The 263,359-nt window shown below is 39.9% G+C and overlaps 3 protein-coding genes across 11 annotated transcripts; 1 reads left to right on the forward strand and 2 right to left on the reverse strand.

The window, feature by feature from the left end:
• Window positions 1-44,650: 44,650 nt before the first annotated feature.
• PALS2 (protein associated with LIN7 2, MAGUK p55 family member) lies at window positions 44,651-102,573 on the forward strand. 2 transcript variants are annotated; one of them, XM_059845078.1, is made up of 12 exons: window positions 44,651-44,805; window positions 71,058-71,176; window positions 75,898-76,050; window positions 84,226-84,378; window positions 84,883-85,110; window positions 86,276-86,407; window positions 88,362-88,461; window positions 88,969-89,037; window positions 89,956-90,117; window positions 92,644-92,846; window positions 93,287-93,415; window positions 95,731-102,573. In XM_059845078.1, the coding sequence occupies exons 2-12, from the start codon at window positions 71,060-71,062 to the stop codon at window positions 95,905-95,907; spliced, it is 1,623 nt and encodes a 540-aa protein (XP_059701061.1). In that variant the 5' UTR covers window positions 44,651-44,805; window positions 71,058-71,059; the 3' UTR covers window positions 95,908-102,573. The 2 variants fall into 2 exon arrangements, with proteins under 2 accessions (XP_059701061.1, XP_059701068.1); XM_059845085.1 differs by having other exon boundaries at window positions 44,660-44,805; window positions 71,055-71,176.
• Window positions 102,574-103,270: 697 nt separating this feature from the next.
• On the reverse strand, window positions 103,271-138,933 carry GSDME (gasdermin E). 5 transcript variants are annotated; one of them, XM_059845120.1, is made up of 12 exons: window positions 134,313-138,933; window positions 130,959-131,194; window positions 127,263-127,365; window positions 124,783-125,013; window positions 123,459-123,651; window positions 115,710-115,881; window positions 114,600-114,720; window positions 109,599-109,787; window positions 107,853-107,980; window positions 107,551-107,737; window positions 106,112-106,185; window positions 103,271-104,898 (listed from the first exon to the last, which is right to left on the reverse strand). In XM_059845120.1, exons 4-12 carry the CDS (start codon window positions 124,994-124,996, stop codon window positions 104,668-104,670), a joined length of 1,509 nt encoding a protein of 502 aa, XP_059701103.1. In that variant the 5' UTR covers window positions 124,997-125,013; window positions 127,263-127,365; window positions 130,959-131,194; window positions 134,313-138,933; the 3' UTR covers window positions 103,271-104,667. The 5 variants fall into 5 exon arrangements, with proteins under 5 accessions (XP_059701103.1, XP_059701093.1, XP_059701084.1 ...); XM_059845110.1 differs by lacking the exon at window positions 130,959-131,194; XM_059845101.1 differs by lacking the exons at window positions 130,959-131,194; window positions 134,313-138,933 and adding an exon at window positions 128,868-129,028.
• Window positions 138,934-141,589: 2,656 nt separating this feature from the next.
• OSBPL3 (oxysterol binding protein like 3) lies at window positions 141,590-224,530 on the reverse strand. Of its 4 annotated transcripts, none has more exons than XM_059845048.1 (24): window positions 224,320-224,530; window positions 205,379-205,497; window positions 184,232-184,474; window positions 177,736-177,852; window positions 177,481-177,534; window positions 177,178-177,291; window positions 176,283-176,453; window positions 172,470-172,596; window positions 171,531-171,634; window positions 171,294-171,386; window positions 170,537-170,693; window positions 167,995-168,125; window positions 165,195-165,302; window positions 162,304-162,438; window positions 161,507-161,600; window positions 158,257-158,507; window positions 156,322-156,459; window positions 153,529-153,592; window positions 150,471-150,549; window positions 148,261-148,405; window positions 146,789-146,933; window positions 145,992-146,118; window positions 145,329-145,451; window positions 141,590-144,528 (listed from the first exon to the last, which is right to left on the reverse strand). In XM_059845048.1, the coding sequence occupies exons 3-24, from the start codon at window positions 184,322-184,324 to the stop codon at window positions 144,432-144,434; spliced, it is 2,667 nt and encodes an 888-aa protein (XP_059701031.1). In that variant the 5' UTR covers window positions 184,325-184,474; window positions 205,379-205,497; window positions 224,320-224,530; the 3' UTR covers window positions 141,590-144,431. The 4 variants fall into 4 exon arrangements, with proteins under 4 accessions (XP_059701031.1, XP_059701023.1, XP_059701040.1 ...); XM_059845040.1 differs by having other exon boundaries at window positions 177,736-177,855; XM_059845057.1 differs by lacking the exon at window positions 165,195-165,302 and having other exon boundaries at window positions 177,736-177,855.
• Between the last annotated feature and the right edge of the window lie 38,829 nt (window positions 224,531-263,359).

Raw genomic sequence — 263,359 nt, forward strand, 5'->3', positions numbered from 1 at the left:
GCTGATCCCCACCTGGTCACACCCTCCTTACAGGTCATTGTAGGTCTCCCTTGAGCCTCCTCCAGCTGCTCCCCATAAGATCTGTGTTCCAGACCCTTCCTCAGCTCTGTTGCCCTTCTCTGGACAAGCTCCAGCACCTCAGTGTCTTTCTTGCAGTGAAAGGCCCAGAGCTGGACACAGCACTCAAGGTGTGCCCTCACCAGTGCCACGTACAGGGGACAATCACTGCCCTGCTCCTGCTGGCCACACCATTGCTGATCCAGGCCAGGATGCCACTGGCCTTCTTGGCCACCTGGGCACACCCTGGCTCTTGTTCAGGTGCTGTCAACCAGCACTCCCAGATCCATTTCCTCCATGCATCTTTCCAGCCTCCCTGCCCCCAGCCTGTGGCACTGCTTGGGGCTGTTGTGACTCAAGTGCAGGACTTGGCACTTTGAGATACTGCTGTGTTTTTGCTATTCAGGGGAAGAGAAGAATGCACACACTTTTCTCTCTGAAAGAACGATTTTCTTTCCAGTAATTTAGAGCTATGAATGCACTCCTAAGGAGGGGGAATGAAAGGAACATTAAATCTAAAGAGTGATTTAAGAAAAACATAACTTTGAGAAGGAAAATTTTGGCATTACTAAGTTTATAACTTGCTTTTAAATGTAAGAATGGTTAGTGAGAAGTTCTCCCATCTCACTTTATGAAAAGACATAAAGGAGGTGTACTGTGAAAAGAAAAACCTCAGGAGGTTAGAGTCAGATCAACATTCAACCTGTTAGATTTGCATGAGCTAAAAGTTTCTCTATCACTTGAAGGAAAGGAGCAATTTTTTACTGAAATTCTGAACAGGGATTCTCTCTGGTATGTTTTTAAGATTTATTTTATATGAGAAATCCTAACATTTCAACCAAGTAAAAAATAAAAAGAAATTACTATTTTGTGGGTTTATACTCTCAGAGTTTAATGAAATATTTCACATTTCCACTGTGAGCCTATATACCTTCACAAAAGAAATGTAACTTTTTATTAAAAAAAAAAACAACAACCTTTTAAAATACAGACTCTTTAATGCCACCATCACTCCCAGCAGCATCCATTGCTCTCTCCATGGCTAAGGAAATCCCTGTCTGGGAGACTGTTCAACCAGAAGAGCAAGAACTCTTCTGCCCCCTCTGCCAGGCTTCTGGGAAGAAGGAAGGTAAACAGCCACCTTTGAACCATTGGTCACAAAGCCTTTTACCCAGCCCACTGATTACTAGCATGAAAAAAGAAAGCTGCAACAGAAGAGAGTTCAAGGATACTTAGCTCAGGAGCTGGCTGCCACAGTGGTTATCATTTTGCCTTTTGCAGGATGATTGCAGTTGATCACCTGCCCACAAATGTGAGAGAACGTAAATCTGGAATTTGTGAATTCATCTGTTGTGTTTTGACAGGAGGGAGGCTTTTGGCAGACAGTTAGTGGAAATAAACTCTCTCTCCAGGGCTCAGAGCCATGTTGCAACTGCTGGACAGTATTTATGCCCTCTCATCCACTCTTCAGAGAGGCTGCAGTTCAGCCAGCTGCAGGGCACTGGAACAGAAGTATTGCTTAGCAAGAGGGGAAAAGTCCATCCACCTGTCAGACAGAACTGCCAAATGTTTTCTTGCTCTGAGAAGTTTTGGGCATAGGCTCTTTTCAGGTATTTTAGGAGGATGTAGACCTAAAATGTCAAGAACTGATGTTAGATAAATTCTAATCCTTGATGCCATCAGTTTTGTTTCTTTCATGGGAAGATTCTGTTCTTTTGGAGGAAAAACTCCGACATAAAAACTAAAGTACTTTTCAGTTTAATTAAATCTGTGAGCTACATCTTTAGTACCACAAAGCAATGTCACTGATGAGGGAGCATCAAAAGCTTGCCAAGCTTAGGTCAATTCTATGAGCACCCCAAGCACAGCTGCTAATCTGAATCACTTAACTAGTTTTAACCACTTGAGACTGAAAATGAAGCTCAGTTTTTCATACAAACGGGAGTTCCCATGTGATTTACCATAGTTTTTACTTCCATGAAGAATGGAAATTCCCATTTCAGTATCTGTTTCCATTAAAATATGAATAATACCCTAAAAAAAAAGAAGAGGAAGAAAGGTTTGGTTCAATTTAAGTTTAAGTTCTAAATAAACTCTCTCTAGGGTGTGGAGTTCTGATGTCCTCAGGGGTTGTTACAGTGAGATATAAGATAGTGCCAATAAAGAACTTCAAGTATTCAAACTGCACTCTCTATAAGCCCAAAGAGAAACAAAGTGGGAAGGTGTGGGTTCAAAAGGCTAAGGCTGGGATTGGCCTAGCTGGCCTTAAAACAAGATCTCTAAAGAAAATTTCCAACAGTGGAGTTTGAATAGCTGTTCTGGGCCCCTTAAAGGGGCATAAAGCTGTATGCAGACATTATCTGTTGCTGTTTCAAATCTTCTGATGGGATGAGCACCCTGTGGATTGGGCTGTGACCAGTGGGCTGGTTTTCAAGGCTTAATGCCTGCCAGCAATCTCTGGGCGAGGCCAGTTCAGCTTGCTGTAAGGAAAGGTTTCTTTACACTTGACAACAGTATGTTATTCCTGGGTTCTATTCCACGTTTACCCTCCAGGCTCAGCAGCCCCTGGGTGCACTCATCGTGTCCCTGGGTGAGAAGGACCACCCTGCACTCCTAGGAATGTTAGCTGCTGGCAGGAGAGAGGGATCCCCAAGCCATCACCCACCTGGAGGAAGTTGCTTGCAGATCACAGCATCAGGCATGGGGCTGGGAAGGGAAAGTCTGGGGAAGTGCATAGGCAGTGTTCTCCAGGTAAGCTTTGACTTTTCAGCAACTCTACAGAGCAGCTGCCCCCTTCTTTTTGTTGTGCTTGCCCAACAGAGCCCTATGTCTCTCTCCTCTGGCTTTGTATCCTTTCTGCATGGCAGTGGGAGAGATGGACAGGGATGGAGGTGCAGCTGTGTGAGCATGTGTGCGTGGTGTTATGGTCCTGCTGGTGTGGCAGCTCACACAGGAACACCCAGCTTAGGATGGCAATAAACACCCCAATTGTGTGTGTAGCTGACTGCACAAAACCACACAAATGATCACACCCACTCAAGCCAAAAACTGAGCTAGCTCAGGATCATCTTTCTGTAGGATGCCTAGTGAAAAATAAGAGCAGAATGGACATACATGGCATTTCCTCCAGATACCCAAAATTGTACTTTCACAGTTCTAAGCTATTTTCTGTCAGGATCTTCCTGGGATAGATGTGTTTTTTGTATTCACTAGCTTCCAAAGGCTTTCCCATCTGTGTGTCTCCAATGTCTAGTCCAACTCATAGTGGTTCCTTGTAGCTCTGTATCAAGACCACTCTCCCCCCCCAAGCCCTCACATCCCTTTTATTGCAGAAGACAGCCAGTGACTGTTTCTGGGCATCCTCACCATACTCTTCACTCTGTATACTTCTTTCGCTGAATTGTCTCTCTTCCAGACTGAAACATTCTGTCCTGGTAAAGTCATTGCCTATACTGAAGCTTTCTGTATCTAATCTGTTATTGAAGCTGCTTGTACTTTTTATTTTATACCCAACCTTCTTTGGTTTTGCTGTACCATTTTTGAGATGAAAAGATTCAAACCTCACAGACTAATCATAACACAGGTGAGCCATGAGTTTGCACACTAGCACAATGTTCTTCCTTCTTTTATTCCTTATTATTATCCTACTGTGCACTAATGCTTTATTTAAGGTTGTTTTGTTGTTTTTTTTTTTTTTTGTCCCCTACTGAGTGTTGAGCTGGCATATTCATAGATCTGCAAAATAGGTCCCAAGGTCTTGCTCCTGCCTGCTGATGGCCATCCCACAGCATGCCATTTTGGCTGTGGAACTAGGATTGCTTTTTCTCCCCTACGTATCCCTTTATATTTATCTATTCTGCATCACATTTACCATGCTATTGTCTTGTCACTAAGTCTCATTAAAGTACTACTAAAGCCTTACTCTTAAAGTCAGCCCTTTCCTTAACAATATGAATATTTTTCTGCTGTCAACAGGCTTTCCCCTCTGCCTTTTCCAGATTGCTTATGAACACCCTGACAGAAATTGTTGTACTACACAGCACTGCAGAATTACTCTGGTCCCCTTCTCCGCTTACTATCTTTTAAATATCTTTTTATTTTGCAATTATTTATTTCTCTTGATAGGGAAGTCGTTGGACTCCCTCAAAAGCCTGTAGTGGGGAATCAAGAAACAAGTTTGCTGAAAGAATTTAGATATCCAAGTAGACTGTATCAACTGAATTGCTCTTATCTGTATGTACATTGATTTTGTCAAACAAGCCCAATCTGTAAAAATGAAAAAGGTCATGCTGACTCTTTCCAAGCAAATCAGATTTATTGAAGTGTCAATGAATTTTGTTCTTCATTACATTTTCTATTAATTGGCCTACTGCAAAGTTTTCAGACTTCCAGGTCTGTTCTTTCTCACATCTCCCCCATCTTCCCTGGAACCTTTGCTATAAAACGTTGGCCAGGCATTTGATATTTGATAACAACTCCTTGGATATCAAGGGAGTTTTAAGCATAGAGTTATAGTCTGTACTCAGTCATTTAGGTATTTCATCCTTGAGGTCTGTTGCAACTCTTGCATGATGCCACCTGGGTCTTGGCAACCTGTTGCTCTACATTTTGTTTCAGTGTTCCCAGACCTGTTTCCTAGGCACAGCTATTTCAGACAAACTTACTGACAGAGTCACCCCTTTCCAAAATGGTTTCTGATGTGATAATCTAAAGCATTCATTTAGTTTCTCTAACAACTGTATTTTCTCTGAGTGCTTCCTTCAAACTCTGGTGATCAATGGGCTGCACTGATTTTCTGGCAAGCTTCCTGATCCTGATGTTCAGGAAAAAGAGATTTATTGCTAGTTGTGATTTCTTTTGCTAGAAACTCATCAGACCCCTTTTTGGCTGTCAAATTGTCATTGTACATGTAATCTTACAGAGTGTCTGTTACTTTCTAATTTATTCATTTGGATCCAACTTCAGCTGTTTGAAGGATTTGCAGTTATTCTTCTAATAACCTCCCTTATCTCACCATTTCCAAAGCTACCATGTACTGCCCATTTTCAAGCCTACTTGATGAATAATGTGCACTGGCCTTGTGCTTTCAGCACAGCATCCTTTAGCAGACTTCATGTCTTCAGGAAATAATTAATTTTCTTTGTCGTCGCATTGTTTCTTTTAAACAAAATTCCTCATTTACATAAGTTTCTTCTCCGAGCCAACTCAATAATTGCCTGTTTTCTGATCAATATCCTTAAGCAGTTTCTCCATGCAATAGTTATTGACTGTTTCATATTACATTCTTGCACAATATCTGGACGATCTGCATGTAAATTATTGAAATCTGGTGTTTGTTACTGCCCTTCCTGCTTCTCTGGCATCTTGGAATTCCCCCCTTGGAATTCTATAGCTGGTGTCAACAACCTGGTAACAGAGGAAGGATCATACACAATGTTTTTCCCCTGCTATAATGGTAATACCATATTAGCTCTGTAATTTCAATCCCCACAGATTATATGTTTCCTACTGAGAAGGTAATGTGTTAATTTTATTGATTCTAGCATGGCTTATTCTATATGCTGAATATTTGGTATTACAGAATCCCACTTACCATTCTCTTTCCACTGTATTTCTGATGCCTGTTATGTTGATGCCTTCACTTAGGCTAGACCTGCCAGTTCTTTTACCTTTTTTCTTAATTAGGCATTAAATGTTCTGTCTTTCTGCCTCTCTTTCCCTGGCAGATGTGGGTTCCAGGAGCATTTCAGAGACAGCTTCCATAGAAATCCCCATCGTCAGCACCTCAGAGCTTCAGCTTCACCTCTAGCACCTTGCATCACCTCTCTCCCACTCTTCCTTCTCCTTGCCTTTCCTTTCCTACAGTACTGATAACCACATGGTCCACAACTATCTGGTGCTCTGCCACGCTTCTGAGGAGCTGATCAAGGCTCCTCATTAAGTACTCTCTCTTAACACTGTATGTTATGTCCACACAGAATCTGTGGTTCCCTGAATAGATTTTCTTGTCTGGATCATTCTACTGACCTTTCCTGGTTTTATCCAAGCACACCTGAGACCACAGGCTGCAGGTGCTGATTGCACAGCATTCCAACAGCTGCAGAAATAAATGGAGCCAAGTGCATCCCAGGTCAGAAATTTAGCTGCACCTTTCAGGAGCCTGCAGGTACTGCAGTGTGGATCTGTCAGTGGAGCACCTCTCTAATACCATAACTGGGTAGCTCTGACCTCTGAAGGGCTATTCAGGTGTAGGAAATTAAGCAGTTGAACAGGAATTTGCAGGATTTGGGTCTGGATGTGTGAATTTAAGGCAAGGTTTTGCCTTCCTCTCTTCTGTTAATTAAGTGGAACAACTCCAGCAGCTCAAATAAACATGTGGGATTTTAATAAAATGTACAATTACGGAGCTGATTATTGGGATGCTAGCAAATACCATGTAAATCTTTTCACACATTTCTCTGACTCAGTATTTTTCCCTCATTCAGTTTTCTCTGGCAGAGGGACGGGATGTCTAGGCAGGCTGATCATAACAGAAACATTACTAAGAGCGACTGAATGCTCTGCGTAAATTTTCACACGCAAACTCCGTGCAGAAGAGGGGGAGAGACATAAGGAAGTAGTAGTCAGTTTTGTTAGCACCTTTGCTTTATCTTACATGGAGCTGCCTGTGCTGGTAGCACATGAAAGCAGTTTTAAAACTGAGCTACCAGGCGAGTTGTTGATCCCAAAAGCTGTCTGTAATTTGTGTTCATTTAATTAGCTCAGTTCTGCTGCTGTCCTGTGTACGCTGCTGACCAAGCCACGTAAGCTCCTCCGTAGGGCTGCCGTAGCACTCTCCTAAGTCCTGTGATGAGATTGAGCAGAAAGCATTAACCTTCTTTGTCTGACCCTTTTATTTGCACTACTCCCCAGGCTTTCATTCATCTCCACTGCTAGATCACATAAAAAAAAAAGGAGGGAAAAAAAAAAGCATTTCCACTGGCCAGTCTGCCGGCACATGTGTCTGACACGAGAATAAATGCTTATAAATGCACAAGAGCTCAAATACTGTGAGTTATGTTTTAAAGACAGTGTTCAAGGTTTAACAGCCTGATTCCCACTGACATTAATGGAAGGCATGAGGCTAAATCATAGTGCATTGCTTTCAGATCTGACCCCAGAAGACATTTCCTGATGGGAAGGAGCACAGCCTGAGAAATAAAAGTTTACAAAACCAGAGAGCTGAAATAATTGGATAAGAACTAGGAGACATAGGTGCAAAACTGAATGAATTACGATTCTGATAAGCTTGCGTGTAAGCAATAAATCCCTCAGAGGAGCAGAGAAAAGAGAGAGTTTAATCACAGTGGCAACATTTATGTATTTTTACTCAGTGGAAAATGTCATAGGCTTGACCTCGTTTTTATTTACTAGATCTGAAGATGCTGATGTCCTCTTGACAGGGAACACTGAGTGACAGCCTGACAGCCCGCAAAGCCCACAAGCTGCAGACCACAAAACCTCCCAGCAGGTGGCTTGGGCAGAGCAAACCAGGCTGGGACGTCGGGGAAAAAGAACTTAAAATAGCTGCAAAAGAGTATCAGACAGTTCATTCATGGCTTATTGATGCCACAGATCTTAGTTACATTTCATGGTCTGAGGCATAAGGCAAAGATCTTTCCCAGCCCTGAGTCCTGCATCAATATTTCATGATGATTCAGTTTAAAGTATTAGGAATTTTTTTGTCTTTTATGATTTTGAGTCAGCGGTGTGATGCCAGTTTACATAGCTGGGCATCTAGTCTGCAAGGTTTGGAAGATGAATTTGGCCTCCACTTGGGGATCTGTAAATGGAAATGGATCCCAGGGAGAGAACAGGCAGCAGAGGATGGATTTTTGTGGCATGCAGCTCAGTGAAATGAAAGGCATTAGTACACACCCGCTGCAGGAGACCTCATGAGCTGACACGAGGACAGTCCTGTGAGGCTGACAGAAACATTTTCAAATTGCTGTTGGAAATTATTAGCTCAAGTTTCTCAAGTTCCTTAAGTCCTGCTCCTGTGTCACTTGGAAGGTTTTTAAAATAGAACGCCTTAGGTTTAGGGAGGCAGCCTGATGGAAGAGTGAGACAGTAAAAGCAGGCAGGAGACTGGTTTTTCTAAACAAACAAACACAAAATCCTTTCTTCCCTCTGTTCTTCCCACAAAATTTTCTGAAATACTATATTGTTTTGATAATTTGTAATTTGCAGCAAACCACAAGAAGCATTGCCAGCATAAAGTAAGCAAAATCGTAGGATTCAAAATATGAGCAAGTCATCATGAAAGTGATGGAGCCAAGAAGAAAAATTGTTTTTTGGAAATGCAACAAAAGAATAATGAAGACCAGACCTAGACTGCTAACATTTGTGACACTGGCGTACAGAGAAAAAGTATCATCAGCTGTGTAAGTCAGGAAGCCGACAAGAAGTATCCAGAGAAGGATGTACAGAAGATTAGTCAAAATGGTAGAGTTTCTCTCTTCCAGCTGCCAGAATAACAAATGTGTTAATTTTCAGCAATCCTGAACACCCCAGCAGGCCTGGGAAAGAGCAGTGCCTTGTATGAGCTCCGTGTCAGAGGGAAGGCTGAGTGCCACAAAGTGGGCAAAATGCCTGCTAGACCATAAAACAAAGAGTTGTTGCAGAGTTGAATGGTATGAGCAGGAAAATGAAGCTGTTTGATGCTGTCCTCTTCAGCAAGGGCCCTTCTCTAGTCAGGTGCTTAGGTGGGAACACACACAGGTTATCCATGGTTTCACCTGACGCCGTAACTGGGCTTCAAGGACAATGTGGCTCACACATAAAGAAGAATGTATCCCATCAGCTGTGGCAATGTTTAGTAGAATATAAAAAATATCCTTTTAAGCTGCAGCCTATGATCACACAGGCTTGATCATAATAATTGTGGGTAATGGAATGGCTGTGGATCCTGCTCTATGTTTAGTATTCTGAATCAGGGCATTAATGTTTTTAGACAAAGATAGGATCTGATTTCTCTTCCCAGAGTGGCTCCTCATTCCTCTCTACTGAGCAACCCTAACATTCATATTCATAAACTACATTTCTTCTCCAAAATATTGCCTTTTGTCTTGCTTATTTCTGTGTGAAAACTGTTTGCAGTCTCCTAACAGCGCTCCAAAATTTCCTACACTAATTGCAAGTGTGCTCTGGAAAGAAGTACTGCACAGCAAATGTGAAAAGGGTGAAGGCACAGCTGAAAAGCAAAAGCGACATACCTAATCAAAAGGGAGACCTCTCTGGTCATAAGCTGTTTGTGGAGCCTCTGCCAAATCCAAGAGCAGTGTCAGATTTGACCTCTCATGTTAATAGCCTTAGCATTTCCAGCCTTTTTCTGACACTTGTCTCTGTTACATCTGCTGTAAGTGGTTATCTATTTAAATGAGCATTTTTTTACTTGGAGTGGATTTGGTTTCGTTCTTATATTTAAAAAGTAGCTCTTTCAAAACAACCAGGAAAAAACTCAGGAAAAAAACCTCTGTGTGGCAGGAGTCCCAAAATTCATCTCTGAAAACACACAGAGCTGCACTCTTTTGAAAGGGCCAGTTCTGTGAAATCCTTGGCAGCCCCTGCAGGACACCAAGTGCCCTCAGTTCTCAGGATAGTACTTGCAATTTAAAGCTGCTCAGGAGGCTGCAGGATGAAGCTACTAGTGCTAAAAAATATGCCCCACTTCTTGCCCATGCACACACCCAACATGTCAGTGCTGCAGTCATTAAAGAACTACAGGCTCTCGCAGAAGGCATGATCTTATATCCTTGGGATTAAATCTGGTGCTTAGCCTTGCTTTTCCACCAGAAGGATAAAACACAACCATAATAAAACAGATTAGCAGAGCAAATATGGGGTTTCTAAAATAAGTGACAATGTAAAAAAGCAACGATAAAGCAATGCAGAGCTCACTGGTGGTTTTTCTGCTTCTACAGTGACTCCAACCAAGAAATTGCGTCTGGTGATGACATGTGTGTATGTTCAGTGGTTATTTATTCCAGTGAAGAAAAATTAGCAATGTAGTCATCCTGAAAATACTTTCTTATTGAGCATGAAAATGTTGCCTTGCTTTCTAGGGATGAAGAACTCAATTTTGCAGGGGCTGAGTGACCTCCTTTCTCCATGAGTTTACCTGATGGCAGCTGAGGATGCTTAGCACATCACAGAAATGCACTTCACTTCCAAGAAAAGAAATCCTGACTCTTCTGAAGTTGATGGGAGTTTTGCCATCAATCTGGCTAAGATTTCTTCCATGGTCTGTAAAACAGATCTCTCTGCTGTCTGCATGTGTATTCTTTGACACTCTGCTGGCCTTGGCCACTGTTATGGTCTGTATGAAACCACAGGTCATCTCTTGGACATTACCATATTTAACAATGATAACAAAGAACTTTTATTTTCTAGGACCTCCTATAAAATACAAACATCCAACAAGCCTAAGCTCATCTTCCATTCACAACCCCCTTTGAAGTGTGAAAAAAGGAGGAGGAGAATGCTTGTGATGATTTAAACATCCACCGGCCAGCTCTGAAGTACCTTGCAGAAGGACTGGCCCAGTTGTAGAAAGGATCACATTCATCTGAATATGTATAAACCTAAACAGTGCTCAGAAGCTACTGCCCAGCTTCATATCCTGCCATCCCCCTTCCACATATTGAATTAGTGCATTTATAATGGCATCTCTGTTCATTTAATAAATTTAAATTTCAATTACAGACCACAAACAATTAGTCATACAGACTAGATATGACAGATGGGCCTCATCCATGGTTGATTACACTAAAAAATGTTATGTGAGTCTATTTTTAAAATACTATCATTCTACTATCCTTGCTGCATGCAAATAGCTGAGAAGTTCGTAATATATTAACGAGAAATTTGGCTTCCTGACAATATTACAATTTGCACAGAATGTGAAGTTTATATTATAAAGGGGTTCATTATTGTTTCCTATTATCTGGGGTTCTTTAGTAAAAATTGTGGAAATGTTTGTGTAAAGGCATGTAGCACAGTGTGATAATTTGGTTAGTCTTATTTCTCTACACAGGCTTGATTTAAATCAAACCAGAAAATGTGTCCAAGATAGACAAATACTTGCATGGAATATGGCAAGGGTGTGCCTGAGTTGTGTGAGAGATTTTATGTTTGCTTTTGACTCCCTTGGACATCTGATATTTTGAAATTCAGCCTTGAATGGACAGCTATTAAAAATATATCTGGTGATGAAAACAAAGGCTCCTCCCTCCCTTCCTCCCTCCCAGCATGAAATGAGTAAGTTGTATGTTGTTGCCTTTGAAATGCTCATGTAAACTAAACAAATGGAGGATTTTATATTCCTTCAAAAGGACTTTAAGATTTAAATAGTCAATAATATTTGTATTGCTCTATCTATATTTTTTATCCTCTGAGACTCCCATCTAGTCAAACACAGTGGGGGAAAGTGATCACAAAAATGTTACAGAGAGGAGCACGTTTGAGTGGCATTAGTCTTCTGATTTCTATTCTCATGTCCTTTCAACCCTATTCACAAATGCTTCTTTTTGTAGATGACTAGCAAACTGAATTACAATGCCATGCTAGGAGGAATGATTCTCACAGGAAGAAATCTTTCTCTAAAAGGAGAACCTTTTTAAAAAAGAGATTTATTTGCTTTTCTTGAAACAACATTAGAAAAAAAATTCCTGTATTAAAGACAAAAAGGTAGGAGAAAGTCCTATTGAGGAACACCAATGAGAAAATCAGGAAAGAGCATAGCAGATAACACAAAACTGACCTTAAAAGATTCAAGTTACAATGAGAAAAATTAAGGAGAAAGGATAATTTTAATCTGAGATATAAAAATAAACTAATTCAATTGTACCCTGTATTTCATATTTATGGCCCAAAGCTTTGTCCTTTTCATTTATTTGTACCAGTCACACTAAACCTTTAGTATCTGGAAAGCCAGTTTGTCAGTGATAGTCTCTGATGGCTATGAAAGATGAAATATAGATAGTATACAAACATCAGACCAGAACTTCAGTCTTACAAAACATAAAGCACTTCTACAACTCCAGAGTAATAGAAATGACCATAAAACAACTTAAATGATCTCCCGAGGAGCCTTTCCATCCCAGCAGAACCCTGGGTGACAGCTTCCTCCACAGAGCAGCTGGGTGAGGAAGAGGCAGCAGGGTGTAAATGTTACTCCAGGCCAGTGACCCCTTGCTGCTCAGCAGCCCCCTTAGCTGTGACCACAGCTGAGGCTGTTCCAGGGGCCAGTATCTTGATGGTATCCCCTGGGAACACCAAAAGAAAGGAATCAAGAGACAGTGGAAAGTCCCTCTCTCTATTCTCTCGTCCATCTGGTACTGTGCCGAGTGCAGCTTAGCTACAGGGGTGGTGACAGGCCCGTGTGTGTAACCCTATTCAGAAAAAATCATGGTTGGTAATTCTGTTAAATCACTTTATCCCCGAGTAAAGCAAACATCAGAGCAGAGTTTTGTATTCTTATTTTTACAGTTTTCTTGCTTGGCTGACAAAATAAATAGAATTTATATGCCTGTCTGTCCATCTGAGTCTATGTGGGTTTTCATGTTTAAGCTGGCTGCATTCCCTGGAGTAAATGCCATGTTGCCATTAATCACTATGTGATGATGTGCCCTAAAAACAGTGTCTGTGTATGTGGCAAGAGAGGAGCTGCATACCACTCTGGAATTATATGCTGAATTCACTCATTTGCATGGCTTGCAAAAACCTCTTTTTCAGGAGGGGAAAAAAAGCAATGTATGAAGGGAGCTCCTGGAGTGTTCCAAGGCCAATATTTAACCCATGATTTGCTCAAAATCCCTCAGAAGTTGTTCATCCTGCGTCAGCAGAAGAATCTGTGCTGTTGCATTACCGACTGCACACTTTAACAAGTTGGAGCCAGGGCTCCATGGGCGAAGGTTAAGCCCTTGTAAGTGCTGAGGCAGCTCCGGGCTGATCCGGGGCTGACACGCTCCAGTTAGCTGGAGGTGCAGGGCTGTGCTGAGCTCTTGGTAACTAGCTCTCAGCCAGTTCACAGGGCAGAAATCATCATTCTCACTGCAAAGGGCACAAAACACCCAGCCAAGGGCTCAGCTGCCCCTGGTTCCTCGACACCTCTTGGCTAACCCAGGTTCTGAGAAGGGCTCCTTCTTGCAGACTGAAATGCTATATTCCATATCCAACCTTGAGAAATGCCTGCCTGCTTGCACTCCATTTGATGACAGATGCATGGACCAGCTGTCCTTGCTTGAGGAGGCACTCATGCCCAGGAAGCCAGTGAGGCTGGGATGCCCTGTGTGTTGTCATCCTGTCACCCCTGTAGGCACCTGGGCTTCTGTGACACTGTGATCTGAGGAAATCCCAGGGGCTCCACACCACAACTGTTCCTTTCATGTCTTGGTGCAGAGTTTGGAGTGATTTCACATTATTCAAGATGTAAAAAATCCTGTTACCATTCTCCACTGGACAGATTTGTACATGTTAAATTAGCCAATCTACAAAATACTGGTTCACACCTAAAAAGTAAGATGATAAAATGACTGAGGAGAAAAATCATTGTAATGTTCTTAAGCAGTGCTAAACTGGTTATAACAGATAAAATACTTGCTTCGGCTTGCAATTGTAAGAGAGACAGAAAGCAGTGCTACATACATGTTTGAAGTTTGAAAAAGTGATGAAACACTAAGTTTATTTTCTAGTTTCAATCCAAATACACCAGCATGAAAGACGATACAGAACTCATGCTGCTTTTGCTGCAGACCATTGTTATTCCTGTGGGCAAGATTTGGGAGATATATGACATTTATATAATTTTAAACTATGGACTCTGCCTCAGCCTGTATCCTGTGGGGCTGCAGGATGGATCTTTTAAGGGATTCTCCTTTCACATTTCTCCTCTGTCTTTCTAGTCTTCCATGCAGTGCAACCCTGTGGGGAGCACACAATCCAACTCAGGCTTTTTTTCTGTGGCAGCTCTGCAGAAGCAAAGAGGAGGTCCTGGGAGAGTTAATTCTGTGTCAAGCAGCATTAGCTGGAGCTCTGATTTGCAGTCGGAAATCCCTGGGGTTGGCTGAGGACAGTGCTACAGACAAGAGTTGGTCTCCTGATCTCCCTCCCGCCTCACTGATTACCCCAGGCCCACTGAAATACCTTGGGGCATCTTCTTTTTTATCCAGATGGTGGAGGGACAGTGAAATGGAGGAATGATGGTCCCTGTCATTGCCCCAGATTATGTCAGGCTTCCAACCCTCCCACTCCAAGTCAGGGGGAACAGTTTAATACTGAGGCTTGTAGTACAGTACTTCTGGAAAAGAAATCACTTTTTTTTCTTCCACATACTTTTTCTAGCTGTCTTGGTTTAACCCAAGCTGGCAACTAAACATCACATAACCACTCACTCACTCACTCACTCACTCACTCACTCACTCACTCACTCCCCCTTCCCAGTGGGACGGGGCAAACCCTTGTGTTGAGATGCAGACAGTTTAATGAGACAGAGTGAAAGAGAATAATAATAATGATAATGATAATGATAATGATGATGATGATCATGATAGTAATTATAATAATAATGATGGTGATGATGATGACAGCAACAATAACAACCTCTGAATAATTAGGCTATACAAAACAAGTGATGCACAGGGCTATTGCTCACCACCCACAGACTGATGCCCAGCTAGTTCCTGAGCAGAGGTCCCTGACCAGCTTTCTCCCACAGTTTGTATGCTGAACATGTTGTCATATGGTATGGGAATATTCCTTTGCCCAGTTTGGGTTGGGTGTCCCAGCTGTGTCCCCTTCCAACCTCTTGTCACCTCTGAGTGACAGAGTAGGAGAAGCTGAAAAGTCCTTGACTTAGTATAAATACCACTTAGCAGCAACTGAAACAGTCAGTATGTCACCAACACATTATTTTCATACTAAATTCCAGACACCATACCAGCTAATAGGGAGAAAATTAACTCTATCCCAGCCAAAACCAGAACACTAATATTTCTTTGGGTTTTTTCAACATTATTAAATATATTGATATGTGAGACAATTGGAACAGAACCATTCCCCTGCATGAAGCTTTGTATCTGGTGCTGCAGGAGTTGCAGACTCCCTCCTTCCTCATGAAGCTGCTTGGCTGCATTAAGGTTTTTTCTCCAGTAGCTCTCTTCTGTTAAAACAGGTACTCCTAAAGAACGATTCCAGCTGACAAAAACTGAACAATGTTTGCCACAGAAGCAGTCAGGAATACAGACATTTCTCTTCAGTCCACACTGGGGAAGCTGCAGGGCTTTCCAAGCCCTTTCTCTGACCCAGCCTCCATGAGTTTTACCACTTTGAGAGCCCTGTAGCTCTTGAAGCTCTCATTCACTGATGACAAAAGACATTTCATGGTCACCTGATAACCTTGTTTTTATATGTGCATTGCTTTTAAAAGTGACTGACAGTTCAAGCTCAATCCAATGTTTTTAACAGCAGCCTCTTATGATTACTCTAACCACTCTGTTAAATCCCAGGCTTTTCTTAAATCCTGGGAATTGACAGCAATCTAAATACATGAATATTAACCTCGGGTCACTAGGGCTTAAGTTTTTGTAGTACACAAGTCTTCCATTAATACATTGTTAATTTTACTGATAAATGGCAGCAAAACATAATCTGATTCTATTTCATTGTATTTATTATTGTTCTGGTTGGATATGGAACTTACACAGTACCAAAAATACCATTTATAACATTAGTTTTATTAATCAAAAATGAGGCCACCCTATGTCCTAAAAATATGGTGTCTTGTGAATTTCTCTACACAAATAAATAATTTTTTCTCAGAAAAAGTGGACACATTCTCTGTTGGAATAACTCTGTTAGAGTCAGATAGTGAGGAAACTAGTAATATTTTTTTCTTTTAGGTCGTTATCCCTCCAGACAACAGAAATGCAATTTCAGACACTCATTCCTTCTATTGTGCCAAGAATGGACAATGATTTTGAACCACAGTGATCATGAGGTAAAATTTATGAGATACTCAGAGCAGTCTTTAAAGCTCTGAAGTTCTCATTCTATCTGTTTAACAATAAATATTTCTATCTCTTAGGAAAGGAATACAAAAAGATTCAAGTAAACATTGCAGTTTTGATTTTAATATCAAATTGATTGGGAAATAGCTATTTTTCATTTCCTCATACTTATCTTGTTGTGTAGACATGGAAATTTTCAATGTGATATTGAAGTTTATTTCCTCCTATAGCAGAATCTGTTTCTGAGCTATCTCAGCAATGACCAATTCAATGGGAAAGGTTTGTGATCTACATTGGTGACACAAACAGAGCTCTGTAGTGTTCATTTCTTGCTATCAGCTAGAAACGAACAATTAAGTTGCCCTGACATTACCCAGGTGCTTCTTTTCAGGAGCAGAAGATTGTATTCTTCCCAGGAACTTCTCAGTTTACCTTTCATCAAATGAGAAGGATTTTCACTTTCATTCTGTATTTTAAAATTCACACAGGATTCATCCTGCAAATGTCAGCTGCTTGATAACAAAAGCACATATTTACTCTGAAGCCAGAAGCAGCTCATATTTTACATAAGACTTGGAATTTCAAGGAAACTGTGATTCCTCTTTGACTGAGCTGTAAGGCAGCTGGTTAACAGTGCATTTGTAAATGGTTTGGTATTTCCAGTAATTTATTTTGATCCTGGCAGCGTGTACATGGGAAGCATCAATGCCAGAAGTCAGAGATAATGTATTGTGGTTTTCAGATTTCTGTCTTCTGGGTGATGAGAGGAGCATGGCTGGATGTGCCCTTTGGAGTAGCACTTTCAGTTGTGTAGCTTACTCCACTGGCATCACGCCCTACTAGCTGATCATCAGCTCACTTGCTAATGTGCTTATTTGATTTGGCAAATGTAAAAAAAAAATCCTGAACAAACAGTTAAAGCAAATATTGTCAAAAGCAGCCTCTGACCTTGGGGTACAGCCCAGGTGAATGCAGGTTTGGGAACATGAGTATCTGTTGAAACTGCTCTTTAGGTGCTGGAGCACACGCAGTTGGAATCTCCTCACCAACTTCTGGCTAACTCCCTAGGTGCAGCTTGAATTAAACAATCCCTCTGTGTACTAAGACTGCTGATGAAAATATATTGGTGAGAGTCCAACCAGGACCCCACCATCATCCAGACTCATTCAGCTGCAGATACAGATTCCAGAGTCTCAGCCTCAAGCTGACGTTACTCATATGCCTGCACTCACACGCTTTCTTATTAATGGAAGTTAGGAAGAAATATTCTATATGATTATATATTCAATTGCATTTAAGCTGCCATTCATCAGCTGGCTGACTCATTGTCTTTGTTTCAAAATCCTTGCTTGCACTCTGCTACTGCTATTGTCAACAAACTCAATTAAAACTTCAGAGTTGGCATACTTACACTTTCATTTCCTCATTAGAATACTTGCCTTGATAGGAATGTAAACTTAAAGGAAATTTCAAAGAGATTTATAGAGCTCTAAGGTTTTATTTAACAGCTTAAACTAATAAGTTGTTCGTGAATCTCCATTTCTCTTTAGATAATTACTGGTGTTTGAATAAAAATAATAAATAGCACATTAATCTACTACCATCATAATCAATTTCATTTGTATGTTTAGTATTTACTGGAAATTTTGGGTTCATTAACAATGAATGATAAAAATATACTTGCTTGTTAGAGTTAGGTCCATGTTCTTTGAGGTGCTGATCACCTTTTTGGAAGTGCTGCGGGCTCTGACGTTCAGAAATTATTCAGCAGTAGAAGCACACCGCCCACAATGCAGTTAGACTTTTAGTTAAAAAAAATGCTTTTAAATTAAATGCAGAGCCACCCTCAACTTTCTATTTAGAATTTGACTTGGGGCTCTTAATGGGTTTGCACATTGCTGTAAATGTAGCCAAATGACGCTATTAATGAGTTTAATTATATTTATGATTCTTGTACATCTAAACTCTAAATTAAATTATTTACATCTTCGTACACTTTTCAGTACAGAATTGCTTTTTAAGGTCCCTGAACTATCACTCCAAGAAATTAGACTAGCTCTACCAGCTATGCAGCGTGCAACACCAGTCTGATTCAACTGAGAGGCAGATCAGAGAAAGACATTTAGCAGCAAGCTGCCTTGCTCCTTTCTCTCGTGAATCGTGCAGTGCATTGGCATGTTTCTAGGCATGCATTGAAAGAGGCATTTTTTAAACCTTGTGATCTGGAGTTGAGAGTGCTAAGGAGTGTGATACTACTTAAATCTATCTGTGTTAGAAAAAAAGTGAAATTTTGAAAGTGGTCTCCTGGGTACCTTTCGTTCTGCAAACTTAAATTGTTGCATAAGAGTCCAGATCTGTGAGCTCTTCTGTTTCACTCAAATCCTGCACAGCGATTTTAGCAGCCTTTATTCAGATCATCAAACCACTTCACAAAGATTAATCTGCTCAAAAAAATGAGACAAGATATTTGCATGTTATACCCTCACTAGTAGAATAATTTTAAGTGTACTGTTTGAAATGATTAAATGGTTAAACTTAGTGTTTGCATTGGGTTATCTTGTGAAAGTCAGTGATGTTCACAGATGGCAAATACATGAAAATATCCATGTTTGGTATAAGAAATGGGGGAATGCTGCTGCAGTCAAATCAAAAGCAGATAACCTCCAGCTATATCTCTGGTGAATCCTGATTCCACTGAAGTCAGTAGCAAAACTCCCATTGCTCTCACCAGAGACAGCACTTTAGTGACCCTGCTGTAATAGCAAATTCATGTAGCACAGGGATCAAGCATTTGAAAATAACAAGGAATTTCAGAGCAATCTTCTGCAACAGGCTGATTAAAATCAGGGAGATGGGTATATTCCCTGCCTCTTAAATCAGTCTGATTTTAATCAGCTGCTTTTGGGAGTTGTTCTGAGGATTTTTTTGTACATGTGTAACTGCTTTGCAGACTTCAGCCCCTATACCAAAGATGATTAAACACAATGAGTTTTATGAAGACACAGAAGAATAACACTATTCATCTGTTGACTTTGGGAGAAGGAGAAATGTCAATTTATAGAAAAAAATGTAAGCATCCTTAATAGCCACATAGCATATCAGCTGAAAAATGTGACTCTGACTGCACTTCATGTTTTTCAGCTTTATTTTACTGCTTATTTCGGTGTAAGAATTAAAACTAATGTGAGTCCATAAACTCCAGCAGCATAAAAATGTAATTTGAATAGAACAGTCTATACTAATAGGACTTGTTTATTTGAACTAAGAGAAGAGGTACAGGTGGTAGCACATTTTCAGAAGCTTCCCCATTCCCCTTACTACAGTGTGGGCATGAATCTCTCAAAGATCAGTGGTAGAGCAAGCACAAACAAGCAAACAAACACTTGGAAAGAAAACAGACTGAGCATCCAAAGTAAAAGGAATGCTATTGTTCTCTACAGGAGTGTTTTTACTCTTATCTGTGCTACATAACCAACCTAAAACTCTTCAGCTAGCAAATAGTCAGAGCTTTAGAGGGACTTGGATAGCTTAGGGGATTGCTTTTGGGATACAGAAGCTTTCCTCTCTACGTCATTGCTTCTGGCTTTCATCCAAAGGGGGTAGTGATCAAAAGCTGCTGTATGACAAGCCCTTCAATACTCGGCATGAAACAGGCGGAGGGTGTCGTGCCTGCTGACCTGCACCCACAGTCCCCAGCTGAGATCCCCGACAGCCCTTGCTTGTCACACAGGCTTGGGGTCCCCAGGGACCTGGGGTTCCTGTCCCCACCACCTCTCTACTAAGGATTCGTGCACCCCTGCTAAAGAAACCCCAGGGTTCTTGGCACAGGTGTACTGGAGCAGGGTGTGCACCACCACACTGCATCGCCCAGTCTGGAAAGGGCAAGGGGAAAGACATCCAGAAACACACGTCCAGATGGATGGGGCTTCAGGCAGCAGCCTGGAGCTGCTGTGCAAGGCTGTCCTTCCTCTCACAAGAGCAAGCATTAGCATCAGTTTGGCTTCTCATCAGGCAGAAATTGCAAAGAGGGAAGGGAAGGAGACGGAACACAAACTGTTCTGGTTAATGCTAGCACTAACTGCAATTATGGCTGAACTCCTGGCAGCTCTCAGTAACAGGGTTCTTGGATGAAATTGTAGGTTTCAGAAAAGTGATTTGAAAGAGCAGGCCTACCTGCTAGGTTCTTCAGGCTGTGGTGAAACAAAAGGCAGCTTGGGAAGGCAAAGCAAAAATTTGAAGGACCAGGCTGGGCTGGACAAGCAAACGGAGTAACTCTGATCAAAGAAAAGGTGAAACTCTTGGTGTGATCACCCATAAAACTTATTGGTGGCAACTGTGAAATTGCTGCTATATCAACAGACATCAAAGGCAAAAATACATTCTTTTAAAAGAGGTTACTATTTTAAGTACTATAAAGTCTTGGGCAAAAAAAATTAATCTGATTGACTCTGATTTATATTATAGATTATTATTGGTTAGATTTTGAGGAAACTTAATTTTACAATGAACAGAGCCCTCTGCAAAAAGAAGAGGTGAAGGTTTTAGTCATTAATCTTCCAAGCTGTAAATAATCATTGTTTACATGGGTTAAAAAATGGTTCTCAGAATTATGATCTTCTGAAATGACAGAAATGTTTGGTATCAATTACCTCATGAAGGAGATGTAATTTATGCTAATGAAATCTACTGGGTGCAAATGCATTTGTTACAGACTGTCACCCACTAATGCAGATGAACAAGAAGTGGAAGAGAAAAATCACCTGAATTACTGCCACTAGATAGGTACAAGAATTCCATGCAGGCCAATGGTTTTTTAGTCTCACATGGAATTTATATGACTGATGAAACTGATGTATGGGAAGAAGACAGTTCCTTCTCGACTCGAAAAGTATGTGAGGACACACTGCCTCTGAGGATTATGAGACACAAAAAAACAGAGCAGGAGTTAACCATAAGAGCTGGAAAGGAGTCATGCAAAATAGCAGGCAGTCATGCAAAATAGCAACTTTCAGGTGGCAGATGCTTCCCTCTCCCAGCTGGAAAACACGGTGTTGAGGGATGTGCTTGCATCAGACACGGAACTAAAATTGTAGCATCCCCAGGGGGTCAGGCAGCTGCATAAACCCAGCCCCTTCATTTGTGTCCTTGTTCCTGGTGGATGTGCCTCAGAGCCCCAGAAATGTACTTGCAGTGTGCACCTGGCTTGCAAGACCACATCATCCACTACATTTTACCTTTCAAATAGGCCGTATTGCTGCTCTCTTCCCATGACATTTTAGCTCTGCTGGAAAGGGCAGAGTGGTGGCAAGAACTTGGCTCTTCACCTTTACAAGCTGGTGTGTGCACATAATCATTTGACTCAAGGAGCTGAGACTTTGGGAAAAGCACCAAATGTTTACGTGCCCTGAGATAAAACAGTGAGATTCAGCAGCAATGCTGCTTGGAGTGCCAGGAGCTGGGTTGGGCACAAGAAGGTTTCTACTGACGCAGATTAGGGTAATTAAGATGACAAGTCTGATACAACCCCGAATTTAAAACTTCTAACCCGGAACTCCCTCAAGCCCCTTGTGAAGTTCTGCTGAGGAAAGGGGAGTATGGAGCTGCTGGGCTGGCTCCAAGAGGAGTTCTCCTGGGAGACAGATTTGTGGCAGAGCCAATGTACACAGAGCAACGTACAGGAGTGAAATCAGCCTCATGGATTTTTTTATTTGCTTGATTATCCTCCTGACAGGATGAAAGTGCATTGCTTTTCAGACACCAGTGGCTTTTGGTGCTCCAGTTAAAAATTCCCATATGAAAACAGAAGATGGAAGTGTCTGATTGTCGTCAAATGGTACAGTCATGGGTGGGAACTAGTCACAGCCTGCAGAGTGGCTTTGGGAAATGGCTCTGCTCAAGACAAGGCTCTCAGCTGCAGGGCCTGTACAGGTGGCTCAGGACATGGAACAGCTTAGCATCAAAGAGGTCTGCTTGAAGTGGCGCTGGATAGTTCTTGAATTATAAATGTATTAAAAATACCAAGCATTTTTGAGAATCGTATTTCAGAATTTTTCAATCTATCAGCAGAGTAGAAGAGGTGAAGAAAGATTTTGCAAGGTGTAGGGTAAAATAGAGCAGAGAGTAATAAAATACTACTTGTAAACGAGCCCAGTTGGAAAGAGAGGCTCTTTATGACAGCTTGCTGAGGCTGTAGTGTTTTGCAAAACTGTGTGATAAACTCCAAATAGCTTCTCTGCAAATCTCTGGAGGCAGAACTGAGCTAAGGCTGGCTGCTGTTGCTGCCACAGCTTTCAATGAATGAGCTCAAAATGGACCCTCTAGTGACAGCTCTGTCAAAGAATAACAATCAGATGCTCTCAACAACAACTTCAACATATATATTTTTGTAAGTATAAATGAACCTTAATGTGCTGGCTTCAAACAAAATGAAATGCTCAAAGTTTTTAAGATGTGTGGTTGGACTGTGAACAAAATAAAAACGTACTGCATCTCCCTCCCTATTCAGATTGCAAAGCACGATTCTCACCAGAATTATGATGAGAACAGAATACAAAAGTAGTTGGTGTTGGTGGGGAAAAAGACTGGAAAGGTAGCTCTGCTATCACCTTCAGGAGGAAAATGTCAGGGGAATCACCATCACCCAACAGTTCAGGTGAACTGACTCCAGAAGGGAGGGCCTGAACGATTTTGCAAGCTCACAGCTTTGGCAAGCAGAATGAAAATCATATTAAGGGGAACACACTTCAGACCTCAAAAATGAATCACCTAGAAATGGGCTTCATCAGTCATATTAAGTCCAATTATTACCTCATGATATTATAGATGTCTCTGAAAATACCTGATTTCATAGCACAAAAAAAATCCATATTTGGACATTGCATTGTGTTTCCCTTCCCAGCAAAACAAACCAGGAGTGTCTGCCTCTGAAAAGCACGAGAAGCTCTTCAGGAATGGTTTGTGGTGCAGGTGAGGTGAATCTCCTCACTGAGTTATGTTGAGTAAAATAAGGGTTGTACTGCAAGTGACAGTCAGCTTTGTCTGTGTGTCTGTCCAAAGCACTGGCAGCTCTCTCACAGCCACGATGCAAGAGTTAACATTGCTGTGGTGGGAACAAAGTGTCCTTTTTGGATTCTGCTCAGGTGTAGCTGCTTGTGCTGCCTCAAGGAGCTACTGCTATTGCCAAAGGAAAATTAAAACAAATCTGGCTTGGCTAATAAAGGCTAGGAGTATTAATGGCTTTTTCTCAAATTGCCAGGAAGTTTCAATCTCTGATGTGATAAAGACAGATGATGTACAGACCAGTCTTATCATGCTATTTTTAAATTTTGGTATGCTAGAAATTGCAGTCATTTGCTCTGGTCTTCTGGCAGGGAGTGTAAGAGTCACAGTAAGAACGTGATTGTTATTTTCAAGAGAGGAAAGAACAATTTTTAGGCATTAAGGTTATTAGTTTGGACAGTAATAAAAACAACACCACTTTACAGACCCAGGTCTCAGAAGTGCTGAACATTCACAGATCAGTAAAATCAATAGCCTCTACTCAGGATTACTTAAATCTAGAACATACCAACATTCAGTGCAATTTAATACTAGTTACCTATTAGCTTCTAATGATTGTTTGTATTTTGACAGAACTGCCAAGATATGTTGTTACAAATAGGAAATTCCTAACAGTGCCACACAGTGAAAAATAATCCACCCATACAAGGAAAATTATATTAACAAATGCTGCTAAGAGCAAACATATTTACAAACTAAAGCTGAGCAACAAACACATATACCAGATGTTACTGAGATATAGATAGTCTGAATTACTCAGCTGAAGTAGCTGAAATTCTGCAGAAGACTTTTTTTAGAACATGTATTTCATGATGGATATCCTAGCTCTTGAGCAAGTTGTCATGGAAGTCGGAACACGGCGGTTTTGAAGTCGTCTTTAAGATTCAGTGGTAAATAAAAGTTCAACAACTCCAGATAAATTTTCTCCTTCTCCTTCTACATTTGTAGGTAAGAAAGACTCTTCAGTCACACAGATAATAAAATGGAAATGTTGGAAGGCACTTCACACTGTCAAATAACCACTTTCATCAAGAGGCAGGATTTTCTGTGAAGTGACAGAGGAAGGCACTTCTTCCCCTTTTTTCAGGCCAAGACTAACTAGCTATTTCCCTTGCCTAAACCCCCTTATCTTTCCCACAAATCCCATGTTTCACAGCAGTTGAGCTAGTTGGAAGGTGCACCCACACAGTCATTTTCATTTATCATTGCTGCTCTTTTGCTCCCTGACATTCCCTGCTTACCTACAGCTGTCTGCAATTTTGTCTCATGCTCTGCCTACAGCTTGGAGGAAGCATCCTGGTTTCCTGGCAGTGAAACCCAAGCACAGAAGCAAGCCCAAGCTTTGCTCTCACAGTCCATCCACTTCCATCAAGCTCGAGGCATCTGGCTCTGGAGGCCCAGTTCTGAAGTGGCACAGCCATTTGCATTGTCTGTATCAGGCAACTTCTACAAATCCTCCTTGCTCAGCTTTTCTACTTAGGGGCTGTTTCTGGGACTGTCTCAATATTTCTTGTTGGTGTTTCTTTCAATTCTTTGATAGCAAAAATGAAAAATACCGTTTTTTATTAGAAACAATCAAATCAGAGAAACTGAGTCCCCAGACAATTCCTGTGGCATGTAAGGGGGTTTTTCTGAGACAGGAAGTGTTACTTCAGAGCAGCATAAATTCTCACATGTGCTCAGCAGCTGGGAGCCTGCTGATCTGTCCCTTGACATGGTACACCTCAGTGAACATGAGCAGCTCTTCCAGGCTTTTCACTTAACCAGAAAACAACTGAAATTGTAACTTTTTATGATTGTGTTCCACATGAGCTGGCCATGAGTCAGCGTCAGTTTGTCTAGATCAGCAATAAATCCAGAACCATTGGTTTTTTGTTCTCTGATAGTTTTTACCACACATCAAATATTATATTGTTGTATTTAAAGGTCCCATCAAAGCAAGTAGTGATATTTCTCAGAGAAAAAACCCAGTTTTTACTTATGAGGGAAAAGTTTTTTATTAGAATGAGTTCACAACTATTTCTACTGTTCTCCTTTGGCAAATCAATGAAATTCAGTGCATTTGCAGAATGCTCCTGGCATGAAGCAAGCACCACTCCAGCAAGACAGGCATCCCTGGGGATGGCCCTTCCTTGCTGAGCAGAGATTGCCAGCACAAAGTCCCTGTCCCCTGATTGCTGGGAGGCACAGCACAGAGTTGGGGAAGGTGGAAGGCGCAGCAGGTGCTGTGGAGCTGATACAAGTTAACCACTGGAGTTAGAACAACCCTTGAGAGTGGCTATGGAAAACTGGATTTAAAAGAGGATCACTTGTGAAAACTGGGACCAGTCTGACATGAGGGGACTCAGGGACATGTTAACTAAGAACAGAGATGTCAAGGAAGTCATCTGGCAGCTTTCTTCTCTGACTCTCCTGCACAAATACAGAGGTGGTTTTGGATGACTTGCCAGCTAGGTAATAAAAACTGTCACTATTAAAAATATACTAATATTTCTGCTGCAGCTTATCATAAGATGTTTCTTCAAGGATTCAGCAGATGTCAGAACAGAAATGCACCCAAAGAGCAGAGGATCTCAGTGCTGGTAATTTGCCACCCTTGAGCTACAGAGGTGTTAGGGTGGAGAACCGAGGCAGTACCAACATCATTACCAAATTCTGAAGAAGCTGGGTTGTTTCTTACCCAGTTCCCAGCTCTGCTGCCTGCCAGCCTCAGCAGGGAGAGCAGCTCAGTGGGGAGTGACTCAGCCATGGTGCTTGGAGCAGCGAGCACAGGCGCTCAAGCTCACCCTGCCAATTGGCTTCACACTGTTGTGTCCACACTGCAGTGCCTCGTGGGCTCAGCTTTCTTCAGGCCCACATCAGATGTGCAGCTCCCCATGCCCCTTTGCAGCACCTCAGAGGTATTTGAGGTCATTTGTCTTCTGATTTATCTGCACCATACACTTCTTGTCAGCCTCCAATATCCTCAAGAGAGTTCTCTGCATTGCACTCACTCTGCAAACACGTTGCCTGTTACTGGGTGCCACTAGTGCTGACATGACATGTGATACTACAGCCAGGACTCAGGATAGTTTTCTCTCTGCCTGACAGTGCCACCAGCAGCTGTTAGAGTCCTGCAAGGAAAGGGGACACTGTGGTGTGGAGTATGTCTCTACAGGTCAAGGTTAAAGGGCACTGCATACATACATTGTAGTCTCTGTTCTCAAGCTGTGCTTTTTTCCAGATACCTCAGCCACCTCTTGCCCTGCCTGCTCCTAATTACTCTTTCAGAGTCAACAATTCCCCTGAGACTCTGTATCACATGAAATCTGTCTCCTTATGCTGCTGTCCTGCCTTCCATGCTCCCTTGCCCAGGGCAATAAAAATCCTTTAAAATCCCCTATGTGTCCTGTCCTAAACCTACAGTAACATTTCCATGTCTTGGAGAGCTACTGCAGTCTGGCAGTTTCCTTCTCCCTGTGCCCTGCATCTGGCCAGGCTTTTCTTTCCACTCTGAGGTACCACTGTAATGTAAGTGCAAGCTCCCTGGTATGGTCCCTGCATGTAGCCATCAAAAATCCAATTGAAGCAGATTGCAAGACACCCCAGCTGGTGGCTGGGATAAATGATAAGAAAACCTTTAAGAATCCAGAGAGCATTCAGCTTCAACAGGCCAAATATATTCATTCCCTTAGGAGCATTATAAAATATGGCCAGTCTTGGCTTGCAGTAAGAACACAAGTAATTAGTAAATCTAGTGCCTGTAGGTACATTACATGCCAGCAGAGAAAGTGGCAGCAGCAGCAAGATGTAACCAAGGCAGGCTAACTAGGCTCTCTCAAGAGTCCAGAGAATGTAATGAATCACTGTGTGTTTGGAGCTGATATAGATCAGCCCCTGGAACTGATACAGATCAGCCCTTTCCACCCAGGCATCCAGGAAACACATTTAATTTTTTTGGCCTAATTTAGCACAAAAATATATTCTGGTTTATAGCAGAACGACTTGATTAATAGAATGTAAGTAAGATCTCTTCCTCCTCCCCCCCAACACACCCATGCAGACAGCACTCCAAAATACATTCCTTGAGGTTTCTTATCTGCAAGCAGATGTCATTCTGAAGTGAACATGTCAGGCATCCTCATCCTTCTGAGCAAAGCAAGAGATGGCTGGCTGTCACATTCATATCTCCAGGAGTTCAGTTTACAATTCAAACACTCAAACAAACACCCTCACTGAATTACAGCAGTGCTGTTAGTAAGACTGGGAGGACCTATAGCCCTGTCAAGCTGTACCCACCCCAGAATTGCTTCCCATATCACCATGTGTGCTCTTCCATGCACTGCCTCACTGAAGAAAAGCTGGGCAAAGGCAGATGGGGGGATGCTTTTGTGTTTCTGCACTTGCTGCTTTTACTCCTCAGGGAGGCAGCTGAGGCAGGAGAGCAACCAGCAGGTAAGTGCAGGAGAGAGACGAGGGAATACGGTTGTCAGACTGTGGCTACGGGTGCTCCTGGGAGGCTTCTCACCCAAATGCTCAACTGCCATCTCCATTCCCTGAGGTCTGATGAGCTCAAAACTCACAGCTGTATTCTCATTGCTGTTTTGTGCCTCAGGAAAGCAAGTTGTAATTCTGTGGAAGTATCAGGGATAAATCTGCCCCGTTATTCCCATTTCCTCTGGTCCTCCTGACGCTTCCCAGCTGGTAGGGCTCAGAAACTCACCAGAGCTCTGCCAGCAGAAACAGAGAAAGGGACTGTGAGCACGAGCACTGAGTCTGGCAGAGAGCACGCTCTGTAACAGATGACTATGGGTTCTTTTACTCTGGTAATCATAATAATACATTTTATTTTTATAGCACCTCTTTGCATGGCAATAGGCGCAATATGTGTGTTTCAGTGAAATGAGACATGACAGCAAACAGATGAAAAACTACGATTCATCTTGAAATGAGGGAAAGCAATCAAATGAATCACAGAGCCAAGCAATGGTAAATCATTCTTAAAACAGCATAATAGCAAAACAAATGAAAAATATAGTGTACAATGCTTTTTCCTTGTCTGATGGCAAATACTGAGTGACATTGCCAAGCTTATTCAGAAACAGAGCTTGGTTTACCATTAAATTTCATGGAAACCCTTAAAGAGGGAATTATATAAGTGCAACTTCAGTTTTGCATCAGCTGTGTGCTAACCCCAGTATACACATGGGTTTGGACCCCTGCAAAAACCATTATCTTTTAATCCTGGCATTGTTCATCATGTCACAAGAATAAATGAAACGTGTTTTCCCAAACTTTAGGCCCCTTCCATTTTAATGTATTTAAAATTGGAAAATAATAGAGAAGAGCCTATTAATATTCAAACTCCATTTCCTCATATGGAATTCTTCAGCTTCCTTAGCCCTAATTAGTTTTTCTGAGGCTGTCAGTTGCAGGCAATATCAACACTCTAGTCATCTCTTCTGCCTTCTCCTCCCATGTCCTCACCCATATTTGTTATTCCTATCCTCCTCTTGCCAGAGTGTCAAGCATTCTCCATGTTAATTTCTCCTAATGACTCATCTTCCTGTAAGGAACCAAAAAAATGACACAACAGTCTATGTACAAATGAAAGAATCTTAACCTCAGGACATGGAAGAATATGAATTTTTTCCAGTGGGAGGGTCATGCATCTAATGTCCCATAAGATGCTGGCTGGGTTGCAGGACCAGAGCAAGAGAAACTCTTCATTCATTCAAATTTCTAACAATTTTTCTTCAGCTGCTTTGTACTGATCCCTTCAGAAGAAATCTAGGCTTTTCCTTGAAATTTGCATCTTTAGACTTGTGTGTTCCTACTTCTTATGTTTCTCTACTGACTGTAGATAATAAGCTGTTCCCAACTTATTATGAGACATAAATATTTCAAAGAAGCAGTGGAATATAGGGCTAAAAATCCTTCTGACAGGTGACTGGATCTACCACTCTCTATATTAAAGAGCAGCAGACAGAGAAACATTTCTGTCAATTTAGAAAAGACATATTACAACTCAAATTTGCAAGGCTGCCCTTTCCTGGGCTTGTAAATGTACACATCCGGATGTCATGAAAATGTATTAACACATGGACAGCTTTTTACCCTGTTAGCAGCTGTCCAGCTATGGGTCAATCATGCTATGTAAAGCTGATGGAAAACTCTCCTTGACTTCATGTGTCAAAATGTTTAATTATGATTTTAGTGTATATTCTCCAAATCCTTAGAGAGAAGAGAAAACATCAGCATGATTCAGGATATTTTAGGGAAAAAATGCAAGTGCTTTAAGCCCCTAGGTGCCCTCTGTTCCTTGCCACTCCACTACTGTTAAATTAGATTCTGACATAACAATTAATGGAAATATGTGGGAGCCAATAAATAATGTGTGTAATTAAGCTGAGGCATTGAAATGTCTGTCTTTCCTGAACTTGGCCCAGAGAGTGGGAGGCTGTGCTCTGTGATAAGCACTGTGCTCTGTGATAAACACCTGAGCTCCTAAAGTCAGTGTGGGGGCAGAGATGCCTTGCTAGGAGAGGATTTGCAGCAGTAAACAGAGAGCAGGAAGGCATCTGATGGGAAATGCTCAGGCCATGCACCAGTTTTTCTCACCACATGCTCACATCCCTTGCCCAGGTCTCTGGCTGTTTTATAGGGACATGAGCAGCACCTGGTATTTTCCATTACAACAAGACAGAGGCACCAGGAAGAAAACAATTCGTGGAGAGGAAAGTCTCAGTTGAAAGAACCCAACTAAAAAAAGCTCACTGTGAGTTGTCAGACAGGATGTAGGAAGACTTCAATGGTCACTTTCAGCTGAATCTAAGCCCAAGCTGGCTGAGCTCAGGGGTGCAGTTGTAGAGCTGTCAGCTGGTACCTACCCCCTCAGGGGCACAGAACGATGCACATGTCATCTGCAGATGTTTGTATGGATCAAGGACCTGCAAACTGCCAAATGCAAATAGAAGTTGTTTGCAGTGCTGCTGCACAAACATGATGGCAGTGCTCCTCCCTCTCCAGCCCTGCAAGCACTGTGCTGCTGCCATCTTATCTGAGAAGAATACTCTGCTCTGGTGCAATCACATTTCTTTTCCAGCGTTTTGCAAACCAAACAGACTCATTTCCTGACAATGTTCAGCAGACCCCCAATTTGGAAAATATTTTTGAAGAATCCTGCAAGAAATACGGTGTGACTAAGGTGGAATCTTAGTTTAAGCAGTCTGTTGTGTGATTGTTTTCAAGCATTTTTCAGCACAAAAGCACTCACCATCTGCCTGTAAGCTCCTGCTGAGTCTCAAAGGGCTGTGCTTTGAGGTGCCCTTCAGTAAGGAGCTGCTGTGGTAAAGCAAGGGTTAACTGTTCAAAAGATCAACTGAAGGAAGACACAATTCAAGCTAACCTAGCGATCATGCCTGGGTCAAAACCATCATACATAGTAAGGCTGAAGAAGCAAAAGGAAGAGCAGAGTGTATGGAGATATTTATAACTCTTCTTTTTGACTGACATTAATTAACTTGCCAACTGGACTAACTCACAATGAATCAACATCCTGCAGAATTGCAATGTTCCACCCAAAGTGGGAATATACTTTGCTACTGAGCTGTCAAACACATATTTATAAAACACCATGATGCTGGAAAGTGGTTCTGCAGTGTGAAGCAGTGCAGATATGAGCTATACATCTCAGCTGCAGTATTATATTTTTTTTACTCATTTGGTTATTTTTACGTAGACCACTTTTTGCCTTTATATTTGTCTTTCAAAAAGTAGTAAGACACAACAAAAACACATATTAGAAAAAATTGTGAGGGACATCTTGGTATATGTTTTTGTCACAGTAATGCTATTTGGTGCTACTGAAATCTATAGAGAATAAGTAATATTGCTACTCAAATATGCTGGCTTAGGATATTATACTAGGGAATTAAAAGCTAATGTTTTGACCACAACACTCATTCTACATTTTCCTATTAAAACTACAGAAACATTTTGAAAAAGTTTAACAGGTTAATTTGAAAATTAAACATAGGCATTGCTCATTCTGTACTTTGCCCATTTTTTATTACCTACCAGAATCTAAATACATAGTTGTTTAATTGGAATGTCTATCTTAATCACCAGTATTTTGATTCCTGAAAGATAACAGTCAATTGTGTGTTATTAAGATTCAGATTATTTTGGAAGGAGCAAGATAACTACAGGTCAGTCCTGCCTTCAGTTTCCTATCATAATTTAAAACTGATTGAATTCTGATTTCCATTGATGCATTTAAAAAAAAATTGGAGAAAATACTTTTTAAATAGTAAAGATTTTTTTAGAGCAGGTATATTTTACATAAAATATTTCTGGCGGAAATTAATTTCCTGATCCGGAAAAACGGATGGAGTTTGAATCTCCTACTGAGTTTAATGAAAGCTGATGGAAATTTTGTGCCTCTGTGAGTCTGTGACTCCGTGGATTAGGCCTCTAGAAGAATTAGAAAGGGAACAGAGGGTGTAGAAGCTTTTGGATGCTGTTCATCTTATCTAGCTTGAATATTGCCAGTTTTCAAGATTTCATAAGAGGTATGATAAAAACAGAAGGATTAGAACCATGTTTTGGCTGATGAAGTTATTAGTGAAACTTGATAAAAGACATTTGAAACACAGTAAAAACTATTGCAGGTTATCAATAAAAAAGACAAGAAACAGATAATGTCCATGTGCCATGTTCTTCATGTCTCAAAAGCTTCTAAGTGCTCTTCTCTCCTTCTTAGGGTAGCTTTCAGCTCTCTAGAGTATAAATGAAGCATTCTCTTGCTGAAAACAGTGTACTATTTTGTCAATTAATAACATCTGTAAACACCCACATTTAATGACAACTGTAATTCATTTTCAGCTTCAAAACAGAATTTGTGATTTTCACTGTGAGAACAATGACAAGAATGTGAAGACGATGAAAAATGCAATCTATTTTGCCCATACATTTTTAATAAATGAAGCACATATTACAGTGAGCTATTTTTAAAGCTTTTTCATCTGTGATGTTATAGTGTGTAGGTACAAAATCCATCAAGATAATACATTAATGTTTAACAGTTAGCACATCAAACTCTGCTCTGAATAAACAGAGATGTTCTTTTACTAACTTGATTCTATTCTCTCCAACATTTCTTTATACTGTCAGAACTTATTTACTTCACTCTATTTTTGAAGCTCTAATGTAATCTTTTTTTAATGCACTAGAAAACTCAAAAGCCTTGCCATACTTTTAAGTTATCGCAGCATACAATGGGATAATTTACTGTTATATACTCATTAAGATCTGATTAAGTACTAGACACAAATATAAACATCTAAAAGTTCATACACTAAACAAACAAAAAAAAAGTATTGAGACCACTAGAGTAGTGGGCACATTTAGAACATTTCTAAATTAATCTGTTCTGGCTTAACAGTTAGTTTTTCCCTTCTTTCCAGTAGCTGTAGAAGTTGTGGCGATGTCATTCTGAGCCCTGCTAAGACTGACTGAATCGTGACTGGATGAGGAAACCTCAATGCATTGAGTTGAAACTGCTGTCATTGCTAGATAGCCACAGAGAGGACTCTTGAGATACTTGAGAAGCTTTGCGAGGTGTTAGTAGGCAATTCTTAGTTCTGTCCCTTCTGAAGAAAAGCCAAAGAGCTCAGGGAGAAGGCCTTGCAGGAACTAATCTTTGAGGCTGCAGAAGCTCTTGGTGAGAAATGCATCAGCTGGCTCAGCTGACTCAACTGCTCTTCCCATCATCTGGGAAGAACGAGAATACCTCAACAGCAAAGCTCCATGGAAAGTCTGGAGAGAGCTTACCTATCCAGCTGTCTATCCATATGTCTCTCTATCCCTAGCTCATGGCTGAAGTACTTATGTGCTAGTCTAGCTGGTTTATTGTGGGAGGTAGAGGTTGCAATGGCAGTCATTCAGATGCCAACAAGCAGGCATGTGAAGTCCACCAGATGACATCAAGTATGTAAGACATCTGTGTAGAAATGACAGTGAAGATGAAGGAAGATCTAGAAGAGGCTGGCACCTTCTGGAGAGACAGCTGGACACCATGCAGGCTGCCTGCAGTGTCAAAAATGTCTTAGTTTAGGCAAGATTCCTACCTCCTATGACTCACAGCTTTCCATGAAGTTCTGTGTCATCAGGGAGAAATGCCACAATTTGCCAGTTCTCCCAACATGTATGGAACACAGTGTTCTCATCCATTTTTTAGGCCAAAAGCAGTCAATATGTTCTCAGTGAAATGCAGCTTTTTTCACTCCATAATATACTGCAGAAAGACACAAGATGCCATGTTTCAATGGCCTGTTAAAATGCACCAACTGTGCTTCAAAAAGCCCCAGATTGGGAAACTTCAGCTACTCAAAGCTGTACTAATGGTCAAGTAATACATGCCTTATTGTGTGCTATCCCTAGAGTAATTTGGTTCTGTAATATTTATCAATAAACATGCATTTTAATGAAATCTATTTAAATGAGTTTATACTCCTATTTATGGAAAAAATAGATTTCTATAAAAGGAGAGGGTTTTTAGCACTCTATAATGATATTTTAAAGCTGTCATTTTAAAATAGTACCCTGGAAATGTGAGTGATAATCAGAAATCATATTTGCTGGGCTAAGATTTCTGTTAAATAGAAATCAAACTCAAGTGTTTAGTTTAGATGATTGCAAATTTGCATTTGGTGATTAATACAGCACTAAAAAGGTAGGATTTTCTCAACATTCCTTTTCCCTTATGCAGAGGTAAAAAGGTCATGCCACAGAAGATAAATGTACAAAACCATATGCTCCCTTCTGCTTCTCTGAGTGGAAGACACAAGACAGCTGCATATTGTGGCAACAGGGTGGATCCCCACTAGGGACTGACAGCTCTGTGCTGGCTTTTGGTTCCAGATAGAAACACTTCTCTTACCCTGAAAGGGCTAGTTTATGTCATACTCCCCATGGTGATTTGATACTCCTTTCTTCCTAAAGTTGCTCCTACTCCTGAGGCTGTCAAAGGGCACAGAAAAGGGCTGTGTGTGCTCTAGGTGGCAGAGGTCAGCCTTCACCATTGGGGGAAGATTGTGAACCTTAGATGGACTCAAACTTCTAAGAATATATTTCAATTTTTTTTAAGAGCTGATGTCTGCATTTGGAGTTTGGCATTGTAAGCCTGATCTTGACATTGACTGCTTTGCATTTAATTAAATGCAATTAATTTCCAGCTTGAGGAAGGAGGATTTTAGCTGTCTCACAACCTCAACCACTGGCTTTACCAGTAGTAGTGTGTGTAAACATGAACTCTTGTAAGCAATGGTACTGGTGATTTGAGAGTGGATGCATCTGTAGAATGGTTGTACCTGGCCTTGCTAAAAGTTACTTTTGTCTTGTCTTTGAGCCTTGTCTTGCATTCTTCAGACACAGATAGGAATCAAGATGAGATAAAAATTCAGAAACCTGAAACAACAATCAGCTTGTGATTAGAAGAAATCACATGGCCTTGTGACCTGGCCAAATTCTGTGTACACCACCTTCAAAATTCAGCGTAGAGCTGAATACTTTTCTTCTTCTCTTAATTTTTTTTTTTCCTGAAACAGCTGGGCACTGAATATCAATGGCATATCCTCTTTCCTTCTCCCTTCCCCCCTCCAGATTCCAGTGTTTGACTAATAGACAAATAGTATCACTGCAAAACATGTATGAGAGCTCATAAAGTAATTAGGACCATAGAAGGTGGAAGTCCAATACACTACAAGGTTGCAGGCAGCTACCACTATTATTTACCTTTGTTTTGAGTAATTTTATGCCTGGGAAAGTACTGCTGCCAACTTCTAATTTTGATCGAAGACTTATTTAATTCTTGTTTGTTTTGGGTTTTTTTCTTTAATGAGTAACCAGATAGGAAAAAGTGCTATTAAAAATCTAAACCAGATTGGAAAAAGTGCTATTAAAAATCCATGGCAGTCTGTTAATAGAAAAAAATAAGGGATTTTTACCCTTATCTGACAGGACTGTGCTATGTATTCCAGTATTAACTCAGCTGTGTATTCCAGACATTGCTGTTTCTAAAATTTTGCTTAAAAAAAGAGTCCTGAACTTAACACCATTAGATTCTTAGCAAAATATTAAAGTAGAGAAGGAGCCCTGTGATATGTACACTGCTTTTGAAAGGCATAAAAATGCTCTAGAACACCTAGGAGGGGGTCTGCTAAAATCGAAAATCAAAATGAAAATGAGAACCCTATAGACAATGAACAGAAAATCAATCCTGCCAACAGCCTTTGTCCTGTGAGAAGCAAAAGTAACCAGCCCATACTTCCCCTGTGGCAGGTGCAGGACCATTTTAGTCAGCTTGTTTTCATTTGCCTCCTCTGCCAGAAATTTGTCCGATGCAAAGGAAATGAGTTTTTTCTGTAGCTCCCACAGACAGATTTGTATTTTACAACTCCATACATCTGTATTCTAACCATCCCCATTCACCAAAGTAAATTGCACAAAGAGGTTCAGGAGGCCATATTTTCCCTTGGCTTTCCAAAATCCACTCCACAGCAAAATGGTGTTTTGACTGGACATAAATCTCAGAACCAAAGGATGCCATTAGTCCTACAAGCCAACTTTTCTCAAATGATAAGCAACTTTGTGAAAGAAATTAACTGCAGGAACAAAAAATACAAATCTGGGGTCTGTTTAGACCATGCAGTACCAGTAATTAATCTTTAAATGGAGATATTGTGTTACATGCGCCTACAGTAATTTTTTTTTTTTTTAAGCCTGGTTTGCTGTAGTGCCCATAATTAGATTTCTTTCAAATACTTTTAGGACTTTTAGGATTGGCTCAATTTCTTGAAATTACATATTATAGTCTTACAAGCATTTGAAAATTAAAGAGGAAATGGAAGTTATGTAAGATCAATACTGGCAGAACAATTCCTGAATTGCTCTTCCCATGGTATCATATTTGTCATAAGAATTTGATCTACAAATATGGTTCTAAGTAAAATGAGTCCCTTCTAAAAAGAAAAATACCCAATCAGCAGTTATTTTCTTCTTTCCAATCCATGTATCTTTTAAAAGCACCTCATATTTTGTTCTTCAGTACTTGATCTTTATTCTCTCATTCAGACAGCAAAGTGTCTTCTGATGCTGCTGTCATCTTTGCCAGACTGACCTGCGGGTTCTGTGAAATGAATTTGCTATGGCAGATAGCAGGGAACAGGCAGCAGTGCTTCCTACTGACACTGTTTATCTTCTACTAGATTTTCACTGGAGACACAATTTTTTGCTGGCATCCCACTGAGCTGGAGACATGAATAGCAGTGTATTTTGTCTTGAGAAGATTTGCAGCCAAAGAGTTTGGGGAAAGAGCTGTCTTTTGTAGCCAGAGCTACAGGTGCTTTTCTAGCTACAGAGCAACAACAATTTAGGGAAGAGGACCTTTCAGTAGAAGCTGCTAATTTAAAATTAATTTCTCTGTTGTAAGGAATGGTTCCTTCTGCACTCAGCTGACTATTAATTTGGCCTTGAAGCATGAGGATACAGAGCCTCCCTGGCAACACTTTGTGTAAGGAGAGCACTGTTAGGAAGTGAGCTGAGTCTACTCATGTAGGCTGCTGAGCTGTGGCTTTTCTGATATGGTTAGGTTCACAAATGATTTGATTCCCTGGAGTTTATTTGAAGTTTTTAATTAAAATCCTCTTCATTGGTACTCTGATTTTATTGAATGTGACAAAAATTTCTTGGGACTTGATTTTTCTTTAAACTACAGTCCCTTTACAGCTATCACATAGTGTAAAATAACTTTTAGGAGTGTGTAAAATTACATCATTTTACCATTGTAAAGGAAACCTTTGGGAAAATGAGAATGTCTGTGTTCTGTTTTTCTGGAATTTCATCTTCGTGCGCCTGGACTGAAGACAAGATGGTGAAATAGGAGAATTTCTACATTCTCTTTCAAGAAATTATTTTCAGATATGAGTGTCTTGTCAAGACATCTCATTAGCATTATTTTCATAATCTTATCATTTTTCTCTTTCACTTTGGGGGCCTCCTTTCCTAGGAATGAGGCTATGGAAAGGCAAAAAAGGAAAACATTTCCTCATGGCCAAAAAAGACTCCAAGTATGCAAACTTCCTTCCTAAAGCAGAGCAACCAGAAGTGCACAGTTGGTGAGGCCAGGAGGAGAGCAAACAGTGGGGAGTATGGAACTACAGCCAGCTTGTTACTGCACAGCAGTAACAAGGATTCTGGTCCAGGCTCCCAGTATAATTTAAGATTTATCATTGTATTGAATAACCCATACATACCAGAACTTTATTCACTGTAGAAATAGTTTCTGTGAACTCATTGAGTCATTGTATCATTGAGTAATTCAGATAGGAAGGGAACCCAGGGTGTCTCTAGCTCAACCTGATGGTCCAAGAAAGCACAACTGTGAGAGCACACCATGTTACTCCAGGCTTTTATCCAGCTGAGTCTTCAAAACCTCCAAGGATGGAGAATGTATGACTTATTTTGGCAAACACTTCTACTGCTTCCTGTTGTGAAACAGGTTTTGTCTACAGACTGAATTTCTCTTGGTTTCATTTTATCTATTTTTTCTTATCCTTCAGTCACGCACCACTGAGGAGCCTGGCTCCATCTCCCCAATAACCTCCTTGCAGGCACTGCCAGACTAGTGTCATGTTCCCCTCAAAGCCATCCCTTCTCCAGACTGAACAAGCCCAGTTCTCTCAGCTTCTCCTCACTGGCCAAGTGCTCCAGCCTCCAACCATCTTGGTAGCCCACTGCTGAACTTGATTCACTTCATTCAATGTCTTTCCTCTAGTGGGGGTCCCAAAGGCCCCCACGTGGGCACAGTATTTAAATGTGGTCCAGCAAAGATAATGGGGCAATAATATACTGACTTTCCTCCTACATTAATAAAGCCTTGGTTTCTGTTGATCTTTTCTGCTGCCAGAGGACACTGCTGGCTCATGTTCAGCTTGCTGTCTACCAACATCCCCTGGGCCTTTTCAGAACAGCTGCTATCCAGCCATGCAGACACATTTTCCCCCAGCCCGAATCAGTGCAAAGAGCTGGTCTACCTCTGATGCAGGACTCAGCTTTTGTCCTTGCTGAACTTAATGAGGTTTGTGTTGGCCCATTCCTTCAGCATGCAAAGGTCTTCCTGGAGGGCAGCCCTCCCACTCAGCATTTTAATTGTACCCCAACCTGCTCTCATTTGTAAATCCACTGAGCAACCATCACTGACATTTCCTCCAGGTCACTGAGAAACAGGAAATGTTCCAGAACAGACCCTTGTGGTGCTCCACTTGTTGTTCTTGCTACTGTCCTCATGGTCCAGTAACCACTGCCCTCTTGGCCTGACCACCCAATCCATCCAGTTTCCACTCATCCGGACTGAAACCTGTGAACTTGGGTAAAAGGACATTGTCAGAGTCAGTGCCAAAAATCTTGCTGTAGTCTATCAAGGTTTTTTCTGCCTTGCTTAGGTCTTGATATCTACAAATCTGGGCATTTTACCATAGAAATGTTTCAGGCTGGTTAGACATAATTTACTCTTTGTAAATCCATGCTGACTGTTTCTGGTCACCTTCTCCATGTGTTTAGCAATGCGTTCCGAGAGGACTTGCTCCAGGACTTTACCAGTTACCTAAACGAGTCCAGCCCTCCAGTAGTTTCCCATATCTTCCTGTTGGACTTTTCTGAAGATGGGTGCAAATTTGTCTTTTTTTTTTTTTTTGGTTGTCAAGGACCTTCTTTGATCTCTATTACTTTTCAAACATTGCAGAGAGCAGCCTCGTAAAGACACCAGCCAGCCCACTCAGCTCTTTCAGGTTCAAACCATCTGGATTGCATGAGCTGAGTTCTTGCAAGTAATCCCTATCATGATTTTCATCTACTTCTGGTACTTCTCTTTTTCCTTGCACAGAAGCCTGGGAGACCTTGCTAGTGAAGAATGAAGGAGAAAAGGCATTGAGCACCTAAAACAGCTGTGTCTGACATGATTCAGTAACAGAACATCATCATGGTTCAGTTCTATGGATTATTTGTGCCTAACTATATTCAGGAGGATACTGTAGACAGTAGATCCTTAGTGAACTTCTTACTGAGACTCAAGGAGGAAATGAATTTATTCTTGATTCAATTCCTTTAGCTGAGCCTTCTACAGCTCATGGCCAGAAATTCTAGTGAAAGAAAGGGGTTGGATATTCTTATACAAGAAAGGTAAACACTTTTGCACCGGTTCAGAAGTCTTGAAAAGGTCTTTATATAAGGTCTTCTTACGTTTTTAGATTTTTTTCATCATTTAGCCCAAATTTCAAGATGGGGATGAGGTAGTGTTTTGGTGGATTTTTTCCCTGCTCTGAACAGTGTGTGGGCTGAGAGTTGAGAATGCATATAGGTAGTGCACAGGGAAAAAGTATAGGTCACCTGAAAATAATTAGCACTTCCAAAATAACTGTCTTTGTGTTTGAGGTATAGCTCATAAAAAGAGACTTGTTTTCATAACATGGGTTTTTAAAGAATATTATTCTGCTGTCATGTTTCCTCCAACTTGTGAGGAAAAAACCCCACCAACTCATAAAGAGTTTCACATAAAGAAATAAATTTTGCAGAAAAAATAGCTAAATATTTTCAATTGCATCTAATATAATTTCTCAGATGCACACACTGATGGGAAATAAAAATACAAGTATACACACAGAACACCTACAACAATATGTTCAGGCAATTAAAGAAAATGAAGGGTACTTCCCAAACTAAATATTCAAATAATATGTCATTTCAGCTCCTAGCTAAAATCCCATCATTATTTGGGACTACGTCTTTCTGCCTACACTTCGGCAAAGATGCAAATTCTGTAGCATTACTGACCTAATGAGAGAGAAATGTGCACTTACAACCTGCAGCAGCGTAATCAATGTGATTCCCGCGTCCAGTCAGTGACAACTATTTTTGAATTGGGCAAGCAGTCACAGGTGGAGGAGCTTCTGACAGATTTCAGACAGTAATGCACTTAGGTAATCATGTTCCAAGGATTAAAAAAAAAAAACAAACCCAAGAATTATAATTATAAAACTCTGTCAGTGTAGAGAAGCAGAAGTGGCACCAAAAAATAATGCTTTTTTTCTGTTGGGTCAAGTACAGCCTCTGTTCTCTGATAATGGCAAAAGCTTGTTGCTTTAGAAGGCTGTACCTCTGCTCCCCAATAATAACCTTGCTAATTGTATAGTGTTGTATACAGTGGAAAGATTTTTCCTGACCCCGCAGGGAGCAAGTGCTGTGAAGCATGAGATTTGATTAGCCTTATTATCTTAGCCTGCCCAGTCACCAATGTTGTAAGCTGCCATGAAATTATCCATCCCTTTTAAAAATAAAGCCATACTATTTGTCTTCATTATCTCCTTCTGTGGAGTTGAATTCCACATGCATACAGACCTCAGTGATCAAAATAGCACAGGAATTACACATGTAGCCTTTTAACTCTGTAGGTACTGTTTTCTTTCATTCTTTCCTACCTTTCCATGTAAATCAACATTCTCCTAAATATTGTGAGTTTGATCACCTGCTCCTGAAAGAAAACTGGTTTTATTTTGCCATCAATATTTGTAATTACCTATGTGATCTTTTTATGAGTTACTCTGGAGCAACTCATAGCTTGGAAAATGGTGTCATTTCTTAGAAATTTTGCTGTATTTGCTGGATATTTTTTAAAATGTTTTATGATGTCTTGCATACAAAAATGAAAACAAACTACACACAAAAAATAAATGAAAATAATAATGATAATTAAAATTTCCCTAAAATATTTTGGATGGTATGTAAATGTTATCATCATAAGATCTCCAAATAGTGATAAATACAGCATAGAGACTGACACTTCATTATCTTAATTTTTTCAGATTATGAAGACAGCATATTTTGGTGGTTATCAAATAAAGTAGTCTAAAGTTAGGTCTGTCTAAAGACTGATCATAATAAATGATTATTCAAATTAGACACTGCTTAACGAAAGTGTGCAGAACACTGGACTTGCTGAGTTTGCCAACAATCAGCTTAAGACCTTCTTTAAAAAAATACACCACCCCAAAGTCCTTCACTCAACACCAGTTTGCCACAATAAGTATGGACAGGGGAATGAACTCTAGGAAGTACCTCCTCTGTGGGTACAACTGTTCATTTTGTCATTAAAATAGTCATCAGAACAGTGATAGAGAATTTGGAATTCAAACCCAGAGTTCTGCAGAGAATAAGACAAAGAAAATTTCGGCACAGTTGACACCAGCCAGCAGCTAACTTCTCCACTATTGTGGCAGAGCTGTGGTAATTACAGGTTTTTGGTTTTGTGTACATCCAGAACTATAATGGGACTGAAAACCACATCCTCCTTTCCGCATTCTGTGTACCGGAATGTCTGCTCCTCTAACTCCTCTAACATCACGGTAAGAGCTCTAGCAAAACCGAAAGACCCTGGAGAAAGACCTCTACCTCGGTGCTTGTAGCATCAGCAGAGAACAGTCAGAACGTTAGCCACCCTAGTCCCTGCAGTTTTACAAAAGGGAGCAGAAGATTTCACAGCAAAAGCGCTCAAGTGAGATCTGTATCATCAAAGGCTGAGTTCAAAGCTCTGAGGAGTCATAAACTTCAGTTCTAGTGAACGCAAATCAATCAGCCCAAAAGTGTCAGGGCTGGGGCTGCCCTACCATACAGTCCTTACGCTGCCTGAATCCTGTGGTTAGACAGAGACTGAGATAATCCCTGGCATAAAGAAACTCGGTTTTGGCACTCTTCTAACCTGTGCCTGGCTGACCCTGATCACTAGCCAGAAACTGCTGGGACATAAGTCAGCCATGGCCAGGTCCTGTCTTCTCTGCCACAAACTGGGAACAGGGTGAGGCTTGGCTGAAGTGCAGTAATTGCCCATTAAATGGACAAAAGAGATTTATGGTCGTTTTTGCACTGCGGGAATGGTTCAAAGCTCTCAGACTGAGCAGCACAGCAGGGTCCTAAGGACCATCCTTGTACGGGGGATTTCTGCGATGAGCAGCATGCAAATGCAAGTAGCAAAAAGCCCAAAGGATATGATAATTCCTGACAGAGGGTAAACATCAATTTCTAAGTTCTTCTGCAAAACAATACATCTCTATTTCTTCCTTGACCCTAATGGATCAAATGGATTAAATAGTGGGCAAAAAATGGTGTGTGAGCATTTGGGACACATTCCCTAGAGGGCTTTAATAGCCAAATAGCAGCTGCAGAGGCCAGAATGGAGGACGCTCAAAAGACTGTGGAGCAGTCAAAGTACTTCGTGCTTAGATATTTCTGTTGCAGCCAAAAATGGGCTCTTGTATTTCATAGGTTTGGATTCAAGCTCTGAGCTGAACTGTAATAAGGAACCTCTAAGTTTTGCAGTGAAGCAATTTTCTTTCATTGGCCACGAAGGTAAAGTCAGGATATCATGAAAGATGTCAGCATAAATTGCTACAACCCTTTCTCCTTAATAGAATAATGCTCAGTTTTCACAGATGCGGAGACTGTGAGAGAAGAAGTCAACAAGATGTTGAGTTGTGAAATACAGGATGAGATGGCATTTATGCGTTTTGTGGCTCTGGTTCAATTAGAACAACACCAAAAAAGTAAATTACAGGCAAAGGAGAGAAAACGACCTAAAGTTATTTTTTGGGGAATGAGGATTTTTTTATGCCTGTCACTTTTTCCATCGTAGCTTTCAAACGCCGAAAGGGTGGTACAGGTCATTATGTTGCCTAGAATCCCTCATGCCATTTTAAGTTTCCTTTCAGTTTAACAAGGAAAAGATAACTGTTTGTGAAGCAATTTACCAAAAATATGTTCAAATTGGACTTTTTACTGAGAAATTGCAGGAGGGCTGTAAGCTCTTTCGACCTGGGGATGTATAATTCCACATGCCTATGAAGCTCTCAGCACAGGGTAGCTACTGTAATTTGAAGAGTAAGTAAAAATAATTCCTAAAGGAATTTTACACACTGTTTTCCTAAAATGAGGTGCACAGGATCTCATTTACTTGATGCAACTTTATTGGACAATCTGAGAGAGGTTTTTCACCTGCTGGCTGCTGTTCCACAGTTTCTGCAATTATGCCTATCATAAATATCAGCTGCTTTTTTTGATGTTGTTGGCAGCATAGAAATCAGTTTAGTCGTTATCTAGTAGGAAAGCAGAATCTGAACCCATTAAGATGAAAATGGGAAACTAGTGGATTTTCTGTTAGAACTCTGCCCCCTCATAGCTCTGGCTTTCCCTCTTCTCCAATGGGTCCCAAAATAAAAGCCAGCATGAATTGCAGACAGCTCGTTATGAAGGTTTACCTTATGTCACACCGGGCTACCGGGTATTCTTAAAACGGCATAATTATACAGATTGCAATTGAAGTGTATGCTGGGATTCAAAAATTTCCAGGAAAGTCGGTATGAGGAGGAATAAGTGAATGAAGACAAGTTGAGGAATGACAGATTGTTTTGGATATGAGCCTTTCTTTTCTGGAGCAAATTTTACCCTTAGGTGAAAACCAAAAAAGTCCAGCTTTAGTTAGCAAGAATTCTGCATGCAGGACTGACTGTGTCCAACCCAAATTTTCCTAAGTCCATGAATATCCAAAGGTGAGAGCCTCCCCTGGAAAAAAAAAAAAAAAAAAAAAAAGAGAGAGAGAGAGAGAGAGCTGCTCTGTAATCATTGCTCAAAACAAACGAAATGTTTAAACAGTGACCAGAAGTGCGGGGAAATCGCTTTCCCAGTGTTATTTCCATTTAAGTGGTCTTGCAGGTTATTAGCATCAGGGGAAACTCCCCACTTTCCCTTTCCCCTCTGAAATGTGAAATTTCTCTGCTCGCATTTCTCGCACTCAGCGACTGAGCAGGCAGTGCCACGTGTCCCCTCCCGGGACTCGGGACCGGGGCGAGCCCGACTCGGGACCGGGTCCCGGACACGAACCGGGGGCAGCCCGAATCCCGTCCGGGGGTACCGGCAGGGACGCGGGGAGAGGACAGGGGCACGCAGGCTCGCACACGGGCACCCTCGCTCGCTCAGCACCCACGGCGGCCCTCACCCGCGCGTGCTGTGACACGAACGCGCGCGTGTCCCCACGCGGCCCCGCGCCGGCCCCCACCGTCGCCTCGCACACACGCGCACACACACGCGCGCGCGCTTGCACGTGCGGGGACACGCACAGTCACGCGCACTCCCACACACTCGCCCTCGCTCTGTCACACTCGCCGACCCCTCTCGCCCACCCACATACACTCACACTCACCCACTCACACTCACTCACCCACACGCACTCTCACACACGGAGGGAAGGGGAGGGGAGGGCGAGGCAAAGGCGCGCGCGCTCCCTCCGGGAGGGTGCGGGGGAGGCGCTCGCGCGCCACTGCCGCGGAGGCCGCGCGCGCGCGCGCTCGCCGGGGGTGGGCGGGGCAGAGGAGCGGCGGCGGGAGCGCGTGCTACAGCCACGCCGGCGGCGCGCGCCGAGGCGGGCGCAGAGCGGCGGCGGCGGTACCTCCGGCTCGCGCCGTCCCTCCGGCAGCCCCGCGCGGCCGGGATCGTCCATGGGGCCGAGCGGCGCCCGCTGAGGGAGGAGGGGACGGGGTGCAGCGGGAGTCGGTGCCGGCCGGTGAGTTCCCGTACCGGAGGGGAGGTCGCGTGCGCGGGGGGGAGGGAGGGTTCGCCCGCCCGGCTACTCGCTTCTCCCGTCCCTCCCAGCCGGCGGGGAAATGGTGGTGGGAGGCGGGGTCCCGCAGCCATCCCGGCCGAGCCCCTCGACCCGGCGGTGGCAGCGGGGGTGCCGCGTGTGCGTGTGGCGTGAGGCGGGAAGAGCCGTCCGCAGGTAGCGGGGCCGGGCGGGCCTGCAGGGGAGCGAACATGGCAGCGCCGGAGTCCGGGAAGACGGATTTTTGCCCCTAGAGCGGGGATTAACCCTCCTCCTCCCGCCTCCGGATGCGTCCCCGGGAGACTCGCGCTTCATCTGCCTCTCCGGATTATCCACCCGCCCACCCCCCTTCCCCCCACCCCCTTTCCCGGTATTTTCTCTCCTCCTGGAGATTATCAGGTTTCCCGCCCCTCCCTCTCTGGGATCCTCCACCTCCCTTCTCCGAGGGGATTATCTCCCCCCTTCTCTGCCGGATTATCCCCCCAGTTCGCTGTCCCTCCCTCCGCGTTTATGCTTCTCCGCAGCCTCGCCTCTCGGGGATTATCTCCTCTCCCTTTGGGGTGATTCTTCCTCTCCTGATCTCTGCCCCGGTCTTTCCCTGCCTATTTTCTACCTGAGGAAGTCAACCCTCCCCTTCCGTCTGCCTCTGACTGGGGAAAGGGGCGAAAATGTGGTTGTGATCAGGTGGGCAGGAGTTTCCAGCAGTGCTGTCATCTCCTGGGTCGCTGTACGAGTACTACAGGCAAGTGGATGTAGGTGTAGGAGAGGAGGCAGCAGGGATGGATGTGCGGAGCTTGGTCCAGAGTTCAGCCTGTGGCGTTGTGCTCTGTATGCTGGAAAATATCCACCCTTCCTGCGATGTTACATCTGGTGGAGATGAAGGAGAGCCGACCTGGATCAGTGCTTTAAAAAAACGTGCACGGGTGCTGGGTGGTAGAGGCTGCACGGAAAAAAGCCAGTAGCCTCTGAGTTTCTTTGAGGAAGGTGCAATGTACAGTAGTAGCATTGTAGGTGGGAAGGTGCTTGGATGACATTGCTGCTGTCAGGGGTCAAAGCTGGCTTGGATAGCTTCTGTCTTGGCTTGAAAGGCAGCTGTTGCTTGGTGTTGAGGAGGAAGCAGGCTGATATCTTTTGCTGCGGCTCTGATGCTGATGTGGTTCTTTACTGTCAACTTGCTGGCTGAGGAGAAATGCATGTGTTCCTAAAACAGAGGGGGAAGGTTTATCCCATGTATTTGACTCCTGCGTAGGTTCAACCAGTCTGTCTCCCAACAGCTGGTCTCCGTGCACATGGGTTTGCTGGAGGAGACTTGCAGATCTTTTGGCCATCTTGTGGCACAAGGCCCAGGATTATATCCATTAAACTTCTCCCACTTGGCTTTGAGAGGAGAAGAGGCTGCAAGAAATTGTATGGAGACTGGGCACCTATAAATAGATGTCGGACTAGAGGAGGCTTTGAAATCTTAGCATGCTGCTTCTGAATAGATAGTGTCTGTTAAACTGGCTGGGTTGACACTAGCATCATAATGTTTTCTTTTATTTCTGCTGAGGTGGTTGGCATTTAACACTTTGACTGGACCATACAGCATCTGCCAAAAAATTCTTCCTGAAAAGGACACAGAGAAAATTCTCATTTAAATGAAGTGCTGACAATTGGAGTCTAGTTTGAGCTCATTTAAACGGGATTCTTAAATGACCCTTCAGAGAAATCTTTAGTTTCCTCTTCCCTTCCTTGAAATGCTTGGAATTGATGATCTTATGTCCTTAATTTGTTCTCAAAGTATTGCAATAGATAGATTACCTGAGATCTGTGTTGCTGTGAAAAATCTGCAGTACTGAGGTATGGCATCATAATGCTGGTAGCACTGCTAGGCTTTTATTTTGTTGTTTAGGTTTTGGAGTTTTTTGTTTATTCACTTTTTTTTAATGGAATCTTTGACATCTAACCAAAAGAGTGTATATTTGGCTTCCTTGAATTCAGGGTGCTTGCATTTATTTTAGATCTTATGGATCACTGCTCTTTCGGCTTGTCTTGTTGAGAACTAATTAATATGGAAATTATTGACAAATATACTGTACTAGCTCTGTGGAATGGTATCTGTTCTGCTGCGCTATTAGTGGGCCAACTGCATCCTCTAAGTCTCTAAAATGATTGAAAAGCTGTTGCAACATATGTGCAATTGGACCTTTTTTGAACTACCTCTTTCTTGTGCCCTTTTTTCCTTTAAAAAATAGTGGAAGCTAAGTAAATCATGATGGTTTCTTTTTTCTTCTTTTTCTTTTTTTAATAAAAGAAAAATAAGAGAGGAAGTAATGAAAATGTGCCTGAATAATATGAAAAAGTCTTAACAAACACTAATAGGATGAATATCTGCAAGAACCCTGACTATAAGGACATTTCTTATTTAGAGCATAACATTTTAATCTGATCTTTATTTTCCTTTTTTTTTTTTTTTTTTTGTAAAAAAAGGAAAAGGAAAGGAAGGGTTTTGTAAACCTCAGGGAGGCAGAAAGGAGCAGAAATCTTGGCACTATGACTTACTAGTTTTGGCATTTTTAGTTGATATTTAACCATAGTAAAAACAGGAAAACCAAGTAATTGATCAAATAATTTGGCTTTATTTTAAGTTGTTAAGGATGTGATCAGAGCATTATCCTCAAACACTGGGTATCTTTGGTCAGCTTCAAGATCCAGCTTGCTGTTAAGTCCATGTGTTTGGTATTTCTGTGTGAAGAAACAGAGGTCAGTGATCTGCAGAAAACTTTATAGCACCAACATGACAAGCAAAAGACCTTAGTATGAGTCTCTTTGTACAGTGACTCAGTCTCTGAATTCTTGTGTTATTCTAAAGGTATTTGTTTGTAGAAATTGTAGTTTGAACGCCATTTTCTAGAAGTTCAGTGTCCTGCTTTAAACCCATAATTGCTGCTGAGTGATTTAAAGTTCTGACTGGGTGTGACTGTCCCAGGTTTGTGAATGCCCTTTGATCCTCTGTGCAGGACACTGCTCAGTGAATCTTTTCTCATGCTGAAGAAGTGGGAGGAATTTCTTTTTGCTCAAGAGACAGGTATGCACTTGGGATTGTGACAGTCTCCATGCAGATTGGAAGGAATAATACTCCCAAGATCTGAAAGGATGAAAAGCTCACATATGTTAAAATAAAGTGCTCCATCATGTTGTGTGCTTAAACTAAAAATGGAAAAAACCTGGAAGGGTTGGCCTTGCTCATGAAGAGAAAACCTGAATTTTTAGGAGTATCCTGCAACTGGAGGGGTACAGACACTATTGGACTTATTTGTGTGGAAATATGACACAGAATGTGCTGTCAGGGTTAAGAGCCAGTGTGTGAGAGGGAAAAGTGGTTTTACTGTCCCCCACAAGAGAAGGAGCTTGTAGAGGGTGCTGGAGAAGAGCGAGTTTCGTTGGGTGTGACACGCGAAAATCCAATGTGCTGCTCGCACATCCTGTTACAGGGCTTGTATGATTGATTCCATGGTCATTATAAGCATCTGCAGTTGGATCTCAGGTTATACTACAGCAGTACTGTAGTGCAACAAAGCATGGTGATGGTAATGTGCTATCCTGGGGCTTAAAATTGCTTTTTTTCAGAATAAAGCACGCCTGAATTATGTAGTTATGGCTGATGTCACTCTTACAAGAATAATAGAGACCAAAGAAAAGATAGAAAGAGAGGTTAGGACATGGATTCTTCCATATGTAAACATTTGCATTCTTATTTTGGGTTAATTAGAGTCTTTGAAGTTACAGTAATTTCACAGCCTTTGTTAAATAATAACAATAAGAATTGGAAAATGGGATATTGTCTACTCTTATCATCATGTTTTAATCATTTTCAGTGTCTGTGGCTTAAAATAAAAAGGTGTTTCATACAGTGTTTGTAACATAACAGTGTTTCATATTAGCAACTACTATTCCATGGGTTTTACGCATCAGTTATTTAAAGAACTCATTATAGTGTCCCGGTCTCATGAAACGATGGTGGGAATTAGAAATCAGATAACATTTCAAATTTACTAGGAACAAATGTTATTTAATAAATTACCTATACATGTTTTTTAAGTGTATTGACTAGTTTTACGTTCTGATAAAGAACTGTTTGAGAGCAAGGACTCAGTGAAATTCATGCTCACTGCAGAGAATGACTGTGGTTTCTATAAATTTGTTTTAGGGGGAGAGGAACACAAAACATGATGACGCATGACACACACAAATTCTTTGTATCTTACACAAAAACATTGCTCCTCTTGCAGCTTCTGCTTACCCAAATCCCAGAGGATCAAATTACTGTTTCAGTTAAAATCACTTTTCCTGTAGGTGGAGACAATTGTTGATTTGAAGTAAGCTTAAGTCTTTACATTTTGATTGCAAAGTATCTTTGATTTTATCAAGATAGTATTGAAATAATGAAAATTAGGATGTAAGAAAAAGCTTAATTTTTTTATTTTAAGATAGTTTACTTAAGCCTCTTACTGAAAGAGCTGTGCCATTCAAATATTGCTTCTGTAGTAAGAGTGGCTACTCAAATACTTAGGGTTTAATTTTCTAATTATCTCCACCCACTGGTCAAATATGCATTGATGAAAAGTTTAAGTGATACCTTCTAAAAGATCCAAACATAGGATGAAGGAAAGTAGATTGAGGGTAAATAGACTGAGAGTAAAAACGTGGATAAAGTTTTTTCTTAAGACTAGTAACACATGGTAGGGGAGCCCTTAAGTAAATCAACAGGAGAATAAAAGAAAGATGTATCAGCCATTCTGGCTGTGTTATTCCATTCCCTGATAAATTAAAAAAAAATATTTTATTCCGTGTTCATTCATTAATTGTTCAGAGATCTGACTGTAGGGATCATGTCAGCGATTTTGCATGTAAAACATGTCAACAACTTTTTATGTGATGTTGATTTATTTTTTAACAAGTCAGTGGGCCAGTTGGTAAGTCAGCCTTTACAAATCTTATTAAAATTCCATCCCATTCCTTTCCTGATTCTCTGTTGAAGTTTACAGAGGTCTTTTTGGCAAGATGAAACTGCTTATGCAGCAGAAGTTCTCAGACTGGCAAGACTGACTATATTCTGGCAAATGAAGTGAGAGAAAAGTTAATTTCTCTTTTCCAAGCTATTCTGGCTTACTATATTGTGAGTTGTTGTGCTGTAGCAAAGGACAGGGCTGCTGCACAGAAATTGCTTGAACGTTAATAATTTTGCTGTAGTCATACTGCTGCTTACAGCTTCTCATGCATTCTTCAGATCATTAGAAGGAGCTGTAATTAACAACTGAAAATTCAGTTTACGCATTCTTTGGTAAAGAGCATGCAGGCAGGGAGAAGTTGGTAAGTGAAACTTAATGTTCATGGAGCGTGTGACAGTAGGGCATTCAGTCATCTGAGTTCAAATCAGACAAAGTCTGTCTTCTCAGATCTACTGGCACAGCTCTGCTGCTTACACTACATTTGGTATGGAACAGCAAAATGGGATGAGCAGTGTTTAATTCGGTCACTTCTGACCAGTGAAGTTCCTTTATACAGATTTAATCTTTGTAGTATTTTAACAACTTCCAGGAACTTGTTGCAGTTGGCATTTGTCTTACATGATCTTCCCTGAGGACACACTCTGGGTGTACATTGCTATGTGTGGTATTTCAAGCAGTGTTCAACTGCAGCTGATTTATCAAGTGAAACACTTGGTTTCACTGTGAATTTTGTTTTATTCTTTCATAGCTTTACGTGGGGTGGCCCACTTGCTGCATGGATAAAATTCTACCTTGGTGTATGCCTGTTGTGTGAGAGGAGTTGTCCATCATTAGCTCTGCAATAATCTCACAGGTGTCTTGTCGCCAAAGGGATCAGATGGACACACCACCTTTAAGTCATTGTGCTTTGGGAAGCAAGATAAACCGGTAACTTGTGTTGCTGGGTTTTAATCAGCTCTTCTGTAACATTACCTGGTCACAGGGTAGTAATGACTGTGCTTTGAATTGCTCCCGCTGATGGTTGAGAGCCCTCACATCTGTTTCATGTTCCTGTTGCTGGAGGGGAGAAACGTTTGGGCAGTTTTGAGGACAGGCTATAAATACACAAAGAGAAAAGGGTATGGGAGCACGGAAGAGTTTAATTTTCTTGAGTCTGACACTTAATTTGATAGGAAAAAAAAATCCATCCATCCGTCTTTATGTCTGCCACAGACACACCGCTGGCTTCCAACGGGTGAGTCTTAGGGATCCAGATATTGTTAAAAATCGTGCTATTGGAATGGGAGGTTAACTGGGTGTGGAGACTGGTGAGAATATAAGAGGCTTTGGCTATTAGAAAGGGGCAGAAAAGGGTTTTGTGTTTAATGATTTCCAAGTTGGAGTGCGGAGCCCGAACGCGCCGGGTCGGCTCGGAAAGGTGGCTCAAGCGCGCTCTCCAGTGGCCACACCGGGGCAGCGGCGCTGGGATGGGCTCGGGCCGTCGGGGCCACCGCGCCGGCTGAGTGACAGAAGCCAGCTCCTGTCGTGCGGATGGTTGCTTGATTAGCTGAGTACACTGATAAATAAGCTGATGCTTCTTAACGAATAAGTGGCTAAATTCGTTTAAAAAAAAAAATCTGCTGTTGCCAAAAATTGATTCAGTTAGGAATCTTGCTCTTGTAGTTGGGTCAAAAAAGGACTGTCCCATCCAGCAGTCTATTAGATGGGGAGATTGCTGCAGTCTCTGCTGGGAGTTTTTGTGCTGACGCCTGGAAGCAGACAGGTTTACTGCTGAATGGAATTTATTAGCTATGAATTGAAGCGTGTACATTTAACTGTGTCAGATCTTGGCAAATAGCTCTGCAAGCAGCACAGACTAACTAAACAGCAGCAGAAAGAAATGTGTAGTTCTTAGCAAGTTTAGTACACAGTTCTCAGTCTTACATCAGATTCCATGCTGTTCAGGAAAGCAGCAGGGGCCTTTGGAAGGAAGAACTTCATTGGCAATAATGAATAGGAAACGGAAAAGAGAAGGGTGGACTGTTCAGCAGGTGGACTCATCATAAAGGGCAAGGTCTCAAGGCGCATTGTGTAATTTGAAATGTCTGAGGTAACTGCTTCATAGATGATTTCAAGTTTCTGGTATTGTTTTACTTTGTCTCTCTTTAAGTGTTCAAACCATGAACTTCTGGCTCCTGATAGAGTTCTCTTTTGTAGACAAGACCTCAGTTAGCCCTTGTTTGACCACACACCTTGTTTCTCCAAAAACCTCAAGTGTTTTGAGAGTTTTATATGATAGTGTGACTGTCAGAATGGTACTGTTAGATCTTGCTATTAACTGGAGTTGTTAAACTAAGACGCTTGAAGTAAGTTTGAGCTTGTAAGAATGTAGTGTTTGGTTGGATTTTTCAAAGTAATTTTATTTGTAAGGTACTAGCAAAAAAACTACATTGAGGAACATTCAGTGAAACCATTAAGAATACTTTCTTTAGAATTGTAAGAATTAGTCTAATTACAAATTTGGCAAAAAAGGCATGTGTAATAAGTTTCAGAAGAGTCTGCTACTTAGCTTCGAATGTATGGCCCTATATGGAAAAGTGCAACTGTGTGTCTGTTCATATGTGACATCTGGTGTGATACAATCATACCAGTTATCTGTTTACCACTTCTGATGAACGCATTACACAAAATGCGTACTTTTGTGCACAAAGCACTTTTCTCACTATGGATATCACTATAAAGCTTTTACACATTTCAAATAATAATAAAAAAATAAAATCCCTTGGGCTTCCCTACCCCAGGCATAAATGATTTTACTTTACAAATATAATTACTGTACTTCCAGGAGGTAATCTCTCTGGACAGCCATAGACTAGTTTGAATTAGATTATTCTGTTTTTTCCTCCAGGGTGAGTTAATACATTGAATTTTATTTTTCTGTAATTACTTCAAAATTTAGATCACTTTTAATGCTTACTATTCTTCCTATAACTAGACTGGGAAAGTTAAGAATACTTGCATTTGAGGGGATGACATTAACTTTTTTCACCTATAACTTAATTTCCTTCAGGTAGGCATCAGTTCCGCTCCTCAACTTCATACAGCTCATGCTGTGTTCAGTTAGTCTCAATTGTAGAGTTTCTTAATTTGGAAATACTGGAAATATTTACTTAATAAGCAGAGAGTAAGCGCACTAAATCATTCAACTGTGACATTTAACCAAGTCTAGCTAGAGCAATGTTTTTGTTAAATCTGTATTTCCAGAGTTCTGGGTTTGAAATCTTTCCAGTAGTTTGGCAGTAAGCTTCCAAATGAATAAAGCAAGTTACTACTTTTACCTCTGTTACAAAATCTTTGGACAGAAAGCCAGTCAGTGTGAAATAAACAGAGGAGCAGAGTTAGTCTGGGGAGATAGTCAGGAAAATGTTTTTCCTATTTTATTTCATGAACTTCAACAGGAAGGGCAGATCTCTGGATAGATGATTGTGAACCACGATTGGATGCAAATGCTTTTATATAAATGACCTGTTTGTATTTGGATTTTACTTACTTTAAGAAGCAGAAATGCACTTAAGCAGTAGGTGAGAGAAGACTATAGAGATTAATTTGCAAATTAACCTTCTAATAATACAATGCTGTTTTGAAATAGAAGGAAATCTTTGGTGTTTTGAGGTCTCAGAATATGACTTCCTGTTGTGTTGAATACAGGACAAGCCAGGATATCTGTAGAGGCAGATTTTAGTTTGGTAGTTGGCATCTGGTATCAAAGTGCAGGAGTATTATGTACTAATGCAAAAGTCATACAATGTTAAAGGGTAAAACTTGTTACTTGTGTTGTCAGTGAGGTCCTACAGCCTAGCTAAGTAACATGTAAGTTCACTGCAAACTTGAAAGTGCTTGGGTCCCGTTGAATAGAGTAGGTTTTCAAATAATAACTACTGTCATTGAGTCAGACTGAAGTTCCATCAAGCTCCTTTTTCTAACATGCAATGCAGCATCTGAAACCATGCAGAATCTGTCAGGAGCTTCTGTTAATGTCATCTCTGAGCAGATTTTCAAGAAGACAGAAGACATGGATATGTCTTGATGAGAACATGCTGGGGCCAGAAGAATTAGCGGCTGGATAGCCTTGAATTCAGCTTCCAAGTAGGCATAAAGAAGCATAATATGGTCCCCAAGTGCCTAGACATCATTATCCAAAAACTGATGAAGAATTCATTGTGCTAATGTGCAACAGCAGCAGATTCCAAAATTCAGTGTGTTGTTCATGACTAAAATAACATCTTATGTAATTGCCCTGGGCCTGCAAATTAGCAGCTTCCAAAAAGATCTTATAGCTTTGCAGAGGGGATTGAAAACTAAGACAGCAGAATGATTGATAATGCTAAAGGCATAAGACTTGAAGGTCTTCAGGAAGTCCATCTCTGAGTAGAGAACAGATTATGCATTTGCCACTCTTTTTTTTTGTTTCTGCTCTCCTGCAAGTCATTAGGGAGCTGGTATAAATGCAAGAGGATGATCTGAAATACCAGGCACTCGTTAGCAGCTCTGGATGTGGCTACCTGTAAGAAGAAGATTCCTATGCTGAAGAAAGGAACTTTCTCTTGTTTGATGTGATCTTACTCTATGTTAGGATATTACCCATTTGAACTGGACAGGGTTGTGACCAGTAATAGACTGGAAGTTGCAGTCTGTCTTTTAAAAATACATATATTTTATTTTGTTTGTATGCGTGCATACATATATGGAAACATACAGAAAAAGAAGGAATTTTTAATAAAATGCAGTATTTTATATATGTGTGTGTTAAGATGTATGTGGGTGTATATATACGCATACATATGTATCTTAAAAAACACTTGTCTGTAAACAGAAAGCCCAACATCCATAAACTGTCTAGGAAAGCATAAACACAAAGTAAGCATACATGACATTTTCTCTAGGTAATCTCCGAGAATCTGGCTAACATTTAACCTGAAGATTTTTTAAATTACATTAGGTTGTGGATTGTTCATGTAATTTAGGTCAGGTGCTTTTACCATTCAAGATGCTTCAGTTTTAAAACTGGTCTCAGCTCCTCAGTGGACTAGTATTCATACATAAATTGCTAGTGTGCACTGGAGATCTGTTTGATTAAACATGAGAAACTCTTATCCTTGGATTGGGTTACTGTTTAGTTTCTTTAAATAATTGACAATGGATTTTCACTGAAGTGCTTGATAACTGAGATGTGATATGTGCAGCATTGTAGCCTTCTGTGAAGATTGAACCAGTACTAGTTCTTGTTTTGGTAACAGAGCTGGTGGCAAGTTTGCAGCAGATTAATGATTACCCATGTTTTAGTTTAGGAAGCATGCCAGGATACCCATAGATTCGTCTTTGGTGGGCCATTGCTCCATTCTGCCTAATGATGTGTCCAGGTGAAACAACAGAAATAGATGTTTAGCCTCCAAACACTGGAGCTTGTAAGCCTGTTTACATATTTACCTGCTCTCTAGAAATCTGACTGCTGCCGTGTGATATGTTCCTTCTGTTACTTGCTTCCACACAGGCACCTTGAATAAGGTGAACCTAGCCTTGGCAATTATCTTGGTGTGGCTTTAAAGGTTTTCTGCCTTTAGTGTGGGGTTTTAATAAACACAGAAAGATAAAGTGTGTTGGGATTAAAGAAAGAACATTCTAATAGTTTGAATTTTGGGTTGTTTGGTCACCGAGTCCTTTGAACTTAGATGTGTGAGCTGATAAAAGGTGTCATCTGAAGCTAAGGGGAAGACTTCTCAATTAGCAATAGAAATGCTCTTTCAGCTTAGTCTGACAGTATGGTATCCTGTGCCTGGAAGCATGTTCAACTGATCTGTGGAAGTGCATAGATAATAAGGAAACATCACTGTCCCAATTGCTGTGATTAAAAAACACCTTTCTTAACATCCCCCTTCACATTGTCCTATATTGATATGCAGAATTGGGAACAAGATGAAGCAGCTGGCTCATCTTTCCCACACTCGCTTCAGTCAATCTACAGGTAGCTAGCAGTTTTTTAGATTTGGTATCACTTGGAAAACACTTCCAGTTTTACAGCAATAAGCAATGACTTCTAGGTTCAGTCTTGTGATGTAGGGAAGAGGAGTGGAGTCAGGTGTTCTAGATCATCCTGTGTTAGCAGTGTACTGGAGATGTGTTTTCAATAAAATCAGCTTGATACAAGATCTTAGAATCCAGGCAGTGATTTGCATACAGACTAAAGGCTTAGTGTTATAGAAATAGTTCCCAGTATCTGCTGGAAATGTGGTGCCAAGGATTCAGAGAAATGTAAAGAGCTCTTTCCCCTTTACTTTCCAGTCTATCATCTTCTCACTCATTGGTAAAAGTCAAAGTTCTCATGTTTGATCCTTATGTTGTTTAAAGAGGCAATAACGAAGCAATGTCCCAACACAGTTCTCTAGAAAGGTTTTAAAAAATACTTTTCCAAGGTGATTCTCTTATTATCTTCTAAGAAGAAGAAGATAATAATTGCACTTCTAATAGGAAGTGTAATCCTTGACAAACCCCTAGTTTGGCCTAAATGGAATGTGGAAGCTCTCAGGCTTGACAGAAGTTGGGAAGTGTGTAAAAATAAGAACAGTTCCATTACCAAGAACTTGATCTAGGCTTTTATAAGTGCTTCCTCTTCTTTGGAGAAGAGATTTTGATAGTGGTAGGTAAAACAAATAATTATGTGAAGTTTTTTTTTATTTGTTGAGTTTCGTATTAATGCAACAGAAATGGAGAAGATATAACACAACATACATATGTGGAGTTTAGAAAAAATTGTCTGACCTTTCTTATCCTGAGTTGCACCAAGAGGGCAGGTCTTCCCCTAATTATTGGTCCATCTTGCTCAGAGAAGTGACAAAGGTTTATCTAACTTCTACTCTGAAAACCAGCTGTAACTTGATCATCTTAGTACATTGAAATTGGGGCTTGACCAGACTTGTGTTTTCTCTTGCTGAAGAAATAGATCCTTTGGAGAAAAAAAAAAAAAAGAGTAAGTGCAGCATGAATATGCTTCTTGTATAGAAATAGGAGGAATAAAAAGGAATAAAATTTACCAGCTGTAAATTGAATATTGTCTTTCCAAGTGATGCCCAGAAATACTCTTGTGCATCTGAAGATGTTGAATGCATCATAAATCTCAGCTAATATTATCTAGAATTGCTCTACTTAGTTATCTGTGACCAAAATTAGAATCCTGTAATGCTTCTGTTATGTAGTTTTTAGAGTTCATTGGCAGCTTCTGAACGAATTAAAAGGATGAAGAAGGGCTAAAGAAGTGAAGACTCATAAGGAGACTCTTGAGATCTTGGCCATCCTATTTTAAATTGGAATTTAAAAATGTTAGATCTCTGTAGCACAGGTTGCTTTTATTCAAGCTGCTCATTCTTTTGTTGCAGCTAAGCTGCCATTTTGGTTTTAGTATCTACTCTGATTCTCAAGCATTTGGGCATACTTAAGAAACAGAAGGGATACTTTTTTGTGTGAACAGAAATGGGCAGTGAATAAAAAGATAGTGGAAAGATCTTGAGGCTGTATGAACCTAATGGATTAATCAAGAGTTACACTGTGACTTTTCACAGTTTGTACTTAGAAATATATGCAAATACCTCTTGTCAGCCTGTTTTGAGGGGATCTGAACATATAAACCTCTGAATGAATCTTTCATTCAAGTAGGTCACTTCCTTTTTATTCTTTTTTTTTGACATAATTCCCAAACCAGCTTTAACTGATGATTTAACTTGGAAGTCCCTGGGGCTGGTTACCTGCTTGCAGCTAAACTTACACTTAAATCCTTTTCAGTAATATTTTTGCAAATTCTACTTCTCTGGAATATTGTCTAACAAACTTTTTTTAAAGGCAGCAGGCTGAAAGAGGGGCACAGTGAGGGACTCAGCATTGGGAACCTCCCTCTCTTTCACATCAATGAAGAAGCATCATGTCATCTTCCAGGCAGAAGTGCCAGTTTGTGTACGTGAAGACAGGTGGAGCAGGTGACAGTTCCATTTAAACACTACCCCTTCCAGCATGGGGTAAGCACCATGTGGTAGTGCTAGATTGTGTACAGAAATGACAGATGAGGTGTGGTTTCCTGGGCCATAAACTGGAATATATGAGACATTTCACATTTTTTTGTTTTTCCTGCTGAGCTACTCCTTTTGGTCTATCTAGTTTTTCTAAGTTCATTATAATGTGTTGCCTACTTTCCAGCCATTTTTTCCCCTTTTATTAGATACATTTTCAAATAATTTACTATTAAATAGGTGTTCAGGACTTTTAGCTCTCAAAAAAATTTTACTTTTATGTATGTGTTGGAGAGATGACCAACTTCTCTGTGTATGGTAGGGTATTTGGCTAAATGATTTGAACTCTGATGTCGGGGTACGTGCACAGGCCTGTGTTCTGATAGCTGGTATGATGACTGCAAAAAACCCATGAGAGATAATCTGACACTAAGATGATCTTGAATTTGTGCATCTTGGTGGTAATTAAACTCACTGAAATATATTTTGTACCCCTCCTGAAATATAATCCAAAAAAAGTCTTCAGAGGATTAAAATCAGTGAGTTTTTATTGAGGATTATTTGTGCATGGTGTTCGAAGTGCTGTGTTTGTGAATGTTACGGATGCTGTTATGTTATGTGTGTGTCTTTTATGGAATCTTGAAAGTCATAGGACACTGTGTATTGTATGGCTTTGCTGTGCTGTTAGCACAGTCGATTCAAGTAAAAATGTTTGGTGAAGCAAGAATGACTGGGATGCAGTTGCAGTGATATTTCCATGCTTCAAATTTATGGTGGAGTCTTGCAGCTCTGCTGCATGAAGCAGATTTGTGCTGTGCTATAAACTTCTCATTTCATCAATCTTTGCATTGTTTTTCTGTATCTGTCATACAGAAATATCTGTATCCGCCTGTTTTTGGAAAGCCTCAGAACTGAAGAGTGAATCTGATAGAATTACTATACTGATTTATTCATTTTATTAAGTGTTGAACTTAAGATAGTCTTCCTGATAATTTAAAATGAGACATCTGATGTGTGCACATAAAGCACTGTGTAAGTGTTCCTTTCTCACAGATACTGGTTCAGGGTATCTCTCTGGAACAGGAACTACCTGCAGAGTGATGGCCTTTATTTAAAGAATTAGGAAAACTGATGAACAGTGTATGTCTGGTAAAAATCCATTAGGGGAAGGGTTCTGCAACATCCTGCTGGTATTTAGCATGGATGAGAATGTTTTTCTGTGCATGTTTAAGTTTCTGGTTGGTATACGAGATCAGGAAATTGCAGGTCTTCTTGGAGTCCTCTGTTTTAACTTGTTTGACATGGTAATAATTCATTTATTAAGCACAGGAAGATCACAGTTTTGAGCACATGTGGAATTTATGTAACTGTATAGTGAATTTCAAGTGCTTAGAATGTATATAAAAAAATTACCATGAGACTATTTAATTCTCTGCCCTTTCAGCTATAATTTAATCCTATGTTGAGCCAACATAATGCATGCCTGATTGAATCTTTATCCTTCATAGCTTTTGATGTCCATTGTTCTGGACAGAGGCATGGTAATTAATATGTGAAAAGATTTTTTCAATACAGAGACTTGGCTTCTTTTTTGAACTACTGGCAGGAGCTGATTCAAAGCAGTCTCTCTGGTATTAAAAAACAAGTGTTGATTCCTTCTGTGTGAAAGTTGGCTTGTCTGGGTCTGAAAACTTATGCTGAGAAGTGATGTGGTATTTAAATCCTGACACTGTCTTTGGAAAAACAGAATATCTGCCAGATTTTCTGCAGCTGAGAAAGCTTCTTTCATGTTTCAAATGCTTCAGTCATTGAACACAAATTCCTTCTTACAGGATCAAATGGGATTGCTATAACTACGGCAAGTTAGTGTAGAGGAATACTCAGTGCCATCAGTAAGCTTGATTTATGGAAAGGATATTAATGAAGATAGAAAAGTCCCTTTCCACGCAATATGGTATTAGTACTGCTGAGATTTTTTACAAACAGTATTCCAAAGGAAGTTTTGGCCTGATGATCTGATGTTTCTAAAGAATCTCTCAGTCTACAAACTAATGCCAGTAGGCTGGATCAGCAATCCAGTAAGTGCTTACCAGGCTGCTGGGCTGGTGCCTTTTTTAGTGGGCCAGTGGATCTGTCCAGGGACAGGTGTTTGGGAGTCTACCTGTATGTGGTTTACTTTAGTAGATCTGTTTCTTCAAGCTGCTTTCCCTTCCTGACTGGACCAAAAGCAAGCTAAAGTCCAGCATGTGTCGTTGCAGTCCAGCAGTCTTTGCAACTTTGCACACATGTGTAGCTGACTCTTAGGATGCATGTAGCTGAGAAATTGGGATCTGTTGACTTAGGGAAGTGCAAGCCTGGGCTGCTTAAAATGATCAGCTGCTTTTTGAGTAGAGACAGTCAACAAGGTTCTGTCCTGAGTCTAGGACTTACCTTCTACCACATGACAAGTGGAATGTGTGCAAGTCTTCTGGGGGCTATGTTGATAGAGACAGGGTTTCTGAGAAGTTGAAACAGAATCAAAGTTCCATTTGGTGTTGGGCACGCCTTCAAGAAAAGTATAGTGAAAAGTGAAAGAAATAAAGATGATTATTCAAAAAAATAAGTAAATAGGTTGATTTTCTTTCTGCAAATAGGAATTTATACTTCTGAAAATGCATCCCTGGACTATGTTGTTTCAGACCTTTCAAAATCCTGAGGATGAATGGGGCCATTTCACTTATGTGTCAAGTTTGTAGGAGACAATGACTACTCCATCTATTTCTTGGTACCTTGTGTGCTGTATAACCCGTCTGCTGAGATAGGACTTGATTTTTTTAATAACGTTCATAAGTACTGGCAACAATGTGATTTTGACCTTGTAACACCTAGAAAGATATGCAAAAGGCATCTTAGCCCTTTCAAGTTTTCTTGGGAACTTGAAGGTCATTTCTTGTTAAATTATTCCACAATCTTAAAACTAGTTGTATCCAAAGAACCAATTTATCCATAGCAGGTTACATTGCTCTCTTTTTATATTGTTCTTAGGCTCAGTACTCTTCAGGGAAAGAGGATTTCATTGGGGAGTAAGATAAGCAGAAACAACCATGAATGGGACTGACTGCTCTGAGAACTCATTTGGTATGATGAGACAGTTCTCTCAAGTGCCATGCTGAAGATGGCTGGCAAAACAATTACTTTTTTCCAGTTCAGGACCTGGACTTCATAAAACCTCATAAAACCTTCTTGGGGAAAAGCTCTAACATGGAATTATTATTTATCTATTGCAGTGAAATTCCAAGGCTGGGGACAGAGACTCATGATCCCTAACCTACCATTTCTGATTGTACATGGGAGGACTTCAGTAGGCTATTTTGGGAATCCTCTCCTTTTCTGGGGATGGCATTAGAAGTGGTTCTGACTGCTGCTACCCAGGTGACTGGGCCTTAACATTTGTGCAGATCTGAGAGGTTTTATAGGCAAAACCCAACAAGGGTTGTACTAGTACTTGTTTGTACTAGTACCTTTCTCTCTTCTTCCAGCCCCCTTCTCTGAGACTCCAAAGAAAGGTTTAGAATGGAGTCTCTTCACTAGGGGTGACAGAGATGTATTTTGAGCATTCCTGAAGGTCAAGTAAGCCTTAAACATGCCATATTTTGGTATTTCTTTATTAAAACACAAAGGTTTTATGTGGTATTTTTCACTATTTAGAAAGATAAGCTGTGTTATTTGGCAAACAAATTTGAAAAAGCCATTTTCTATCCACTACATCACTACTAACATTCCAACTGTGTTTTGGAAATTTTCTTTGTGGGTAAAGCTTTAGCTGTGTCCTTAAAATAAGCAAGAACTGTGTCATATGACAAAGGTAGTGAAGTAAACAGGTTTCTTTTGTTTTTCTGTTGCAAGTCACCCTGAACTAGAGCATTATTAATTTAGTGAATTGCTTTTACTGCTTCCTAATAAGATTGTTTGGGCAGAAATGGGGGTGTGTGCATGAGAGAGATTAGTTTAGTGGAAGTGGGAACTTTAGAGTTGAGGGATGAACTTCAAGTGAAATTTTGGAAAATGTACTAGGTGATCATGTGAAATTGAAAACTGAGGTCCTGGGAAAGAGATAATTTCATTTAAATGTTATAAATTTTGCAGATTCACTCCTGTTTGCAGATTCACTCCTGTCCTAAATTTTTTGTCTTCAGGCTGGGATGTAGTAGAAAATTGAGTGAAATTAAGTGAACACTTCCCTATGGAAGCGTTTCATGTTGGTTTGTTTCCTTTCGATAGAAAAATGGGCTCGATAGAATAATAGTGTAAATAAATATCTTTTTCCTTTTTTATCAAAGAATATGTTGACATAGTCTAAATATTTTCTAAAGTGCTTTAACTTATTTTGTGCTCCAAAAAGCTGTCTTTCATTTCTGTTTTCTGCATATAATTTTATTGAGTGATTTTTCAAATGCTTGTGTAGCATCCATAGTGGAACCTCAAAAATATTTTTATGCCTGCACTGGTACAGCTCTAATTTAAATACTCCAGTGTAATAGCTTGTAAGGGATAATTCAATAAATACTTCACAGCAGTAGAGGCCTGTTACAGTGCATGCATGAAATGTTAACATGGGTGTGACTGGTAAAAGGGCAGAAGTGTAGTTTTTTTAAGCAGCTGCATCATAATGGAGCAATCAGATTTTGAAAGTTCTGAGTTTAGATGCTTTCATTTAAAAAAGATTTCTGCTGTTGTTATAAAATAACTCTGAGAATGTGTTATGACAGCGTTATTTCGCTTGATATCAAAACTCTTCATTATAAAGTTCTTATTTGTTAGAATTCCTGAGTGTCTCCTATGCTTGAAGCTGTAAAAGGAAGTAGTGTTAAAAGCAACAATAGTATCTGGATGATATGTGGTTTCTGGTGCATTTCCTTGTCTAAGCATTTCACTAAAGGAAAAGTGAACCAAAAACAAAGTGCCAAAAATTAATTTGAAACCTAGAGTAATAGCAAAGTGTAGTATTTTCACTGAAGAAAAAGGACATTTTGTTCGGTTACAGTTTTTAATTTTGGAGGAGAGTGATGTTTAAAGTGTACTTTTGTACTGTTTTGTGACAGACTAGTAGATTGAGCTGACAGTATGATGTAACTGCAAGAAGGTCAAAATAGATCTCATTATCTCTCCCTATCACTAGAGAAGGAAGTATTAATGGTGTCGTGCATGGCACTCATGACACTCTCGTCTGATATATTTTCCACACTTCTGACTGTCTGTATGGAAAAAAGGTGCAGACTGGAAAAGGTACAGGGCAGTTATGCCAGGTTTGCTTCTTTCCCAGTTGATACAGGAGAGGAGAAGCCTTCTGAAAGACAGAAAATTGCCCTCTTAATGTTACAGTAATGAAAATGGAGACATTGTTTTCTAGATGTAAAAAAATTATCGAATTAAGAATAGGGAGCAGAAAGAATTGTTTAATCTAGATTTTCTATTAACCCATATTAAGGAAATGCCCAGATATCTGAAGTGTGGGTTGTTTTTAATGATATCCTCCTGATACTCTGAGTGATCAGGTGCTTTCAGACACAAGGATGCAGACACACCTGAGATACAAACTACAGTGAAACCAACATCGTCTCTGGTAATAAGGTTCATCACAGATCTCTGGAAGTGCAGTGTTGTTACTTTGCTACACAGTGGAGTATCTAGTTTTGTTTATTTTAAGTACCTTGTCTTTTTTGTAGACATGCACAAAGCATGCTGCAGAACAGCTAGTGTAACTAATGTTCTGAACCATTTCATTTACACTGACAGTAGACTACGTTACAAGCCTTGTGAATTTTAGCTTTCTTTGAAAAAATGCATATCCAGTGTTCCTAGATTAAAGTGCAAATGGTTGGAAAAAGATGCTGATGACCAAGCTTGGGCCAGTTGCTCCTGGGGTTCCTGGTCTCAGAAGTGGGCCACAACCTGCAGCTTGCCTTATCCGCCATGACAGTTGATGGAGAACAACCAACAACAGTTGATGTTGATTGGAGACCAACAACAAGATGAAAGCATGTTCTTGGAGTGGAAGTCTGCTATCCCTTTGGAAAGGTGTTCATTATTTTCTCTTCAGATCTAATTTTTTAACTCGTGTGAAGAAGATATATAATTGCAGAAGAAATCTTAATTGATTTCCAGCTGTCCTTAGGCTGAATTTGTGAATGGGATAAAACAATAGATGGTTCTGCATGGCTTTTTCCCCTCAAGTGTTTCACCAAGAAAAGTGGTACAGTAAACTGATTCTTACATTTGTTTGGGTTTGTTTGTTACATGTGACTTCTTCCTTGCTAGATAACTGTCCTCTTTACTTATGTTAGCATTTTTTCAGTCCTGCTTTCTGCAGGCTCTGTCGTACTGCAACAGATAAGTAATACTGAATACTGTGGCAGAAATGCAGATACAAAGCTTTTGATGCATTTGAAAGAGTGCGCATTAGAGAAAGCAATACTTCAAAAGCTGTACTTAGGTTGTTGTATCTCTTTTGCTGGCATTTTAGACTTCATAAAAACTGGCATTAATTACCAGAGGTACTGCAGAGAATTCAGGTTTCTTCATCCAGCTACTGTTTGCAAAATACCAGAATGATGAATGTGTTCAATAAGCTCAGCCTGTTGTATAACCTGATTGGCGTGCAGGATACATTCTGAAACTTTGTTGAATTTCTCCTATAATTTTGGACTACAAAGTAGTATCTTAGACTGCCTATCCACTGAATGTTTTGCCTTCATTTAAAAATCTGTTCAAATATATTCTCCAGTACATGAACTACTAAGGTAGTTGAAGAACTAAGGGTAGTACAGTCTGACATAATTTCCTTAGAACTAGATTTTAGTGTATCTGTCCTTAATATCTTGTTGTTGGTCATGATATATGTATTTAAATAAGACTTTAGCTTTTTATGCTGCTGGTTTTGGAGTTTTGATGTTTTGTTCCCTTTTTATCTTTGCTGAGATTACTTTTAAATAGTGCTTTTATTTTTTCCAAAAGATGCAGCTGTGAGGTCCATCTGTTCGTCAGAAAATTTGTGCTTCGTCTTTTTTTAGACAATCTTCGCAGCCTGAAAGAAGTATGTCTGCAATGTTCAAGCTGGGAAAGGGTTGTTGGCTCTTCCCTATAGCTTTTGTGACCTTCACAGTCATGAAAAATGGGCATGAAAGATATAGTTGAGCCAGGTTTGATAAGGGTAGGGACTGCTTGAGCTTCTATTTATAGGTATGTTAAAATAGCTCCATCTTGGCTTGCCGGTAGACTTGGAGAAAATGAAGTAAAAAAAATGAATAAACTTTGCTAAGCACTTATGTTATTTCTTTTCAATGTGCAGAATTTTAGTGGGCAGAATTTGAATATCCAGAGGAACATTCATTTTTATCAATTAGGCTTTTCCTTCTTCCTTTAAAAATTCATTGCCATATGTGATTCTGCAGTCAGTAAAGTGTACATGCTGCAGACAACAGCTTTCTTCATTAATCAATCTTACTGTCTTTTTAGAGGATATCTGCTGTGTTTGCTGCCTGAGGAAGGGGTTCAGTTTGGAAGAGGTGCCTGAGTAATGTTACCGTGGAATGCTGCGCGGGAATGTCTGAGTTAAGGTGGCTGTCCAGGGCTGGCCCAGCACTCCCTGCTTGGCAGTGTCTGTCAGATAGAGGTGTAAGGTGTGTGGGTGGGTGTTTGAAGGCCGAGTGTCATTGCACCCTGCTGCAGTCAGCAGCCTGTGTGGAGCAGGTGACTGGTTTGTAGAGGAGCGTGGGACACAACTGCAGAGCTCCACCATTCCTGTAGCACTCACTGCTGTGGAGCTGCTGCTGAGAGTGATCCTGCTCAGTGCATGCAGCTGCTGGCTGTGAAAACACAAACATAATGTTGTATGTGCTCACTGCATAGTGCTTCCCCAGAGACTTTTATCTGAAAATACACCTTCTGAAACTTACTCTAGTAGTAGTAAGACAGCTTTGTCAGCCTTTCATATATTCTTGGTTAATAGTCTGTTTGTGAATGAACTTGTGAAATATTCTCAAAATGTTAACTTGTTCATAGGTACTCCTTTTCTGTCTTCTAGACTGCCAGAAATGCTATAATGTGTGACTGGGGGGAGAAGTGGCCAAGACAGAATAACTTTTTTTTTCCTTTGCCTTTGATTTAAGCATAATGATTATTATTTAAAAATCTTAAGCACAAATGGGAAAAAAAGTTACAGAGTTGTCATTGGTTAAGGACTGGTGAAGTTAAAAATGAATATTCTTTTGTCTGAGCTTATTGTGTGTCTTGTGAAACTTCAATATATCCCTCTTGAAAAGGTTTTAGATCACACAAGAAACTATTTATGAAGTTTATGTATGTGACAAGATTTTAATCTAACTTTCTAGACTTTGTGTGGAGTACCTGCCTCTCCAGTAGTCCTTGAGGTATTTATTATAACTTTCTATCCAGATGAGTAGGCCATGTGGAAATAAATATGCATGTTTATTTAAATATATTATACATAATTTTCATTCCTGTTATTTTGTAAGCTTGGAGACTAATAAAATGAAGCTGAGCTAAAAAAAATTGTGCAAAATATTCATTCTGAAAAGCTTTAATTTTCCCCAGTGAGTGACACATTTGTCTTCTGTCTGCAAATCTGGAAAATTTATTTAAATGTATGCTTCCTCTTCCCTCTACATAGACTTAATGTAGACAAGAATTAGGCACTGAAAGAAAGAATAAAAATCAAATTTGGTAGAAGAATCACAGCTGAGAGCTTGGTGAAAACCTGCCTTTTTCTTACAATTTCAAGAAGAAAGGAGCTATCAGGGTATCTTTTACGTCTGTTTGATCTGAACTTACTATTGTAAGGTACGATGTGTAGATTAAACCTTTGAAACATTCTTTGGTTGTCTGAAGAACTCTGTGGGAATTAGGAGGATTTGATTCTGGTTAGTAAATTTTGCATTAGGAAGTGGGATTTCTGTATTCCCACACCTCAGGATGCATGCTGTTTGCCACAGAGATCAATTAACATCTCTTTGCCCCCTTTCCCTTTTTGAAATGGGGTTCAAATGACAAACTAGTTTCCCCGAATCTGGGGTCATATGTACAGTAGGAATAAATTGTTCAGTGCATGTGCACAGCAGACCAGTATGTTCCTGCTGAGTCTTGCTTGAGGCTTTAAACTTGCTGCGGTTATGAAGATGTTCTTTGAAAATTGACTGTGGAAATTAATTCTATGTGTATTCCCTGTCACGAAAGCCGGGGGCTGGAGTTGTAATCTCATTTTTCTTAGGAGTCCCAGCTCAGACTCAGTTCTGTTGTCACCCTTTCCTAAGAATCCCTGTATTTCAGCACCTCGCCTCAACTGAGAGTCTGTTTCTGCTACCCAGTTCCTCCTGGTATGTCTGGAGGCTGTTGTCAGTGGGTTTCTTGTAATACATGTGTGTTGCTAGGTGGTTTTGTTAACCATTGTAGTCAGCCATGCCTGTCTCATGGTGTCCTCACAAAAAAAAATCCTGATGTGTTGTGATGAGAGTTTAAAATTTTCCCCAGATGGGTCTTTGAATATAGAAACAGGCTTGTCTTCAGAGAGAGCGAGGTGAATGGTAGAGCTCTCAAAGTCAGTATATTCTTATTAGTTTCCTGTAAAAGATGGGACAAGAGAGGGAAGAGGGACCCAATTAGTTTTCCACTGAAGGAAAAGCACACATTTCCTCTTTATTGTACACCAAAGTACCCAATAATAATAAGCACTTCTGACAACCTGGTTTATGCAGTTTGTTCATGCAGTCCTTAGCTCTTTAGTATGCTTGACTTGAATGTAAGTTCTACAGGGCTTTCTACCCCGCAGTGAGTAACTTCTATCAACATTTCAAGGGTAGATTCACCACAAAAGAGATGTGCAGCTCAAAAGGCAGTTCTTGATGGGATATTTAGATTTGGTAGTCTCAAAACTCCTCAGTTCCATCTGTTTCTTGCTTGGTAGGAGCTGACCTTTTAAGTAAAACTTTCCTACCTAAGTACTTTCATCCTCAGCTTTCATTCCTGCTGCTCAGGAATAAGATAAGATGCATTTTTAAAAGTGCTAAGGTGGCTTTACCCTGGAAAGAAAAAAGAGAAATTATTTAAATGACTGCTACTTGAATCTATATTATTCTGAAAGATCATTTTAATTAAGCCTGGAAACAAAGTATCTCCTGTTGTTTGTTGTCTAATAGATCCTATAAATGAGTAAACAAAAGCCTCTTGAATAGATACAGAAGAAATGGTTCCATGATACATTTCCCAAAATGTCTTCCCCTCCTCCCACCTCTGCCCTTAGTCTTTAGATAAATCAAATTTTTTGAAAGTACATGTATGAATATCTAAGGCATATGTAGTCAGTATATTGCTTAGAATTTCAAAGCTATTTTCACACATGAACAAATACCAGCTTTTCACATTAAACAGAAACTATATTTGAAAGTGGCCCATGGCTTGTATAATACACATAAAACACTGAGATTAAAATGCTTTGTCTAGTCCATCAAAAAGTATCCATGTATTTGTGGTCTATTCTTTTTAAATAAACCAGCAGACATAATTCCTGTTGGAATATGCTCTTGATGGTTATTTTTGGCAAATAACATTTGATCATGTTCTGAATATTTTGCCAGGTGAGTGTAAAGCAGTGAAACATGGTGAAGCATATAAATGTCCCTCTGCCTACTGTGTGCTAGGTAACAGGTGCAAAGACTGTTGAAGTTTAACCTTTCTCTCCTGCTAAATTTTCTTTGCTTAACATTGTAACTGATTAAAGTAAAGGGATACTTAATGGTATTATTTTTTTATTCAGCTACTTAGAAAGGTCTTCCCTTTAAGATGGGGAACTATCTACACTGAGGCAATATTGAGCCTCATATTGTGTTCAAACACAAACAATACAGCATGAGTAAAGGTGCCTTATCCTGCCTTTTTGATTTGCTTTCTAATATTGAGACAACACTATTTATAGCTAAGAAAACTCTTGCCATGATGGCTGTGCCATGAGACAACCAATGCACAACTGTAGGAAGCTGTTTCTGAGAACAGCTGGTTTTGGTTTTGATGACCTGGAATGCAAGTCTGCCTTTGTGAATTTTTTGAACTCTGCATATTGATAAAGCTGGTTGCTCTTTTTAAAAAATGCTGAAATATACTTAAGTAGCTCTGATGCCAGATGTTTGTGAAACCTTTATTAACTAAAATATTAATTTGAAAATACCCTATTTGCATGAAGACATTCTTCTGAATATTAACATTGCTCTTAACATTTTCTTTTTAATTATAAAGTTTTTATGTAGGGACTATTTATTAAAATTTGATCTAAGGCAGAATTCTGAAAGGCTTAAGTAAGAAACAGGATAATGTCATGGAGATAATATGAACAATATGTTTATTATAGATGTTTTTGTCACTGTCAAGTGCTGGAATTGCAGCTGGTAGTTGAGATGCATACTTTGACTTCAAGGAAGCTTTGTATTTTCTCTGATTATTTGTAGGAGAAAAAGTGCTAACCTGAAATCCCTTAAAAAGAATTTACACAACTGTTAAAAATGTAAAGAAAGCTTATTATTCTAACAGTTGCATTATTATGCAGCACCCATGACGTAAATTGGCCAGAAACATCTGCCCACTTCTGCAGATAGTACAGCTTGTGTGACTACATTGAAAGTCACGAGTCTGAAACTTGGAATTGAGAAAATGTGAAGAAGGCAGTTTCATATGCAGCTGAACTAGTCAGGAGGTAGGGAGATACCTGATCTGGGGAAGTTGTGGACTGTTTGCGGGGTAATTTTGTGACTTTATGTAATGTGTGGTTGCTGACAGGACTTTGTCTGTTACAAAGTAGAAATAATGCTACTTCAAAATCTGAAAGCATAAAGTGTTATTTTCCCTCCTACTCATGGTTTCACAGAAAATTTACTTTTTTTGAAACAAAAAGTGTACTTAAAACATTTAACATAATACAGGTCTTTTGACATGCACTTCTGTAGTTAAAATGTCACACGTAAGTTGATTTGCTTGTTGAAAAGTCAGTTCCACTTAACAGAAAGAATGGCCAGAATTTTTTTTCTTCAGATGGAATTTTCTAGGAAGAATTGGAATCAGAAAGTAGGTGTTGAGAAATGCAGTTTGTTCTGTTACTGTGCAGTTTCATAATAGCTTTCATTATAAAGCAGTGAGGAAATTTAAGGGTAAATTCCTGTGTGGGAGAAGGGGCATATAGGCTTTTCTAATTCTCTTGATATATACTCTGCAACATGCAGAGCATTGCAGAACACAGTGGTTATTCAAGGCTTCTGGGCTTGTTGGGGATCTCAACAGCAGGTTTTGTTAGTTCATACACCTGTGTGTGTGTCTATTTGAGCATGCATATATAGCTTGGCAGGAGTTTAAAAGAATAAAGTTAAGACCAAGAACAAATTCTCTTAACTCACCTTGATGATTTCAGGGGATCAGACAGCTGGGATGGTGGCATTTTCTGACATTTCTTTGGGCAGCATTGTTGACTCTCAGCCAAGAGTGGTTCTCAGAGCAAGTCTGAGAGTACCGGGCAGGCACGATGCATTGCGCATTGTAGGGTGTACTTCCCATTGCAGTGTGTTGTGGGACCAGGCTGGTGTTAGCATCTGCACCGTGTGCACTTAGTGCCAGAGTGCAGTGGGTCAGGACTGGCTGTAAAGGACTGCTGGAGGTGCACATAAGTGCTCCCACAGTAAAAGCTGCCTTGGAAACAAATCTTTGGTTTAAAAAATTTGGTTTGGAACTACATGTTCATTTTTACAACAGTGAATCTGCCTCTACAAGCATTGTAAAACTTGTGGGTTGCTGTATGTATGAGGGCTTAAAACTTCTGAAAAATACGAAATAAAAAGAGTACTGAAGGAGTTGGTTTATTGTATTTGGAAGATTATGCATACCTTATACATAGTTTATACTTGTTTGTTTTTTCAATCCTTAGTAGCAAATCTTGGAAGGAATGTGCTGGGCCTGGATTCAATTGGATGCAACCTTGATTTCATTTTTCAGACACACACACAAAAAAAGTTCTTTTTCTGTTCTGTCCCCTTGTTCTTAGTAGATGTACTTGACTGCTTAACATCTTTAAAGTTAATGTTGTGGTGTTTCCCAGAGCTTTTGCTCCTTATGGAAGCCTGTTTTGGTCAGTATTTTCTTTTTGTTTTTGTTTTGTCAGCAGCCATGCAGCAGGTCTTAGACAACCTTACTGATCTGCCGACATCGACAGGCGCTGAAGAAATAGACCTGATTTTTCTTAAAGGAATTATGGAAAACCCTATCGTAAGATCGCTTGCTAAGGTATTTAAATTTGCTGCTTTGAGTAGAATCTGGAAATGTTTTAACTCTTACATTATTTTGTGAACATTGAGTGTGGATTGAGGTATCCACAGCGTGTTGTTGGTTCATCTTATTAAAAGACTTGAAGGCCAGCTTGAAGGTGAAGAGTTCATGTAATTTCTGTGCATTCTGGTTAATAGTTATATGGAAAAATCTAGAGAAAGATGAAAAATTCAGAGACCACAGAAATAATGTGGTTGCATTATTTATTAAGAAAAGTCATAATATTTGAAATTAGAAGTGGTTGATTTTAATGTAGTCTTGTAACCACTGTTGTGTGCATAACCCATATGCCTTCTGACTTTTAGTGGTTTTGCCAGAGATGAAAACTGAGAGCAGTCACCTTCATTATTCCATGACATAAAAATGTTTTCTTTTCATCTTTAGCTCAAAACTACTTTCTGATATGCCAGGAAAATATTATCTCCATGCCCTTTCCTGGATCTCAGACTAATAATTTTATCTTTGATTGCCAGCTCTCTAGAACATGGATTATTCTAAGTTTTTGTTCTTGGATTACAAAACTCTTACATGTATGGGTGGTAGCAATCAATTATAAATATGGAAGGTGATAGTTGCAAAAAAATCTTTGCTCTCTTTAATTAAAATGTAGCTGGTCTTACCAGTAGGAAATGCAGTCAAATACTGCACATCATTTATGTATGTTCTTAATCTTATTTCATAAAAATAAGCTCCTTTCATGAGGAAACCCAGTTAACTTAAATACAGCTGTCTCTTTAATAGGAATAGACATCTGAAAGCAGTGCCCTCTGGGCAGGTATGAAATCCTCTGTAAAGCTAAAGGATTGTTGCCCAGAGATTTTGTTCCGTATAAAAATCTGGAAAGGAAAACTTTGCATGAGAAGTTATATAAGAATTTACTTCTGTTTGGCTGTTCAAAAAATTGCTTTTAAGTTGAATACATGGCGCAGTAATAAACTTAGAAGTAATAGAAGTGAGATGACTGCAGAGAGAAAGATTTGTGTACTGAATTTGCTAGAGTAAGAAAAAGCGTTTTTTTTAGTGACGATGGGAACAACTTTAAGTATCTGCTGCAAAAGTCATCTTTAATATTTATCACGAAGAAAATGTTCACTGCAAAGCCTTTTTTTCTTATAAAGAATTTGTGCTTTAATGGCCAGTAACAATTAGGTGGAATTTAATGACTAGCAGATGTAAAAAAAAGTGCTTGTAACAGAAACAGATTCTTAACTGTACCCATGCTCTATCTAGAATTCTTAAAGGTTTTAATTGTGTTCACATGGTGTGACTGCACTCATATTTTCTTAGTAATTATTTTGGAAAAATCCTCAGTCTTAATGAGCAGTGCTAAATAAGGATAAGATCAAAACATATTTGGTGAAGCATATGTAATTCACATATTTGTCCCTAAAAATACATAAACTTGCTTTTCTATTAGAAGAGCTGGTTCTCAGTTCTCAGTCATCTCAGTTCTCTAGATGGTTACATTGTGTAGGCAGAATCATTTCAAAGCAGGCCAGAAATCCAAAAGCTCTTTCATTTTCCTTTATTAGCCAGTTATTAAGATGAATCATTGTGTAAAGAACACCAAAAAGGACAAGAAGAAACTTGTGAAAATGTGCCACAAGCTATACAAACTTATTTTCTCCTTTTGGTCCTTAAATAAATGATGGTGAACAATAAGTATAGTAGTTAGTTTATAGTATTTTGCAGTACATTTTGGCTGATCTTTTAAAACTGGGTTACATTCATTTCACACTTTTCCTGTGTAGAATAAAGGTAATTAGGTAGAAATTACAGATTTTTTTGGGGATAGGGTTCTTTCGCTAAACCTTTCCACTTTTCAGTAGGTGGTAGAGGAAAGGAGAACTTATCTATTTTTATTGTTATAATTGTAAAATGTTTTTTCCTGCCACTGATGTTTGTAGAATCATAGAGTAATTTTGGTTGGAGGTGGCCTTTAAAGGTCACCTTGTCTAACTCCCTTGCAGGGACATCTTCAACTAGATCAGGTTGCTCAAGGCCCTGTCCAGCCTGACCTTGATTGTTTCTAGGGTTGGACCTTTTACAGCCTTTCTGGGCAACCTATTACAGTGTTTTACCACACCCATCCTAAAACTTTTCTTCCTTGTATCTAGTCTCAATCTGCCTTCTTTTAGCTTAAAATCATGATGCCCTGTCCTATTGCCCTGTTCCCATCTTTCTTGTAAGCTCCCTTTAGGTATTGAAAGATTGCTATAAGGTCTTCACAGAGTCTTCTCTTTTCCAGACTTAACAACCCCAACTCATATCTTTCTTATGCTGATGTTTTGTTCAAGCCTAACTAGTCTTTAGAATTAATATGCTTTTTGGAAAATAACTGTTGAACTTTGAACAAGCATGACTTCTCCTGAGTTTTGCTACTGAACTATGGTATCAAAATTCTCTTCTCCTGGATTGTTAACTAGTCTCTCAAACCTCAAAACTTTATCTTCTTTCTGCTGTTACACAACTGCTTTTAGCATTGTATCACAGCCTACAGGAGACCAGGTGAATGCCCAGCCCAGGCCAAGGAAACATCTTGGGAGTAATCTATAAGCATTTAGTCCAGTATCTAAGATGTCAGATTGTTGGAGGTAATAGCCTTACTATTTGAACATTTGGCAGGTATGATATATACTGAATGCACAGAAAGGCTCAATTCAGTATCAATATTTCTGAAATGTTCTATTGAAATGAAAAAAAAATTGCAATATTCAAGTTATGTATTCCTATTTGTTTGTTTTTTAACTTATTCATACCATTCCATATCCTGTTACTCCTCAACATATTACAGGATCAGAGATTGTTTACTGCTAAAACTTTATGTTCCCCAATATATACATGGCCTTGATTTTGGAGTGAAGGGTGAGAATATTTGTATTTGGATTATATCACTCAGTGTTAGTGGTGTTTTTTTTTGAAAACAATGAGTGAGAAAAAAGGTAACCCATATTCTCTAATCTAACAAAGGTTTTGGAGTTGGGTTATGTTTAAAAATCTAGTGATTTTTGTGTTTTTATTTGCTGTAAAAGAAGGATATTGTTTACTGTATGTGTTCTGTACAAAATAGCATTCCCTTATAAAGGAGAATGTGTGTAGGTGCCGAGCTTCCTATAACTTTGTAATCACAGTTGTTTGGTTTGTGTGTGTTGGTGTTGGAGAATGTTTGAAATGCCTTTCTGTTAAGTTAACCTTTCCAGAGTTTGGCCATCAGGCCTGCAGAAATAGCATTTTATAGATGTGAAGTACAATTTAATACTCAGATGATTTCAGGAAGCAAAGTTCTCTGCTTTTAGCAAAATTTTATTTTATTGTCTGTTTTAAAGCAGTAATAAGAGAGCAGAAGTGCTTGCATACCTTCAAATTGTATCTGTGGGAAGTATATATAGATGACTCTGAATTATATCTATTATGTATTTGTTTTTTATATGCCAAAGTAATTGCTCCTTTGTAAATTTCTTGTTGCTGCAGTGTTGAAAATAACTTTAAATTGAGAATCTGAGTTATTTTTGGCCACCTCTTATTCCCTAGTTCTATGATAGAGCACTGTCTGTAATAAATAAATTAAACATTCAGAGATGCTTCTCTTCCTGCTCAAAGCACCTACCTTAAATGAATTTCAGTATCTGCAGAGTTCAGGAAATGATTATGTCTGCAGGAATAGCTCTAGAAATAGATGAAATGTTATCCAAGAATCACAGGATGGTTGAGGCTGCAAGGGACCTCTGGAGGGCATTTGGTCCAACTCTCCCTACTCAAGCAGGGCCACCTGGAGATGGTTGCCCAGGACCACATCCAGCTTTTGAGTATCTCCAAGGAGGGCAACTGCCGTCTTCTCTGGGTAACCTATGCTAGTGCTCAGTGACCCTCAGGCTGGAAAAAGTGTTTCCTGATGTTCAGACAGAACTTCCTGAGTTTCATTTTATGCCCACTGCCTGCTGTCCTGTCACCACTGGAAACAGGTTGTCCTTGTCCTCTTTGCATAGTATACTTTTTATACACATTTATGAGATTTCCCTGAGCCTTCTCTTTTCCAGGCAGAACAGTGCCTCAAATGTGAGGTGCTCCAGACCCTTCATCATCTTTGTGGCCCTTCACTGAGCTCTTTCCAGAATGTCCAGAGTGTTCCAGGTGTGGCCTCACTAGTGCTGAGTAACACTCACTCTTCTAGTAACACTTCTAATGCAGCCCAGGATACTGCTGGCTGCCTTTGACTCCAACTTTTCTTTAGCATTTCCTTCAGTTAGGCAGATTTTACTAGATAGAATGCGCTGTTCAGAAGGTGTTTGAATGGGAGGAGTCTGAGGTAAATGTTTTTCTTGCCGACTCTGGAAAGATCCCATAGTTCCTTCCCTGCCCTTCTTCTAGGAGGTGGACTTTTCAGGATTCTAAAGCAGGAAAGGTCCTGAGGTGCTTTACTGATGATAGAGCAGTACTTGGTGTGTATAGCATAGAGGAGATATACACTTATAAGCAGCACATACCAGAGAGGCTTTTAAAGTTTATTGGGTCCTGTAGTTGAGCATGCAAAATCCTTCAGCAGTTGAATCAGGTTATCCTATATGTAATTTTTCTGGCTTTTCTGCTGAAGATTGTGCTGAGAAATTACTTGAAAAGTTTATAGATTTGAACCACTCAAAACTTATTTGCATTATGATCTCATGTATTTAATCTTACAGGCTCATGAACGACTGGAAGATTCTAAACTTGAGGCTGTCAGTGACAACAACCTGGAGCTGGTGAATGAAATTCTTGAAGACATCAGTCCCTTAGTAAATAAGGATGAAAATGTTGCAGAATTGGTTGGAATACTCAAGGAGCCTCATTTTCAGGTGCCATCTTTTTACTGTATGTTACCAACTCACTGTATCAGTGTCCACATACACATCTAGGAATAACAATGAAACAAAACCTGAGCTATAACAAAATGTAATATGTAGGATTTTACTCCAATTAAAAGGTAAATCAGAAGCCATGTTAAAAATAAACATTATTTTATTCTTTGATATAATTTCAAAAACACCTTTACTCACTGTATTAAATTCTACTGGAGTTTCTGTTATAAATCTTGGACAAGCTTTTACTTCCTGTATAACTGGAGTTTCCATAAAAACTCCCTGAAGGCTTGCTTCATCCATAACATTTCCAGGTGATCTTAGTTCCTGATCATGAGCATTGTCCATTTCAGTTCTGCTGTTTGCACTCATACTCCTGTGTAGGACATACGGTTTGCAGAGTGGATGAATGTGTGAGCTGATCTGCAGTGCAGCTGAAGCTGAGACTCTGCATCCCTCTCACTGTTGCTCTGCTTAAGTGAAGTGTTGACATATGCTTGTCAAAAGCAGATGTTTTTCCATTTTGCTGTTTCTATGACTAGCTTCTGTACTGAGCCTCAAAGATCAAGGTTTGAAAATCCTTTGTAGATTCTGGCCTTTCTAGGTAGGGTTCAGTGGTACTGCTTCAGGGGACTGCTACTAAGCTAAAGGTATTCTGTAGAAGAACATAAACAACTTTTTGCCATAGTATAAGTGGGTTACTTTTGGCAGACAGCTATGAAATCATAGGCATTTTTGGGATAAATGAGTTTAAACACACTTTCCCCCCAGGTTTTTCATTACATGTTTTACAAACGTAGCAGTGAGAAATATTACTGTTTAACATGGATAAACACTGAACATGCTTTTGGTTATGTTGTGTCCTATTGGGAAAGAAATCACTTCAAGAACTCAGCTTTTGGGGCAGTAGCTTTTCTGAGTACTGACGATTCCTCTGCCTCTCCTGTGTTGGCCTACCTTGTGCTCTTACTTGTCCAGAAAGGCATCATAGCAGAGTGATGAAAAACTATGATTTGGAGACTTACTGGTGCATAAACCTGCAAATCAGTCTTTGATCCTGTAGAAGAAATTTGTACTTGAAAAGGACTGGATGAGTTTGGAGGAATTGGTAGTTAAAATGCACAAGGATTAGAACTGAGGGCCAGCTGTGCACTGACAGACCTGACAATGATCCATTGTGTTAGAGAAAATAAAGTTTGAAAGTCAAAGAGGATGATGAATCAAAAGATGAAAAGGGCGTAACAATTGAAGTGCTGCACTTTGAAAGGCTCAGTAACAATGATCTCTAAAGAGAGATGGCAAAGGCCAGAGACAAGCTTGGGAAAAGGATCTTTGGGGTAGAAACTGGAGGTGGCCTGTAGGAGACAGATCAAATAAGAATTTTTGGGTGATTTAAGAATCAAATAAGAATTACTGGGTGAATAGCCAGCACTAAGGCAAACCCAGCATTTATTCCTGTTCTGTGGTCAGATTTACAGAGAGACAGAATGATGATGTTGGTGTCAGATACTTCATTAGTTCAGGCTTGAGCAACTTAAACATGTAATGTAAGAGTTCCAAAATAACTGGTGAACTTCAATGTCAGTATTTATGCTCTTTCTTGTACCTTTTTTGTTGCTTGATATATAAGGAGCAGACATGAAACTGCATATATGCTATCTTAACTTTACAGTTTTGTTCAGTTTTAGTGCTTCCTAATTGTATGTTAAAGGTCCATTTAGCAAACATCTCTTCTGTCCCTGCAGTAGGTGTCTAGTGAAGGCTGTAAGGCTAGAACAAGCCAACAACAGTACCTTCCAAAATGTGTTGTGAAGATTTAGTGATTTGTTGCTAAGACTTCTGAGTGAGAAATACTGTCATCCACCTGTGGTTCTCTTCCATGAGCTTATTCAGTTGTTTTTTCAACCCATGTGAAAATCTGTCATTCACGGCATCCCCCATCAGAGTGGAGACTGTGCTCTTTTGGGTTTGAGACTATCTCCTGTCAATTTCACTTAATATTCCTGTCCTCTTGTGTAAGAAGAAAGTGAACAGTTTTTCTTAATCAGCTTTTCCATGTTACTTGTGGTTTGAGAGACCTCATTGTGCCTCTCTGTGTCAAATAAATAAAATGAAGGGAAGCAAAGCTGTATACAGCACGGATTTCTAAAGCAGTGTCATAATTTACATTGTATTTCCTACTCATTGCCTAGAACTTCCTAGTATTTGGTTTGCCTGTTTAACAGCTGATGAATAGAACAGAAAAGTTCAGTTAGCAGGGACCTACAGTGATCATCCACTCCAGCTGCCTTACCAATTCAGAGCTGACTGAAAATGAAAGCCTGTTATTAAGGGTGCTGTCCAAATGCCTGTTAAATGCTGAGAGACATGGGGCATCAACCACTTCTTTAGGAGCATGTTCCATTGTTTGACCACCCTGTGAGTAAGGAAGAGGTACCTCTAGGCTCAGGGAGAGTAGAGGTGGATTGCTTGTTAGGCTCAGTTTGGTTTTGTATTGTTTACATCTTCAAGATACTACTTCTGAGTTTGTCAGTTAATACATCAAACTAGGGTTGTGTTTTCCCTTGTAGTCTGTGTTGAATTTAATTTGCCTTGTTCTCAGTCTATTGCTCATGAAGTGCCTCTGCAGGTTACAGTCAGTTATTTCAGTCCTTGAGTAGTTCATCAGCATCAGCAAACTGTCATTTCTCTTCTCATCCCCATTTCCTAGGGCTTTTATTTGACATGTCAGTATATTGGCAGGTGTAGAACTGAGCCCAGATGCCTGTGGAAATCACCTGAATTCTGAAAACTAAAAATATTATATTCCTGGCACCCATTTTTCTGTCTTCTAACCAATATTGTCTTCCATTTGAAAGCCTTACTGCTTTTATTTTTGTTTTTCTGAAAGACTTCTGCCAAAGGGCTATGGAAGTTGTTCTACATTAAGAACTCTAACTGCCTTGTTGCCATGCTTGGTGACTCTTCCAAGGAATCTGACTAGATTTGAGAAACATAACTTCCTTTATTAAGCATATTGATGCTTTCCCATGATCTGTTTTGACCAGTCATTCTGGGTTTTTTGGAAACTTCTGATTTGTTTAGTATCAGCATCACACTTACTGTTTTGCAGTTTGTTGACTCTTCCTTGGAACCTAGTTTAAATATTCATGTCATGGTTATTGCTTATATGCTGCTTCTTTCCCTATAGTATTGGGTGAGTCATGGGCATGTAAGAAAAATGCAGTGCAACTTTGTTTGCTGCAAAGCCTGGATTGTACAAAAAGGACAAAAAAGTGTGAAAGGAAGAGAAAATAGATGGTTAAGATAGTTAAATGCTGCCCTGGAGAACTGGCCTATTCATCACTCTGTCAGAATTGAAATTCATTTAAAAAAAAAAGTCTGAAGAAGTTTTAATTTGTATTTTTAAAATTTATTTTCTGCATGCCTGTTGTGAGGCTTTCAGTCTCATTTGCAGAAACAATGAGCAGTTTTGGCTGCTTTCTGTGAGCAAAAGCACCTAGCTACTTATTTCTTCAAAGTATATCTGCTGTGATTCAATTTGGGAGCTGAAAATTAGGAAGAATTTTCAGCCCTTAATTTTGTACTTCCATTTCCCATGTGAAGGCAAGCAACAAAATCAGCTAAGGTCAAAGTACTATGTTTTATTGAAGTGATAGCATAGTTAAGACTACTCTAGAAGTACTTCTAGGACAAAATGCAGACCAAAATGTAGATATAGTATCTTTTTTTAAGGCTTGGGAAAGCTATGTGTCTCCTTCTGCACAAAGGAAACAAAATTACCTAAATACTCAATAAATAAGTGCTATCATTTCTGCTTCATTTGGTGTGAGTAGGCATATTCCAAATTCTGCATGATGGGAAACAGGAAAAATACAATGTCAATTGCATTTATAGAAAAAGTCTTTTACATCCTTTCTCCAGTTCAGTAAAAGTGCTAACAACCCAACCTGACTCTTTAAAAGTTCCATGGACACTACTGTGTAATTGGTTTAGAGGCTGACTGTATTTTACAAGTGAATGGTTCCACTTTATCACAGCCTCACCTTACAGTTGTAACCTGCCTTGGCATACAAGTATAAAACGTGATATACAAGGCATCAGTGCAGTAGTTTGTTTGGATGTATCATTTAGTGCTAGAAATACCAAATTACAGGGCTTCATTTTTTCTACACGTTTTTGTAGAAGAGCATTTGGGAAGGACTAACTCTGGAGTACAGGTGCATGCCTGGCTGTATTATTATTCCCTCTCCTTTCTCCTTTTGTTTCCTTGGTTTTTCATCCCTTCTGCTCTTTACCCTTTTTTTAGTTTTAACTGAACTTTTCAGAGGTCAAAGTGTGAAAGTTCTAATGAGTTTCGCAGTATTGATGGCTGGCCAGTAGGTCAGTATGTGTTGGAGAGCCAGCTGGCACATGCTGCACATGGAAAAGGCTATAGCAAATCTTACGAGACAGTAGCTGGAGAGCAGAAGACTAGAGTGGTAAGAGAGGTTGCCTTGAGGAAAGAAGCAGCAGTTAAAAATTTTCACACTGTTGGAGTGGTTAAACATGCAGAAGAATAACTTCTACTTCCTCTTCTAAGAGCTTGTTCTGTTACTTTCACCCTTCAAGAATTAGCTAAACCATTCATCCTAAATAGATTCTGCTGGCAATAAAATACTTAATCTGAAAAGCAGCCAGTATTTTCTTCTTCTCGTTAGGTTTGTAAGGGCTGATCATACCTTTAAAATGTTTCATTTAGAAAAAGTGATCTTAAATTGTCTCCTAGGCAGATACTAATATATAGGGTTATTTTCCCTACATACTCTTGTGTTCTTACCATCCCTTCTGATTTTTCTAAGGTCATGATTCCCTCACTTTTCCAGGAAAGCCTTTAAAATGTGTTCTTTTCACGTGAATGATAGGGGTCTCTAGTCTATTTATTAAGTTCTAATATTTAAACAAGGTTATCAGGGAAGACTACCACACATTTAGTGCATAAAAGAGGAAAGGAAATATTTTAGATACTTCTAGGCCTAAAGTGTTAGGAAAGGAGGCCTGAATCCAAGACTATAGAGTCATTCTACTCTTGTGTATTCCCTCCTACCACAGCCCCCAGTTTATAATTTAATTGTTCTTTTGGATAAGAATTGGAGAAATAGTTATTCGGTTATTTAGGGCAGTGCTTCATAACATGTTTGGATTGTGTTGAGAATTTTTTAAATTAAAAACAAATGTTGAGTTTGAACTTGGCTTCAGCACTGTAGAGAGCCTTGCATATTTAATGGTTCTCTGTTTACTGAATTTTCAGTTATGTTTTAAAATATTTTTTTATCTGTCAAATATATGCAGCCACCGAAAACTACTGTAAAGAGATTAATATCTTCTAAGTTTGTGGATTGTTTTTTGACAGCATCTTGCATAAAGAGACCTGTCTGTCACAGGACTGTGTATCCACAGGACTATATGTTACTTCTTGTGATTTGTAGCAGTTCTTCTAAATGTCTTTTTCTGACAATATTGGCATTTTTTTATGAGAATCTTTCTTACAGCTATCCAGTCTTGGATAATCAGCTGATCCTGTTTACAGGAGGAAATTTTGTATGGAGGAAACTTTGAACCATTTTATAGTTGTTGATCAGTCCATGTTTTTGGCAGTAGTTTTATAAGTTTTCCAGCACCAGTATGGAAAGGTCAGATTCCAGTGGAGCTCTGGAGTTGCAGGAGCACAGGATATCACTTTTTCAGGTATCACAAGATAGAAACAAGGGAAGTTCATGTAACTGTATTTCTCAGTTCCCTCAGCCATGTTCCCCAAATAAGAAAATAACTTAGCGACATAAAATGTTGTCAAGTAGTCAGGCAGTGGTACAGATGCAAAGCCCTGTTGCCAGGTATCTGTACTTAAGTGTTCTTCAGGACTGTAGGTCATGACCTGGCTGGCTGGAAACAGGCTCATAAAACTGGTACAGATTCTTGAGTTTCAGAACTGAGAGTTAGGTGGGACAGTAATAATTTAACTGTGCCTTCAGGAAACCAATGAACTACTTTTCTTAAAGAAGCCACTTTAGAGTTGTGGGCAGTCCCTGATAGTCCTTCTCTGACTCAGGCATTGTGTAAATAATAGGGAAAAGATCCTTTGAGAGATGGTTAAGTAGTAGTTGTATGAATTCATGCTTATCCATAAAAGTGAGTGGTTAAAAAGGATCAGAATGTGAAATGGGATCAGATTTAAGAACATAGGAATTTTATGGAGCTTTTTAATTTGAAAAGGATGACACAGACTGTTATCTTAGTAGGCTTTTTGGACTGTGGATCAGATTATACTCTATAAATTGCATTACCATTAAAGGGCAGAGACCTGTCCAGGCAGCTGTGTGAGGCTTTATGAGAAGTATAGTGGGTTGTGGTCAAAAACTTCTGAGACAATTTGTTCTAGCATGTGACCAGAAGAAAACTGGAAATTTCATACCACTGTATCTACCTGGTTCTGTGGGTGCTAATCTGTAAAAAAGTGTTGCTGATGCAAATTAGTTTCATTTTGGAAATGCAGAAACATCCAAAAATATGTTGCTTGCAAACATTGGCAGAGAGATCTATTCTCCTGGTTTCTGGATTGGATGTGTCTTGGTAGTGAAGAATTAGAAATTGCTACCATCTGACAGCTGCTTGATTTAAATAAATGATTGTTTATCCTATTTAATTTGATTTGGTTTGTGTCCACAGTATCAGAGCAGCCACAATAAGCAGCTGTCTTTACAGTCTTAATGGAAGGGGCAAAATCGGTGAATTAAATACTCCTTCTAACCTCAAGTTGAAATATCAGCAGGTTCATCGTGTAATGGGCAGATTAAAATGACTGTTCAGGTTTGTGACACTCTGAGGGCTTGCATGCTGAGCTTAGCACTAACCTAATGTGGTTGCACAGTCTGTAGCTTAGAGGTGGCTTACAGAAGGATGGAGCAGACTGCATAGCAAATCATTGCTCTTACCTGCTCGCCTGCTCTGCTTTCTGGTAGTTTGCTGTCTTCCTCTGGCATGTGCATGTCAGTAGCAGTGATAGTCCCATGGTGTCTTCTTTTTTAGCTACTTCTGTGACACAGTCAGTAACCTGCCTTAAGACTATAACTGGCCAGTCACTGTTGGACACAAAGCTGTGTAGTTGGAGGCCCAGTAGGCATTTCTTCTGCTTGCTGCTTCTCTCTGTCTATCTGTCAGTGTGACTCCCTGTGCTGTAGGATGCTTTACCTTGGACTACTGTGTATGATGGCTATTGGGTGTCCCTTTTCCTCACATAGAATCACAGAATGGTTTGGGTTGTAAGGGACCTTAAAGATTGTCTTGTTCCAGATCCCCTGCCACGGGCAGGGGCACCTTACACTAGAAGGTGACAGAAAGACAAAGTCTGAAAGTCTCCACTGTCTTAGTGCACAAGTTTGATCTTGGTTTACCTGTATGTATTGTCTTATACATTTTTCTTTATCCTAAGATATCTTTTATGAAAAAATCATGCCTAAATTACATTGTCTTCCAAACATGATTATATTCATTTGGATCTCCTCCTTCTACCTTGTATTTATGTGTGTGGACTGGAGAAAACACCATTAACTCTAAGGTCTGAGCTCTTGTCTTCCAGAAAGTAAGCTCTGTAAGCTTGGCTTCATTTGTTACTAGAATTCTGCCCTGGCTTTCTGCAAGTAGGAAGCACTCATTCTGCAGATAGCTGGAAATCCTTGCATACTTGTCATTATCCAAATTACCATGGACGAAAATTTTATTGCATTAAACACAAGTATCTAATGATGAGTTATCTTCATTTTTTTGCAGTGGGTTGTTCATTTACTGTAACCATTTGCTCAGATACTGTCTCATTAGGTGGAAGACTATTTTAGGTACTCCTTTTTCTGTCTTCTTCCCTTTTAACATCACATATTTTTCCCCAGTTTAGTTACATTTCTCCTATATTTCCTTAAGAAGCAGCATTTTTATGTACAAGATAGGCTATTTGCTAAGGCAATAGGCTTCTCAGTCCATGTGAGCACTTACTATGTCCGTTTTTGCTTTATTTCATGTGAAGTAAGAGTATTATAACCTGATCCCAAAAAGACAGATTCAGTGGTTATTCAGTGCTAAATCCTTTCACAAAGAGTTATTTCATGACTTTAAAAAAGATTTTTTTCTGTTCCTTTGCAGTCACTCTTAGAAGCACATGATATTGTGGCTTCAAAATGTTATGATTCCCCTCCTTCTAGCCCAGAAGTCAATAATTCTTCAGTGAACAACCAGGTTGTTCCAGTAGATGCTATTCGTATCCTTGGAATTCACAAAAGAGCAGGAGAGCCACTGGTAAGTTATTGAGGGTGAGTGTGTCTTTAAAGTGCTAGTGAAGATGTTTGCATGTACCTGATTTCTTGCATTATGTTTTAATTATTTTCATTATGTTGTGTAATTTAATGGGTGATAAGTTCAGTATTGAGAGGTTGAAATGGGAAGATACTTTCATGTACTCTATCCCATTCTCTCCAAGAAGTAATAGGATAGTAATTAAGCAGTCACTGGGCTGAGTGACTGCTGGCATAACTGACTAACACAACATCTTGATATGAGATGACAGGATTGCATGCAATCAAGAACAGCAGTAATTTTTCAGTCATATGAAAACCTTGTGTGAAAGCACTTCTGTGTCACCTGATGCCTCTCTGTATCAGGAGCTCTAACACTATAGTAGCTGTTACTGTTTTCATTGGAGCGGGTGGAATATCCCACAGCTGTGTATTTGTGCTTGAGGTAATGGTAAAATGAAACTGAAATTCAGACAGTGGTAAACTGGGTGTCATGTACCTCTTTCAGGGAGTCACGTTCAGAGTGGAGAACAACGATCTGGTAATAGCCCGAATTCTTCATGGAGGAATGATAGATCGACAAGGTCTTCTGCATGTAGGGGACATTATTAAAGAGGTGAATGGCCACGAAGTTGGGAACAACCCAAAAGAATTGCAAGAACTGCTGAAAAATATCAGTGGGAGTGTCACTTTGAAAATTCTTCCCAGCTACAGAGACACTGTCATTCCTCAACAGGTCAGTAGCACATTTCTGATGATTCTGTGAAAAGAACTTCTGCTTAGTGCTTTATTGTGTAAGATTCTCTAAGATTCTGGATTACACGTATTTTGATTATTTTGTGACTATAATACTAGGAGAAAGAGTAAATGTAGATACCTGTATTTACCTTTAATTGCATTTTAGAAATGAGCTTACTCACCTAATATGCTTGCCTAAAAAACTCAAAGTGTCTAAAATTGTTAGGCGTTTGTATGCTACATATAAAGTATGTTTCTTTGACCTTAAGTGACCTCTGATGACCTGACCACAATCACACTTCATGCAGTGAAGTGTGTGTGTGTTTATAACGTGATTAGTGTCAAAATAATCAGTTTAACAGTATTCAGAAATGTATTTAATGCAACAGACAAGCTTTTGAACTCTGACTTCAGTGGGAACTTGGGTGGTGGCTGTTCCTTGTCTTTTTGTTGTTGCTGTAGGCTGTCCATTTCTCCATGGGAGAAGTGACTTCCTGAGCTAAATCAGTGCCTTTGAAACACCCTATAAGATGCTTCTTCAAGTAGTGGGTCTTAATGCCTGTGACTAACAGGCTGTGCTTCCACTGAGTAGAGGCTGAGGGAATGTGCTCTATTGAGGAAGATGCAGGGCTTCCTTTGCTCCCCAGCCTGATACAAAGAGAGTCAAAGATGTTTTCAGTTCAGTCATGCAACCTACTGTTTCTTCCCCTGCATCAAATTTGAGTCTTAAGCAGCTATATCTCCTGTTATTTTTGCCATGAACTCAGTGTTTTAAAAGTAATTCTTAAGATTCTACAAGCCTTAAATACAGTGCTCACATTTCAAGAATTAGTTTGTATTTTTAAGTAATTATAAGTCAGAATTCTAATAGAGTTGTATACACTGAAATGCAAGAAAGAGCATTTTGTAATACCGTGTCCAAATGGAACAGATTTTTTTATTTTTATCATGAAGCTACTTCAGCCAAGGTTTGCACCATTGATTATTCTGTCCCAGTTGGTGAATAACTTTTTCCCCTTAGATTGTATTTTACATGCCAAATGCAAATTGGATCATGTCAAGGTTTTTATGCTGTAGGTAAAGACATTGCTTCAGTTTGACAGATAGATTAGTCAGAATGTATTTTATACTACTTAAGCTTTGTTACTTTTTACACATTTCAGGTTTTTGTGAAGTGTCATTTTGATTATAATCCATATAATGACAACCTCATTCCATGCAAAGAAGCAGGTTTGAAATTTTCTAAAGGAGAAATTCTTCAGATTGTAAACCGGGAAGATCCGAATTGGTGGCAGGTTGGTAAAAAGATTAAAATAAGTAAAATAAAAAACTGAAAAGCATCAGTAGGTGCCTTAAACTCTTTAAATGTATGATCTACTTCCATTTAACAGTAGATACATGAAAAAAATATTTACACTGCAATCCAATTTCAAGCTAATATAAAGATATGAAGTTGAAATACTAAAGGAAAAGGAATATTTTAAATTGTATATGTAAAACTCACTTTACTGTTAGTTGTGTTTATTTGTCTTTGTTTTTGTATCATAAGCCTGGACATTCCCACAAATAAATTTAAGGTGGACAATTTCTAGGAAAAAAAGTCTTAGTTTGACTATAATTATGGTAAGCCTTCCCTGACAGCAACTATGGAAGATGTGGACCCCTTCCTGAGTGCTCAGAGATGCAGAGAGAGAAAATAAGCTTGTGGATTTGAAGGGGGTGAGAACAGCTGTTTGGAGAGGCTATATGTTTTATTTCTACACTGGTGGTCAGTGTCTGTGAGCTGTGTATCATGCATGCTCATAGTCACAGTGTTTGGCAGTATTTCAAATATTAACAGTTCATCCTGCTTTGAGGTGGTATTTCTACATTCAGTCCTTCAGTAGAAATGTAATCCAGTGCTTATGCTATGTTTATTTTTTTCAAGACACTATGCACATAATTAAACATTATCAGTGCCTCTGAAAATGGGACAAGTGAACTTTTAACTGAGATCCTCAAAACTGGCGAAGAGTGTAGCATTATTAATTTCCCCTTCGACCTCTACATTGCTCACCCTTTGCAAGGTAACAAGCAGAAGAGAGCCAGACACTACCTGAGAACAAGATATATGACTTCTTTAAAAGCAACAGAAATATTCCAATATACCTAAGCAGCTGCTGAATTTTGTTGCTTCTCAGTGACAGTAATAACAGAAAGAAAGACAATAAAAAGTGAGGAAAGGCTGAAAATTTATTGCTGCCAACTTAATTAGTTTCAGAAGTCGACACTCCAAAACTCTGGAGGAATTTGATGTTTAGCTCTCATGCTGACTCCTGTATTGCCTTTCAAACTCTCTAGTTGTAACTTGTGGGAGTCCAGGAGAAATAAATCTTCAATGCTCAATCTGGCAAAATTGAAATGTGTTAAATCAGTATAGCATATTTCTATGCAGATCATGCCCCAGGAAAAATAAATTTAGTTTTTCCTCATGCTTTCTAGAAATGCTAAACTGTTAATGAAAACTTCATACTGTAAAAAATCAGTTAGTCATAGATAAAAGCATACAAGTTGAAAAGCAAACGTCTCCTGTTAGGAAAAGAAGGATTTATTGCAAGCAAAAGATTTATGAAAAATTAAACACTTGATAACTGTGTTTGTGTCTGTTAAGCTTGCTGAGAATTGAGCTTGCCATGAAATTATTTTATAGAGAATTTTAGCTGTTTATTTACAGGGAATACTTAGGTTACTAAGATTTTAAATCTGTAGTTGCTTCATGCAAAAAGCTTGAAGGCATGATTAGGGATGAGTTACTGGCATTCACTGGGAAATGACATTTAATAAACTGCACTGAAACCTGTTTGGAGCAGCTCAAGAATATAAAATAAATATACTGTATACTAGAAAATCTTGAGTTTTGTCACCTGAGACTTCAGTGTCTGGAGCCAGAGAATTCCACTTGGGAATTTTATGCCAAAGTTTTATGGCTGGAGAAACTTACTATGTAACGGGAACCAGTAATAAAACTTGGATCTATTTTACTTAAGTTTTCTGAATTTTAATACTCCATAGCAAGACACTATTCCTGTAAAGGAGAATTTTAATATTTACATCTGACTCTGAATTTTTAAGTCTCAGTAGTAAATGTATCAACACTCACCACTGAGAAACTGGCAGTGAGGAAGTCAGTTGACACCATGTTGACTAGAAAAATGCTTCTTGCAAGTTAAATATAATAATTTGTTTGTTTGTTTGTTTGTTTTTCCCCAGGCTAGTCATGTCAAAGAAGGTGGAAGTGCAGGTCTAATTCCTAGCCAGTTCCTGGAAGAGAAGAGAAAGGCTTTTGTTAGGAGGGACTGGGACAACTCAGGTGAGATTTAGTACATTTCAGGAGTAGATTTTGCTCTGACTCCCATTTGTTTTGCTTTTCTTGCCTTCATAAATAATAGAAAAACTGCTGTGTGAGATTACACAGATGATTGTGAAATATTGAATTTTATATTTTGGGTTTTGCTGAAGGACAAAGGGTGAAGTCTCTGTTTAGTGTTCAGATACATGAATCAGTTTTGCCACCTGGTGCTGAAAAGCTGAATGAGGTGGGACAGGCAGTGTGCACTTAAAAATTTTTTGTATGGTATACACTGAAAGTTAATAAGCTAAACGTGAATTTTTCAACTGTTTTCTTTTCTAGGAAAATATTTTTTTCTTCCAGTACCATTTGATGGGTTTGTAAATAGATGTAATTTCTTGCCCTAGGATATATACAATTCTAGAATAGTCCTTATAAATGTATTAATCAAAAATTTCATGTATTCATATAAATAAGCTTTGGAAATTAACAGAAATTGTAAGTTCATCTAGTTTTTTTTATTTTTAGGGCCTTTCTGTGGAACAATAAGCAGCAAAAAAAAGAAGAAGATGATGTATCTCACTACAAGAAATGCAGGTATCTCTTAGTGCTACATGGAAGTCAAAGTTTTTTAGGCATCAAAACTAGCAGAGTGTAGTGTATCCAAAGCTAAAAATTTGCAGTAAAATATTTGATTATAAGTTTGATAGATCAGATAGTTTTTATGGTGTAAAAACAATAGTGACCAGTGCAGACATGGCTGTGCTTCTGTTCAGCGCTCGTGAGGCCACTCCTAAGAGTACTGAGCACCTCCCCAGTGCAAGGGAGATGTGGACATACAAAGGTGTTGAAGGGACTGGAGCATCTCACCCATGATAAAAAGTTGAGACAGCTGGGAATGTTCAGTCTGGAGAAGAGGAGGCTCAGGGCAGGTCTCACCAATGTGTACAAATACTTGAAGGGAGGGTGCAAAGAGGATGGAGCTGGTTGGGCTTTTTGCAGAGTAGCCCAGTGACAGGGCAAGAGCCAACAAGCAACACAGGCTCTGAACATCAGAAAACACCTTTTCCACTGTGATGGGGACTGAGCACTGGCACAGGTTATCCATCCACAGAGGTTGTGGAGTTGTCCTCCCTAGAAATACTGAACAAGCGTCTGAATGTGGTCCTAGGCATTGGGGTGGACCAGATGACTTGTAGAGGTACCTTCCAACCTCAACTATCCGATGATTCTGTGGAAGTTCACTAATTGTTAGTCACAGTTTTCCTCTTCTGATCAAACACAGACTTTCTCCTTGGAAGTAAAAGAGAGAACCTGACCTTATGCTGTCAATGGAGAAATAACTATTTAATTCCCAAACCAATTTAAAGCTAGAAGTCTTGAGTCAAACTTACTGCCCTCTGAGTACTGTTTATATTCACATGGGGTCTGTTGATAAATAGCAGGACTACTTAATTTTTTTTTTCTTACAGCCCTGAGTGTGTATTAAAGTTTTTTGTACATTTCTCAATGTAGAATTTGATCGCCATGAAATCCAGATATATGAGGAAGTAGCCAAAATGCCTCCTTTTCAGAGGAAAACCCTGGTCTTGATTGGGGCCCAAGGAGTGGGGCGAAGGAGTTTGAAGAACAGGTTTATTGTGCTGAATCCTACTAGATTTGGAACTACAGTGCCGTGTAAGTTGTCTGCATTCCTATCGTGATATCATACTTTGATTAACTGGAAAGTACAGGATGTTTATCCTTGTGATTCAGTGTAGGAGTGATTTTGTCAGAGCATAAAAATTGTATAGAGTGAGAAAACAAAGGGCTCTTCCTGTTTTCAGAAAACTGAACTAACATATGAACATGAAAACATTTGTAACTAGCACTTAAATGGTACTGATGCTGTGCAATACCAGTTTTTGTCTGTGCAGTATTTCAGTCTGGATTTCCTCAGTGTCAGTCACCATCCATTACTGAGGTGATTCCATAAGTTCCGAGTAACCTTCTGTAATGAATGGCCAGTGGAGTTCCCCAGGTCTGCCTTTTAGTTTTTCTCCTGTGGACTTTGAATTATAAATTGTTGCTTTAGTTTAGAAATGTAGGGAAAAGCAGCAAACTTCCAATAAAACTGAAGTAAGTGTTTGTGATCTCCAAGATTTGTATAACTGTATTTTAATATATCTAGCCTTAAGCACATGATCTTTCATTTTTCCCCCTATAAATAGCAGAAAAAAACTTATTTTACCTGAAGCATGTTTTCTTGCCTTTCTTTCAGATACTTTGCTCATTAACCTTTTTTTTTAACTCCTCCCTTCTGTTTGGCTTCTGACCAGAGAAGCCCACTCTAGCTACATTATTATTCTCCTGACATGTGCTTTTCAGAATTTCAAAAACAGTCTGTTCCCTTCTGTTTCCAGTGGGCAACAACTAGATCTGATAATAATAGGAGGAGGGACAGGTCTGAAAGATTAATTGTGTGAGATGAGAGAACCAGTCTCTTATTTGCTGAATCTCTAGCATCAAAACTGGCCGGGGTACTTAAGATTGGTTGGTTGACCTGATAACAAGGTTGACTTCTCAGTGTTACTTTTTAAAAGAAATCTTCTCTTGGTAATTTTATTATTTTATATTGGTGAAATAGTAAGAGGCTTTTTATTGCTTCTAAAATTCTTATTCTATTTCAAAAAAGCCTTCAGAATTACTTATTTCTCTATAATGCTATATAGATGCTTGAATATATGTAAGTAAGTGCAGCACAGTTGTTGAACATTCTTCAAAGGCATAACAGTAAACTTTTCCCAATCTAATAATATAATCATGCACATGCAAAACTCAGTTTATTGTATACAGAATATCTTCTCTACTTTGGATTTTAAGTGGGATAATCTGTAAACTTAGTTGGTCTTTGATTAGAAGAAAATTATCCAGGTTATTTATAAACAGATTTGTGTAGGATGTGTTTTGGGAGGTGGGAAATGGATGAAATTGATCCACTGCTCTACAGGGAGAATCATGTTCTTGGTGTTGAGTTCTAATCCAGCATGTGGTGCTGTGGTTTTTCTTCAGTGTAGATAACTGAACTGTTAAATCATCTCCTAGCTGTAAGATGTTAAAGCTTACTCTCCAAAATTAATTGCAAACTGATGTGTGATTCTTTTTAATGTATTGTTTTAACCACTATAGTTTTAATCTTTCCATAGGATCTTGACTAAAACTAGATCTTTTAGTAATATTTTTATTCTTAACAGCTTCAGAGGATCATTTTTCCTGGCACTTGTGTTTTCTATAAGATTGAAGTGGATAGCAATTACTGGAAGGGAAAGATTGCTTTCCACTTGTCTCAACAAATTGCACCAAGTGGTGATAGAAGTATTACCAAAGAAATGCACTGACTGTTAGGTTTAATATGTTCTAGAGTTCAAATCTAATTAAATATAAGTAGCAGGTAGTTAATATGGTGATAGGGCAGCAAAGTCAATAATAATATGATGTTATATTTTATTTTACTTTTTTAAAATTTTATTTCTACTGTTTTGCTTCAGTAATGTCTGTACTGCACAGTAGTGTAGCCAATACCCAAGACAATTGATAATGATTTACTCAAATACTGGCTTTGATCTTTCTACAGAGAATTTACCTTGCTTTAAAAGGGAAGTTGTCCTGGAAAGCAGCATTAGCTGGCCTCCACTAAGATTCTGCTATGGTGGCTAGGCTGCTTCTGATATTTAAACTACCTTTCTTTATAGATAGGTCAGGTAATTCCACCCTGAACAACAGGACAAATACAGAGAGCAAGGGTTTTGGGGGTGCGATGGGGCAGATCTTGTTGTGCTCAGCTATTTTCAGAAGTACATTTGGCATTTGAGAGTTAAACTTCCATTTTATTTCCAAGTCACTTAAGTAAGTATTTTATTAAGTGAATACTTAAAAAGATTACATGAATAAGTATTGTATATGGTGTGAAGGAATAGACGAAGGAAACAGGCAAATGAGTGGGTAAGCAGCATGTAGGAAGCAATATAAATAAAGGGAACAGGAGGGGCTGTGCTCAGTTCTAAAATGTATGTAGAATGAAGAATAAACCTGTACATGGAGCAATTACAACTTTATAACAATGTGTATTATAGTCTCCCTACTTAATAGGCAGTCCAGTTTCATATTTATATTTCAAATATAAAATGAAAACATTCAATTTATGTTTTTATTTTTTTTGTTTAGTTACTTCACGGAAGCCGAGGGATGATGAAAAAGATGGGCAAGCTTACAGATTTGTGTCACGAGCTGAAATGGAGACGGATATTAAAGCTGGTAGATACTTAGAGCATGGAGAATATGAAGGAAATCTTTATGGCACCAAAATTGATTCCATCCTTGAAGTTGTTCAGACAGGAAGGACCTGCATCTTGGATGTGAATCCACAGGTATATGATTTATAATGTTGTTATTATTATAACAAGTGTGGGATTATAATGTTGAAGAGGTGAAGAGAGATGCCTTCAAATTTAAAGGCTTCTTATCTCGTTTCAAGGTTACAATTATCAACTGGATTGGTGTGTTTGTGGGACTTACTTGGAATGGCTTAGAAAGATGGAAAAAACCCAACTTAAATTCTGTGTGAAAGAAGAGTCTTGCAGAGTAATAAATAATCTTTTTAGCCAGGAAAAGAATGATGCTGAGCATTTCAATGATGCTGAATGATGCTGAGCAGTGTAGGAATTTAGAAATAGAAATAAGAATCTTCACTTATGTATTGCTGCCCATCATAACAGATGAATTTTGTGGTGTCCCTTAAGTAATGGGGAGATATGGTGAGTCAGTCTCAAACTTTGGTGGTGGTGTTTTTTTTTTCCTTTGCTTCTAGGCTCTAAAAATACTGAGGACTTCAGAATTCATGCCCTATGTGGTGTTTATTGCTGCTCCAGAGTTGGAGACTTTGCGAGCTATGCACAAGGCTGTGGTAGATGCTGGAATTACAACCAAACTTCTCACTGTAAGCAGATCATTTCCTATTTAGTTTTCTTTGAACAAGATGTTCTTAGATTTTTTTGAAAAAAAATTCTAGGTGGAATTTGGTGTGAAACAAATGTTTCTAAGAAAAGTTAGACAAGACTTCTGCTGATTACTTAGTAGAAGTTAATCAAATACTATGTATAAGGAAGATTGTTTCTTTCTTGAAAATAGACCTCTTATGGAGAGGTGTTGATTACAAAAATTACTTGTAATGTGTACTTTGGGAACTGTCACCTTTGATTATTTGCAGCAAATGGTAGATATTTCATGGTGGCAATTGTTCTTTTATGCAGATGTCTTTCCTTGACTTTCCCATCTCCCTCCCCACCCAAATTTTTGTTCATGTTTGTCTTAATAATATGTGCGTGCTTTAAAAATGGAATCTCTAATGCTTGGGAAAGATATTGCAGCTTGTGTCAAAAAAGGAAAAAGCAAAAACCTCACTAACCAACAAACCATCAAAAAACCCCCCAAAGCAAAACACAAAAAAAACCCCAAGGATGAAGGTTGTCCTTGTTTTCACTGCTGCAGCAGCATGTGCTGCACTGGGAGTGGCTGACAGCTGCCAGAATAAGAAGTGTTGAACAACTTTCTCTGAAGTTTCTTGTATTTTTCATATAAAGTGAAGTAGCATTAGATCTTCCCTCCTTTTCTTAGACACTATGTGTAGCAGAGGGAAATAAGACAATTCCTCTAATGCAGCAAAGTATAAAGATTCTGTGTGGGCATGAACTTTCCCAGCTTCGGGAGCAAAGCAAAAAAAGCCAGATTGAGCCGTTCAACTTCCCCAACAGAGAAAAGCTGTGTTTTGCTGATGGCTCATAATGATAGTGCTGCAGCTTCATAGGAATATCTTGAATAAATGCTGACAGGGCATTCAAAGCTATAAAATGGGGGGGAGGGGTTGGTTAGTATTTCCACTAAATGAGTGTATAATTTTTAGTCATGAGTTCTGGTTATTATGCATTCTAGTATCTCTGTGGATGCTCAGTCATCCCTCTTTCCTGCCCAAAATGAGCCCTGAATTTTATGGTGCATATACAAGAAGGCAAGGTTAAAACTGTCCAGACAAGTATAAAAATAATTTCCTGCACTTCCTAATATTTGATTCCCTAAGGGACATCTTTGCCTCTGTATTACTTCTTATGAATAATAAAGAGGTTCGTTAAATTTCAGCTACCCATTTATGTGTCTTTACGGATTCTGCATTGCATCCCTGCACATGTATATGGAGTATGATTTGCTATTTCATATTCTTGTGCTTCCTGAACAAATGAAAAACAAATGGCATTTAAAGTATTGCAGTTTGCTTGTTAGTGGACCTGGCTGTATTATTTCTAGCATCCTAACCCATTCCATTACAAAAAGTCTGGCTCTTGGGGTCGTACATTTACTTGTTTCCTTCATTCACTGTGAAGGAAAGGCTATTGACAAACTTAGTTTTTCATTTTGGCTTTTACATTGAAAGCTGTATCAGGACTTGAAAATATTGAAATAATTACTGTAAAGGGAGACAAATCCCATAACTACTTCAAAAAAAAATTGCTGTTGTGCAAAAATTGAGAGGAGCTTTTAAAGAATGTCGCACTAGCAAAACATGAAAAGTGCTCAAAAGGCACTTCATAAAGGCTTCATCATGTAGGAATATAAATTTCCTGCATATTTTGCAGCTCATGTCAGGACTACAGTAATGTAGCAGTAGTTTACAAATGAGAGACTGATGTCAGGTGAGCTAGGCTGAAATGTTGTCTCTAAAAGCCATAAGGTATTCTAGAGCTTTATTCTTCTAGAAATTGTCTTTCATTTCATCCTAATTTAAGATCTTGGATTTTTGGTGTCTTCTGTGGAAATAAAAGCAAGACAATGACTGAGTCAGTATTTACAAAACTGACTCAGTCATTCCTAAAGCATTAATTTTATTCTGGTTGGATCATCAGTTGCCCTTACAAAGTGATTAACTGCTCCCTGTACACACCAGCCCAAGTTCACATGCTTCTATTGATTTTCTTCAAAATTGCAAGATTGGCAAACATTTGCTTGCCATATTTAACATTATTGACACCTCTCAGAACTTTTTCAGCCCTTTCAGTGGTATTTTAGCTCAATTTCTGTGTGAATTTATTATAAATGAAAACTTCCCTAATTTGTAAAATGTATGCAGTGTCTAGCTTTAAATAGTCAGTTGCAGTATGTACTGAAGGGATCTTCTTCTGCATCTAAAAGGATTTGCCAAGTCTTATCTTTAAATCTTGAGTGAGATTTAGATTCACTGATCCTTAAAAATCTCTTGCACAGGACACTGATCTGAAAAAAACAGTGGATGAGAGTGCCCGGATCCAGCGAGCCTACAACCACTACTTTGACCTGACCATTGTAAATGACAACCTGGACAAAGCCTTCGAGAAGCTGCAGACGGCCATCGAGAGACTGAGGCTGGAGCCCCAGTGGGTGCCCATCAGCTGGGTCTATTGAGTGTTCCAGAGGGAGCTTCAGTAACAAATAAAGTCAGCAGCAGCAAATGTGACGTGTAGATACTGATGATAACCTACAGCACCTGTGCATTTTTACTCTGTGTATATTCAAAAGTACACTGTTCTGAATTTTTATAAAAATGTTGAAGAGAAAGTGTACTTAAATATGTAATTTATTTTAATTTTTCTAACTTTTTACAGATAACCTTTCTATTCATATCACATGAAGGAAATGCGTTTAAGCATTTTTCTATGTTTTGATTTAGTATCTTTGCCTTTTTCATCTAAGAAACTTTCATTCACTTCAACATTTACATCTTGGTCTTACATTTTCACTGTGATTAAAAAAAGGATACTTGAAACAATTTTTGTAAAATTTGTTAATGTCAGTGTTTAACTGATCAAAAGTCTATAGCTCTTATTAGGAAAGAACACTAATTTCTTTGAGGTTTTTTTTCTTCTTCAAAAAATAATAATTTCATGGGAGCAGAATTTTAAATATTAAAAGTAGTAACAAAAACACAGGTCCATTGCTCCAGCTGCTTTCAGCTTAATGTTGGTGCATTCCTGATGTTTCAAAAGTTCTTGATATCTCTTGATTTAGATAATTTTTGTGTAGATTCCCTTATATCAGTCTCCTAAAATAACATAGAGCAATATAGAGCAATACCTTGCAAGCTGCTTATTACGCTTTCTTGGGAGCCAACCTGTTAGCCCATTAGAGTTGAAGAACTGACATTAGAAAGTCATATGCAAGGTAATTCAGTGCAATTTGAATAATGGTGAAGTAGCATGAGAGAGAACCTGATAATGTGGAGCCTTGTAGGTGACACTTAATGTTTAGGACTATTTATTCACCCTTGTGAAAACATATTGCTTAAAAAAAAAGAAAAAAAAAGTAATTTTCTTTTCTTAGGACATTTTTCTGTATTTGTATAGTGATCTGTGGCTTCATTTCCTGTGATGTCTAGATGGGTTCTAAATTATCTTTTAAATATTTGTGTGTGATCAACTGCTGTATTTTGAGTGTTGTGTAATGGCATTTCTGTGCTTTTTCTTACATTGTTTTTAATTGCATTTTTCATTAGATAGCTTGTGAATTGGAAGCTTACTGCTAAAAAGCAATGTTGTTTATAGTTTTTTTCATTTACAGTGTATTTCCTTTTTAGTGACAATTCTCCCCTCAGTATGCTCATTGATATAATTCATATTAGGTTAGGTTCAGGTTCATTGATCAAAACTTAAGCTGGTGTAAATTAATGAGAACAGAAGGAAAATACAGCTTGTTGCTCAGATGAGCTCTTTTTGTGACCATGTTTTATATGACACTGTCAGCTGTTGTATATAGTCACATTCACCATCACATGCTGGGTTAGGTGTCTAAACTGAAGTCATCTGTTTAATTCCTCTTCCATCTGGTGACAGGCACCTGGCTTCTGGATTCAACACCAAAGTGTGACCTGGAATGCTATCCTAAGGCATCTTCCTCAGACCTGTTGAAGGAAGACAGGCTTAGGCACTGTAAAACACCATTGCTTTCTATGGCTCTCAAAAGACTTTTATGTGCACAAGGAAAAGAAAAAATTGAGTGGATGTAGTAGAGGAAAGCTGTTTAAAAAAACCTGTATGCAAGAGATGGTTTTTACACAGCCTGTAAAGTTGATTGTTGTGGGGGAAGAGGGACAGAGGAGACTTGAAATCCCTGTGTGTGTGTGTGTGTGTGGAAAATATCAGTTAAACTTGTGTGTAGCACAGGAGATCTTCTTAGCTCTTAATACTGAGATTTCAAAATGTCTTTCAGAGGGAATATGAAATTCTCTAAGGAAAATTTGTACCACTGCTTTTTTATTGTCATGCTTTCCAGGATGTGTTTTCTCTGTTTTTTTTTTTAAGTTTGTCAGAGCTCTCAGTTGTGGCACCAGCACAGGACTTGTAGTTTTCTTTCCCAGGAGACATTCTGTGATCCTGTTGCTCAGAGGCTGCTTTGAGAAGTGGATGGAGTGTGGTGTGTAGCAGCAAATGATAGCAGGGCTGTTGCTTGGCTATTTCAGTGATTTGCTTTTGGCACTGTGCTGAACATGGCTGAACTGTGTTTGTGTACTTTGTCATGGGAGACCTCTGTATGGTGTAAATAAGATATGCTGTCTGGACAGATAAGATGCCTTTTCATTATGAGTTAGAAATATACCCTTATTTCTGATGCCAAAAGTGGGCTGAGTTCACTCTTCCCCAATGAATGGAATGAGAAGATTCTTCAGTTTACACACCTCAGTACTTCATATTGCAAACATCACTTATTTTCATCTTTTTTCTGCAAATTTACTGAACCAACCACATGAAACACAGCCACCAAGGTGCAGTCAGGAAAGCTTCTCTCTGCTCCTTCTGTTTCCTTCCCAGGGAGAATACTGTCAAGAGAGTCTCCCTAGTTAGCAATCTCTAGAATAGTCATGTATTTGCTAAAGCCTAAAGCTTTAATGTTTGCTGCAGGTTCACACTGTGGGTTTAAGTCAGGAGGTGGAACGTTGTGGCTGAGCTTTGGGTGGTGGTGGTGTAGATAGCAGTGAGCAATTCTGCAGTGCAGTTCTGAAGCAGTAAGAGAAGGTGACTTGCTTGGGTTGGCACAAAGATCGTGTGGAAATACCTGCAGGTCTGATTTGGTTGTCTGTGTGCCAGGCTGGTGGGGGGAAAACAACCCAAACCCAAACACCACACCCCTTGCATCTGTTTGTTAAATCTTGAGTGTTCCCATTGGATTGTTTAATGGTGAGAGGGGGAGAGAGATTGCTTTGTTTCTTCCTGGTAGTTTTGGGTTTTTGCACAGTCAGATTTTCATGATACTTTGCTTAGTTTTTCCCCACCTGGTAGAATGACTGGAATGAGAATAACAGTTACTATTTTTTAAAAAAATGTTCTTGGAGGTTCTTGAAACGCTGGTGTTGTTTTAGTCACATCCACAGCAGTGACAGTCCCTACCTGTCAGGGTGTGCTGCATCAGCTATCAGACAGGGGCCTGTACGTTGTGCAGTTAGGGGAGAAGACACTATGAGAGGCTCATTTTGAGCAAGCAAAAACATTTCATAAAACACCTATTTGGAGTATTTTGGGGGAGTTAAAATAACTGGGATTTCATGTTATCTCATTCTGTACTAAACATTCATCTTCCAGATACTAACAGGAAAACTTTACATTGACTGTTAAAGAGTACAATAGGTGTGTTTGAGCGAGGTGAAGATGCTGCTAAATGTTTAAGATATGTGGTATGTATCACAAGATAAATATTTAAGTAGTTTAGAAAAGTAAATTATCAAATAGTTGTCTGTGTATATGTATGTGGATGGTAAAACAAAAAATGCTCATGTTGGTTATCACATTACTAAGCTACCACGACTTAATCCAGAAAATGTTACCTGCATGTGAGACTTTAGAACTGGTACACTTCTCTCTACCTGGTTTATTGTGTTTACTAATGTATATTTTTCTAAATATACAGATATTTCAATCTAAAAAAAAAAAATTATATTTATCTGTAATTTCTATCTGTTTTGGACAGTGCATGAGGTGCTGTAAAATTCTGTACATATAGAGACTTATAGAAGAAACACTGTAGTTGCCCCGTGAATGAAAAGTTATACATAGAAGTACAGTCAGTATGCCAAGACCTGTAAGTTATTTCCCTGAATTCACCAAAAATTCACTTAAGCGTGCACCAATCTCAACTCTCCTGTAAATACTGTGGTGCATTGTGTACCCAGGTGATGACCTTGCTGTCTCTTAAGTGTTACAGCAGGTCTGCTTTAGGTTCTGCATCAAGATGCAGTCCAAGTTTAGTGGGATAATTATAATGGAATACATCATCTTGCATAGATTTATAAAGGTCTTTCAAAATGTTCTGCAAACCTTTGCAACGAAGGTAAACATGGAGCAGAAGCACAGATCTTCGTAGGCAAGGAAAATCAAGTTCATAACCAACGCAGTATCTCTGACTTGGGCTGTGTTCTCAGTTCAGGGCAGCTCTGTGTACAAAAGCTTTGTGGAGCAGGATGGCAGATCAGCTCATCGCTTTTGAATTTGTGTTTATACAAACTGTCACATCTTGGCTGAGCTCAAACTGTGACATTTTTTCCTTCATCCTCTCTACTCGCTGCATCTTCTAAAATCATACCTAAGTGACTTGCTTACAAATTGCCTGCAGCTCAGTGCTCAGGAAGTTACCTGGGTTTGGTTTTGTTTTTTGAAGAGGGTGATTCACCTAAGAAATGGGAAACTTCTTTCTCTTTGTTACACAGAAAATCCCTGGCTAGGTACCCCCTTGAGCCCAGTGGGCCTCTGCTATGCTCAAGGACCAGTGGAGAGCAATCAAGCAGAGCGTTTCAGAGATCAGGAACTGGGTTCTTACCTGTCCTTATGCATGAGCCAATCTTGTGAACATAAACTCCCTTCACCTACCCCATGGTTCCCAGCCAAGCTTCCTGTAGGTTGCTTCTCTGCTCGCACTGAACCTTGAGGCCGTGTCCCAGTGCATGGACAGTGTCTCCTGCAGCAGCTGCCCTGTTGCCCATTGTGCCTGTGGGTGCAGCTCTCGGATAACCAACAGCTGGGGCTCTGCTACATGTCCTGCACATCTGTACGGGCTGTTTGCTTCATGCGGGGTTCCCTGCCTCACCCAAATTCCAAAGAGTTCAAGTACCACATGGTTATTGCCAAACTTCATGATGCTACTTTTGCAGAAGTGGTGAGATCATTTTATTGGTGTCTGTGTGGTGGGTACTGGATCAAAGACTCGTAGTCTGCTGGGCCTGGGCCTCTTGCCTTAAATACCCCTCAGCTCCCAGCACCCTCCTCTTCCTGCAATAAAAACCTCTCCTGGGCCATTGAAAGGGGTTCTATCCTTAAGGCTACTTTAATTTACTTTCTCTGGTGGACTGTTGTGACTGACAGTGCTGAAGTGAAGTCCTGGCCCTTCTTTTTTGGCCTATACTTCTTAATTTTCACATATGTTTAACAGGCTTGCTGGTGGGAATTGTCTGGGATTCTCAACTTGTGTCTTATAGAGGAAATAGTAGTTAACAAGAACATCAGTATTTAGGACTTGGACAACTCACTGGTTTTAGGCCCAAGACAGATTCTAAAAATAAAAATAGAAAACACTTGTAAAATAATCAGTTTTGGTTATTTTTACAAGCAGCTTTGGCTTCTGATCATATTAAAAGCGTGCTTGTGCCCACACACACAAACACCCATATATATGCATATATAAATAAAACTTCGGGGTAAATGCTGCAAACAATTCAGGCAATGTCTACCAAATTACCTGAATTCTCAGCAGTTGACAATGTAACTGTAGTATCCCACTGCAGAATTCTCAGTTCATTTGCTAGTACTGCAGCTGGGATTTACTGGTACAGGCCTAAAAACAAACCCCAGCTTGGTGAAGGCCGTTATGTAGCTTCACCTACAAATGGAATTAATTCAGCAGGCGTTCAGCACTATTTATATTTTACAGCGTAAATGACACTTGAAGTAAATTAGGTTTTTTCTTGGTATTTGGAACTGTTTGTATGCTCACTGGGTATGGAGTTCCTTTTGCTGCTAGGACAGTGGTCAGGTAACAGAGTTAAAAGTAGTCCTGGAAGCACTTTCTCCCATTTAGCTTTTTCGTTTTTATGTCACTAGCTTCATGCTAATGCTTTTCCATGCAATTTTGTTTGTTCCCATGGCTGAGCCAACTCTTGGTTACTCCACAAGCAGCCAACATTTACCTGAATACAGCAGAGCCTCTTCCAAAAACCTCTTCTGTTACCTGACCTCTCACATGATCCTTAGCAAAAAGCAAAATGAACAGTGCTGCTTTGTACAGGCAAATAAAAAAGGTTTTGGCTGATTTTTGTTGGTTTAGGTCTTGTACACAATTATGTGTGGAGATAACTGCTGAAATACATTGTTTCCCCCTAGGAAAATGCATGTTGAGCATCCCTTCCCCACCCCCCATGTGTTGCCCATGTGTAACATTTGTGCACTGCGGTGTAGGGAGGGGAACTGCTTCTGTGGGGTTTAAAACACAAGGAAGTTGCTGCTCTCCGACCTCACCGGGCTAAGAACTGTAGGATCTTGGTTGTGTTTGGGTTTATACGTGTATTAGAACTCTGTCACCAGGCGTTTCCTTACCTTGCTGCTTCTCACTACTGGTCTTGCCAGTTGGAAGCTCTCATGGTTTTCTGTTTTGTGGGTTTTTTTTATTTCTACGGTATATTAAATTAACCTGGATTTGAATTTGTAAAACTTTCAAAACTGCTCTCCTGTAAAAAATAGTTTCTTTAGCTAAAAACTTCCTACAAGAAAAATCTTAACCATTAGCTGATTTTTTTAATATAAACCTGGAAATTATTTAGTACCTAATTGTTTGAATACAGTACTGTAGAGCAGGCCTAGGATATGGGACTTGTTAGCATTGTGACTTCATACTGATAAAGTCAGCTACTATGTGGGATGTTTTTAAATTGTGACTTGTTTTCTAAGACCCCCCCGCCTTGTCTTTTTCACAGCTAGTATTTTCACAGTAAACACAGCCAAACATAAAAATGTTAATGTACAAATGATGAAATTCTGTTAATTCCCAACAAAATATTTTTGTATATAATAAAGATTTAATATTGAAAAAATGTAACTGGCTTTTTTTCTGATTATTTTTGGTCATAGTCTGCATTTGAGCCACTTAACATATCAAGGACCAGTCTTTGAATCTTCCTTTTATCTTTGGATTTTGGTGCTCCACCTACATAAAAGCAGCTTTTCAGTTAGTTTTGTTTATCTCCCTGTTCATGAATGTGCCAAATCCCCATTCCATGCACAGGGAGACCTTGGAGGTCTTCAGCCACCCTGGGAATGTTGTCACTGCTGAATGTGGGCACCTGATTTCTGAGCACTGCAGCAGAAGGGAGTCAATCTCCTGGGCCCACACTGGAATGGGCCAGTGGACAAAGCCCAGGGATTTGGGCAGCTGGAAAGAGGCAAGTGCTGGGTACTAGCAGCAAGGTAGAGCCTGCTGCCCTCTGCAGGTAGTACATAGTCCTTGAAAGGCTGCTGACCTCGTCCTGCATTGCAAAGGTATGGATTCTCCAACCTTCCTCCTGGGCAAGGCAAAGGGCAGCAGTATTTTGGGGAGGTTAAGTCAGGGTGTGATATCAAACCCTTTATCAGACAAGCTTCAGCCTCCTCTGAAGCACCCTATGGGTCTTTTACCACCTCCTTTGCTAGGGAAGACCACATCTAAAAAGCATCTTCCATGTGAGGCCAGCCTGGATTCGCTTGTTTGTCGAAGATGCAGTCCCCAAAAGAAAAACAATGGAAATTACAAGCATAAGTTATTCTATTGTTTTGACATAGCATTTAATAGGAAGTTTTCGTAAACTCATTACAGAGGCAACTTTTAGTAGTGATAGGTAAAAGACAACTGTCCCACCTACACACCGCTCCCAGAAGCAGAGTTCCCTGCTTCCAGCTCCTCAAGGATGTTTCCTTCTACACCAGCACAAAGTTCAGGCAACACCATCAGCTTCACTGAACAGATGAGATGCAGAAACGCCCACGTCCCAGCGTGCAGAGCTATCCTGAGCTCTCGGGGAGTGGAAAGGCACCGTGGTGCTTTTCTGCAAAGTCCATGTCCTCACGGAAAGCTGAACTGACGTGACTTTTTAAAGGCTTCTCAGACAATCTGCTCAAGGCTGTGTGGGAATAGAGCAGGAAACTGAGCAGAACTCCTACCCACCAGCTACGCTGCAGGGCCTGGTTGCTGATCACCCCCACGCAGGTGCCTGCTTGTTTGCTCTCAGCCATCTCATGATCTCATCTGTAAGCATTGATACTCCACCTACTTGGAACATCTCCCCAAGCCCACATTTACAGTGATCTCTGCTGCATTTCTGTTCCATCCATGATTATAAAAAATTATGATGAAAAAACAGACAAAATAGTTCAAGCACACAGTGCTTTACTAATACTTTTCTGTTAGTCAAAGAAACAAGCAAAATATCTGCACTGAAAACGTCATATGGGTAAAATGATCATTTCTGTGGTGTGCATCAGGGACCCTCCATGTGCTCACACCAGAAGACACTGCCATGCCAAAGTTCAGAATGCAGCTGAAACTCCCTAACACAAGTAAAAACATACCAGAAAACAGAACGCTGTACAGAGGTATGAATCCCTAAAGTGGGTCGTGGTGGTTGAAAAAGAGGCTTTGTTATTTCCTGCAGTGTGCAGTTCACATCCATAAAAGTCAAACAATAATTAATAAGAGAATCTAATCGAGTACCTTTTAAGAGCCCTCCATTGCACTTGCTCCAGAGTGAAGGCATTCTGCACACCCAGGCTTAAGGAGAAAAACAGTTGCTGCATTGCAGAACCCTGGGTTTCCAGGACCTGCCTGTTTGCTTGCTTACAAAAAGCAGTTTGTATTTTGCTGCTTTCTCCCATGCATATTAATGCAAGCAATCAAGCTTTCACTGCCCTGCAGATCTGACACCTACCAGAGCAGCTATGTTCAGTTTCTCTCCCATGGCTCTCTTTTTTAATTTCTCCCCTTCATCCCTTATTTATGTATTTCTCACTGACACTGCAGAGTCCCCTGGTCACCCTAATTCCTGGCTGTGCTGCCTTAAGTACCAACAGAACAGTGCTACTGCTGATTCCAAACACCAAAATTACAGAGCTACAAAAGAAGCAACAGGCTACAGCAAAAACTAGATACTCAGTACAGCTCCTATACATTCCCACCTAAAGCATGAAATCCATACAGGGCAACATAAAGAACAAGTGGGAAGAATCTCGGTTCTTTCTTAGTTACAGCTCTCACAGAAGACTCTGTCCTTTCCAGATTAATGTTTGATGAAGCAAACAGCCTTTGCACGACCTCAAATCTTCCTCTGTCAGCAAGGGTGGCCACCAAAGGACTGCTCAGCGCCACAGTGCCATCGGCTGAAGCGACGTTAGGCTGTATTCGTGAGAGAGAGCGAAAGACAGAGACATTAAAACATTTTCCAGGCACTGCTGTTCCTGCCACAGACCAGCTCAGTTTCATATAAAACCACCGGAGAGCTGACAAGGCAGCAGCAAAAGGTCAAGATTCCCTTTGCTATTAGCCCTGACAAGTACGACGTACTGATCCAGAACCAAAGCTCTGTGGCATGCTTTAAGGGGAAACATCTCTCCTACTGTGTCATTCCCTGAGTTCAGCTTCTCTCACATCACACTTACCTATCACTCTGAGCAAACAGGAGAACTCCCTTTGCCCCTACATATTTAAAGGATTTTACTATTGTTTTTCTAAGTGACTTGAAAAAGCTTAGAAAAATCACAGAACCATAGAATATTTTGGGTTAGAAGGGACCTTAAAAGATCATTCAGTTCCAATCCCGCTGCCACAGGCAAGACACTTTTCACTAGACCAGGCTTTTCAAAGCCCCATCCAACCAGGCCTAGAACACTTCCAGGGCTGGGGCACCCACAACTTCTTTGGGCAACCTGTTCCAGTGCCTCACCACTTGCATAGTAAAGAGTTTCTTCCCATCTAAACCTACTCTCCTTCAGTCTGAATCCAGTCCTTCTTGTCCTGTCAATACATGCTCTTGTAAAAAGTCTCTCTCCACCTTTTTTTAAATTTCCTTCAGGTACTGGGAGGCTACAAATAGGTCACCCCAAAGCATTCTCTTCTCCAGGCTAAACAAATCCAATTCTCTTATTCTTTCCTCAAAGGAGAGGCGCTCCATTACTCTAATGACCTGCATCATTCCTTCAGCAGTTACAATAAATGGCCTCAGAGCTTTGAGACTTCAGGGTTTGCCAAGGCTCAAGCACTGTTGCTATCAAAGCAAAATTTGTTTCCCAAGGAGAGGTGGTTACTGCTACTGAGACTTTAAAACAGTGAGACTATTGGAAAAATAAAACCAGAGCTTAAGTCACAATTTTTTTTTGCTCCCAAGCCATGAAACCTCCCAAATACAGTAATGTTCAGAAGTTAGATATCCATGTGGGGTAAATTACGGGCTGCACTTGCCATGTCAGATTCTGACCTTGGCTAAGCACTGCCTACAGCTGAAATTCCCACTGGAGCTTGACATCTCCTTCTTTATTGGGGAGAAATATGGCTGAGGACACAGCCACTCCTACTGCTGTGCCCATGAGCACATCTCATCTCCATTACTCACCAAACAACACAAGGCCGGAACAACCTGAAGATCGCAGCAGGCACGCAGCAGGACAAGGGTGTCATCAGGCAGCTCTGGGGAGGACACATGCACAGGCAAAGGTCATTTCCAGTGAACTCTGCACCAGGCTGGCTGCTGGAGCAGGAGATTCATCAGGGAGCTAAAAGGTCCTCCTCAGCTGGATGTTTGGAAGAGGCTGGTCCAGCCCCTTCCCGCTGGCAGAACAGAATGGGATGGGCAAAGGGTCTGACTATCTCTGTCCTTGAGAAAAGTCATTTGTAGAAAAGGGGGTTTCCTCCCCAGCACCTTGCCTCTCCCTAAGTATCTCCTCAGTGTTTAACTCCGAGTCTGGAGGCTGGATAAATGACTTAAGCCTTGAATCAACCAAGAAGCTATCCTCCCAAATCCATACATGATGCTAACTTCTGCAAAGCGCAATTTGAGAGGAACTGCATAGCTGAGACTGCCTCAATGCTGGGAGATGGACTAGCTGATCCCTGTGGTGCCCTTCAACTCTGTAACAAAAAGGCTGTAATTCCTACAAAAAAGCAACAAGCATAAAACAGCTTTTGAATCTAGATCCAGCTACATTTGTGTCTGGACTTCAGCAGCAGACATTATCTCCAAAGTCAGGTAATAATGCAACACACTCAATTAACTGTGCCCTGCTGTTAATGGCATCTGACAATTGATACCACATCAGCAGGTTTCTGTTTTCTATTTCTCTTCTCTCTCCACAAATGAGTTAAGCTCTCCCACCTGGGTCCTGTGCATATATGGATGCACACTGACATTCTGCTGCACGGTGCCACAATTTACACTGGACTTTCCTTCATTATCTTAATGTCAGGAAATTCTTTATATACAAGAGAGAAGAGAAAAATCCAGGGAAGTCTGTCTTGCACTTTGCAGGTAGCTTTTAATTAACACTGTGGTGCCTACTAGATTGTGAGGATGGCATTTGTTTGACATTTATGTTTAATCTCCTGTTTCAGCAGCTGCAATACAGCCCTCTAATTGCAGTGTCTCTGTGCTAAACTCATTTTTGCTAAATTTAGTTTGCACTTGAACAATACACACTGTTACACAGGAGACAACACCTAATTTGTAATTCTCAGCATTTAGGCAGGAAGGACTCTGGCATGCAGTAAGTACAGAAATTAGCTTGCCAAACTGCAAATGCTCACACTCAGCAGAAGCAAAGTTGAGCAGTCTTGGGGGAATGTGTAATTTACACACAAAATCTGTCAGTGATTGAGGGCTGAATTTAATTCACAGCCAGGAATGCTAAGCATAGTATAGCAAACTCATAAAATGGGAGCAGAAAAATTTATGTTCATGCAGCTCACCAACTGCTCAAAGAAAGTCATAAAAGCTTTAACATGGAGGGAGCTTCTAAAAGGAAAATAAAAATTTTAAAAGGGCTTTTCACAACATACCAGATATGGCACTGATAAGAAGGTGAGCAGCTGAGAAAAGTTCTTCATCTTGAGGCTGATATTTCTGCAACAACAGCTCACTCTTTAAACTGCACCCTAAGAGCTGTAAGAAGTCAAGGAGGTCTCTTTGTTGTTCAAGTTTTAACTCCTCCAGATCTGGCTTGTCTCCTGTGCAGATATCATCAAACTGAAAGCAAAAGAATAAGCAAAACTTCTTGAAAAGAGAAAAATTCAAGAAAAGAGAATACTAGTACTATTCTGAAATTACTTTTAGGAAGCAATGGAAAGATTCTTCATCTCACCATGTCCCCCAGGGCAGTCACCATTTCTTCATGGAGCAAGAGTTCACAAAGGGTTTTATATAAAGCTCTTTGCTTGTCTTCTGGAAGCTTCACAAAGGACTGGAACTGGGTCTTCAACTGTGACAGATCTTTCCCAAGAAAGCAGTGGAAAATAAAACTAAGTATTTCTACACAAATGCTAGCAAAACCAGGTAACATTTTGCTATGTGTTTCACAAGCTCATTTATCACCACACCTTGACATCCCTGACATCCTGATTTCCACCAGCACAAGTTATAATGCAAGGTTTGAACAGATCTGATTTTATTTCCTAAGGAGTCAATGAAACCTCAATGCAAACATTAAGAAAAGAGAACAGCTACCAAGAATCAACATTTTGGTGCACTATATTTCTAATATTTTGAAATTCAATACTTTAATGTTAACAAACTAACTACATCTTAAGTCTCCCACTTCAAAGTTTATCTCCAGAGAATGTTCATTTATATGGCAGAATGAAGAGCACTCACTAAGTACAAGGAAGTGCTCTGCATTCATTTTCTCACAATTCAACTATGACACTGAAATTAAATCTTCTGTGACATAAAATTATCATGTTGCTAAAAAAAAAAAAATGAAGCTTTCAAATCAATAATGCCAACTGGAAGGTTGGAAGGGCTCTTTTATCCACATTCCAAAAATGTGGGCATGAAAGTGTTCTCAAATTTGTTTAAAAGAACTTTTCCTTCATGTTACTCCAGTCAAGAAACAGGCTCTGTTTAAAGACGTCCTTTATAACTAAAATATTACTTCACTGGAGAAAACAAAAAGCCCAACCACAGGCAGGTATTATGTTTATCTGATGCAATGGTATGAATTTGTCTACACAAGTAACAGAAAATGAAATGTACTTCCAAATTCTTTAGTAAAAACAATTTTTTTAGCTTTTTCATTATCCAAGAGCCAGCAGAGGTCAAATTATTTAAAGAAATCTCCGAGCTTTTTAAGCAAGAAAAGCAAATAGGTATGTCAAACTAAAACAAAAAATTGAAGAGTGGCATACCATTCTTTCACAAGTGTTTTTACATATTGTTTACTAATCAAGGGTGAAACTGAGAGACAGGATGGTGATACTCATCAGGAGAACCAGCTGTAAGAACTGAGGAAAAGCACAGTGTGTTCTGAGACCTTGACTGGTTTTCCCTTTTTACATTCCACCAGTAACATTTCTGCCTCTTCTTTCCACATTCCTACAATAAAAACTTGTACCTGAGCCATTATAACAATTTGCAAATCTCCATTTAAACCACATCTTGATTTTCTCAGTTACAAAGCTTCTCAGAAAATAATGAGGCTAAGTGAAGGCAAGGTAGATCTCTATTTCTGAGACTTAACCTGTAACTGAGAAGCTTTACTGAGAGTATTTTTCAAATAATGAGAAACTATTTTCAGTGACCCTTTCTGAATGAAAGCATGTATCATCACTAAACTTGCAGAGGTTATCTGGAATGTAAAAGAGCCATCTGACTTTGTAAGATGATATTTACGACAGATGGATTCAGAATCATCACAGAAGGAGTCCACTGCATACACTCACTGCAAACTGATTTTTTTATATTCTCTCAGTGCATTCCCCTAAGAGTTCCTGATAAGAGCTATTAAAATGAACTAACAAGATTTCTTACTTACTATTGTACCAGATTATTTCTGCCTATCAGGTTATTTAATGCACTGTAATATAATCATGCAAAGCATTTCTGGTAATACCTTGTTTCAATATACTTATAGAAGCATCACTGGGAACGAGGTTTTTAGCCCCAGAGTACATCTCATTATCAACAGCATCTGGCTGATAGAGGAATGAAGCATCTCTGAATTCAACTGAATGGGGATAAGCTGAGCCTTCTGCACTTTCCTTTTCAAAACCTCCTTGCTGTTCATCTAGCAGACAGAACTCTGTAATTAGAAATTCAATCAAAAACAATAATTAATAAAACAGACGAGCAATTACTGAATGAGAGGATAGCTTGTATTTTCTAGGGTTCTCGCATGTCATTTCTCCATGTCTTGTCTCTTCCAGATGGAGAGAACGCCAGGGGTTGCTGTGCCTGTGAATTATTGAGCATTCTTGCAGCCCTGATGTTTGGTACGGTGTGTACAGACAAGACCTGTGGTGCAGCTGCCTCCTACAGAACATGACACCAGTTCCTGTGAACTAAATTAATGTAGACAGAAAATAACATGAAAACTTCCCTGTAAACCAGAATGCTGCAGACAGGAGAAGCAGGTAGGGATTCTTGATGTTTTCACAGAATCACAGAATAAGGTGAGTTGGAAGGGGCCCTCAGGGATCATCATGTCCAGCTCCTGGCCCCGCACAGCACCATCCCCAAGAATCACACCATGTGCCTGAGAGTGTTGTCCAAACACTTCTTGAACTCTGCCAGGTTGGTGCTGTGACCACTTCCCTGGGGAGCCCTTTCCAGCGCCCAAACACTCTCTGGGTGAAGAACCTTTTCCTTATATCCAACCTAAACCTCCCTTGACACAACTTTGGGCCATTCCTTGTTGCTGGTCAGCACAGAGAAGAGATCAGCATCTGACCCCCTCCTCCCTTCACAAGGAAGTTGTAACTGCAGTGAGGTCTCCCTCAGTCTCCTCTTCTCCAGGCTGATCAACCCCAGTGCCCTCAGCTGCTCCTCATACAGCTTCCCCTCAAGGCCCTTCACCACCTTCACTGCCCTCCTTTGGGTACTCTCTAAGAGTTTTCTTACATTGTGGCACCCAAAACTGCCCCCAAGGTGAGGCTGCTCCAGCTCAGAGCAGAGTGGGACTTGCCCGGCTGGGGATTCTGTGCCCAACTCTCCCCAGGACAGGGTTGGCCCTCCTGGCTGCCAGGGCACTGCTGACTCAGATTCACCCTGCCATTGCCCAAGACCCTCAGATCCCTTTCCATGGCACTGCTCTCCAGCTTCTCATTCCCCAGTCTGTACTTTGTCTAAGAGACATGCTGTAATGCAGGCAAGGAGATCCACTCATGAAGGTGATACATGAAAGTACTCTCTGAGATTTCTAAGAACTCTTGCAAGTCCTTCACAGACATTCTGCTGGTCATGGCACTGACAAACTCCTCTTTCTCAGCCAAGCCACAGGTCCATTCTCAAGTCCTCCGGGTAAGTGGATAACAGGAGACTTCTGAGAGTCTCTAAAGGACATCACCCAGGGATGTTTCCTTACACAATCGCTCTGCAATAACTGTCTCTCTTCAGTAATACCACAGAGGAAATAACATGCCCTGGATGGATTACCCTTTCTGCCTCATCTTTGTGACAAGCACTGGCCAAACTCACCCAAACAGGGTGAGTTCTTGTCCTGCCATCCCAGTGCTCCCAGCCTGATGAAGTTAAGGGCTTCCTGGAAAGTACAAGGAGCCTTTGTAGGAGTTATGCTGAGAAATCCGGAGTATCAAATTCTGTGCTCATGTGTCAAACACCATGCCCTAAAGATGCAGAATACAGTCAAAGCCCTGTGCAAATTCTGATCATCTTTTATTGGCTCAAATGCAAGATTTGAATGTGTACCCATGGCACTCTGCAGTGGGTCTGAGGAGAGCACAGGCAGGCTAGCAAGAGAAACTCAATTCTAAAGTAATACCTGACAGCAAAGGGAAAAAATGTAACTAATCAAGCACAGTGCTCAGATGTACGAGGAACAAAACCTAAATATAACCTTTTTGCAGTTGTAAGAGTCTGTCTTACTAAATTAAGGACATTCAAAGCAGATGAGAAAGCATGGAGAGCACTCCATCAGCAAAAAGCTTTTTCAAAGGGAAAGCAGACAAAGAAATCCCTGCCATAGAGAAAGAAAGATGACAGACCTTTATGCTTGCATAACCCTTCATGGAGAAGAAGGAGCTACAGAGGAGCAGAAAGCGATTAACACAAGCTAAGAACTTCCCAAAGCAACAAGACTCTGGACAACAGCTGAGGCACCACAAGGCCAACTCACTCATGTTACTGTCATTGAAAATAACAAGGCTTTCATATGAATCCTGAGGAGGAAGACTGTGCTAAATACACTGCCTCCCCTCCTGAGGCAAAATGATGCTAATAAGGGAAATACAACTCTTCAGATGATGTTGTTTAATCTTGTAGTTGGACTCAATTCACAGGAAAACACAGGACTCAAAATTCTGTATTAAGAGGACTGTTTGTAAATTGTGTACCGAATTCTATTACATTAATCAATGACAAACCTCCAACAGTGCAGTTAGAGCTTGTTAGTTACTCAGAAATGTTAACAAAAACATAAGAACACCAGAGATGATCAGTGAAAACAATCAAAGAAACTGCTTTATGTGGAAAAGTGGATATATTGGGACTGCTTAATTTACAGACATTTAAGAAAAAGCAAAACACACACATATAGCTATGAACAGAGCAACACAAATCAGCTGGGTGCTTTTATATTTCCTGATTTGTAAAGCAAGAACAAGAGGCACTTCAGCGCAACTTTAGAGAGACAAAACTGCAAAGCCTTAAGCAGAAACAGCTTTTACAGGGAGCGAAGAATTAGCCTGTAGAAAACAGAATGATTACAGGAAAGCACAGTGGTAAATGGATCAGAAAAGTATTATCCTTCTTCTCTAAAAAAAAAATTATTTATAAAAATATCCAAATACGTCCAGTAGCATTAGTCAGAACATTTAAAAGAAATATATACCATTCTTCCTAACAGAATAACTCAGGTACTAGCAGTTGAAAATAAAAAGAAACAATAAAAAGCTTACATGCATCTTATTCCACAATTATTTGCGAAGCAAATCCCATTAGGTTACACCTGCTATTGGTCACCTTCAGTCTCCCGAGAAAGGACTACATTACTCCTTGGATTTAACTTCAAAGGCTACTTCTATTCCCATAAACAGACACTGATCCCTGCTGCTCAGACATTAACGAGTTGAACTTTAGCCTCCACCATACTCACTCTCACTGGCAAAGTCCTATTTCTGTTGCCAGTTCCTCCCCTTTACCTTCTCAATGACACTCAGGCAAGGGAAAATAGCACAAATTAAAAAAGATAAGAGGCAGGACATAGATTATTTAAGATAAAACATGAAACAAACTGGTTTTGAAGCTTAAAATCTGTTAATATTTATTATGGAAAAAAAAAGCAGAAAAAGAAGCAGAAGTGGGAAAAAAACAGAGAAATATAGATCATTAACAAGACCCATGTATTCTTAGCTAGAGGACATGATAATTTCATGTAGAAATCATCTAAGTAGGCTATCAGTTATATACCTATGCAGTCAGACAGCCTTAATTGCACCTCATTACTCTGAATTACAGTTCGATTATAACCATGACGTCAACATCCTCTGCTATGATCTCTGTGTTCAGGCTACATCAGAACAATTCCACTTTTCAGAAACTTTTTACAGGTTACATAATATTTACTTCTATTCCTGAGCTTACAGACTTCCTTAATATCAGGAATACGATGGAGAGTTCATCTTCTGCATTTCTCATCCTAGTAAAGGACATCCTGGATTCAAACCTCAACTCTACTCCAATTCTTTCTTCAATGTACCTCCTATTTCTCTCCACTTCAGTCCTTCCCAACTTCCAGCTCTACTATCTGATTTTATTCCTCCTTGCATAACATCCTCTGAAACCTCCTTTAGGTCCGTGAGTTTAAATGAGGAGAGACAAGAAAGAAAAACCCAAGTGAATGTGAAGAGCAGAGATACAACTCCCCCCAAAGCCAATTTCAACATTTTTTTAACCTGAAAAATATTCGACTTGACATAAGTAAAGCATGACTGGACAACATGACAAGGGCATTTCTGTAACCACTTTGAGGGCAATCTTTAAATGAAAGTGTAAGCTAGCAAAGTTTAAATTCCAGTCCCAAATTCTGTTCTTAACATGACTGTTGTCTAAACATTCCTGGTTGAGAGCTGATTTACATTCAGGTCACTCTCTGCAACAGGCAAAGGGAATAGCCCAGGCCAAGGGCCAGCTGGCTGGAAGCAAAATTGCAGTGAAAGACATGGACAATAAATCTGAGAGGATCAGTAGCTTGCCCTTGCAGTTATTGAAGTTTGCGCCCAAATTTGCCCTAAACCAGAACAGCTGCATACTGGGCTGTTCTGACAAGACTGTAGCTGGTGGATTGATGGAACTGAATTTTCAGTTTGGGAAAGTGCATTCAGAGTGCTATGTCCAGTTTTGGACTCTTGAGTACAAGCCCCACATTCACAGACTGGAGATACCTAGCAAATGGCAGATACTGAGGAAAATAATTCACTACCACAGTGGTCCAACATGGTAACAGGCTGCTCAGAGGAGTGATGGAATCTCTGTCTCTGAAGATAAATCAAAACTTTATAATAGACAAGGATATGAGCAATCTGATCTAACTGAACTTAGATCAATGTTCAAAAGTTGGCCTTGCCTTAAGCAGAGGCTTAGCTACATGATCTCCTGTGGTTCCCTGAAACCTAAGTCGTTCTGAGTTTACAGTGTACTCAAGCCAGTGGTTCCCTGAAACCTAAGTCGTTCTAGAGTTTACAGTGTACTCAAGCCAGTGAAAAAGCATTACTACATCAAAGTTTTAAAATTACTAAATCTGCACAAATAACTATCAAGGCAAAGGACACCATACAACATAATCACCTTCACACACAGGGAAACACAAAAATCACTGTCCGACAAACAGCTTTGTCCCCAGTTGAACTGTGTGCCACAAAAAGAGTTTTTTACTTACCAAACTGGCCATTGTGCTTTATGAACAGTTCAATTACACCATAGGCAATAGTGGTTGCAGGAGGAATTTCAAGGATCACACTAGAATCCTTCATCAGACTTCCATTTTCACTTACTGAAACCTATAAGACAGATTTATTCACCATTTATCTGATTCAGCTACTGCATAGCTTAAACGTGTAATTAAGGTGAAAAATACAGAGGGAGAATATCCTTTATTCTTCATGATGTCTCATCAAAGTGCTACACCTCACATCTGGCATCTAAGAAAGGAACTAGATGAAGAATGAGGTAGAAACACAGTGCCAAGAGCAGCTCTCATGCTCTTAGCTACCCTGTCCTAGCACAAAGTTGAGCTTCAGGCGTAGCTTTTGCCACACGTGAAGCCCCATGTCAATGGGAAATGGGCACCCACTTCAGTGTCCTGCCTTGCCCAATTCTACTGTGACATTTCTTTTGCCCAGCTGGAGGCTGGTACCCGGAAGGTGGCATTTGCAAAGGGGGTTGTTACACAGCAATTCCCGGATTCCTGCAACTGGAGACTCACTGTACACAGAAGTGATTTCCAGCTTTTAAAAATAAACAACTTGCAGTAAATAAGCATGTTTTGACTTCAGTAGTTCCTTCTCAATTCACAGGCAATTTTTCAGATAGCCTCATAATGCAGTTAATCTCTACTCCCACGATCAAAAACAAATAGTTTCCCAATAAATATGAAAACTCAGTAGACACTGCATCCATTTGTGATGAATGATTACTCGGCGTTTCAAATAAATGCGATTCAGCAATGCATTTTGCTATTCAATTGCAATGAATTGTTTTAGGTTTGCTTCATGTTCTGCTGTAGGCAGGAATCTACAGAGAAACAGAATCACAATTTGATAGTGTTGGTGGAAACTACATTCCAGGCTCATACAAAAATGTGGCACCTTTTGCCAGAAAGGCAATGGAAAAAACATTTTACCATACAGAATTTTCACAACCAAGCACTGCAGTTTCTTCAGCACATTAGGAAAGCACGAAAAATACTCTGAAATCCATTTGGAGAAATCATTTCTTCTCAGATAATGTGCAAACATTCTATTCCTTGCAGATTTTTTGTAACTTTTACCTTTATTGTTTTTGCAGTGCATCCTATCACACCGCTGACTTTTTCTTCTGTCTGGATATGTTCAGATATTGTACACCTCTGAGTTGTGATTATCTTTTCTCTCAAGATGCACAGCACTTCACGTTTTCTTTCTATTACTTGTTGCAGCAAACTACTGTTTAGATCTATTGTTCTGAAAAAGAAAAATACACCATTAAAAATACTATAATTGTGAAAGAAACCCCCAAAAAACAAAACTAACCACATTTTCTTAATTGCTTGAAGAAGCTTTTATTGCAAAAATGACAATGGTTTCTGTATGAGCAGCCTCCTCAAAATTATGATGTCCTCTTTTGTTATTTGACAGCAGTAAGTATCCGTTTTCCACAGTAAATCCTCACATACATACTGAATTCTTGATTCCCTACTCTCAGCAAAAATGGAAGTTGTCTGGATACTTTCTAAGCAAAGAAAAAAGCAAGAGGGAAGCAAAGGAAAAAAAAAAGAAAAAAAGAAAAGAAAAAAACTTTGAGTTTCCTGGGTAATACAAAACCAACCAATCAGGCACTTGGACACTGGACTGAATCCTCTCCCACTGTGAGCTCAAACTGACATTGCCATGGCCATGGCAGGGGGTGCTGGCTGGGGCACACAATGACAGAAATGCCTCAGTGCCAACCCCCACTGCTTGCTATGGATCTGTTTCAGCGCTCACCTAAACCCCAAACAGGCTGAGTGGGATCAGCACTGACTATTTCAAAAGGCTGAATGAGAAAACAGAAGATTTCATTGATTTTGGGACTGGGGATTACTGAAAAATCCCCACCTGCTTTAAAATCCTGCATTATTCATTGGTATAGAGGCAAAATTCAAAATTGGTGACTAGGACTGTCACAGTCAAAAGAAAAACTAACTGGGGGTGCAGGGAGCTCAAAACTCTAGCCCAGGCACCAGCTTAATAAACCATCCCTACTCCACAGCACAATTCAGCATGTGTTTAAATGCTGCTGGAAATGATTCTAACATTAGGTTCTTCTTAAAATGAGCAGAAGACAGAAAGTGAACTCCAGTAACATTACAGGACGTTTATTTTCTAAGAAAATGTTACAAAATTTACCACCTTGTCTTTTGGGGTGCTAACAGACTTTCTGGTAACAATTAAAGCAATTTCTTAATTGTATTCAATTGATTAAAATGTGTCAATTATATTACACATTTGCTGGAGGTCCTCAGATGAGATGTTGTATCTTTTATGAACAGGTAATCTAGCAAAACTGTTGGAAGATTAAAGGACTGCTATCCCTGACTCAAATTATTCAGTCTTTTCTCCTCCCTTTTATTGTAAATGGCTATTCATGGAGCTAAATGGCAATTTCCCAAAAATGTGACAGAAAGACATGTCTGACTCCAATTCATTTAAATCGAGATATCTCCACTTTTAATTAAAAAGTTTTAGATTTATTAGATTCTGGAGCTCTGAATTTATGCAGTCTGTATAAGTCTGAAGTCAGCTGGGGTTTTTATTGAATTAAAAATATCCTCAGGCAATTTTTGATCTTTGGAGAGTTACATGCTTATATGAAAGTTCAATCAGTTGGAATGAACTGTCTGAAAACCTTAAAGATGATTGTTTAGACAAGGGAAAGAAAATACCTCTGAAGCAATGCAGCAGCCCCAAACATTCCTGAGATTATTAATATAACCTTTTTTCATTTGGTGCAAAGTCATGCTTTATGCTTGGAATGCAATGAACCTTTGGATTAAGCAAAAATTCAAGAAACACCAAGCAACCACAAACCTCACCATTCTCAAAAGTGTCTGCCAAACCAGAGCCATTAGTTACAGTCTATCAAGCCTATCATATACTTCACAATAATTATTTATGTTTCTAAAGTAGTGTGCTAAGCATCCTGAAAATACAAATGAATGCACTAAGAACTTGCAGTTTTAACATTTGACCTACGGAGCCACAGGGGAAAAATAACAATGAAGAAGCATAAAAACGATTTGTCACTTGCTTTCATGTGTATTTTTTGACTGTTTAAGAGGATGACAAACTTGCTGGATATCTCCAAAATTTACAGAAAAAAAGCCCCTCAAACAAAGATAAAAAACATCTATTAAATAAAACTTTGCTATTTCTGAATAAGTGTTAATTGAGGAAGCCTACAGAATATGACCTATGCAAATGAATTACCAAACAAATTCAAGAGACTTTTTCTTCCACCTGCTTCTACAGTATTCTGCCTGAGGCAGGACTGGCTCAGACCCTGTCACACTCCTGGCTTTGAGGCCCAGATACAGCAGCAGCAGAGTGGCAGAGCAGAAGAGTCAGAAGACATTAATTTGCAGACAGAGGGAGTGAACAAAACCTGGAGGCAATGCTGGAGGAGGTGCTGCAGCACTGAGGGCTACGGAGTGACAGTGAAACACAGGGACACAGAGCTACCTGCTGCAGCAGCACACCCGAGGCAGTGCCCAGAGGTGACCTGGGATCCCCTGCACAGAGCTGAATGTGTGCCAGAGACAGCCACTGTCACAGCCCCAAGGTTCAAATGACTTCAGTGGGATGAGTCCCATTGTAAAGCTGTCAGAAATGTTCTCCTCTGCCCAGCAAGTTTAGTGAGCTCCAAATTCAGAGCTTTCAAACACGTAGCCTTGCCCACAGCAACAGAAACCTTTTGAGGACAGCAGAGTTAAGTGCACTTTTCTAGACTTCAGGCACTGAACTTTCTATCATAAAACAAAACTCTGGGGTTGCATGTGGGCACATCATGAGTTATTATTGGGGCACAGTAGTGTTGAAGGCAAAATATTCTGCTCTCATCAGCAACTCAAACAGGAGATGACATGAGGTAAGCAAGTATCTTATCTAAATTATCACTGAAAACAGTCATCAAGAGCAGTCCACAACAGGGTTAAGTTTGATAATCAGAGCAGGGCTTCAAGTATTGCAGGCTGCTGAGTCTATGACTGTATTTTTGCAAGAACTGAACTTACTTACCAGCATAACACTGAATATAAGAAAATAGCTGAGTAACACGACATGGCAGAGTTAAATGCCTGAGAATACATGCATGCAAACACATAAATTGCATTGAATTTTTTTACTTTACAGGTCATGTTTCAGAGCTTTTATTTCTGTTCTACAACCATGGCTCTTACCATCTCTTTCACTCTGTACTGTACAACCAACACCCACCAACCCTGTGCCATTTGTACTACATCACCATTACCCATTCCATGCCAAGGAGCTGAGCTGAAGCACTCAAAAATAACACTATAGAAAATATAATGAGATGTTGGTTTGCCAAGTCCCATTATCAACACAGAGAGTACAAGTCTGTATAAATACAAATTACGTTAAAAATACAAATTAGGGGTTTTGCTTGATTGTTTGTTCTGCCTAAACAACCTTCTTGAGGTCAACGATTTATTACACTGGAAGCTTTACAGGTCAAACATGTAAATAAAATAATTTCTTTGAGTTTTGGTCTCATTCCACATTTAACTAGATTAAACACTTCTACTCTCCTATAATGCAAAGACTACTTTCACCTTCATTCAGTATTTTTCTTCTCTCATTAGGAAAGCAGTAGACAACAGAGGCACAAAGGCAATTTGCTGCAGACTGGAGTCAGAAAAGAGAAAAGCAGAAACCAAATAAATACAAGAAAAAACAGACAACACCACCTGGCAACATAGCAGGCTCTCATAGTTAAAGGAGAGAGCACAAGTCTGCTCTAAACCCCACTGCTGAGACTGAGGGTGTTTCCTTTAGGCACAGAATTGGACGTAATTTCCCACAAAGGAGAGGCCATAGGACCATTTTCCATCAAATCTTGCCTGTCTCAGTAACCCACCCACAAACCCTCAAAGCAAGGTACTTGTCAATTTCCTACAGACACCAAGAAGAATGGGTGTTGTTGCGAGTACTCTCCATCCTCACATTGAAATCAGCACTGCTGCCTCTCTGCACAAATTTTCACTGGTCTAAACTACTTACAAGTAAAAAACCTTTTCAGTCCTGTTCTGGGCAATGTCACCTCAATATACCTCCTCTCCCAGCTGCAGAGACACAGGCAGCTCATGCTCACAGCTTCTTCTCCACTTCATTTATACTGTGCAGTAGTCTGATATCTTCCATACAAATACTGCTTGTTGCAAGTGAGAGCCTTCACCCAGCTTTGTTCCTGCTCTAACAGAGATGAGTGTCAGAGAGTAAAATCTCACTCTGCCATTTTCCACCAAGCACAGATGCATATTTCTTTTGTTAATCCACTTCAAATATAACCTCTCTGACCTACTTCTTACAGAACACAGCATCTGCAATAGTCAGCTTATTGATAGCATTTCACTATTTTCCCTACAGAATAACCTGACATGTACTTCATAGAACATCTTCCCTAAGAATAACAGAGACTTCTCAGACTGCAAGTGACAGGTACTTTCTCTATTTTCTATTTGACATGCTCCTTATTTTTTAAATCACAGGCACACACAATTGCTTTTATTCAATCCTGTCTCACAGCACTCTGTGACTTCATATTACCTCATGCAGCAGCTTAGGCAGGAAACTAAATGGTTTTCTCATCATGCTCATATATGCTCAAGGAGTTTTAAACAATAAATCACAAAATAGTCTGAATTTCCACTGTACTCAGATTAAGAATAGACATTTATTTTTGTCTCAGGACGGACAATACCATGCAGTTTCACTAATTCAACTAAAATGCAACACGCAACAGCATGTAAGTATCTTTCAGCCATGCCAGAGTACGCAGTTAAAAACACAGGTCTTTTCCTAATATGCTAATCACAGAGTTAGGAATCATACACATAAAAGGATGGAAGTATGACAGGCAATTTTTTCTGCAGCAGATGTGAACTGACTGACTGCCATCACTGTCCTCTCAGAACTTCTCATTCAAACACCTTCCATGACTTTCAGTGAAATGGTAAAAAAACAAACAAGCAAATTTGTTAATATATGAGAAGTACAGACATTATAATATCCTTGTAATCCTTTTTACTGGAGGAAAGAGGACAGAATGGGTGAGGCTGGACAGTCATCTGGTCTAACTTCCTGCTTTAGCAGGGCCACCTAGAGCAGTCTGCCTAGGATCATGTCTCCAAGGTGGGGAACTCAGCCTCCTCAGGCAACCTGTGCTCAGTCACCCTCACAGTGAAAGAGAGTTTCTTCATGTTCAGACAGAGCCTCCTGCATCTCAGATTGTGCCTATTGCTTTCTGCTCCGTCTCTGGGCACCACTGAAAAGTGGCTCATGTAGCCCATACTTCATCAACTTCTCTAAGAGGACCTTATGGCAGACAGTACTGAAAGCCTTAAAACTGAAGATGGAATATAATGTCTTAAATCCATAGCAAACCAATTGAGCTAGAGGCACAGGACTCTGCCCCAAATCATGTATCAGTATGTTACAGTGCCCTGTGAACTAGCAAGCACTATGTAATACAAAATCAAAAATAATGTAAAGGCAAAGATGCCAAGATTGTGTACCTAAAACTATTGTTTAACTTTATTTTAGGTATTGCATATTATGTTAATTATCGTGTTCTGCATTTACAATGTCACTGCTTCTGTGAACCAGGAAGCATCTCATCCCACATCCTTCAGCTTTCACCCTTTTTCAGAAAAAGGAGCTAATGCAGCATCTGGAATCTAATTAAAAGATCAGTAGAATTCTCCTTCAGAAGGTTCACCTAAGAAGAGACAGGAAACTGTTTTCCTGCCACTGAGCACTTTCAGCTTGCTCAACTCTGAAGACTCATGTAACTTATTTTAAAAGGCACATCAGCTTTGACTTTTTAGAGTTCACTGCTACTAATCTGCAGCTTTGACTTAATCAGCCTAATACAAGAAGATTTTAAAAATGCAATTTAATTAGGTTATATATGTAGAAATAATAAATTAATTGATCAAACTAGCAGAAGCCCCACATGTTGTTAAATGACATCAATAACAGTTTGCTGCCTCGCATTTCACAAGGCCTGACAGGTAAACGTGCTCTTGTAAGCACTGTAATGTTTTGCATCCAAAAATCGCTAACTTGTAGGCATCAGCACTCCTGAATTTCACACAATACTCATGAACGAGCTGAAAGCTTGAAGCTCGGACACAATCAATCATAAATCATAGAATATTTATGAACGAGTAAGTAGAATTTCATCTATAAGGCATTGCCAACAATTTCCAGTGAGCCTCTGCATTACACTGGAGAAAAAAATAAAAATTCTGCTACCCTCATCATTTTCAGTGACCTGGCAGAAAGCAGACTGACTCAGTTTCAATTATACACTGTGCATCATAAGCTTTAATAAGCTATGAGCATCTTTTTTATGAACTAAGGCCTACTGCCTTGCATAAAGTGGCACACACATCAACTTCAGTTAACAGTCACATATAGATCAGTGCAGAGCTACTGATTTTCAACACTCATAAGAAGGTAATGTATTTTTGAGTATTTAGTTACATAAAGAATTGTAACTCCAAGATGTGCTGATTTGCTGTGGGAGGATTCTTTTTGTGAACAGAGTAGGTGACTTCAAGTAAAAGCTTACCAATCCTAAATCAAAGTTACTGAGTTTGTTTCTCCAAAGGACTCTACCTAGTGCTACAAACAAGACTCTAAATCTTGACTGACACTATTTTCTTGATACTAGATGCAGATTAATTGTACAAGCTTGGTACACACATTGAGCCCAGTATTCTCTGCTTTTAATAAGGCATTTAGTACAAAGACAGCAAGGTGCCTTATTAGAATAAATTTGTTGACTTGTGAATGCTCACAATAAAAGGAATACCAGCCATTTGTTCCCATGAAAATGGAGAATTGATTATTCCTAGAACATCAGTGTATCTAAAGCAAATTTACATTGCTTCTGACAACTTCTGCACTGATAGCAAAAATCTATCATCTTTATCTTCAGAGCATCAGCAAAGGCTATTTAAATTCATTACAGCCCCTGCTACAGATCTGGAGTACAATGCTGTCACAGATGAAGCACCCTCATCTCCCATTGAGCCTCGATCTGCAATAGTTGGCTGACCCCTGACTTGTCAGCTGGTTGCCACACAGGCTTTGGTCCATGACACTCCCATTGCAACATTAAATAGATCCCATTTCAGAGTAGGACAGGAAGTGAGGAAGTGCTCCATACCTTGGAAAATAAAGAACATGGTTCCCCTCAATTAATACAGGGTATAACAGGAAGCAACGTAACCATATTTTGTTCAGCTAGTAGAATATGCCTTGACTATGCTTGCTCACTTTTGCTATCCTTTTAACTTCAAATAATCCCATTTTCTAGCATAGTCACTCACACACATGAAATTACAAAGCCTGCTACAAGAACATTAGCAGTTCTGAATTCAATTTCCATATTCAATGCCCCAGTAACACAGAGAACTAATTATTTTTTTTCCCAGACTGTTACCTCAGTACAGTCCCCCAAAGAAGGGAAGATCTGGCTCTCATTCCAGGTGGTAATTCATGCAAAAATGTAAAATGAAATAACAGAGAGATTTTTTAAAACAAGAAAGGGAAAAGTCTGAATAACAAGATTTCCAAATATGGAGATTTTCATTCTTGTATATATGATTTGTCATGAATATGAAAACTTACAATAAAAATAATTTTCAAACTGTGGCAACACTACAAAATTAATTGGTGGGTGACCACAGCTGGCCCAAGTCTTTTCAGCTCAATAATCTCTCCTGGCCATTAAAAAACTCACATTAGAAACATACCTGTCCTTGACATCTTTCATAAGCTGCTGCAAGTCAACCTCCTGCTTTCTCAGGTTTCCAAATGAGGACTGGTTTTCCACATAACCTTTCCCTCCAGCTCCCAGGCTGAAGTTCACAAATGATGTTTCAATACTTCCTTGAACAAAATCTTCAAACTTCCCCATATATTTTGCAAAGTCAGACTCCACAATCACTAGGAAAGCAATAACAGTAAATTCTGTGAAGAGAAGTGCTGAAACTGTCCCTAAGTGATTGGAGGAACAGATACTTACAGAAAATATGACAAATTAGCAGAGGCAAGGAACAGTATGAAGAGGTAAATAGTAAAATTTACATCTCTGCAACTCTTGCATCTGCTCTCTTCATGCTTTCATCTTTGCCCTACTATCTTTAGTATTTTGCCATTTTAGGAAAACATAAGGTGACTGAAGTGCTGAACTCAGACACTATGAAATATTTATAAAGAATGATTGGAAGTTATTTCAGCTACAAAGAAAACTACAAAGCAGACCCGCTTGTACAACAGTGCTAGTATTTTGGCATTATTTTGACACATCTCATCATAGGGCTGCCCAAAAGCTCACTGAAAATCAATGGAAAAATCTAACTGGTTTAAAACAACTCTGAATTTTATATACCTAAAAACCAGAAAGCTGACTCAGAATCAGCTATATTTCCAAGCCAGCTACAATTAACATGCTAGGTGAGGGAGTTATCTATTTTCCTGTATGGAATTATGACATGTCTAGAAATATGGGATTCTTTCTCATTATTCTTAAAACATGGGTGGAACTGCTATAGTTGGAGGAAGACAAAAGTACAAGGGTCAACCTTTTTTAACAGTCTGTGCAAGACAAACAGAATGGGTGGTAAAACTCACTTGGCCTGGCCTGGAAGCATTCTGAGGGCTACCAACACCAACAAGACACTGTTTATTCATTGCTTTTTACCAGAAGCACAGTACAGTTTCACACCACTATCACATACAACCCCCTATAATATTCTAGGGATTTTCCTGTAGCTGCAAGACAGCTACTGTTATTACACAGTAGGACTATACAGCCTGACAACATTCAGCACTTAATTTAATAACTCTACCCAGGCAAACTCTTTTTTTAACCAACATTTATTACTACCAGTTTTAGTTCCATAAATGGTCAAGTGAGAAAAGATCCTTTCATATCACTCCCATGGATGGAGGATTCCTTCAGAGCATTCCTCTGAAAGGAGCCCTCTAATAACATAATTGAGAATAACAACAGAACAGGTTAGGAATTGTACTGTTTTTATCTGCATTAACAGTGCTGCCCGAGTATGGCTTTACCTGGTTTTATTGGTTTGTCTTCAGTAAGCACATCACTCAGGGTGACTGTCAAGAAATGATACTTGGGCTTCTGCCAGCACCAGAATTTCCTTCTCTTCGTAATTAAGCTCAAAAGCTGCAGCTTGTCTGAGGCATTCAAGTGAGAGACAGGGATCAGGTCACCTCCACTGTCAGTTTCTCTCACAAAATTCTTCGTTGCTTTTGCAAACATCATGGGGAATCAGTTAAAGCCTGAAAGAACACATCTGTTTTTAAACAACTACAGTTGGAAAGTATAAATATTTACACTGTCCTTTTAAGAGGTCCTTCACAGAACTGGCATTAACAAAAGAACACCATGGTGTTTTCACCCTATCTTCTCCACTCTGAGCTGGGAAGGAGTTCCAATTACTTGTCCCAGTGCAAGAATTCTTTTATTAGTTTCTTGCAAATAACTAATAATAGAATTCTAGTTAAGAGGAACATTGACAGGTTACTAATCTGTTAGGAAGGAAAAACTTACACAACTTACCTGAAATTCTATGAAAAAGCATCTACTAATGAGCACCCGTAGAGACCAGCTGTGATGAGGAGAGCACTAGGGCAATGGCAGAGGATTTCTGCCTCCCCACAGGATCCTTCTTTTATTACCTACTGTAAAACTTACTCCACGTAAGGCAGTTAGGTATTACTCACACAAATTATCTTGATTTTTTTAATAGGGAGTAAACACATGGATGGATAATAACAACTGTTCTATAAAAAGCACCAAATACGTGAGCTGGCATCTTTGTTACTAAATTTTGTTTCTGAACTACACCCCTGGAAAGTTCCAATTAATTTTTTTATTTATGAACTCTTTTACCTTCAATGTTTTCCAATTTTCTATTTTTCATTTGCATAACTACAGCTAAATTGAACATACATTATTTGCAACTGTTATTCACAACTGTTATTCATATCCCCTAAACAACTACATATATTATCTTACTGCTGCTTTGCAATGATTTTAATTAAAAATTACCAACATCTCTTATAAGGTAAGGTTTTCCTTATCCCTGGGAATGTATTTTACTGTATTTACAAGGAATGTCTTCCAGTAAGAGAGACTGGCTGAAGTCACAGAAGAAATGGTAAAAAAAACCATTCACAGGTGCCAAACAAACAATTCTAATAAATTAATATTTGATATTTTTAAAGAATCTTTCTAGTTTTTCAGCTTTGTGTTATCTGAGCTAATGATATCTCCAGAATCAAATCAGCTTTTTTTTAAATCCAGAAGCATTCCTTTAAGTCCCCCAGCTGACACTGACTGGAAATTTCAACTAAGATAGTAAGACATCTCAGCTGGTTATTCACACTTCCATGATTAATTACCTGTCTTGCTCCACACAGATCTTAGATTTGTCATTTACAAACACAGACCAGGGTAAGACAAGACAGACTTCAAACAAAAACTGATACTGCAGTGAGCACTCAGGATTACTGACAGAAAACAAAAACCTGAATACTGATTATTAGTGCTTGGACCACAGGCTCCATATTTTAGTATTAGCATAAAAATCCTTTTCGCAGAAGCAAACTTAACCTTTTCATTAGTTTTTCCCAAATCCCATTTCATATATTCCACACAGTATTAACCAATTCATGATGAGGTATTTACCTCCTCATGAATCATCTATAGCCTTGTCTGTGTAACAAATACTAAGTGTTTTCCAACAATACCTGCATCAAAAGGAATTGAGCAGTATCTAAGTCGCATAGCATTTTACTGAAGAGTCTTCTGGGGCTTTCACTGTAACTGCAGCTACAGCAAACCCTGCAGCACAACCTCAGCTGTGGGCACTTGGAATATTTCCAGTGACTTCTTGCTCTCTGACCTTCTCTTAAACTGAACTCAGACTGATTTTTTACATTCTTATGTGTCCTCCTTAATCTCCCTGGTTTTAATCTCAGTGAGAACACTTTTAACAGAATAAAGCAGTGCAGATCCACTGCAGCAGCAAAGGAAAAAAACCCAAATAAAGCTTCACACCAAAACTAGTTTCCTTTATCCACAGGACTTCTTTTGCAGGAGTTTGTATTTTGCAAACAGACAGATAGTGACTGATTTGTTATGTAGGGGATCACCAAAAAAATTCTCATTGCCTGCGTTAGCTGCCTTTGCCCAGCATAACCTTCTACAAACATTTTTGTACTTTACATGACAGCTCACTCACCCTGATCCCCTTACTACATAGCCAGCTCACATAGGCATAGTCTCCAGGAAAAAAAAAATTTAAAAGGCCACCAATTTTCTATCATAAAACAAATTGCAAAACCAGGTCCTAATATTTAGCATTATTACAAACTCACTAAATCTCATGAGACGAACCACTGTACCAGTCTGTAAAACTTCCAGTTCACAGTGTTTTGCCTTCATTCCCCATCACCACTCTTGACTAGCTAAAGGAACATCCAGGGAAGAGGACAGAGTGCTTCTGAGGACTAACAAGACTCACCAGGCAGGAGAGATGTGGCAGTTTTGAGCCTCAAAACGATGACCACGCTTTGCTGTCCTGGTAATGTCTTTGCAGGGAACATATTTTGCTGATGTAGAAGTACCTGCAATCAAGAATATTCTATCCAAATTCCTGTTTATATTTGGATATAGCACCTTTAACACAAACTTGACAATGCCCCCAAATACCTAACTTCACTGTTTCCCAGAACAAAGAGCAATTATGCCCCTAGACAACATCAGGGAGTTAACACAGCCACAAGGCTCAGTAGCATCCTGAACCAATGGACAGGGAGTAGAGACCCAGCTTAAAAAAAGCTCTGCCTTGGGAGTTTCTTCCTCTGCAATTTTAATAGAGCTGTGCTTGGTTTGACAGAAATAAAGGGAAGGTATCAAGCTGGTAGGAAATGCCCAGCAGAGTGAATTCACTCTTGCAGACTCATAGCTAGGCATGAAAGAGAAAAGTTAGGAGGAGTACCTTCCTTGCCTACCAAAAAAATCTAAAACTAGCTTGAACCTGGACTACAGGAAGATTATTAAATGGCAGGAATGAGAACAAATGAAGACAATTAAACCAATTTCAGTATTTACCTAAACAAACAAATCTCATCCCTGCTGCTTTGCTTTACAGCTCCCTAACTCAGTAGAGTGGGACATTAAATCCAAAGCGACATTTTATGAGCAATTGCTGTTTGCCTCTGTCAGTACAAAAGAAAGCAAATAGTTGCCTGGTATTTCTTACACACTGTATAATACTGTATCTTTCACATAAAATACGTTGTTTTTTTTTTTGCATTTAACCAAAGATCCAAGTTGTAAGGAACTGCAACATCTGAAAGCCAAAAAGGAAGCTTTTTTAAGACTAAAGCCTTAGAGCTGGAAGAGCTGTTAGGCATTAACCACGCGTAGGAGTCGTAATGGCCTTGGAATCCTAAAGGAGTATGAGTCTGGGAACTGGAAGGGAACTGGAGCATGGAAGTGATGACATGCAACTTACATGTTTTATTAAAGAACATTAGAGCTACTTTTCACCTCTTCCCCAGATAATTAAAAAGAAAAAAAAAAAAAAAGGCACCCATAAGAGCTAATACACAAAGCCTAGAAGGGCTGCCCACGCAATGCATTACAGGTTTTGAACGCATGTAGCCCCTAAAAACACAACCAAAAGGTTTCAGCCCCGGCTGAAATCCTCTGTTTGCTCTTCGAGGACTCTGCAGCACGTGCCTCCACATACCGGTGCCGCAGCCTCGGGCACCCCGCAGAGATGCGGCACCTTTCCTGGCCGCGGGCGCCGTCCTGCGGGCTGCCAGGGCTGAGGGAAGGCCCCGCGCTGCCCCGGCGCGGGGTGCGCCGTGCCGCCCGCCTCTCTGGGAGCGGCTCGGGCAGGGGAGCACGGCCCCGCCGTGCCACCGCTCAGAGTCCCGCACGGGCACCGCGGCCACTCCGCTCCCCGCGGGGCGGGCAGGACAATGGGCGCGGTGCGGAGGCCGCAGCCACTGCTCGTGCGCCGCGGAAGGGCGGAGTAGCAGCGGCCGGGGTAGCAGCGGCCGGGGGAGGCGGGCAGGGCCAGGCCGCACCGCCGCCCCGAGCCCGCTCCCGTACTCACGGCATTCCCGGCGCTCCCTGCCGCCGCTACCGGGGATGCGGCGCACTCCGCCCGCGGGGCGTGACGAGCCTGCCGCGCCCCAGACGAGAGGCCGCGGGTGAAGCTCAGCAAGCAGCTCCCGCAGCAGCGGGGGCTCCGTGCCGGGAGCGGCGCGGCGGGGGTAGCGCAGGCCCCGCCCGGGCGCCCGGGCCGTGCGGGCGGGCGGGAGCCGCGCCTGGGGCGCCTCCGCCATGATGGGGCGCAGAGCCACCGCCCAGCACAGGGCAGCGGGCGGGGGCCGGGGCGTTGCCCTCTCCCTGCGAACCCTCGGGGCGGCTTCTGCCACCCTCGCCATCCCGCCCATCTGCCCGAGCTCCCTCGGGCGCTGCCCGTCCTGCCGTGAGGGTTGGAACGAAGGGCTGCAGGTGTTCCTCTGCGAGGGGCGGTGGCCTGGCACAGGCCCCCCGCGGCAGGTGTCGTGTGGGGCAGCCCTGTGAGTGTGGCGCTGGAGAATTCCCACTGGGATGGGGCAGACGGTTTTGTATGGCTGCACCCTGATAACACTGGCAGGTGTCTTTCCCTCCAAGTAATTGCGTGCCAGCGATGTTCTATGACACGAGTGATAAGGACATCTTTGTCACAGCCTCTCAAGCCCGGCTTGGGTCGCCCGTGCTCAAAAGTGCACGGGGCCGGTGCCAAGTCCACTGGAAGCACCAGCCCTGCCACGATTTTGGCTGAGAGCTTGCAACTCTTGGTGGGCACTGCGGGCCTTGTGAAGCCGCTCCTGTGGACCAAACAGGAGGTCCCAAGTCAAGGTCTCCAGTCCAGGGACCTTGAACGGCAGCACTGTGGAAAATGAGAAGTGTGGTCAGTGGAGCCTGGGGCAGGTTGGTGAACCGCAGTGTGAAATACTGAGCACTGTCGCAGTATCTCAGCCATCTGAAAACACCACAAAGAAAAAACTTGGTTGTTTATGATGCAAAAGGACTGATTCAGTGAGAAACAGATGAGTCTGCAAAAACCCAAAGAGTAAGTTTTTCAAGATAATAAATACCAAATCTATCTTTTTCAAGTAAACCATGCCACAGGCTAGGTACTTCCCTTGTGATTTGAACAGAAAACATTTGAGGCTGAGGGTGAAGTCACAAATGTCACATTACCAGACTGTAATGGCAAGGCATGTCAGGGCAAACACCCTGACTTCGGAACAAAGGGAAGGTGAAAGCTTAACGTCTTTAAAAGAACACTCCTGGGTGAAAGGTATCAGTAGATGCACATAGGTAAAGTAGATCCATTTCTTCCGTTTAGCTACGTGCAGCATCTAAACCTTCCAATGAATTTCAGCAGATTTTAATCCATCACCCCATTTCTGATTTCCCCAGGTGACATCCTTATTGATTCAATGATAAAACATCTTCATTCTGGGGTTGCACCTGCTTACAGAAATTTGAACAAATAGCCAGAACAGAACTAAGTACTGTGTTTGTTGTGACAGTGTAAATTTTATAAACTAATGCAATTTATAAAGCTCCATTCTTAGAGCCCCTTCCTGAGGAAAAGTACCCACACATTCTCGGGAGATCTCTTTTTAGGATCAGCACTGAGCTGCAGAATTGCTAGCTCCAGTAATAATGTGGCCAGTAATAGCACACGTTTCATAAGCTATCATGTGTTTTTCCAGGGAGTGGCAAAGTGTGATCCGTTTCAAATGCAAGAGTCTGCTAAAGCATATTTTGAGAAATAAGGGAGGAAGTTGCACTGAGCCACATTGCTATGGAAATATCCACTTGGGAGGTGGGACTTAAATAAATCAGTGAAACTTGCTGGTAATTTTAAGGACACTTCCAGCAGTTGCATGCACACCAAATAGAGGAACACACCAGGAATATTTAAATGTTTTTAAGAAAAACTCTTCAACAGAAAATTTCAATCTATCTGAATGGCACCAGCTGACATAAGGTAATTTTCAGGTGCGCCTCATTGACTAGAAGAAACAGAAACAAAGGTTGTTAGCAAACAGTTTTGGGGCTATGCAGCAATTAACTTTGAGTCTTCAAAGTCTGACACAGAAACTGGCTTGCAAATGAGAGACATTTAGGACTGAACACCCACCTTGAGCATTCAGTCTTAGTGGAAATGCTCTTCAGGTGCTCTGCACAGTCAAGATTCCCAGCCCATGGTTGCTCCATGACCAGCTGGGATGCCAGCAGGGAGAATGTTGAATCAGAGAAATGCACAATCTCAGCGTGGTCTGTCAGCCACAGACTCCATCTCCCGAGCTGAAGCATGAAGTGAATCACTGCTGTGTTAGAAGATCCTTCTGCATTGCTCCTGCCTGAGAAGATTGTCTTGCAGAAGGAGCAGAGGGGAGAAAATCAGAAATTTTTGCCTCTGGAACAAACTGTTGTTGGTATGGGACAAGTTCTGGCTACCTCTCAAATAAGTGAAGTGAGGCAGGTGGCTTCACAGCCACAACTTAAAAAAATGAGTAATGCACATAATAAGTGAGTAGGAACACAAAAGATAGTAATCTGAAACGGAAAAAAGACCCCAGCAAAATAGTTGTATGCTTTTTGAGTATGGCTGTGTGAAATTTCTCAGGTATGACATTCAAAAAATCACTGAGCATGCTGCCACAAGATGTCAGCATTGCAGAATGGTTGTTCCTGCCAGAAACAGAAATGGGTTTTGCATCCTATATGCATTGGGTATTAGATTTAATTGTTTTTGTATGATGGCCTAATCTGGCCTTATTTTTTTCAACCATTGACATTATGATGTCAGTCCAAATTTAGCTGCAAGGGAGAATTTCTTAAATGGCTTTTTAAAATTATCTCTATCTTAAAAACTTTAAAAAATGTTTTCACAGCATGAACAGCAGTACTAATGGCCAATAATACCTTGTAGCCATGTTTTGTTTCAGCCTGCATCCAGCCTGGCTAGAAAGCACTCACAAAAATTGTGCCTGTATATTGAGGTGTCCAGAGGTCATCCAAAGCTCTCTGCTGCTGCATGCTAGGCCTTTATAAAACCCTCATGCTGGCTGGAGAAGGCTCTGCTGCCCTTAGTGGAGGAAGTAGGAAGAAAGTATGAAGCTATTTTGAGCTTCTATTTAGAAGAGAAGGCTATTTGGAGTAGCAAATCTTTTAAAAGGTATCCAGCAACATAAGCCAAATCACCAGCAAAAGAATTAATTTGTTTTTTTCCCTCCACTTCCTTTTGTAAGAATAAAAGATCTGCGCAACAGTTTTTGTTTGTTTCTGCATTTCTTTCAAATCAACTAACCAGCCTCATTTTCTTCCACATTGAAATTCATGTCCTGTTTTGCTGGGATGCTCTGTACTTTTTGCCTCTACCATTGTGTCCTCTGAAACATTTCCTGTTGCACACAACAGCTTTCTCCCTCTCCTGCTGTTACGGCTGTCACAGCCCTGTCACTGTGCCAGCAGCAAGTGGCAGGCTTAGCAAGGGACCGTGTCCTGAGAAGGGGAGATGAGTGGGAGGGTGCAGTGAGCCAGGAGGGGCTGTGTGAGTTCAGAACAGCCAGAACATCCATTCTGCTGTGCTTCCCTACCCGTTCATGTGAGCTCCTGTGCATTCTGCTCTTCACAATGGGAAGGTGACATCTTTACCCATCTGAAGATTTTGCTGTGACATGAGTTTGGCCACTCTTGGGAGGCTATCTTGTATTGCCAGGTTCAACTCTGCTACCTTTACAGACCAATATGAGGAAAACAGGGTTCACTTCTGGACCTTCTAGTCCCTTGGGATGACCACGGGAGAATGTCATGGTGAGATGCAGAAGGAGACCGACATGTTCAGTACAACCTGTTTGCTGTAGCTCAGTCAGAGCTCTGCCTTCAGCACTCATGTTGGGGAAGTAGTGCCACACCTGCCTTTCTGTAGTGCACAGGTTGTGGCTCAGGGCTCCCCTCTGTCGTTCTGCCCAACCATGTGATGATTCTGTGATGTCTCCAATAATATGGAGAACAATTTGCATTAATTTGCACAAACTTGGTGCCTCTAACTTTAAATTGTAGATTAGATGGCAGCCAAAGAATTTTATTTCTTTTACAACAGTGATAAATGAAAACTTAGGAATAGATAACATTTCTTGCACATCTCAAAAGCCTTCCATAATAGTTTATTAGAAACCATCTGGTTTCATTAATGTTTTATCAAATACCATCTGGTTGCTGTATTGTTCAAGCTATTTAGTAGTAAAACTTCCTCATAAATTAGCCAAAAAGAATGGCTATCAAACTATTGTGTAGGAGCCCCAAACAATTTTCATGTAAGTCCTATATAAACAGTTATTTTAAAAGTATTAGACTACACTAAACTTCAACATTAAACTTCAAAAGTCTAGAAAATGTAATCAGTAATAAAATCTGAAATTTAGCTCATGCCTCAAGCTTCTTATTTTTTTTTTTTTTCTCTTTTCTACATGTTTAATTCTTGGCCAGTTGGAACAGGACCGACAAAGTCAGAATGACAAACTGTATTTAAATAAAAATTACTTGAATTTTGTTTTTCAGTAAAACATTGCAAACAGAGAATACCTGTCACCATGCCTCCAAAAAATGAAATTCTTCATCTTTGTATCTCTGCACATGTACACTTTTCAGACTGTAAGCACTCTGTCAGGGTTTCTGGCACTGCTCTGAAATCCAACCGTACAGCAGCACAGGGCACCATTCAGAGTTGTACAGTGCCTACTACTGTGGGCAGCTAGGTAACTAATTGTAAATGCTTACATAATATTCATTGTTTCCATAAACTGTACTTCCACTCATAGTTATTTTACTGTTACATTTTCAGATCAGTAAAAATGTCACCCTAAAATTAGGGCAGTTCCTAGTGATTTTGCTATTTACAGACAACACTTAAGTTACTGTGAATGGAAGAACTGAGGAAAGCATATCTAAAGAACACTTAAAAAATTTAGGACAAAATTGTCAAAGCAACAGGAATTAAAAGGTCCCTGGGAAAGAGCCCATGGCTGAAGCTGCCTGTAGAGAGAAGAGCTGGCTGTAAGTTTTCTTTTGATCAGCTCTCCAGATTTGTTATGCTTCGTGCAATTCCTTTTGCATCCTCTGAATGTGTATGCACAAGCATCCTCAAAAAAACCTCACTATCCACCTGTGGGAGCAAATGATTTGGGCAGAATTTTCTGAAGAATGGGCAGTATGTGGTTGCAGTCCCTCACAGGGCAGCCAGCTGGATGGTGTTTGTGTTGCACTGCTGCAGAACTGGAGCATGGCCATAGTCAAACCTTGCAAAATGTTCAGAAGCTAACATTAATAACATTAATATTTCATTGAGTAACACCAGATGCATGTCATGTGCTACATTTGTAGCAATAGCTTTATTGTGATTTAAAACAAATTTTCTCTCTCCCTTTTGGTTTTTGTGTCTGCTTGTTTTCTAGTTGTTTTGCAACTCCATAATCCCCCTTCTCATTACCTGTTGTCAGCTCAGTCTCTCTTGCAGGAACAACAGCAGAAATTCCTGTTCCAGGACAATCTGAAAGGGGTTTCTCCAGAACAAAAAAGAAAAAAAAAAATTAAAAGTAATTTTAAGTGCCCACAAAGATAGAAATTGACAATTTTGTTTAGCAATCTTTGAAGCAAGCCATGGCCCATAAAGTGGCAGATACATTGAGGAGAAGACCACAAACAGCAAAGAAGTCAGTGGCTACAGAGGGTCCTGGGGAGTCGTGAGGCTGCATTGCTCTTACAAGTGAGTCAGGACTCCTGCAGCTTCCCAGGGGCCCTGCAGCAGGAGCTGCCAGGAGCTGTCTGTATCTTTCTGCTGTACAAACACACACTGCAGAGGTGGACAGAAGTTAAAACCCCATCCCTTTTCCCACAGGGTGACAGTTCAGTCCCATTGGGAAGGCCTCATGTTTCTTCTTAAAGTCACTTCATTCTTCAGCTGGCTATCACTCCTCCTAATTTCAGCACGTGAAGTGTTTGCTTTTCAATGTCCTACAGACAGTACTAAGAACAGTGGGTAAGAACATACCTGGGTTTTTCCCACAAAAGAGAACAGGATGGAAAAGGAGCACAGTTCTTTTTGAAACAAAGAGCAAGGGCTGGCAAGCAGCTAAAAAGTGTGTGGGCTGGTAATTTCATGGGATCTCTTTTAATATTATGCCACAGTGTTGCCCAAAAGGACAGCAGGTACCATAAAGAGGGTGCTTTGGGTCAAAACGGATTGGTAGATATAAAAAGCGTGTCCTAATCTGGGCTTCTCAGTACAAGAGAGACATGGAGCTCCTGGAGCAGGTCCAGCAGAGGGCTACAAAGATCATTAAGGGACTGGAGCATCTCTGTTTCAAGGAAAGGCTGTGGGAGCTGGATCTCTTCAGCCTCGAGAGGAGATGACTGAGAGGGAACCTCACCAGTGTCTGTCAGTGTCTGAAGGGAGGGTGCCAAGAGGATGTAGCCAGACTGTTCTCAGGGGTGCTGAGCACTAGGATAAGAGGTGATGGACAGAAACTGCTGTACAGGAAATTCCACCTGAACATGAGCAAGAACTTCTTTATTGTGTGAGTGACCCCACACTGGAACCACTTGCCCAGAGGGAATGTGGAGTGTCTCTTGCTGGAGACACTCAAGAACTGTCTGGGTGCCGTGTGCTCTAGGATGACTCTGCTTGAGCAGGGAGCTTGGACCAGATGATCAAATGTGGTCCCTTCCAACCTGACTGATTCTGTAAAAAGGGTGCAGCTATCCTTCAGAACAGAGTGGGAAGTAAAGAGCTGTCATTGTCCTGCAGATTTATACTGATGGTGGCCCGGGACAGAGTCACACAACTCCAGGTTGTTGACACTATTTGTTACACTGCAGTTCCACATGCAGAACCTCATGTATGGAATGAAGTGCTGGCCTCTTCTTTAACAATTAAAAATGTAATTTATTTGCTTCATCACAGAACTAAAACTGGTGTCCTTGCTGCTTGTACTGCCCTTGTGTATCTGAATGGTGCACTGATTTGGGTAAATGGCATCTGTAACAGATGATGCAAGTACCCTTGGGTGGATGGCTTTCCTGCTGCCAGAGACTACTCTTGGCAGCTGGGGGATAGGATTGTGCTTCTCCTGCAGAACCGGTTGCTCAGTCTGAGATGAGGTTTATTTAAGTTACTGTCCAGCCTCACCAATGCCAACATACCACAGTGTGAGCAGTATAGTTTCTAAAAGAGAAGGAAGACCAGCTGTGTCCTGAGAGGAAGCATTATCAGGAAAGAAAACAGTGAGCAACCGGTACTGGAAGAGCATGAGGTGTAGCTACTCCTTTTTCCTAGGACCTCATGACTGCACACTTCAATACTGAGAATCATATTTCAGCATATAATCTTTCCTCTCATTCCTTTCTCCCATCATGCCAAACAACCAGTTCATGTTGCTATCAAGACCAAAGCATTCACATGACCATCAGCTTTAGGAAGCTTTACACCTATATAAAGTACAGTGGAGCTCCTAATAGGGCTTTTTTTTTCCCCCTGTGATGTGGAACATGCTCTTTTTCAGTTCCTTATATTCACAAATGGTGAGAATATAATATCCTGGAGTTCTCTACCCTGAATCACCTTCAACTGAAGCTTTACTCTGTCTCCAAAATGAAAGAAAACATGCTTAGGAAGGGCTAGGCTCACCATCCTTTAGTAACTAGAGAACTCAGAAAAAGTCAAGCTTGCCCTAACTGACCTATTTGCAAAGCTCTCTTAGGCAAAGTCCTTAGTAAAAGATTCTTCCCACCAAAGAACTTTGTAATTTGGTGCACTATTTTTAAACCTTATAAGAAAAATTGATTTTTCCACCCAAAAAACCTATATAGCTCTAGTTGCCTTTACAGGGTTTGCTTCATCGACTGAAGTGCAAGTAGCAAACAAGTAGGATGACCTCTTGACTTCATCTTCAGTCTGTCAGTTGCCAAAATTGCAACAAACCTTGCAGTAAACAAAACTGTAAATCTCTTTCAGCTGTTAGACAGGTTCTCATCTATTGATAAATCTACATAATCTTCCTTGCCTTAGGCAGCAATCTAGGCATTGCAGACATATCCTCATAAAAATCTAAGGAGGAGAGGATTTTTCAAGGCATGTACTGCAGTAATTCAAAGTTGCCTTACTGCAACATTTCTTTTTTTTTTTTTTTTTTTTTGACACAAGCTGAAAAGTAAGGAATTTTTAATTTTGGAAAACAATTTTTATCAAGAAGTTTTAATAAAGACAAACAATGTTAAGCAAGCAAAGAAAAAAAAGTACTTTTGAATTTTAACAGCTGGTTTTACTAGAATAGCATGTGAAACATCAGCACACAAAATCCTCAAGGATAAGTAGTACCTAATATTTAGAGGAAGACAATAATTCCTGGAGTCTGAAATTACAGTCAGAAACATCAGTGGATGTTCATACACAACATCTTGTGTTCCAGGAATTTATTACTGTTTCAAGAGCCTGTAAAAACTTACATCAGTGAGCCCACAGAGACAAATTCTCAGTTAACTCAGGCCTCAGTTACATTCAGCTCAGTAGAGCAGTGTTAATTTACCCCAAATGAGAGTTTGCACAAAGTAATTTCAAATATTTCCCTTGGTACAGGGTAAGCAAAGATACAAATTCATAAGTATACATCAGAATTTCAATTCTGGCCAGCTTTTAACCCCATTTAAAAACAGTAACCCTACAAATTCTTATGCATGAAACAGAGAAGTCTAAATTAAAAATCAATAAACCAAGCAAAGAGAGCAACATTTGCAACATGAAAGCAATATAAGGAACATATAATTATATATTCTATATATAATATAGAATTTATAGACCATAAAAAAAACAACAAAAAACCAAGATGTGTTGGTTACTATGTAGAGCAAGCTTTGCTCAGCTGTCAGTGTTTTTCCTCACCCCATGAAGGTTTGAATCATTTTGCAGTAAGCAAAATGACTTTAAAATAGAGATTACTGTAAACAAAAAGACAGCTGATCTTAAACACAAATTGGATGCAAGTTCTACACTCGCCAAGTTTATCTTTCACTTTTGTAGATGAGAACAGCCTGTTTTGTCTGGGCAGCACTGACCACACTGCGGGCACTTGGCATGGTGTTAGCTTGAGGGGCAGTCATGAGAAATTCACTCCATATCCATTTCTCTGCAAGAGAAATTCCTGCTGCCCTGGGTGCTCATGAGTGGGGCACCAATAATGAGCATCTCTTGCAACCTTCTTCTCCCTTTTACAATTAAGAGAAAAGTACTACTGCTTCTATAAGCCAGAACTTTCCCAGCAACTTGAACTAAATGCTAGTTATTTCAGATACCAATTAAATAGTATCAGATCTCTGTGAAATAAATCAGCAATGAAGCAATTCCCTCTGACACAATGAGAAAGTTCCAAAGTTCTTAATCCAATAGAACCAAAATGGCTGGATTTCAAAAAAACCAGGAGCTGATTCTGGCCCACTGTAAAGACTGTTTTGTTTTTGGCCTCTATCTTGATTCTGCCACGTACCACAGTTGAGGATATTTTGCATAGTAACAAATATATAGATCCAGTTTTTCCAGCTCTTTCTGAATGCTCCATGCTCCCTCCCACCAAATCTTTGTAGACACTGAGGCTGCAAAGTGCTGCAGAACTGCAGTCAGGAATTTCATGTTGGTCAGGAGTTACACTGACCCACATATGGTAGGACTGTGAGACATTGTTGAGGTCTGATTGGCAGAGCTGTCTGGAATCACCATCTCTAAGGGAAAAACCACCACATTTATATCCTTTCTTTCCAGTTATTTATTTTACCCAGTAAATACCATGTTTCCTTGTTTTTAAAAGTTGTTTTATGGAAAACATTTAGTTTGTGGTTTCTACACTCATAAGAAAGCATAATATTCATGCTGCACATCTGTATGCTAAAAACTGCTTTTAAGAATAAACTTTCAGCTGTAAATGGATTTCATCAGCTTACCCCTTTTCCTGCCCCAGTGTCTGGCACATTAGCTGTGCAGCAGAGCTGTGCCGAGCAGTACAACTGGAACATTGCACAACTTCCAGACAGATTGTTGGAGTGATAAATAAGGGTTCTAGCAGATGGAAGCTCTTTCCTACTTGCCATTTTGCAAAGTGTAAAAAGCACAGATCACTATAGCAGTGAGATTTGTTTCAGCTGCTACTAACAGCCTTTGAAGAAAGATGATTACACCCCCTGGGAAAAAGTCAGGGTGCTCTGTGACCTTTTGCAAGTATGATTTATTAACATCCAAATAAATTGGTTACAGAGACAAAAATAATAAATCAAGTTGTGCATCAAGGTACTCCAATGTTATTACAAATATTTGGAGTGAAGCAGAAAACAGGGATGGTCCTGACTACAGAGAGACTTCTCAAATACCTGAAAGTCAGCAATAATTCTAATACATAAGAGACCTTTCCTCATTCTGAAATCACTAATGCCCTATTCAGAACAAACAACAAATTCAGCATTTAGCAGCTTTGCTTATGTAATACCTCATACATGTGGGATGGTTTTCCAATACTGGAACTAGGAAAATACTGTTAACACAAAGACTTTCAGATTCTCAGGGATGACAACCATCTCCAACATGTGGAGCTGGTGGACATCATCACCTCTTATGGATCAGCATCCCAAACATTCTCATAAGCTTTAATACAGTTTTGTTTTACACATTAAAAACACCAAATCCACAATTTATATTTAAAAAAATGAACCATTTAAAATAATTCTTTAACATATGGCAACTACTTATGCAGAAAATTTCTCTTATTGCTTTCAAAAAGCTGCAGCAAGAGCAGTAGCTAAGAACTGAGCAGTACAGTAATACATTTGGTGGTAGATTACAGCATTTACTAAGTTTCAAAAGGTAAGCCAGATAATGTGCAGTTCATATGAGGCCACAGCTGCTGGAGTAAGTTGTACCCACCAGTAGTTAGAAAATAGAAAGGATGAGTTATTGAACACTGTGAATTTTATTTATTGTAGGAATAATTCAGGAATGAAAACACACTCAACCAAAAAACCCTGTCATTTTAATGTCACTCCTTTGAATAGCACCATCTCATTCTAGCCCTTGCAAGATGTATTCAGATATGTGGACAAGTTGGATGTCATCCTTCCCTCTATTAAAATGCACCATGGGCCAAGTTTTTCACTCCTCTTCAGCTTGCCCCCTCTGCATGAGTTGTTCACAAAAAAGAAGCCATACTGAACAAAGCAAGATATGCTGCAAGTTTCCTGCTGGTCATTTGGAGAGACAGCACAGGAGATTTACACAAAAGCAGATGCAAGGAAGTTTGTAAGTAGGATCTGCTGAGCAGATATAGCTGCATATTTTGATAGCATACTACCCTTAGCCAGTCTGACTCCAGGGAGTAAGAAACTCTTATTCACAGTCAAAGAAAAGATACAGAAGGAATTTATGGGGAAAAAATTTAACTACAGCCTCGAGGTATGATTTATCATTTGTTGCTATGGACTGTTTTCCTATTCATCAGGTTTTTTTAATAAAGAGAAAAATGGGACACTGAATAACAGACCACAAAGAAAACCTGAGCAGGACAGTAAACAGCTGAGGGAAAGTGAGGGGCGTGGAAAGAGATGAGGTCTTTGTTAAGTTGGGTTTTTGGGGGGGTTGTTTGTTTTGAGACCAGCACTGGACCGTTGTGGAATGTGAAAGCCATCCCTGGTTGGGCCCTAATTTCTGGTCCCGTGAATTGGTGTTCTTTTTGTATCATGATCTGGACTCAACACTAAGCTGCCAGGTAATACAGGTGAATGTGTTTGCAACTATTATGTCCTTTGGAGGCCAGATTTTAAAAGAAAGCAGTAATCCTGTTTCCAGTCTTTCAAAGAAAACTGGTTGGTGTAAGAACAGATCTCCAGGATGTTTCTGTATCAAAATTTAGGCTGGTTTTTGTCCTTCTTCCAGGCATCTAACTTTCCAAGCTCTGCATAAAGAACCTAAGTACAGACTGCTGGATCTGTATTTTAAAAAGTGTCTAAAAGAAGTATTTCAGTGCTGGCAAACTATCACATCAAGTATATCTCAGAGAACAGAGATCCAGAAAGGAATGCAGTGATTAATGGTGCATTCTTGTTCCACTTGGCCTAAAGGGCACTTTACACTACCCAGAGTCGCCTCCTGAACGAGTGATGCTGTTTTGTAATCCCAAATTTAGACAAAATCAGAAACTAAGCATCAAGCCTGCAAATCTGAAAGTAGAGCTGTGGCTTTCTGTTCCTATGTTTACCTGGAATTTTTTTCTTTCTATGCTTTACAACTTGAAAAATGAAGCAAGGTTTCAACACCCAAAAGCCTGAGCTGCTCCATCACCTTGATGGAAGTTTATAGTCAGGGTTTTACTTTATGAAGAGACACACACAGAAAGGCAGAGCTGCATGAGTGCTTCTCAAACTGGCCTCCAAATTCATATTAAGTTTATCAAGTCATGAAATAAGAGAGCTATAACAGCAGGCAAGGGTCATCAGGAAATGTTAAGACTGGCCCATTGAGCTACACACCTTGGGGAACGCAGCTGTCTATGAAAGGAAGCAGTTAAGTTGCCTGATGCATTCTTTTTTACCATTCAGGGTAGAAATAGTGGGTAAAAAGTCCCTCAGTGTCAGTTACTAAAAATAACAGTTGTCTTAGTTATACTGCAGAAAGCTAATATAAAAATTTTGTACCCATTAACACAGCTGAAGTTTTGGGGAAGAAAATTACCAAAATTTAATATTTTACCAAGAATAACTTTATAGAATATATTAACTTTGTGAATGTTGAATATATTTACATGCAGAAATACAAAGAACTAACATCAAGACAAATTTCTTACACTTCTTAATATACATTTAACAGAAGTTTAACAACTAAACCCAATTGTTTCATACAAAAGTAAGCAGGGAAAACTATACTGCAGTTGGAAATGTTGAGTCAGAGTATCATTCACAACTGGTTACACTGTGTTTGGAGGTGTGTATTACAGATTTACAAAAGGAGAAATTACTTGTTCAGTGATTTTTCTTCATGCATTTAAGAAATGCCCTGGATTATTCTCAGACTTTTTTATGGAGACAGTGCTAAAACTCTGGAGTTTACTTTCTTGATACAGACATTTTGATGAATACATTTTTATATAAGGCACTGCTCAGCCCAATGCTTCTTGTCGTTCATCCCATGTATTTTGGAAAGTTTGGAGTGTTAGAGAAATCAGACTTAGTACTGCCAGTCTGATTTCTCAAAAATCATGACTCAAATAGTCTCAAACATGAGACTTGTTTTGTTTAATACCTGCATGGGGGAATCACCTCCACACACAGAATATGCAAACACAGCAATCAGATCAGGCACTATCACAGTAGCTGCCAAATATGACAGCTTAGTGCTGCCTCCACAAATTTTGCTCCTTTTCTTAAAAGCTTTTATTTTCTCTGCCATCTTTTGTTTTTAAATGAACCTTAATTTTAGTATAAATTGTAATTACCAACAGCAAGGATAATTGCAATTATCAACTCATTTCTGTGCCAGGTTTTGACAGTTAATACAAGGATAAAAGACAGGAAGGGAACAAGGCATGAAGAGAACCTCATTTTTCTTGAAAAGCCAAACAGCCCCCAAAGTTTAAGACTTCCTTTGCAATCAAAGCCCAGATTTTTTCTTCCTATAAGTGTGAACCTTGCCTTGTTTAAAGCTGCTGGCATGGTAGTCAAGTTTTTCAAAGACATATTAATTAGATATAATTATGCTAACTTCTTTGGTAATAAATTACAGAAATGATGGTGAGGCAGAGATCCTGGGCAAAATGAAAAATGGTGAAAAAGCATTTATCTGCCTCTGAGACAATGAGGCTTCAAGGTAATAGAAAGCAAAGTTCAAATATACATCTAATCTGACACCACAGATTTTGTTTAAAATTTAAAACCTTCATAGTATTTCCTTCATGATACATATATAATACAAATAATAGATTTTCTCTAGAACAATGCAGCACAACTGCAGTAAAGTGCAAGCTTTTCTAAGCTATTAGTCTGTCCTCCTAGGAGTCTACTTTATCCATACCATGTCCTGTTGCTCCAGCCATAAGCCAATTTAACATGCCAGCATTTGGGTTTGTTTTGTGTCTTTACAGTGGCAGGTAAAGAAAACAAAAGAAAAGGGTGTGGTGACAGGATGCACATCTATCGCATAGAAAACTGCATTGCTGCCAGAGAGCTGCAGACACACCGAGCAGATTTGAAGAACCATGGATCAGGCTTGGGTTGCAGATATGTGGGAATGCAAATTAGTCTGTTAATGACTATGGCATTGTGATTTGATGGAAAAACCAAAAAATACTGCCCGTCTCTATACTCTTCATTCAAAAGTGAGGCTTTTGCTACATTTGCTTCCTGTTAAATTTCTGACCTATGGTTTAGTAGCTTCACAAATTGAACCATATGTATAAAATTACAGGAAAGGTATGCAATTGATTTAGTGCAAGACGTTTAAATATCTATCTGAACTTAACAAACAAACAGAGGAAGATCAAAGACTCCATACACTTCTCCATAAGGCAGATGGCAATTTTTTAAATATAAGATTTTAAATATGTTATTTCTTAAGAGGTAGAAAATATCAAAATACTAGGAAAAAATTTCTAGCTTAAAATAATCAGTTTGCTTACTTTTTAAAAAGTCTTACTGTTGCAATTTTTAAGTGAATAAAAACAAATGAAGCTATGGAAGCACAGGATTTCGTGCTCTGTATAAGATTTCACTTACTGGAAAAAGAGAGAGCTTCTTCATCTAGTCAGTGCTCAAGCAGTATATACAAATGATCTCCTCTTCTTGCCCTGTTGGGGGCTATAAATTTGAAGTGAAAGTTTTTCCCAGTGGAAAATTTTGGCGATTCCTGACTTTCTAGCACTACATTTAACCGGGAACAGTTTGTGTATAAGGCAGTGGAACCACCGACGTAAGCTCAGAACTACCTCTTCCATAAAGCTAAGAAGAAAGTTAATAGAAACAAAAGCTTACTTAAATCTTTCCTGCAGACAGCAAAAGATCACAGTCAGATTCCAGCACCAGCTGATAATCTGTTTTAGCAATTTATACCAGCCCAGAGACAGCTGAACTTATTGCACTGTGGAAGCCTACCTACAGTTTGAGTTACGAAGGCTTGCATTCTTCCTCAGCACAGCTAGGAGATGCTGATGCTACTGTCTCCAATGCAATTCAGTAAGGCATAATTTAACTCAGAAATGACATTATTACACATTGAAAAAGTAGTGTAAAAGCTCCTCTCTTTTCCATCTGTTAACATTCAGTACTATTTATTAAATATTTTATAAAAGGAAGTTAGGATATTTATACATTCAAACAATCACTGCAATTGTTGAGTAAAGGAAACAAATGAATTATCAGATTCTAAATTAAGCATGATTCTGGAGATATGCACATTTGCACATATGCACACACCACACACATTCTGTATGTGTGTGTGTATATATAGATATATAGTTATATTTTATAGATAGGTCTTTTAAATCAGATCCCAGAATACAACACAGAATATCTTCACTTAGCTCCTCTTTCACCAGAGGACAGGATTGTCCAGTTTGGAAAAACCAGGTTCTTTCCTAAGGTCCATGTAGGTTCCATTGCTCACCCAGGAGTCATCACTGGATTTCCTATCAAAGATTAAACAAATGTGAGCTTATATTTTCCATCCATATGCTGTGTGATGCAGTGTAGCATCATGCACAAATACCAAATCCAGCCTATGAACCTGGAGCAGTGCAGCTCATTGCAGCCTGCAAACAAGGCAGTACAGCTTGGAGAGCTGAATGGGTGTGTCTGCACTGGGCCATGGAGAGGCATCTCAATCTCATGTTCACCAGAGACCTTCACAGTTGAAGAGCCAAATGCATTAACTCCTATCTGCTCTAATACTTTTGCTACATAATAATTAAATTCTTTATTCCACCATTTAAATCTATAGGATAAATCTCAGCTTTCAAATCCTCATGGTAAGGATTCAAATCCTCATTCTTATGAGGAAGGGGAAACATGTTAAAAAATAGCCCTGGAAGCAAAAGGCTCCAACTCTGCACACTTCCACACCAGGCAATCCTACTGAATTCAGCAGAACTTCAGTAGAGGTAATTGAGCTAAATCCAGCTACTTCAGCTTGCTTCAAAGAATCAAAGGTGCTACATTCACCTTCAGTCAGGCAAATTAAAATGTAGACCAAATATCAATTGCCATCAAGGCAAAAAAAAAAAAATCAGGGATGCACTAATAAAAAACTAATGCATAACTGTGAGTTTTAACCAAGTTAGGAGTATTCTACATCACCAAAGTACAAACCCAAAGTATATAGGGAAGCTCTGGAAAAAACTGGAGCCTGTCACATGGCAATTTAGAATCAGATCTATAATAAGAATTTCAACAAATGATAGAATATGCTAATTATTTTGCTATCTAGTACCTGAAAAATCTAGGCTGATGCTCTAGATTGTTTTCTTCTAGCACCTTCCGTCGTTCTCGCTGCAGCTGCTCGATCCTCTGCTTTTGCATTTCAGCCCCTTCAATGTTCCCTTCTTCTAGAAACCTGCAGCAGCAGTGATATGAGACAATTGGTTTTCTGCCCCCAGAAGAATCTAATCTTTCCAGCAGGTATTTCACAGTGTTTGAAAGGTAAACAGCTACTTCTGCAGACAACTGCACTATAAAAAGCACTTAAGGAAAATTAGCTCTTGTAACAGGCTCAGAGGCACAGTTACATTAGATTCTTCTACCTGGAAATTTGCAAAAGTAAAAATTTCACTGCAGAAAGAAGTTTCAAGTGTCTCAGTTTTCAGTTACTCAAATACTGTATGCTCAACATCCAGTACCTGAAGTACTGAGGTTTTAACTTCTCTGGAAAGGCAGTTATCTAGAAGCATCCAAGAGGCAATTTTAGGACACACTTCCATAATAACTAGACCATCTCTCAATATATGATTACAATGTCTGTTTCAGATGCACATTAATGTAAAAGTAGAAACACAGTGCAGTTATCCACAGAAAACAGGCTGAGTTCAGGGTAAAGTGAGTATACAGAAGATTAAGGACTATTTCAGGAAAATATTTCAGGGTTAAAGCTTCTTACCTTTGGTCTGGCCTAAAACGGGTATCAGTGGATGGGAGTAATGACCTAGTTTGTGGGTCCAGTTCATTTAACTCCAGTGCAAATTGTGTAAATCCATACCACTGTTCATAATCTTTAGGCATTGGATCTACAGAAGAAAAGAGTACATTCAGAATTCCAATTAAATGCTATTATATTGAGAAAGAAAATTTCAAGCTCCCTCCAGTCATTTGTTTATGCCTGATCCACAGTGTCAGTTGTGGGGGAACAAAAGGTTTTTAATAATGTGACAAAAGAGAACATCCCCCTTGATAATTGCGCTGCAACAAGACAGATTTCTGTTCTCTCAGCTGAATCACAGCACAACTGTGATGAAGGCCATGCTATTATCATAATGTTTTTTCCAAACACAGTAGACAAAACCCCACAAGCTTGGGAGAAATTCAGCTATCACTGTCACTACAGAATTGAGTTTTGTGGGCTATCATCCAGTGTTCAACACATGAAATAAATGACACTTCTCTGCATGAGCAGTAGGAGTTTGTTCCTTTTTTTCCCCCTTCCTACTAGAGTCCTCAATACTCACTTCATGCCCAAATATGAAAATGAGGGTGAATGGAGAAAATTCAGGAAGCCATGGGATTAAGTTCTCATATTATTTAAATGATATATTCTTCTGATCTAGCTTTTAAATGCTTGACAACAATCTAATATTCTACAGAAAAATAACAAGAAATTGGGGCCTGATAAGGATATGAAAACAGTAAGCTTATCCTCACGATCTCAGTTTGTGTACATGAGCCATTCTGATCACTAACTTGCTCTCCATATGCAGTCTGAAGATGAAGTTGTCCCACAGTATAAACTTTCATGCCACTTCCCAAAGAGCCGATGCACAACTTTCCCAGATTTATCCACGACACTGCCTTCAATCTCATGTGCATTTGGATTCCAATACTTTGCCTGGAATTAAAAGGAATGAGGGGAAAGAAGGTGCATCAGAGCTCAGCTGCAGCCCATTTTGCCATGCCAGTAGCACCAGGCTGTAGAGCAATGAGAACTGTTCATTTAGGTGTGCATTACAATATCAAATGCAAACAACTGCTGTTAGTACCATTAAAATACAAACTTATCAGCATGTTAGCTTCTTAAAATACTAACATTGAGAATTGCACTTATTTTGTTTGCCCTTTTATAGGGGTAGTATGAGGTAAAGTGCAGCTGAACTTGAATTTTGCCCAAGGACAGTTGACCCTGAGTCCTGACTTGGTTATCTACATCTCTCCCAAATTTGCAGAAGAAAAGGAACTAATACATTAATCTTCCCTTTCAACACTTTACAATATCAAAGGTGTGAGATTTGCAGGCTCTCAGTCTTAAATATTTGAACTTTAAAATATTGAAAATATTTTAAAGTTCAACTCTGAAAATACATTCAAGTACTTTCAAGTAAGTATTTGGAAAAAAAATCATCCCAATGCTTCTTAGAAAGCAGAAAGCATTCAAGAAAACAAATTTTAAAACCCCAGACTTGCTGGGGAGCATGCCATGGTGCACAGGTACACTGAAGTACTGTATCCCTTGTATCTGTATGGTCTGTTCTATGTCCAGCAGAGCCTTTCTCCATCAGTCAGATACAGAAAATGCAGGTTAAGCTAAGTCTCTTAGGATGATTAATAAAAGTATTTCTCATGTTAGAAATTTTGGCATCACTTTATATTTTCAGTGGTTTTCCTTCACTACAAAGTAGTAGTAAAGTACATCTATTGCCAAAAACTGGATTTGATTTCAGTTATAAATACAATTCCTGAAGAAGTCATATATATTGTACTTGTAGTGAAGCAAAAGCTTTGAGTAACACCCCAACCTCTTACTTAAACCTGCAAAGTACCTGCAAAGGGCTAGAAAAGAGCATCAGGAGAAAAACCCTGCATAAGCACTGGTCCTACAGCTGCTGAATGACTGCAACCACAGCATGTGCCAGTGGGCCAGTAGGAGGCATGTGGTAAACCACTGTCAGTAGCCACCTTGTGCTTATGCCTCTCATCAAACCCAGAAAAGGTTTTCCATGATATTCCTTTCCCCATAATTCCTCCATTTCCAGTGGAATCACTCAAGAAAGCGGTTGCTTCTCTTTTTTGTCTAGCGAGTGGCAGTTCCTTCAAAGTTACAGTTTTCAAGGAATCACAGGTAATTACAGCTTGTAAGCAGAAGTACTGAGCTTCAGCAGAGAGCATCCTCCCACTGCTGTGCCTGTTAGAAAAGGCAATGCCAACACTGCTGTGGTTACCTTTATGAAAGTCAGTTTGCAGTGGCACGTGTCATCATTAAGATTTTTTATGATGATCTCTCCATAGTGTTCAATCCATCTTTGCCCACTCAAGATGTTATGGATGCAGGATGTCACCTTGTTCCATGCAAAATGGTCTTTAAAACTGTAAGGAAAAATACACACAAGAAAATTGTCATGCCACGTTCAAGTGAGCTCAAGCTTGAGGAAAAACATTTGCAGACAACTTGGTTAGAGAAACCAAATAAACCTTTTTTTTTTTTTTAAGCTAGAATGCTCCATCTTCTTGTTCCAAACCTTCTCAAAAACAATCCCACCTCCCAGAAAATCCTTTTCACTTCTGCTGGATACTTTGGTCTTGAATTCAGTTTTCTCTCAGTCTGTTTGTCCTTCTAATCAGTTTTAAGTTCCCAGAAATAATAATTCTGATATCTTCTACAGTCTGAGATGCCCATTCCAAGCTTGTAACACAGTGATAATAGAGAACACAAGGACATGGGCAACCAGAGTGATTTGAACACGTACTGAAAAGAGTAAGCTTGGCTCAAGTTCTCAAGGCTGAGCCTCATATGTGTGCTTTAGGCAAGAGCAAAAGTTCTCACCAGGCAGTCCAAGATGCAGTTGCTCACTGGGAAACAGCAGACAGGGAGAGACAAACAAACACCCATGGGGAATGCAACATTTCAGCTTTTATGAAAGAAGTAGATGCTCTTATAAAAAACAGCTTTATAAAGCATCAAGGAAAGGAAAGTCTCATGAAGACATAAAATTTGTTCTGGGTATGGATGGCCAACTCACTACTGGTAAGGTAAAATATGAACTTACAAAGCACCAGTTTCCCCACAGCAAGTGCCTCACACACATCCTGTGAAGTTACTGGAATCTCTCCCTACCTCCCCTTAATCACTTGCTTTCACTTGCTGTTTTCTAAGGGCACACACAAGGACAGTTTGTACATACTTGCAGATATGCAGCCAGTTTATCCCACAGTAACTTGTTTTTCTGCCCTTAGCTATGCATGTCCTATGTTATCATAAATGCTAAAAAAATCTATTTGTTTCAAAATGAACATTAATACTAATGCTTAATTTTTCCCTATAGCCTTGGCACCTTTTTTGTACCAATTCTGTATCAAATACACAGGGATACAAACCAACACATGGAGATCACATATGAATCAGATTGCTTCCCAGTTCATCAGCCCATCATAGGCCCTAATATATTAATTATTTTGGCTCTGAGCACTCATTCACATCCTTTTATTTCAAAGCTTAGGGCAGGTGCTATGAACAGGACATGGTTTATACATTACCTTTTGGATACTACCTTACTAGACTACAATTTTATCCACTTTAAAAAAAAAAGGCATGCTTGATTTGATAAGTGCTAAGTTCTAGAATTCTTTGGGGTTTTTTTTTTCAGATGGCAAGATGGCAGATGAATTCATTTTGTACTCTCTCACTGGAAAACAGATTTAATTGGAACAATACTCAACCTTTAGACCTCTGGTTCTGCAAACATGATGGATATAGGCCAAATTTTAAGGGATTTTAATTGCTCATCAATAATGGGCACTCTGACAAGCCAGCATTGAAACACTGCAGATTTTTATTTCAAAAAACAAAAGGAAACAAACCAACTGTACTCAGCACTTCACTACAGTGGCTGCTTCCTTGGATAATGAACACCAGATATGTAACTGGTTCTACTTATCACTTACAGGCGTTATTTCTGCAGTGATGATGGCTGTTGGCCTTGCCTACAGCCCAGAACATCCCAAGATGCCTGGGTCCCTACAAACAGAGTCAAAAAAGACAGGAGCACCACCACCTCTTCCCCCAAACCCATACTCAAGCAAAAGAATTCATAGCTTCCTTTACCCTATAGTTCTTCCCTGTGAGTTTAAAATGCATTAAGGTTGAAATTCAACTGAAGTATGAAAATATCAACTTTTCTTTTTTCAAGGTACATAGGAGCCATGGGGGTTTTTTTCATTGTTTGTTCTGCAAAGAGTCAGTACTTCTGATTTATGCTTCTGGTTTTGGTTTGGTGGGCTCTTTCTTCCTCCCCTTTTCTCTTTTAATTAAATCATAGCCACCAGTCCTTCCAAAGGGCAGAGCAGAGCTCACTGTCCTCTGAATGAACGTGGCTGCAGTGTGTGCAAGCATCAGTGCCTGTGCAGGAACAGCAGTGGCAACGGCAGCACTTACGCTGGGAGAGTTACGTGTGTTGTGCCAACTGGAACAATCTCCATGGACTTCCCCCAGAATTTGTTTTTCCATCTGACATCTGGAACAAGAAGTAAAAAAAGACAGGTTTAGTCACAGGTAGGTGAATCATGCTGTTTCTGGGCTCTACTTTATTTTCAAGAAATCCAAAATAACAAAGTGCAACAGAAGTGTTCAAAGAATGTTGTGGGACCTTCAAATACGTGTTGGTGGGTTTAGTGTTGTTGCTGTTTGCTTTGTTTGATTTTCATCATAATATTGGTTATTTAAATAGCAAAGTAACAGATATTTAACAGTCCTCTCAAAAACCTTTTCAAAATAAAGACATTTGAATAACCTATAGGCAGCATATACTTCTGTGCAATTCAGTTATTATTCAATGAATGCAGACATTTTCAAAAACAAAAGCAGAATTTCAAATACAAAAATATAACAAGAAAATTCACAGTCAAGAGGCTAAAGAAGGTTTCAAAGGGCATAAAATAGCAGAGGGTTTTAGTCCAACTCCCTCTGTAATTTTTACTGGTCTTTTGAAATCTTGTTTGAATTACAGAAAGACATGTCCAAGTCTCATGCCTTTTCTTCAAAAATATAAAAAAGATAAGAAAACTCAATGAAAGTTTAGCCAAATTTATTGAGCAAAAGCACCTGGAAGAGAAAGAAACAGAGAGGAGCATGGCAAAATGTGTGTACAGTTAAATTGGGCTAGATAATCAGCCAGTAACTTTAATAGTAACTTCAGAGCTCAGGGGAATAGTAACCTTCCTATTTTAGACTCTAGGAACTCCATTCCCTGCCCAACCCTAAAAAGAGGGGAAACTGCAACTCCAGTCTCAAAAAGGTGCTAGTTCTAACAGAAGGAAAACAAAACACCATTTCCTGTGCAATTCTGGGGGAAGCTCTTACACTGGTTGTGAGATGGGTGCTGAAACCACACCTAAGAAACTACTCAGGTATTTCCTGAGCATGTATGTGCAAGATAGGAGCCACACTGGGCTGCCTATTATTGCCAAGACTAGAATGGGATATTGGGCAGGATTCTGCACAGAAAGAAGTTACTTTTCTTATCATGTGAAAATGACCTTTTGGGTTTTTTGGTTTTGAAGTCTGGTGCTGGGTCAGCATCTTCAGTGACAGCGATTCTGTTGTGATTCCTACACTGCACAAGTGCTCCAAAGCTACTTCCGGTATGATGCTGTTGAGGCAAATTCTGTCCTGGCTTTCTCTCTTCTGCATTGGGATGGAATAGAAAGGGCAAAGGTACACCCTACCAAGCTTGGCAGTTAAAATGCATCACCAGATTGTGCCAAATTCTATGCTCTCATAAATGGCAAAGCTGTCCCACAGAGATCAGCATGTGGGAAACATCTTGGGAGCCAGGGTACAACTCGGTCCCGCAATAATTTTAGGACAGAAGAGAAAAAGCAAAGTGTTATTTCAAAGCTGTGCTCACACTAATTCATCCACAGATGCTGCTGGAATAGCTGAAACTTCCTTCATTTCCACTGCTCGTGTGTTGACACTCCTCTACAAAAGCAGAGCCAGCTTCATAAGTCATGGAAAGCTTTTTCCAAACTATTGGTCCCTGTGAGAGCCCAGTCTTCAGTTCACAAGATGTGATCAGGAGATTTCTTGGTGATGGAACACATGAACTAAGATCAGTGCCTGGTGGGATGACAGCACTACCCTGGCAATGTTGCTGTCTCCTTTTGAGCTGAGAAGGTGACACAGTAAGTGGAAAGATCTTTGAACACAGAAAGAACTGAAGTGACTGGCAACCTGCCTTTATCATTAAATTGGTGTTAATCTTTCTATGTAAGTTAATATAGCCTCATTACAACAGGTCGCAGCATTTTAAAATTTTCTTTACAATGGAAAAAAAAATCACTGTCTAGCCCTCCCGAAAGCTCAGCCAACCATATTTAAAAACAAAGCAAACAAAAATCCCCAAGCCCTGCTGCACCCTGATTGAATGTCCTGTGCCCATCAAGACCAAATCTCAGACTCTCACATTAATCAGATTCTCAGCTCTCATTAGAAGAACTTCATTCTCTAAATGGAAATGTTAAAATATTTGAATGATAACTGTTGTCAAAATCTGTTAAACAAGTCAGTCTCATCTATTTTTATTAAGACAGGCTGCTATCTGATTTTATTTATACAGCGTTCAAGTTACTGAATAAATTTTTGGTCATCTTAGCTTTTGGGCTATGAACAAAAGGATTCTTGTGTCCCTGTGTTTGTTTACAAAGCAAAGAATTACACAGAATAATAAAGCCCAGACTAATAGGTTCCAATATCTGTTCAGTTCCATCTGCAATAACTATAATCAAGTCAGCAGAGCCAATCAGGAAAAAAAAAAAGATTACAATATGGCCACACTGTGATTTGACAAACCCCTGGGTGAAGGATTTTAAGTGAGTTAAAAGGCATGGTTATGTTTTGTGTGCACTCCAAAATTATCCAATCACACAGGTAGTGTTACTGGCTGACACCTTGACTAGCAGTACAGAGCAAACAAAAATATATTCAAATAGCACAAAATCTTACATACTGTAATAATGCCAGCAGAGAAGGAGAAGGTAAATGTATTTACCCTTGCTGTTCTGCTCATTTTTGAAATTTGCTTTCAGAACAAGATTTGCCACGGTTCAGGATTTAACTTGTAGTGTTTTTATGCTGTCTTCAAGCTTGTTTGTTTTATAAATAGCTTTTTTACTAAAAAACAACACCCCCTCCCCGCAAACCCCAAACAAACCTGATTTTAAAGAAGAACAGATATTTGTACATAAAAATAATAATCAATTAATGTTACATGAAAATAATCCAAACAAAGCAAAATCTCTTGAGAACTTTTATAATAGCAGAAGATCCAAGTAAGAAGCATGCAAGTAAGGATAGGCTAAGATTTCATAAAACCATTCTAATACAAATTTAAGCAAGGAATTTCAACTTTTCCTAATCTCTGGATATTTTGTGTTAGACATACAATGAAAACATTATGAACACTGTAAAAGTAAATGATAGACTGAAGACTTACCTTGCCAAAAAGCAAAATTCACAGATTCAGCATGGCATGCAGAAATAGGTGGGTGGTGACTGACCTAATAGCAAGACATGAAAAGAGAGGGGGAAAAAAGATTAAAATATCAGCACTTGAACAGTCATTTTGGTTTGGCTGTTTTGTTTTCTCCTTCATTCCCATATGGCATTTACAATTTGAACATTAGTTTTCACTTTGCAGTTGTGTCCTGAAGGGGGAGGCAGTGAGATTAATAAAGGTTCTCAGACCCAAGAAACCTTGAAAGAAATGGCAAACAATTATTTTAAAAGGCCTGAGATTTTGTTCCAGTGAAATGCTAGCAATATACTTTGTACATTGTCTCTAAGGTGATAATTAAATTTACCATTAGGACCTCTTAACAGATTAACAAAAACCACACTTAGCTATTTCTTGAGTGCACAGATAAAAATTTTCAAAAAACCAAAAACACAATGAAGGGCCAAAAGCTTCTGTGCAGTGAATAACCACAAAACCCTGAGTATGAGGGAGGAGATAGTGATCAGCATCTCTAAGTGGGCCAGAGGTGAAGAAATCAAGCCAGGAAATTCCATCCAGCAATCCCTACCACTGCAGCAGTGACACCCCAGGTGTTTCTAGATGAAACTCTAACCACATGCACTGAATTTCATCAGCTTTGGGCATGTGCAGAAATTAGGGCAACCACCAAACTAGCAGGGACTGTGAGCAAATAAACATTTCAGACTATTAAAATGCAACAGTAAATTAAAAAAGCACAAAGTGAAAGGGGCCACTCCTCCTCAACCTGAATTCTCCCTTCTGGGAACACAACTAACAACTGACCAGGACCAGCTCTTAAGATGTGTAATGCCTGCTGTTCCTTGGGCAACTTTATTTTCAAGTCAAATTGCTATTTTTCACTATGAAAAATCAACTCAAAAAAGTAAGTCAGCTTTTACATTTTTTTTTTTTTATTACTCATTTCGCAATTCTCTTACTAAGCAATTTTTCCCACAGGCATCCAGTTATTTATTGAACATCCTCTACTTGGTTTAAAAAAATAAAAAAGGAGTACTAATTACTTTCAGCTATGGCCTAATTCAGCAAGAGCAACACTCTCTCTCTCTCTCTCTCTTACATACTGTACCCAGATTAACCCCAGATGTCACTATAATACATGGGTTAATACTTAGTTCTCCCTTAAACTGTTATAATTCCAGAGTAAGGTCATGGTGCTAGCAGGAGTTATTCGAAACTCCCTCTATGATAAAACAGAATGTTTGTTACTTTTGTATCTTCTGTGAGTCTATCCCATTAATTACATTCTGCCTGTGTTAACAAGGTATCTGGAGTAAGCATCAAAATGCTAGTGGCAAGCAATAAGCCACTGTTCCTGATATAAAGAGAAATATTTAATGCTTGCAAGCTGCATTAAATTTCTTTCTTCCCATACTGCCCTCTGTTCCTAATATTTCTCCACCCCATATTCTTACAGTAACTTTACCACTCTAAACTCACCTCACTTATTTCTCATATTAGAGCAACAGTTGTTCATAGCACAAGCCTACTCATGTAGTAAAATTCTTCTTTATAAAAGTTACCCTTTGTACTGGTTTACCCAATATTCAAATGAAAATATCTTCCTTTAATTCAGTGTAACATCAAACTCAGTACTAACTTTTATTCACCACTTTATTACTCAAATTTGATGCTGTGCTGGTACTTGCAGTGCTCTATACACATCATTTTAGTACTGAAGTAGCACAGTGATGAACCAGATACATGAACTTTAAATTTGATTCTTGCTTTGATTGTATTACTTTCTGTTAGGTTTTTTTCCCCCTCTTTATTTTTACTCTTGCCTGTGACATTTCCTGAGACTAAGGAAAGCTCACATAACATTCCTTTTTGTCAATTCTAAAACATAATGTGCAAAATGCTGTACCTTCACAGGTGGTCAAAAGCACTTTTCATTTCCTAAAGGAAGTCTCTTAGAAGTCTTTCTCTGATCAAATTTCTAGGTTGCACACCTTTGCCCACTTGCACTTTTTGTATTTTTTTGTTATGTCTAGACAGAATGAGACAGCTTTCAGTCATTGTTACTTTGCTACCAGGTATTTGAGTTTTATCTCTTTTTAACATATGCTTCAAGTTCAGCAATTTTGGCAGCTTGGCTGGTTTAAATTTAGTATTTTTCACCCATACTTAATAATTATTCTCCTACTGGGGAATTATCTTCATAAACACTCAGACCATGATGTGCTGTATACATCCTTCACCTACTCAGCTCTGGTTGCAAATTCTCAAGGCTTAGCCTCCTAAGTGTTTGGACAGGAAGCAGAAGGGGTTATGGTGCCATTGGAAATACTTGTGGTTGACTGACTTACACAAGGGATACATTTTTTTATAAAAGAAGACATAAAACAGCTGAAGATACAGCATTTTTAATGATCACACACAAAAGAAAGTGACAAGAATGTCAACTTTTGTTGCAGATGTGATCAGATTTCAGCATGGGGAATTGCACTCTACTTAACCAAGTTATCTTGTTACTGGAGCAGGCAGCCTGCCAGCCTGTGCTACTCCAGTGTCAGCTACTGCTTGTCATGTTCCACAACAGACTTTGCAGACTTTCCTCAAAAAACAATTCCCTTTGTTTATAACAACTCAGCAAAGTCCCTTGGGTTTTGCTGGGCTCAGGGAATGTAGAGTAATCTTGTATTTTGCCAGTAATTCTAGAGAATTCCAGCCACACATTTAGAATTCAGCAGTGTATCGAGTAGCAATTCTAAGGGTTGCAGCATACAATACCTGTTCTGCAAAGAACTGGAAACCCTTATCTTCACGGATACATTCATAGGTTTCTCCAAGCACAGGATTAAATGGCTTACTTCCAGCTCTGTAGTAACTGGATGCATAGGCAGAGACTGCAAAGGCAGCTATGTACACCTGGGAAGTACATATTTGGGACTTAGATTAATTAATTTACAACAAACACAAAACAAATAAAAGCAAGCTTCATCCTGGTTCTGTTTTTCCTTTCATTTGCAGGCTACAAACGGGCACGCCTCCTGCAAGCTAAGCCCTAGTTCACACATTAGAGGATTATTAAATTTTCAGTCATTCAATAGGTCAGGGATAGAATTGTTAGGGTCAGATACTGCAAATTTCATCAACTGAAAACAGCATTTCTGAAAAGTGTTTGGAACAGCTTAGCATTCTGCAATACAGTTCAAAGTAACCTTAAAAGTCACTGTTAAATTTTGTATAATAACTGGTTTTTATAGTTACATCTGTGACTCCACATGTACCAACTATCCTTTTCATATACATGGCACAGGAACAATTGGATGATTTTTCACCAACTTTGCTATTTTTAATGCTGTTTGACTTAAATTGTTTTTTATCTACTGGGTGCTATTACCTAATCATGAAACTGTTGATCATGACTGACTCACAAGTAGCCCTCCAAATTTTTGCAGTCAACTCAAGCATAACATGAGGAATTCAAGTTTCTTTTGTAACACTTTTTCCCCCTCTTTTCATTCCATTTTCCTCATCTTTTGAAAGTGTAGATACTCTCTTTTCACAGTTTCAGAAAACAAATCCACTGAGGATAGGCTATTTTATGAACTATTGCAATTACTGTGCAGCAGCTAGCGTTAAATCTTGCTTCAGGAATTTCTCAAAGGCAAAGAATACACGAGTCTGAGGTAATTTCCAGATGCTTGGGTGTGGGGAGGAGGGAAAAGGCTTCTTTTCCCTCCCTTTTGGACAACTACTGCTCATTTCCTTTTCCTTTTAGCATATGTTCTCAAGAGAACAAAAAATCCTATGGACTGAAACCCCCAGTGAATGACCACACCCTGGGAACAGGCCCTAAATTGTAACCCTTGAAAGTGGCAGAATGAGGAAAGAGACTTTTCAAGCAGTGATTTTAACATGACTACCTATCCTCACTAATAACCTCATTTTGAGATAAGATATATTGAATTGAAAAGGCTTAATACAGTTTATGGGAAAATCTGTATCTCCCATTTAGGAGAATTTAGGGAGCTTCTAATCCTTTATTTATGGGCTTGCATATTAAGTAGCTCTTGTACACCTGGAAGCAGAACAACAAATGCATTTCTCTCTTGTTCTTTTGCCAAATGCAGAATTCAGTGTTCTGCACTGGAAGAGGATGACATCATTGTTGTACCCAACATACAGCATACAGCCTGGTTTTGAGATCCTGAACATTTTGGATAAACACAAAAATTTCAGAAAACCAGTTAATAAAAACCATGGAGCTCATTTAGTTAATATAAAGATATCACAGTCATGTAGGGCTGGAAGATCCAGCATCCCTATGAAGAAATGTGTTACCACATCAGACACCCCTGAAAAAGATCTATTGTAGCTTTCATCTTTGAAAGGGAACTAAGTTCAATCCCATCCTCCCTTTTTGCTGTAAATTTTTAATATTAGAGAGCATCAGCTGCAAAACAGAACTAAGCTCCTTCTTTGCTTAAACTTGAGGTATAGCAAGGTACTTGAGAGAGAGACTTTCTGAAAAAGCAACAGAAATGAAACAAGAAGAGTCAAAAATAGTGGCTATGTGAGTATGTACAGACATTTGGAGAGTTTGCCTCTCCGCTGAGAGAAACAAAACAATGGAATAGAACATCTTCACTTCTTCAGCGCTGCTTTTATGTTTATTCTCTTCTGTTGAATGTTCCTGAGTATTTGGAATCAGGTGTTTACCATCCGCTCGAAGGGGTTTGGCGTGCGCGCCGCTGTATCCAGGAGCTCGCTGTACTCCAGCTCCTCGCAGAGGCGCTGCAGCGTGTTCAGGGGCTCGTTTAACTCAACAGGCATGGCCACTTTGGAGAGATCCTTCCCTATGTTATTCCTCAGGATATTCCACAGGCTGATGTTACTTGTGTTAGGGCATGGAGCTGGCAAACACGTTCTCCGTTTAGAATTGCATCCGATTCCGCTTTCAGAAATACAATCTGAAAAGGAAGGAAGTGGCAGAACAATTAAATTTACATTTTCTTAGTTTCATCCCCCTTTGCAAGCATACATTAAAATGCAACCATCTTTCCTTCTGTCAAAACTTCCTTCCACCCACGAATCATTTAAGTATTTCACTTGTGGTTTGAAGATAGCCAGTTATAAAAATGACAAAATTAAGAATCACATTTTATGTACATTAACGGAAGTAAAATGCCAAGTATAAGAGATGCATAAAAATGACCTTCTTTTCCCTTAAAGTCTGCAAGAAAAGGCTCAGACTTTCCACTGAATTTGAAAGAGTAAATATTATAACTATTTTATTTGTAACAGAGATGGATTCCTATCTGTTTAGTGGATATAAAACCTCCTTCCTTGACAGACCTTCAATTAAGTTGACACTTCTCAGAAGGCAAGATGTAACTTCCAGATGCAAGGATAATAACTACTCCTACTGATCTTTTCCTACTGCTTTGCATACTCCTACCAGGGAAATTTACCATACCATGAATTTACATTCAAGCTTTTCCACATTGCTCCCCATAGCATTTAAACTTAACGATGTTACTTTGAGATATACCCATACATTGATGGAAAACTGAAGTGTTTTAAGGATGCAAAAGCTGAAGCAACTGTAGAGCTATGGGTTTGCTGAAGATGAAAAAAAAAAAAAGGACTCAAGTCAAGAGTCCTTGACATGAATATCTGAAGTCGGTGTTCCTGTATCAAAGCAATCAGAACAGGATAAATAGCTCTAAGTATGCCATGACAGGATTTGTAGCAGAATCCAAATAGAGCTACAAGTTTCCACAACAGGCACTAGTCTGAAGTGATTATTTGCTTAGCTGTACATCACTTTTGTTTCAGAGTGTGTTTGCCACTACAAGGACATATTTTATCTTTCCACATCCTCGGGAGCACCTAGGAAGCTCCTGCCTTAGGATCAGCTACTATCTGGGGTCACTCAGGCATACCCTCAGTCTGTCAAGCCCTGTCCTTTTCTGGCTTTCCTCACACTGCTCTGTGTCAAAGGAATTAAACCCACACTGGGCTGCACATCTCCTTCTGTGCTACACATGCCTGAAGAATCCCTGCCCTTAATTGCACTTAACCAGCACTTCCTCTTCTCTGCCATTGACATAAGCAGGGTATCAGCAGTGCTTACAGCAGTGACAAGTGACCACAAGGACAAACTTCTCCATGCCTGCCCTGCCTCCCAGCCCAAGCCTCACGTGGAACATTTAAAGGGTAATCAGCAGCCTCAGAGTTTTGAGGAAAGAGTTTCCATCTTTCCTGCCACTGGCAAACTCCAAGTCATAATACCTCATACGACTGAGTTACTCAAACAAGGTCAGGTGAACCATTTGCAGCCCCTTGCCTGTATCTTCCTTTTTACTTAAAAATGACATGGGCACTATGAGTCAAAAAACCGACCTGAAACAATTATACTGTTGAGAGTTAAGGAGCTCACTTCTGTGCTTCCCTATTGAAAGAATTTATTTAATATCAGAAGAGGTGAAAAAGAAGGATGTTCCCTTAGCTAACTCAGGAATGAGACAAATGCTAAAAACTTATCCTTGTTTAAAAGAGCTCCCAGAAATGGGATTTGGCTATGTCTTTCAACAGCTTCTGATTAAAAACAGGATACCAGTTGGCTCATTTACATATTCTGGACCAGTCCATTCATTGAGGTAAGCTGCTGAAAAACCAGAGTGGAGCAAGAACTTCAATACTCAGATACCAAATTTTCTAAGCAGTGAAGTTTGCCTAGTCTCCATTAGAGAAAGGCCCAGGCAGTTCTGGTTTGTAGGAGCTGTGACAGACAGGATGAATGCCAAAGGAGGTTTTATACATATGACCTCCAGTTGGAGTCAATGACTTCTGAGGCCAAACTGGACCACTATCAACATCTGATCTGACCTTCTACATTACAGTGGCCAGAGGATTTTGTCATAATCCCACAATTTATGGTGCAGCTAAAGCCCTGCAGGAGAACAACATCCAGTTTTCTATTATTGGCAGTGGCAGGCTGCCCAAAGCTCAGAAATAGCAGGTACCAGAAGCATGCAGAGGTGCTTCTTATACTGAAGAGCTTCAGTGACAGTCTTTGTTAAAAAATGATGAACTGCCACATTAATATAACTTTCTAAGGTCCAGATCATGAGATAAATTCATTTGTATTCTTTCCTATCTTAAAAGGAAAAAATTGAAATTTCTTCATTTTGAACAGTTACAGAATACATATCAAACTACCCAAGTTCATAGGAATCTGCTGGTTCTTGGAGATGATCAGGAAACAGCTGCTAGTGAGAAATCACTGTTCAGCATTTTTGAAGATAAAAATATATTGTTAGACTGGGATGAACATTGTGGTCAGCTGAAATGAGTTGAAGGCACAAAGCCAATTAGGTTGTAATGACCAATTCTTCTCCTTTTTTTGAGTCTCTTTCCATTAGGAGGACAAATTAGCATAGGTACTAACAACACTATCATGAGTAATACATGCAAGAAAGAAATTTTTATGGTCATGCACCAAAGCTGCCAGTGAGTAATTATTCTCATGTTCCTTTAAACACTGAGTTCTTCTAAACCAACAGGACTTCTGAGTGAAGTTGCTAAATTTCAGACTGAAAAAACAGTGTGACAAGGAAAGAAAACTGGTTTTAAAAAATGAAAGCAGCTGGGCCTTACTACTTTGAAAAAATCCTGTGGCCATGAGAAACTGAGAGAGTGGGAGCTGCATCAAAGAAGCAAAGAAAAGAGGTGTTTCCCTGCTGATACAGAACCACCATCCTGCTTAATCAACAGTGCTCAGAGAAGCAGATTAGCTAGAATCTGCTGTTCCAAACCAGTCTCAGTCTATACGAGAAAAAACACAGGCTTTTTACATCTCAAAGCCTAAAATATCAAATTATCTAGTAAGAGAAGAAAAAAAAAAATCCAAAACAAGCAGTAACAAAATTCTCAAAACATGGCATAAAAAACTCACTGAACTTACCTAAAGTTTGTCTTTCATTCTCCATGTCATTGCTTAGGTTATCTTCTGAGACATTATCACTGATATCACTTACATATGAGTCATCATCTGATACCTGAGTGTGGGGTGGGGAAAAAAAGTAAGATACATCACTCATTGAAATAATCCCAAATGCATGTGGACATTCTTACTCTCAGCTGCAATTATTGTTTTAATATAATTGAACTGTTCAAGCTGCCTTTCAGTACTTTAGAAAAGTACTACAAAGTCCTAAGAAGATGCATTTGAGTTTGGGAGAGATGGCTATAATTGAAATTTAAACTTGAGTTGAGACATGCTTCCTCTCCTTGGCTTCACAACTAAGAAGGCTTTCCTCATATCAAAAGCCAAGGTTTTTATGGAACCCGAGAGAGGAAACAAAGATCTAATATATTTCAATATGTATGACATCAGCCTCAAGGTACCTACAGGTACCACAAGGACAGGTAGCAGTAAGTATTTTTGTGGTGCAATTCCCAGGCATATATTCCCTGTACAATGACTCGAGGCAGCCTACAATGTCTGCAGTATCTGCATACAAGCTACTTAATTGCCATCTCCCTCACTGTGCATGTAAGACTTCTTCATAATACTTGCCACCCTTTACAGTGAAGAGACAATGACAACAAATAAATATAAATGGCATATTAATTTCTAAATGTTTTGAAAATTTAAATTTTCTGGCAGTCTTCTGATGTACAGTTAGCGCTCAGAAAGATTGCCAGTCAATAAACAGATAAGAAAATACATCTGAATGATGTAAATCTTCTTGCTCAGACCTCATTTTCTGAAGAACTAGCAGACAGCAGGACTTCCTGTGCATCAAAAAATTCTGTGAGAGAGTCAGCGATAGACAGTCTGCTTTCATTGGAGACCTGGTGAACCAGACCTCTGCCTTCCTCTCTTGAATTTTCCTGTTTAAAAGAAGAAAAGGTTTTGAGCAGGAAAGTAGCACAAACAACATTCATGCATGCATTTCCACAGTCTCCTAACTTGAAGGGCTGTAGAACACTGGGAGAAGATTACACATGCTTCTTTTCAATTTACATGAATGATAGCATATGTATCAAAGTGGGATTTAAAACCAAAGTAAAACAGACCAAAGAGAAGGAAAAAGAAGGAAAATAAAGCAATGCATATTGAGTAAATCACCTAAGGTGCTGCATGTAAAAATGCTTTGCCATTTGAATGATTTAGCAAGACATATCCAAGTGTATAATCAAAAAGCCCAAAAAAGAACAAAACTCCCATCTCTTTATATTACACCCTAAATTCACATTCCTTCCTGATCTTAGCAAATTAATTAATCTTTTCCTGCTCAAGTCTTGCTTAATGCAAAGCCTGCCGTAGAGTAGTCTACAAAATTCAGAGGGGAAAAGTTGCTTTGTTTATAAAGTATGTTTTCCTAGCTCTTTTTATTCCCTGATTTTCTGTGCTGTGTTTTGGAAATCATTCCTTCGTATCCCCACCTGAGATATCTCCATGTTACCCAAAACCAACATATTATTAAAGCCACGTAACTGGAATTGATCCTGATAGCCTCTCCCATGGAAGCACTACACAGATCATTGGTGTAAGCAGAGTTCCAACAGGTGGCCTGGGAAAGGTGGGGTGGCCAGTGAGACTTCTCATTCTGTGGTGGCAGTAAAGAAGTTGGAGAAGCTTGTGTGCTACTGTTTTCCCTGATAACTCCACCAACACAAAGGAAAGGAGCTACGCTGGCCCAAATGAGTGTAGTAACTGCTCTCAAATTTTCTGCATGAGGTGCTTTACTAGTTTATAACCATGACTTCCACATCGTAATTTTGCAGGAATTGTAGTATTTTATTTTCAGAACAACATAATGAACAACCTGACAAGCCCAGAATCGAGCTGACAAACCTTTTTTCAAAGCTTTTCTGTTGGTAGGTTTTGCCGTGGTATGGAATGTTATTCGGTACACGCTGATAATGGTGACATGGAAACAAAACAAACTGCTATAAAAAAAGACTTGAAAAACCCTTCCTTTTACAGCAGGGATAAAAGAGAACCTCGACATTGTTCCTCCTGGAGGAAGGCAGTTATACTAGCCTACAAGTGAAAAAAACAACAACCTTACACACATAAGCATTGCTACTGGGATTATTTCCAATACTATTTTGAATCTGAGAAGGAAAGTGAGCAGGAAAGACTCATAAAAAAGCATCAGGTTTATATATCTAACACATAAGCTTTTTCTTGTTCCATATTCCCACTTTGGCATGGTGAACTACAGTTAAATTACCCAACAGACAAACAAAACTTTTCCCTTACGCAAAGGCTTGGGCTACTATTTTATACTGCTTCAATTTTCACAGGTGGATCACAGCACCCAATTTATCATTTAGTGACAAGTTTTGTGCAGTGGCCCTGTCTTCCTCAAAGCAGCACTACTGTATCACAGTCCTCACACAGCCTTAAAATGAAGCTTCTCCAGTATAAGTGATTTCATCCTCAAGTTCCATCCCAAGCCATGCCAGAGGGAATTTGTGAATGCAACCTCCAAAGGACCTTCCGAAAGCTATTTTTGTTGTGTGTGTCTCTTTGTGTGTGTATAGCACATAGCACAAGATTCAAAAATAACCCATTGTCATTGCAAGGACCTCCACTGAAAAAGAAAATAACTCCTGAAACGAAGTAACAACGCATTAATGCTTTTCTGGATAGCAGTTTAAGGGCTGTTCAAATTCTCATGGGTTTTAAAGCAAAAGGCATCAGAATGATCAATTACCCACAGGAAAAAAATCCCAAAACTGAACAGCTAAATATGACCAAAACATAGCTCCACTACACCAGAACTGAACCAGAAGCAAACAGATGGAATCTGTTCTGGAATGACTAAACTGCCTTTAAAAATAAAAGGAAATAATTAGTTACATAAAAGCCCCAGCATTTACGTGCACTCAAGTTCTAATGAAAGATTTATACTACAAGCACAGCAGAGGTTTCTGTATGAGTTAACATTTAGGAAAATCCATCAGAAATAACACAGTTCTGGCTTCCCTCACTAACACCATTAACACCCACATCTTATGACCTATAATTACACCCTTTTCACATGCATTCTGCACTGAGCCAAAAAGCTGTCTGAACATCAGTGGAATTTCAAACCAGCTAACTTGATGTAGAGGAGTCCCTGGCTTCACACAAAGACCACTAAATGGCTGAAAGGGCTCTTCTGTGTCCCATTAACTTTGATCCTTTCTTGGAAATGTCTGGTAATTGTACTAAACCTTACATGATCCACACTGGTAGCCAACACTCTGGGCTAACAGCACTTGGATAGGTGACAAAAGATCTACATGACTTAACAAAGGATTAAAAGGGCAAGAGAAACAGTGGCAGGAGGGTGACAGGTGGCAGCTCAGTACATGCTGAATGAGAAGCAGGCAAAGGGAGAACACCAGGAACCAGTAGCAGAAAGCAGTGGAAGATGTGCTCAGGAAACCTGCTCACAAGGCAAGTCTTTGAAATCAAACACCACACAATGCACCACCAGAAATGACTCACAACCAGGAAAGCAGACTGGCTTTGCTAACACACCACACCACGGGGGAGACACCGAGAACAGACAAGAGGCAGCTGTGCAGCACTGTCTAGATGTAGGGGCTGGAGGAACAGGACATCACTGAAAGAGGAAATCCATACCCACCTTCACCAAATCTGGGCTTGATTTTGCATTAGATGCTGAATCAATGATCTTAGATTCGGCATGTATTCTGCGTAACCGGTCTTTAAGATCTGTGTTTTGTGCTATTGCCTGGAATATTTAACAAAAATATTGGGGATATAAAGTTCTCTTGAACGTGGCTTTATTGTATAAAAAGGGGCAAAGACTATTTAAAGTGTAATATAAAACACCACCACATCCTTTTTTTACTGGTTCAGTGAATCCTTTATTATAAATGCTTCAAACCTTACTCCTTATCTGTCAAATTAAAACTGTTTTTTTCTAATGTGAGGAAACAGAGACATCAGTTGAGGAAAAAAGTCAAAGATGGCAGGGATATTTTTCTTTTCAAACTCCCTTCCTTCACCCCCATCTCCAACATAGCCTCTCTCAGTGTTAGTTCTTGCCACATCCAAAACCATTTGATTTTCCCATACTGGCAGTTTCCTTTGCCTTTCAATGACAGAGAAACAAGATATAAATTCACACAGCTAACAGGTACAACTCGTGTCCTATCAGATTATAATGGCAATGGTCAGAATAAAAAGCCTCTACTGCAAACTCATGTTTGTTACATGTTATTTACTTATTCTGGATGCATCTGATAGACAGATGTCAATTAGAGTAGACTTGTAGGAAGAGAGCCTAACCCTGCAATGAAAATGGTTCTGAAATAAGGGATTGTATTATTAATTTTGGAACAATATTGAAGACTTACATCCCATTTTAGTGATCTGAATCAATACCAGGATGTGGAGAACCCTGCTGTTTACACATCTACTTTATCCCACAAATGCTTCTGCTTTTGGCAGTAATTTGTGCTGGAAATTCTCTTGGGTGCAGGAAAGCCAGTAAGCTCAATGTGATTTCTGGCTTTAAATATATGTGGTCTGAATTTGCCATAAAGGTATATATATCCCTACTGTGTCAAATGCTCAGCACTGTGTTAAATCCTCATCAAGCAAGAGCAAAATACCTCTCCTGTAATGATAATTTCCCATTTTCATTATTTGCTACAAAATGTTTTCTTCTTTCTGCTGGCTTCTTCCTCCCCCAAAACCAGAAAAAATTGTATCTTTTCCCATTCTGTATTTCCTTTTCTGAGAATGTGTGTAGGTCAAGGATACTATCCTAATGAGGGAGAAGCAGAGGCAGATATGCTAGTTTTGTGGTGGTTTATCCACTTTAAATCTGCTCATTTTTCTTCCACTGCCAGGCTGATGGGAGCAAAACAGACTTATGTTTGACAGCTTTCAACCTGTAAGTGAATTTTTTTTCATTCCTCCTGTACAGAAAACAAACTAAAATGAACAACAACAAACACTAAGCTAAAGTCATTAACACAAGACTCTCTCTTGCAAGGAAGTCTAAAAAAATATGTCAGGTTTATCATATCCATGCTTCCAAATGTTTTCAAAGGAAGTTTATTCCATTCTCCTACAGGATCTCTGCTGTACAGGGTGAGAAAATTTCTATTGGCATGACATAACAGACCTGCAGATTAAAAAGAGCCCTTGTAGGTGATTACCCTGCTGAAACAGCCAAGGTTCACAGATGACTTCTGGATGGGCTACAAGACTGAGTAAGCATCAGATAAAACCTAACAGAATTATTTTTTACACATGTACAGGATGAAGATGGACAACCACATTTCACAGCCCAGAAAACAAAATAATTCATGCTAAACTGATTGTTCACTAAGCTCAGCAATCTTAAAACTGACTTTCTGATATAAAATGGTAGACAAATAACACTGAAAAAATAAAAGTCACCTATTCAAATACCAGAAGTGGAACATCTGAAAGCCAAAAACAAAAGGAGTGCAAGTGAACAAGTACAGTTATTACACACCTTCAACTTTCTCTAAACACTGTGGAGACATTGCAGTCTCTACTGGTGCAGGCAAAGAGGCATGTCATACTCTTAAAAACTGTGATCACATGCAGCTTTTGTAAAGCAAAGGGAAGTTTTCATACTGAAATAATTCCAAGACTATCTACATCACACTGATCAGTGCCAGAAAATCTCTCCTGCCCCTGATGTGGTGTTTGCAATAAACTCTGAAATTTTAATGCCAAGATAATGATAGCCCTCATTGCCCTGGAATCAGATCAGTTTTTAAACATGACCAAGCAGAAAAGTTCTGGTTTCTACCAATTACAGAAAGGACACCAACCAAACCCCCACCTTTTTAAAGAGCACAATCTCTTGTCATTTAGAACTCTGCCCTAATAGCTCTATTGCTGCTTTTAGAGGACTGAGAGATAATTGAGGCTGGAAGTCAATATAAACAAGTTGTACTTGAATTTGCTTTGCAGTGTCTAGGTGCAGCATGGTGAAGCTCTAGTGCATTAGAAGGGACAGCTGAGTGCATTCAGCCACCCTCACCTTTGTTTTATGCCAAGTCATACAGGGAATATCTGAGTGCTGTTTAGGTAAAAAAAAGGAAAAGGAAACCTGCAACCCATCAGAAGTGAGTAGTAGCATGTTGAGAAAGAAAGCAGATTCATAGTCACAGAGCAGCCCTCTGATTCTCCATCTCAAATGATACAGATTAGACTACATACCTAAATCAATCCGTCTATCAAACTCCAATGATTTGACAATACCTTTAACATTTAGCAAAGTCTCTGAGAAACATGATCTAGAATAACTTACTATGATTAAATCCTGCAAATTTTAGCACGCAGCTGACACTATAGAAACAGAAATTAACTACTCCAAAATTTAAAAGTAGTATCTGATGACAATGAAGCTTGGTGAGCTTCAGCATGCCACTTACAGATGTTAAGGCATTCTTCAAGCCCACTATTTGTGCAGATGGAGATGAGGATGCATCGTACTCCAGCATCTGCTTCAGCTTTTCTCTCTCTGTAGATATGGTGCTGAAAGCTGACCTCAAGGTGAAGTAAACTAGAAGCATTTAATAAAAAGTGACAGTTAAAAACAGCAGCAGCCAATTGTATACACACCAATTACATAAAACTCCAACAAAGCATCATTTATGGTGACAGAAACAAGAATTTAGGTTGAGAGATCCAGGGTGGGTTACTAGAACCAAGTAATATTAATCAAGGTTATAGGGTAGATTTTTTTTGTAGGAGACATGTTTATGGTGAAGAATACTGTGTTGACTATACTAGCCACAGTCAAAATTACTCTGACATTTGTGACAGATGGCAACAAAGCTAACTAACCACATCTGCTCTTCACTTGCTTTTGTTTCCCAATTAGCTTGACTCTTTGGATGTTCATGACTCTATTCCATATTCCTCTATAAATTCCAGTGGGGGGGGGGGGCAGGCAGGGGAGAAGAAGAGATGAAAGGGAAAAAAAAAATCAAATAGAAAAAAAAAAAAAAGAAAAAGGCAGCTATAACACATATTGTGCCATAGCTATAGGGTTAGTAGTTTTCCCACAAGCAAGTCAACTGTGGTGTTATGTTTTGTTATCTCTTTCTGTGATAGAGAAATTTCAGCTTGTTAGATGATTTAGTGACTCAAAGGGTCAGATCCTGAATGATGTGCACGCTGTGCTGCTACTTCTGCTCCTTCCTGAGGCACTATCACCAGCCCAATACATTTAAATCAGACAACAGATCATGCTATTTTAACATCACTAGAGGGGGGTTTATAGGGGAAATGCACTTTTAGAATTTTTTTCACCACTATGACATTGCATCTTCTCTTTAACCGCAAGGAATAAAACTTTATTTGAGCAGTGCTTGTCGGTGTATGTTTTCAACATTCATCTGACTGGAGGATTAGAGGACTTCTGAGGACCTAATCAAGCCCTGTAATATAGCCATGAGACCTGCCAGTGCAAAAGTGAATCCATTTACAGGGAAATGAAGATAGAAAATCTGAGCGTGGATGCATGAGAAGGGCAAACAACAAGAAATCCCAACACTTCTCTCTCCTAATCATCCACTCTGAGTTAACCTGAATCTTCATAATTTCACTGAGTAGTTATGTAACCCACTTTAGTCTTCTGAAAAATTATTCTTAAGGTATATTCCAATACTGCAAACCATTACCAAAGCTAATTCTTATACTATCCAAAGAAATCTTTAACAGTATCACAGGGTGGGGAGGGAAATATATCCACTGTGATCTATTCTGCTAGGCTTTCTTTTATATGTAGATAACATGACCAGAATCTTCAGTGACCTTCAATGACATTTAATATTTTGCATACTAACTTTGTTTTTCAAGAATTACTGCCTACTAAATGATTAGTGTTACATTTTATTTAATTTGCATCAAAAAGGTGACACAAGAGGTTTCTCCACTACTTTTTCTTGGAATGGGGGTGCTATGAAGTAACTTCAGAGAAAAATTCTTTATCCTCTTAGTAAAATGATTCTGCAGTCATTACAACAAAGTTAATTGTCCCTTCAAATGTGTGGATCAATCTAACCAAAATTTCTGTCATGGACAATTCCAGTAAGATGATCTTGAGTAGGTGATTTCTTTGCTCTGCTTAGCAGCAACTTTTCCCACTGCATCCCACCCTCACTTCTTCTCTTCTTCTGGAAAACATACGTCAGTTTTGACTATAATTGACTTTATCAGGTTTACTACTTACATACATTCCTTACATAACAGAATCAAGATACATCAGCACCAAAGGGGAGCAGCAAGCAAAGAATGCTTATTGATACCATCAACCATTACTGTGTGCCAAAGGGGGCAAAGCCAATCCTCCCAAAAGCCTTTCAGCTATAAATGCCCAAGTGCCTCCCTCACCAAGATCACTTAAACAATAAAAATGTTTCTGGTGCGAGGGTGATGGAACAAAGCACTGGAAATGAAAAATGATTTTGAGGGAAGAAATATTTCTAGTCAAGCTCCCCCTCTGGCTGCTTTGCATGATTTACTCTTCTGTATTCACTAAAAATAGGTTACTACCATAGCAACCTTTGCATCACCAACAAATGTTGACTCTGAACCACAGTGAAGCAGCACACAGAATATAGAAACATAAATGTGCCCATATGCACAGATATGCATGCAAGCATAAGAGAGTAAAGTCTGCTGTATTTCTAGCAACTGATTTTAGGTATTTTACCTTTTGGCAACTAATAAAACAATCTAGGCTTTTAGCACATAAAACAAGGGGTAGTTCTCTATTAAATAAAAACTGTAAAAAGTGGTGATTAAGCCACCTTTTTCAAACGACTCAGGATCTCAACACTTGCAATTCCTCAAGGAAATTAAAGGAAGGGTGTTTTCTAAACAATAAACAGGAAGCATTCTCAGAAGTCATATCATTATCTAAACTGGGATGCTATAAAACCATTTTAAAAAGACAATTTCATTTACCTTTGTGTGCAACGTGAAATAAGTCCTCTTGCATTTTAGTAAATTCTGATGATGTTTCAGAGCCATCAGAGTAATTTTTCTCCTCTACAAAATCTATTGTAGATAAGTTTGGATTGGAAGCATGCAGTCTCATAGGGGCAGAAAATACTGAAGGCACCTGTAAGTAGGATAGTAATTTGTGATGCTTTTATAAACAAAATAAAATTTTGCTTTACTATGCCCACTTGGATTTCATGCTGGAGACACCAAAAATGAAAAAAATTACTGTCAATTATCAATAAGCTTTGAATGATGATGACACCTGGCAAATGAAACAGAGATACGACTTCACCCAAGGTGCCATAATGGGAGATTGCCAAACTCAAAGAAACAAAGCCCATTGAGAGCTGTTACATTTGCCAGGTTATTTCCCCCCACTCATAAGTATCTAATCACATGGCCCTGGATGCAAATGTGCACAAAGCTATCTAGGGAATTTGAAAAAATCTGTACTCATTAAAAACAAACAAACAAACAAATTGGAGAAGATTGACAATGGGTAAAAAGCATGGCCAGTGTCCTGAAGGTAACAGGACAGATATTCTATTGCAGATATCAATGACATCACATTTGTGTTTTGTCTGATATATTACCACTTAAAATGAGCTAACACAGGACTCTGCTTAAAAAGGATTGGTATTTCCTTAACTGGTCATGCCAAGAAGTGATCAATAACTAAGGTTTGGAGGAAGGTGGGCTCTGAAAGGACTCAAGTTACCTGTAACATTCCTTTAGCCTCTTTCCCAACAACTCTGGATCGCCACCTCCTGTGTGTTCTCTTTTCCTTCTTTGGGCTTTCAAAAGGTCCAACCTTTTAACAACACACAGGACAAAACCAATAGAGACTGCCATAAATCCAACAACACTAAGAAACACCTCGATTCTTTAGGATTTGGTGTTATTTTTTGGAATTGTAAGGGAAAATAGTTTTTGGTTTTGTTTTTAAACAACAAACCTGCATAGCATTTATAGCAGGCGCTGAATAGGTCCTGTGAAGAACGTCCATGCTCTGTAACAGCTGGTTCATTTCCAGTAAATATGTGTGACAGTTGGAGAGGTCTGTTTGGAACAAGAGAATATTTTCAGTTGCCCTAAAGTAACAGACACACTGACAGTTTTCTTTCTTTGCCGGTTAAACCTATTTTGATTACAGCTAGCTTAAGTTATTCATTGACTAAAAGCATTAGACTGCTGGATAAAATGATTGTATCCTATGGCCAAGTTTAAATTCAAAATATTGAAATGCATCTATGTGGTGTGTATAATGATCATGATATCTTCTCCTAGCTGGATGCAGAAAAATGAGAATAATGTGATAATTTCTGCAGTTTGAGATTTGTCAGAGCTCCTCACAGTGAGGGTAACAATGCCACAGGCACCAACACTGAATTGTACATTCAGACCTAGAGGTGAGGCTACTCTGCATTAGAGATGAAGCTCACTGGTAGATAGAAATCAAAAAAATAAACATCACACAGACATTGCCAACATGAGAAAGATCTACCTGCTCTTGGGAAAGCATGAAAGTAGAAGGTGACTTTGAAGTACAAAGACTTAGTGCTTTTTAAGTTACTAGGTTTTGGATACTTCCCTTTTTCCAGCCTAAGGATGTTCAAATCTTACTACTGAACATGATGTTCCCATATAAAAGAAAATGTACTGAAATGCATTGGCTTCTTGAAGAGCTGCCCACAATTGATACCCCCACATCCAAAATTACCAGTTCTTTTGCAAAAAAAGTGAGTAACCACTTAATTGACAACCACATCTTTCCTTCCTCCAGTTTCAGAGAAAATTGTAACAGTAATGACTACTTAGTGCATCATGCTCTCATTGTTAAGGAAAGACTAGGGAAAATATTAGGCTACTTTCAATTTTCTTCAAATATAATTACCTCTTGAGCATTTTTCCATGTCTTCAGAGGACTGTAGCCAAGATGAAATCCTGGACTCATTACTCGAAAAAGAAAATGACAAATTACCTCCAGTTGACATTGAATTCTGTTTGGTCAAGCTGCCTGCCTGTTCCAAAGAAGAACAAGTGAATTGTTAACACACAATATTTTAATGTTTTATGCACAAATTCTGACAACCAGCAGCTGAGGACCGTGATCATGGCCAAGGACTGAAGGCATCAATTGCATGGAGGGGAAGAAGTGTATGATCTAGACTAGGTATATAGTCATTGAGCACAGTGGCATGGTAACTAATGTACCTGCTATCCACAAGCAGCAGAAAAACTCCAGGAACAATGAACATTTGCTTAAAACTAAATTTTGAGGAAGGGAAAAGTTCTGCATAAATTGAATCCACTTAACACAGTCTTAAGCTGAACCAAGGGAAATACAGGTTGGATATTAGGAAAAAGATTTTAAAGAAAGAATGATCAAGTACTGGAATGGTCTGCCCAGGGAGGTGGGGGAGTCACCAACCCTGGCTGTGTTTAAAAATAGATTGGATATGGCATTCACTGCCATGGTTTAGTTGAGGTTTTAGGGCATGGGTTGGATTCAATGATCTTGAAGATCTCTTCCAACCTATTGATTGTGTAAAATAATTAAAGTTCCATATCTGAAGAGGACCAAATTCAGACATTCTGTTCCTCCTCCACGCTTCCTAAAGAAGCCCCAAAAGTAACTCAGATGTAGCACATGCATTTGTTAATGCTATTTTTCAGTGTAAAAACAAGACATCATTTAAAATTTTGGCACTAGATGTCATTTAAAATTTTACACAAGTTTGAATGACTTCAGCATGGATTTAGCTCAACAGTCCTTAATGCAGGGATGGCCATACACCTTGTCTGGGTAAAGAGTACCCTTTGACAACACCTCAGTAAACATTTTCACACTTAGCTCAATTACAGCAGTGCCCATCATCAGATGCTCCAAGAGGTGATGGGAATGCTGTGTAAGAGCTAACTGAGGAGTATAATTAAAAAGTTTCCAATGGGAAGAAATTTTTACCCAGTGTTATTACCAGTTGATTGTGGCCTATAATGCTGTTTTCTTCTCTGATGTAACTACAAATAATAGCCATTGAAATACCTAATTATTTGTACATCTTATTAAACCTTTCATTTTCAATAAAACCCAGGTCGGGAAGATGCACAAATCACATGCTTTGTCAACACCTTGTTAATAATCAGTTTTAAACTGTTTCATCCTAGTGCCTTTACATAGCCATTTTACTCATGGTAAAATTATGACTAAATTGTTTGGCTTTTCTCTGAAGCATACAATTTACAAACTTTGTTACAACCTCCTGCTCACCTTATATCAGAACTCCAGTAGTGCTAATTTTAAATCTATTAATAAGAAACTTCATCTACATCTCACTCAGCTGCAGCTTTCTTAGTTGCCCTTTTTAAGTTTACAGCATAATCACCAACCTAGGTTCAGAATAAAATAAAATGCACCATCCATGTGATGTCATTTGGTATTTTGCCAGTATGCAATAGCAATAAGCATCAGTGAGCACACTTGTTTATAAATTAATCAATGCAGCTTAGCTGGCTTATTCCTACATAAAGCTGTCCGAGCTTTAGTCATATATTTAGACATCTATGTACACACACATATATGTATGCAAATAATAATCTCAGCACCTTTAAAAGCACAAGTAAACTGAATTTAATGATGAGCAATTATATTGGCATTTTGTGAACCAATTCCACGTTTATCTCTTCATTAACTGGCCTCACCTAACCGGCTTTTCCAGAACTCATATAAGTGAGATGAGCATGAGGAAAGAAGGAAGTAGGGATTGCCAGGAAGCAGACAAGAGAGAGCTTGTGTAGCTCCAGTTTTCATAGTTTTGCTTTGGATCAGCACAGTAAAGCTTTAGAATCCAGGAATTCCGCATAAACATGTGTAGATACCTACACCTGTCTCTCAACAACAATTAAAAAAAAATGTGAAAACCAATCAGGTGCTGCTAAAAGCAAATAAAATGCAACTCAAATTTCACTTGATATATATTTCTCAAAATAACCTAAGTGCTGGAGTGATATCAACTAACACCAAGCTAAGGCTGGTGCAAATTGGCAGACTTCCATTTAGCTTGAGCACAGCTAAGGTGATTAACTGCAGCTTAAGAACTATCCCCTTCTATTTTTCACATGAAAATAAGTAGGGCTTCTTTGCAGTGCAAATCTGGATTAATAGTCTGAATTAAAGTCTTTCATGCCAAAGAAGAAATTGTTAGTTTCCTGACAGTAAGCAATAGATTTTAGATATGCTGATCACATAGGTTTCCTTGGTTTGGGTTTTTGGGGTTTTTTTGAGGGCACCAGCATAAATATACCACGGACTTTACAATGTTCCACTTCTGCCCTTGATATCCCCCCCCACCCCCCACCTTCTATCCCTGCTGTCTTTCAGGAGAAAATAACTGAATGTCCATGGGAGATTTGCCCTTCCCTTGCAGCCAGTGCCTCAGGAGAGCAGGCTGTCAGAGCCACGGAGCTGCTGCTGGCACACGAGGTGCTGCAGACCCTTCTCTGCAGAACAGCCTTGTTACCGCAGGGTGAGTTATTGTTCCTCCAGCTGCCCACTCACACAGACGCCCTCCCGCTCCACCACGGGCAAAAAGCTGTTCAGACACACGTCTGTGTTTGCTAAAATTCATTCTCAGTTACAGGATAAAGTGAGGAACTGCGGGTATTGGGGAACAAGCCTGTTCAGATCATAAAGTAATTACAGCAGGGAAAAGCAAGCCTTGGGTGGAAGGAGAACAAGAAGGGCATTGCTGCTTAGGAGTCATTCTGGAGCTGACTGAAACAGTTACTGGATCTCAGTTGTAGTAACACAGAACAGCTTTTTCTTTTTGATTCTCGAAAGCAACCAGTGATTCTACAATGGAGCAGAAGAGCTGCTTTGGGTGAAGGTCAGCCAGTCAGTGTACAGACAGCTCAAGGCACAGAGGCTGTGTTCAGGCACAGAACACACACCATCTTCCATGAAACTGCAAAGAGGCCATTTATGGGGTTGGACTGAGCATTTGTCAGGCCATTTGTGAAACTAATTCACAGACTTCACCAAAAGAGGAGTACATTGCTGACTGGACCCATCCAGACCCCATACCCACCTACAGCATTGCCCTTGGATTGATCTGAGTAAAGCTTCTGCCTCAGTTTAAACATAAACAGTGGTCTTCTTGTATAATCCCTTGTCGATATAATAGATATATTGTATATTTTATATATAAATATGTATAAAATATATATTCCTTGTATTTATAATTTATTGTATAATAGTGACTTCTTGCATAATTCCTACATACTCCTTAGTTAAGTAAGCTTCATTCATGTAAAAGGGGAGATGGTTTATAAGCTAAAGGATATACAGCAAAATGCTAAAGGGAAAAAAAATACCTAGCTGAATACTCTTCTGTGACTAATATTCACCAGCACATATCAAATATTGATATATGTCAAAAATTATGAGGATTCTAACCCAATAAACAGTTTTGAAATTCGCTATGAAAGTACAATTTACTGGTTTAAAATAGTGAAAAACTACTAAAAATTTAACAACATCACAAAGGAAACTGCTCGGGTGTAAATCAATAAATAATAAATTTTCCTCTTGACATTTTAGAACATAAGTGCCACCAAAAATTTCCATCATGCTCTTTATTTAATGAACACAAATTAGACTAATTTAATTCCTTATGGAAGCTCATTATTTATAAATAAAAACTATTACCTTTCTACCTGGTGTAGAATCACAGAAACCTGGGACAGAGTCTGTGGTAGTAGACCCAGGGAAGAAAATGTTATTGGCGTCGTGGGGAAACATGGAGATCTCATTCTGGCGGTACATCCTGTGGTGGCGAAGCTTTGCTACCCATTCATCAAACAGCTCCTGGGACTTCACCTGCACAAAATTTCAGCGTGGATGACACTCACATTCAAAATAACTAACAAAGAAATTATGGAGTTTTGTGCTCATTAGACAGCTAGCCTGGCTGACCTTTACTGGCAAAGTATCAGGAAAGTTTTGCTAAGGATGCTCCTACCAAAATGCACATTATATGAGCTTAGGCATGACAGAAAATCAATCACAAGATAAAGTCACGGAAAAAAGTAACTACAGTTAGTAATTATGCCTTCCAATGCAGAACACAGTACTAGAGCAACTTGCAGATTTAAAAAACCCCTCAAATTTGAATAAAGCCCCTCATATTTATCATTTCTTAATTGCCATAGTTAAAGCTAGGTCAGTGTTTAACTAATTACAAACAGAAATTTGATTTTGTTGATGAATTCCAAAACAATTTATTCTGCAAGTATACTTGACCATGGAAAACACTTCTTATAGATAAGGCAAGGATGAAGATGCTGAAAATAAAAGCACTTAGGCAAGAAATGAAAAAAGCACTGCTAAACATCAGGCTTCTGTTCAGAACAGGGTTACTGATTCTGGGCCCTAAAACAGTGCAATAAGATCTCTCCAGTTATTAAGTGCAAACTAATCTGATGAGACTAAAAAGTTATTAGTGCAGCTGACAAACCTCTTGCTATGAGAAAAAAAGGTGCTCCAACCTACACAGCTAATGGAGTAGTTTGGGAGCAAGGTTATGACAATCTTGAAGGTTTACCTTCAGGTGGTATATCTGCTCCTCTGTATCCAAATCTATACACTTTGTTGATTTCTTTACAGACATGACAGAAAGTCCAACATCAATACAGCCATGAAGTTTTCCTCTCTCTATCTGCAAAAAAGTAAAAAGTAAAACCACAATCACTCCAGATGAAAGCAAATGGATAAATATTTCTTCCCCTCTCAACCTACTGTTTAGAACTACTGAAAGCTCTATTTCTCGTTGCCAACAGTAGAGGATTTTTGTTATTTTGGACACTTGTTACTTTGTAATGGCCTTAAAGGGTTTCAGATCACTTACATCAGCTCGGCATTTGGAATACTTCAAAATCCCTCTGTCCAAAAAGAAGTATCTCTGTAACAGAAATGTAGAGAATTAAAACCAAACAAAACACACTCAAAAAGAAAAAGCCACAATCAGAAAAATAGCACAAACACATCCTCCCCCCTTCCATTTCCATGCAGAACATTTTCTCTGCTCTTATGTAACCTTTTTGTCACAAAACCACACCAAATAAGTCCTACTCAAGCTTTCAGATCCACATTCCTTTCCCACCTTGTGCCAGCCTTTCAGAGGCCACTTCCTCTTTTTCAGCAAGCAGCCCTCCTGCTTCTGTGGCTCCTGGGTACAATTCATTGCTCCCCGGAGTCCTTCCACAATTTCCCAGCTGTCCTGCTTAAACAGAAAATCCAAATGTAGATCTTATTTCTTCCAAATAACTGAATTGGTAAGAGAGATTCAAGAAGAAGAAGGCTATAAGAAAAGAAGACAAAACCCAATTGATGTTGAAAAATAACCAAGGTTCCATTTGACACTTTGTTATGTATCATCAGAGAGATAAGGTTCTTTTTAATTTTGATGGAAACGATACCATTAAACAAAACACAATTTTTATATCACCATACTTCATTGAATTTTTTATGTATCTTTTCCTGCACATACATACACACAGTGCATAACCATAGCATAGTCACAATTTAGGAAAAACCTTCTGTCATCAGAGACAGAAAATATTAAAAGGATAGATTTTGTAGGTTATGAAGCAAAAAATAAGATATTAAAAATGAAGATCTTTTATATAAAACTCTTTTGTTCCTCAGTAACTCAAGGTTTTGTGTTTGGTGTAAGTTGCAGCCTCCCTAAGGAAAAAATAATAAGATAAATCAAACTAACTAAAAACAATTTTAAAAAGCCGTGGAAGTAACTCAAGTACTGTGAGGAATATGACATAAATGGAAACTACAAGAAAAACAGAAGCCACCCTTCATCAGATAAAAGTAATTAAAAGCAAATCTCTCTTTTTTGCCACCAGAAACTCTTAAATGAAAGACCCTGCAGCAACAAACCAGAGAGGAGTCTAAATCTCATAGTATTTTTATAGCTTTTATTTATGGAACAGCTACAAATGACAATGTAACATGAGCTTCAAGGTTTCTGATGAGAGATCTCATGAATTATTCATTGCCAGGATTTGGCAGATGTAGCATTATAAAAAACTGACAGGAAATGGTATGTGCTAGTACCATCCCCTTATATTTGAAAAAGATAAAGAATACTTTAATACATAGAGTATAATAAGAGAAAAAGACTAGTATGTAGCACACTAGGGAGAAGAGAACTATTCTAGGTAGGTAAGTACTCATCATGCTCCCTGTAAGATACATAGAGAAGTATTTCCAAAAAGAACTTGGCTCCCTCAAAAAAAAAAAAAAAAAAAAGAAAGAAAAAAGGAAAAATGAAACAAATTTTTTAAAAAATAAATCAGCAAGTATGCTAGCTGTCCTCATTTATCCATCTTCAGAATCCTTAAAATTCACCTCTATAAACCCAGAAAAAGATTACATCAGGTAATATGCTCATTACTTGTGTAATGAGGCATTACAAGCAAGCCATCTTTGAAAAGGCATCTAATAATTCCACCACACTGTTGGTGGCACTCCGTTATTTCTGTTATTTTCCTTGTGCCTCATTTAATAGAACAAACTGGTAAGCTTTGAGTTTAGTCTGCCACACTCACCCCACAATGAGCCTCAAGCAGTGGAAATGTGGGGCTGAGCAGCTCCTGCCAACCAACACCCTCCAGACCATCCAATGATGTTGTACTACCTCAACACAAGTCAGAAGTGCAGTTGTCCTAACCAAAATTTTTATGAGGGAATTCATTTTGTCATATAATTCTAATTAAGAACTAACAGCTACAGCTGTGAGATTAAGAAAAATGTTGTGCTAATAGTTTTGTTTCTTTCTTCTTGAAAGTATCCAGAGGAACTTAGAAGATGCTCTGCCCAAATACCAAGCAAGTTTTATCCCTTCTCATGCCAAAATATATTAATATGCAGTAATTTTTCCACTGAGAATTAATCTGGTAGTAGTGAACAGCTGATTTTTTCAATATTCTAGTGTTGTACCTAACAAAAGAACTTTCTCCAGTTTTGGGATCAAGTTTTCACAGAGTTTGGTGAAGCATAAACACAGCACATCATCGACTGCAGGAGACAAGCAGAAATTTGATCTCAGTCGAGGAAGATTTACAGTATCATAGATCATCTCAGGTTGGAAGGGACTTTACAAGATCATTTATTTTCAACCCTCCTGCCATGGGCAGGGATACCTTCCACTAGACCAGCTTGCTCAGAGCCCCATTCAACCTGGCATTGAACACTTCCAGGGCTGGGGCATCCAAGACTTCTTCTTCAGTTTGCTTCAGTGGTCTCACAACTTTCACAGTAAAAAATCTCCTAACAGCTAATCTAAATCTCCCTTCTTTCAGTTTAAGACCATTCCACTCTGTCCTATCACTATGCAAAAAGTCCTTCTCAGTCTTTTTTATATGCTCCATTAAGTGCTAAAAAGGCTGCAATGAGCCTCATCTTTCTGTAAGGATAAGCTTAGAAAGAAAGGGACTCCTGAAATGAGACAGACCCATGATACTGGATGTGTGAGGTGAAAAGAATCAGCTGAGAAATAGCTCAGCCAATTACACTCATCTGGAATAAACACAGTGTTAATAGTTTTGATCAGAATACAATGTTCTTTAATTCTTTTTAGCACAGAATACAATGTTCCCTGCATTAGAACTCCGATTTTGCCTGGACCTGTCCTGCAGTCCAGACACAAGGTGTCTCTCATGTTCCTGCAGGAAAGTCATATTTATCACAGTTCTTCAGGTGAGCAGTGTGGCCTAGAGTGTGCCTTCTCAAATAAAAAGTGTGAAAATGGGAAGAAAATCTGAAGTGGAAGCACTGCTTCCCCTCAAAGCAGGCTTGACACCCTGCCAAATCTCATGTAGAAGGCAAGTCTGCTACTCAACTCTCTACCCTGGGAACTTCACACTTCAATTGTCAGCTGTACATAAGGGTGGCTGAGTTGAATTAGAAATGGATCCTCTTAAAAGCTCACAGAATTAACAGTTTGGGGACCTGCTGGATACATGCAAGGTGGCATGATGCATTAACAGAATCTGGTCCTCTTCCATATACATCCTTCCAGATGAATCCAACCTTTCCCACCTGAACAAACTCTCACATTTTTCAAAAACACTGCTGCTGTGACTAGTTTTGGTTTTCCACCAGACCCTACGGATCTTGACCAGGTTTTTTGTTTTACAAGAGATTTGACACCTCACTGAATGAGGAAAAAGCATCAGCTGGCTGTTCCTGGGAGCAGCTGCAGAAGTGAAAGAAAACTGCTTACTCTCTAAAATGAAGGCAAATGAATCAGGCTGGTCGATTATCATCTCTACTCATCCCTCTGAAATAGCAGAGGAGCAAACTGGAGACAAAGGATTTCCTGAAAACATTCAGATTATACTCCCTTTTGCTTATTCTCACCCCACAATAGGGAACTGAAAGAGATAGCCCAAAATATGGCACTAACTTGAAAAAAAAATGGCACCCCCCCCCCCCTTAAAAAAAACCCCAAAACTCCCAGATGAATGGCATTAACAATTCTAGCAAAGGTCTCCTGTCTAGATTGGTTGTGTTTTAAGATTATGATGCTACAAAAGATTTTTGCATCATTATCTGGGCCAAAATCTACTCAAAATTACCAACACTGTATTTGCTGACCAGGAAGAAATTTCACTTGAGGCTAAGGGAGGAACAAAATCTTTACTTTTCCCAGGTCTAGAGGTGCTCATTTCAGATAGGCACTGAAAAATTCCCCTGCACACGCTCCTTGGTGCATACTCGGTCTATGGCTGAGGAAAAAACATGTAGACTTTGGTCTTCAAAGATAAGTCCATTATTAGGTAAATGTATTCATTTTCTTTGTTTAATATAATAAAAGCCTTCTCATTTTCTGCAACATTCTGCACCATACTGCTCCTTTAGGCAAATTCTTTCAGGGGAAAGTATGAAGTAATGATTCTGAATGGCTCTCAGACTGATGCTTGCAGTTGCAGCTCCCTGAACAAAACAGATGACAGTGTCACACTCTCTTTCAGTGCAAAATGCAGTCAGTTGTACCAAATATTTTAAACTGCCAAAAATAGAAACCTACTTTGTGGAGGATAAGGGTTGGCATCAGCTGCAACTAAGGCATTTGTTACGGTTCATAAAATTGGCAGAAATTTTCTTTTATGGAACCTGAGGTTTTTTAAAACGGTTCTCCTGTCACAAAGCTTGTCCCCAGTGCATCTATTTTAAAAGTTAGTTAACATATTCGATTTAAAAATAACTAGCACAACATACCTTCTTTTGATCACAGGTCAATTTAAATTTAAGGAAGGTCAACACCAGGTTTCTTTCCTCACAAAACTGAATTTGAGTTGTGTCTCTGTGGAAGAGATCCCTTTCCATAAGTGAAGGAGAGGGGAACAGAAAAACAAAGAGGTGGGAAGTGGCAGTAACCTCCAACTTTTCACGGGGCTTCAAAGTGAAGGTGAATTTAGTGGAAGAGGATTAAGTGTTCACCTGGTCAGTTCACACAGCAATATACTAAATGGGGCAGGAAATGGGCACCAAAGGAAGGAGTGACTGGATCCTTCAAAGTCCTGCAGCTCTGCTTAAATCAACTCCTTTCTAGCACAGTGGCTCATTTTCTCCATCACAGGAGTCATGCTCCCCACAAACAGCCCTCTAACATGAAACTAAACTTTAGCAGACACAGCAGCCTGGCACTCCTGTGCTTCCATATCCCAGCCTCAGGTCACTTATTAGGTGCTGGCATATACCAGCAATAAAGTCTACATGTAGGAAAATCAAGAGAAGCTCAGAATTCAGATCCTGCTATTTTTTGAGCAAATTTCACCCAGCTCCAGATCTTCTTCCCCCCACAATTTTTCAGATCTTCTTTCTACTTAATCAGATCCAAAGAAGTACTGCATCAGAGCAGCAGCACAGAGAAAAGCACCCATCAGGAAGATCTGTCACTAACCCACAAGCCACGAGCACAGGAGGTGCAAGTGTTTGAGGGAGGAATAAGAAGCCCTCCATGGAGCTGGAATATGAAGAAAAGAATATCAAAATCATAGCATGTCACTCTCTAACCTGCACAGCACTTGGCAACATCATTTAAACTTTCAGGATACTATTAATAAAAAAGTTACATCCCACTATTCTACAGGATTTTGAAACAAACACCAAAACAAATCCAAACAAACAAACAAACAAAAGCTCCTGAAGGTTATTGTACATGTGGTCTTTTTTTAATTAGGCGATTCTTAACCATTTCATACAACTTTAGATGGTTGCTTTCGTCTTAATAGAACACCTAAAGTATTGTCATTTAAACTAATATACAGATGGAAAGGGCAAATAAATGGTATTAGTATGGTTCCTTAAGTTGGCTGTACTACACACCAGTGGATTTAGTCATACTCATGTAAATCTTATTATTTAAATAATACAACACTTGATAGACATGAACTGTTGAACAGACAATTCCAAATCTTTTAAATTACACTTTTCAAAGGTAATCACAAATGGAGGATATAAAAAATAATATTCCAGGAAAACAAAAAAGACATCCTGAGAGCTAGGATTTTATTGTTTAGTATACTAGAAATGCACAGCATTTTCCACAAGCACAGTACTTTAAAAGTCATAAATTGTTCAGACATTCGTCTGCCTTGCCAACTGTATGAGCAGGGCCAGAAGTCCTAGAAGAGCAGGTGCTGTTTCAAAACAGCTGAGGGCTCCAAAGCTTTTGGGGGATTGGGATGCTCAGTTCCAATTAAAATTCCTGCCTGAGGCAGCTTCCAAGAGCCCCACCAAGCCAGCACTTGTAGAGATAAAAGTTTATGCAGAGCACTTTGCTCGTGACTTTGCAAACACGGATTGAGCACATATAAGTTTTATTCTCACATTTAAGTTTTATTCTCAGTGCAGCTGCAGGTCAGCATTTCTTGCCCACAAATGAAGCCTTCTTCAGCAGCCTCACCTGTCAGGTGCAAACACTTGTAGACAGTTCTTTTGAAAGTGAGAGGTTTATAGAAAACAGGAGCAACCTTCTTAGCAGAAAACAAAGCAACTTTCACGTTTGGCACGCAGAAGCATCGTGTTACACGAATGCTCATTTTGCTATCTACAGTTCCACAGCAACAACCAGCACAAATGGGCATTCAAAGGAACCCTGTGTCAGGTTCATGAAAAATGAATTATCTTTCACACATCCATGCACACCTTTCCTTGGAAACTTGAAATAAACAGAGCAGTTACACAATATTCTACAACAAAAGCAGTGCCTAACACAAAAGATTTGGTATTTCAGGATCAAACCACGGAGACCAAGATGCTACAGCAGCTCTATTTCACTATAAAGACACCAAACATACAATAAATAAGATAGAAATCAAAATTCACTGTAAGCATTCTAGTTTTACACATGCCTGACATTCAGTAATATGTGTTTAATGCATTTGACTCAAAACAAGATACTGCTACCAACAAAAAAAAAAAGGAAAAAAAAAAAGAAAAGAGAGAGGAAAGCAAAGAAGCGATGAAATAAAACAAGCAAGCAACAGGAAAACAAGGTTTAAGAGATTTGCAGATATCCAAGAAAAATGTAACAGCCAATCTTAGCAATGCTTTCAGCTCGGTGAAAAAAGTACCTGTCGACTTCCCTGCTTGGAGGAGCAGCTGCTGGTACTTCTGGAAGGAGACAGCATCTTCTGGGATGCACCAAAGTTTTTTTCTTCACTCATGATCCAATACTATTTGTGTCACATAAGCTCACTTAGAACACCATTAAAAGGTAACTTGGAAAACGTGTTGGAAGACTCCTCAGAGAAACAGTGAACTCATCCTTTACCCAAATGCAGCCCAGTGGCATGGTCTGTACCCCATGGAAACTCCTAAAAGGGAAAAAAAAAAAAAAAAAAGCTAAGTTATCAGATGCTGTCTCTTGCTGCCATATTCTAGCATGAGTTATAATAAAGCCTTTGGTTAACACAAGATGAGCACATGACTGTATTTTTTAAGAAATAAATTGAACAACCACTTTAAGATAACTTTGAAAGTCTCAAAAAGGAGTGATATAAATTTTGAATCTTAAAAACATTTTAATTCTTGCTATTTATTCAGAGGACAAAGTACAGTATCAAGCATCTTTTTACAGATTTAAATTAATTTTAAAAACTAATAAAAACTCACAAAGAAAAACATAAATATCTATGAAATGGCCCAAAAGAGATCCAAAGTAAGAGGCAAACATCCAATAAAATGCCAACAAAAAATGATGATGTAATTAAATAAATGTCTCTTTTTCTCTGTTCCTTGATAATTTAAACAACTAAGCATGGCTTCATGTTATAAGGAAAAAAAATCACCTTCTGCATAAAAGAGTAACACCTAGAAGTAGTGAGCATGAAAACTTAGCTGCCTAGAGCTGTGCATGAGCACTTTTACCTGGAATGAGAAAGCTCTATCACTCTCTCACATCAGTTGTCTCAGAAAGTGACTGGAAGAATAATTACCAGTCTGTTTAATAACAGTGCTCCCTGCAGCACATGCAAATAAAAGCCATGCCAGGAAACTGAGTTCCAGCGTGGGTAAAAGCTGTCATGGTAACTGGATACTTTTAAAAAAAACCCAAAAAACCAAAACACAAACAAACAGAGGACATTACAAAAGAGTGATGCTTTCCAAAACTTGATGTGGCCATATAAAGTGTGTATCACTTAAAATTGTATTGCCTCAGGCAAAGAATTCACAATTAGGAAGAGTCCAAGAACAATCAGTGATAAAGATAAGGAAGTTTACACTGAGAGAAGAGAAATTTCATTGCTGAAACAGGGAGGCACTGCTTCACAATTCCCTCATTTGCACTGTCACAACAGTCCTGAGCTGGCATCACCGATTATTGAAGTTTGCCATTGATTTTTTTCCTTGAAGAGCCTTAAATTCTACTCTGAGAGAAGCAGTAATCTCAGATCCCTAGTAGAACATTTTGTGCATTTTAAGAATTCATTTTCCTTAAAGAAAAAAAAACAAAAAAGCATCAAAAGCCACAGAGAAGAAAAACTGACCAGAACACAAAATTAAAACCAGGTGCTATATTTAAGATGAAGACAGCACTCAGCAGCAGAAAACCTCTCTCCCTGCAGCTGTAGTCTGAAGCATCCATCTTCTGAACAGAAACCTTTTCCAACCTACAGAGCTTTCTGGCAACATAGTTTGCTGTAACATTTCAATCAACATGCCCTCTTTTCACCTGAAACACAACTTCTCCTTATGGCATTTACTTTACCTACTTAGAAATACTCTGTTCCCTCCAGAATAAACCTGTTCTACAGCCCCAACCTCCACAAGTGAGGTGAGAAATCAACTCTCCTGGGGTTCTTCCAGGAGTGAAGATGAGTCAGCTTGGTAAATATTCCAGGAACCATCAGAGAGCTACCAAGACAGTGAGAACAATGAAGGCCAAAATAAACCCCAAAAATCCCAGAAGAGCCACGTGACAAGCAAGGTCACTCTGATTTGGGCCCAGCACATGGACTTGAGACTGAAGCTATGACTGAGATTAGGAGCGGTGCATTTTGCAGAAGGTATGGTCACTTTCTATCTGGAAGATAAATCTGTGTGGCATTTCATTAAGAACAAGTACTTTTAACAGGTTTAGATTTATTTCCATTTTCTTTTTAAAGCAGGTTAGAATAGAAGCATCACAGGTTTTTTACTGTGGAGTAAATATAAAGGATAACTTTCTTCCTTACTTGCAAGCTCCATTCAGCAAAACAGTTTAATGGTAACGTGTGTATTTACAAGAACAGAAACACTCTTCCTGCAAACTCATTGATCAGATACCCCCTTGCAACCAGGAAGCAAGTGTTTTGTTTCTGGAACACATTTTGCTCAGATAAATCCCTGTTCTCTTCACTGCTCTCGCTCAGAATGAGCACCTTCATCTTTTACCTGGCATTTAGGCAGTGATTGGCAGAGCTTATGGCAAGAAACAGGCTCTAATTTGCAGCAAAAACTACCAGAAACTTTTGCAGCAAAAAGCACTGGGTATATCTCCAGGACACACTAAATTTAAAGTATACAATGTCCTTTGCTTGCTCGAACACACAGCACAATAGCTGTGATGTCCTAGAAGTGTCAAGTGACCCAAAAAAAACCCCTAGAGGTCTCTTGGACTTCAGCACAGAGAGAAGACATGTAATCATAGGAATCTTTCTATCATCATGTTTCTGGTGTGGAGTCTAAATGAACTCAAAGTTTGGCTCCACTAATGTTTTAGGACAGAGCAGAGGGCGGCTTCCTCTGCAAATCTCCTGTAACAACAAGGTTCACACTGCAGGGCAGACTTGGAACATGGAAGCCAGATCCCTTTTGGATTAAATGTGCTACAGGACTGCATCCAGTGCTCAAAGCATTGAGTCCACAACACCAAACTAGAGCTAGTCCTGACGAGTCTTATGCAGGGGCTGATGTTAGGTCTTCTTTCTAAGTGATTGTCTACAAGGATCCAGGTTTTACAGCACTGCTCCACTTGCTAACATTGATGTCAGAGAGACACACTTACACCACTTAAGAAAGTACTTCAGATCTCCTACAGCAATGTCATTTGTCCTTTTGGAATCAAAAAGAGCGTGATGGGCAGGTTTCCAGAATTCAAATGAGCTGAAGATGACTCACTACCTAACAAGAGGTGCTTGAACAAGGAGCAGGTGACAGGTGAGGTAAATCTAGCAGAGCACACCTGAAGTATTTTGTCAGTCTACTTCTGAAGATGGGTTTTTGAATTTTCCTTTATTCCTGCAAATGAGTTACTGCAGAAAGGCTTTTCTTACCAGCCCTGAAGAATTCAGGAGTGAAAAATGTGTCCTCTCTCCAAAGTGCTTTATTCTACTGGTGTTTACCAGTAATTTAACTTATTACCTTGAGACTTCTAGATTTGAGCATGAAAAAGTGCATGTGAATAACAATCATGGCCCCACCTCCTCTGCAAAAACTGCTGTGTATTCCAGCAACAACTTTGTGCTCCTTTTTTAAAATTCTCTTCAAGTTTAGAAGAGAAAAAAGAAAATTGTGGCTGCCCTTCAACAATAACTCACTTATTCTTCCAGGAAGGTGAAAAAACACTGATCCTGCATCCCAGCTGGACTGGCTTTCAGCAGTGGTGACTGGGCCTCTCTAGGGCAAGTGATATTTTGCAATACCTGTGGAAATTAAGGCCACCAGGTATAAGAGCAATTACAACTTTAAAGCGAGCATAAAAAGCAGTGCTATGCTAATGAAGTGAAGATTGCAACTAAAATTGATTTTTAAGGTCATCATAATACAACTGCTTCAGATTCATTAAAATTTGCTCCTTTCCATGCCACAGGATGGCCTCAGAACTGTATTTGTTGCCACATTTCTCTGGAGCACCCAGGGTCACTTACTTTGGTCTACTCTAAAAAGACAACTCAAAGGTGTGATGCTGAAGCAAATCCAAATAAATTTAGGACAGTAATTTTCACAATGCTAAGTATTGCCCTAATTCTTTTCTATGAAGCCAACAGCTGCAGAAGTAGGCCAAGAGTACCTCTGCAAAAGACCTCACCAGGTGCATTTTGAATTATTAAGAATACATGAGCATCAAATATTAGTTAGAGCTACTAGACCATAAGATGATAAACAGCACTTATCTCTACTTATCATCTGCTACTAAGAGCCTTATCATTCTATAACAATTAAAGATAATGTAAACATATGAAAATATGTAAAACAGGAATACAACTATTTTTTTTAAAAAAGTACCATCCCAGGTTGTCCTCAAACCTTTAACACTGCACAGGTTCGAAGCAGCCTTGCAGTATCATTTCATCTCTCACAACTCTGAAAACAATAAGCTTACAGAAAAATCAAAGATTTTTCACATCTCACAAAAGAAGAAAAGGGAAATTCAGAAAAAAATTATGTATAACTGCAGTAAAAAAAAAAACCAAAAAACAACAACATTATGCAATTATTTTTGCATGGTTCTGGAGGAAAAGTAAAGTCTTAACAGCTGCTTCAAAGCTGATTCAGCAGTGAAGGAACACTAGAGACTTTGAGAAGCAAAACTGGAAGTGTACATCTCATTCTGTAGTCAATTAAGGTTTTTTGGATAGAAGAATAGTAACACCATAAAGCCTGATGAGATACAAGCATGGAACTGAACAATCCAAATCAGAGTTGCAAGCAACGTTGAGTGACTTTCACAGAATTAACAAAGACTTTGTGCTGAAACCTTCGCTCTGCAGCAATTATTAAATTACATTCACTCACATCAGCCCAGATAAACAAAGCAATAGTCTTTTCCTAGTATTGCTTTCATGTCTCTCTCAGTTAAAGTTCAATTTGCCAGCTTTAATCTATCCCAGTGTCTTATCTGGTCCAAAATAGGAAAGAATTATTTATAGGCTACAGATACACCATGAACAACTATGGCAGATGTCTTTCCAAGGCAGGTATTTGCTGTTCCTCAATTACTGTAAGATTTACACGACTGAAGGTCAAAGCACAGGAATTCAGTTCTGTTACTAGCTGCTCTCCTCACTAAAGCAAACTTGCAGGAACAAACACAAAGCAGTTTAAAACAGCTCTTACTGATAGGTTAATAAACATATCTTTGAAAGCACAGGTTCAAACAGCTTAGGGAGACTAACAATAACAGGAAGCATTTCAGAGCTGCCTTCCATCAGATAAGTGCTCACCCAAATCACAACTTCTCTTGAGCAGATGCTTTCATCAGCCATGAAAAAAAACTACTTGGAAGCAGTCTGTGATGCAATGAAACAGTTCCATCTAACCTGTCTCCTTGAGGAGGCTTTTGTAGTAATTTAATCATGCCATGTCAGTGACCTAAAAGAGGAAAATTTAATTCAAAGAAAATTCTTCTAATTGTCTAATCAAGAGAGACAGACAGAGAGGGAAAGGGGAAAAGCTAGACAAACAACAGCCATACTGCATTTAACAAGAGACTGCTTATCGTGTATAATGTTCATCATTTGACCAAAGAAAATCCTGTATGTTCCAGTGCACAGAAAGCAAAAAAAAGTCCAAAACCACAGAAGGAGAAAACAAACCACAAAACAAAACCCCAAAAACAATCCAGTAGAATACATACCAAGAAAGACATCAAAGAACATGCTTCAATGTCAAGTCTCATTAGGCTTTACAGAAGCAAAGCAAATATTTGCTGTTTCACTATTAATTCAATCCTTGCATTATAGATATCCAAGATAATTCAATCCTTACATTATAAAAATCCTATTTAAATTTAGAAACAGGTCATTCAGCATCCTGAAATATGAGTACATATAAAAATACCACCTTTTCCTCACATCCGCCACAGAAACTGACTGTAATACTGCACATGACATGATTCATTTTAAATGCATACTCTTGACACTGTTTCCATCCCCCCAGGAGATCTGTGATAGATTGCACTCGTACCAAAAACCCAAACTTACTGGGTTTATAAATTAGATAGACATGTTAAAAGCCTTGCTGACAAGTGATACAGAAAACACAGGTGGTAACAGCAGTATTTTTACAGTAGTTAGTCAGCTGTCTTACTACCTTTTCCACCCAACTTTCAATCACAGTTGAGAATCAGAACTAACAGGTCTAACCTAGCCCCCAGTCAGGTCCTAAATGATTAATAATCTTCTTCTCTCTCTGTCCCTTTCAGAAGGAGTCTTGCCAAGGGCTTGCCTGGCAGCTCAGCAGCGTGACCGAGGGAGCCGCACGCGCCCCTTCCAGCTCTTGGCATGGCTCAACACTTCTCCAACCAGCCAAAAGCTGGGGGGCCACCAGAAACAATCTGTGACCCACTAAAAGAAGGGTCCACAGTCTCCCTGCCGAGAGGGTGGAGCACAAGGCAAGAGCTCCTGAGCTGGGATCAAGCCCTAGGCTGGGAGCAGGAGCACTGCACACCGCAGGGCTTACAGGGCACAGTCCTCCCTCTGCTCCAGCAACACACCAGGGGCAGGTCTGTTTGCACTGAGCTGCTGCTCGGCTAGAGAAACCTTACAAAAGATGATCAGGCAATAGAAGAGAGAGAGACAAGCTTGTTATCAGCTTCAGTAAGGAAAAGAACAGGCACATGGCATCACTTTACAGCCTGTACTAAAAGCCTTGGAAAGGCCCATCTCTTAGTGATAACATCCCTGAGTGGGAAACATTTGGCAGGAGCTTGGTTGTCTTTCATTTTTCTGCTCTTGCTACTTAAAGCTTTGCTTTGTTCACTGAAACAAAGATATTTCTCTGTGCCCTGAGGCTTATTCCTTTTCAAAACTGCAGTCATTATTGCTTAAGTGTTACTGAAACACACAGTGTTTGTTGTCCTGGATTCAGTTTTGATAGACACAATGCTAGCTCTGGAAATATCTGTCAGTCTGCCAGCATGTAGTAGATCAAGATCTTGAGACAGAACTGTCTGCGCATCAAGCAAAAGACACCACTTTTCTGTCAAATCTTTGAAGGCATCAGTGTAACTTTGAATCAGACAGGCTCTTTGTGACCTCATGAACTGCATAATGCTGTGAGATCCATAAATCCATCAAGGCCAACATAAAACAATATATTTTATTAAACCAGCCGACATTATTTGGTTTAACTATGGAGAACGAAAAACAAACCCAGTCACCTCTGGTTCCAAGTAGAACAGCAAATAGAAATACTGGAAGAGTTTTGGTGGCCCAGGCATGATCCTCACAAAGTCTGAAGGAAAATATCATGAGGGTGCTATGACCAGCAAACACAATACATATGCTTTATCTCATTCAGGAGTGCTAGACATGTTCATTAAAGAGTTGCAGGATCCAACAAACCTGCTTTGTCCACTTTGATGTGTTCTTTTACCTTTCAAACTTTGGCATCATCTACTTTCTAAATAAAAAACCCCAAACCAAACAATGAAAAACATCAAATAAAAAACCACCAAATGAACCAAACAAAAATTTCAATCCCCCACTAAGAAACCTGTTTTTCTATGATACACAGGAATTGTCGTTTGTCCTGTATATCACTAATTGCTAAAAGAAAAATCTACAAAGGAACCAGCACTTCCCTTTGAGAATGTTTCATATTTTTCCTTTGTAAGCAGGCCTACTACCTCAAAATTTAAATCTTATTAACTTTAATAACTGTGGTAACAAGATTCAGTTCTTCCTAGGATGCATAGAAATTTGTTTACACATTTCATAAAGTGCAACGATGACGAGCTCTAAAAATCTCATATTTCCTCTTGATCAACTTAATGTAACTTTAGAGACTTCTGTCTCTAAGTCCACTCCAGGACACCTTTTTCAGTGTACTTTACAACATTAGCATCTATGCATGTGGCACTACAGCTTTTTTTCAAATATTATGTAGATTTTAATTTTTTTTTTCCAGAAGGTGTTTCATGTTAAGAGAGCTGGAAACCACAAAAGAGGTGTGTGGTGTTCTGAACAAGGGCAGGTAGTTGTTAGCAGATTAGTGTTAACTCTAACACTACCTTAGGTGAGAGGCCACTGATTTCTAAACACACAAAGTGCAAACAAACATCAACACTTTAGAAATGCATTGTAGGAAATAATAACATTTAAAGTGTCCTGAGAACAATTAGTACTACAAGTGCTAAGTAATTTTATTATTAATGCCAAAAGGTAGGAGTTTGCCAATTCCAAGTTTTTAATTACAAAAAAGAAACAAACCAAAAGCCAGCATGAAGGAAAAAAGTATACAGAGAACCATAGAATCAAATGGCTTAGGCTCAAAGGGACCTTAAAGATCACCCAGCTCCAACCCCCCTGCCATGGGCAGGGACATCTTCTAGACCAGGTTGCTCAGAGTTTCATCCAACCTGGCATTGAACACTGCCAGGGTTGGAACACACACAGTTTCTCAGGCAACCTGTGCCAGTGCCTCACCACCCTCACAGTAAAGAATTTCTTCTGAATATCTAATCTACATCTTTCAGAGAAATGTGTTCATTTTAAATACAAATTAAAAGTGTTAAGGCTTTAGCAGGAGCTCCCCCAGGACAGACAGGAGGATGCCTGCAGCTGTCCTTTTGCCTGGAAACACACATCACCCACGTACATGTATGCAGGTGACAGGAACCATGAGTCACAGATACCAGAACCACACTCCTGGAGGATTCTGCATCACATCTGGTCTTAAATCCATTCATATTTATGCCTGTAATGAACACCTTGACAATGGGAGCCAGGAAAGCGGTTCCATGGATCAAGTTTTCTGCAACATTATCTTCATGGCATAGGGAAAAGATGAAGGGAAAGAGACCAAGAAGAAGAGAGATGCGAGATGTGGGAATCCAGATTATAAATCTGAATGACTCCATGCAATGTTTTGCTCAATTAATAAGAAATAGGATAGTATCAAGCACAACAGCTGGGTCAGACAAAAAAAGATGCAGGCCAGAAGTGAGGGTCTCTGACTGGTTAACAGGGCAGCTCTTGAGCAGGAAAGAACCATACAGGGGATCCTCTCCCCACTTCAAATGATGCAATCCCACCACCATGTCCTCAAGCTCTGAAATGCTGGAGGGAAAGACAAATCCAACAAGGGTTACCACAAAGGCTCAACTCGGATGGAGATGGTAAAGGAACTTCTGCCCTCAAAAAGGGAAGAAACTAAACACGAAGCTGCAGAAGTTGCAAACCTATATTTTGGAAGATCAGAAGGTCCATCTCAGAGTGAGTGACTTCGTGTCAGATCTTGCCCTGCCTCTGCCTACAAGGGTACAAAATCTAAAAGCAAGTTCAGAGATTAGCCAAAAAAATAATGAGTAATGTAACCATTACAGACAGCCCAGAATAAGGAAGACCCAAAGAGTTTTAATGCACTAAGTCTGTTTGTACAAGGCTACTACAATATGACATCCCAATGTAAAAATATGGCCTGCCTCCAGCAGTAGTGCTCAAAGTTAATACAAAGCTGCTGAGAACTTTTGTGGGTCTCAGTAGCAGCTCACAGTGCCTCCATTGACAGGTTAGAGCTCAAAATCATATTAACTTTCAAATCTGCCAAAGTAATTTAAGAAATTCTTGCTCCCAAGCAATTTGGTGCTGTCCTTTCCTGGAGATCAGTAGTTTCCCTGACAAAAAAATAAACAAATACAAAAATAAAAAATCACAGGAGCCCTCCCTGATCCACGTCAGTAGAGTAAGATTTTTGTCACAGCAAGTAGTTCACACACTTTGCTTTGGGATGGTCATCACCAGCTGGTGGCCAAGAAAGTGGAAGCAGTGTTATTTTCAATTGATCCAGACAGTTCTGCCCCCAGTTTTACATTTAGATTCAGGTTAGTGCAAGCTAGCAACATACAATTTGAATTTAATTAAATACAAATTAAATACCCCGTCATTAAAAAAAGCTTTAGCTATGCTCTGATTCTCAAGTATTTTTAGAGGTTTAAAAGATGGAAGGTTTTAATTAGGATGCCTCAGCAATATGAGAGAATGAATAATTTACACAGAAATTTATTTGAGCTCAGTGAAAGAGTGGTACAACTAAACTATCCATATTTTTTATTTCTAAGAAGTACATAATTTTTTAGTTCAGCTCCAGTCCCTGCAAGCAGGCCATAGAGATGGCAGACAACAACATGAAGGGTTTTGTAATAGGTACAGTCCAACATTTTGGTTGCTTCATAGCATTCTTGAGGTTGGTTATACTTGAACAGCAACCAGCAAGCTGGATTTTAATTATAGGCTATAAAACCAGAAATGCACATAAGTTTTCACAAGTGATGTAGATTCTCCTTAAGCAGCTAAATATTAAGAGTTCCACCAGTCACTGCCTTCCCTCTCTACTCTCCTTCCAATCCTTCATCAGTTTTGTGTTAGTTTTTAAACTGCTGACATATGGCACTGGCTTTGCAACACAAAAACAAATCAAAGCTGTGGTTAATCATGGATAGTGCATAAAGGGAGCTCTGACAATACTTAACAAGTCTTGTTTCATATAACTCTCTTGATGAATTTCTGAAAAGGAAAGTAGAACAAAGCAATTTCTTAGAGGAAGACACTAAAAGGTTCGGGGTTTTTTAACAAAAATGTCCAAAATGACTAAAACATCAACATATGAAGTTGCAGGAAACATAATAGTGCAAGCTATTTTCCTAACAGATGGCACTCACGCCTACTTCACCCATACTGACCTACATTTTTTTCCTTAACTTTTACTAATATTAATCTTTCATTGAATGCATTTTTTTACAATTTTGCCACCAAGCAATACTTTTAGCATTAAAGGTTTGAGAGACTTATTCCAGAACATATTCCTAACAATATAAAATATAGAATGCATAGAAGAGGAAAACACCTTTACAAAGCTCAGGATATAAAATTACACTTCTGACATAAAATTGTCTTCTCAAAGGCTGCTCAATATTTAAAGTCTACGCACAAAGTTTTCATCCAGCCTTGACTGGAAAATGTGACATTTGCAGACATTAAAGCATTGTCACAACTCACACTGCCTTGTAGAAAAAAAAACCTGTGCAATACAGGCAGTTAAACCAGAACCATTGAACTGATTTTCATTCTTTTGTTCTACATGTTTAATTGTGAAAAAGTAGAAAAATTAAATGTATGTAGAAAAGGAGGAGCTTTAGGAGGAGAAATGTGAAAAAATTTACAGTGAATGGTAATTTAAGTAAAAAACCCCTAAGATTTCCATACAAAAATGCACCCAATTATTTCTCCTAACATGTTATACTATTTTTGAGATCACATCATAAAATATGTCCAAAAACCCAAAAATCTTTAGTGTTGTTACACCAAAATGACAAGGATTTACATGCAACATCCCATTAAAAATAAATCTGGGAATGGCCAATGGCAGTTGGAAGTATGGCATTTGGAGAAGTTACATTATCAGCATTTGAAGTTTGACAGTCTTCTCTTCTGAACTCAAAAAATAAGAAAATCAATCCACTATCTGTTCTAGCTGCAAACAAACAAGGTGGCCACCAAGCTGGCAGTGCCCCAGCTCCTATTTCAGACTCCTCTCTAACCTGCTGACTCACCTGACTGCTCACCAGCCCCATGATATCCCTCTTTATAATCATCTTCCAGAGTAGGACACTCACACTAACAGTGGGAATAATAAAAGGGGTGGTGTTGAAACTCTTCCCATATGGTTCCCAGGGTGAGAGAGCAAAAAATTGTTCTCTAGAGTGACTTTACAATACCAGTTAGGCAGATCACAGTGAGGGTGATCACGGCTTCAAGTCACTATTTAACTGTAAAACACAGTGACAAAACAAGCAGGACCTCCTGCCACCCTCCAGCATCACAAGAGATGATTTTGGGAACAGATTGTGTACCACATTGAATGGGTACCACACTTTTAAAAGGTGAAAGAAAATACAGTACAACCCAAAGCATTTCTTGGGGACCTGGTGCTGTGTTCCAACTGGTCATTTTGGCCAATTGAATTAAAATACTGCTAGAACCATGCAATAGTTCATTTTTGAACTGCATACATAAAAATACAAATAATTTATATTTGTGTCAAGTACAAAAATGTTACTGAGTTACTCAGAGAAAAATACTCTGATCCCTCTCCTTATGTTTTTCTCCTTTTAGCACATTAGGTTTTTGAAAAAGGATTTTGAAAATGGGACAAATGGTAGCCACATGCCAGGCTTGGAACAGCATCCAGTGAGAGCTGATTGCATCTTTGTGCTTCCTAAAACAGCCTCTCTAAGGTGAAGTTCATTTAGACCCAAACCTGCAATAAAAGTTCTCACACCTCACATTTTTCTTTCACATAAATGATAGCATTCCCAGAAATAAAAATTTTGACCTATTACCAACTGCCAATCTATTCAAAATTTCAGTATTGTTCCCAAAACTGGAATGTAAATTTGCTTCTACTCCCCATGGCATTCAGCAACTAATTTTGAAAAGTCTGCTATTTGTTCTTACAGATTGTCCACACAAATCCAGCACACAGTGCTTTAAAATAATTAAAGCTTCCAATAAATGCTGCTGCCTTGTGCACAGGAATCTGACCTTATATTAATTTTGCCTGGGGACTTCACTAATTGCTCAGAGTTCACATCTCCTTTTACCAGTCTGAACAGCTCAATTTCTCTCTGTATTCCTCCCTGCCCCATTGCCCCTGCCAGGGATGCTTTTCTGGAGCTAGGTGAGGACATGGAAAAAGCATTAGGCATTTGGGAGTTAAAACCAGCAGCTTAACCACCTTACACATTAAATCTAAGGAGCTTAAACTCACCAACAAGTGCAGGAATTGTCAAGTTGGATGTTATGCATTAAGCATGAGAAAGTAAATACATGTGACAAATGCATTACTTCCCCTGTGAACATAATGATTCTCAGTTAACATATCTAAATTAAGTCACCCATTAGTTATGTCTGAAGAGAGCAGAGTGACAATTAACATTTTGTACATAAACAACCACTGTTTTTTAGATTCAGAACCACTGTCAGGGATGCTGCAGGCCTGATTGTTCTTCAGCTGAGCAAGCAGAGAGACATTATTCCAACAACATAAATGAGCCTTCATGTGCCCATAGACAGAAACAGGGTATTTCACAGGTAGCAAATTAAATAAATCAGGTGAAAGCAAACAGTCCAAACTGAGTTGCCACAATTTATCCAAAACCACTAAACAGTCTTCCATTTGATCTTCCTTTTAACATACTGAACCAGAACTTCTTGGCAACTACTAACTTAAATAAGTAAGCAGCAACAATGCTAGTTTTCACAATTATTTCAGAATCTCTGAAATTCAAACACATTCAGTCCTATGGATGTTTTTGTGATAGCAATAAAATATTCTTTATAAAGTAAAATACATCTTCCTTACCCTGCACTTTCTATCATGTTAGCCCTTGTCCACTGCTGTCTAATGAGAGGAATTTTACTAATTATCATTTATGGCAGTAGCAGCTTGATGCCACAAGGCCAAAAGGCAATTAAAGGTCACTGCCTATTAGATTACACCAGACTGATGGCAGCACATTTGGAAACAAAGGCAGGAGCCCCTGAGCTCTGACTCACTGCAGAGACTCAGATCTGGACAGCACCTGCATGGCTGGGCCTTCTGAGCTGGCTCCTGTGCTCGGGTCAGTCAGCCTGCCATCTGCCTCAGGTGGGCACTCAGGGGGACAGCAGTCTTCCTCTCTAACAAATACACCTTCACCACCTCTGCTCCATCCATCAGGCTAAGGACTTCTGCTGCACTTTCCACAGCAAACCCCATAATTCTGGTCATAAAACTGTTTCATTTCCAATACCTGTGCAAAGTACAGGCATATTGATACTCACGTTTTCTATATATGCATCTGAAGTGACACTAGCACCTTGTTCAAGTGTTAATGATCCCTTTTTAATCAAGTCTTAATATGCACATTTATTTTCTCTATGACAGTGCCCTTGTGTTTTAAATGCACACATCATATCGAGTGCATTACAGTCAGATTTCTGGGCTATAAGTTAAATGAAATGTGATGCATGGTTATGTAACTGAAAAAAAAAATCCATGAGTTTATCTTCCCACAAGTGACAACTGAATCACAGGATACTCTGAGTTGGAAGGGACCCACAAGGATCACTGAGTCCAAGTCTTCAGTGAGTAGCCTGTACAGCACAGCTGGAGCATCCCACACAGAGCCAGCCCCCCAGGCAAAAGATGGCATTAGTGGCTCCTTATTTCCTACAAGGTACTGTTAAAAGGGCCTGCAGCTCCAAGCCACAATCCCATTTCAGAAGTGTTGCACAAGTCCTGTGAGCCCACGGGGACACACACTGGAGCAGCTGAGGATGAATTGCAGCCTTGGAAAGGAGGAATTCCTGGAGGAGTGTCTCCCGTGGGAGGGACCCCACCCTGGAGCAGGGCCAGAGAGTGAGGAGTCCTTCCCCTGAGGAGAAAAGAGCAGCAGAGACAACGTGTGGTGATGTGACTCCAGCCCTCATTCCCCATTCCCTGCTCACTGGGAGTGGATTTGGAGGTTGAGCCCAGAAAGAAGGGAGGGGTGAAGGGAATGGGGGTTTTAAGATTTGGGTTTATTTCTCATGATCCCATATTTGACAGGTATTAGATCACATTCATTTCCCTCAGTCAAGACTGTTTTGCCCATGACAGCAATTGCTGAGTGATTTCTCTGTGTCCTTATCTTGACCCATGAGCCCTCCACGATATTTTCTCTGCCCCAGCCAGCCAAGGGCAGTGACAGGGTGGCTTAGGTGGCACCTGGTGTCAACCCACCAGGTTGGCACATTGTGGCAGCCCCTGCACCCTGGTTACCTGCACTTCTTTACCAAGAATTTTGCAAAGACAGGAGAGATTGATTTCTCAACTTGCTGGAGAAGCTAGTTGCAGCAGGAGATGCTGAATCATGCCTTTAACAGCTGTTACTTAGCTAGCACCACCTCTTAATTAGTGGCTTCTTTTAGATTTCCTCAATAGCTATACAGCACCAAAAAAAACCCCACAAAACAACCAAAAGAGGAAAAAAAGGCAACCCAGCAAACAAAAACCAGACAATTCTAGCTCAAAACATAAACCCCATGTAAAAATGTTAAAGGTGAAGTACAAACCATAATTTGTGTAAGATAAAACAAACAGCCAACTACAGGCATAGAAAGTGTTTATTTTATACTACCCTCATGACAAATCAAAATCCATTGAACTTTTAAGTTCTAGATTTTGCAGCCTGTTTCAGTCCTTAGAGTGGAAAATCCAATTTCCTTTGGAGTCCCAAAGCTTGAGTTGAACAATGAATGCTTTTCCTATTTCTCTTGAAACAAAGGTTTTCCCTCCAAAGCTGCTGGCCAGATGCTGAATTTTTAAGGGTAAAAATATAAACCAGCTTTTCTTAGGGTACATTTAACTTTGCTAATCACCTGTTGCTATGATCTTGTCCAGTGGTGGCAAAAAAACAAAACAAAACAAAACAAAAAAAAAAGGCAAGCAGGTAGTGCATCACAATGTGTTAAAAACAACATCAACAGTTGAAATCTTTAGAAGCAAAGAGTTGTTGCCCAATAAAAATTGGCATTAAAAAAAAAAAAAAAAAATCACCCACGAAGGCACTAGGCCATTCTCCAGTCCTTGTCATCACCAACACCAAATTCCATTGGTGTCCCTCAGCCAGAAACACACAGCTTTTTCACTGCCACCACAGTGAGTACTGCTGGCCCTGGACCATTCAAGCAGCTGAAAGATTCTGCCTTTTAGCCAATGTAAGTGCCCCAAGAATTAAAATAATTTCTTTTTGGAGCATTTGACAGCTTGTTAGAAGTTTCAAACAAATGCTGTCCAACAGAAAGACTAGTGTCAACATTTTGATTAATCCTTTATTATTAGACTTCTGAAGTAGAATAACAACGTGAGTTTCTTTGATTTTTCTGAAAGCATAATTCCTGCTGTTTAAAATAAGATACAGCTTAAAGTACATTCAATCACACCTGTGGACAGTCATCAAATTGTTCAGATATTTAAGCACTGGAAGTAAAATCTGCAGGGGACAAACATACCATGGGCAGAACTTAAGGGGAAAAAAAAAAAGAAAATCTTTGCTACTTTTCAAGGTAAAGCATCATACAAAATCTGTTCTTAGATCAAAAACTTTTCCTGTCTTTAATAACTTGCCATCCTCTAAAAACACAGCAGCAGAGCCCAGGGCTCTTCCAGATCTGAAGACAGAGAAGTCATCTGGACTTCTCTGAAGGGAAGTGCAGGGAAAGTCACAATAAAACATGCTACTGCACTGAAGGCTTCTTAAAGCTTTTTCATCATTTTATTTTATCACCATCATTTTATCATCAATTTATTTTCATCCTTACTCTGATGCCCACTGTTGTGTCTCCAAGTTACCAGCCAGTGTGTTTTACTCCCTATCAGGTAACACCTTTCCTGGATTTCTCTCAGAATGTTAATGCTCCTGAAACATAAGTTGATGTGAGAATGTACTTCTATTCTGAAAAGTTCTTGCTATGCACATGTCTCCACAGCAGACATTTTGTGAGTGAGATGCATAAAGTTGGGTAAGTTTAAAAAACTCATTAAACAAATACTGCAAATTTTACATTTTCATAAAAAACATCTCTGTTTATTTATCACCATTGATAATTAAACTTCACCAGGTTTGACCATTTTTCATCCCTCTTACATGGTTTGATAGGAAGTGCAACAAAAATAATTTACAGCATTACATTCTTGGGCAAGCAGACAAGGATAAGAATTAAACACATTAATGTAACAGAGGCTCACAGATTGAAACTGAAAAAGCCACTCAGCTTTATACATGTAGCTAAAAAAAATTATAATGTTAACACTTTACTCAGTCTTTAATCTTTATTTCTCCTTGAGAAGTAACTACTTCAATAATCATAATATTTTTCTGGTTAGTAGGAAGCTTTTTCCAACCTAAAGAAACAATTCCATTTTCATTTTTTCTCCAAGTACTTGGTGCTACGAGAACCTGCCTTATGAACTAAAACAAGAATATGACCTTTTCTCTGAAGCAAAGGTGAGTATAAGGCATACAAACTAGGAATCAGTGAATAAGCAGCAGTGACTAGAGGCCAAAGCCATCCCTCATTCACTATTACACATGGCAGGATGGGGCATTCAGTCTCACATCCTCACTACCACACTAGAGGAACCCACCAACAGCTGCAACCTTCTCTTCCACTCTCCTGCATTCCTCTTGCACACAAAACCTTTGCCACAAAACTGGAAAAGAGGGCCCTGAAGCTCTACAGCTGCTGGTCATAATTAATTTCTAAGGCACCTTTGAAACATGACAAATCTTCTGCCTTCTGATGTATCTGTGGCTTTATTTCTATTCTTCAGCTGGTGGACAAATAAATTACCAGAGTCTACATAAGCAAAGAGAAGAAAAATGTACCCCATCTTTTTTCAAAAAGATAAGGCTGGCAGAAGCATGTGTTCCAGCATATCCTAAAAGACAGGGATGGTCTCTTGAAAGAAGAGGCAAGTTCTTTTGGCTTTTCCAAGCAAAAAATTATATACATCAGAGGACTGAGTTCACGAAAAGTGCATGCTTCTGCTCAGTGAGGGTGTGATGAAAACATTGTCACTGGTGTAGGAATATGGACTATCTGCATCACTTTCTGTAAGCAAAATGCAGAATCTCACTTCATAAAATTCTCACTGTAATGTCAGTAAGAAGGCAACTTGTTCCCATTGCTAAAACAGGAAGGGTGACCCAGCTGATTGTCTCTGGAACAACCAGACACAGTAGTTGCTACTTTTCTCTGCATTTAAGCGTAAGGAATCTAAAGTTTCCATAACAGGAGACAAGACTCATGATCTCCTAAGTTACTTTTGGCTATGCTAATTAGCTATTTCAAGCACTTAAAGTTCATCGTCTCTGCCAAAGTAGGAAGCAGGAACTATTAAAAAGACCTGAATTTGCATGTGTGTGGCATACTCTGCCCTTAATCCAGGGAGAATGGTCCGTCACCTTGGCACCACAGGGCTGAGGAGCTCACAACCTTGTCACACCACCTCAGCCAAACATCAGCCTGACACATTGGGCACAAGCAACAGCTTGCCCTAAAAGATGCATTTAAATGATAAATAATATCCTGCTGTCTTAATGAAACTCTGATGTATATTTCATCCACCTTTTTGTAATTTCACACTCATTTTCTACTGAAACAAGTCTTACAAAGTTACTTTATTCTGAGATCGTATAAAATCAGCAGTCTCCTTCTTTCGAACAGTTCCTCCGTCTAAGTAGAGTTTAGGCTTTTCTGTTTTAGACCAAAGTATCTATGAACAAAACTAAAAGACACAAATTATGCTTCCATGAGGTAGGTAACCTGTTTATTCACCCCTCCAAACCACAGATGCAATCCATTACACTCAGATGTAACAGTTCGTTTTGGTCTTAAAAAAATAAAACTAATGTGTTTCAATAGCCACTAGTGAGACAAGAAGTTAACAAACAGGCTTTTTCTTCCCTTCTTCTCATTTTTTTGGGGATGTTTAACTATGCTACTACTCACTGGACAAGTTAGTACAAATATTCATAGCTAATTCCAAAAGAAACACATCTGAGAGAAGTGGCTTAAATTTATAGTCCTCAGCTTGTACACAACAGCTAGGGTTGTACATGCATTATTTTTGCATTTACAAGCATATGCATGCTAAGATTTGACCTCTTTTTCCTTCAGAGGAAGTACTAAATGATGTACTTTAACATAGAATTTTGTTCTGTATGAAGAGTTTTTCATATAACCCTATTAGTAAAGAGCAGCAGACAGCATTAAGCTGCTGATATTCAGCTTAAAAAGTAAAATTAAATACCTTTCACAAGTGAGATAAAACCAAACAGTCAATGTACATAATATTTGTACCAAAGAACTCAGGTTGGAATTTTAGGTTGGCAAAACTAACAGAAAATACCAACAAAGACCAGAATACACAAGGTTTCCATGAAGTTTATTTAAAAAAAACTTTATGTAGACTGAGGATCACTTCTTTCACTATATTTTCCTACATTCAGGAGAGCAGTAAAGAATTCTTCTAAGGGCTCATGACATCTGGAAGTTGCTTCTGTAACAGACATAGATTCAATTTTCAAGCTTGTAAAAATGAATTTAAATTAGCTACTTAAAGCTGAATTCACTTTGAGCACCAGCTACTGTTTCCTTCCTTTGACAAAAGACACAGCTATTTAGCAAAATTATTCCATGTGTTAATGTATCTCAAAAACAGGGTGTTACAAAGTATTAATGCATTTCAAGAACATACACCAACAGCACTGCACTGCATCAGTATGGAAATGGAAGTATTACTGTCAAAGTAAATCCTAATTCTCATTTCAGTCTTCTGCTGCCAATCCTAAGGAGCGACAAAAAATTCCCTCTTTGTAGCTGCTCAAACGCTGTCAGTTCTGTATCCCTGTAAATCTACCACCCTTGCTGTCAAAGCTGCCTTTCAATGGTGAGCACTAGAAAGATTAGGACAAGCAGATAAGGTCTTGCCCAGACTTTTTCACAGGTTTCCTGCATGACTCCATGTGAAGTCACAAACCTGTATCTGTTCCACAGGAACCCCCTCTGTAAATAAAACTGCTGCACGTTGCACACTGGGGTGGGGCAGGTCTGTGTTCATTTCTGCCTTGTACAGAAATGCTTTGAAAGTCATTAGGCAATTAAAAAAAACTTTAGTTTGCTACTTAAACATAAAACTTCCCAACTTTATCAGCGAGCTGTTTTGTAATAGTGTTGATAAACTCCACTATCTTCACAGGTAAAAGGATCCTACAGCAACTGGGCACCTCCCATTGGAGCAGTATGGCAGTACCTACCAAGAGAAACAACCAAGTGAAAGTATTTTCCACTCCTTGCTCTCCTCCACTGACACCTTTACAGCTTCTAATTTAGAGAAGCTGAAAACAGATGTGGTTTTTAATGTGCTTTACAGCAGTCACATCCAGCAAAGATTCAGTCCTTGTGCCTGCTCCGTACTTCAGTTCTCATGACCCATCTCCAGCTTTCCAGAGGAAACCAAGTTCCTACTGGGCACCACAGAGCCCGTGATACCTTTTACATGCTCACAAGAGAAACAGAGATTCAGCCTAAAAATTCACCAAGTTTAAACAGTGATTAAGCCTACACAAACACAGGTGCAAATACAGTAAGAAATTAGTGCAAACAACAGTGCTCTGTTCTGGTTTACAAGTATAAGATCCATGTCAGTCTATCAAGACTGACTTTAAAGACATCAATTTATACACAGGACTATAAGAACTGCAAAGTACAGAACACCTAGCCTTCCAAAACTGCAATCAAATATGTAAATTACATGCACATAAGGCCTAAAATATCCTAACCAGCTTATGTGCTCTAAAATACTAATCTAGTCCCTACAGGTTTAAGAGGACAAGAATAGATGTATTTATAAACACACACACAGATACAAACATTAAAAAGTTGAAATGCAGCCCAAGCAGCTAGCCAGAAAGTTCAAATACATTATCAACATTCCTACACCAATAGAGAAATTGTTAAGTATTCAGAATACATTGTGACTACATTTACATACTATTAGAGAAGATAAAATGCCACAAGTGCCATGACTGGAATTATGACTCAGGACAGAGTTTTCTCCCAATGCTAAATCTCACAATTAGTGAACACTCAGGCGAAAAATCCCACCAGCAGGACAAGAAGTTTTTCAATGTCACCGATAACAACCTCAACCTTGCCCAATCCTATATTTGGCTGCAGTCTAGAGAGAGCATTTCAGCATGAGACACAAACAACACAGTCCAATGGTGCAATGGGTGAGTCCTCCTTCCTGACTCAGTGGGTGAACAGTGGAAACCCCAAAGCCTTGGACTGAAGGGAACCCAAATACAGTACAACCCAACAAATGGTATTTTTTTCCCCATTTTCCTCAAAAGTAACACAGCTTTGAGGTATGTTTGAACAATTACCCTTGTCTAAGCAGAATAAAAGGTTACATTAGCACTTCAGGTTTACCTATTCTATTTCTTTGTTACTTTCTTCTATTCTTCTAGACACCTTAATTAAGCACCATGTCTTATCCCACAAGGGGCCTGAACTGCTGCCCCTTCTCAGCTATACTGCAGACCTCTCCCACTCTCCATTGACTGAGTGATTCTTCATACCAGGAAGCTTCTTACACAGTTTCTTTGATCACCCTCTATCTAGGCTAGAACAGGCTCCACACCAATTTAACCTCTGCTTTTCCAGAAGGAGGGCAACACAGCTGTGGGAGAAGGATGACTGACTTACAGTGAGGGGTAGGATCACAGCCACCAGGAAGAATCCAAATCAATTCTCTTACAGAAGTGAAAGGATGACCTATTCCATTAGGCAAGATGTGGCAAGCTCACATGAGTCTTGTGTTGGATCTGAAAAACAAACCAAAAAATCAGATGAAAAATAAAACTTCCTGCTGCATTGTCCTTTCATACCTGAGAAGCAAAAAGTAGGATTATGAATAGCCAAGATTTTTCTGCTTTGATTTTTGTGTATTCTTGCCTCCCAAAACATTTCCTTAAAATACAGCATCTACAGCCAACATTATCTACAGCCAACATTTTTCTGAAATATATGCATTAAAAATTCAGGTTACTCACATTCTCCCATATAATTAAGGAAGTTTGAGTTTTAGTCTACTAATACAGTGTGAGAGCAATGCATTTTGTAACAGAAACCCTTCTTGCTCCAAAGATGCAGAACTCTGCACAAGTGTGTAACTCTACTGAGGCTGTGGGGAACCCAACTAAACATCTTGTCAGCACAAAAACAAGAAAGAAGAATCCTGAACAGAAACAGATGCCAGGGTACTACTCTTTACAAACTTGTGACATTATCCAGCCATTGCTTTGAAGCAACTAACATGGGCTTTGATGTTTAGTAAAATGCACTTTTTCTGAAGACCATCCAATTTTACAGTTTTAGCAGCCTGCAAGACTTCTCTGTACAAACGTGAACACTACCAAAAAGAAATTATGACAAAGTTTAACATGCTCCACTTGAGCTAAAAAAAGGAACAATGGTTTAGTCTGCCTTTATTTTCATGGGTTGCATGGTCCTTCATTCCAATTATTAGATTTGAATTTCTATTGCCCCGAGTCAGTTCCCATATCAGCTTGATGATAAATTTTCCAAAAGTCTGCAATCAATCAGCCCCAGACAAACCAGTGTCTGACTACCACATACTGTTTATAAAAACTAGCACATTGTTAAGCTTTCTCTGAGGCTTTCCTGATCTTTCTTCAAAATCAGAATGAGAATCAGAGAATTCTTCAAATTACTTGTGACAACAGCTTTGAATTTAGATTACTGTTACAATTTAACTTTTTCTTAGCTATTACTTTTCCAGCTGTCAAACTACAGCTTTAATTCAGTAATGAAATTAAATTCTTCTGCATTTCTTGAATTGACATTACTGCCCTTATTTAATATTATTCTTACAGTCTTAGCATATTTTCCAAGGAAAAAGGAAATTCTTTTCCCTGTTTTCAACTCAGAGTTTTGAGCTATACTTTTGCCTTCTCCTATCAGCTGTGTACATTTAATATCTCCTAATTTCACATTTTACACTAAATTTCTTGCTTCTTCTATATCGATTCCCAAAAATGCCACTGTCCCCATCTGGTTTGTACTTTAAACATCTGTGATTTAATTTTAGGATAATTCAACACATGAACTTGTGTATTTTTAATCATCTAAGTATTAAGGGTGGAAGTTTTTTAAACTAGAGTAAGAAAGAACACTTTTTGTGTCAACTTTGATATTTTTGATTAATCTAAGGTTCTTTCATTGTACTGCCTTTTAAGATTAGAGTCCTAAAATAGCTATTAATATAAGAGCCTATTGACATTTTTAGCCTGTAGGAACATGCAGTGGGCAGAGGCAGCTGAAATAACAACATATTTGAGCGATGAACCAGCTTTATGATTTTATTACTCAGACTTTCCCAAATCTATGGCTGGCATTTTTCCCAGTAACTCAAAAATTAAGCTGTTCTACATTTGAAACTTCCAACTAATCATATATTAAAAACTTCTCATGGTTAAGGCAACAGACTAACCTTATAAAAAGCCTTCAAAAAAAAAAACCCCAACAAGCTAGATCTGAAAAATTTGTGCCTTTAATTCGGTGCTATTTGCATGAACACTGTAAGAAAAACAGGAAAAAAATTATCTGATACAGGTTACAAAGAACTATGTTAGTTACTAGGAGTAAATTACCTGTCATATTGAAGTAACAGGGTCCCTAGAAGGACCCTAAAGGAAAGTGACAGATATAAGGAGACACAGCCTAAGCATCCTTCACTGGGCACCTCAGGCCATCAGCAGCTCAGGAAGCCAAGGTTTCAACTACTTAGGCACCCCATAAAGCCAAGTGATGCCTTTGCTGTTCCACAATCTTTCCACAATTTTGCATAGACATCAAGTTTTCCTCCTTCCAAAATTAAACTTCCCCAACAGTTTGCTGGTCAAAAAAAGGGTCCATGTTCTCCCTTGGTCCCCAAATCACTGTACTCAAGAGCTCTCTCCTGCTCAGTGAGCATAAAGAAGCACTCATATGATTTTTTTCCGAATATTTTGCAACACAGGTATGCAAACTCTAAAACCATCTGGGAAATCCAGATCAGCTTAACGGCACTGTTGATTGATTTTTGACCTTTTCTGTGTCTGTGTAATAAAAAAAGTAACCCATAGTTGTACATACTCAAGAACATTAGACCAGAAAAACTCTAGAGCCTGATGCACTGGAATGGAAGGACAAACTCAGCAATGAACAGTCTCGCAGTGGATGGCTATAGATCATGTGAGCATCACAGAGGGATGTTCATCTAATGCAGAATGGAGAAAATTAATTATCTGGTACCCAAGAGAAAAAAAAAAAAAGAATTAACATGCACTAAGTGACCTTTTAACAATTCTACAGCAATTAATTAAGCTGGTTTGTACTGTATTAGTCCTAAGGAAGGACTAATATTTCTAACTGTTTCCAGAACAGCTTACCATGAGTGTAACAAAGACTCAGTCTGGCAATAGACTGCAATTTGGTGTAAGTCTGCATCAAGCAGAACTGGCCTCTTGGGGAGGAACCAGCCAATTCTCTCCCTTCTCAAAGTTAGCCCACAGCAAGTTCTACTAAGGCCAGTAGCAACATGACTAGAGAGAGAAATTAGAGTAGAAAATTAATTCCATTAATAACTGAAGAAGGAAAAAGCCAAATTTTTAGCCATAGTGTTTGCAGAGTCATTTCACTGCACCAACATGCTGCAAGCATAAAGATGATGAAAAAGAGCAAACCAGGCATCTGCTGACTGGAGGGCAGAGCAGAACTATCTCCTTCAAAAGCAACACGGGACTGCAGGGTTTGCACTGAAAATGGAAGTAGGAACAAAGTGGGAACAGTAAGCAAGCAAAGAACTTCTCCAGAACAACCTGCACCAGACACACCTTCTAAAATGTGTAATTTAATGAATGTAAGCAGAAGTTAACAGAAATGCCAAGTCTGACTGAAACCAAACATTAAAATCTTACTGTTTGCCTGATGGATAAGCTAATCTCAAGTGTCATTATACAGTGCTAGCTTTAATTGCTCCCAGCTAAATATAGCTTTCAGAATTTAATAGCACCCCCTCAGCTTTTCTGTCTTTCAAGGAGGGAAAAATCTTCTCGTTAGAAGAAGCACCCAGGCACATAGAGTGGCATGTTAGCACAGCGAGGCAGGAAGCAAACCATTTGGATGATTACATTAGTCTCCAACACTCATTCAGAACTCCTGTTTTTCGAGAGACCAAATGTTTCCCTGTTCCACCACTCTGCTTCCACTTACAGCAGGTGATGGAAGCATGCATACCTTTTCAAACTAAGCCATTTTGCTGCTTTATTAGCAAAATGGCTTGCTTGCCCTGTGCTTCCAGTCAAAGATGATGTCTTTGCCAGCAAGCTGCCGTGGTGCCCACACACTTCTTCCTGTGCCACCTCGCTGGGCAGAAAGGGGCAGGAAGAGGAGCAAGGCTACACACTCACACACAGCCTGCCCCATCCCTGCAGCCACTGGATTGGCACAGCTTACAGGAGAGGGTCCAAAATCTGCTGGAACAGCTGAGACTGCAGCACTCTGATAAAGGCATGAAACAAATTCTCTCTTCTGCCTTCTAATACCCAATAAAGATCTCAAAAAATGTAACGAAAAGTTCCATATAGCAAGCTTCATTTTATTCTCTCTGTGCTGATAACGGGTTTCACTCAGAAAATTTGGCTGACAGCTAGAAATGTGTTCTATGAATTCAGCATTTCTGTTCACCTTCATTTTAGAGGTCATTATGTAATTAAAGTGCTCACAGTTTTTCTACAATCCATGGAGTTAAATTAAAAGTAACCACTGCTGCAATGACAAGTCTTCCCACTTTCCCTCAGGCCAGAACTGCAAACTTTGTTTTCTCTCCCCCAAACTGTCATCTGATCATCTTACTATTTTCTCTCTGGTTTCATCCATCCCCTTCTCCTTTACGGAGTGGGGAAAAGAATAATAATGCTACTTACTGAAAATAAAGCATTTACCAGACCATGTGAATTACCAAATGCCATAATACCTGGACCTTCACTTGAGCTGTAAAACTCCAGGACTGGCTGTGTTAGAGCTGTGCAAGCACTTTAGAAACACTGCCTGGAGGGCTGCCAAGAAGTACCTACTACACTGAACAAGACCAAAGGTAGTATGCCACTGATTTTCTGCCCTCTGACCTACCATTTCTGAGGTGCAGAGCAGGCTGAATAGAGCAGGTTAAAGGAACTATGTCTGTTTGCTGTTTAGGAGAGGTTTTAAAGCGGGCCTCCTGTCATGTTGCCTCCATGACACTGTTCTGCACTGGGAAATCTGTGCTCTGCTGCTAGCTGAGCTGCCCCAGAACAGAAAGGCTTCCTACTGTCAGTGCAGGCACAGGCTTAATTTACCAACCTCTGGTAAAGCACAGAATCACAGCACTCATTCCCATTAAGAGTCTTCCTCCTGAAGTAACAAACCAAAGTGTGGATAAATAGCATCAAAAATAGGGATGAGTACTGGAGGCACTTTGTGTACTAGATCTGGTTACTCTTACAGAGCACGCTTTTATTTTAAAACTCTGCTGATCACAACAGACTATTTGGAACAAACGAAGGTTAAAAAAATCCCAAAGTGTACAAAACATCACGCATGTACTGTGGATTAATATAGTCTTACAGCAGCTCTGTGTTAGCTGCCATGAATCAGAGCTCAGTGCCCCAGAGCTCCACGGGGCTCGTCCGAGCTGAGCTGTTCCGCTCTCAGGCAGCAGCAACCAGACAGGGGCAGGGCAGGCAGCCTGTCAGCCAGGGCTGCACAAGTCCTGAGCACCAAGCAACCTCTCCCCACGTCTGAAACCACCATGTGAGGTGCAGAGAGCAGGGACACACCACATGCTGCCTTTTAAGAAAAAAAGTGACAAACCCATGCAAGCGAAAGGAGGGAGGAACAGCGGAGATCAGCCAACGCCACTGCAGCATCAGAGCGGGAAGGAAGCATGCAGCCACGGTGGACAGACACTCAGTGCTTCTAAATCTGGATCTGGGCATTAGCAGGAGGGAAAAGACACCACAAAAAGGTAATTTGTTTTCTCATCATCCGTAATATTGAAGAGATTTTGCTCTCCTCTCCAAAATTTGAACATGTACAGTATAACTCCTTCCCCTCTTAAGAGTCACGTGTGCATAAAAAAAGCCACAAAAAAAAAAAAAAAAAAAAAAGGCATTATCAGCCTCAGGTCAGGACAATTGTGGCCTAAATATTCACAAAACTGTCATGAAAGCATTAATTCAAAAGCAATTATGTTAAAACAAGAAGATCCATCTGAGTAAATATATGACATCCACCAGGATAAATAAATACCATCCTGCAGAAGCTTCAATCTAATCACAGTAAGTTTATTCAGAGACATTTTCTTGAACAAAAAAAAAAGAAAAAAACAAATCAAACAGATGTGACCAGCCAAGATGTTGACAAATTCCAGAATCTATTTATTTACCAGATGTTTTACATCTGATGACCTGCAAATTTGCCTTAGCTGCAGCAATAACAATAAACCTTGGCAACAGCCACTACTGTATTTGAGACTGAAAGAAAATGACATATAATAACTTTCAGTTAATAATTTATACTCACTTAAATTCAACATGAGGCACATTTTATGTTTATAAAATATAAAAAGTCACATTTAAGTGAACAGTTTCACATATATTGGCTTTCCCCTTCTCCCTTGCTCTTTGTGTATTTCCCTGCTGATTCAAAGTTATATTCAATCTGGGTGTACAAAGTTACTTAAGGAGGGGGGCAGACTCTGGAGATTATTTACATGGCAGGACTTCAAACAATTGATCCAGCTATATCTCAAGTGACTTGATAAAGAGGCATTAAAATAATGAGCAGAGAGAAAGATGGGTGAAACATCACAGCATTTCACAGTCACTCAGCAGGACTCTCCTGCTCAAGGACTCACAATTATGAGACAAGGACACTGACCATGAAGGGCAAGGTGACACACCCAGGGAGGGAGTTACAGATGAAAGTGAGAAGGGAGAGTTGTTGGGCACCCACACAACCTCACATCCAACCTCGATGCACAAGTAAAGGAAAATGAGAATGTGACCAAGAAGGACTCTTATATCTGTTTGATAAAGGGCTGAAAGTCCTAGCACAGATTAGAAGAGGGTTCAGGTAGACAAGCAGTCTGCCCGGGTAAACAGGCATGACAAGATAAAGCATTCTAAAGCATTTGTGTACTTACAAAAAAAGAGGCCTCCTCTACAAAACTAATACACCTGAATTAAATACAAGATTAAATATAATAGGGACAACAGCATCTTAGTGCCTAAAACATAATGAAATGCACATGCTATTCAAAAAAAGCCCGTAGAGGTAGGGGGTGTTCAAATATACATCCCTTCATATTGTGATAGATTTAAAAAAAAAAAAAAAAACAACACTCCAAACACACAATTGCAAAAGAACTTAGAGAATCTGAGTAAAAACAAAAATAAAACAAAAAACACCAATCCAAAACCAACCACACTTAAAGACAGTCTTGCTCAGAGTCTGCAGTAGATTCAAACAAACCAGCATTGCTACAGACTTTATTTTATTAGAATGAAAAATATCCCAGTGAGTTGGGCATTACAAGAGATTAACTTCTGACTCATATGAAGTTTAAGTAGTCATGTAGACTGAGGAGTTCAGACTCTCTAAACTGAAAATGCTGAGTTGCTGCTTCATTAAATGTGCATAAACAAATCTGGAGACGCCTCATGGGATGCAGCATGCAGTAGATAACTTGAAAGATGAAATAGCCCCGACCAGATAAGCACTTCCCCACAGCTCCCAAAAGGCAGAGAACAAGTTGGTTAAAGAAGTTGCACCTCTGATATTAAAATACAGGAATAAAGTTAGCTTAATATAGCTTTAATGTTTTTTTGATTTTAAAGATAGTAGAAACTAAATTCTTCAACACCTCATAGAAACTATGTGAAGTAGTAACCTGGAAGTGAAAATTTCTTAGTAAAGAAATAGATATAGGATGTAGACTATGAAACAGACCTGGAAATTATGAAAACCAGCACGAAATTAAAAGTAACAGCTTCCTGAGCATGTGTGAGGAAAAAGAGATGAAACTACTGCAGATTTCTGCAAAAAAAAAAAAAAAAAAAAGGCAGATTGTACACACAGTTGCAAATAAAACTTTGATGTACTCTCAAGCTTTTGTGTCTACTTTACATTGAGCCAATGAAAATAATTTAAAAACCTACAATCTGTATTTCTAAAACAGAGAAAAAAAACCAGTTGGAGATATTCTCTGGTGGCAAGACAACAAACAGAATACCTGTCTTTAGAGCTGAAGCTAAGGGGAGAAAAGAAAAAAGACACCAGCCCTACTACAATCATTACCATGCAGTCAACAGTAACAGAGTAACTTTTTACAAAAAGTTAAAAACAGACAGGAGAAATCTTAGATCACATCTGGACTCGACAACAGCTGCATTAAAAAAAGTTAGGAAGGATCTTATTTGGTAGAAGAATTGCAAAGTGACTGACTGGCCACAGACAATAAAAAACTATCAGGCTGGACATGGATCACCAGAAGAAGTTGCCAAGAATTATCTTGGAGGTAGTTTTATTAAATATTCCTACTACTGACAAGGGAATTGAGGTGTCTACCAAAAGTTGCTGCTGACAAAAGGCATAGTGCACATCTGATGCACTGAACAACTAGGACACCAGGTGAGAGGAGCCACATGAACAGAAGCAGTGACATGGATTGCAGTTTATCAGCCCTGGAGGCAAGGTCAGGGTCCAAGGAGTAAGCCAAGCACAAGTTCTGCTGACACTGGGAAGCTACCAAGGAGAGGAAGGCACTCACATGCATGGAGTACCTCTCTGATCAACTCATTACCAAATTAATGAAGGTGTGAAAAGAGAACAGAGCTACCCATTACATAAATTAAGGCATTTCTTACAGAGCCATGTAGGGAAACATCAAAAAAAAGGCACTGCCAGTATCTAATCTAATCAGAAAATTTAAAAATAGCACCTAAGACACCTAAGGTGAGATATATGTAAGTTTATGCAAGGAAGATTGACAGCATAATATTGTTCTGAAATGAGTACCATGAGCATACCTAATCAGCCATATCACAAGATTCCCTGCATCTCCAAGTCTAAATGCAAGTCTCCTAAACTGACTGGGAGAAAGAGAGTCACCCCTACACAAATAGAGAGAAAACCACTTTACAAAGGGTGCAAACACTCTCATAAATACCGAGAGAAAATACCAATTTTATCCAACTGGCCATACAAGCTGGTTGTGGGTACTTTTAGCCAGAATCCTGGAATAAAGCTTTAGTCCAAACACAAACTCCGAAATAATTTGTTAATGAGACAGGCTTTGACTACTTTAAGATGATGCTTGGGAACTTTGCAAAAGAGAATATACAAATGCACTGACTGCAGCAAATACTGCACAAAGGAACCCAGGAATTCTCTTCCAGTTGTATTATGTGCCAGTACAGCCACCTTCAGCAAGGAAGTCTTTATACATCACTTGCCAATGTTATTATAGCTGATTTAATCTGGGCTGAAAACTGACCTTGCCTTAATACTCTTAGGTTTCCATTAATAAAAAGAAATTACTTCATCTTTACTCACTTATATGTGTTTCTTCTGTGCAAAGTTTTTGTGAGTCTTTATGGGGTTTTTTTAAGGAATATAACTTTTAAAAGTGGCAGATCAAGGAAATGGTATGTTTTAGAATCTATGTTTAGGCTACCAGTAATAGGTGGCTTCAATTGCATCAGTTCTGAAAATGAAAGTTATGTATATTTTCTTCTTGATTTGATGTCAATGCTTTGCATGTCCTTGCCTTTCCAAAGACAACTACACTCCCCAGACACAGAGAAACAAGCACTTCAAAATCTCAATGCAAGGAGGAAGTAGGAGATTATAGAACAATTCCCTTCTTCAAAGTCAATCCGAGCTCAAATCTAACCCACTATGCCTTGCAATTTTTTTTGCACTCCTCCTACATTTCACAAAGCATTTTTGCATGCAAATGTGTCAGCGGCATTCAAAGACTGGGCAAAACAGCTTCATAAGATGACTTGGCTGTATTTACTCAAAACACCCTCATGATCTTCAAGGGCCAAAAAAACCCACAAGGAAATAAAAAAGCAGTCGGTAAACCAGAATCAAAAGAGAAGAATTTAAGTTTTGTACATTAATATTTAAGAAAAAATAGAAAATCCTGTTTCCCTGCCCTTCATCCCTGGTTCCATTACTGAATGCCACTGTTCCTCTCAGCTTTAAGTGCATTATGCTGGACTAATATAAGAAATGATTTTATCAATAAATTAATGCACAACAAATGCATAGCCTATACTATCTCTCTTCTTAAGTAAGCCATCACAAGGTAGATCAAGAAGCAATGCACTTGCAGAGTGTTGAGTAATGATATTAAGAAAGAAAATCCCTCAAGAATTCTAGTTCTGCAAGATATGAATGCTGGGAGACAGGCCATAGTGAGAAAGGCATTGCATCTTTCTAATGGTCAAGAGACAAACATTTTTTCTTTTAGCTTAGAACACAAAATTCACTTAACAGCAAGCAAAGATGATCCTTTTGTAGAAGGGCTCTGGAGACTGATCTACTATTTAAATTTGAGCAAACAGCTCTCATCCTGCACTGAATAGAAGGGTGTGTTTATGCTAACCATGCATTCTACTCATATTAAAGTAAATAATGCAAACTCATTTGACAAGGAGTGTTTGGTAGCTTCACGTGAACTGTCATGTCTGGAATGCCAGGACTGAAATGGCATCCATGGTTAGGAAAACACCAACGTTTTCAAATGCTGAGCTGTGCCCCAGAAACCAAGATTTCCCAAGCCTCTTCAAATAGGAAGCTGTTATCTCTCAAAGTGAGAACAGTCACTTGGTGTCACTGAGACACAGCCACTGTCCTAGCACCGAATTACTATGAGATTAAGAAAACCACTTTAAAGCAGAGGTGGCTGACACTACAGCCAGAAATAAATGGGAAGTTGCATTTTCCCTACTCAGCTTATCAACATAATCAACTAGGACTAAAAGCAGATTATTAAACTTTTCTGGTAGAAAGAATTACTTGCATGCATTTAAAAATACTCAATGGTGTCCCATTACTTGAAACCTGATCTTTTAAAATGTAATATTATCTCTAAAGGATCACCAGTACACCAACAATTGCACACACATGACACGGCAGAAGAAAGTGATATTGTATACTTAAGTGTTCTGGCAATAAAGGAAAAAAAAAAGAATTTATAAACCATACTTATCAAATGTGCCATTTTGTCAAAGCCTGACATTAATTCCTTTTTCTTCTTTCAAAAACAAGCAAACAAACAGCAAGTGTCATCAGTGAAAGTGTTATCCTGGCAATGGCTCTGCTGTTGATTTTCAAGTGCAAGCATTGATCCTGCTGAACTTGAAGTAGTAAAGTACAATACAGTATTACACACGGGAAAATAAGCTGTAAAATTGTGTCCCTGTGTGGGGAGAAGACTATGATTCAGCCATCCTGTGGAAAATTCTAATCTCTTATCTCTCAATCTGAAGTTCCATATTTATTCAGTGAGTGAAAAAACATGATTTCAGCAAAGCATTTGTATTCTTGTTCTAAGAAATAGGATGTTAGAAAAGCTTTTTTCAACAAAACAAACTGGTTATCAGCTAAAGGCAAGAACTTACTTTATCCACAGTAGCACTTCCCTCCCTCAGCAAGTTCTCCTTCCTCAACAATTTGAAACTCTCTAAGCACTGGGAGATATTTAATATATTTAATAGTTAGCCTTAGTTCTATGAGGTTTATAAAGTTATAATTATGAGTGCTTCTGGTTTAATGTCTTACAGTTGAAACTGGTGGATTTGAAAGACAGTAAGAAATCTGCAAGCAAACTCACTGATATACCTTTTTTTTTTTCTTTTTAAAAAACAGGAAAGAATGAATGTGTTTTATACTTCCTGAATTTCAGCAGCTGTGGCAGTAGTGTAAGAACTATGAATTGTTAACTTCCTAGTTAAGTCACTCAGTAAAACAATATCAGCATTCAGTTAAGGAAGACAAGAATCAATCATAATACTTTGACTCGGTATTTTTGGCACAGAAATTTTCCTGGAATCTAAACCCAGCTGGCTGCTTTCTCAGCCTAGAAGTGGTACAGATACCACAGTAGAAGGCAAATGAGGGTCCACAATACATCTTTGTTGAGGGTTCATGGTACATCTTTGTTGTCCATCATTCTACTCACTAAATAGTACTTGTTGACACTAGTAGGAGCACACCTACTGAATTCCCATATTAAAAACCAGTATCTTTCTTGCCAAGACATGACAAAATCCTGCAGACCAACACCTAAACTCTTTTCCTTCCATTGTTTGACCTTAATCAGAAAGCAAACAAGAAATATAAACTCTGCTTTTCTAGCATGGTTGCTACTAGAGTTCAATAACAGGATGAGATCTAGCCAAGATTCTCCTCTCTTCAGACACAAATTGCTGTTACTTGACTTCAGTATCAAGCAAATTAGAAAGCCCCAGCAGCTCTAACTCTTTTTAAAACTCAAATTGTCTCAGACAGACATCACCAATTCTCCACAGAAAGCCTACTCCAACAATGGATGCAGCCTGTCGTATGAGAGATGACCTGTACCCCAACCACAAGGTTGCTTATTGACTTTAAGGCACAGCCAAGACTAGAAAAAAACACCAAGACTCTAGCTGGCTTTTAAAAATTAATTTGTTCATCTAAATTTTGAAAAGCAGAATTGCACCACACTGAGCTTCAAAATACCCTAGTAAAATTATCACAGAATGGTTCAAGTTGGAAGGGACTCCCCCAGTTGGAGAGCATCTGGTCCAACCCCCCCCTTAAGCAGAACCACCTGAAATGGGTTATCCAGGATCTCATCCAGAAAGCTTCTGAGCATCTCCAAGGAGGGAGACTGCATCTTCTCAGGGCAACCTGTGCCAGTTTCAGTGCAGGAAAAACTTCCTGATGTTCAGACGGAACCTCCCCCATTTCAATGCCCATTGTCTCTGGTCCTCTCACATATCTTCAGAAGTGACAAAGCTGTTATCAGAACGTTATCTTTTAAGGAAACTGAACGTGGCTGTTCTGAATGATTCAGCTAACCCTATTTAACAGTAACAGCAAGTAAGATGGAGTTCTGACAAGTTCCCAGGGTAGACCACAGAGTCCTATTAATTACTCCCATTAGCAAAAAAAAATTAGGGAGAAGCCTTCTCTTCAGGCATGGTCTTAACACCTTTCTTTTTTCTTTTTTTTTTTTTTGTTCTTTTATTCCAATATTGCTTATTTATTGAGCAAATACTTTCAATTTTTCAGCAAAAATGTCAGCTCCAAACAGCCTGATGCATTCTAGGTGGCCTACCTTCTTTGGAGGTGGTGAATCACAGCTAAAGAGATGGACCTGCTAGCTAAATGGCTGCACACTTCCCATGAACTAAGAGCTCACGTGCCTCTATGCTGCACAGACACAGATACACGCAATTAAGGGGGAAAACCCCACACAGCTACCAAATTGTGGAACGGCATCTCTCAGCAAGTACCAGCCTGCCTTCCCCTGGCAAGCAGCAAGGTATCAGGGAGTGAACCTGAGAGAGCCACCTCAAACTCCTAATCAGTCATCTTGAACTAGCAGAGACTCAGTAGCCCACTTCCTTTGGAGCTCACTTCATCTTCTCCCAAACACTCAGAACACAATCACTCGCCTGTGTTCAGGATCGCTGTTGCTACTGATGATTTACACATTGTTATTTTAAATCAGCCAAGCACTACCACAGAAGATTAACAGACACTTGCTGTTTCCTTTTTTAAGGTATACGAGACTGTCAGTGACTGAATCATGTTCATAGTGAAACTTCCTCCCTTCCTCCCATCATAAATTGCACTTGAATTCAGATTTTATGCTGTCAAAGCTTTGTAGGGTATCTCAGCACTTGTATTTGTCACAAGCAAGAGTTATTGAAAAACGATAGAATCATTTACCCTCCTTCAGAATACACTTTTTTATCAGACTATTAAACAAACTTCTTCTCTGGCAGCACAGTTACAGCCAATGTAGTCTCAGCTGCCAGTAGGAGCAAGATGCATTCCACATCCTATTCGGGGCAGATGCCACGGTTATGCCTCACAGCCTGAGGTAGCACCAGAACCTTTTTGACAGACACACTTAGCGAGACTGGTCTCAAAGCCATGTGTTGTCACTGCAGACAGGACGGAAAAAGTCCTGTAAAAATAAGAATTGTGTATTTCCCTTCAGCAACTATGAGCATGAAGTAACTCTATCCCTCCTCAAGGCTATTTTTCTAAGCACGCTGACAAAGCAATTATCTTGGAGAAGAGGGAGACATGGCAAGAAAATGTTTTTAACATGTGTGACCGGCAAGATGGAAGAAAGTAGTACCAGAGACCTATATCCTACCCTGCTCACATGAAAACTTGAAGGGCAGGACTTGACCTTCTGTAACAAGCAGAATTAACAGTGACACAGATGGGCTTGTGCACTGAGAAGGATAAAGTCTCTGGCACACATGGTTCTTTCCCTGATTGCCAGGCTGTTCAGAAATTGTCTCTCCAGGGGTTTTAGCTACTCTCTGGGCAGAGTGTACATGGGAAGCAAATGGAGTGTATCCACACAGCTGCTCCTTATCAGAACTATGAACACCAGGAGCTTCATTCATTTTCACCAACAGCTATATGAAAGTGGAACAGACTAAAATTGGAGCAGTAAAAAAGTGTTCACTCTGACTAGGAAAAAGCCTCCAGAATCGTGAGAGTGGCATCAGATAAGAGAGAAGTGACCTAAAAGTGACCCAAGTGACTGGCACAAGAGATAGGAGATTACAGTGTGATAACAGACTCTGCAGTATCATCATGAGCCATAATAAAAGAATTGGCTGCAATTAAGATGGGAGAAAAGTATGACTACATTCAGTAAGGGAACTATTTCAGATTTTTACTCTGAAAGCATTCATCAGAGGATACACAGAATGGCCAGAAAGCCCAATACTTGTTTTTTTCCTAATGATAATAAAAAAGTCACTACTGAAATTCAACACATACCACTACAGTAAACACAGAAATACAAATAAGGATGAGTTTCTCACCTTTACTCCTTTGTATTGTTACTGTCTTTGTTCTAAGTACAGCAATTACATACAACTGCCTCATGACAACTGTAGCACCACATACTACCATGGTTTTGCTGTGATTTTTTCAGGATTAAGTTCAACTAGCATGGAGACAGAATCTGAAGATTCTGAATTGAAGATTCAATTAAAAAGTTGCTAATATGTAAAGCTGAATCAAAAGAAAAATGTCATTAATTCTCAGCCTATGCATTACATTGGAAAGCAGAGGAAAGGGAGATTTGTTTGTACACTCCTGTTAATATAATTGCCAAAGAAAATGTTCAGAAGGAAATAATTAAGTGTTGACATGGCAGCAGCTGTGTTTGCCAAACTAAATATGATTCAGGTATCAAACGCCCACAACTTAAAGACTAGAGAGGAAATGTTCAGTTCAGGTACTTGTATTTTAACAACTGGACTTGAAAATGACAAATCTAAAACCACAGATACATACACACACCTCATGGCTGCACAAGGAATGCCAAGCTTGCCTAGTATGCTTTTCAATGACTTCAAAGGACAAGTTTTCACATTCAGCCTAAGCAGTTACAATATTGACAAACAACAGAGACACATAAAACATCCTATCTGCAGCCTTTCTCCTGTGACTTACCAGATGCTATTAGACACTATCTTTTTGTCAGGACGTCTGTCTCACAGCCAGATGTACAATTATTTAGTTTAGAGATATCTCCATTATTTAGTTTAGAGATATCTCTAAGAGCACACAGCAACTCTCAGTGTACTCCCTAAGCTTAGGGCTTAGATGTCAGTGAAAGTCAGTTCTCTCTTTTTGTTCCTCCTGTTGCACATGACAGGGATTCCTGTCAAGTCTTGCTTATCAGTACTTATTTTCCAGAATTCCAGGGGCATGTCTAGAATAGCCTGCATTCAAAGACTGAGAATCATTAGCAAATAGCAAACAGACATTGCAAAACCTGCTCAGCACCTGCCAGATTGAAAGCAGTTTATTTCTTTACTTTCATGGTTAACATCATGGAGTGCCCAGACACTGAAATAGGATTAGGCCCTGCTGTGCTCAGTGCCTTACACCAACACGTGACCTCTACCCTAAGGAGCTTGCACTGAGTCAGGCACACCAGACAGGCAGGACAGTGGAGGCTGAGCTGCAATGGCCAAGTACATTTCCCAGTTTCAGCTAGCATTCCTAGAGTCCTTGCTGCTTTTAGCAGCAAGGCAGGTACCAGACTTGCCACTGAACTTGTATTTTAGAAAAAGACAAAACAAAACCAACCCCCCCCAAACAAACAAATGAATCCAGCAGCCACAACACCTCTGATCATTTAAAAAATATCTCAGTTGCAACAGCTGAACACAGAAAATCAGAAAGAATTTGTTCAAGTTCTCCGCTTTCTTCCCCACCTGAGGCTGTCCTCAACTTTATTTTTAAATGTTTCAAGTGACTTGCAACAACATGCATGAGCTTCATGCTGACAGAATTCTAAAACCCCAATGCTGTTCATTCATGTCATAACTTCATATATAACAGAATCTATTTCTGAACACATACCCTATGTGAAAGCCACAAGCATCTTCAAGAACTCTGCACGAGTAACAAGTAAAACAGATTTTAAGAAGGAGTTACAGATATCCTGCCTCCCAGGGTCAGACCCAGAGCTGTGCTTTTCTTAACTATCATGCCTACAATTTTACCTAGGCTATCATAGTCATTAGCTTCAACACCCACATCACTCAGCCTTGAAGGCAGACAGAAAACCTCCCTCTAAGGTAATTAGAAATTAACATGGAGGAGATACATGTTATGTTAGTAGAATAAAGACAAGTCCCATCCATAACAAGACAGAATGTTACAATACCCAAAACCTACTTGTCCTTCAGATAAATGACAACCTTAAGCAATGATGTATGTATTTCAAAGCACAGTATTCAAGGACATTGCACAAGTGACAGCTGCAGGAGCCTAAAAAAAGTGTCTGCCCCCCAAAGTATAATGTTTGAACATAATCACTAATGCAGAAAACAGACATGCAAATCCAGCATCTCAAAGAGCAGAGCAGGGTAAATTTGGAAACATATTAGTCCAGGCCCAGAGAGTTGTTAGTCAGATCTCAGTGTATCTGCATCCTATTACCTGAAACTTGATACAGAAAAAAAGCAATTAGATTCTCCTAGAAGTTTCTTTCCTACCTTACTAGCAGTGCATCACAGTATCTATACCACAGCCTGTTACCAGCAAAACTTTGCTAATTCGATAGGTCAAATCTTACCTGTACTAAAGCAGATTAAATTTAATGAGATCAAAATATGCTGATACAGATAGTGCACTGCTTCTGACATGTAAAATACCCCATGCATGGTAACATACTCACTCTGCTGCCTCGTCCATCACTGCATGGTTTTGAAATGCACTTTGCAGCAAATCCAATTTAAACCTAAAACATATTAGTACTTTAGATAAGAATTACCTTTTCTCTAGAGAGGCTTTTCTCATTTGGTAGCTAAGAGCACCATTTGTAGAAACTGAAAACTCAGCTTTACAATTAGAAACCATAAGGTCTGGGAAATGCCATGTTTGACTCTGTTTTCTCCTCAGTATGTAACAAGATCTAGAGAATGCAACAAACGAGGGAATGAAGCTGACACGCATCTGTTTATAATGGATGTAGTTTGAACAAGACCCAATTCTTTACAACAATGTACACATATCTACTTAAAAAAACACAAATAAGGTTTTGTATAAAATACATTTGCAACAGTGAATGAGCTAGCCACACACAGTGTTGCAACAGGCAGACTCCAGCAGAGCCTTACCATCATTTCCTGTCCTTGGTGAGCATACTAATAATTTCAGCACAACCACAACTGTTCAGTGCACACACAGAGAACATCTCCAACACCTAGAAGTTCCTTCCCACCCTTCCTGCATGCAAACCCAGATACTGCACAAAATTACAAAAGAGATGACATAAGTGGGCCTAATGAAATGTGTGGGGAAGGCAATATAAGAGTAAAGAGAAAAGAGAATCAAGACTTGTGAATGCTGCTGCTTTGAAAATGGATAGGAGCCTCAATGGAAAACTAGTTAAACTATTAATCTATTAACAAGTTTAAATCTATTGGGAGTGAAGACTGGGGAGTATTATTTAAAGATATCTTTTTAAAAGCATTTTAAACAATAAAAAACCAAAGCTCATGGAAATTAAAACTGTCGCTACTCAGGGCTTTACAGAAAATGTCCATGAAAACACACTCTTTAAATACCCAAACCGGACTTACAAGCTCTGCTGAAATTAAGTAGAGTGAAACACTCTGAACTCTATGAGTGAAACACTCTGAACTCTGTGATTAATCGATGAAAGTCAAGGGATGAAGCAACTGTTCCCTTTGTCCCTTCTCAAGAAAACAGAGAAAGAAAAACATGGTTACCATCATTAGCGGCCTAGGACAAAAACATACTGCAGAAAATTACCTTACATTTATTAAATGTCCTTTTCTCTAGCTGTTCTAGATATCCTCCTAGTAAAAACAAAACAGTCTCAATGAAGAGTACTTCACTGTCACTGAACTGTGAAGTACAGTACACCAAACAGTTTTCAAATAATGGAGTATTTAAAAGCTCACATTGCCTAATTGGTTCTCAAATGGAAATGAAATCAACCTAGAAGCAAGCTGGATTTAATTAACCTATTTTAGATAGAGAAGGTAGAGGTAAGAAATAATAATAATAATAATAATAATAATAATAATAATAATAATAATAATAATAATAATAGTAGTAGTAATGGTGGCTTTCTTTTTTTATTTGACATGAGCACAGAGAACCACAGATTGAGCAGCGATCGATGGCTTTGCAAACACGCCCAAGATTTCTGAAGTTCCAGGGATTTCACAGCCAGCCGGCTGCCGGGCGATCCCCCAGAGCCAGCAGCCGCGGGGAGAGCGGCTCCAGCCCATCCCCGGGGCAGCGGCTGCCCGGTGCGTCCCGGCTCACCTGAATTCGCTCCGGCTCGGTGCCACACGGAGCGCACCGGCAGGGAAATACCCCTCTCAGCAGCACCCTCCGGGAGCAGGGACGGTGTCTAACTTGGCAGTCGCTCCGGAACAGCCTCGTGGGGCTGTGACAGCGCTCCCGGAGACCCCCAGGGCCGCAGGAGGAGGCTGGATAAGGCGCTGCACCGGCAGCAGCCGCCCGCCCGCGCACCGGCCGGCAGCCGTGGGCGCCCTCGCTGCCAGCCGGGTGTGAAAGGCGCTTGCTGGGCTCCAAAGCGACACTTTTCTCGCGTGCCGAGTTCGCCGGCTGCCGCCCCCAGGCCCGCCCCGTCCCGTCCCGCAGAGCCCCGGCTCGTCCCGCAGCGCTCCAGCGAGGGGAGCGGCCACCGCCGCCAGCCCCGCCAGGCTGCGCCCCGCCAGCCCGCCCCATCCCGTCCCGTCCCATGCCATCCCATCCCTACGGCGGACACCCACCTGAGCTCCACACCTACGGCCCGCCGGGCGCCCCCGCCATGGCCCCCGGGCAGCGGCGCCCCGCAGGCTGGAGCGAGGAAGGAAGGAGCCTGGCAGGAGCGACAGCCAGCATAAAGGGCCGGTCCGGGTGAGTGCTCGCTCCGGCTGGTAGGGAACACCCACGAGCGGGACCGGCGGCGGGACCGCCGCCTCGACTGACGGCCGTGCCGGCCAACGGGAGGAGCCTGCGCTGCCCCCGCCCCGCCGCCGCCCGGAGCTGCTGCCGCTGCCGCTGCCGCCGCCGCTGCCGCTGCCCGCCTTCCCGGCCGCGGGGCGGGGGCAGGGGTGTTTCCATGACGTCACGGGCAGCGCCCGCGGACAGGTGGGGAGCGGTCCCGAGGGGACCCGGGGACAGGAGCCCCGGGCTAAGCCGCAGCTGAGCCCCCGAGCCCGCCTTAAGCAGTTGGGGCGGGCTGCGGGCACGGCAGGGCAGGGCAGGCGCGGAGCTAATCCCGCAGCGACCCGGAGGGAGCCTCGGGAGCGATGGCTCCCTGAGCCGCCTGGTCCCGAGGGCGCGGCTCCCCGCGCCGCAGGGGCGAAGTGCGAGCCAGCGCCGGCGGAGAGGGTTTGTCGGGGGTTCGCCGCATCCACAGCAGCCTGCGGGCATCACTTCCCGCTCACGGGGAGCGCTTCCCGCGCCCCACCTCGCCGCCCGCCTGGGGAAGAGCACCTCCGTGGAAGAACCACCCCTCCCCGCCTTCCCCCGCGACTGCTTCCCTGAACCGGCATCCTAAAATTATCGTGTTTCTCTATACCTTATTTAAAAATAAACGTCTTGAATGACTAATTAGATCCAAGCCGTTAGAAGCGCGCTGGACGGCTTCCATGAACCCTTAATGTGTGCGCTAAAGCTTTCAGAAATTGTTACTGCTTGCGAGGAGGTAGACGGGATGTGACCTGGAACACCATTCACACCATCTTTACTTACAAAGTGCGATTTTATCTACGCTTAGGGGAAATGGAGGGGGGCGGGAAGAACCACCCCGGTTTCTTTACTCAGACTCACATGCCCAGAACTGATCAGCTGCTTCTCAATTCCATTCAGAACTCGGTGCTTTTCTCGACTGGAGGGAAACAGAAACCTTTTTCTTCATGAATACCATTCATACAGCATTAAAAAAGAGCGGAAGCATGTGTAAGAACACAAGCTTAAGTGACATCCCGAAAGTTAGGAATGCTATCCACAGATTGGAACTTGAGGCAGCATAACCGATCAGAGTGGTACATAGCACCTTGAACAAAAGGGCGTGAGAGAGGCTGCAGAACATCACGTTTAGTAAGGACAGTATCCACTGAAGGCTTCCCAAACCATCAGCAGCAGCATGACCCAAACACCCTGAAAGCTGCTTTCAGAACTGGCCTGTGTGATGCTACAGCAGGGAGGGCTCCTGTTGCCTCTGCTGTTGACTGCAGCTATACAGACTGACAATGGCTTAAGGAGATGCTGCCTACACAATGAAAGCTCAAGCAACGACTTTTTAGTCAGTATCCAGCATCAAAGTCAATGAAAAGCAGCAGAAGTAGTTTTAGTTTTCATAGTATTGTTTAATGTAGCTCCAAGTCGCTGCTGTATGGGAGTTCAGGCATTGCCAGAGGGTATATATCAGTTTGCAAGTGAGTAGAGTTTAACAATAACATTTAGCAATTCCTTGGGTTTCAGATTTTATAAAAGTTTGATTTTAGAAATCCCAGTTTTAAGAAAAAATTAGCAGCGCCTGTCATTTTGAAGAGCGCAATTTTTGAACTAAAGGCACCAAACAGCCTGCAGCATCAATTCAGTTAAGGAAAAATTAGACACCTGGAATATGTTGATGGTATACCTTTCTAGTGTTTCCATGATGTAATAGCACATTGTTTAGTAACAGCATGTTTCCTATGCATGTGTGGCCTCTTCCAATTTCCACTGAAATCTAACTCAGACCACCTCTTAATTTAGAAAGTAACTGTGTGTCTACCTGAAGATGTGCAATCTCCAGACCCTGCAATAAAAAAGACATAAATTACGAAAAATAAAATTCTCTTCCAGACTAAAATCTCCATCTTGAGTCCTGTTGTATAGATGTTGCCTGGTTTGAGATTCATGAAATATTTAGGACTTCTATTGTTCCCGTGTAAAAAACATGGACTGGGTGCATCCATGGGCTGTATTACATTATTTCACTGGAGTTACATGAGGAAGGAGTTTGTTCTTCTTATGGATTTAGGGCTTTGTTTCCTTTCCTTTTGTTCTTCTCTTCTGTCACACAGAAACAATGAGAAAATATCTGTGTGCTCTGTTTTCCTGTGCTAAAGAAAAGTTTAGGAAAAAAGTAATAACCAGTCTTTTGAGAACAAGGTCATTCTTTCTGTTAGAAAAGCAACACACACAGAGAAATAGTGACAGCTCATTATCTGAGATGGCAAGATACAATGTGGTTGAACACATTGGGGGAAATGTATGGGCAGAAAGCCTCTGTGTGAATATAGATTGCTGGTTTTTTGTTCTTAATAGATCCATCAACACAAACTCATCTGGTTTATAATCATAAAAGGAAGGTGGTTAGGGTGTTCCTCAGCAACATGCACTTAACCTTCGATTTATCCTTGCTCTTTGGGTTTTCTGATTGATGGAGCTTCATGATACAGTAATCTTTTCAGAGCTATTAAGAAGAGGAACTCCATTCTGCATAATCCAACAGGTATTTTCTTTAATTCAGTTTCCCTTTGATCTATTGTAATTCAGAATTAAATTATATGGTCTGAATTAAAACTCTACCAAAATGTGTGTTCTTTCAGCTTGCTCTTTCCCGTGGTTTTGTAAAGACAGTTCATAATAATGTTTCCAGTGGTGCAATGAAAGGGATTGTCTTTTGATTTCCAGCTTGATTTTTTTTCCTTTAATTATTAGGTAAAAATAATTATTGCATCCCTATTGAACTCAAAGACAAGCAATGATGTCTCATGTTTAAGCAATCTTAGTCTGGTTAGTGAGCCAGCATGTATATGGACCACAAAGAGAAAGGCTCATTATGAGACACAAGTTTTGTCCTGTGGTTTGAGCCTAAGAAATGACAAATAAGTTTTGCAAAGAGCTTCTTCAGCAGACGGATGTATTTATCAGTATTTGTGTGGCTGAGGCGTGAGCAGCACAAGTTGTGCACATTGCAAAGTTATTGCATTCATCTGTCTAACTCTTCTGATGACTGTGCACATCTATCTTCAGTCCTGGGCAGGAGTTATCTATCTTGAAATTCAGAAACATCTTTCTTCATGCACAAAAACAAATCTGTCCTTGAGAGCTTTCTTCTTTCCAGCAGCCCTCCCCATGATGTAATTTCTGTCCTTATGCCAGTATGTTCTATGTTATTCTTGGTCACCACTGAGGAGCCTCTATCCCACTGACAGTGCTTTGGCAAACCTTGCTGTTGTCCTGTTGCACTTACTGGCTGGTATTATGGAAGCTCTTGGCACCACTTTTCATGTGCTTTCTTGCTGGTATTTCTAAATTCTTATCTCCCTAGGCTGCCCAGGCCTCTTTTCACATGACCATGGTTACTGGGTCTTCCATGACTTGTCTGGCTTCCCAGCTAGAATTAGCCTTGTTAGATTCCCTTCAGAGCCCTTCTGGATACCTCTGAGGTAGAAGCATATCATATGTGTTGCAAAATTCATTAATTTTTGCAGTACTTTTAGCAACCTTGATTGCAACTCACCATTTATATGGTAATAAGACCTCTACAGCTGTGGGGGAAAGCAGACCTGCTGTCACAGCAGCCTTTACTCTTTTTCTTCTTACAAACTGCTATATTGATTTTTGTTTACTTATTCAGATGAGGGCAGAGAGAGAGCAGGAGGGCTTGTAGTCTTTCCATGTTGGCAAAGCAGGTGGTTGGGCAGAAGGAAGTCAAAATGGGAAGGTGAAAAACTGAAAAGGAATTAATATCCTCCAGCTGGGCACTGAGGAAGAGAGTTCCTGTGCCGAATGGTCAAAAGAAGTTTGACCTGGTCTAAAATGTACAAAGCTGAATAGGATGAACCAGGCAGCAAACATTAAAAAGATGCACAGATTTACTGTGGCTGCTATGAACGACCATGCATAGTGTATAGCTGTGAACATTATATGCTATACACAACACGACATGATAACATAACATGGCTTCACAGCCTCTTTCCACAACACTGCTGATTTGTCCCAGAGGGCACCCATGCACACCAAAGAAATAGAGAAGGCATGCAACATATGTTGCTCAAAAAAGACCCAAAAGCCAAAAATGCAGACTCTCAGGAACCCTGTCTTTTGTGACTGTGTGTTGTTTTGTGCATTACCTGCCACAGTAGGATCTGTGGGCTTGGCAATCACTGAATTCCAAATATTAACATTCATCATGAGTATTAAAATTGCTTTTCTTGCTGTTGATTTGAGTTTTATTTGTCTATTTCACTTAGCTCCAGGGAAATTGTGAGGGCTCACTTGCATTTGGTCTGGCTCCCGGGCTTACTGCATTTGAGAGCCAATTTCGAATGTCAAGTGGTCACTGTGTGGTGGATGAGTAAAATTAACATCGAGACCACTAGAGAAACAGGGAATAAAGAGTCACTGAGTTTCTTCTTTACACAGACAAGGACATTTTCCCAGTAGTAACTTAATGCTGCCACGGAAATGAGAGGAAACTTCAAGGCTTTCAAGAGAAAGTTATTCTGATTTTTTTTAATAGTAGTATTTTCCCTTAAGAAGAGAAGTTGAACAAACTGGCAATTGGAGATTCTGGATTTCTTAGTCTTCTGCTGGTTTCATACATACCAGATGCTGTTTTATAACATTTATCCTCCTCCCCCTCATTGGTGACTATTACTCATTTGTCCCAGCGTTCTGGGACTTTAGTATTTATCTAAAAGGCAGTCAGATGGAAAAAAAAAATTAGTCCTAATTTTTTTTTTATTACTTAAGGCAAAAAACATCAGAGTACATGGAGGTTTACCATATTTAGAAAGCATGTTTATAGAGATGTGATACAGGTCTCTGCAGAATCTGGCAGCCAGACGCTGTTCAGCTGGCAGAGGGCAATACAGCCACTGGGCAACACTGGAATTCCGTGCACTGCAGGCCAAATTATCCCTCCCTGCTGATGCAGACCTGGTTATTCAGATTGCTACTGAGGGGTTCTGCCTGGAGCAGTAGAGACAGAAACCTCCTGTGGGGCACAAAGAATTAGCAGAGATACTCCAGACCCATGGGTCCTTCAGCTTTTTAGAGTCTCACCTAGATGCAGATGGAAGACTATTGTCTATTGCAACCAAAGTTTCTGCTCACTTTCTGGGCTCTGGGTGAGGCCCAGGCATACCTCTTGTGTTCTTCTTTCTCCTTCAAGTATTGCACACAGCATGAAGCACTTCAAATCCAGAGGTTAGGTCCCTGTTCTTTTCTCAGAGGATCTGCACAGAGATTCTTTAATCTTTGATGACTGTCATGCTTTCTGCTCTGAGACTAGGATCCCAGTTTCTCTTATTAGTATTAGTTTTGCTATTCCTTTCCTTTGATTGCACACAAGAGGAAAAAAATTCAGAAACAGTAGTGCACAAAAACTGCTGATGCCAAGTTATTTAATTATTTTGGGACCATGAACACAGAAGGTAAGACACTGAGCTATTATCTGGAAGACCATGGGATAGATACCTTTGCATTTAGCTTCAAAGGAAAATAAATTATATTGCTCAAACCTTGTAAATTGGATCTACGAGGTGCATTTCCTGCCAGCATGAACAACGTTTTCCATTGTGTGAACTCCCTGAAATTGCTAGTACTTCATTTGAGTGCATGTGATACTCAGCAAGTGTCAGTCATGGCAGTAAAAAGCACAACCTCAACAATGTGTGCAAGTCCAGCTTTACAGACATTAAACTTAGCAAACAGTTTTCCTGACTGACGTCAGAGCAGAAGAACAGAGAACCAACTCTCCTCATACTCACTTGAAAGTTAGCTTCTGGCCTCCAACCAAAGAGCTGTTCCAGAGCCTTTCTGCTCCAGTGATCAGACAGTCTCCTGGTTCTCAGACTGGGCATAGTTACACCCAGTTGGTGCCTGTTGATGCTTCTCACCCTGTCGTGGTTCAACCCCAGCCAGCAGCCAAGCCCCACACAGTCACTCCCTCACTGCCCCACCGGTGAGATCAGGGAGAGAATCAGAAGGATAAAGCCAGAAGACTCATGGGTTGAGATAGAGACAGTTTAATAGGCAAGGAAAAAGCTGCACACACAAGAAAAGCAGGACAAGGAAGTCACTGCTTCACAAGGCAGATTGGTGTTCAGCCATCTTCAGGAGAGCAGGGCCCCATCAGGCCCAACATGTACTTGGGAAGACAAACTCCAAATGTCCCCCTCCTCTTCCTTCATCCCCCCACTTTATATACATGATGTCACACGGTCTGGAATATCCCTTTGGACAGTGGGAGTCACCTGTCTGTGTTTCCTCCCAACATCTCATGCACCTCCAGTCCCCTCACCAGCATTACAGTATAAAAAGCAGAAAAGGCCTTGGCTGTGTGCGAGCCCTGCTCAGCAATAACAAAAACTTCTCTCCTCTATCATCACTGTGTTCAGCACAAATTCAAAAGACAGCCCAAGTCTAGCTACTGCGAAGAAAATTAGCAGTACCCCAGCTATAACAAGCACAAGCCCCCAGACCTGCACCTCATCAGCACTTAATGAAGCAAAACTATCCACTGTCACAGCTGTTGGACACATGTGCATGGGTCAGAATTTCACCAGATGACTGCAGAAAGCGTGCCTGTTTCTACTGTGAATGAACTGCTCATTTGCATCAGGAGATTTCCATCAGGAAAACTGTTCAGTCTGACTGCCAAGTTACTGTTAGCTGAGGGAAAAACTAAGCTAGGTGGGTTGAGCTCTGCTGGGGTACAGTAGCAGCCTCTCCTCTTTCTCTGCTGCAGCCGTTGGTGTCATGGCCTGAGTTTTAAAACAGCTCAGATGCATGCTAGTAAGCTTCCCACTTTTACTGCTGGTAGTAGACCTTATTTGACAGAAAAATACACAGAAAAATACATAATTGACACCAGAACCCTGGCTTCACACAAAACAAGTCAATAAGTCCAAGCAGACTTTATTTTTTTTATTTGCCAGAGGTCAGCAATGGTTCCAGGCAGAAGGAACATCTAAGAAATTAAATCTTCTGCTTTATTTGAAGTAACATTACTGTTCCAGGCAGTAGAATCAGACCATATCTAGAGCTGTTGAAATCAATGGAAAAATCATCCTTTAAGTTCAATGAGTTTTGTGTCAGATGCCTTACCTAGTGGATCAAAATGTTGAGTGGCTGTGGTTTTCCCTTGCATCTTAAGATGTTGATGAGGCTCCAGGCAGCTGTGGGAAACAAGTACTCCCCCCCACTATTGCCTCGTGATAATTGAGGCAAGATGGGCACACAAGCTGTTGCTCAATGCATCCATCCTTTCATCCATGCTGCTCTCCTGTTTACTGCTGAGAAGGGGTCTCTGTGGCTAAGAAAGTTTTGTCAGTGATAAAGCCATGAGAGCCTTTAATTGAACTCAAAGGTGATTGCTGAGAAAGAGAAGAGCAAGAGTATTTATGGCACTAGTGCCACACTTTGACACAACTGGCTGACAAAGTGAAATAGAGGAAAAGCAAACCTCCCACACGGTCCGCCTTGGGCAAATACAAATGCAGAGGTCACGAGCAAAAGGTACAAAAGGAAGTTTATTCACCTGCAGCCCAGGCATAGCCAGTTCTGCAGTCATCTCAGTCTACCCAGCTGCTGCTCAGTCACTTAGCACAAGTTCAGTCTCAGCCATGACAGAGATATGCAGCTGCCTTTCCACTTTTCTGCCTCCAGAAGAGGTGTTGGAAAGAGATATCTGTGTAAGGTTTTTTTAAGTCAGCCACCTCTAAAATTTATTTTTGAATACAGATAGATAGAGATTGACCAGCTCTTAAGATATTTATTTTAATAATTTTTAATAAACTGTTATTTTAAAATAGAATTTAAAAAAAAACAAAACAAAACAACAAAACCAAATAAAAGCAAACCTGTTGAAAAGTTTAGCAAATATCACAGCAAAAATGTTGAGGCGATTGGTCTGTACACATTTCAAGGAACTGAGGGTGAACAAGTATATAATATACTATAATCTTTGAAAACTTCAAGTCCTCCATTCATAACTGAAGAAGGAAAACATTTGGCAGAGACACAGATCGATTTATGCACACTCATCATCCCTCAGGGCTCAGTAGTGGGGCCAGTCCTGTTCAATATGTTTCCCAATGACCTGGATGAGGACATGGACTGGCCCCTCAGTCAGTTTGCAGCCAACACCAAGCTGGGCAGGAGTGTTGACCTGATGGAGGGTAGGAAGGCTCTGCAGTGGGATCAGAACAGGCTGGATCAATGGGCCAAGGCCAAGGGTGTGACATAACAGGGTGAAGTGCTGAGTCCTGCACTTGGGTCACAGCAACCCCAGACAGTGCTACAGGCTGGGGGCAGAGTGGCTGGAAAGCTGGCTGGCAGAAAAGGACCTGGTGGTGCTGGTTGACAGTGGCTGAACATGTGCTGTCAGTGTGCCCAGGTGGCCCAGAAGGCCAATAGCATCCTGCCCTGTATCAGCAATAGTGTGGCCACCAGGACCAGGGCAGTGATTGTCCCCCTGTACACGGCACTGGTGAGATCACACATCAAATCCTGTGCTCAGTTTTGGACTCCTTTCTACAAGAAAAACACTGAGGTGCTGGAGAGTGTCCAGAGAAGGGGAACAGAGCTGGGGAAGGGGCTGGAGGAAAATCCTATGAGGAGTGTCTGAGGAAGCTGGAGGAGTTTAATCTGGAGAAAAGGAGGCTCCTGGGAGACCTTATCACTCTCTACAGCTGCCTGAAAGGAAGGTGTAGCCAGGTGGGGGTCAGCCCCTTCTCCCAAGTAACAAACTATAGAATGCACCAGGGGAGGTTTAGATAGGACATTAGAAAAAATTTCTTCACCAGGAGCGTTGAGAGGCATTAGAACAGGCTGCCCAGGGAGGTGGTGGAATCACCACTCCTGGAGGCATTTAAAAAATATGTAGGTATGGCATTTTGGGACATGGTTTAGAGGTGAACCTGGCAGTGCTGGGTGAATGGTTGATTTTAAAGGCCTCATCCAGCCTAAAGATTTTATTATTATCACAGTAATTAGTAAAATCAAATGGCAGGAAATAACTGCCTGTGAGGAATTCAGGGTTTTCTTGGATTTTACAAGTAATAAAGGCAAAAGACTCCTGGAGACATATTTGAAAAGGTGAATTAAATCATATTACATAACTGGGAGCAGGTGACATAAGAACATCTAGAAAGAACTAAAATAAGAAGCATCTGAATTAAAATAACCCCTCCCACAAAATGAAAACCAGCTTTTGAATTAAATGGGTTGTTAAACTGACCTCAAAAACCCAACAATGTGTTATGGCAAATATTTACTTTGCAAGGAAAAATGAAAAAACACAATATTCACTCTCTAAAGTGGAACTCATGTTGATTTTAGGAATCACAGAAGTTATAGAGTTTTAATCAGTGTTGAGATAAAGAATTAAAACTGTATTTCTGAGACAGCTGGGGGACTATTACAGACTGGAAGCAAACAGTCGTAACAATAGAGGGAGAAAAACAAGCAAATATGCCCCCCATGCACTGGTTTTGATAAGCCAAAATCAAGTCGCTTACTAATGGCAGGAAGAGCATTTATTTTCTAAGATGTAAACATTATTTCAGTATTAAAATACTGGCAGTGAAGGATGAAGAGATGAAATTAATTGAGAGCCTTGAAACACAGTCAATAAGGTCTTTTTCCAAGAGGCTGTAAAGGAACTTGAGAATCAGATGTGAAAGGTAAAGTCATATCATGAGTTAAAAACTATCTGAGAGACTGTAAAGAGCCAGAGTAAATTACTGCCTCTGAAAGTGGAAAAAGGTTAATAGCAGGAGGCCCCAAGGACCCTGTCTGGAGCCACTGCTCTGTGCAGTGTTCAGAGTCTGACAGGATGAATGGTCTGGTGGTAAAATTTGCTTCTGGTACAGATTATTTGGGTTTGGCACAGTTTGGGAGGATTATGAAGAATACCAGATGGATCTAATAAAGCTACTGTAAACGTTTGGAAGCAATATAATTGTAAATGAAATACCAACTGTCATGGTTTAACCCTCGCAGCAACTAAGTACCAAACTGCCTCTCACACTCTCCCCAACCCCAGTGGGACAGGCAGGAAAATTGGGAAGGGGTAAAACCTGTGGTTTAAAATAGTAACAGTTTCATAATTGAAATAAAATCAAGTATAATACTAATACTACAACTAATACTATTACTAATAATAGTAATGAAAAGAGATGTAACAAAGAGAGAGAGAGAGAGAGAAATAAAACTCAAAGGAAAAAAATCCCAGTGATGCACACTAGAATAACTCACCATCCACTGAATGATGCCCAACCCATCCCTGAGCAGAGACTGCCCCTCCCAGCCAACTCCCCCCAGTTTGTATACTGAGCATGATGTTCTGTGGTGTGGAATATCCCTTGGGTCAGTTCGGATCAGCTGCCCTGGCTGTGCTGCTCCCTCACAGCTTGTTTGTGCCTCCTCACTGGCAAAGCATGGAAAACTGAAAAGTCCTTGATTTAGAGAAAGCTTTACTTAGCAACAACTAAACACCAGTGTGTTGTCAACATTATGCTCACCCTTAATCCAAAACACAGCCTTGCACCAGCTGCCAGGAAGAAAATTAACCCTGACTCAGCCAAAAACAGGACACCAAGAAAGAAAGTTCAAGATAAGGCTTGTTGGAAGGAACGTAAGTTGTGTGCAGTGGGCTCTGCTTGAGCTGCAACCTCCAAGGACAGCCCTGAGCACAACTGGCAAGAAGACCATTAAAAAAGCACCAGTAGAGCTGCCAGTGTGGTTGCTGTCATCTCAAGACTGTTTGCAAATGTGAACTGACTAGCCAAATAGCTTCAGCAAGAAAAGACACAAAAAATGTCAAGGGCCAAGCTCAAAAAAGTGAAGTAGTAACTGGAGCACTTGGAAAAGATGCATGAGAACCGGTTCCCCTTCCTTCCTGTGTAAGGGAAGTCCGCATGTCATGGGGGAATGCCACAGGGCTACCACAGCACAAGCTGTGCCAAATGGTGCAGATTGAGCTGTTTCATTTCCTTGCAGAATAAAAAGGAAAAGAATGAATCCCTGACCTTGGCAGTGATTCAGCTATTCCTAAGAAGATGCAGTGCTTTAATGTCTCTACCCATCCAGTGTTTTTAATTAGTGGTATTCCCCCACCAAAAAAAACCCCTTAATTCCTGTCAGGAAATGCTTGATTCTCAGAAAATGCTTTAGACAGGAGGTTAGGGTTCCCACTACATGCTTACTCACTGAAGAAGCAGGAACAATAAAATTGGAGGGTTGGACCATATTTTCTTCTATTTTGCTTCTGAGCAAAGTATTTCTCAGAGGCTGAACGGAATATTTGTGTCAAATGAACCAGCATTTTTCAGGGTTTCTTTTGACAAGAGGATAGACTGTAGACTTGATTGTAGCCATTTTTTGTTTAAATTGTCCAGTTTAGCTGTCAAATCAATTTGTGGCGCTCAGGATGAAAATGCATGCTGTCAGTTCATAGAAGACATCTGCTGAGTGTTCAGCAATTGTCAAGAAGTGAGTGAAGTATTAACATTTTTAAGAAGAAAATGAAAGGTAATAGACAAAACAACACGATATCATGCAGCCTTCTTTTGGTCTTCACTTTGCCAGTTGTCAAACAGGCTGCATCAGAGCCCTTGAAACTTAAAGGCATTTTTCAAATACATCCCACATTGCTTTTTTTTGTGGCTTTTTGCATTTCCACTCCCTCATTTCATCACTCTCTTTTCTCTTTTGTTCCTTCACCAGACTCACACATACCTTAAGTGAACACCAAAAGAATTCTTCTACTATTTTTCCTTTTTTTCCCCCTCTCACCTCCTCAGGAGGCCATCCTATCACTTCCATATTTGAGGCTTACTTTGAAAAGTATTTTTGCTAAAAATCTCAATGCTTTCAATTCTTGAAATCTCCCACTTAAAAGAAAATTATCCAGATATAACCAGCATGACAAATCATAACTGTCATCATAAAAGGTCCCCAGTGTCAATGTGAGTTCTATATTCAGTGTCTGCTCCCTAAAAAATAAAAGGAAGGAAAGTGACACAAAATGTTTGGCAAGGAATGGATGCACTGCTCGAACTTCTGTGAGCTCAAGCAGCTCAGGGAAGGGATGCCCAGAAAGGTGACTGTCTTTTTATTCAGCAAATGTAGGCTCAATGACAATGAAAGACATCTTCAAACTGGCAGCTGAAAAGATCTGAATCACTCAGGTGAGATTGCGGAACATAAATGGAAGAAAAAAATTCAGGGTAAGGAACTTCAGAGGGAAAGAGAAGACAGTATGAAATGGGCAGCAGAATGAAGGAAGTTTGCTGTCTTACAGATTTGTTTCTCTAAGCTCAACTCGATAACCATGGATTACCCTTCATCTTGAAAAGCTCACCTACATGTCCCTCAGCTCTCCTACAATGGCTTCACCTCACTCCAGGTCCTCTAATTACCAGGCAGGGAAAAGGCCAGATGTGCTGCAGCTGAATTCAAGCTCAGCACCTAGTCAGTCAGTAGCAAGATGAACAGGTCAGCCTGCTCTCACCCAAAAGAACAGTGCCTGAGTGCCTCCTTTTCCTGCATCATGAAGGAAATAATAGGCTTTTCCTACCTAACACAATTTGCAGGAATGTTGCAAAATTGCCGGATCTGTCTGAAATCAGTCTGATGTTCATAGTTATTAGAGCTAAATTGATAGATGGGTGAACAAAAAACTTGGCTGAGCAGGCATTGCTTCCTAAAGAAAACAGCCTAAAAATAGCTTTCTGTTGTGAATGCCCAACACTCTGGGGCCTCTTTTCACAATGAACAGACTTAAATAATTTTCAGCCATTTTAAATGAAGTGAAGCTTAGTTATCTGATCCAGCTGAAATAACTTCGCAAATGGAAATTAGTTCCTGGAAACACAGAAGAAGAAAATGGCAGAAGTGTCTCTTATAAAATCTGCCTTGAAGTACTGCAAATATGGAGTAGATTTGCAGTAAAATAATATCATCCTAGCCACCAGATTAATTCTTGTCTCTTTTAGCCTGTATGAAATACAGGCTCGTCCTAGTCAGCTCTTGGAGAATTAACTAGGTGGCATGGTAACTCTGCTCACAGTGTGGAAATGTCCCCAGGGCCTCCATGGATGAGGATGCACTCGAGGACTTACTGCAATGAACTTATGCTAGTTTGAAAAGCCTTGTAATGCAGAGTTGCCTACTCTTTGTGTGTGCTGATGTCAATTTTACCAGTGTTTTTATTAACTCTGGTGTTGTGTAGTCTAACTCATCCTAACAACTCCCTCACGACTAAATTTGCAGGATTATGCTGATTAACTTTGCAGGATTGTGCTGCTGAATCTGGTTTGGCAGCCTAAGGGTGACCTTCCCAGACTGCCAGGGATGATAGAATTGTACAAGCTATTCCTAACTGGTCTCTTTCTTCCAGCAGACCCCAGGTAGGATTCAGCAATGTTTCCTCAGCCAGAATACACTTCAGTATCTGTTTGTCCTCAAGCATTTGCCCCAAGAACTCTAATCCTAGTCCAAGCTAACACCAGGTGAGGAAGGTAGAAAGTCTCTGTCCTGTATGCCCTAGGTGAAAAAATGACTTAAATTGTGAAAGCTACAGGGGAGAGATATTTGGGTGTATGTGTACGGGGGAGAATGTCTAAAGCTGAATTTCTGCACCATCAAGCTCAGCCTAGAAGCCAGCTACTAACTGCAACTGGTACAGGCAGGTAGCAAATTTTGATAACACCTGGATTAAACAGAAGTGGTACATCCTGAATCCTGCAATTAATGAAGAGACATGAGACAGAGCCACCAGTTACAAGGCTGATCATATACATTGTGCTTTGGACTACTGAGACCAGGGAAAATGGGGTCCTTGAACTCTGTAAAGAAGAGCTGGTGATAAAATGACAGGTTCCCAATAAGAAATGGTCTCAATAAAAAGAAGGGGGCCTGCGAAAAGAAAGGTGGAGATCTTGACTAGAGGAAAGATCCTGAATGTGGAGGGAGATCCTGGAGACCTGGGGGCTGTGTGTAGGTGAATGCCAGGGAATGGCCTTGCTGGTTGAATAGTGATGATCCTACTGGGAAGTAAAGTTGAGACTTTGAGGTCATAACACCAGCAGTAGGACTGAGTATATGAAATAATTTAAAAGGGTAAAAATTATCTTGTTGGTTTTTAAGTAATGCTCAGTTACTGGATCAGTGGTGGGTTTTCATTTGCTCTGTCTCATCCATGACATTGCCTTATTTAAAGCAGTCTGAATTTCCAGGGCTAGCGATGATGTCAGATCTTGTGACTTCTGTGTATTTCTTTGCTATTGTAATACAAAAGACAAAAAAAGAACATTGTCATATAATTACTGTTTTCCTCCAAAGATTTTTCAGCTGGTACAAAAGCACTCCAAAGCACACCTGTCAGTGGGAAAGGAACACTGACACTTTTAACCTTGAAAGCAGGCACCTGAACCAAAGTAATGCAGCATGAAAAGTAGACACTGGTCTGATTAAAAAATTGCTGGTATTTTAAGTATGTGTGCATGGAAGGGTCTTTTTTGGATGCAATTTAAAAAATTTAATATGGAAACTCGTCAATATTAAGAAGTCTCTAAACTGTTAAAATGTGTGCAAGTAAAATTAAATTATCAGGAATATAATTGATTTACAATGCAATACAATTGACTGGTGTATGGCTGAGTCATAGCAATATTTATTTTGCAAAAGAATTGCCCACATCTAACAGTGAATATTCTTGAGTGACTAAGCTCAAGTCCTTTTGTGGTGTGAAATGAAGCACTGGAGATTTGCAATGACATCCTATGTCTTTAAAGCTCATCTAGATAATGAGCACTAGCCTTGTATTAGCAATCTGCTTCTCTTCTCTCCTCTGTCTCCACAACAAAGTCTTGACAACTCTTTCTGAAGGTCAGATACTCGCTTTAAGGGCATGTTAAGCTGTCCATGTAGATGTAGCAGTTTTTTTCACTGTTTTCAACCAAGTCTTGTAAGCAGAGCTGAGAAAAAAAGTCAGAGATCTCTAGTTCCCTGATTACAAAGAGCTACCTTCTTTGGCAGCTCAATACCTTGCTCGGGGCAGGCATTTTCTTCTGACAGCATTCCAGTGATGCAATCATAAAAGCTGCAAAAAATTATCTTCTTAGAGAGTTTCTGAAACTTACTAGTGAGGGCAGCAAGGCAAAGTAGTGAGAACTCTGACTGTGATAGAACTCTTGGAAGGAAAATGATGGTATCATCAATTTGGCATGCAATTTCCATTTCACTTTTTACTGCTAGATCTTCACAGTCCTAGATTAGGAAAATAAAAAATACTGGCTGTCTTATTTTTTGCAGAGTAAACTTGTGGTCTTTTTACATTTTGGACCATTTTTTTGGCAGACTGGACCCATTGTCTGTCTACAAAGAATACTGTTGCAGCATCTTTCAGCCTGGTGAAAAAAATACCATGCGAAGCCTCTGGTTTACTCTCTGACACCAGGCTTTCCAGTGGCCATTGGTTTCCTGACAAGTAACAACACTTTCTTTTACAGGTCCTGCAAAATTCCACAATGCTTTACATCAAATCACGTATGTGAGGAGTAACACAGATCCTGGAAATCTTGGGGTAATACTCCAAGTCTTTTCACTTTTTTGTATCCCATTACTTCCTTGGAGGCTCACAAAAATATTGTCACTGTTGTGTTTTGCCTTAGGACATCAATAAAACTCAAGTCGCATAAGAACATAATAGAGAACTGAAAAAGGGTGATACCATTACCTTGACAAAGGGAACAGTGATAAAATCTACTGCAAGTGGTATTCTTGGAAGTAGGTAACAGATCAAGACTTAGTCTCTGTTTGGTACTAACTCTGAACTAGGCATGCTGCCAAGTGAAAAAACTCCAGTCACCAAGGAAGTGGCAGATTACTCTGTTGTAGACTGCTAGTGACTTTTCCACAAGCATTGTACAGCAGAATCTGGTTTCTTGCATAGCAGCAGCTCTTTCAAGGTCACAGCTCAGTAAGTCCTACCCATGTTTGCAGAACACCCACACGAAACACATCAGAAATCCAAGAGTAGGAAAAGGTGCTGAACACTACACTTTGGGTAGTTCACTTTCACGAGCTGGCTCTGTAGTGACTTCTGCCTCTAATTTGTAGAAATTGCTGCACCAAAAGAGAGAACCAGTGCTGACACACACTTCAGAGCTGTGGCTCTTCCATCTGCTAACTGTGGTTATTCAGGAGATGTTCTCTGGCTAGGAAACACCCTGTTTTTGCCATGCAAAAATTTCAAGCTGCTGTGGAAGTTTGTGTCTGCCTTCCTAGTCATTGTTGGTGGGGGAGCTGATACAATGACAAAGCTATAGCAATTGGGACTAAAGAGGGAACTGACTTATTCCACTAGCAGGAAAGCAAACTAAGTCTAACAGGATACAAGTGTGTGTTATGTGTCCTGAGCCCTAAGATGTATTAGCAATCCATCTCTCACCCATGTTTCATGCAGTACTGCCATCACCATGTCCCCAGTCTTTGTCTCTCCTAAACTCTCCTCACCTCAAACTCCTCTTACAGTCCCTTGTCCCATTCATGCAGCAGCCAAAGACCTACTTATGTCCCTTATTTATAACCTTTGGGCTTTCTGCTGAGCACAAATGAACACATGGTATGAAGAGCACATGAAGACCACAATCACTGGTTAACCAGCTGCTGACAGAGAGAAATTTCATCTGAGTTCCCCCTTCTGCTCCCTCTTTCCTGCTCCATCCAGTCATCTGTCAGACCTTCACATCTCAGAGATCGCTGCTCAGCCATCCCTCTTTGGCACACACTTTATTTCCTTAAGATGTGTCAGTGAAAAATACAAACCAACTTGCTCTTTCTTTCTCTCTCGAAGAAAAACACCCCACAAAGAATGTGCACACTTAGCATCCTTATACACTGGGCAGTGAGAACCTACAGAAGTGGGAACCCGGTGAAGGATAGGAGATGTGTACTGCTCCAAGTAAGAGAAGAACTACCAAAAATCCTAGTTTCCTTCTAGGGAAGGAAACTCCGATTCAGCTCTGTATTTCTTCCTAGCCAAGGCCAAAGTGTCATTTATGCCCAGGGGTATAAAATGTGAGTGGGATTGCATTCCTGCTGCCACCCTGGATTCCAGGGGGCGATTGTGGCTCTGCTGCAGCAGCAGCAGCACCGCTCTGCCGCGGGGGAGGTGTGGGGTGACATCCAAAGCATTACTCATGTCCTTCTGTCTGCAGATAAGTGATGATGGCAGGCCCTGGCAGCTACTGTCTGAAGAGGGAGGCTCCATGCAAGTTCTCAGACTCAATTCTGACTTCTCCCTACCCAGCCTTCCCGGAGATGCAGATGTCATCTAAAAGGTCACAGATATCTCAACTGTTATCAGTATTAACAATTCTGAGCAAATTTTGGTCCTCCAATACTCCAGCGTGATGGGTGGCAATACAGAGGAGTGTTGAATCAGCCATTGTAGGGAACATGAAATAGCCAGGCAAAAACAATGTAAGAGCTCACTAGAGCTCTGCACAAATACTTTTGCTAATTTCAGGATAGGAGTAGCGTAAGTGTGAAACTCAGCCAACAACTGTGAAAGCCACACACTGGTCGCAACCCCAGCCATCAGACCAGGCATGGGACAGCAAACACAACCTCATTGCTGGGAGAGATCAGAAACCCTACAGCTTGCATCAGGGAGGAGGAAAATGCAGTGATGTTTATTCATATATATGATATTTCCCATGGAAGTGTGTAGGAGTTTAGCCTTTTACCATAACCTAAATTTTAAGAAAAGCAACAACTTGTTTCCTGTTCAATAACACCAGCATATGACATTTTATATTAGCCTGAGAAATAAGGGAGGACAGAGTATGATGTAATTCTTCCCTGTGATGCTCCATATTTTTCAAATTCATGATATTTATGTGCTATGTCAAGGCATTTGAAAAGGTGCTTTCATCCAGAAGCAGCAAATAAGAGTGGAAGAATATATTTGGAGAGTCATAAGGCCACATCTTATCAAGACTCCTAACTAATAAATATAGCACAGCTATGATCAGATGTTTCTAAGCTGTCATATTTTGGCTTAGAGAAAAATAGAATAGACAAGATACTCAAGTAAAGATTGATATGAATAACTGGATTTAATGACCTGACTTCCTTAAGCAGCAATAAACAAGTAGATAAGGTCTTGTTTCAACGTATGTTTCAATCCATAGATTCTGCGCCACCAAGCTGGGCCACAAAGACCTGATTTTCTCTTCTTTATGCTAACAAAATGATGGCTGAAGCAGATTTTAGGTGCTTCATTCTTTTTTGAGCACTGGCTATGATCTCCTGAAAGATGACAAGGGAGACCGACCAATCTACACAAACCAAAAATCTGCCTGTAAGGAACTATAAACAGAAGCTGTGGTGTAGGAGACTCGTGATATGAAGTTAGGGATGACTGGCAGGGTGGGAATACAACATCCAGCAGCACCTTAGATTTGAAACCTCTATCCTGATTTTTATTAAAGGTATATAGCTTTTTGTTGTTGCTGTTGTTCAAAACAGCCCTCCAGGAAAAGAAGATGCTATGCTAGCAAGAAGGGGGAAAAATCAAAGAAATTTTTCAATGTTCCTTACTCTCCATTGCTCAGTGACATAAAATTACAAGTCATAAAGTGTTGGTCTGTGCTGTTGTATTTCTTAGTCATTCAGCTCACTACAATATGGAGCAATCTCATATTATCAGTCATTCCAACTACAACAGAGACTCCCTCCATTCTACACAGGGTCTCTGCCATAGCTCCACGAGTTATAGCCAAGAGTGCAACTACAGAAATCTAACTTTAGATCATTTGTTCTGAAGCTGAGCTGCTGCCAGCAGAAATTCACTGAAAGAAAGCTTAAAAGGACATGTTTCTCCTGATACTACATATTTTTCTAATTTTACCACTCATTGCCAAATGCAAGAGTTCAAGCTATTATAGCTCTGGAAAGCGAATGGAGATGAGCCAATTTTTACCACTCAAATCCTGGCTTTATTTCCACATTCCTGTTCACCCACTTGTTCTGCATTGTTCCATAAAACCACCTCATGCCTGGGCTATTTATTTTTAAATGTATTATGTTACTCTCTAATTACAGTGAGAGAATAGATGGACTTGTTAGTTCTATGTGAAATATGGTAATTGTAGCATCATTTAAATAATTTTGGAAAAATTATCAGCTCTGAATAAAGAACACAGTGAATGAAGAAGTAAAACACAACCTTGAAGCAGTCCTGACAACTCAGGAATGTGAGTCAAGTGTATCGGAAAGTTTGGAGATTTGGGAAAATTGGTTTCTCTACAGAGTCCCCCTCACCACCCCCCCCCAAAATAAAAACTCCTCCAGGCTGCTTGCTAATACAGTTGAATAAAATTTGTTTCTTTATATAGCTTGCAGCATACAAAACTTTGCAAAGAGAGTCAGGAGTTGCCGGAAGGGATGAGTCAGTGACTTAGAGAAGGAAAGAGGATTGTGCACACGTGGTGTAGCAGGCTTGACGGAGCAGTGCTTTCCTGTAGGACACAGCAGAAGTGCAAAACAAAGGAGACCTGGAGTTTGTAAGTAAAGGGACACAATTTAACAAGTTAAGCCAATTTATCTGTCCGTGGAAAATCAACATGCATTAAAGCCCCAAATGGCTGTCCTTGTTTAGGATTAAAGTGGTCCTAATGTGACTACAGTGGTCCTCAATCCTTGGGGATTTAGTCCTTGATGAAAGAGTGCTCTGAATTGATTCAAAGGCATTTTGTAGAATAAAATCTCAATGTGCAGGTTTCTCCCTTTTCAAGTCATGTCAACTGACTTCATACTTCCCCCTGGCCCACCATGATGTTGCTGATTTTCCCCATGAAACACAACTTTAATTTGAAACATGAACATTTAGAGTGACAGGACAGAACTAGTCTTGGGAAAATTGCAGCCAAGGACTCTATTGGGAGCACTGGAGGCTGAATAATATAATTCAGAGAACAGGTAAAACCAGGGCAAAACCACTAACCTGACTTGCCATGAGATAAAATTTCTAGGCAAAAGCCCAGAAGGAGCCACTCTGGGCCAACAGCACACAAGACACTGACCCCAGGGTAAACCACCTTTACCACCCAGGAATCACCTTGTGTTTTAGCTGCAGAAAGCCAGCCAGGGCAGATTTGCCTTAGTTCAAGAAACTTTGTCATGTCCTTTAGGGTGGAAAGGAGGGAGTTAGGGCTTCCCAAAGGTATTTCACCACTCAGGGTTAGTTATAACAGAGTCATGATGACACTTTGAGGGAGAAAGCAGTCCCTGCCATGGGCACTTCCCCATCTGACACAAAACACACTGCAGTACTTAGAGATGAGGAGAATTACATTCCTCCTGATTTCCCCCCGCAAATCCATCTCTTCTTTATCTAAGAAGATAAAGCCAGAGGAAGGCAGGACATGCTGATCTCCAGGGCATATCCAGCTTTCAGCCTTCTGCATTCAGCTTCAAGATGGGATGGAATGTCAGCACCAAATGCATCAGCTTCTGCAGAGCATCACCCATCTGCTAGACCCTGGACATGGCTCAGGTTAATTTTACACAGCCCCAGCAGCTGTTCCAGGCAAGCAGCTTCTTATGAACAGCCAGCAAATTAAAATTGACATAATTAAGGGGGGAAAATCTCAATCCAATCTCAGCTTCCAAGGACACTGGCAACAAGGAGAACATGGGGATTATTCCTGACATGTGCACACCTGCTTCACTCTTGTTTTAAAATCTTCCATTGAAGAAAATACAAACGCATTTCTTTTCCAATGAGGAAAGCAAAAACTCCAACACTGATAGAAACCATATAGATTGCCTCAGTCTTTGACTCTTTTGACATGCTTACCTAATCTTGTAACATGCATTTCCTGCAGCTTGGAATTCTCTGTGGTCTACTTGTGCTATCAGTCAAAGCAAAGTTTTTCTGCATTCTGACTTCTGCCTGAGCTGAAGTGTGGGAAGATATTTCCATCTCAGCTTCATTCATGTTGAAGAATTAGGCCCCAGGCTCTGCAGATCAGCTGTGCTGGCCTCCTCTATTAGACATGCAAAAGCCTCCTATCAGTGCTCTTATGTAACTATATAATGATTTCTAAGTAAAAGATATTTGTGTGGAAAACGCTGGGCTAACTTTGGTGGTAAAAGAGGCCAGGTGAATGAGCAGGTCTAGCATAATCATATCTCTGAATGACAGTAACAGTTACACACAGTTTGGAGTGCTGAGTTCAACAACCACAGTCCTCTCAGTCCTTAAGACAGTGAGACAATTCAGGCAAAACACGGGTGCACAGGTTCTTCATGGACAGAGGAATAAAATTTGGTGGAAGCCCCAATGCACAATGGGGCTCCTCAGCCACAAACTCCAGATTGTGAGGGATGCTCTGGATCCTGTCTGTTTTTCATGGGGTGGGATGTCACTGGGCCAATGTAATCACATGAGAATGGAAACCTCATTCCATCATGCTACAGAGCCTTCTGGTGTGACAATCAGGACCAAAGGGATGAGAAACATCAGGTAGGAGGCTATACAAGTATTAATGTCCATGTGTGTAAGACACAAAATGGAAAGACTTTATTTGCTCTGTATCAAGGTGAATTTGTCTGGTCTAGCAGCAGTGAGACAGAAATCCTCACTGATGCACTCACCTGATCATCCCAGTGGCTGAAGCATGTCTAAAAAGAGTCTCTAGAAATGATGAACTGACAAAGAAAGAGTCATGGAGAAATTAGCTGCGTTTCTGCATAAACAAAATAATGTAGACACAGCAATGTGAAAATGCAGGAGATACAGATAAGGGTTGTGCTGCTGCAGCACTCCTTGCACCCTTGCAGCTAGGTTAAACCCACAGCCTGTGAAATCTGGTGAGCTGGCATTAGCATTCAGCCTCTTTAAAGCACAGCTTTCTAATCCAGCTGTCATGGAGGTGTCTGGTCACACCTGCTCAAGGAGAGAGAGAAGGGTGAAGAAGACAAATGAGAATGGGATGGGAGGAAGGAGAATGCAGACAGGACAGACTGACAGAAGAAAAATGAGTTTCAGGTATGAGCTGAAGCCAGTGGACATAATGGTGTTTCCTATGAGTCTTTCTTTTTCTTAGCAGAACTAGGGTGACAAAATTCCATCTCTCAGGAAAAAAAAAACAAACAAAAAAGAGAATGCTGTTATGTAACAGAGCACTTCAGCAAAAGGTAAAAGGTAGAGTTATGTTTGCAAAGCTGGACTCTGAGTGACAGCTTGGCACTTCTGGCATCAGTACCAAAGTGCAAACATAGCTTGAATGGCTTATTGCCTCTTTTCTTTTTTTTTCAACAATCAGGTCTGATTTCAGACTCACTGGAGGAATCACATTGATTTCTTGTTAATGCACTGTTTACCAAACATGATCTCAACAAGGGTTTTAGGCAGCATATTCTTTACAGACTAAGTACTTTCCTTTTTTTGCCTTTAGTTTTTTCTGACTTTTAAAAAAAAGTTCACAGAGCAAGCAGAATTTGACCTTTGCTGCTTAGTACACCTTGGAGTGTAGTCCATAAACACAATGCTAGAGTGCCCTTTTCAAGGGCACTCTGCCCAGGGTGCAGCACAAAACTGCCCTAAGGAAGGCTGAATCTGGGTCCAAGTCTTGCAACAAACAGCTTCAAGAGTAAATCACAACCATTTTTATCTCATATTTTTGATCATTCTTTAAGCAGCAAATGCCTGGAACACTTGCAGTAAGTCCTGCAGAGAACATTGCTGAAGGTTAAGTAGAGCTACATGCATTTTTGACAATGAGTTTATGAGACATGGGGATGAAGACATTACTCTTTTTTTTTGAACTGCCCATTATAACATGATGTCTAAACATCAGATGCTGTTGTCCATAGGAAGGTGATTTACCTAAAGATAAATCTAACAGTCTGTGATCGGCAATTTATCACCTCAGTGTTAAATTAGATTCCCGAGTTTATTTCTGCACTGCAAGTTTTGCACTATCACAGTCATATGATGCCAAAAAGCATTTCTTGTCATTTGGCTTAAGGAAAGTGAGTGTTCCCCAGTAAAGAGCATCATTACTGAGTCCACTTTCCCCAGTAAAGAGCATCATTACTGAGTCCACTGTCCATTACTGGACAGTGCATCCAACAAGCAGGCCTTGTGCTGCTGGAATCATATCTCATGCGTAGTTAAATACCAGTATTGCTCATTTAGCCTCTCATTTGCCTCTGGTTCTAATAAGCTAAGCACTAAAGCTGATTTATAGAATTGCACTCACTCAGTATGAAACTTGGCACGATAGTGCTTCTTTCTCAGGACAGACAGAGCCTGGCATAACAACAGATTTCCAGCAATCAATCAGAAAGATGATATACTGTCCTGCCACATCAGCCTAGCTAAACCCATGAGCTCCCTGAACAGTATGTGGAGATGCAGCAGATCCTCTGCTGACACTTTTCTAATGCAGCTTTTAGAAGAACAGAACCTTGACTCAGCTTGAAGACAAGAGAACAGAGCAAAATCAATAGCACTGTTCCTGGTGCTGGATGAAACACTGGCTATAATGACTTCAAATGTCTTATCTGTACATCTTGCTGTCTGAAGAGGCCTGTTTGGAAACAAATAATTGCTGCAGGACTGGGAAGGGCCATCAAACCAGCTACCTCTTGTACTTCCCTGCAGGATGTGAGTTCAGATTCCTGTCCACTTCAGATTCATACACTTTCTGTCTTTGCCTTCTCTGCTTTGAAGAGCCTCTCCAGGCATTCCCAGGGGCACTTGACACATGCTGCTGCTTCAGGACCTCGCACAGCCAGTTCCCTAAGAAAGGAGGGATCCTGCTCTGCTTAGGCTAGAGAAAGAAACCGGTCAATAGAGAAAAAAAACAGTCAATACCCAGATCAATGCTCCCAGACAGCCGCTGCCTCTTCTCTCTTGGAGGAATTTGGTCGAGGGCCAAAGATGCAAAGGTCTCTTAGCCTCTGTGTCACCCATGACTGAACAAGTCCTTTGGAAGGCCACAGGAATTCAGGCATGGATTGTTAGGAGGCAGGCTGAGCTGGTGAATCACCGGGGGAAGCGGTCAGTGCTCTCCCCCTCAGAAACACTGCCTGTGTTTCCATGCCTGCGCACAGTGCCTGCCTGTGATGCTAAGTGCTAAGCGAGTGGAGGCATTCAGGGTAGATTCTCAGCTGGAGAACTTGGCTCTGAGGCTCTGCCAATGCAGCTCTTCTCTCCTCGCTGCCAATGATAGCTGTAAGAATTAGCCTGAAAATCTGTACACTGTGCTGCATTGTACAGCACAGGTGCATCTACCTCTGAGAGTGAAAAGATGAGCAGGCTTAGAATGGAAGAGAATGGCAGAAGCTCCCGTTTCTGCTGCCACCTGGGAGTACAGAAATGTTGCTTCCTAAAGGAGCTTTTACTTGACTGCTAAATATCCTTCTAACCAGGTCATTTCCTAAAAATACATTTAAGAAGAAGAGAGGAAGCTGATCAGAAATGAAAATACTCTAGTCAAAGACCCAGTAATGTTCCTGGCCTGCCAGGCACCAAAACCTTTTAAAAACTTCATTTCCAGTTGAAATTAAGCCTGTGCTTCAGTTGGTCCTAGACTTTTATTTATTATCAAAGGATAGAAACTTTCTATGTATTTTTGTATAATCAACATTTTGGTTATTACTGAACTGTAGGCCAATATTATTAAAAGGAACATCAACAGAACTTGGGTGGTAATTGTCCCTACTCCATATTTCCAAAACAACTTTAATCAGAAGAAGACAGTACAGGACTATCAATTTCAGCAATGAAAGATGCTTCTACAAATTGCTATTATTTTGTCTGTTTGCAAATAAATCTCAGCTAAATGAGCTATTTAGTGCTACCAGTGCTATTCCATGCTCTGAAATTCCTCCAAAGAAAAGGGGAAACATGGGTGTTCTTTTCCTTCTGCATAAGAACAAATTAAAGAAATTAGAGGATTCGTATCTTTATGGACAAATAAGAGGCAAAGTTTAAAACCATATGAAATAGAACACAGTTTGCTTAGGCATTTTAGTAAGTATGGTTTCAACTGAATAATTTATAATTGTTTCAGTGTATATGTAGTCCTGTTATGTATATTCTACTTACTAATGAAGTAACTACATAATTAATAATATGAAGCTTCTCCACAGTTTTCAGTTGTTACGTCTCAGTTATTGCACAGAATGAGGCCATAGGCATATGAAAATGCTCAGCTGAAGAGCTGATCAGAGTGAAAATTAGACCCCATTCCTGCAGCTGCTGCCTGTGGAAGCACAGTGATTCACTATTGTAATATTTTTTTTTGCTGCAAGATTACTTTTTTTGAATTTTTATGGACTTTCAGCTGTATGAGTGTAAGATCAGGCAGCTTTTCAGAAGGAAGCAAAAAGAGGATGGTGTAGGCTGTATTGAAAGTAGAATCTAGGGAGGGAAGCAAGCTATTAGTCACTTACAGGGCAGAATGCTTGATGGGCCAAACACTCAATAAAACAGAGTCAATAACATCCTAATCCTGTTCTGATTCTTACCTTCTTTTTCTCCAGCACCATCCTTTTATGTCTGGATAAGCTTTCTGTAGTCTTCTTCATGTCTCACTCTTTTCATGGAAATTCTTTCATTCTTTTAAATTGCATTTGCTTTGCTCCTTCTTAAAGCTGCCTGCTTTTCCTATGACTGTCCTCCCTTCAGTGCTGTATCCCTGATGAATGTAGTCATGTCTGCCTACCTAAGTTTTGTGTGAGCACTTCACCAGCTTTCCTTTCCCTTGATTATCTCCAGTCTTTTGTTCCCTTCTTCCTGAAGAATGGGAATCTTGGGGACCTTCTTTCTACCACAAAGCCACCAGCTCCTCAGCCCCTTCCACATTTCCCTTACTCCTTTCTGCAACTGAATTTTCATGCATTTATATAAGTGTCCATACATTTCTCCATCTAGATGCTGGATAAGGAGCACACCAAAAACACTCACATGAGTTGTTCTTTCCTCTCCACACACTTGCCAAATGACAATTATGTAGTCAATTTTTCAGTGACTCAAGGAATCTTTGCTTGTTTTGGTGACATGGCAGCTGGGTCAGGGATGCTAAAGCTCCTGTTAGTTAAGTGGCAGCCAGGACAGACACAGCACCCAGCGCCAGTAGGTGGCCAGAGGAAGCAGCTGCTTGTATTGCTCAGGCAGTTCTTTAGTGCCACAGGGTGGTCTGTAGTGACCATTTCCACAAAGCACTTTTGTGTATTATATGTGTTGCTGCTTAATGGCCATTTTTCTTGAAAAGATTAGTAGTATTTTAGATGTGAGCAAACGAGTGAATATTCCATGCACTTCCAGTTTCCACTGTTAACTGGTATAGTGTCCTTTGCCTTTCCTGATTTCTTGTCCCCACTCCTCTATGTAATGCCCTGAGGAGCAGGCTTGATTTTACCTTGCCTTCACGTACTTTTCTTCTTTCGTCCCAAATTTCTTTAAACTTCATTTTTTTATCCCCTTTAATATGACAGCAAGAGTGTCCAGCTCCATTACAGAAAAGGCTCGTGGCTCTGTTGAGATGTGGTGCCAGCAATTGAGGCTTGCATGACTTCTCTAACTGCCTGGGAGAGAAGTTTCCTTTATCCCAGTTGCTCCCAGGCCTGGTCACAGCAAAGGCAGGTCCTGGCGGCTCTGCAGCACCTGAGCCATAGCAGCTGCTGAGAGGCTCTCCTTTTTTTCCAGAAACCCTCTAGGTACTCTCAGGTATGGCAAGGTGCATTTGGTCTCTGCAGCCAGGCAGAGCCAAACAGGACATGGGAACAGCTTGTGTGCCTTTCCTCTCCTGTCCCAGCCTCTGGAGCTGCAGGGAAGGCTTGCATGATATGGTTATGTTCCCCTTCTGTCTGTCAAATGTCTTACCTGTACATCTTGCTGTCTGAAGAGGCCTGTTTGGAAACAAATAATTGCTGCAGGACTGGGAAGGGCCATCAAACCAGCTACCTCTTGTACTTCCCTGCAGGATGTGAGTTCAGATTCCTGTCCACTTCAGATTCATGGACTTTCTGTCTTTGCCTTCTCTGCTTTGAAGATCATGTACTCCACCTGCATCTAAATATTCTCTGTTTTGCCCATCTTAAGTCCAAATTCTTTCTCCTCCCCCCTGATTTACACCAGTCTACATTTACATTGTGCCTAACATATATGCCTCATTTGTGTCACTATAAAACAGAAGAGAATCAAGCCTTGCAAGTGTAAAACAAGAAATCCTCAAAGACACGATAGTATTTCTACCCACTTTGATTTTCTTTACTTGTAAGTAAAAGATAATTTAAAAAGCCTAATTAAAATTGATCTTGATTTTCTGAAACATTGAATGATGCTGCCCTAAATCAAAATTATAGCAGCTATCTTTTTAACAATCATGAGATTGAAGAGAAAGAAAATAACTGTCAAAACAGCTAAGAAATATTATCAATATTGGTTTGTTGGCTCAGGAAACAATACCAGTCTTTGAACTGCAGAGTGGTATATTCTTATTCAGAAAGGTGGCTTGCAGCAATCCAAGACATCTATCCTACTGTTCCCAGAAGGATAATGTCACAAAAGCTAAACCTCAGCATGGCAGTGGCAGTGGCAGCAGCCTAGGACAGGACTCACTGCAGGCTACATAGAAACAAGAGATCATCAACAAATCCTGCCAGAGCTGAAGAAAGGAATTATGAGCATTTTTAGGTTTCATGGTGAAGATGGAGGAGAAGCAGAAGGAAAAAATACAACTCTCTCCAGTCCCAAAATTGAGTGAACTATAAGCAAAACTTTAAGTCACAAAGTAACAAAATGTAGAATATGTTTCCTTTTCTATGGGGACACAAAAAACTCAACCCCCCCCCCATCCAAAACCCAACCAAAAAAACCCAAACCAAAACACTCCCCCAGCACCCCCCCCACCTGAAAACTATATTTTAGAAACATACTGGGCAACATAATTAGCTAGGAGACACATCTGTGCCTTTACTTACATATGAACATTAATATACACTAACACTCAAGAAAATGTCTTTTTAGAATGAAGAAAATTCATGCAGTAACAATTCCTTATACTAAGGAACAGTCCTGTAATTTTAAATGCTTTTAGACCTGCTGCTCTAAACCAGCTGTCAATGCATTTTATTTTAAATATTGAAGAAGCTGTTGCCATTCACTGAAATATTTGCCAAAGTAGAGCTTGCCTTCCCGTAAATGATAAGTTTTAATGCTGTTAATGAAGTCATGTTCTGCTAATGCATTTGATATTTTTCTTGGAGAGAGAACTAGAGCTTTCTGCATTTCAGTCTGTAGCTGTTGTGCCATCCTTTCTGATTTTTATAGCTACATCTAAGTTGTAGAGTAGCCATTAAACTCAACTGCAATGACAATTTTGGAAAGATAGTAATATTGTATGCTGGAGATAATTCACAAAGCCTTTATTACTTGAGTGCTTAGAAACAGAGATGCACTGTAATGCCTAAATCCCACAAAAGCTGATTATTTTCCTCCTGAGCTTCAGACACAAATCGAGAAAATGCATCTGAACAGGAAGAAAGGAGCTGCAAAAACAGGATTGCTGAAAACATTGTCCTGGGCTACATATCTTTATCCCAAATCCTATTTATGAGTTCTGAATTACTAGGGATCATTACTTAAAAAAAATCCATCACTGCTTCCAATCTGATGTACTGATGTAATCATTATTGAAATAATTTATATGCTGCAGACATTAAATGTCTTATTATCTAAAAACTATTTTCTATATCTTTATCTTCTATAAACTGTGAAGCAGCAAGAGACTACAGAACACACATATACATACACACACACATATATATTTTTGAGATAGTAATCAAAAGCTAACAGCAGAGCAAAACAAAAACAAGACTTCAATCAAAGAGAATGGAGAAACCACAACTTTTTCAGAAGGAGCTGGGCTGGGGATGGTGGAAAGTTCAGCATCCATTCATTGTAGACCAGCTCATCCTGAATGGAATATTTAATGCTGGATAAATTAAGGATGAAGAGTTGATCCCTCTAGGGATATAAGGACATAAATCCAGGATTCCACATATAGGAAGCCTTTTTAATGAAAGTTTTTGCTTCAGTCATTAAATTAGCTTTTCTTGCTATATGACATTCAGTGCAAGAGCAGCAAAATATTCACTTCTGTGTAATTATTGGGCTGCCTCCTCTATGTCTTCCATAATATGGAATTTAAGCAAGAAATATAACTATTGGCCTCTAAGCCTTTCTGAGACAGACTTTGAAGCTACAGAGAAACAATTCAGGAAAAGACACAGAATCACAGAAGCAATCAATGCTGAAAGACAAATGCCCAAACCTACAAATATATATATACACACACACACACATATATCATATGTATTACACATGCACAGTAGTCTGGCAAGACCCTATTGAGATGCCTTAATAAGTGGTGTATACATGTGAAACCTCCTCAGATGAGGTTCTCATTCTCGTTATGGTGGCAGGGAAATAAAACCAAGGCAGATACGGAGAGTAAATCCTACCCAATGAAGTTTGGGTGCAGGAGCCAAACTTTAGGCAGGCATGGGAAACATGTCCACACTGATTTATAGTCACCACTTTCAATGTTTTAAGACCTTGGGTTCCCTGAGACTGACAATGAATAAAAAGTCAAGTTCATACATCTGGCATGCTTTATACATGCTGTGTAGACTTGCATTTTCTGGGATTAGTTATGTATTGGCAGGTTCCCAGTCTCATATATGCATTAAAGCATAAGAAGAAAGCCCCAGCATTTCTGAACTCACCAAAGTCTATTAAATACTTAGAAAATGCTTATAGTGCTATGTAATTCCTTCAAAGCCTGGCAAGACAGAAAAAATCCACCTACTTGCAAAATTTACACAAATGTATATTTTCCCGCAGCTAGAAAGTTCAAAGCATATAATTTTACAATTGTAAGTGGATACCACTCCTGAGATTAGTGAAAACTCTTCCATTTATCAAATAAAACCCCTGCACCACTTAAAACTTGCAACAGAAACAGAGAAAGTCACAAGACTGTACAAACTCAGACTGGTTGTACCTACATTTACTGGAAAAGAAGGGCTTAGGTAACAAAATAACAGGCCTTGCTTTAAAAGGTGGCTTCATGAAGAGGGAGAAGGTCTCCTTCTCTGTGACTGGAAAGAAACTGCAGGCATGAACAAGTCACAAGACAAAAAGAAAGTCCCACCCGTATGGATTACATCCACAGCTATGGGAAAGAGCTCTATGCAGCAGTCAGAGCTCATGAGCCCCTCTTTCTTTTTCTACCCTCCATGTGTATGAGAGAGAGAGACAAGGCCCTCAATTAAATTAAAATATAAGAAAAATGAACAAGCTATTGTGTTTATGCAGAATGTCTCCTAAAAACAGCTTAAACCAAGCATTTGCTAGCTGAATGTTTTAGCAATCACTACAACCATATACTTGATTCCCTGGAAAAATGTAGCTGTAATAGCTGTAGACAGCAAAAGAAAACAGGATGGGTCACCAGAGGATCAAACACTTCAGAATTTCATTAATATTTGCTTGTTTTATATGAAAATCCAAGTTAAAGGTTCTCATTGTGCTACTATAAAGCTTTTGCTTAGAATTAAGTACCTGTGCTAAAGAAAGTTAAGGAATCTGCCTCTGAAACCTTTTCATGTCGAGTGCTGTCATAAAATGTACACTTTATATTTACTATTACTTTCAGTGAAGTTACAAGTTCTTGTATTACATTAGGTCCATAAATAAAGAGAAATTGAGCACATGATGTGCACCAATAAAGTGAATATGTGCAGATGAAGTAGTAGGAAATATTTACCCTGTGTTTGAAGCCCCTCAGGGTCGAATTCAAGCACATAGAAAAATAGGAAAACAAAAGGAAAGCCCTTGTGTTTATGGTATTATATTCTTCTCCCATGAGGAAGGGACTGGATGGGCCTTTCAAAGACTCTCTAAATTAAAACCTATTAGTAGCTCTTGAAAAACAAATGAACAAGCAAACAGCAAACAATCAACCAACCCACTCAGGAAAAAGAAATTAAAAACACTCCCAAATCTTAGAAGACCTTACAGAAAGTGAGGATCCCAACACTTTCAGTTAAAGCAGAAGAGTGACTGGATTACTCCAAAGGCATGGAGAAATCTAAAGATTTCTGTTCTTAGTGATCCTAAGTTCCTCTGCTGCTCTTTAAAGTAAGAACCAAAATCTGTAACACGAAAATGAGAAAGAAAGGATGTTTGGAAATTTTAACACAGTAGAGAGAAAACTCCCCACACCTGGAAGACCAGGGGAGACTGCCCCCCTCTTTTGAAGAAGTCAAACCAGCGTCAGTGACCTGGTCACTGAAAGTTCCTGCTGCAGCCAGGCAGGAAAAGAAGCTGTTCTGAGAGGACGTGAAAGGTAGGAGACATTATTGGTAATGGGCACCGGGAAGGTCAAGATTTAAAATAAATCTGTGTGGAAAAGCATCTCTTGGCACACCATCCCAAACTGCAACCACAGTGCAGAGACTGACAACAGTTTCCATCTCTCCCTCCATCCCCCACCTTTTTAGCCACAGTAGCAGAGGGCATGGCACCCAGAAAGGTTTTCTAGAGCTGTGGCAAAAACCCTCCAGCTACCAGACACCAAATTGTCACAGGTGCACAGCTTGGGACAGTGCTGTCTTTGGGTCATGGTGTGAAGCCCTGGGAGGGGATTATCCCAGCTCACTCAGGCAGCAGGGGAAGCCTTCTTGGGGAAGCCTCTCCTGCTTTCCTGGCAATAGCACCAGTTGTATACACAGCACTGATGTGATTGTATGAGAAAAATAAAACTAACTGATTTAGCAAAGGAATAGTTTTCTTGAAATCTTGAGATGATAAAAAAGATTATTGGAAACCATTTTCTGAGAGAAAAACATAAATTTGGCTAACCTGATCAGTCAGAGCCTCCGCCTGCACTACCTAGAAACTGAAAACTGCTGTTAAAGAGCCAGACAGGCAAAGAGCCAGACAGATGGCACTGTAGTAGATGTGGATTCACTGGACTTTTTATCTTCACTTCTGGAGACTTTCATGATGACTTGACTTTCAACTGCATTCTGGATTGGCACAGAGCAGCTCAGAGAATTATCATCCTTAAATTTAAAACAAAATATATATCGGCAATGTAAATGTAATTTAAGCCAAGCTCCCCATCAATACCTTTTACATATTCTGGCTAAGGAACAAAGGCTCTTTTTCATGCTGATTCTACTGTATAACTACTCTCTCCTGTGCTAGAGCCTACCTTGTTACCTTTTCATCTACAAAATGTTCACTGCATCTACTAAAGATTACTGACCTGTACTTTTCAGATAAGATCTGAAGCTGGAGCAAAATTTAAAGCTATGCTACCAGCTGCAATGTAACTCAAGCATATTGTGTGAGTGGGGACATTAGGCTTTGGTGCTTCTGAAGAATCAGAGCTGACAGCCCCACAAAACATCATTTGCTATGTGCACTGAGTAAACATCACACCATTTCTCAGCTGGCTGATTTGCTAACGTGGGACATATATCAGTAAAACCAGTGGAAGTGAAGTGCAGACTGCTGGAGCCAGGTGGCCTCAATTGGATGACTTCAATTAGCTGAAGCAAAATTAAATGCATCCAACCAAAGAGATACTCACTGAACACACACACCTACTCCCTCTAAAACTTCAACTGAAGATACACAGGTTTGGGTTTTGTTGCTTCTGGGTTTCCACTGCTTTTCCCTTCATTCTGCAATAGGTGAAATCATAGGTGCATTCTTTGTCCCATTGAACATACAGCATGTCACCCTGCACTAACCTTGTTTAATTTCCACTTTGCTTCCCCATTCTTTGCTTCACTTGTGTCATCTTGATTTCTATCCTATGATCCAGTTCATTTGTAGAAGACTACCCTATGTTTTTGATAGATTTTCTGATGTGGAAGTTTCTTTTATCTGCAAAGCTCTGTCTTTGATTGCATCTCTCTTTGAGGAGTTTTTTCTGATGTGTCACTGGATGCTGGTACAGAGAGAGATGTCATCTTTCTGAGAATTCAGAGTGAGAGCAAACACATATATGAGCTAAATTTTTAATGTCTGATCAGACTGCTCCTGGTAGAGTTAGGCACTGCAAAACAAGCTTAACTTGTAACATACACATTGACCATGAACTGACAGGACAAAAGGCAACATGGTTTTTTGAAGAGTTGCAGAGGCTTCATGATCAGGCATGGGCCAGAAAATCCATACTGATAATTAACATTGACATCCTCGTAAGAAATATCCCTGCTAAGTAAAATTCTAGCTAAATATTAGAAATCTTAGTTTTCCTAGGAGCTTATATAGAATCAATGCAAGTATTTAGATACACATGTATTGTAAAACATCATGGTTTTTGGGGTAATTTGAGACTATCACCAAGCACCATCCATAAAGCAGTATTAAAAAGAGACTTAAAAGTGCATTTCTGCTAACAAAAGTCACAATTTTTCTGCCTAACATCTAGTGGAGAAACTATATTACCTGTATATCCATTTCACGCTTAATACTTCAACTGATGACGTCAAAGTGAGCTCCACAGTAGGAACAAAGCCAGAATATGCATTAGAGATTGCCACCTTTGATTTAAGATTCTTTTGAGCAGCCAGAAAGAAACATTTTACTTTCTAGCTGAGTCTTTTACCATTTGAATAGGCTGAAATTTAATACAGACTATTTCAAACTTGAGCACGCCTGATGAAATATAAAACATGAATCAGTTTAAGACTTCAGAATACCACAGACTTATTGCATACATATCACTGTATTCAGCTGGATAATCACCTCCAGCATTTTTTACTGAGCACTTGCATTCAAACTGCTTTGTGTACAAATGAAATTTGTCTTTCAAACTGAGGGTTTTTAAAACTACCTTCAAGAGCATGATACAACTCCTCTGCAGCTTTTTTGTACATTGGCTCCCTCTCCTGTTCATTGAGCGCAAGCAAGAAACTGATCAAGTGCAGCCAGTAAAGACATTTCTCAGCACTTCCATCATTGTGATTTGGAAGCATGTTTCTGAGGATCACAAGAAAAGATTTTCTTAGGTATCCAGTTGAAACTGAACCTTTTCCATTGAATTTAAAGCAAAAAAAAAAAAAAAAAAAAAGATTAAAACAATGTAGAAGGACTCTTCAAGTAAAGTCTTTACCTTTAGAGTCCACTGCAGAGTTAGAGATGTACATAGAGTCAGAGATATACATTTTAGAGTCCACTGCAGAGTTAAGAGATGTCTAAATAAAGACTATATTTGAATAGTAAAGTACAAGAAGCTGCATGCAGTTCAGACATGAAAAGTATATATTGTAACAGTAACAAATGAAACGAAGAAGAGTAAGACCAGATGGGCAAACTAACCAGTGAAAATTTGTACATGAGTATTAGAATTAAAATTATTCACTATGGCAAAAATCTGTGGAATCAAAAATGTGGTACCTTTTCTGTAAAAATACCACTGGAAGGAATACAGACATAATATCTAATATCCAGAGAAATGATTGTCCCTCTACTTGGCACTGGTGAAGCTGCACCACAAGTCCTGTGTCCACTTCTGGGCCCCTCACTACAGGAAAAACATTGAGGTGCTGGAGTGAGTCCAGAGAAGGGCAACAAACTGGTGAAAGGTCTGCAGAACAAGTCTTGCAAGGAAATCTGAGGGAGCTGGGGTTGGGAGTATTCAGCCTGGAGAAAAGGAGGCTCAGGGGAGACCTTACCACACTCTACAACTGCCTGAAAGGAGGTTGTAGCCAAGTGAGGGTCAGCATCTTCTCCCAAGCAACCAGCAACAGGAGGACACAGCCTCAAGCTGTTCCAGGAGAGGTTCAAGTTGGACATCAGGATGAATTTCTTCATGGAAAGGGTTGTTAAGCATTGGAATGGACTGCTCAGGGAGGTGGTGGTCACCATTCCTGGAGGCGTTCAAGAACAACTGGACATTGTTTGTACTTAGTGCCATGGTCCAGCTGGCAAGGTGGTGGTTTGTCACAGGTTGGACTGGATGATCTTGGAGGCCTTTTTCAACTGCAATTATTCAGTGATTCTGTGATCAATAGCAAATAAACTGATTAAATAACTGGAAATAAAATGACAGAATCTTATAGGAAACATGGCAAGGTATGGAGAAGTCTGGTTTCCTTTCCTCTCTATTCTCCAAACAAAAAAATCAACAGTGGAAGTAGAAATATAAGACACACTTCCAGGGAAAGGCTGGTAACAGTCAATGTAGGAACACTCCTGCAACAAAATCTGGGTGGGTAAGAGCACCAGATTATTGAGAGTACTGGAGCCACATAGGTGACAACCATGATATTTTTAAAATGCAGTGTGTGTGAATTGGTCTTCTTATCTGGAAGGATTATACATCAGGGAATGCTCACATAATCATGCTGTATGTCATACTAAAAAACCCCTGAGGCACAGTGCAGGTAAAACCACATAAAACTACCTGCTTTAGTTAGCTCTTAAAAATTTAGAATTAAAAAACACCAATAAAAGGCAATGTCCCATATCTTAAGAACCATGAGACATCTTAAAAAGAAATTGTCACCAGATACTCACAACTGAATGGGGCCATCAGAAGTCAATTTCTGTGTTATTGTAAGGGTGAGAATACAGCTTGGTATTTCTGCTAAGAGCTTTTCATTTTAGTGCCTATGACCAGAAGACTGGTAGTGGGATAAGACAGGGACAGCACAGACTTCCACACAAAAATATGCTTTAACACACAGAGGAAAGGGAAGATGGATATGGAGAGTGGGTGATTCTGAAAGGAAAAAAGCAGTGGCTCACATTGCATAAGAAAGCTGCATTGAACAGCTTTAACGAGATGTAAAACCAGCAGAGTAATGACTTCTGATCTCCACTGACAGGTTTATTTTTATCCAAGGCTGTTTAAAATTAATTAATTAAATGCATAAATAACCTGGAGAGAACACACCTCCCCTGCTCCCAGGTATGTGTTTTGAACACTGTGCTATAGTTAGTTCCTCTTTTGCTGATTTTCTTTTTGGCTTTCCTTTTGCATAATGACAGCTTCAATGGAGGCATAGAGCATCTTCTTCCCAGAATATAGGTTCAGTTTGTTGGTTATTGCAGCCTTCAGGAAACTGAGGATGTGAATCTGAATGGTGCTACAGAAGCAAACATCACCCACTTCTTTTACCTCCTGTGACACTAACCTCTAAGCTGAAAGCAATCGCTCAAAAGGTGACCATCACATTTTCTGTATTTCAGATCACAAGAACAATCCTGGAAAAAAGCATGCAAGTGCTCATATGCAAGTTCTAAATCATGAGTAGAGGGACAACTACCTGGAGTCCTGACTCAGCAATTGCAGCACTGGGAAGGGGCAGGATTTCATACTCTTTCCCAGGGTTAACATGTCCTACTGCTAGCCCTGGGCTGCTCACCTCCCAGAACAACCTGGTTTTCAGAACATCAGCTTGAAATGGTGAGACTCATCCTGTATGTAGCAAAACAGACTTCTGTTGCCTTTAGCCCTAGATGAGATTTCAGGATGTGTTTTGGATAAAGGCCAATGACAAGGCTTACTATAGAGGTAAATGTGTGCACTTCAATGGGCTTTGATGTATGTGACAGACTAGAATATCTAATTATTACCTATTAGCTGGTTTTGCTCTCCCCTGCAGACAGGAGGATGATAGTGTACCACATTTCTTTTAGAAACTGATGCTGTATTTTATACCAAAAAAAAAAGGAAAGCATTACATAATCCCCTACAAGACTAAATCTATCAAAATTAAGATCTTTATCTGAAGCAATTATTTAAAATTGTACAGGCAGCAATAAATGGAACTTTCCCAAGCTAGTTGTAGAGTGGTAACATTTGAATTGTTAATACTCTAAATAAACAAGACAGCTTCTGCATCACTAAATTTTGGTTGGAAGTACAACTAATAAGTTTTGTAGCTTTGTAAGTATACTACTTATTTGGAAGTTGCACTATGAAAAGGTGAGCTTTTGGATTTCACCTTTTTTCCAGTTATCAACTATCGTCATTGATTTGCATAACTGCACATGAAAATATCACAAGATCAGTTTCAAAGGCATGCCCAAGCAAAACTGTTAACTAGTAGCCAAGCAGAATTTTTACAGGATGGTGCAATGTTTGGCAGTGGTGCTTTGATCCCCTAATTGGCAACTGTAAAGGAACTACTGAAATACCAAGTGTCTAGACTGGTATCACCATCAGAATGAAAACCACTAAATCTGGTATTACATAAAACAAAAGCAAACCCCACTCCTCTACTCTGTAATATAAACTAAGAAACTAAGAACTAAAGCTTGATTATGTAACTGATCATGATGCCTCCTTCCCACCCAAGCAAGCCCTTGCATTAACACTTACTCAAGTGATAATCTAACCTCCTTGCAATATTCTTTGCTTATCCATTAGTAAAACCACCATAGTATTGTGTTTCTCCAGTGGCAAATGGCTGCTTGTTACCTACTACAAAACTTCTAAGCCATTGCAGTCCAGGGCTATACACATAGAAAGATGAAATTTTAAAGGTCTGAATGGTCCTTTCCCTCACAGGTTATCAAGGATGCATGCTGAGTCTAGAATTAAATTTTCTCAGTCTTCAGTGCTATGTAGAAGTAACATTTGTCTTTGCACACACAGACAGAAGAGCCAAGCTGAATTGGGTCCTCTGCTTACTTTGGGCAAAGGATAACTGCTTCCTCCTCAAGCTTTTCTGAGGATGGGTAACTTACTTGTTGCAAATTGTCATCTGTGCAGAAATTACCATACTTTACTGAAAAATCCTCTTCCCTAATTGATCTAGAGAAGAAACATATTGTAAAGAAGAGCAGCTTGGAGGTCACAGTCTTCTTTCACAAAGGTGCTAACAGAACAAAGTGTCACAATTCTCTCTCTCTCCACCATTATCATCTCAGAAGACTGCAGAGCTGGGTACAGTTACATTCTGTATCTACAACTGCTCTATCAGGATTTTCACACATAAAAAAGCCTCAGTTCTGCATAGCCAAGTGCTATGACAAGCATCCCTTACGGAAATTGGCACAGCAAAAAACTAGTACAATTTGAAGTTTTCTGTTAACAAGATTTTAGTTTAAAAACTGCTGTTGTTTAATAGTGTATCCATAACAGCAAGAAATGCTGTTTGCAGGTTAGTCTAGAAAGAAAAAATAATCACAACACATACGATTGCAATCACTGAGACAACTGTTAGTAATCTTGGTTCTTTTCACTCACTTACCCTGAGTAAAGCACTTTGCCATTCCATTATTAAGTACACTACTCCATAAAAATCAAATGCAGCCCATTCTACAGCTTTTCAGTTACCTTGAATTTTCTCCCATCTCCCTCTGGAAGCACAGCAGAAAATGCTGGTAAACAGCACATCCCTGAAAGATCTTTGCTGGCTCTGGTCCAAAATACTAACTTTGCCACATTTATACTTCCCCTAACTCAATTAGAATTTACCTTTTTCCATGCAGAGCTTTTTTTTTTTCTTATTTCCTAATGCTGTCAATCTGGGCATGCAACTTTGCTCTGCATTCACACTGTTTTTCACTTAATTTCATACACATACAGCAAGCAAGACTTTTAATTTTTTTTTTTTTTAATTTACAGTATTGATTGCTCCAAATTTTGCCTTACTGTTAGTACACAGTAAATACATTCTTCTGAACAACTTAGTATGAAAAAAATGCAGACAAAACATTAAAAATACTGCTTTACAATGTGCGAAACAGAA

Source organism: Haemorhous mexicanus, chromosome 1, assembly GCF_027477595.1.
Source record: "Haemorhous mexicanus isolate bHaeMex1 chromosome 1, bHaeMex1.pri, whole genome shotgun sequence".
NCBI classification, from domain to species: Eukaryota; Metazoa; Chordata; class Aves; order Passeriformes; family Fringillidae; genus Haemorhous; species Haemorhous mexicanus.

Excerpts from the sequence above, each read along its gene's own strand:
- PALS2 (XM_059845078.1), top strand. The coding sequence starts at position 71,060 with ATGCAGCAGGTCTTAGACAACCTTACTGATCTGCCGACATCGACAGGC. Across the intron at positions 84,379-84,882 it reads AAAGAGCAGGAGAGCCACTG|GGAGTCACGTTCAGAGTGGA; the intron begins GTAAGTTATTGA and ends TACCTCTTTCAG. Across the intron at positions 88,462-88,968 it reads GAGGGACTGGGACAACTCAG|GGCCTTTCTGTGGAACAATA; the intron begins GTGAGATTTAGT and ends TTTTATTTTTAG.
- GSDME (XM_059845110.1), bottom strand. The coding sequence starts at position 124,996 with ATGATGTTTGCAAAAGCAACGAAGAATTTTGTGAGAGAAACTGACAGT. Across the intron at positions 123,652-124,782 it reads AGACAAACCAATAAAACCAG|TGATTGTGGAGTCTGACTTT; the intron begins GTAAAGCCATAC and ends TTGCTTTCCTAG. Across the intron at positions 104,899-106,111 it reads TTCCGGCCTTGTGTTGTTTG|CCTAACGTCGCTTCAGCCGA; the intron begins GTGAGTAATGGA and ends TCACGAATACAG.
- OSBPL3 (XM_059845040.1), bottom strand. The coding sequence starts at position 184,324 with ATGAGTGAAGAAAAAAACTTTGGTGCATCCCAGAAGATGCTGTCTCCT. Across the intron at positions 145,452-145,991 it reads CGTTTTAGGCCAGACCAAAG|GTTTCTAGAAGAAGGGAACA; the intron begins GTAAGAAGCTTT and ends CTGCTGCTGCAG. Across the intron at positions 144,529-145,328 it reads CATCAGCCTAGATTTTTCAG|GAAATCCAGTGATGACTCCT; the intron begins GTACTAGATAGC and ends AATCTTTGATAG.